Below are 225,893 nucleotides of genomic sequence, written 5' to 3'. Positions count from 1 at the left end.
AGAGAGCTGCTGTTGTCGAGAGATGAGAGGAGAGGAGGTGGGCACCAGATCAAATATGACTCAAAATCAAGGGAAATTATTTCTGATGAACGTAATTACTTCGGCTCCAGCCCTGATCAATATGAGGAGCTAAAATGCTCATAAACTGGCCGAGAATGCGAAGTATGCAGCAGGATTTGTAAAGGGTGTTTGGCTGGGCCCACTCTCACCCGGCTGTCAGGCTGCCCGTGGGGCAAGGTGACCTGCTGCTGGGGGAGCTGGAGAATGGGGACTTGCTAATTGCAAACTGGTGGCCTCAAAATGAGACTCCTCCATGAAGGAACAGGGAGCAGGCTGCCTCACGCAGGTCCTGAGCCTAATGAAAAGCAACCAGGCTGCTTGGCTGGGCTTCTTCTGTGCTCTGACCGCAGAGCAAGAGCCAAGACTGGCCCTTTACAGCCAAGCTGGCTTATGCTGGCCCTGAGGTATGGGGAGGTTTTGATGGGCTGGCTCTGCGGGGGCCCTGCAAGGCTGGAGACCAGCAGGGTCTGACCACAGGGACAGAGCTGGAGGGGATGATGTCCCCAGAGCTTGTGCTGGCTGAGCCTGAGCTGTTGTCAAGCAGGGTGTCAAATCCTTCATGTAGTCCTCAATGAAGACCTTTTGGGGTTGGATTCCCACCTGCTGCAGGGCTTTGGGGTAAGAAGTACAGAAGGGGAGTGTTTGACCAATGGGACTGTCTGCACCTGGCTGGCTGGGGCTGGTGGTGGCAGCCTGGCTTAGCCTGGCTTGGCTAGGCTTGGCTTGGCTTGTCCCAGGAGCTGCTCCCGGCCAGGCTTCCCTCTCTGGTTTGGAGTCAGCCAATGCCCCAGCGGGCACAAGGCAGCTCCTCTCGTGGACCAGACTCCAGGAAGAGAAGTGCAGCCCAGAAGCCCTGGCACTGTGGGTCAGGACAGACGTCTGCTCTCCCTGCTTTGGCTGAGCCCAACCAAGGACAACATCTTACAGGCACTGCCAAGGCAGCAACTTGAAAGGCAGAGAGCATCATGTGCATGGGGCAGCCAGGCTGCTCTTCAGCCTCTGCTAATGGCCCAGGCTGGAGGGGATGTTCTGAGGTGCTTTTGGCTGCAGCGCATCCTGTTCGTGCTGCGTTCCCAACATTATCAACATCTCTTTCTTGGGGCAGGGAGCTCCCCTGGCCACATGGAGAAACCCTGCTCTCCCTGTGCTGTGATTCTGCTGGAAACCGCATCTCGCACAGCGTGGTTGGGGTTAGGAGAGCTGTTTCCCCGGCGGTTGCCTTCACTCTACCCTGCCAGAAGCTGACCGCATTCAAAGCCCAGTTTTCCTTACAGCCCCCGGTCCCGCTGAGCTGTGGTCTGCCGCCTGCGCAGCGAAGGCACTGGGCTGGCCTGCCATCAGAAAACGTGCTCTGGATCGCCCATGTGAGAATTAAACACAAACACTTCGCAAACCGCAGCCCTCGAGTGCGAGGCACCGAGCCGAGAGCTGTCGGAGCAGAGGAAGATCCCCGTTGCTGCGCAGGCAAAGCCAAACCAGGCTGGGATGTGTGAGCAGGGAAGGGACAAGTGCAGGGGCTGTGGCTCCAAGGGACACCAGCCACCCTCTGTGTGCACCCCTGGCTTTGAGATCTCACTTTGCTGCTGCTGCTGCTCACCAGCCCCATGTGTGATCCCCATCACAGAGGTGGTGCTGGGTGTGAGAGGGACCAGTGGCGCAGCCACTGCTGCAGACCAGCTCCTGCCCTGCAGCTTGGCCTGGGGATGCTCTGCTCAGACCAGGGTCTCTGCAAGAGGGCAAAACCATGCCTCCAGCCACTGCTGCTGCAGACTCTCTCCCTTAAACCCAAGCCAGACAGTGCCACTGTGCCTTCCCCTGCATTGTACTCACCCTTACGCCACCTTTGATGGCACCAGAGGTGCTACAACTTGTGGAGAGGCAGCTTGAAGGTTCTGTGGTGACATGCAGCTTCTGCTTGGACCTGGCCACATCCTCCGCAGCCTGGTTGTCCTCCTTGTCCCCACACAGGACCACAGGCACCTGCTTTGAGCTGGCTTTCCTGTCCCAGGACTTTCTCCTCCCTGGGTTGATCTGTGGGGTGAGAGCCCAGCTTCTCTATTCCTGCATCTCAGCCCTGGCCCCTGGAAACATCTGCAAGGAAATAGCTGAAGGTATTGAAAGGGGAGGCAGGAAACGCTCCAAAACCCCATTTTTCCCCCTAAATATGACACTAATGTTGTTTGCAGTGTTAAAAATAGAAATCCAGGGAACCTGCCTTTTTCCTGTTTGCTCTAAGCTCTCACTTTCCTGCCCGTCTCTGTGTTCTGGGAATCTGCGTGAAAATAAACCCAACCAAGAAGATCTCCGCAGTGTGCGAAGCGAAGCCAGATGGGTTTGGCCTCGGCTCCAGCTTCCCCAAGCAGGGCCATGTCCTGCTGTGCAGCACAGGGAGCTCGAGGCTGTGGTCCCGGTGGGACCATGTGCTGACCCCACTCTCGCTGGGTGTCTCTGCGAGCGTGGCTCCCTCCCGCACCCCGTGTCCTGGTGCTGGTCACTCTCCTGGCTTTCCCAAGTGTCCCAGCACAGTGATTCAGCTCCAAACAGCGCTGCTGCTCCTCTTCTGCGGCTGACAGAGCCGTGCTTGCACCCAGGGCTGGATCTGCTACTGCAGGAGCCCTGGGCAGAATCCCCCTGTGCCCACGTCTCCTGCTGGAAATGTTTCTCTAGATGCCCATGGCTGGGGAGGAGCACATCCCTCCATCACACCCTACATGCGCCCATTCCCAGGTTTCCCTCCCAGCCTCTCTGAGTGCAGCGGGAGGGTTTTGCTGCCTGTCTCCCCCCAGCTTGTTAAAGAGCAATGGCCACACTCAGTGCCTGCAGCACTGAATTCAGAGGGTGATGGACTCACTTCGGCAGCACTGAGCCAGGCCAGGACACACAGACCTTGAAGGATCAGGGTGTGGGAGCCAGCTCCCAGCCCTGTATGGGGAAAAGAAGAATGCTGGAGCGCAGCAAACCAGGCAGGGAGACAGTGTCTGAGCAGCAACGTGCCTTTCATTCAGGAGGCAGCGTCGCACGCCGGGTCAGCGCGGCTGCCTGCCCGCTGCAGGTGTTCAGATGAAAAGCAAGGCGCTCATTTCCAGCACAGCAAACCAGGGTGTGCGTGTCTTGGATGGAGGCTGCTGCCTGATTTATTACAGACTCAGCTCTAGGTGCCTCAGGAGAGTAAGCCCTGGCAGGGGATGAGAGGCAGGCGCGTGTACGGATGGATTGCAGCGCACAGAATGCTGCATTGTAGTAAGACTGCCTGGAACGCGCCGACGCCGGGAGCGGGAAGGATGAATGAGTCCTCCTGCCTCGTTTGCATTCCTCTGCCCTCCCGGTTCCAGTGAGCAGCCCTGGGCTCTTAGGCAAACAAACTCCAGCCTCGGGGAGCGTTGCTGGTGCTGGGCTGGCAAAGCACACAGAGTGCATGGCAGTGCAGGGGACTGGCTCCGCTATGCTGCAGGTGCAGCATCCCTCAAAAGCCTGATCTTTGTAAGCAATGGTTTTCTGTAATGGACTTGACTTCAGGTTGTTCTTTCAAAAGCCTTTGTTAGCTGGAGATCTGGGGTTTAGAATGCCTCCAGACTATCATGAGGCACTGTCTGGGGCACTTTTGCAGAGCTGGTTCTCCTGCGTGTCACTGGGAAGTCTGTGCTTGAACCGGGTATGTTGTGACTTTAAACACACTTCCACAAAGAGCTGTCCCAAGTTTCAGTCCCCTCTAGCTGCTTTCCTGGCCCTGGCATAGCCCTGGCCCCTGGCAGCCAGCACACCTCTTCTGCACCTTTGTGCCTGCCTCTTCCCTGCCAGGCATGTCTGGTCCTGGTAGTGACTGGTGTCTGCTGTCAGTGAACGTTCAGGTCTTTCAGCTGTGGTGTGTCAGCACTATCCAAAGGGGTCACTGATTTGCAGAGAGTGACAATGTCCTGGGCTGGTGGATCAGGCCTGCTGCTAACAGGGCCCCCCTGCTGAGGGGGTTTCATCAGGGGCTTGCTGAGTATGCTTCTTGGGGCTCATCTGGGCACCAAACCTGTGATGGGAATGGGATCCTGACCCCCCTCCCCACACACACACCTGGCACTGATCAGCACCTGTCATAGTGTTCTGGGGCTAAACCACGGACAGAGGACAACATACAGCCATGGGCCCTGATTTATAAACGGGAGCTGAACTGCAGGGACTTCCCAGGCTTTTCCCTCTGCCCAGTCCTGCTGCTGACCTGCAATATATCCCATCCATAACTGATATCTTTGGTATGAATGGGGAATGGGGCACAGTCCTGGCATCCTATGAAGATGCTCTGAGGACTGGGAGCAGCTCTGCTTTGGAGACAGGGTGAGAGAGCTGGGCTTGTTCAGCCTGGAGAAGGCTCCTTAAGGGGAGACCTGAGAGCAGCTCCAGTGCCTAAAGGGGCTACAGGAAACCAGGAGAGTGGCTTTGGACAAGGGCCTGTAGGGACAGGGTAAGGGGAATGGCTTTAACCTGCCAGAGGGGAGATTCAGGTTAGATCCAAGGAAGTTCTTTACTGTGAGGGTGCTGAGGCGCTGGCACAGGGTGCCCAGAGAAGCTGTGGCTGCCCCATCCCTGGCAGTGTTCAAGGCCAGGTTGGACACAGGGGCTTGGAGCAGCCTGCTCTAGTGGAAGGGGTCCCTGCCCGTGGCAGGGGGTTGGATCTGAGCTCCCTTCCAACCCAAACCGGTCTGGGATTCTACAGTCGGGGATGACACTGGAGAAGAAAATGCCTCTTTGAAAGGACTTCATCCGTCACCTGTGTACTCGGGTGCTCATCCTCGTTTCCCCAGCCAGGCCTATGGGCGAGCCGCAGGTCCCAGGGGCGGCGGGCAGCGATCTCAGGGGACATCCCGGTGCTGCCCCCCTGAACCGGGACCATCGCTCCGGCGCCGGCTGCGGCCCCGCGGCAGCGCTCGGGCTCTGCCTCCCTCTTGTGGCCGCTCCGCCGGGAGCACCTGGGGCTGCCCGCTCTGCCCCGCACCTCCCTCCCCATCCTGGTCCTGGCATCCCGGCTGAACCCCGGCACCCCGGACCCAGAGCCGCACCCCGGACACGGACCCGCATCCACACGGGATCATCCCAACACTGTCCCTGCGGGTGCTGGAGCTGTGAGCTGTCGGGTGCAGGCAGAGCCTGTGCTTCCTTTTCCTCAGCACCGTTCCTGGTGATTTACCTTATGCTTTTAAGCAAAGCCTTTCTGCTGCCACTGGGGAAAACTTTTCATAGCCAGACTTGCATCACGCCTGGGGAATGACTGGAAACAGAGCCAACTTCAGTAGAGACAGCTGTCTAAAAACTGAAGCTGTTTTCTTCCCAATAATCTGGTTTCAATTTCTCCTGCAGCCCTTGAAGCCAAGAGCTGAACAAAACAAGAGCTCCAGGAAATCCTATAGAATATTAATGGGGCCAAGGCCCTGGATTAGATCAATTAAAGTGCCTTCAGAAATTTCCAGCTCAACACAGTGAGGATCTGTTTCTCTGCAAACATTCTTTGCTCCAGCAGGAGGCTGTGCCCAGTCTGCCCCAGGGCTTGCAGCCACCTTCCACTGGGGCAGCTCCTCTGAATACCCCAGCAGCACCAGCGTCTGACTTTTCCCCTTCTCCATCTGCTTCTCCTCCCCGAGACCCATCTTTCTTTTCCTGTGAGTTGTCCTTTTAATCACACCCGGTGCAGTAGCCCCTAGAGTTGGTCTATCTGCTGGTGGTCTGCAAGCGCAGCTTGAGGAGTGAACATCTCCTGGGACCAGGACCCCACGTGTGAGTGGTGTGACCCTCAGTTTGGGATCGGCCAGACCCTGAGGTGGGTGGTCTGGGTGTCCTGGCATAGCAACCTTGTGCTAGGAGCACGGAGAAGAACAATTTAAGTCACTGATCTGCTCTCCAGATCCTAAATCTGGGCACGAATATTGCTCCTGTATCACTCACAACCATCTACAGGGAAGGATGGAGGGACCAAACCCTGCTGTCTGCGAGGTTTAATGGCTCCAGGGGTCTCACTGTGTCCTGGCTCAGGATGGCAGAGGAGGTAACCCCCAGCTTTGCTTTGCAGGATGTGACACTGCAAGTGTCAGAGCCCTCAGAACTGCAAGCCACAGAGCCTTAATGGCCCTGACCAGCCTCACCTGACCCCACACCCATGGGCTCAGGAGCTCTATTTAAGCCCAGCCCAGGGTCTGAGGCCCTCCTCCAGCACAGGCACAATGGTTGCATGCTATGGGACAGTTGGTTCTGACATCAACCTCCTGACTGCTCTCCTGGCTTGGTGTCAGCCCTGCCCCATCACTATGAGCTTGCCTGGTGCTCCTGGACCTGATCCTACCCCTGATGGGCAGACTGACTGTCTGCCTTGAGCTGGGACCTGCTTCATCACGGTGACACTGCCTCATGATCCATGCTCTTGGTTGGACCTGGATGCCACCTCTGGGTCTGTGCTGCTCCCCTTGCCAGCCCAACACCGGTGTGTGGGCACAGACCTGAATGTCTGGAGTAGAGATGAAGGTGTGGGACAAAGGTGGACTCTAGCTGTGGTCCCCCAGTGTGGTTGAAAAGGCCAGGGGTCCCTTTCAGCTCTGCTGCTGCTGTGCTATAGCTTGAGCAGGATGGCTTGGTCAGAGCCTGCACAAGTGAGGTACCTTGTGTTATATCCCTGATGTGGTGGGGTTTGGGGTGGATGGGATGCCCTCTCGCCAGTGCTGAGGGTGCCCTCAGGCAGCACCTACCCATGTGTGGCCTGTCCCAACAAACCGGGCTCCAGAGGTGTTGCCTGGGTGCTTTGTAGAGTGGTGAGATGTAGGATTTGATTCAGGAGGAGCTGGAAGCTCCCAAATCCTCTTGGACCCTGCCTGCCCTGGGCTGGGGAGATGGGGCTTTTTCTGCTGGGAGAGCATCCTGCTCATGAGCTGAGGCTGTGCTATTAGAAAGAGTCTGAGGGGGGCAATATTATGCTGCTGTTTTCTGCTGCTCAGTCACAACCAAAGTATCTCTGTGAAGGCTGGGTTTGGCAAAAGCATTCTCCCTGCTTTTTGCTTTGCAGAGAAGATGGGGCGCGTGGTGCTGACCTGCAGCATCACAGGAAGGCTGTCCTTGGTTCCTCTCTGTCCTTCAGTGGCCTGGGTGGCAGTGTCTGGCCAAGCACTTGTAATCTCATTACCTGCTTATGCTGGGGGCTGCAGGGCAGCTCAGCCCCCCCTGCCCCTGGTGCAACACGTGCAGCTAAAGCCTGGGTGTGCAGAGTCTCCTCTGGGGCTGGAGCAGCTTGTTCCTGCTGGTCACAGGGGCCAGGCTGTGGTGCAACCGGCTGGTCAGTGATACAACACCCTGACCAGAGCCTTCATCTGGGATCCTGGCTACCCTGCCCCATTGCAGTGACTTTGCAGCTCGTGTTTGGCCACGGACCAGGGTGTGAAACCGGATCTGGCTCCTCCATGACTTGAGTGGCCTGTGAGCATGGAAGTCTGCTCCCAACACCGCCCTGGATAACAGGAGCAAGAGCTGGGGAAGCAGCATGGGTTTGGGGCTGCAGAGCTTTGCATACGTGTAACACTGCACACGCCTTGGCTCCCTGGGTCCTGCCTTGCACAGATAACATCAGAGGTGTTGGCCCATCTCCTGGTTCTCCTTCAGAAAGTGGATTTAAACAGAGGTGTGTGTCAGCCGGCCACAGCTGGGCTTAGGCTTAGCTTGGGAGTGTGTCTGCCCTGCTCCGGTCAGTGACCCTTTGCTGGAGCAGGGCAGCCTGCTCCGTGTGGAATTTCCTTGGGAGAGGTGCTGCAGGAAGGGGTGTGGGGGGAGCTGCTCTGGATGGGACTTGGCTTCCTTCCACTCTTTCCCACCGTGTCCCAGGGTGATGGGCTGTGCTGCAGGCTCCGGCTGCTCTGAGCCAGGAGGGACGATCCAGCTCTGCAGGAGAGGTCAGGTAGGTCTGAATGGGGCATTGGGATCATGTTCCAGCCCCAGCCTGGTCACTGTGCTGCTGCTCCTGTGCAGGTTTGATCTGCAGGTGAGCTGTGCCTTTGAGATGATGCTAAAACCCTGGAGAAGCACATTGTGCCCAGCTGGGCTGAAATGGTGCAGATCTTGGTCTCTGGTGCCGACAAGGAGGGCAAGAAGGGTCTAATCCCCTATGTCCTCACAGGATGGTTTCTCCTCCTGCAAAATGGTGAGGATGGCTCTGTCCTGCCTCTCCCATTGGCTCCTCTGAGCATTCCTCAGAGGTTTTGCTCAGGTGACAGAGCTCCATTGCTGAGTCCCAGCTCTGTTACACCCAGTGCCTTGAATAGGGAATGTTTGCTTAAGGAACAGCATAAAAGGAATGTGTTCCCACCTCCTTATTGCTGGGAATTGGACCAAGTTGCACTGGGGCCTGCCCCAGCATGGTGTGGAGACCCACTTGGAGCTGCTGGAGCGTGCCTGGCTCGCATCCTGCTCCTGTGGTGGGGTTTCCCTCTGAAGTCAGGGCCAGGGCAGGCAGGGAAAGGTGTGTGCTTGGGCTGGGTGCCACTGGGGCGCAGGCACCGGATGATCTCCTCTCCCACATGGTGGGGGTCTCAGCACTGACCCAGGCAGGAGAGGGGTCCTCTCATCATCCCAACCAACTACTGGTTGGAAGGCGGCTCTGTCTTGCAGGTAGTATCAGGTTCGGTAATTCCCTGGCAGCAAAGCCTTCCTTCCGTGACTGAGGCATCGTCACCATTGAGGTGGTGGGTTTCTTCCAGCATGCTTGGCCAGGACAGCCTTGTACCCACCATCCCCTTCATCTGCTGGCCTCCTCAGGATGATCTTAGCTGATAATGATGGGAAGATGTTGCATCCCAGTGAGGTTTATCTTAACTGATGCAGCTGGTTCAGATTGCTCTCGGCTCCTCTTGACAGGGCTGGCACAAGAGGGACGGGGCCACATCTTTCTGCAGAAGTCTTCTCCTTCTCTTTACCCACAGGAGAAATCAAAGGGCAGCCAGAGCCCAAGAGCCCAGGAGAAGATGGGCTGTCCACACCTCACCTCCATGGCATGGCAAGGTGAACCCAGTTTCCAGACCACTGGTCTTTTCCACAGCCCAAAGCACTGACACTATTTTTCTGCCTTTTCTCTACTGTATTACTTTTGAAGCTGTGCTATCGCAAAGTGATGTGGGCTCTGGAGCAGTCCAATTTCCCCATAGCTCAGTTCAAGTGGCCCTTCTGGTCCAGGAGACGTTCAAAATAGGTTGAAATGCATTAGCATGGCTCGGTGTGAATTGGCCTTCCGTGTTCCAGTCTTAATCCAGTTATGGGATCAGCGTGGCAGGCTTCCAGCAGCTCACATGGCTCTGCTGGCAGCTGCATCCCGGGATGTGCCTGTGTCTGTGCTGAGCATGTTGTCATGAGCCAGGTGAGAGTTTTTGTGCTGCTCAGAAATGCCCTGAGATGAGAAATGCAGCCTGTTCACAGGATAGCCTCAGCTGTACCCTATGGTACTCCTTGGAGGGTGCGTTCTACTGTGGAGGTTAATAGGTCTTTATTTCAGGCTGGCTTTGTATTTAGTGGTGTGAGGGTTGTGGTTTCCTTGGGAGCAGTGCCAGGAAGGAGAGTGGCAGCTCTCATGTGTACCCAGGTAGGCACCAGCCCTCTGAGGAGCTGCTTGGTAGCACCCTGGGGTTGATCTAATGCTCTTGATGCTGCAGCTGCATGAACATCCTTGGGAAAAACCCATCTCCTACTCCCTGCTGCTGGAGAGCTGGGGAAAGTCTGCCTGGGACCGTGGTGTGATGCAGGACCTGCTTCTGCTTTTAGAAGCCAATGTTGTTGGATCTGCTTGAGTGCAGAGGGGAAATGAGGTCCCTTTGGGAAGCGGGCTCCTCCACTGAGGTTTTGCCTTTCCCATTGACCACAGGGTGCTGTGATCCCCAGCAGGTCACAGCTGAGTTCCCACCAGTGACTCCAGTGTGGGGCCTGGTGGGGCTCGCCTGGGGCAGAGTTTTTCCCTGTGCTGTGGGGAAGCTGCAGAAGTTAAATGGGAAATGCTGAGATAAGTTAAGGCTTTGTCTCAAAACAAAACCTTTGCAGAAGCAATGGATGTCTGGGCTGAGAGTGTCTGTGCTTGCAAATATGACCAGTATAGCAGCAGGTCATGTCTATACATGACAGCAGCATTTGTAGTATCTTACTGGTAGAGTTAACTGATGTAACCACTTTTTTCTTCCCTTGGCCACTTAGAATGAGCTGCACTGTGACACTCTTTGGTAGCCAGTAAAAAAAACAAAAAAAAAACCCAATCAAAACAGTAAGGTACCATTTAAAAAATAACTAAATATCTAAGCCCAGCATAAACACAGTTCTTTGTTTGGAAAGCTCTTTGCAGGTGTCAGCAACCCTGACACACAGCTGGTATTAACCTGTGGGGCAAGAGAAAGGGGGCAGTTTAAATATAGCCCCTGCGAAATAAGCACTGGGAGAGCTTCCAACGTCAGTTTTACCCCTACACTGCAGCTTTGGCTTTTCCTAAAAATGCAAAGATGAACAAACAGCAGAGACCGGAGCCATGGGCAGGCTGTGCAGGTGAGCAGTTGCTTTCCCCAGGAGTGGCCCCAGCGCAGGCCACTCCAAGCACGAGATGTGTCCCCATCCCTCTTATCCCTGCTGTCCTGTGGTGGCTTCTACATGTGGTAACACAGCCCAGGGTGCCTCTTGCATCCCCCAGCCCTGCGAGTGTGTGCACTGATCCCTCACCCTCATGCCAGCAGATCCAGTGCTCCTGCAGCTGCCCAGATGTGCATCCTCTTGTGTGCAGGGGTCAGGAGAGGCTCCCAGCTCAGGCAGTGATGTGAGCCAAGTGAGCAAAAGCACACTGGGGCCCTTCATGACTTGCATTTTCCTCCTGAGTTGTTTGCTTCTCACTCCTCATAGCAGGGCTCTGGGGAGCATCTGTTGTGCTGAAGAACAGAGGGGTTTGGTCTCTTCTGCACTTCAGAAAGCACCGTTCTTCGAAGCTGAAGCCAACGCAGGGCTGTCTGTCTTAACAAGCGACTCCAAGGTATGACCAAGCTGGAAGGGAAAGCAAATGAGGTCTGAAGTGTAGGGCTGACACAAACATCCAAGCAAGGGTTTGGGTGGAACAGAGATCCCTGTTGTTGCCCCTCTGGCTTCCCAGGTAGGAAGTTGCTATTGACCATTAAATAACAGACTTGTTCTTGAGCCCTCTGGTTGCAGGGACATGTGGTGTTCTCCATAGGAAAGCATTCAGTAAGTGTCAACAGCACAGCAGTTACCACAACTTCCCGGTTAAGCCAGTGGTAAAGATGGATAAGGTGGATCAGGGTCAGGTCAATTAAAATCAGCCCAAGCCCAACCCTTATTTGTAAGGCTCTGCAACACTTGTGTGCAATGACTGCACTATATGGTCCTGGTATTGACACTCCTGGAAAGAGCTGAGTCTGCAGCACACATGTATTTGCTAAGCAGAAAAAAAAACCTATGAAAACCCTTACTGCACCATTCCCAGTCAGTGGGGCCAGTTCAGCTCCATTTGTCTTTCTGACCTTTCTTAACAACCCTTCCCTCAGCAGAAAATTACCCACATGCTTTTTTTTTTACCTTGTAATTTCCTTAAATCTCAAATAAAGGCTTTAAGTGATGACTGTCCTCCCAGTGTGGATGACACATGGAGCAAGGCTGTAACCACAAAAGACTATTAAGAAAGCACCATGTATTCATAGTGGGACCATTTATGGTACAGATGCTTTGAACCACAAGTAAGACCTCAATTATGTGATGCAGTGGAATGTTCTTCAGGCAAAACAGATGTTTTTCAAGTGGCTGCTAAGGAAGCCTGTGGTGTGGAAGTGAAACAGTCCATGGGAGCCACAGCATGCCTTGCCCAGGGACACTTTCACACTCAGTTGGTAGTCTGCACACTCAAGCGTTTTATTTCTGCTCAGACCCTCTGTGTTTTACCTAAATTCAGCACTCTCAAAACTTTGGAAGCCTGGAACAATGTCGCCTCTCTGTGACTATGGAAATCACAAGTATTAATGAAGAAATTACCTGCTGCTTATTCCCGCTGGTTTCCCATATGCCGGGTGTAGTGCTGCTCCATGCCACGAGCTCCAGAAAGCCCGGAGTGGTGCTGGCACCGTGCTTGGCAGTTAAGGGTTACTTTCCCTTGCCAGTCACTATTTTGTAAGGAATAGCTTTGCCAGTTAGCTGTGGCTAATGGGCTTTCATCTCTCCAGTATGGATGCAGTCAGAGCACCTCTGAAGGGTGGTACTTATTAAAAGAGAACATGTTGATGAGCCTTCCTCCCTAGCCAAGCCCTGTGCTTTTCCCACGGGCTTCGCTTGCAGTGCACATACCCAAATGACCTCGGGATTTGAACTGAAAAACTGCAGTTTGCTCAATGCCTGCTTGGCTTTGGGGCAGGAATTCCATCACTGCTCTCATGGCAAAGCTGGGGAGGAGTGACAAAGTGGCATTTCCCTGCAGAGCAATGAGTCTGAAGCTTGTCCTGCCTTCACTGCACCAGGGTGCAGCCCTGCTTTCAGGGTTCATGTCACCTGGCTGGGGTGGCAGTGTGGCTGTGACAGCAGAGGAGTGCCCAGCACTCCGTGTCCCCAAGGGCAGGGCTCCAGCATAGCTAACCCCTGCTGCCAGTTTCCACAGCGTCCCTCTGGTGTAAACACAGCTGGGGAAGGAGAAGAGAAAACCTTATTTTCCAGCCATTTGTGGTAGTGTTCACGCCTACAGCCCTGAGCGCTTTCTGTGCTTACATGCCAGAGCGAGTAATAACAGTGTTTTATGTTGAACAGTGATTTTCACCTCTGATGCTCCCCACAGACCCCGCCTGTTGTCTGAGGGTGGCCTCAATCCGTGCAGGTGAGCTCCAGCCATGCAGAACTAAACTGTGGGTCTTGGCTTTGCTGTGATTTTGGAAGCATCACCTTCCTGCTCAGCGCCTCTGGGCAGCTCAGGTCTCATCTCAGCCAGGGCCGCGCAAGGACCCTGGGAATGCTCCTCACAGCTCACTGGTGAGTGGTTTCTTCAGCTAAATGGTTCTCCAGGACAGGAGTGGCTGGAAGTGCTGCTGTCTTCAGCATCAGGGAAGCCGTGCTCGGTGAGGGGAGCAGGGCTTTCCACCCCACTGTTGATGATGTGGGCTGCCATGTGCATCACCTATGGGAGGAGAAGGCAGGAGATGGAGGAGCATGGTCAGGTCACTAGGAATAAGACATTAAATGCTGTGAGGTTGCAGGAGCTAAAAGCGGGTGTAGCAAAAACCTTATGAGGAGCAGCTGAGGGAACTGGGGTGTTTAGTCTGGAGAAGAGAAGGCTCAGGGGACCTTATTGCTCTTTACAACTGCCTGACCTGAGAATGGAGAGGGGAGGCGCCTGGTCTCTTTCTGCAATTAACAAGTGACACAAGAGGAAATGGCCTCAAGCTGTGCCAGGAGAAGTTTAGACTGTATGTTAGGAGTAATTTCTTCACCAAGAGGAACAGGCTGTCCTGGTCAGTGGTGGAGCCACCATCCCTGGAAGTGTTCACAAACTGTGTAGACGAGGCCCTAATTGACATGGGTTAATGTGGCCTTGGCAGTGGTAATGGTTGGACTTGATGATCTTAAAAGTCTTCCAACCTGTTTGATTCTGATTCTATGGTTCTATTGAACGCAGCAAGTCTGAAAAGCCCTCGGACAAAAGGAGCGAGTCACCGAGCAGCAGCTCTGATCACTCCTAAGCTGAACGATTGAGCGCTCTTTAGGTTAAAACAAATATTGTTGCATCGGCTTGATCCCGCGGCCAGAGCCGCTGGCGGCGCCGGCCCTGCGAGCTGCGCTCCCTTCTCCTCCGGTGCTGCCGTCGGAGCGGCGGCTCCCCCCGGAGGAAACGGGAGCGGGCGGGAAGCGCGCGTTACCGGGGGTGCTGCGCGGGGGCCCGGCAGGGGGCGGGAGAGCGCGGCCGGGGGAGCGGGCGCGGAGCGGGGCGGGGCGGCGGCGGAGAGGAGCGGAGCGGCGGCGGTGGCAGCAGCAGCATGGAGCGGGGTGTGCGCGTCTTCGAGGACCCCAAGGTGAGGTGGCGGCCGGCCGCGAACGGCGGCGTGCGCTGGGGCTGAGGGGCTCTGCACCGGGGCTGAGAAGGGGAGCATGCTTCGGGAGTGAGAACCGGGACGTGCGCTAAGGTTGGGTGCTGTGCCCCGGAGCTGGGAGTCACGACGTACACCGGGACGGGGGCTGTGCACCGGGGGGCATGCATGTACCGGGGCTGAGCACCGAGACACGCTCCGGGGCTGAGCACCGAGATACGCGCCGGGGCTGAGCACCGAGACATGCACCGGGGCTGAGCACTGAGACATGCACCGGGGCTGAGAACCGAGACATGCACCGGGGCTGAGCACCGGGGCTGAGCACCGCGACATGCGCTGGCAATTAGAACCGGGACAAGTACCGGAGTTGAGGTGCTGTGCAGCGGAGCTGGGAGCAGGGACATGCATGTACCGAGGATGAGAACTGGGACAAGCACCGGTACTGGAGTGCTGTGCCCCGGGGTTGGGGGCCGGGTCATGCCCCCGGGCTTTGAACCGGGACGTGCCCCGGGGCCGAGCCGCCGCACGTGCAGCCGGGATAAGAGCCGGGCGGTGCCGTGGCAGCGCGGAGGAGCGGGGCCGTGCCCCGGGAGGCCCTGCCCGAGGAGTCACCCCGCGGTGCCGGCCCGCGGCTCCCCGCAGGAGCTGTCCCCCCAACCAGGGTCCCCCGGCCGGAGATGGGGTGGGCACGGCTGTGGGAGAGGCAAGCCCTGAGCACTGCAACCGTGCTCTGGGTCTGCTAAAACAGCCGTTTTCTCTCTTTATGTTTGGGGTTTGGGTTTGTGGGTTTGATTTGGGGGGTTTGTGGTGGTGGCTGTTTTCTCTTAAAACATTCAGTTCGGTTATTCTTCAGGGCCCCAAGATGTTTATCTTGGTGGCTGCTTGCAGAGGGCGCGCCAGTCACGCTCGTTCCGTGCGCTGTGTAAGTACATCTCGAGTAGGATCGCACAGTAACATGTTCATTAATCAGATTATAAAAGAGTTGAGAGGGAAGAAGATGAAACCGATTTGTTTGGCGGTAACCCTGTGTCTGATGGCAGAGCACTGCCTGTGCTGCCGGACAGCGCAGCTCTGGGTCGTGGCCTGAGTAAGCTGGTGTGTGGAGCAGGTTTGCTCCAGCTCAGACTGCCAGGCAGGCTGGGGATCATAGTGCGCCATGAGGGGCCAGGGCAGAGAAGATTGCCTCCAGAAACCCAAAAGGTTTTAATTTTGTTGCTGTTTGCATCCCCTCTTGCTCCCAAACCATTCATCTCTCAGTTTGAGCTCGCACCCAGAAGGCCCAGCGTAGCTGGAAAAGCTTGTGTGCGTGGGTCTGATTCAAGTTTCATTCCATCACTATGGGAGGTTTCCAGCTCAGGGAAAGTGACCCATGCAATAGGAGGCAAACTTTGATACCAACATCCTGTGCACATTGACATCTACTAATGATTAAACCCTTTCTAAAGCTACTTGGATTTTGGGAGATGATTCATCAGCTCCACTAAGAACAAAAGCTGTTGGTTCGCCCCAGTGATTTTAAACTTTTGGCTGAAAGAAGCAAGTTTTCTTTCACTTGTGCTTCTTCCTACTTTCCCACTATGTGGGAGAGCGGGATGCCAAAGAGAGAGACCTAGGAAAAGCGATGCAGGGTTTGACTGCTAAGATCAGGCTTCTGTTGTCTGGTTGCCGGCAATTGTGAGACTGGTTTTCCTGAGTCAGGCAGTCCCTTTCAGTCCTGTGAACCTGCTAAGTCAGGCTTGGGGGGAAAAAAATGGGTCTGAAGTCAGTAAATGAGCCCTATTCATTCCTCTGGACCCTCTGCCATTGGGAATGCTCAGTTTTGTGTTTTAGAGATGTTTCTGGTAACTGGAGCCGCTTCGAGCCCTGGCTGAATGTGGGGCTGGGGCTGCGTCCGTGTTTTTCGGGAACTCGCTGACTTCCAGTGACTGCAGCTGATGAACAGGGAGCTGCTGGGGCTGCTTTGAGCCCTGCTTACCGTAGGCCATGTGAGAGCAGAAAAGACTGCTGTTCCTTCAGTGCCAGCCATCGTGCTCTTCCCTCTCTGTTCCACAACCAGAGCAGAGTCTGTGTTCTTGCTCACTGCTGACTCCTCTCCCTGCAGCCCAGCTCTGGGGCTTCAGGACTCACGATGCTCTTCTCCTGTGTGCCTTGAGCCGTGCTGGGAGCAGGATGGTACCAGCCCGCACCCTCCCAGCAGCTGGTGTGGCTCTGCCACTGGATGCTTGTTTCTGAAATAAGCATCAGGCTATGTGGGGCAGGGGTTCCCACAAGCCCTCCCGGGGTACCCTGTGTATGTGACAGCGTGCCTGGGCCTGTCCCTATCCAAAGGGAGACAGTTACCTCTGACATGCCCATCATAGCTGGGAATGGGGAGAGATGGCCAAACTGGGTGTAGCTCTCTGTGTCCTGTTAGTGGTTGGGAGAGCACCTGGTGACCGAATGTGGATGGCACCAAAGGTGCCTGCTCTGCTATGCCTGGTGGCGTTTGGGTGGGCAGCCTGCTCTGCTCCCTGCTACCTCCCCTGCTCAAGACAGACCTGTGCCGAGCTGACAGGAACAGGTACTTGCCTTGGGTACAAAATCTAAACAACTTTAAAAGAGTCATAACTAAAGAAAGAGGATTCTTATACCTTACACAGTGGTGTGCATGCTCATCCCTTCAGTAATGTGTGGGTGTGTTCTCAGATAGCCATCCTGGAGCTGCTTGCCAAACGTGATGGCAGCAAGAGGCTGGCTTGGTGCTGCACGAAGTGCAAGGACTCTTTATTGCTCTGAAGTGTTGCCTCGTTCCAGCCACATGCAGGTGTGAGGTGTGCGATGATGGCTTGGGGAGGGACATGGCCCTACCACCTATGGGAGCCACCCCTGCAGGAGGGTGAGGCACAACCACCATCATCTATTAATGGTACCAGGAGCCTCGTATCGAGGTCAATGGAGGTTGAGTAGTTGGTGCCACGAGGGATTGTACTAAAGGTACATGGGAGCATCCTCCTCCCCCTAGGTCACCAAACCCATGTATCATGTGAATGCTTGTCTAGAAAGCACAGATATTTCTTGCAGTGAGGCAGTGTGTCATGTGGGTATCGCATTCTCCCACGTTTCACTTTTAAAGGCTCAAGCCTTAAAGCTTAGGGCAGATTCAGCTCCGAAACGCATCCGTGGATGTCATCAGGTTTAAGGATAATACTGTGGCTTTTCCACTTCACATCACTCTTGATCCGTGCTTGCCTCTTGCTTCTGAATGAGCGTTTGGAGTGAGTTTCTGGTGAGGATAATTGCTCCTAGCAGCATGCTTTCATAAACCCAGATTTGGGGAACACAGTTCATTCTTTTTGCAGTGATTTGCATTCGTCTTACCTCTCGTTGAATTTTGCTCTCTGTTAATGTTTTCCAGCCAGGTGTACCTAACAGTTGACAAATGACAGCTGTAATTACTCTGTTTTTCAGTTATTACAGAGATCAATAGAGTGAACTTTAAATTATCACCTTTTAATGTGCTCATAAATAATCCCGAGCAAAGTCACTGCTAAGGGTTTTAAAATGATGCAACTTTAGCAGCTGCCTGGATTATTTATTAACATCTGCTGGAAACCATCAAAATAAAAGGTGAGGCTGGTGTTAATTTGTCACGGTGTTAGGGCTTTGTTCATTGTGTATAGCTTCTGAAAGACCCTAAAACCACCTAATACAGACGTTCCCTTAGCTTGGATGGTACTTTTTATGCCGCATGGTAGGCAAACTGAGCAGTTACCAGCTCTGCCATGATCCGCTGAGCAAACCGTAGAGTAAGAGAGAAATTCTGATGGGTTGACTGTAGCTGCAAATACTCTGGTTAACTTTTCCCCCTTAATTTCACTATATTGAAAGGAATCAGAGTTGATCTTTGACCGGCATGTTCTCGTTTGCAGTCCCGCATTTTATGCTGGATTTTTTTTTTGCGAGGCTTATGAAGTCTCAAAGAAAACATTTGGATGTTTTCAGAAGACAGAAGTCAACCCAGAGCCCTTCAAACTTCTGCTTTTTTAAATCTGACCTGGGTTGCTGCTATCTGCCCTCGCGGCTCACGTGCTGTGGTTGAGCTAAAACTTCCTTTGCATAAAAATGGAAAGCGCTGGGTTTGCTGTGACGGCCTCGCTGGGGGCTCTCTGTGCTGAGGGCGCACAATTTGTGGCCAGTTACATCTTTTGACCTCATCCCTCAACTCAAGAGTTGTCCTTTCAACAGCTCTTCAGTGAAACTCGGCGATTCTATTGCATTGCAGTGTGGTGATTTGATGGTCGTTGAGCTCACAGTGCTGAGGAGGTGTGGAAGAAGGGCTGAAGGGTATCTGCAGTAAGATGGTCTTGAGGGTCCTCACTGTAGCTGCAGAAAGAGCAGAGCTCCTGCCCTAGGAAAGTGTTGGAGAGCTCTGCTTTCTCATTCCTCATCAGAGCAAACATTACTGCCTGCAGGTTTGCTGTCAGAAATGAAGGCACCACTGGTCCCAGGATGGTTGAAGGCTCCCCTCAGGTGCTGTGGTGCTGTTTGGGTCCTGGGCCAAGTGTTGAGTTCCCATTTAATCTATGTGTGCAGGGGTCTTCTCCCAATAAACCGGAGGGGTTTGGGTGGGAGACCATATACGCATGGACCTCCGTATGTGCCCAAGAGCAGAGCCCTGCAAGAGGCACTGGGCTCCTGCCTTTGCCTCATTTCTGCTTGCTGAGGCATTGTCGCCTGGAGCCGCAGCTCAGAGAAAACTCTTTCATCTTTATCTGGCCACTTCCCTTGGCTCAAAGCAAGGTCATGTCACCCACTTGTAGCTGGAAAAGTCTTGTGCCTTGTTTACCCAAAACAAACACGCAGGAAGAGAGCTGAAATGTAATCTGCAGCAAGCAGCCTCCCACTGACCAAAGCCTGCAGGGTTTGGGAGCGAGGCGCCCGGGGGAGCTGAGCTGCTGCGTTGTGCCTCTGCTGATTGCATCCTTATCTGTGTCCGGCTCTTGGTGGAGACCCTTGTAGGCAAACCTTTACTTCTCTTGAATGTCCTTTGGTAATCTCAATAGCATAAGTTCGTTCTCATCTGCAAACAAGCACTGATCTTGAGGAACCCCACAATTTGTTTGGATTAAGCAGTGTTGCGCAAGAGTTTCTTAGCACTTAGTGTAGGTCTTCAAGACACAAATAAATGCATAGCAGGGGATGAAAAGCTGTTCGTGGTGTTGGAGAGGAATCTTGCTGCTTTACAAGCATCTCGCCAGCAGTAGTGGCGGAAGGAGGTGCAGGGATGAAGGACACTGTTGGATTTGCTTTTGCATTGATGGAAGTGTCACACTGGGGTGTTCTGCAGGAAACACTTGAGAAATGCTTGGAGTGAGATGAGCTCTGTAGGTGTGGGTTGCTTGGTTTTTGTATCCAGCCCAAGCAAGTTTCAAGCCTGTAACTCCATCAGAGGGTCACAAGGGCTGTTGAAAACCTCAAGGAATGGAGCTTGCATGATTTGGAAATAGGAATCAGAGCTCAAGAGTGGAAAACGTGCCAGGCGTCCACATCTGGCGATGCAGATCATGTCCATAGACTGTTGTTTTACCTGCTGCTTCTCAGGACATTTAGTCCTCATAAGCAGGATTGTGTAACTCGAGCTGGGGGGAAAGATCAGGTTTTGCCCTTTAAAAAATCTTCATCCCTGTTGATTCAGATCAAGTCTTAAGGAGAAGTGACAGAGATATATTTTTACAACCTGCCAGCAGTGGTGTCTGTGGCAGTATTCATGACCCCTGAGCCAGCAGGATCAGCAGCTTGAGCTGTCCTGAGCCTGGCACCTGCACTTTGAATCCTGCTGGTGCACATTTCAATGGTAGTTTCATGTCCATCCCATGGAGGTGGCCTGAACCCAAGCCCTGTCCCACCCCAGCAACGGTGACCTGCAGCAGGAGTAGTCAATGCAAACGCTGGCCAAGAGTCAGGAGATGGGTGTTTCCAACTTCACAGCAAGCATCTGGGGCTGCGGGAGGAGGTGGAGATGGAGCAAGCTCATGAGCATCACTGCACACTGCAGAGATGGGCACTGCCAGCCCTGCAGCGGGAGCTGAGCCAGTGGTGTCGAGCTGGTGTCAACTGTTTGTGGATGCTTCAGAGGAGAGCAAAAAGATCTAGAGGCTGACATTATCCATTACCCTGCTTGTAAGGACTGCTTATTTTCCTTCCAGCTCCTCATTTGTTACTGCTTGATACATAACCTGACACTAGAGCGTTTGTGGGTTTAGTTAGTAATCCTGAGTGGTTTAGTTATCTGTGCAAATATCCAGCCCCATTCTGAATCCTCAGCATCCTGCAGCAGACACCTATACAGGAAAATGGGCACAATGTTATAGCTAACAAGAACTTTGTGTATTAAGTTGCTGCTCTGTTCTTTCAAAATAGGTATTTTGTAGGCTATTCCATTGCTTAAACTGAAAACAGGTCTGGAAATATGAAGATTGAGCTGAAGCGTTTTACAGCTAATATTTTCCTTCTCACTTGGACTTCCAAATTACTTTTGTCATGTTCCTCCCAGCTGCCTAATAAGAAAAGCTTGCTTTTGTTTTTTCTGGAGCTCTTCAAAATCCATTGTTTCAGCTATAATGGGGTTTCAGAGTGAAGAGATCTGTTACTGGCTTGTTTTTAGTGAGCCAAAATTGAAGTATTTTGAAACCAACTTCTTAGCTGGATGGGGCAACGCTTGTTCTTTTTACTTTTTGCAGCACCTTGTACCATGGTGACCACGTATGGGATTAGAAACCCTGTAATCTCTGATAATGCCAAGCAATTAACCATGTGTGAGAAGCTGGTTCTTGGAAGTGAAGGCAAAGGTTTTGCATTCTTATTCTGAACAATGAATTGGTGCTCGGGTGTCTGTGAATTCAAGGAGCTGCAAGCTGGAAAGCAAAGGTGTTTGGGTTTGCTTTTTTCTTAAGCCGTGCAACCTAAATAGGGATAGGGCTGGTCCTGAAAATGACTGGAAAAAGAATAAATCTTAAGGATCCATTAAGTGTGTGAGCTGCCGCAGCAATAAGAAGATATTTAGACAATACTTAGCTATTGGAAAATAAACTTTATAATGAATGTATATTTTAAATGGTTCTTTTGCTGCCTTGCCACGGCTTTGTCCCTGTATTGGCTGCATTTATACCCATTTGAGCACCAGCTGCTTATCTCTAAACTTTTGCTGCAGCACTAAGAGTACCTTACCGATTTCTCTTTCTCTTATTGCAGGTAGAGCTTCATGTCCACTTGGATGGAGCCATTAGACCAGAAACAATCCTGCACTTTGGCAGGTGAGTTGTAGGGGGAAGAAAGCTCTGGGAACTGCAGTTCAAAAGTATCATTCCTTCTGCTTGTCCAGTTCTCCAGCAGAAGAGGCAGGCTGGGGAAGCTCTCCCCCTTGTTGTGCAGGAGCAAACCTGGCTGGTGCTGGTCTCACCTTCGCACTTCGGGTCCTCTGGCTGCCTGGTGTGAGAGCTATGACCACATCTCAAAAGGCAGTGCTGTGGCAGAAGTGTGGTGGTCATTGGTCCTGTGAGCCGGGCAAGCTAAGAGGTGCCGCTGTGAGCAAAGTGCAGAAGATGTGTCATAAACTGAGCTGTCAGCCTTTGAAGTGTGCCCAGGAGGCAGCAGTCAGTGTATTCTTATTTCTCCTTTCACATCCCTAACTGCAAAAGCAAGTGTAATGAAAGCGGGCTGGGAGCATCTCCTTGGTGGTGGTGCTGGACCATAGTCTTGCGAGGAGAAACCAGCTTGGGTGTTCCTGCCCTCCCGACTGCTGTGTGCCTTTGAACCCCACACTGTCCGCCTGGTGCCAGCAGCCAAGGAGTTATGCTTGTGTGACCCAGGAAAGCACTTGGCAGTGACTTAAAAGGTTATTTCCTTGACAGAGCCCACGTGCATCTTCTTGCTTCAGCGTAGCTTGTGGGAGAAGCACCAGGGTAATGATTAACTGGTGCGAGGGCCTGGCTTCATGGTTGTAAGCAAAGTAAACATAAGGCTTCTTCCAGCTGTTCAAAAGGCTAAATGGAGACTAACAGATACCCTCAGGTGGAGAAAGTGGCAAGCTTAATGATTTCAGGAGACAGCTCTTGGCCAAAACTCTGGTACTTTGGGGAGGAATCAGTCCTGAGGAGGATAGGAAGTGGTTCTGGCATCCCATGAGCCCAGCAGACTCCAATCCTGGAAGGGAATACTCTTTATAAAGTAGCTCTTTCTGCAGGGAGCTGCCATACATTTTGCAGTGTAGTCAGAGTAGGCAGGTTAGATCAGAGATGTACATCTTGTTGGTTGCAGGAGCTTGGCACAATGAGCTGAGTCAGGGTTCCCCATGTCTCTGGTGGGGTGCAATGGAAAGAGTTGGTGCTGGCTCCCTGGGGCTCTGCTGGGTCCTCTCAGCAAAGGAGAAATGCTGGTGTAGTCCCCAGGCGGGTTGTAGGAGCCCAGGAGGCAGAAGCCATCTGAGGATCCTGTGCTTCTCCCCTGCTTAGGGCAGAAACCTTCATTGCCTGAGTGTGTGCTGAGTCCCCTCTTATTTTTAAACAGCCCTTGGCATCCCCTGGCGCTGCCAGCCCTCGGAGCAAGGCTGTGCTATTCATGGGCTCCAGAGCCAGTGCTCACACAGATCTGAAAGCCGTGGGGCAGTGCAGGACTCTAGGGCACTGCCTCAGTAACCTCATCCTGGGCGCAGGAAGCTGCTTGTGGTCTATTTTTAAAGGTAAAGAGCTGGAAATATATTTGCCAGCTGGTGGCTGACCACGGAGCTGCTGGGATGCACAAGTCCTGAGGGGCAGTGGCTGAACTCAGATGGCTTTAGAAACTTTGGCTCCAATTCTGTTAGGTCTGGGTCAGGCTTTGCATCCCCCCTGCCCAGCCAAGGGGTTTAGAGCTGTGCCAGACCCCTCCTCGCACTGGGTGTCCCCAGGAGAGGTGCTCTCTCTGCAGTGGGACAGTGTGCATGGTGCTGCCCTGGCTGGAGGTAGCTCTGGGCAGGACACTGAGGTTCCAGTGGGCAAGAGCACGTTCCCTTGGGGCAGCTTTGCTGTAGGAAGGCTTCCAGCTACCTGGAAGGTTGGATGGGGCAGCAGCAGTTTCCAAAGCCTGACTCCACTGTCTGTACACTGTGGGTCATCCCAAAGCACTGTCAGTACAGGCTTTGTGGAGGCAATCCTTTGGGGAACACATGGAAGAGGTCAAGGAAATGGCTTTGCTGTAGGAAACTTTCCCTGGGCAGATGGAGGAAGATGTGGGTTGGAGCAGATGTGTTGGTACTGTGGAAACAGCAATATGGGGAGGAAAACTTAGCAGTGATGAACATCCCCTGCTGAGTGCCAGCAGGTTAAACTGTGCAGGTTGCATGTGAAGGCTGAGCATGGGGCTGGTTTCCTTTCTACTCAAGCAGGGAATGAGCCATGTTTACTAAGCCCAGTGCCCTTGGGCTGCTTCCCTGCAAGCTGATCATCGGGATGGTTGCTGCATCAGGACACTAAAGCTGTCAGTGTGTCTTTATTAGCAAAGACACATCAGTTTGCTGTAATTCAGCATGGCAAGAAAGAGGATTAAAAACAAATGTCTAGTTATTACAACCAATTTAGGTTGTTGTGTGCAGGGTAACAGGATGCAGGTGGCAAAGCCTGCCCAGGAAGCGTGAGGCATCCTTGGCTGGCTGCCACCCCACCAGGGACACTTCCACCCAACCAGGACTCCAGGTGCTCCAGGGAAAGATGGCTTCTTCCCTCTTGGAAGTGTTTAGGTGGCTTTACCATCACCATCCTTTTGGTGAGAGCAGTTGTTGGCACTGCCATTTGCTCCTCTGTTGGAGGTAGACCCATCAGAGACGATGCCACCATGATACTGGGATTGGGAACCGGCTCACTTGCATTAAACCCATGCACGATCCTGGGCCTGGGAGCATCTCCATGACTTTTCAAGCCTTTGAGTCTGCATAAGTGGAAATTAACTTTTCTAAAGAATCTTGGTAATTCTGCTGCTGGGACTGGGAGATGCCAAGAAATAAATAATCCAGAGCCCCTTTAGATGAACTTCTCCTTAAGCTTAAAATGTGCTCTGGCTGTGTTCCTGCCAGCTCAGTCTGCGCTTGTAATCCGATTTGTTTGTGCTTTGCCTGTGTTTTGGATTGCCGTCCTCCCCGCTGAGGTTCAGGGCTGTATCTGCAGGGAGATCTTGGAAGGACAGCATGTGCTGTATCTTTTCGGTGAAGAAGTGGAGGTTAAAGCTGCCAGCTCGGGATGCGATTGCTGAATGGAATAGACTGATTGAAAATATGATAGGCTTCCCCATCAGTAACAGGTGGCTTCATTTCCAGGAAAAGAGGGGTTCCTCTCCCTGGCAGCACTGTTGATGACCTCCTGAAGCATGTCAGCTACAAAACACCACTGACGCTTACCCAGTTCCTAGAGAAGTTTAATCACTACATGCCTGCCATTGCGTAAGTACTCTGCTTTTTTGCTTCTTCGCCTTCATCCCATGGCAGGACCCGTTGGCTGACATTGCTCAGCCTTGGAGGTCACCTCCAAGCATCCCCAGTGTGTCCCGAGGGTGGTGACGGGCCCCAGTGATGGGTGCCATTGCTGTCCCTGCAGGGGTGACCGTGAGGCAGTGAGGAGGATCGCCTATGAGCTCGTGGAGACGAAAGCAAAGGAAGGCGTCATCTATGTGGAGGTCCGGTACAGCCCTCACCTCCTGGCCAACTGCAGCGTGGATCCCATCCCCTGGGGCCAGACCGAGTGAGTGATCCCACTAAGCATGGAGAAGGCATGGCCCATGGTGGCCAGCCAGAGTCTGGTGTAACCAAACCTTGTCTCTCCTCCTATGCCGGCATGTTTCCACCTCCCTTTCCCATCGATAGGATTTTTCATCTTGCAGTATCTCTATGTGCTGCCATGATTTAATGTCTCTTGCTTAGTGCACCAAATACTGCAGGTGCAGAGCAGCTGTGCTTAAGCTTCTGGCTGAAGCTGTTCTCTCTATGGGGGAAAGCAGCGCTCAGATATGGATTGCCTGCCTGCAGAATGTGAAATTGAGCTGGTAGAGATGATGGATATATTGGAGGGGGCTGGTGATCTGATCCCTTCTTTGCATGTCATCTTCTCTGTGATATGTGCCTCTGATTAAATTGCTGCTGGGCTTTGTGGCCCTTGCAAATGTTCTGTAATGGGGACTGATACCCTGTGCTTGCCTCTGCCCAGCTGCAGGCCCTTGTGTACCCTAATAGGATGCTTTGGCAGAGTGGGTTCCTCTGTTTGGGCAGGATTGGCATCTGGTTCCCTGAGGCTTTTCTAAATCTTTCTATCATCTTTGCCTGACGTGGTAGATCTGGGCATGGCATGCATGTAAAAGGTGCTGTTCAGCTCTGGGCAGTCTCATTGGGCTCCTCTGGACGCTAAGGTGAGTGGGACCCCAGGCAGGCTGGGTTTTGCATGGGGTGTCCCATAGGGATGCTGGACTGGACCTGTGGCTCCTGCCTGCCTCCCTGGTGTGTATGTGGCCTCACGCTGATGGCTTTTCTTCTCCGCAGGGGAGACCTCACTCCAGATGAAGTTGTTAACCTCGTAAATCAGGGGCTCCAGGATGGAGAAAGGGATTTCCGCATCAAAGCCAGGTCTATTCTATGCTGCATGCGCCATATGCCAAGTAATGTATTGCAGCTCCCCTGCTGCTCTGCTCCCCTTCCCTGATGCGTGGCGGGGGGTGACGTCCCCTGGGTTCAGGTCCCCACAGAAATGCAGGGAAAGCCCCAGTCCTGTGGCCCTGAGTCCAGGGTGGGACCAGACAGTGCTGAGGAGTAGTTTTTGTCTTGGTGGAGGTCCTCTGCTCCCTTCACTATGGGGAATGCTGGATGTGAGAGTGGGGGTCTCTGGGTACAACCAGTATCTGAAAGATGGGCTCTTCTTTCCTCTCCTGGGGAAGGTGTGATTTCTGCCCATGCCTTGCTCCCTGCCCAAAGGCTGCAGCAATCCTTGGGCCAGTTGAAGCCATTGCCACAGTGAGTGGTTGCATCAAGCTCTTACCCAGAGCAAGTGATGTGCTCAATACAAGTCTTTGGTGCCTCATTCAGGATGTGCTGCACAGTGAGAAGCCACCTGTAATTTATGAACTGCTGAGAGAATGGCAGAGATGCCAGCAAGGACTAGCTCATATTAAACTTGTTAATAGAATAATGGCTCTAACCCAGTGAGTTGGAAACTGATGAAAAATGAAGATGAAATTGCACATGTTTTCTTATGTGTTGGTATGATTTTGGGATTATAGGTACACAGCAGGTGCCCATTAATAATTAACACTGCTCTTTATCTGTTTCTTGGCCTTTTTGCAGAGGGTAGATAAGTGCTATATGAGCTGGTAAATGCATGTCCTTTCTCAGAGGTTATCTATCCTGATCAGAGATAGCTCTGAAAGTAGCTGGCCACGTGTTACTCTTTGTCACTGATGCCATAAGGTAAACCTCTGTGAGCGTTAAAAGTCAGTCTTACAGGATGCTGACCAGCTCTTTCCCACCAGGAGTAGTATCCATCCTCTTGTCTGGGGCAGTTGAGGATGCTCTGCATCAGGACAGGGCTGACTCTTACAGGGACTCCAGAGATCCCTCCCAGCCTGAACTCCTCAGTGACACAACACATCCAAAAGGCTGGTTCTTCCTTTGCCCAGCCTGGGGTGGCATGAAAGCTTGGGAGCGAGTTGAAGGATTTCTTCCATGCACCATGTTATAGCACCTGGGCTGTGCAGTTCAGCTTGGGCTTGCAGCAGTCACCACCAGGGTTGGAGGTTGTTTCTATTTTAACTTTTCGCCTGCTCAAAGTGAGCAGCAAACCATTATGAGAACAGTTTTAGAGCTGGGAGCAGTTTTATGTCTAGTAAATGATTTTTATTTCCCTTTCACTGGCAATGGACTGAGTTGGCAGCTTTTATTTGACTGAAGATGACAGAACTTTCTAAGAGTTTTTAGCATTCTTTATGAGCACCAACAAGAAAATAGCTCTCCTACCCTTATAGCTATAGGTCTAAGATCTGTTGAGGAGAATGCTGGAGGTGTGACCCTGACGAATGCTTTCTGCTGAACCCTGGTGCTGTCTCTTCCAGGCTGGTCTCCAGAGGTGGTGGAGCTCTGCAAGAAGTATCAAAACAACTCTGTGGTGGCCATTGACCTGGCTGGAGATGAGTCTCTGAAAGTGGAGGATTCCTCTGAGCATAAGAAGGCTTATGAGGTTTGTTGAATAAGCTGCTGAAAAGAAATTGTATGAAAAACTAGCTATTGAGGGAATGAATGCGTGTGAGGGGGGACACTGCGTTATTGCAACTGCACACAGCTGGGACAGCTTAAAACTTCATTGCAGCTATTGAAAACATTCTATTAAATAGCAGAAGTATTTGTTTGCATTTCCTGAATGATTAATGACAGGCATCATTGCTTAAACGTGGCCTTAGGGCTGGAGATAGGCATGCTGGGGTCTGCTCCTGGGGCCACAGCCAAGGCTGGAAGAGACTGGCCTTTCCAGTCTGGCAGAAATCACCCAAAGCAGAGAAGCTGCGTGTTTGAAGTGCTTTTATCTGGTGATCTCAAATGCAAGTGCTGGAATGGCTTCAGGAGCCTGGTCTGAGACTCTCACTGGACCTCAGTGCTTTGCAGTGGCTGGAAGGGAAAGCTTCCTGCCTTGCTTCTTTTGCCAGTGGGATTTTGGGGTTGTTGGACCCCTGCATCAGTGGAAGAGGAGGTTGTGCACCGTTGCTGCCAAAAAGGCAGTTTGCAAGCAGCACTCAGGTCTGAAATGACACAGGGCTTTCTTGGGGAAGCATAGAGCCAAGGATTCTAGGACCACCATGTACAAGGAAATAGAGATCCTTGGAGAAGAAGCCAACGGAAGCACTGTGTCCTTGGACAAATGGGTTGAAAAAGGGATTAAAGCACTCCAGGGAGGATATGATGGATGGATGTTAGAGCTCTCTCCTAAGTGGAGGAGCTTAGGCTTCGGCAGACAGGAGGGTTAGTGGGAAGGGTACCGAAGCATGTGCTCTTCCTGACCCCTCTGCTTGTATCCTTGGCTCCTATTGGAATAGTTAGGGATCTCCTGGGAGTGCAGGGGTGAGAGTTTCTGGTTTTCCTTCATCTTGTGTAGAAACAAGTGGAAGATCTCTGGGCTGGTGCGAGTCTGTCTCTCTTCTCGGTCTGGTACTTCAGCCAGAGGGACTTCCTCATTTAAAAGTGTCAAAAATTAGCTTTTTGGGGAAAATCAACACTCTCTTAAATGCAGAGAGCACAGAGCGCCTTTCAGGTCATTGTACATGGAGCTCTTCTGTAGATGCCCCAGGCAGAGTCTGGCCTGTCCTTCACTGAACCTAGGTGTCTGCTGCAAGATGGAGCTTGCAGCCTCCCCTCCTGGCTGGGCTGCCTCTATCCCCAGCCCCTTGCAAGAGGGAGGTGCTGGTGTCTGAGCATCCCTTCATCCCTGCCATGGGGGCTTTTCAGTTCTCACACTTGGCTGCAGCCAGCCAGAGAGGTGGAAGTTCCAAAGACAGGAACTGCTGTGAGGTTCATGCAGAAGGGCAAGTGGGTGGAGGAAGGAGAGCTTCGAGCTTGCTGCTGTCTGGAGAGGAGGCAGTGGTGAGCTCATCTGGTAATAAAAGACCCTAAGGGCTCTGGCTGGCCTCCAGGGGAAGGTAACCAGGCTTTCTAAGTTTCACTGTGTGTGGTATTGCTGAGCTCTTCTCTCGCAGCCTGTGCTATAGCAGAGCATGTGCGCTTCTCAGGGCACAGGGCTTGTGATGTGGGGGCTCTTTGCACAGACCCCTATTGCTTGCTATGCCCTGTGAGCAGTGCCAGCCCAGGGGCTTGCTGACCTTGCTGCAGGTGATGGGACAGGAGCGTGTCCTCCTTTGCTTTGCAGGAAGCTGAAAGATGTGGGATTCACCGTACTGTCCACGCTGGGGAGGCCGGCCCACCTGCCATGATCAAAGAGGTACAAGGAGCTGCTGGTATGGGGCAGAGAAGGGCAGAGGTGGGAAATGCCCTGGCATCCGAAGCACTGGGGATAGAGGAGCCCAGCTCCCCTCCATATTCATAGCAGAGCAAACTTCAGGGACAGGCAGAGATCTGGCCCCGACAGCTCGGAGCAGAACCTCCTGATGCTGGCTCAGTGGTACGGGCTGTACCTGTGGTGGGCAGGGATCTCCAGGCAGGGAGGAGCAGAGCTGGTGCTCGGAGGCTGTGCGTGCTTTTCCTGTGCTCCCCAGGCAGTTTATCTCCTGAAGGCTGAGCGCATTGGCCATGGCTACCGTGTCCTGGATGATCCTGAGCTCTACAAGGAGCTCTTGAGAGCAAAGATGCATTTTGAGGTAAGGATGTCTGTTGGGAATGTGGGCTACAGCCAGGGACACGACCTGACACCCGAGTGCTGACCACGTGTATGGTGACATTGCCATTGAATCCAGATGTCCAAAGCTCCTCAGCAAAAATGGTGGGGACGGCTGGCTGGGATCTTTGCACTGGTGCCCCAGCAGCCTGCAGGAGGCACGTAGCAGGGAGAAATGGATCCTGGTCTGGCTGAGGTTATGTTTTGGAGGGTTTGTTCACTAATTTATGTATCTCGAGCCTGCAGGCTCCTCCTCCCACAAATCAGGCTGCTGTTACTGGAGTCTGTCTGGTTGGAGGGTGGAAGTTCCTGGGAGTTACTGTGAATGGACAGATTTCCTTGGCTTTTCTCCAGAATGGGTGTATCCAGCTAATATATGGAATATATCTCTATACTTGTCTGCGGTTTCTTTGTGGTTGGCACACAGCTGATGGCTGACTGGTCATGGGAAATACCCCACCAGCTTCTGTGCTGTCCCACGGGCTGTGGGCTCTTTGCATCCATGTCCTGGGATGTGCACCGGTCCATTGGAGTAGTGCTGAGGGGTAGCTATGAACAAAGCTCTAAACCTGTATCTGGCTTTACCAGCATGCATAGCTATCTGCGTACACAGGTGGGGTTCAGATCTGCGTGGCTGATTCTAGTTTTCATGTTTAACTCCCCCAAACAGGTCTGTCCTTGGTCCAGTTATCTCACTGGTGCATGTCTTCCGGACTTTGGGAAACACCCAGTAGCACAGTAAGACTTCTCAATTATGTGCAATCTTAAATAACCAGGACTGGGGTTGGTTATAGCTGTTTTATTGCTTTACAAAGGTAACACACATCTAACTGCATCCTTTGGCATAGAGGGATCTGGTGCAGTTGGAGGGGATGTGGGGCTCTGTCTTGTCCCTCCTGCCCCTGCTCAGAGCTGTGGGGCACGAGATGCTGCATGCTGGCCACTAGCCCTGGTTGGTGGGTGAGGGCTGAGGTTGCTGAACCTTTAGGTAAGAGATGCCCTGCTCCTTGCTACACCAGAGAAGCAGGTTAGTTCAAGAGGGGTGGTGAGACCAGGCAAGCCCTGTGTTTGTGTCCAGCAGTGCAAGCTACAGGGAGAGCCGTGAGGTCTCTGTTACTGCATTTTACCCTGAGAAATGCATGGGCAGTGCTGTGTCCAGTGTTTTACCCACCGGTTCAACTCATTTTCATTGCAGGTTTAGGAAGGATCGTGCTAATTATTCCATAAACACGGATGACCCCCTCATATTTAACTCCAATATTTACAAGGATTACAGCATAGTGAAGGACTACATGGGCTTCACTGAAGAGGAGTTCAAGAGAGTGGTACGTCAGCCTTGGCTGGATGCTCTGCTGATGTCCCAGTGCAGCCCAGCACCACCCACTGTGTTTCCTTATATGATAAGGGGTTAAGCTTTGGGCTTCATGGGGAACAGGTCACAGTGGAAATTGTCCACTGATGTCCTCACAGCAGGTCTCTTCAGTAAGGAAGGAAGGTGCCTGTTGCTTTTTTTTTCCTCTGGATTTTGAATTGCAGGTAGCTTATTTCAAGGCCTGGCTCTGAAATTAGAGAGATTCAGCAGGTATGGAAGTGTTTGCAGTTTTTGTATGCGTTAACATACAAAACTGAGCTAGAAACACATTCTTGATTACATCCTCGGTTTTCTATTCACCCAAAACAGAAAGACCTGGTTACCAAGTGAACCTTTCCCGGTTTGCATTCAGAGTCGTGCTCAGCACTTCCACCTGCATGACTCCCAAGATACTTTATCAGATTGGGAAGTGCAGGATGCGCTTTACAAGAGAGCATCAGTCCTGCTTTCAGCTCTGGCTGGAGAAACGAGTCCCTTTCTCCTACAGACATCACTCTCTGGGTCTGGAAGGAGGAACCAGGACAGCTCTGGGATGCTGGATCCACAGCTGTTCTGCTGCTGGTGTCTTCCTGCTCTTGCAAAAGCCAGGTTATCCCTGCACAGGTCAGATGAGCAGGTTAAATTGCACAGCCAGGCTGTGTCCCAGGGGCAGCACATCAGCCACCAGCAGAGGCTCTTGTCCAAATGGGAGCTGGGAGTGTAGGAGAAGGTCTAAAGTACATATCCTAAACACTCCCAAGTATTTAAAGGCCTTTGCTTTGCACCTGCCTTGTTCCTCTGGGATTTGCTGCAAGTGATGGGCCAGAGCAGTTGCCTTGTAAAATGAGGCTGTGGAAACGAATCTTGGAGTGGAAACTTTACACTCTCCTTCACCTGTTGGTGCTCAGAGCCAGATGTTGGGGTGTGCACAACCATGTGTTCATATCTGATGTATCTTAACGTCTCCCTTATGTTGCCCCTCTGCCTCCCCAGAACATCAACGCAGCTCAGTCCAGCTTCTTACCTGAGAAGGAGAAGCAGGAGCTGCTCAACAAGCTGTACGAAGCCTATGGGATGGTCCCCAATGCATCGTGACCCATCCCCGCGAGCCAGCATGGAGCGGTGGCCCTTCCTCATGCGTGCTTGACTCTCCTCAGTGCTAGTGGGAGCACCTGGAGAAGGTGCCCAGGGTTGGTCTCTATTCCTGGCAGCCCTGTGTTAACCCCTACAGTGATAACCAGAATGAGATTATCACATACACCTACCTATACCCCCATAAACCCTCTCCCCAGTGGATATCCAGTTTCCTATCTTGCTGGTGGGCAAGCAGACTGAAACTGCCTCCTGGCCTGACACCCTTCCTCATCTGCCAGTGTTTCTCTACTGCAAATGCAAACAGAAGAATGTCCCATGCTTTTTTTTCCTCCTCTCCCTCTGCTCTATCTGTCCTGCCCCACTGACCTGCCTACCCTTGTCTGCAGTGCAGAAATAACCACCTTTAACTGTGCCTGTGACCTAAGTTAAGCTTCACCTTTCCAGGAAAAAGCTGTGTTAGAGCTGACAGGGAGTGTGCAGGCACTTCAGAAACAGAGGTTTTATTCCCATCCGTGTGGGCAGGAGGGTTTGGCCACAGCTATATTTACCCAGGGTTAGTCTTGTACTAACAAGACTGGAACAGGAACAGGCTGGGCGCTGGTGCTGCTGCCCATGCACGGGTCTGAAGGGCATTAAAAAACCCCACAGGGTTTTGGCATCTTTCTTGGTAAAGGACTCGTGTCTCATGCCTTCCGTTGTCACTGCTGTACAAGCACACACCTTGGGCTGTGTGCTCACAGCTGGCCATGACCATGGGCTCACATGCATAGGAAGTTGGAACAGATTTTTAGCATTTTGGGCCAAAATCTGCCTTCTGGGATTTTTCCCAGTTTTGTACTCATCCTGGAGGATTCCTATGAACTGCAGTTTGCTCTTCCTTGATCTTTGTTTAGGACTTGGGAAAGCCATGATTGATTGATTGCTTGATTGCTTGTTTTAACCACTCTGCCCTCTTCCCGACTTGACAATCTTTAGGCACTATTAAAACTGAGTAAGTAAATTAATAAGCTAGGGCCCATTGTTACGTGTTGACTTGGGTCCCACCTGAAACGCTTCTCTCATTCAACCACAACACTGGCTAGAAGTCAGTTCTTCTGTTTGGTGGAGAATTTATACAGAGACGTTCACCAAAATTCCGAAGTTATTTTGGTGCATTACAGTGCTTTTACTTACCATGCAATAGAGCTGTGCACCCAGAGAAGAGACCATCCTTTTCTTACATGAGCGTGTGGTGTGCTTTAGCATCCCAGGTATCTGCCAAGATGCTTACTCCAAAGTTACTGTACCAAAAAGTTGCCTTTGACAAGGGGCCGTGGTCACCATTACCATGGACAGTGTGTGAGACTGGTCCAGTCTCAGCCAGCAGCGACCACGTCCTGGGAGTATTTCCCATCTTTCTGGGCTTCTGTATTTGTCCTCCGAGTAAAATGCTCATCTCTGAAAGTACATGGTGCATATATATACACATATATAGTAGACAGATGGATATGAGAGTGAATTTCTTACTTTTATAAAGCAAATGATAAAGCATCACTTTTAAGGGTATGATTGCAGTAAGAACCAAGCTTTTTAGGTAATTTTTCTCCAAAAATTGTTTCTGAAGATGAGTTGCTTGTGTGGATGCTGGACAGTTGGTTGTTAATCCTGCTTAATAAAATAACAGATTTATATTAAAAGATAAACTCTCTTGCCTTTCTGTTCAAGGGTGGCTGTTAGGAGCTGTGGTCCACAGCATGAGCCAGCTTACCCCTGCTAGAACATGAGAATCAATCGGTAGGTGTGATAGGGCTTTGGCAGCCTGATCCTTGATCTCCTGTTGGCAGGTCAGAGCACTTTGACAGCCAGAGGAAAGGTGTGTCTGCTCCCTCACCATGGATGAGTTGGATTTATGGATGCAGGTTGTTCCAACCTCACGGATCCTTTTTCCTTTTGGTGATCAAAGGGATACGTGTCACTTTGTGGCCCCAGTGCCATCACTGGGTGCTCTCACTTTTTCTGGCATGTATTGAAAGTACTTTACAATCTCTATTCCCTGTCACCCAAGTTTTACAGTGTCAGTTGATGCCAAGAGCCATAAGTGGTGCAGCCTGGGCTGCCTGGCTGTCAGACTGCACTGTCCCACAGGCAGGGGAGTGTGTTTGCTGAAAGACTTTATGATCATTTGGTGCTCAGTAACAGTTCTGGGGGGTCTGGCATGCCCCTGTGTTCAATGAAATGAAAGGCTGGGAGCATCTGTGTGCTCAACAACATTGCAAGTCAGGATGTGGCTGGATTAAGCCAGTGCTCTTGGTCTTGGAGCACAATCAGCTGCGGCGGCAGGGCTGGCTCTTTCACTTGCAAGGGGAACCTGATGCCTCTCACCTGTCCTTTGAGGGTAGCTGGCCAACAGGCTAATCACCTGCCTAATATAATTCTGGGACAGATATTTTCTGACCAGGAGAGCTAAGATTAGCCCACATTTGACTGCTGGAGGTCTTGCCTGGTGCACAGTCCTCCTGCACCGCCTTTTAGCTTTCTGTGTGTGTGTCAGCATGAGCGAGAAATACTGTTCAGTGGCAGTGAGGAGAGCTGGAAATGGGGCTTAAAGACCCGACTGTGTGGTCAGCCAAGCGCAGGAGCTACCTGCTGTTTTGCCTCCGAGTGTGGGGAAATGGGAGCAGGCTCTTGGCCGCCGTCCGGGCACAGAGCTGCAATAGTATCCAGGCAGCTCCGGCAGCTGAGCTGGTTTGCAGCTGCCAAAGCAGCAGCTGCAGCTGCTACCTGGCTGCCAAATCCTTGTTTCCTGTGGGGGCTGGAGCCGTGGACAGCTCTGTGCTGGCCCTGTGGCCATCACTTCCTGGAGGCCCACAGACAAGTCTTCTGTCTGGCAACTGCTTCTCTGCTTATTTATGGCCTTGTTTTCTCTGATAAATCCCAAACTCGTAACATTCAGTTCTGCCCGAGGCTGTCAGGGTGATGCTTGTCCTTGTGTCACCAGTGGAAAGTATTTCTCAGGCCAGCTTTGCTGTGTGCCTGTGTTTGGCCATAGACCCCAGCCGGGCTATAGCTGTATCCCAGCTGGGTGAAACATTGGGTGAAGACACCTCTTCCCTGCAGCACTTCTGCTGGTGTCTGGACCAGTTGGCCAAGTGCTCAGCCAGCCTTTGCTTGGCTATCTGCGGTAGTAATGTGGAGATACCCATGGGAAAGGTGCTGCCTGGCAGCAAAGTTGGGAATGGGGGGGCAGACTTTTAGGATTTTCTGTGCCCAATTGCATCTGCTTCCATCTGGGTGCTGCACACCCATGGGGTTTCGCAGACCCAAAGGGAAGAGGCTTGTAACACAGCTCCGTATCTCCTTACGAGGGGAAGCTGGTGTAACCACCCTGAGCTGCAGCTCTATCAGCTACAAGGCAAAATAAAGGAAGAGGAAACATCCAGGCAGAAAAAAACCCACCTTCAGTACTTGAAGGCTGTGTTATTTATTCCAACGACTTATATAGTTTTATCAAACCATCTTTAACACAAAACATGTCTCCTAAAAGAGAAAATGGTGTGAGATCCTACCAGAGATCATCTCAGCTAACAGTTTGCAAAGTTAAGCCTGAATTTCAACAGTCAAACCAGCAAAATGTTTCTCCCCTCCCCTTAACAATATCTCAAAATGCTAAAACCCAAAGGAAAAGATGCCTGTGGCTGGTGCTGCTGCGTCTGTAGGTGGAGCTCATCCACACAGAGCTGTGCTTTGGTCCTTTCCTGATGCTAAGCGGCAGCAGCACAGGTGAATGGTGCTTGACTTGAAGGCAGAGGGACTGGCCAAGTCCCTTCCCCACTGCCCACCCTGACGAGAGGCCACATGGACAGTCCATTGGCCAGGTCAGGTCTAAGTTACAGATGAGGCTTAGAAAAACCAATAGTCTACATTTCTAATCTACGGAAACAGAATAAATAGTAATCTAAATTTGCAAAGGAGGAAGGTACCTTGGACAGGAAAGTCTGATGTGTTTATTATTACTGAAATCATTTTTTCCCCTAGGGGAAAATTGCAGCTAAGGCATCTTGAGAATGGCTCATAGCACTACAACCACGGCAGTGTTGCTCTAAGTCATTAGGGATAGGAGCAGAAGTCTTTTGGAGGTGCCAGTCCTTGTACAGCATCATGTAGCTCTCTAAACAAAAACAGTTGCAGCAGAGGCATTTGACAACTTGCTGTTCCAGGTCGGCTTTTGCCCGCAGATTCAATAGCAAACACTTGTTTAAGATGGCCCTCCTCCTGCCCATCCCACCCCCTGTACACTGTCATGGGGAAGGGCTGTTTTCTTGCCCCTCTGGTCTTGCTCCTGGGTCGTTCTCAGAAGAAGTGGCATCACTTTGGCTTTCTGCAGAAGGGAGCATTGGGAAGAAAGCACTGTTACACTCTGCTGAGGACACAAGTGATCAGTAATTGCTATAGCTGATCTTATTCTAACTGCCACCTGAAAACCTATCGCTACCCATCTGTGGCCAGATGCTTAGAATATTGATTCTCCCTTCATGTTGTTGGAGTACAAACACTTCTCAACCCATCTGGTGATGCTAGGAGGGAGCTTTGGGGCAGGGATATGTTCTCCTTGTCTAACCTGTAAGGGCAACTTGCAAGTGCTTCAGGAAAGTCTGCCAGACAGCCTGGCAGCTGCCTCAGTTGCTCACTGTTAGAAGAGCTCCAATTTGTGCTTACTGCGGATGGGTGGATGGACAAATGCTAGTATGGGCATGTTGAAAGAGGTACAGTTGGGAAAATGTGTTTTATGGTGGTTTTATAGTTATAGATGTAGGCTGGAGGAGTAAAAGAGCAAGAGCAAATCCTGAGTCTGGTCTTTGCAGTGGTGCTGTACGTTTTGCTGCTCATTAGTGGAATCAGAGTGGCTGGTTTGCTTGTGCTCTGAGCAGAGGACTCATGCTTCTTGTAGTCAGCTGGCTGGCATAGACTGAGCAGGCTGCTACCGCTGCTGTGTTTGGGCTACAGGGGAAGATCTGGAGATGGCTGGTGGTGGTTAAAATTATTTCTCTTGTTATTTAAAATACTGTGGAACTATTTGAAGGCTGACTCAAAACAAACCAAACCCAACCAGCAAAGAGAAAGCAAACCACAACTTGCCCCACACTTGATTTTTATAAAGCCTTTTTATATACCTGTTGTGTAATTTGCCCTGGGAAGGCTCTTGCATCAGTGCCTCTACAAACCAACCCAGCAAAGGACCTTGGCTGGAGTGTGCAGTGCCCATGTGCCAGGAACCCTGGGACCATCCCATTTACTCTAAGAACCCCTCAGCCCAGTGAGTCTCCCAGCAAGCATGAAGGCACTGATGCAGCGAGGAATGGGATGTTCCTCTTGAGCATCTGTTTGGTGCTCTCAGTGACAGCACTGTTCAGCTGCTCTGCCATTTCATGCCTTGCCCTTCCAGCCTGTGTGCTGGGATCTGGACTTACTGGTATCTGCAGCAACTCACCTGCTCCTTCAACGGCGAGGTCACCAAGGTCCTCGGTCAGCTTGCGCACGCTGACGGTGGTTGCATCTTGGTGGATGTCGTGGACAGCGTTCCTCCGACCGGCCCGATCGCAGGAAATGAAGTCAGTGTACATGCTGGACTCTACCTCCATTGCATTGCTGAGGAGAAAACACAGCTGTGAGGTCAAGGATGCTCAGCAAGCCTCAACTCAGGGCTCCCTCCAGGTTAGGTTACTCTGTGGAGTTAAGTTACTGCATGAAAAAATAGTCCCTGTAACTCTGCTCCGGTTCCTCTAACAGCAGCTACCAAAATCTCAGATATCAAACCCATCACGTGGGGCAGTGTGCGGGGTGACCCATGGTGCTGGGTGACACACCGTGTCAGGTGAGGGCAGATAGGCAACAAGGATCTGTCCAAGGTGCCTTTACTGGCCCTTGTTCTACCTTCCCATTGCAAAGCAAGTCAGACAAGGCATTTGCCTCTCCTTTTGAGTTCCTGGCCTTCTTTAAGAGCTGCATGGTCACTGGCTAGCAGCTTTTTCCTACAGCAAAACCATTACAGAAAAAGCCCTCCTTTCTCCTCAAAATGCCACGGGACCTTTGAGCAGAGGCCAGATTTGGCTTACTGCATCGGGGGATGGGGTGAGGATCCAGCCTGAATTTGTAATGGGAAATGGTCAGGGCTCTGATGACTACTCAGTGGAAAGCTTGGAGAGCAGGGGAGTGTTTTCTCAGTAGAGGGCTTTGGATCAGTACTGGCCTCCACTGGTTGTTGGATGTCACTGAGGAAGTGCTGGGCTGTAGTGCTTTCAGATAAGCACTTTAACATGTGAAAATCAGCCCTTCTGTGAGATGTTTGCATCCCTTCCCTCCAACCTTGTGTCTGTGCCAAGCACAGAGCACAAAGAAAGGCTCGGAGCGGCCACTTGTCACACGCGAGCTCTGCTGCGAGCCAGCTCTTAGTTCAGTCCTTGAGTTGTTGGGTTTTCACTTTAGCTGGTGGTTTAACTTGCCAGCACGCAGAGCCCAGGGACCTCAGCAGCTTGGGAATGTGTCGCAGGCTGCCTGGCTCCAGGCACAGAGCTACTGAGCACACACTGCCTCTGCACCGGAGACCTGAGGCTCTTGGTTCCTGCTCCTGTTTACTCAGCTTGTTTTTCTACATGGAAGTAAGAGATTAATCTTAGTCTGTAAAAAATGCCTTTAGCTCTGCTGATGTTGTCAATACTTGAAGGAGGTCCCAGTTAGAAATGCTTGTGTGTAATGAAAAAACCTCAACTTCTTGTCATTGACTTGCTTTTGTGTCTTGGGGTTAATGACCCACTGAGAAACTTGCTCAGCCTCCTGTACAAATCCTGCTTAATACTGATCTTCCTACCAGGGAAATCTGCTGGCAGACCATGAGCCTGGGCAAGAATCCCACTCCTCACTCTATAATCTCCAATGTTGTGGCAGTAGAAAGAAGATGCTGGTGAAGATGCAATAGCCAGGAAAAAAGAGGTTCGATTCCCCCCATTCCTGAGACTGAGCAGGGTGCTGTAACGTCAAACCTGCATAAACCCAGTGTGATATTTCCATAGCCTGAGAAACTCCTCTTTTGGCAGCAGCTCACTGGTGAGACATGGGGCTTGGTCCCCCCAGACCTCGCAGGGGAACTCGCTTCTCCAAATCCAGCAAATCTCCTCCCAGGGCTTGGCGTCCATCTAGCCCCTGTTAAATGGGTAAAAACCGCATCCTTTGCCCCAGGAAGAGATCCCAGCTGTTGTTGTTCCTCATCTTCCCTCCTTCCTTTCCAGATGCGCCCTTCCCAGGATGAGGTGTCTGCTCGGGACGCAGCAGGCTCGCTGATCTCAGTGAGCAAAGCACCTTTTCCATTGTTCCCAGACAAGTCCTCCTTGGGCTCATTGGAGCCCAGACCTTCTGTAGCTGCTAGAGAGGTGTCATATGGACTTGGAAGGCTTCCCTAAGAGCTGTCCACAAAAGCCTGGATCCATCTCCAAATCCGTAAGGTCAATCCAGAGCTGATGTGCTCTGTTCTGAAGGCTGGACCACCTACTTCATAGGATAGACACCACAAACTGGAACACAGGAGCTGACCAGCCCCCGGGATACAGCATTTTCCCACTGTCCCTTAATGCAGCTGCCAACAGCAGATGTGCTCAGCTGCAGGAGCATTGTGCCAAGTGACTAAATGCCCCATCACATGGAAGAAGGGTGGGATCGTGATTAAAAATAGGACCCAAGTGTGCAGAAGCAGGTCCTACTCGGTCAGGTTAGGGTTCCAAACTCGGTGGCCAGGAGATGGCGTGTCTGATTTATTTATTTCCATGGCTGGGAAGGTTCCTGCCTTTGGTTCTCCATGGAAAGAGCTGGAGAGGGGCGGATGTATGAGCAAAGCTCACAAACGTGTGCAGTCCCTTCAGGATTTTCAAGGTGGCAGCTCTCAAAAGCCTTTAAGGCAGATCCCCTTCTGCTGGCAGAGACGCTCCAGCCTCTGTTTCCAGGAAGCTGTTGGGCTGAGGAGGTGATGGGAGCGGAGGCCTCAGTTTTTGATAGAGAAACCTCATTTTGCACAGAGCATTTCCACATTTCCAGGCAAGTGAAGAACAGTTCAGTGGGGTTTTAGTCAGCGGAAACATCTTTTAACATCGGCCAGGGACAAGAAAGGAACCACCTTCCCTCTTTCCCACGTGGACCTGAAAGTGTGTCACCATGGGCCGTCATTTAGCGGTGGCAGGGGGTGCAAAGGGGGGTGCATCACGCAGTGGCTCCCCACCTTTGATTTTCATGCTCCTTAGGGCCAGCAGGAGGGAATGATGCGCCGGCTCTTGCCAGGCATTGTGAGAATAAGCCGGCAAGCACACAAACACATTGCACAAAGGTTTCCAGGGCACTTGAAAGAGATGATTCAACTTGTCCCCAGAGGGTCATTTCCTGCCTCCCTTTCCTCCTTGCTGTTGACGGCATCAGAAACAGTCCCTGTGCCCTTGGTGCGGCATGCCAGCCGGCGGGGACGGGGCAGGGGATGCGTGGCATGGTGACAAAGGCCATTGGCACGGGGCTTGGACCTGCTGCACATTCCTCAGGAAGCTTTTCTGTGCTGCTTGGTTGGAGGCTGTGCCCCCTCCGCCACGGGAGCATGGGGCTGCCTGTCAAGGGCAGCTGGCCACAAGCAAGGAAGCCCCTTACAAGCTGCCACAGCCACCAGACATCCCCAGAGCTGCCTCTGCTCCTGTGCTCCCCCCCAAAAAAAACAACCTGTGCCCCTCTCAGACCCACTGACAAGCCTGCATTTAATTCCCGTTTCCCACCTTGCCTGCTTCTCCACAGCACGCATCCCGGGCACAAGCAAAGTTACTGCAAATAATACAAGAGTGGCCTGGAACAATACAAATGACCTGGAAACACCATGGACAGGTTAAACTCAGCGCAGGGCCGAGCGCCTGCAGAGCAAACACAAGCCCTGTGACCCAAGCCAGCAGCCAGGGGATCGGATGGATGTTACAGTCACACCCAGCCCCAGATTCCAGTTTCAAGGAAACCCTTTGCACCATGCTACATCTGTCCCTTGTCTAGGTTAAACTGTAAGCTTTTTCTGGCTAGGAAGGGCTATTTTTGGACTCTGTATCGATGGTGGCTATCCGCAGGCTGCGCTGAATCCAGCCAGCTCCCCCTCCACCGCCTCCTTTGTTGCTTTCTGCTCTGCCTCTCTTACCTCTTGCTTTCCTCTTTACCTAACTCGCCTTTGCAGTCACTGCAAGGAGTCTCTACGTGAGAGGAAGCTTTGTCCGTCTGCACGTGGCATCTGTCACACGTTTGGGCATAGGGCAGGTTAATCCCCTGCTCAGACATTTGTGGCACAGCAAACTGGGCTGCTGTGAGGAGGGTGCCAAGGTTAAACACAGCAATGGCTCCCGGCTTAACCAAGCCTGAGTCACCTCCCTGCCATCCTTTAGAGGCCTCCCTGCCTCTGGGGGCTGCTGCTCCGCTGGGACACCTGCCCAAGGAGGGGACCTGCCCCTCGGCCCCTGCTGTGACCACAGCAGATCCCGAGGGCACCCTCGTCGCGGGGCAGGAGCCCCACAGACACGTCCTGGGTGCTGCTGCCGGCTGCAGCCCTGCGCCTGCCCGGTGCCAGCGGCCGTTGGGACCAACCGCTGCGGGGTCTGCTGGAGGTCATGGAGTCATAGAATGCCGTAAGTACCGACCCACAGGATCAGCAGGGATGGAGCAGAGCTTTAAGCTCATCCACTCCAACCTCTGCCCCAGCACTGCCAAGGCCACCACTACCCATGGCACTGAGGCCTCGTCTACGCGGCTTTTGAACCCCTCCATGGCCAGTGAGTGCAGCCCTGCCCTGGGCAGCCTGTTCCAATGCCTGAGCACCCTCTGGGGAAGGAACTGTTCCTCAGATCCATCTAAACCTGCCCTGGTGCAGCTTGAGGCCGTTTCCCCTTGTCCCATCCCTTGTTCCTTGGGAGCAGAGCCCAGCCCCTCCTGGCTCCATCCTCCTGTCAGGCACTTGTAGGGAGCAATAAGGTCTCCCCCGAGCCTTCTCTTCTCCAGACTGAACCCCCCAGGTGCCTCAGCCCTTCCCCATCACACTTGTGCTCCAGGCCCTGCACCAGTTCCGCTGCCCTTATCCAGCCCCGCTCCAGCACCTCAATGTCTCTCTTGTAATGAGGGGCCCAGAATGAACACAGGATTCGAGCTGCAGCCCCACCAGTGCCCAGTGCAGGGGAACAATCACTGCCCCAGTCCTGCTGCCACACTGGTGCTGATACAGGCCAGGATGTTGTTGTCCTTCTTGGCCCCTCTCTCCCACCGCCTAGTCAGGGACATGCTTTCCCATTTTCGTGTCACACCACAGGCTCTAACGCTGTTCTTTGCCCCCCCAACTTCTGCAGTCATAAAGACATGAATCCAAGCTAACCCTTGCTGGGTTTCTGGGGTAAAATGTCAAAGTTCTGCCATTGAACAGGGCTCTGACCCCCTCTTTTGCTCATGCATCACATCTCACTTCTCTCCCATTCACTGCCAGCCTGCAGGGACCGATGCATGAAGCCCTACAGTCTGCCTTCAAGCTCTCCGCATTGTGCACTGCCCCTTGCCCTTTCATTCCAGGGTACAGTGACTATTATTAGCCCTCTCCTGCTGGGGCCGGATCCATAACAACAGCAAAACACACTCAGCAGCCCTGCTGGGCTTTTGAAATATTTACAGTGTAAGCTGGTTTACTGCAGAGGGGGGCCTGGTAGAGCACAGAGACGGGAGCACCGGGATTTCTGTGCTCCCTGTGGCTCTGCCGCGAGGTTTCCTGCTGGGAGAGTCACATCCAGTGAGGAGGGGAAAAAAATCCCACAGGGCTGAAGCCAGCACTTGAGGTCAGGGGGGTTTCCACCAACTCTCTGACAACTTCCAGCTGGAATTTCAGCAGATTTTCCACTGGGTCTTGTCTGGGAACATGCACGAGCGGTTGCACATCAAAGGAGGAGGGCTCTGAAATGGTGTTATCAGGGTTACAGCGTATTTTTAGACCTGTGCTCATGCCTTAAAGGCCTCGCTATTGCTCGTGACCCCCATGCACTAGAGCTTAGATCCGCATCAGAAGCTGGAATTGCTCTGTTGGGAGCTCGGTCTGGTAGTGGCTACATGCGCAACAAGTATTGTTAATGTTGGTGACAGGGTCTGCACCAGGCATGGAGCTTCCCTGCTGGGTCTGTGCTCCCCAAAATGTGGTGGGAATGGGTCTTGTTGGCTGGAATTACTGTGCCCCAAACTGCTGAGCCCCAGCTTCCCGGCTGGGTGAGGAAACAGGCAGGACCACGGCAGCAGCCCGATCTCCTACCAGGACATGTGTGTCCATCTCGCATGCTGAGCAACTTCTTTCCAAGTGAGAACAGCATGGAAAAGCCTCACCACACTTCAGTGGTGAAGAGATGTCAAGGCTGAGTAAGGCATGTGGCATTTTTGGAAGGTTTTTGCTGTGGGATTCCTTGTAACAACTCTGCACCCTCTGGCTCTTCTGCTAAATAGTTAATTCAGCCAGTGCAGACATCACAGCATCTCCAGCCACAGCAGTGCTTTGGGAGGTTCAGAGCTTCCAGGGCTCTCTAAGACTTAGTGGAAAATTGTAATTCAGAGGGGGAGAGCAGATACAACAGTGGGACTGAGGCTCTGTATCCGTAAACAGATCCCTGCTTTTACAGTATAAAGATCACTTAATGCCTGTACAACTGGTAGCTAATTGCTTAGCCTCAGGTTCAAGATTAAGCTTAGACTGATCCCTCTACAACGTCACAAACCTTGCATTTAGCTTTACCAAGCACCCCAAACATCCTCCCCTCCCTGCTGGCCTTCAGCACATCCCCAGGGACCCTCACTGCAGTGTTTCTGCTGCCCCACATCCTCCCAGCAGCACCCGGCTGCAGGCTGATGTAAGATGCTCCAGCCGGATTTCAAAATCACAGCTGACCCTTGGCACCGGGGTAGGGCGAGTGCTTGTGTGTGCTGCTGCGGTCCCCAGGGGAGAGGGGAAGGCTTGGGGAGGAATGGGGGAGGTGGAGGGGATTGCTCAGCACCACCAGCATCCTGTTAGCGTCAGGATGTGTAGGAGGGAGCTGTCTGTCCATCCATTCGTCTGTCCACCAGGATGGCAGCCCAGTGCCATGCAGCCATGCCTGCATGCATCCCCATGCCTGGAGCAGGCAGGACCCCTCTTCCAGTCCCCGTGGCGCATAGGTGCTGAGCATCTGCTCCAATAATCCTCTGCCACAGGAGGAATCATGGTTTGCCTTGGCAACCAGGGTGTGATGGAGCTCTCTGCTCCTCCCTCCCCTCAGCACCGAGCCTCAGCTGCAGCTTAAGCCTCTTCTGCAGCTTCTCAGTAAGTTGATTAATGGATATAATTGGTCTCTTCATGCATCTGCAGACAGTTGCCGTGACAGCAGTTGTATTTTTGTTTTGCTCCCAGGTCGAGCTTGTTTTTCACATCCCACAGCTCTGAGGTGCTAATAAATCAGGGCACTCCATTACACCCCCCCTTCCGAAGCACACACATCCCTCCAAGGCATGGGGTGGCACGGTGGGATAAGGCACGCTCAGGACACAGAAAACTGGCACCTTTCTACTCCCTGTTTAGCACGCCCTCAGGCTCGCACTGGCTGGACACGGTGTTCTGCATCCAGCAAAGAGCAGCCAGCCAGACCCCTCGTGGTCACCCAGCATGGCCACAAACACCCGTCACTATGAGCCAGCACCCTCTGGTCCCCTGCAGAGTCCCTTTCAAAGCTGTAAGGAGTATGAGGCTATGAGTCCCTTCTCCATTAGTTTTATTTTCTCCCAACTTATTATTTAACTGCTTTTATTTGTCAGTTTCTTTTTACATGAACAAACCCAACAACTGTGTGGAGGGAGGATCTGCTGATGCCTGAACTTACAAAGCAGACAAACCACAGAGCAGTCACTTTAAACCCTTCAGCTGCAAAAGCCCCACAGCTGCTGTTGCAGGCATGTTCCAGGAAGACTCATGTATTGTCCCTGCTTGTGATCTGCAGACACCTCATCACAGCCAGGCCACGGGATGGATTCCTTTGCAAAGAGGATCCCCTTCACACTTGGGTTCCCTGCCTTCCCCAGAATAATTCAGGAAGAAAAGGCCCTGCTGGATTTCATTTCAAGCCTTGAAACTCCCTGGTGGTCCCATAGCTTTTCTGATCACACCAACACACTGAACATCACCTACTCAAACCCTCCTTTAACTCCTGGCCAGGGATGCTTATCCCTAGCACCTTCCAGGCTTCCCTGGGCAAGAAGAAATCAAGTAATTGCAGAGGAGATGCAGCTGGGGGTATTTTCTAGCAGAGCTGCCCCTGTTAGTATAAAAGGGAGGTGAAATGATAGCAGGTCTTGATGGAGTCACTCTTTCTGGGTAGAGGAAGAACTTTCTACAAGGACAGAGGTAAGAAAGGCTGGGTCTTTATTTTTGTGTCTAGCAGGAAAAAGAGCAGTTTTGTCCAGCTTCTGTTTGTAATTGGAGGTGTGGAGCTCTGCTGCTGTGTGAAAGCAGTGCTCACATAGCTGCGGAGGGAGCTTAGCTTGGAGGAGGTGTTGTGCAGGCTGTAACTATGCAGTTTTGGCTGCTGCTAGTTGAGGAGGCACTGCTCAGCACAGAGTGTGTGAAGCTGAGAGCCACCTGCCTTAGCTCTTCCTCATTCAGGCTTGCACAATCTCATAGGAACTCACATCCAGCATCCAAAGGGTCCCTCTGCCTCTGTGTGATGTAAGGGGCTGAGTGAGAAGGTGTGAGAGCACTGGCAGCTCCCAGCAGTGCCTATAAATAACCAGGGCAACTCTTAAGAGCATCAGTGTGGAATGAGGCTGATTAGCAAAACCAGGCTCAGCTCTGCTCCCTGTAGCTGCCTGCCCTGTTCACACATCCCACTGCACAGAAGAAAGCCACCAGCAGGACTCCCACCCCAGGGGCTGGGAAGGGGGGAATAGGGGTAAACTCTGTCTTTGGGAGCTGTGAGAAGGATTGGATGGGGGAATAGTGCTATTAGTGCTTTATGTATGATAGAAAAGGAAAGTGTAGGAGTTAAAAACAGCTGGCAGTGAGAGGTGGCTGAGCTAAGCCCTTTTGGCTGTTACCTACTGAAATCTGGAGTCTCTTTGGCTGTGCTACCTGGCTGGGAGCCCTACCTGGGCAGAGAAAGCAGTGCTGGCCTGCACACCCCCTTCTCTGAGTATTTCTGTGATGGATGGAGAATTTTTGTACATCTAGTTCAGGTGACAGCAACTTCTGATCCTTTCTGCAGGCAGGGTAAATCTGTCTACAGATGTTACCAGGGATGTGACATTTAGACACGAATTGAAGAGGTGCTCGAGACATGACTGTAAGATTACACTGGGGATGCTCAGTGATCATTGCAAGTTATACTGTCAGAAAAGGGTCCTAAGGAAGTGAACTGCCAACTATTTTATGGTCCACTGAAATGCAGCCTGGGCGTAGAAGAACATGGGCTTTCTAGCATGCATGGGAAAGGTGCTGGATACAAGGGATGAATTGCCCTGAGAGACCTGTAGGAGGAATGTCTACATGCACCAAAGAGTCCTGAGATCCTGTATGGCCACATCTGCAAACAATATGACTGAGGCAGCTCCAAATAAGGGAATGCTTGGTGCAGGAATAAGAGAAAGCAGTGAAACGATCTGAGGGCTGAGGAGATGCTCTCAGTGCAGGGGCCATGGCAGTGAGACAATGGAAAGGACCATGAGCTGGTGGATCTCCCACTTACACAAGCGCCACAGAAGGTCAAGCTCTGGGGGTTCCCTGGATCTGCCTGGGCTGACCCTACATGCACAGGAAAACCTCACTTACATGGTCATTCACAGGAGAAAAAGCCGTTCTCATGTGAAACATGCAGGCAGGATTTGCACACCACATCCCCATCACTGGCAGGGGAGAGGCTCTGCAGCACTGCTTGCACCAGGGACTGCCTGTAGTCAGTGTTGGAACAGGGCTTGGGACAAGTACACTGCTGTAAGTGTGGAATAGACTGCAGGAAAGTCATTATGGCAGAATTGTTATTCCCCCCCCCCCACCTTGTAACAGCTTTCTAGCATCTAGGAATTGAGAGTACAGAAGGAGGTCAAGTGACCCTATGAAACAAGAAGGAAAATGGCCCCGTTCCTGTTTATGTAATATCTCCCTTTGAATATGTTATATCAGTCCATAGTGTGAATTCCTACCTGATTTAGTTGACTTTCCTTCTGGACATGACTTCAAATGAGTTTCATACGCAGGATGCAGCAACTTCTGGAGAAGGAACAGAAAATAAGCATAAGAAAACTATCTGTGCTTTTGTTGGGAAGCATAAAGCTCAGCTGCTTTTCCCACTGCCTGTGACTAGGACAGCAAAAGGGATGTGGGGTTTGACAGAGCTCAGTCTGAGCCTGTCTTGGTGAGCATGGAGACACGGACTGAAGGGCTACGGATGGTGGTGGTTGTATGGCCCCTTCTCAGGAGGGTTTGTGCTATTAAAGATGTGGCCTCTTGTATCTGAAAGCAAGAGAAGTGCAGCCAGGACTGGCTTCAGAGTTCTCCTTGGTTTTGCTTCTGCTTTTGTTGACCTCCTGTAGGTGTGCTGGGGAGAACTGCAGCAACTTGTGTCTCCTGACCTGCACCATGGAGGGACCATAGGGCATATATGAACACATGAATGTTGGTTTGCAGCTCCACTGCCCTTTAAAGAAGTGAAACTTCCAGATCAGGCTCTGAGGCAAAAGGGGAAGTTTGATCTGGTGCTTTTGGTTGCCTTGCTGGGCCCTTGGGTTTCTCTGCTGTTTGTGCACAGCTGTGCCTTCTCCTCTTGTCCCCAAGCCCCACTCAAAGCCATTTCCTCTGTGGCCTTAACATCTGTGGGTGCATTGCAATCTCCTGACCTGCAGAGCCCAGCCAACAAGACACTTGCTTATTTTAGCAGCTGTTTCAGCTTTCAGGCTTTTTGGAACATCATGGACTGTGCTTTTTTCACTTCATCCCAGGGACAAATATTAGCAGAACAGAAAGCAAGAGATAAACCATTTAACCATGTAAGCAGTAGCTCACCCAGCAATTCATGGCTGGTCCATCTGGGTTGAGCGCTGCTCTGACTGGAACTATTCCCCATCATTTTCCGATGCACGACAGATCTACAGCCTTTGTTTTTATGACCCACTTTTTAAACTCCCAAGTTATGGAGCTGACTACTTGCTGGCTCTGGCCCTGCTTCAATGACAGGGCACTTGCTGCTTTCTGTTTGCCCATCTGTTAAATGGAGCTATTAATACTTGCTCCCCTTGCTAGATGCCTCAAATATTTGTAAAGCACTTTCAGAGCTGCAGATGACAGGTTTACAGAAGTGGAAAATACTAATGATCCTGACAGGAGCCAAACAAAGGCACAGGGATTTAACAATACACTTTTGTTAGTGTTTACCCCATTTACGGTGAGGTGCTTACTGGGAAACACTGGACAGGAAAAGAAACAGTATTCTCATAACACTGGGCATATACATCACCCCCTTGGGGCACCCAGCAAGCAAACAAAAGCAGGAAGGAAGAAAGCAAGGCAACTTTGGAAATCCATGAGTCTTTATTTTCCTCCTTTCCCTTCCTTCCTTGCTCTGGCTCCTGTGTTCTGCAGCCCAGTTAAACCTCCAGCGCTTCAGATGTGTTGCAAAATATCTCCAAATACGTGGCCCTCTGCCAAGAGAGGCTTGAGGCAAATTGGAGCAATGATGCTCTAAAGTAGAAGTTATCACTGAGCAGCCCTGTTCCTGATGGGATGTGGGAGGAAACCCCCATTTTCTCTGTCTTTCAAAAGAAGAGCTGATCTTTGGAGACAGAAATTCTTCAGGAGCTGGTTTTGGCTTTCCAGCCCTACAGCCCTGGCTCTGACCAGATGTTTCTTCCACAGCCTTTGCTTGGGGATTTGGAATCTTCAAATCTGAAGCTGTGCCCCTTGCTCTATCCTTAAAAGTTCAACCTCTTCTGGCTTTTGCAGTCCTAGGCAATGGGCAGAGCTCTGAAGGCCCCACTGTGCAAAGGCCAGGCAATATCCCACATAGAATTCAGGGATTTAAGGGTGGTAGATTAACCCATGCTGTGTGACTAAGGATGGGCTAAAGCAACTTAAGGAGATTTTGTGAAGTGTTCTTTATCTAGTCCTGTAATCCATCAAGGTAGCATGGATCACTTTGAGATCCCTGTGGAAATGTTCATGGGATTGCTATGCATCCCTACCCCATGGTATCACAGTTACCTAAAAGGGACAAACACCCAAAGCAAACCCGGTGCCCTCAGCATGGCTTCAAAATTAATTTAGCATGGCTTCAAAATGAATATATGTTCACAAAAAAACCCTCAAGAATACTTCTTGGCAGAATTCAGCATTATTCTACACAACAGCTGCTCTGGTGCTGCTTTTGATCCAGAGGAAATCCTTTCTGTTTTCAAGCAAGGTGATGGCAGAAGGGATAAGGCTGTTCTCATCTCTTGACTCCTGGGTAAACAAGAGGCTGGACCCATCACTGACCAGAACAGGAGCCCTGTTCTCCCACAGCAGACTAAGGCTGCCTCATTTGGTGCCTTGTCCCCAGCATCCTTGGCCTCAGAGGTACAAAAAACCTTATAGTGGAATGTTTTTCATAGGTCACTAGTTACTCTGAACCAGGAGGTTTTACAATCCTTAAAATGCAATAACCTCTTAATCATACCCAGGATTGTTTTGTTACCAAGATAACTACTTGATATCCATCAAACTGCCTTCTGAGCTCTTAGTTTCAGTATCCTGGGGCAAGGAGCACCGCAGATGAATCGCACTTAGAGGAAGCGGTAATTCCAACAAAGTCAATGACGCTCCGGTGGGGATATGTTTGGCTCATTACATCATCCCAAGTATCAACGGAAGTTGCCATTGTGGTGCTCACTGGGGAGTTCTTGAGGCAGCGGCTTGACTGGCAACGTGCCTGCATGAAAGCTGGGGTGGAGATGCTGTGCAGAGAGCACGGGGGCTGTGCTGGGAAGGAAGCATTTGGGACCTCGCCATGTGAACCAGAAAGGGGTGTGTAAAGTAGGTATCACCACAGGCTTGAAGGGAATGAGGGTTCTGACAGGGGAACAGGTGGTTCATAGGCCAACTGCTGGTTTTCCTGATCATGCTATGCGTGCCAGCTCTGTCCTGGTGCGATGTCTTGGCTTCTCCAACTGCTGTTGTGACAAAGTCCATCCAAGAGCTGAAAGCTCCCTTCTCCCTGGCTGGTGCTGGGAAGCTCTGGGAGCAGCTCCCTTTATGGCTTGGGTTTTCCTACTGGTGGGCTAGAGACAACTAGAAGTATGGGGGTTTTCTCCCTTTCATTATCTCTAAAATAGGTACTGAAATGGAAAAGGCGTTTTCTGCATCGGTTCATACATACAGCTCTGGTGATGTTAAGGGAAACCTTGAGAGTGTGGAGAAACAACTGGAAATGGGAGAGACCCAAATGTGGTGGCATAAAACAGCAAACAGAAAGCTCTGTTGAAGCTTCTGCTGCTCCTTTTGGAATTGTAGATTCCTCTCTGATTCTGCCACAGACCTGTATGAGCCCAGGAAAATCATCTGCTCTGTGTGTAGCCCACGTAAAGTAGGAACAATGCTGGTATTTGGTTGCCCAGACAGGCTGGAGGGTTTAATGCACAGCAGTATGCTGCAGGCTCTGAAATGTGGGAGATCAGGACTTGTTGGCACCTTGGAAAATGTTTTCCATAGTTATTTTGAGCGGCAGGGTTGTGTGTGCCTGTGGGTATTCCTCTGAGTGGGCTCAAAAGTAGATTTACTTTGCTTTGAAAAAAAAGAGGATAAAGGTAAAAAGCAAAACTCCACATTGTAGATTGCTCTGTGCCTGTGCGGTGCCTCAGAATCAGCCCTTTGGTACAGAAATGCCAGTGGCTGGAAGATGCATGGCTATGGACACTCTTGGGTTTTCATCTCTTCATGACCAAACTGCCTACACTGGGAGCCTATGCACTATATTTAATGGTCTCCAATTCTCTGAGGAATTGGTCTGCACCCTCTGGAAAGCATCCCTAAAAATGATAGCATGGGGCACTTGTACATCCACGTGGAACAATGTCTGCAGGACTCAACACCCTGTTCTGTCCTTGAGGTATGCTAAGCACTACTGGTGCATCCATGTTTGTGACTGGCAGTTTAACCTCCATCTATGCCATAGATGAATGCAGCCATTGAAGATCTCTCCATGCATCCTTCTTTGGCAAATACTATCCCCCACGAGAGCGGAAACCTGACAGTTTCTCAGTTGGGTGGCTATGCATTGGCACTGTGGCCCTTTCCAGCCAAAAGTCTCCGAAGCCAAGGTCTGCTCCCAAGCCAAGCACATTGGCCTCACTGCCAAAAGGCAGCCCAGGTCTGAGGGTCTCTGCCACCCAGTCAAGCCATCCCTGCTCCACGAGTCTCCTCTCACCCTTGTGCTGCTGCAGCATCCGTGCTGCTGCAGCATCCCTGCTGCATTTGACCCAGTGTGCCCCCCCCGTCTGAGCCACCAGCCCAGCCACCCAGGGCATTGCTTCTGGGTTCACAGCTATACTTGGCTCCTGTTCTACAGAACCATTTACCCCATCCAGGCAAAAGGAAACGTTTCCCAAACACCCCTTTGGGGCCAAGGCATTACATGCATGCGAAAGCTCACCACTACGGCTCGCTACCAGCTGCTTAGGGGAATCTAGCTAAAGGAGAGAAAGGCACCAGCTCCAAGGTGGAAGAATTTGCAAAGCCTCCTGAGAATACCACCACACAGCAGTTCTTTTTTTATCCCAAGTCTTTGCCTTTTAAAACAGTTGCTTGGAAAGCTGGATGCCAGCGAGTCTCCGAGCCTGTTCCTGCTGCCACTCTCACTTGTGCCTGCAGTTCGACGGGGAGCCCTGCAGCTCCCGAAGCCATACGGATGGATTCACACCACTGCCCCATGCCGACAGCATGCTGGGCGCCTGTCCCACAGGCTGGCATCTACTCCCCGGCAAGCACAGAGCCACCCCGGTGCTCTAAGGGATTCCCTCCAGGAGTTGCTCAGAATAAATGGACACAAGTCAGAAATGAGGCCAGAAATCCCCACGGGGGTCACTGATCCACGCGGTCCTTTGTGCTTTCCAACTGCCAAGCCTGCTCTCCCTGCTACCCCTTCGCAGCAAGTCCTGAACTGCACGATTTTCCAAGTGAAACAGCAGCCACCTCCCTGCCATCAGCCTACAAACCGCTTCTCCCAGCCACAGAGGAACCAGGATGCAGCTTAGTTTTTCAGCCCATGGTCTATGGGCAGCAAAAAATCTCGCTGTTCCCAGCCGGCACAGTGAAAGTTAACTAAACAAATTCCCCCATTGTAACGGGGCTCCAGCTCCCACGTTCGGGCGGCAGAGGAGCAGCCCCTTGCTGTGCTGCCAACAGGTCTGCTGGCCACCAACCGCCCCAGCCCATCGCCAGCCCCACGCACCCGCAGCAGCACGCACAGCCCTACTTACAGCCACCCGGCTCCCGCTGCTTCTCGAATCCCAAGTTACGTGGCCCCGCTGCTGAGGAAGAGCCGGAGGCTGGATCTCACCCTCCCAGTGTCCCTGCCCAGCGAGGCGAGCAGCCAAGCTGGCCGGGGGAGTCACAGCCAGTTTCAGACTTGCAGTTTCCTTCTACTGGGAGCTGCTAAATGAAGTTGCACTTCTGGGGCCAAGGGGCGTGTTTTTCACCGCTCCCGAGTCAGTCCCTGCCTGCTGTAATCCAATGCTCGTTCTGATGATGTCAAGCAGCTACCGCTCGGCTCCTACCTTACACCGGCAGGAGGGATCTGTTTCCTCTTCGCAGCTATCTTTGTTTAGCTTCGCCTTGCAACCCCATCTCCTGGCAGCTGCATGTGCCCAAACATCCTTCCTTCGATGCTGGGTGCTGAGGCTTTTGCTGCAGGGTGCTTCCTCCCACCCCGTGCTTCCACAGCCTTCTTTGGTGCATCACTCAGATATGTGTCCCCACTACATCCCACCGTTCACCATTCCCATCAGGGCCTGGCCAAAGGCACCACCATCCCACCCCATGCAGCCCTGGGCTATTTATCAGGTATAGCACTGGAAAGGTGCCTCCCAAGAAAAAAGTAGGTCTGTATCTTTTTAGAGCTCCTTTTTCTCTACACTGACTCCCATGGGGTAAAAGCCAAGCTCATCTTTCCCCGGCTGCCACCCTTATTTGGGGGTGAAATGCTGAGCTGGTGACAGGTCCCAGGAAGGTGTTTAGGGCACTCAGTACTGCATATCAAGCATATGCCTTTGTGTCTGCCCTTCTCACAGCATGGGAGCTCTCGGCGAGCTCAGGGCCAATGCAGAAGAGGAAGTTTTGGCTGTTCTTGGCACCACAGGGGCTCAGGAATGGTGGTGTCAGCCCCCTGTGTAGCATCAGCCTTGGACACCCCAAAAGGTGGTGGTATGCAAAAGAACAAGCTGGTTGCAGTGCCAGGTCTCTGTTGTCCCAACCCAACCCCACCAGTGTGGTGAGAAGGTGTATAAGCATGCAGGGTGTGTGTATACTGCTGCCCGAACACTGTGCTGGAACAGAGCTCGGTAGCGCTGATTGCTTTACTTAAGGGAGTGAAAGACTTGCTCTGTCTCTGCTGTAAGGACACTGGGATCCTCAGCCTTGTATAGAGGGAGAAGTGGCATCATTCAACTGGAGAGCACAAAGAGTGTTTGCCAAGGACCTGTTCCAGTCCCTGCTTCAGATAGATGTGCTTTTATTTTAGGTTGTGTTCAAAGTGAGCAGTGTGAGCCAGGAGGATTTGGCTATCCCAACCCCTGTCTTGCTGAGCACCAGACACACAGAAGTGGCATCTCTGCCATCCTGCAGCTCTCCCATGACAGATGGGCTCCATTCACTGCTGGTGAGGAGCACCAGCCTGTCCTCTGCCCTGGCACTGGATGTGCAGCTGGACCTACTCCATCTCTGGTGGCCTCACTGCCTCCAGCCAGGATCTCTGTGTGCCTGACAGCGTGTTGTTTGCCATGACAGATACCCACACCCCTGCTGTCGCACGCAGGAAGAGATAAAAACACCAACAAAAGCAGCAGGCAGTGCAGGAAATACTCTGATAACAATACCGAGGCATGGAGGAAGGGGAACAGACCTCAGTGGAGCAAAACCTACCTGTGCTCAGTGCATCCCCAAACTGACCTCATGTAGCTCTGCCTCCTGGTTCAGCTCGATTTTTATTTCAAAGCCAACCCTGGGAAGCCAGTTTGATATTCTGAGATGTATCATTTGGCAGAAAGTAATCCTTTCCAGTACTTTTGAGTCACGTTACTACTTACCCGAAAGTAAGTAATAACTTACTTTCATCCTGCCTGTGTTCGTGAGATGCCATGAGGGAGGAGGGCTCTGCCATGCTGTGCCAAGGGACCAGTACAGCTCCAGGAGAGTGCTATGCTGGCTCGGCCACAACTGCAGTTTTCTCTTTACTCCAGCTTGTATTTGAAAGGGATCCAGGCTACAGCTTTACACTAAAGCCACGACTGTGGGGTTTGAAGGCCAAATCTGGTAAGGATGCAAATGGTACACTAGCAGCCCAGTCATTTTCTTGGCAGCGTGTAGCCAGCACCATTCCAAAGCAGGCAATATATAGCAATGGCAACAACAGAGCACTTTGGAAAGCTGGGAGCACAGTATATGTGCTTTTAAAATAAGATGTCTTGTCTTATTCAAACCTCTCAATCCTGTGTGTCTGGTCCTGGGAACAAGCACCCCAAGCATCCATCAAAGTGTCCATCCTCCTCTCATGTCCTTCCAGTGACCTCCTCATCCAGTACCATCCCTTACAAGGAGTGGTTAAATGTTTTACATTGGAACTCTTTTTAAGTAGAAAAATGCAGTTTGAGATTTTCTTCAGAGCTTTTCTTTTTTTCTTCTTTCCCAGGGGAGAAAAAAATAAATCCTAAGATGACAAAAAGCTTGCCTGAAATCTTAACACATTAATATTAAATGAAAGGTGATGTTATTCTCCAGAAATCCATCTGAACTTCTAGCTCATTCTCAGGTTCACTATCTCATATCCTATTGCTTCAAAAGCTACAAGATGTTCACCCAGAGGTGTGGGTTAGAAATCAATGCAGTCCTTATCTTGCTATAGCGAGAAGATGTTACAGCTGCCTGGGATGGCATGCTGCATGTGACAGATAGTGTTACAGCCTTGAGCCATCTGATTCAGCTGAATTCACAATCGGCATTTATTTCACGAACACATTTGTCTTTGGTGAGGATTTTGCTGCCTGTTGCATCCATCTGCATTATACTGGGCTGTCCTATGTGGTCTGGTGGTAACAACATTTGCCACTCTGGACAACAGGAGGTTTGACTGCTCTGTTGGTGGCTGCTGCTGTTGACGAGGCAGTCAGTCTGCAGAGAATTGTGGCTTTTTCTCTTAGCTCTGCATCACAGAGTGGGCTGCAGAGAGCAACACCCAAGGGAAGAGATGGTCCTGCAGCCTGTGCTGCGGGTGCCACTTTTGCTGCTCTGGAGCAGCACAGGGCAAAAGAGCACGGCACAAGGAAGAACAAGAAGCTGTCCCATAGGGTGAGTGTCAGCCTTTAGCTGGAGGAGGGACACAGTCAGAGCAGTCTCACAGGGCAAGTGTCAAAATGAGGTGAGAGCATTCCTGAGGATGCTAACGTAAAGAAACTGACCCCTGAAGCAGTGCTGCAGTGCAACAGAGCCCACCAACACAAAGGATGCTCTTGGGAAGCTCCAAAGCCCAAGGAGACAAGCTGTCACTTCAGAAGGATCTGACCCGCCTCTGACCTGAATGTTGTTGCAGCCTGAGACTCGCTTCCCTTAGAGGCTAGTGCTGCCAGCACGCTGCAATCGCCCGCTGATTTCACATGAAGCCTCCTCACGTAAAAGCAGCTTCCCGCTGCATTTCCCAGGCATTGAGCTCTCCGTGTCATTTGATGTCATCAAGATTGCAAGGAAATGTGGAGTGGCACAAGATACGCATGGAAAAAATGTGACAACCTGATTTTTTTCCAGACTTCCTCCCCCAAAACAAACACTTAAAATAAGCCTTTGATCGAAAACCCTACACAACATATTTCTGTGGTCTGCTGGTCTTCCGAAGGGAAGCGTGGACGTCTTAAGCCATCAAGTACCAGCTTGTACTTGGAGATTTATGAGAAGAAGAGAAATGGGTAAAAGCAGCTTTAGTGACTAGCCACTCTTTGCTGTCAGAGGAAGGACATGGTTTGCTCTTGATTAGTGAGGAGACAGTGGGTGCCAGGGTGTCTGGGTGACTGGGTGACTGCCTTGGTGTTCACACCCATTTTGTTTTTATGGAAGTTGTTCATGCAGAAAGGTTCCTCAACAAGTGAAACACAAACCAAAGCTTGTAATGAGGCTAAACTCATTAGCAAACCCCTCCAGGTCACCTCTCTCAGCGGGCAGGGTCGGAGGGTCCGGCCTGGTAGTGGGGAGCCCATCTCAGCACTGGGACAGGCACTGTGGCTGCTGGCACGGTGCTTGGTGTGGGGCTGACATGCCAGCAGGGCAGAGCACGCTCAGAAACTGTTTACATTGAGCTGGGGCTATTTTTAGCTGCAGTAATCTGTGCAGAGATGATAAAGCTTTTCATTGCAAAGCAACTGGCGGTGCTTGGCTTCTGGGCAATTTCACTCCACGAGCTCATCCCTTCCCACTTTGCAGCCACTGTTTCCCACAGAACTTATCTCCTCTCTCTGCTGAGCCAAACACCTCCAAAAGGTTTTATCCAGCCTGGGCTAGATAGGATGGAGTCTAAGCGCAAACATAGGGTTTTTTTCCTTAAGAAATTCAGTTTGGAAAAGTGAAAATATTTTTAATTGTCTCCAAAGGCCAGTTCAAAGCCTTTGCTGAAGGACCAGCATGGACACACACCCTCTAATCCTTCATTTCTGCAGAAATCCTTCTGTCCAAGGGCTCTTGCAAAACAAGACACTGAACAGTTACCTCTTTGCTGCTGCCACAAATACAAGCAGGTCTCAAACTTGGATCTCATGGCAAGCCAGAGTTGTCTGTCAGTGACAGCTCTGCCTTATGCCGCCTTTTACCCAAAGGGTCCCAAAGCCCGTTACAAACTCCCTTACACACTCTGTACAAGAAGCACTTTACCTGCTGCTGATAGGAGAAAGCGCGGCAGCTGGCTAGCAATACAAAGGCTACAAACCAAGCATAAACCCTGCTGGGTAAGGGATTTGTTTGTCTAAAGGAATCCAGAAGCTTCTTCTCTATAAACCCACAAAGGTCATGCATCCAGCACATGCTTCATCAGAAAGTCATCCCACTGGTAAAAGCTTTCTTGTTTGGGAGGCAGGGTGAATAGCAACATCTCTGTCAGGTCAGGGACATATTCAGGGGGAGAATATGCAAGTATTAAGTAAACAGGTTCATTTCACTTGTGAAGACGGGTCATATACAGAAAGAGCTAAACATGATTGTAGCATGAGAAGGAGCAGCAGGAGCAGTATTACTTAAATTGATCACGACTGACTGCTTGGGTCTTGCTGACAGGGAAGCAGGAGATGATCTGAGGCCCCCTCACTCAAAGACCGCTGCCCTTCATCCCTCTGTTTCTGCTAGAGGGAGTAGCAGGAAGAAAACAAGTATCAGGCTGAGCTGGCAGTTGTGCTTCTCCCTTTTGGGAAGCAAAAGGGTACAATAATAAATGAGAAGCTCTATAATGTGTGCCAGAGCCATGCAGCCAATGGTTATGAGTTTTCCCCAGTGTTTGGCAACCAGACAAGGTTTCCTGATGCAGATGTGCTGAAGCTGTGTAAATATTTTGATCCTGACTTGTGCTCTCAGCTAATTGGCTTTTCATGTGCTTTTATTCCATGTACTCTGAACAGAGTACTCCTGCTTTGGAATGGTGAGGGTTCAAACGCGGGTTATGAGTCCTCTGTTGTGGCTCAAACGACTGCAATCTTCAGGTTGCACCATGTACACTCACTCTCTACCTAAGGTCAGGAAAAAACTCAGCCTGACCTCCTGGCATCATTCCCTGCTTTCCATGCTGGTTCCTTAAGGGGATACATGTAACTAGACACCTTCTCATGAAGCAGCTGGCCACTGTGACAGCCAGGATAAGCTCACCAAGGCTGTTGCTGTGTCCTGTGCCATCCCATTCCCTTAGGCATGAAGCCGGTTATCTATTCTAGCTGTTTCTGAGGCAGCAAAGACTGACTGAGGAGGGGCAGCATCCCTGTGATTTGTCTGAGAGCAGCGGGAGTTCAGCGCTCTCCATGGGAAGAGCTCCATGTTCTGGGCAGGGAACAACATATTCTGGTTTTGCTGACAGTGTGCATGACATTAAAATCAGCATGACCTGGGAGCATTTCACCAAGCACTGCATACAGCCCTCTGCTCCTAGCACCCAGAGCTGGGCTGGGGGCTTTTAGACTGGTGTAAAATGTTTGCTTTTATGCAGGGTTACAGCTTTTTGGTCCCAGAATTTAATGTTTTCACACAGATCTCAGTTGCCACACACTTTTATAGATTAAATAATTTAATTTTAAAGTATCTCTCAAGTAATTCTCTTCAGCATTGTAAAGCTTCAAGTATCTTTATTCACATTATCCATTGCAAGAATAATCTAGCAATGGCTTTTAAATAGACATCTGCCTCCTCAAGTTAGCTGTAGCTGCTGGGACCTGACTACCTGACTGAGGTTCTAAGCAAGGGGATGCATGCAGCACCAAATGGGCACTTGCACTGTAGAACTGCGACCCCAAACAGCCTCAGCTCTCTCCATCACTGTGGCAACCAGCAGATCTCACTGCTGGACAAGAGGTGTGCGCTACCCAGCAGTACTCCCTGCTTTCTGGCAGAAATGGGACTTAAACTAAGCAACCAGGAGGAAAAATCTTCTTTATTGTGACTAAAAGGCTGTTTTAGTTATTATATATCCAAGTATCCAGGCACTGCAGCATATCGTTAATAATGCAATTAAATTTCAGCAGTGGTCAAGGATGAGTTGAACAAGAATTTAGCCAGTTAAGCATCTAGAAGCATTCCTTTGTGCCTCTTCATTGCTATGGGAAGTTCATCCTCATCTCTCCACCAGACACACCACTTCTGTGCTGAAGGCAGAAGGTCACCAGCTTTTCAGTATCCAAACCAATTTGAGGAGTAAGTCTGCTAGGTATTGCATTGTTGGCTAACAAAGAATTGTGTGAAACTGAGAACTAGAATTAATGAAATGACAGACTCCCCTTTTCCCATACGTATTTGCACAAAGCATAAAAAAAGACAACTTGATGAATCTACTGGTTTATTGGATAAATTTAAGTTGCAAAATTAGAGAAACCTCATAGATTTGATATTGAAATGTTGGAGGGAGGAATGTGTGATCTTACCTACAAAGTCATTACTGATATGGAGTAAACCCCTACAGGAGGGGGTTGTTTACCCCAAGAATTAATACAGGGGGCTTTTATGCTATGAATTTCATCCTAATTTGCTGCATGCCGACTTCCTCATGTGAACAGGTTATTTTGGCAAGGCTCACCAGTACTTCAAACTGGGACATCACACAGACCAAACAATTGAGCTGTGCCTGCTGGCTATGGATCCAGCCCAGAGAGAGCCAGGAGCTGACAATGGCACCATCAGTGATGCCATCCAAACAAGCGAAGTTTGGGAAGCTGTTAGAAGTCATCCTTAAACATTCAGCATTTTCAGTTGAGTTCATTTAGTTCCAAGCTGGGTAATTACACCCTCATTATTTTTCCTTTTACAATGAAGACAAGACTGCAAGCCAGGCAGAATAATTCCTCCTGCTACCGTTGCCAAGATATGATAGCACATCTACGCCATAAGGAATGTGTCATGGTATCCACTTTATTAACTGTAAATAATGGCTCTTCAGTTAAGCAACATCTTAACACCAGCTGGTGCCTAACCACATAATGCTAACTAAATTTTAACCCCTACAGACAGAGTCAAGATAACCGGCGTTCAGCATATTCCTCATTGACCAGCATGTGTCAGGTTTTGCACATTATTTTTTTCACTGAAATTAGTATCTGGCTACAATGGGACTTTAATTCTAAAAGCACAGAACCTTATCTAAAAATAAGACATCAAAGTTGCTGTGACAGTAAATAGAGACAGGATTAAGGGAGTGGTGGTATATCAGGTATCAGAGAACAAATTCATCCCATCTGTCATCTTCACTGGCTAGAGGGAAAGCTTGGATTAGATACTTACCTTATAGCCAGCTTCAAGGCAGTGAGATGACACCCATCCAAGTAGGGAAGGAAAAGAGTATAAACCTTGTTTACACTGCTGTATTTCACCAAAGTCTCTGCGTTCTTGCAAGGACTATTTCTCTGCCCAGAAACCACTGCTAGTGAAGTGCAATTTTCTGACGTGCATATGGGTACCAGTGCATGCTCGGCTTTGATGGCTCTTGCATGAAGTTGGTTGAAAACTGTAATGATGTCAAGGCACTGGGTTCTGCAAAGGCCCCTAAAAACACAGCAACAAATACAGTTATACTAATATACTAATTAAAAATTGTTAAGCCATTCTTTAGAGCCTGAAAAAAACCAACCAACCTTCTGCCATTATCTTACAAAGACAGCAAATGCAGCACTGAACTATTACTTTTACTGGGGGAAATCACTCTGCTTCTGCCAGTGAAACATTGTGGAGGTCAACCTTAGCAAGATGCCCTGCTTTGGCTTCCCATGAACATTCAATTTTGTAGTATCATGACACCCTCAGCATACTTTTAAAACCCTGTGTGTGTGAATTCGTAGTACAGGCTCAGTGCTTGAGTGTGTTTGGCAGCAGGAAGCCACTTTATAAAATCTGCTGATAAACCAACACTCAGCTCTCAGTTCTTCCTCTTCCTTCCCTTCCAAAGTTAAGCTTATGACTGTTTCTGTTTCCAATGCACATGGACAGGGTGAATACTGAGCCTTGTCAGCTCCTGCCCTACACTGCCTTGGGCAGTGAGATTTAGACTCTCAAGCAGCAATCCTATTGAACTCAATGATGTGACTACAGATAGTATTGTGTTATTAGACTCCCCCAGGGTACTTTTTTTTCCCCAACTCATCTAAGATGAGAAAAACATTTCTATGAAGAGTGCCATGACTCACTCTCCAACGCAGTGGAGGTTCAGAGCAACCAGAGGAGTTAACAGCACAGCCACCCCCCCAGTAGTAGTTCAGGATTTCTAAATACAGAGTTCCTTTCCAAACTTGATGCCCATTTTGTTATCTTAGAAGTATTTCTGGAACTCTTGGCCAGCTTTAAACAAACAGGGAGAAATATTTGTGATGATAACGTGGTTGAGAGTGTTTGGTTAATGAGTCTTTCGAAGTTGAAGGATTTCATTTTTAGACTTCATTTCTTTAAAGCTTGAGAACAGAAGAAAAAATTGCTCTGGAGCTGTTAAATCATAGAACCATTCCAGCTATTGGCTTTGGAATAACAATCATTCAACTTAGCAAATATCAAACGTGGGAAGATTTATCTGATGCATGTATATGATCATGTGAACTCCTTCCGCAAGAAGAAACAGTCAAACAGTCTGTCTGCTGGAGACACAGGGGAAAAGAACTGTTTTCCCTTCTTTAAAAAATACAACAACATAAGCAACTGTAACATGCTAAATGCTTCCTGGCATGAGTGCAAAAATGCCACATCTAAAATGTCAGCTGGTACGCTGGGAGGATTTACATGACTTAAAAGATTTATGAGTAAAAACAATTTCCCTAGCTTCAGAACTTCCTGGAAAGCAATGGAACCAGTGTGGGGAACAATAGGAAAAGAGGGGAAGAGAAATCTCCAGCTAAAAGAAATGACTATGGAGAGTATGATCCTGGATGGCTCTTTTTAGTATGTGAAAAAATTGGGTCAGGTACTCGTCTGATTTTGAGCTGTGAGGAAAGAGGAACAAATGGAGCCTGCCATGGCTCCGGGATACACTTGGTTTCTCACATTACAAATTGACTCACATAGTCCTGTGGCTCACCTAAAGCCACACACTACTCGAGGCAGGATTAAATCCGGAAATTCCTGACTTTTCCTCCTACTATTGTTTCACTAGAAGCTGTTCTGCTGCAGTGATCGCTGATGCAAGAAGGCTGGCCAGCTGGATTGTAGTGCAGGCTCTCGTGGGAGAGATGGGGTCACAGACACAGGGGAAATAAATCCTGGCTTAATAATTAAAAAATAAATATATCAGACAAGGAAAAAACATTTGACACAATAAACTCAGCAACATCTGTAAGCGTGCTTAGATGACGCCCAAGTAGAAGACTGGCTTGCTTTGTGGCTACCCAATCTTGAAGTGGCTACTTAAAAGCAGGAGGAACCTCAATGCCCTGAACAGCCTGAAGTGCTCTAGCATCAAACCCAGGGCTAGATCAGCATTCCCAGGCAAAGCAGAGGCTGATGCCTGGCTCTGCACTAACTCTCTCCCGCCTACGGGGCTGGATGGGGAAGGTGCCAAGCTCCAGCAACGCCTCTGGCTGCAGGGCTCCTTCTGGGACGATTACTACCAGCTCAGTTGGTGCAGGGCTAAGGCTACTGCAACAGTGCCAGCCCCTCTGGGTCAGATCCTGCCCCGCAAAGGGTTCTGTCTGAGCACCTCATGCTGTTTGCAGGGATACCATGTTCACCTCTCACAAAAGGACACCTTTTACTCCCTCCTCCTTTTTATCAGCCATCTGTTGCTAGTCCCTTTCATGGTTCATTCACAGATGTCACTGCAGATCTTTTGTACAAAATATTCCCTCCAGCATATCTCTGTTTGTGTTTGGTTAGAGGATTTGTTTGGTTGGGGTTTTTATATATATAAGCTTTTATTTAATGTTATTTAAACACTTTTCATTCCAGAGTATTGGATAAAGGTGAACATTCATCTCCACCTCTTTTACCAATAACCCAAACTAACACAGTTGCCAGGCCAGAGCACATGATCTGAAGTGAACTGAAGTCAGCAAAAAAGGTCTGCGGTGTCATTTTAAGGACTTAGAAGAGATTGGACAAAGGTGTCCTATAAAACAAATTTCTGGCCAAACAAAACTGGAAAGACACAAAGATTGCAATTTCTCTGTCATAACAGCAGTGAATCATCCAGTTCCATAGTCACTTGGGGTGAAAAAGAAAACAGTTACTCAATCTCTCAGGGATTTAGACACTGGAGAATATATTATGCAAGTTTTAGCAGCGTTACTAATGGCCTCGAAGCGCACAACTTACTATGACTCTCACTCAGCTCAGCACACTGCAAATAAGATGACTCATGTATCCATGACATGGTAGGAAAATAGTCTAAGAAGTGCAGAGGCAGGTGCTAATGCAGTCACAGAGCACACAGTCAAGGGAAGAGGAGAATTATAAAATCGTGAGCAAAGGACTGCAGAGAAAAGTAGCTTTCATGTTGGAAGACTCGAGAGTGTGGATGAAGTTGGTTTTTCTTGATCTCAGATTGCAGGGGCTGGTGAGTGTAAAGCCAGTGGGAGAAGAGCCACACTGCTGGCAGCAGTCCCGTGCACTTCCCTGGGGAATCGCACCAGGCAGCACATGATAGCCTTTGCATGTTAGTGGTGAGTGAGGCCCTGTATCTACAGTACACAATTAGATTAGACCCCAGCAAAAGTCATCTGGGAGCTCCATAAACTTAACAGTATTTATATTTGGGAGGACTTCCTACCCTGCTGGAACATGCTTTTGTTGAAGCTATTAACACTGACCACTTAAAGACAATTAAACCCACTGGTGGTTTCAGCTGTAGAAGTATTTTGCCCATTATTTGATAACTGCCTCATGGAAGAAGGACTTTGATGGCTAAGCACAGTTTAAAATAGAGATGATAGACTAGAACTCAACCCAAATCCTGAACTATACAGCTGGAGAAGCAGTTGTCCCTAAAGACTTTGTAATTCTTTATGCTTTGGAGATCCAATCGAAGCACAGTTATAAATACTGTTTAAAGCCAAACACTTTTAAGAAGTCAAATAATTAGGAGGATTATATTAGAAAACTGATGCAGATACCTCAAAATGTGGATGTTTATGCAGGCCAGAGCACAGTAAGATGTTTAGACCTGTAGATGGGTCAAGGCACCTCTACTGGAGAAACACAGACTGTGTATGATTTAATTTTTACAGGTGGTTTGACCCAGTCATTCCAATTTGCAGTTCTCTTCACTTGCCTGAAAGATTCTGGGTGGTCAAAGGATTTTTCAATCATAATGTGTGGGATCTGTTATCTAAAAAATACAGCCCATGCAGAGCAGGGACCCTCAAATACTCTGGGGAACATTAGGAAAAGTTCTGCATTTTCATTATTATGAACGGGAGACCCTTGAGATTAACAAGAATAGCACTAACGCACAAGCTTGAGTGACATTTTCATATGAGCTCAGTTGCACAAAGGACTGCAGAGAACGACTTTCAAATGACTGTATCTGACACATTTCCTTTAACTATTAGCGAATTTCAAGGGTTTATTCTAGGCATGTCAAGTAGCATATAGATATGAATGCAATGTAACATATAGACACATACGGGATGCACCATTTCATTCTACTGTCAGAAGTGAGTCACATACCAGAGCAGGGTATTTTTGTACAAACTAGGATAACCTCCTGCCATATCCTGTCTCATTCCCATAGCTGACAGTCACTAGGCTGACTTCATCCTTATCTCCTGTTAAATACGTGTGGTTTGAGGTGATGTTAGGCAGAATCAGAGGGGGGTTAAAATGAGCCCTTGGAAATCTCTTCTTACGTGGACAGTGGAAGGAAAAAGCTTTTTATCTGTACCCTTTGTCTTTCTCTGCATAATCCAGTGGAGGATCCCACAGTACTTAACAAAACTGTCAGTCTCATAAGTTTCCTGTGAAGAAAACAGACTCAGGATTTAGCTGAGTTTCATCACCCTATTAGTAATACACCTATGAAGTTATTTACCCAGGATTACCGGGAAGGGAGCACAGACTTTTGGATCCTGCCTTTATTCTGCACATATTCATGTGAACAAACAGCAGGGATGTGACAAAGCCTTCTTACAGATCCAGCTGATGCAGCCAAAAGAGTAATATAAATATGTTAATAATAAAGGCTCATATATTATCTGAAGGAACAGTTTCAATGATTTATGGTGTGATCTTTTTCCAAAAGAAGTCTGTATGTCCTCATGAATGAGGCTGATTACAAGAGGGATGATAATGTTAACATTATGATCATACATTCTGAATGTTAAAGCTGCTGTGGGTAATAAGTGGCTAGTTTACTGAACACTTTTTGTCATTTCTTGGCAATTTTAGATGGCAGTAAAGGCATTCTGATTACTTGTCATGAGTATTATCTGTCATCCAGATTATTTGTCCCTTTCTGTGATGGAAGCAAGTTTCTTGGAAAGGGACTGTGTGAAGGAAAGAAGGCTCTGACGCAGTGGGAAGTGACATGCAATAGCTGGGGTTGCTAACAGCCGCAATATATCCTGTAACCCAAACCAGCCAGTTCTGACTCTGCCCTGTGATACTTTGCAACTCTAATGCCAATTAAATAGCTCCAGAGTGCTTTTCTAAACTTATGTGTAAGCTTTTGTCACCTTCTCACTGTTGTCATTTCCTCACAGCCCCGTCTCAGCTATTCCATTTGTTCCCAGGCTTTAGCAAGGAGTGCAGTCACTCAGCTGTCTCCCTCCAAACTGCAAGTCGTGCATTATGTCGGTAATCCAAAACCAGAGAGGCCCCCACACTCTGGGCAGCAGGAGAACAATGTCTCATTTCACATGGCTCAATCCTCTACCTCCTCTTCCTTCTTAAAGGAGTACATCTCTGTCTTTTACAGCCGTGCACCTCCAAAATATGCATAGCCTAGTGTGAACTGAGGCAGAAGTGTCTCCTTGAGAAACCCCACCTCTGAAAGGCTCATGAGCCTTCCCACTTCCACCCACAGTCCCGTTACAACACTTTACAGGCTAAAACTCATGGACGACAGTGACACGGCTTAGTGCTCAGCAAAACATCCAGAAAAAAAAAAAGAGGCAGCAACGTGACGTGTCCCTGTCCTGATGGGACAAGGGTGGGAATGAGTTACAGATGACCACAGTCAAACAGACCCTTTGTGATCCATACAGGGCAGCACCAGGGTAGCAGGAGGCCGCCCATCCGCTTCCTCAGGAATCCCAGTGCTTCTGCGGTGACTCAGGTGCAACTCATACAGCTCCAACGCAACCTTGGCACGGACATGACACTTGTCACCAATCCTGGTGACACCTTGTTCCCTCGGGAACACGCGGGGATCAGTTTTACCCATGCAGACAGGGCACAGGGTGCACCAGGGTGCCCTGCAGGCTATAGGCACTCAGGGGCAGGGAGACACAATACATTCAGCCTCATTAGTAGACATTAGGCGGAAGCTCTTCCCTGTGAGGGTGCTGAGGCGCTGGCACAGGGTGCCCAGAGAAGCTGTGGCTGCCCCATCCCTGGCAGTGTTCAAGGCCAGGTTGGACACAGGGGCTTGGAGCAAGCTGCTCCAGTGGAAGGTGTCCCTGCCCGTGGCAGGGCTTGGAGCTGGATGAGCCTTAAGGCCCCAACCCACACCACTCTGTGACTGTGCAATCGCGTGTGCAGCCGGTGACAGCCCCGCGGTGCCCGGTGGCTGCGCTCCGCCATGCGGCCCGCCCTTGGCGCCGCGCTGCTGCCATGGCAACCGCCGCTGGCCGAGGTATCCCCAGCCGCCTCAGGGTATCGAATGGCTGCCGGGCCTGCCGATCAGCCCCAGTCATTGGCTGTCCTGCTGGAGGAACCGCCCACTCGCTGACGCTTTAGACCAATCAGCGTTCCTTCTCCTCCCGAAGGCGGAAGAAGTGTTCGTAAACAACACCCCCCCGTCCCGCGGCCTCCGCCGCCCCTCCTTGGCCTCCCGCTGGAGCTCGGCTCCATCCTGCCTTCTCATTGGCGGGTAGCCCCCCACCTCGAGGGCCGACAGCCAATGAGAAGCGGCGGCTCTTGGATGGTGGCCTCCTGACACCGCGGGGTGAGGCGGAAGCAGGAAGTGGGTGGAGGGGGCTCGGTGTCGGTACCGCCACTGCCACCATGGGTGCCGTGCTCGGGGTGTGCTCGCTGGCCAGCTGGGTGAGTAGGGCAGCGGTGGCTGCCGCATCGCTTCCCCGGCGCATCCCCCGCCTTCCCGGGAGCTGCCCGGAGCCCCCGCGGAGGGGCCGGCTCGAGACCGGGGTCTGTCTACCCGCCCGCGGGCTGTGGGTAGAGGCTCGTCCCGCCGGCGCCGGGGTCCCTGGGAGCGGAGCGGCGGAGGCTCTGTTTGTCCCGCTCCTGCCCTAGGGGCGCGGGGCCCGCTTGACCGGGAGGCGGGCGGCCGGGGCTTGCCCTTGCGAGGCCGTGTGGGTGCCGCGGGACGGTGCCGCCCCTTGCAGCCAGGCGGCGGGTGGGGAACCGAGCGCGGGTGATCAGTTCATGGGTGTTCTCAGGCCGAACGTCAGTCAGAAACGTGGATTAAACGGTTTATGTGCGCAGGGAGTGGTGTTTCTACGTGGAGTTGGGGTGTTTTCCTGCCTCCGTGCCGTGGAACGGCCCGTGCGGGGGGAGCGCCCTCACTGTGCCTGTCTGTGCCCTGCAGATTCCCTGCCTGTGCAGTGGTGCCTCGTGTTTGCTGTGCAGATGTTGTCCCAACAGCAAGAATTCAACAGTGACGCGGCTTATCTATGCCTTTCTCTTGCTCCTGAGCACTACTCTTGCCTGCATTATGCTGGCACCAGGGATGGAAGAGCAGCTGAAAAAGGTATGGAGGGGAAAACACCCAAATGTGCCTTATCTCTTGAGATAAGAGACTATGTGTACTGAATGGCTTCTGCCTGAAATAGTAAATTTGGTGAATGTACATTTTTAAGCACATGTCTGGTCTCTGAAATATGACCAGACTTGGAGATTGACAGTTATTTATCAGGGGCCTGGTGCTTTGGTTTCTTAATATTCCTGGATGCTTTTAGTGGTGATATGGGGAAAGAAACACGATAACAGGGTCTGTGCAGGCCAGTTGAGCACAAGGTCTCTTGTTATCAAGTCTCCCAGAAGACAGCTGACTGAAAGACTTAGCTCTTAGAGTGCTTAAAGGATGTAATTGCAAATGCAGATATAAATTCACAACTGAATGTGTCTTTGCTCAGATACCTGGATTTTGTGATGAGGGACTTCACACGCACATACCGCACCTGGATGGCTTTGTCAGCTGTGATGTGTTTGTTGGCTACAGAGCTGTCTATCGAATCAGCTTTGCCATGGCAGTGTTCTTCTTTCTCCTCTCTCTGCTCATGATAGAAGTGAAAACAAGTAATGATCCAAGAGCCTCGATACACAATGGGTATGTGTGTGAGCTTGGTCTGGCTTGTTTCTTCTCTCAAGTTTCGTTGCTGAACACAGAGTCAAATGTTTATGTATACATTGACAGCCTTGTTTCTTTTGAGCTGAATAGAGAGTAACACTCTAGTCTCCTAAAAAGCTTCCTATTTATATAACATATTCAATGTACTGATAATCCTCTAAGGTTGGATCACCAAAAGCGAGATGCTCTGGGCACTCCTCTGTATTTACACAGAGATGTTGGATTTCAGCTAGTTTCTGTTGCCATCTTTGTGCTGAATCTAGTGCTCATTGGGTCAGTGCAACTCAGCAGGCTACCAGAAACTGGATTCTGATTGGATGGCCCTTCTTTCTCCTCACGATCTTCTCTCTTAGATCTCCCTTTTCCCTTCTCCAAGCAGAACAGCGCAGAGTGAGCCTTCCTGCTTGTGAGGGTGAGCTGGTAACTCGGTGTTTGCTGGGGCAGGGGAACCTTGCTGGGGCAGGGGAACCTCTTTCAGCAAAGCTTTCCAGCCAGTCATTTCCCAGCCTGTCCTCTTGCACGGGGCTTTCCCGTGCAGGTGTTTGTATTTAGGTGTTTGTCTCTGTATTTGCCTGTGCTGAACTCTGGGGTGTCTGTCAGTCTGTGTCTCCAATGTATTGACAGTTGCTTCACCCTCTCCCCGAATGGTGAACAACTTTATCTGTAATCCCACTGAACACAACTTTTTTTCTCTACATTTCTGTTAGACGCCCACCTATGTACAGCAAGCTGCTTGCAGATCATGCAAAATGCTACTATTGTATGCAGAGCAAGACCAGTATTTTCAGTTTGTATCTTCTTTTAAAGGTTCTGGTTCTTCAAAATAGCTGCCATTGTGGCTATCATGGTTGGAGCATTTTACATTCCTGAAGGGCCATTCACAAGAGGTACAGTTAATACATCTTCACAGAATTCTGTTTAATAAACTCAAACTGTTTCACCGACTTACAACTTATAGTTGCAATAATTAAAGTTACCTTGGAGAAGACACATTGTGCCCTACTTCTTGGTTCATCCAGTATTATGGTGACCAACTGAAGTTATGGCAATAAGGAATCTGTTTTCAAGTGCATAGGTGTTGGGTATTGACAGTTTAATCCATGACACAATCACTACTGGGCTGAGCCTTCTGGTCTTAGTTAGATTAAAGGCAGCTCAGAACACTGAGCAGTACTAAATACTTCCCTAGAGTCTTTGAAATATCTGTGCAAGAAACTTTTACTGTCTGGCTACATCACAGAAACCTGAAGGGGGTTGTTGACCCACAAAGAAATGCAGCATGATGGCACTATATACACAAAGATGTCTTGTGTAGGTCTTGTGTTCATTCTGAAAACATGTTGGGCTAAACATCCCCATGCTCAGCCTGACAAGCACAGGCTGCATTCTTGAATAGCTGGGACTCCTTATGTGCTGCGGCAGGATGGAGGCCAGAGTGATTAACAGCATCTGCATTTCTAAACATAGTTTCAGATTTTTTCTGTATTTGTCTGCAATATAATTAGCTTTTTAAATTTTATTAGATTTTTTAATTGGGGTAGCATGCAGGTGATGAAAGCTAACCCTGTTTTTCATGTTCCCTTTACTAGCTTGGTTTGTTATTGGTATCTGTGGAGCTGCTGCCTTCATTCTTATCCAGTTGGTGCTTCTCGTGGACTTTGCTCACTCCTGGAATGAGAGCTGGGTTGCAAGAATGGATGAGGGAAATCCTAAATGTTGGTATGCAGGTAGGACTCTTAACCTGTAAAAGACTTGTTTCTGCTGGCTACTATTCTGCAGAGTATCGCTTACTAGTTTGCAGACATACCTAGCATTACACTTTGCAGTCTTCTTGAATCACTCTTCTAAACATTTGGAATGAATAGCTGCAGCACTGCCTTTTTCTCATTAAATAAGATGCAAAATGTTTTAGGCTTGTGATTAGCAGATCCAACAGTCAAACAACACTTGCCTAGTTTGCAATGTGAGTGCAGAGCTGGTAGCCTGGATCTCTTCAACTCTAATTTTGCTTTGCAACCTCCCCTCCTGAGGTCCTCAGGAGCCCAGTTATATCCATGACTGGCTGCAGTACAAGACAGAGCGTGCCTCAGTGCACACTCCCAAGCTGACTGCTAAATGACAAAGTACTGATTGTTGTTACTCTTTGCTCATAGCGACAGTATTTTGTAGCTTCTTGTAAAGAAATAGCAGAATGGAAATGAAAATGGGTAACCTCTAGCATAAAGCAGGGAATTCAGGGCTTCTAAATAGACTGTGAGAAGCATGTAAAAAGCACTCTCATTTGACACCATGGCTTGACATCAGTTAAACCAATTAAACTGCCACTGAAAGGCAGGTCTTATTCTCCTGGTGGCAGTGTTGGCTTTCCTCTGAGCTGCACTGCTTCGTGAGCCAACACAGAAATCTAGCAGTACCCAACAAAAATGCATTCTGCTAGTATAGTTTTTTTGAACCAGACTTCCACATGAGGAGTAGGGACTGTCTCATTACAGTGGCAGCTGGTCATTAAATCACCTTAGATGTACTGTTAAATTATGTGGGTATTGTAACAGTTGTGTTTTTTTTCCCCTTCCAGCTCTGCTGTCCTGTACAAGCTTGTTCTACGCCTTGTCTCTGGTTTTTATTGTTCTCTTCTATATTTTCTACACAAAGCCAGATGGCTGCACTGAGAACAAGTTCTTCATAAGCATTAATATGATCCTGTGCATAGCTGTCTCCATTGTTTCTGTCCTTCCAAAAGTACAGGTATTATTTTTCTCAGCTACTTTCTTCTGACATAGAAGGCAGGGAAGCAAGAAGGATGTAATACCAATTCAGTCAGATTTAAGAACTTCAAAATTTGGTTATCATCATAGCTGTGGTAGCTAGGAACATTTGGGGAAAAAAAATGCAGCTCCAAGACCAAGGCATTATGAAGTGATGTGTTTCCTGAAGATAGGCTGTTTGGGCTAACATTGTTTTGAGCTTCGTTTCCATGTGGGGGACTGCTAGCGTGGTTTTAGTGGTGAAGGTTCTGGCAGAACAGAGAAACCTGTTAGGGAAAAGCAAAACAAATTGGGAATTTATTGGCTTAATATTGTGGCTTTGAAATTATGGGTAGGTGTGATTAATGAGAGGAAGTTTGCATGATACTTGATTCTGAACTGGCAGTGCTTAAACAAAACACGTGCGAGATTCCTATCTACAAAACTATGGGGCAAGTTGGGATTAAGTCAGTGAGAAACCATAACTGAGGCTTGGCCACAGAACTGGGGTTGGTTTGCTATTCCTTCCATGGTTGGGTTGCTCACTGCATAAATTGTATTACTTGTAAGGTGTTGTTTTTTTTTCCCCCAATCTTTTGAACATGAAACAAAGCCCAGTGCATATCTAAAAAATAAAGGTTCTCATGCTAGTAACTGTTGGCAGTAGGGTAAAACTGTTCAACTATAGGTAAAACTTGCCCTTTTGACCTTGGCTTGCTATTTTGTCTTTGAACAGGAACATCAGCCTCACTCTGGCCTCCTCCAGTCCTCTGTTATCACGCTCTACACCATGTATCTCACTTGGTCAGCCATGTCCAATGAGCCTGGTAAGCAACGGACTGAGCTGAATAACATGCTTTAGTGTGAAAGCAGAAGCTGTTGAAGTGGCTCATAGTTAGTTCAGATCACTGTGTGGGGATTGCTGATCTGTCTGGATAACATCTAGTGAGGAAGTAAAGCATCAGATTGCTTCTTTCCAGAACTAAACTGGGGCATGTGATGGTAACAAAACCAGTGTCGGGGAATTCTCATTTTATTTATTACACCCTTGCCTAGCTCACAGGAAGGAAAAATATTCCATGCCATTGCTGCCTCTGCGGAATTAAAAGAGATCAGCAGCTAAAGCGAATGACAAAATGCAGGCTTACCTGTCATCTTTTCTCAGCTAAATGCTGGCAGAGCTCATCTCTCTCTAATCTGCCTTGAAAACCTTTTCAGAACGAAGCTGTAACCCAAGTTTGCTGAACATCATTACCCAGATAGCTACACCCACCATTGGTCCAGCAAATACCACTGTTGTACCTGCTACTCCAGCTCCGCCCAAGTCCCTACAGTGGTGGGATGCCCAGAGCATTGTTGGATTGATTATCTTTGTCCTTTGCCTCTTATATTCCAGGTGGGTTCTGCACTGCTATCAAATGATAAGCCATTGGGATTTGTCTGACTTTTTCAGTTTGAATCAGGGTCTAGTGAAAAATGTACCTGTGTTTATTCATATCCAGCTGCTGTCTCAGGCCTGAGCCCAAATACGGCTGCTAAAGCTGTGTTCTGTTCTGTGGATGTGCTACAAGACCTGGACTAGGAACACTGTTTAATTAGGTTAACAAAAGCTTGGATGAAAACAGGTCTCTTTGAGGAGCTTCCTGTGTTTGCAGATGGATTTAAAAAACGTTAAGTTGCTTGTCCCAGACACTCACTGTGATCTGCTGCTTGTTTTATTAGCAAACATGCCAACTGGAAAAGGAATTTTTAACCATGTCTGCCTTTGGGTACATTGCAGCATTCGTACCTCCAGTAACAGCCAGGTGAACAAGCTGACGCTGTCTGGGAGTGACAGTGCCATTCTGGAGGAGACTGTGGGAACAGGCAGCGGGGCTGCAGAGGAAGGAGAAGTGCGCCGTGTCATGGATAATGAGAAGGATGGTGTTCAGTACAGCTACAGCTTCTTCCACCTGATGCTGTTTCTTGCCTCTCTTTACATTATGATGACACTCACCAACTGGTACAGGTAAGAGCAAGACAGAAAGCAATGGGCTGAATGTACCAGGCACTGTTTCTAGTTGAATAGGAGACTCCCACCAAGCAGGTTAAAGTGCTGTCTGCATCGGACTTGTGTCTTCTCAATTGTTTTGTTGCTGATTTAAGATATAAAAAGGCAAAATCAGCAGCTGTGGACCTAGTGGACTGCTTCACAGCTGCAAGGGCAGAAAGTGTGGTTACTGTCCTTCAGATAGGCAAGCAGCAGAAAAGAGACTTGTGACATTGGTTTAAAGTGGCCTTCCAGGAAGCTTATCAGTGTAATGTTACTGGCTCATCACTCTGGGAAAGATGTGCAGGGACAGCCATACGTGCTACTTAGAGATATGGTTTCCTACATTTGTTTGGAGCACTTGGACATACCCAACTGCACCAACATCCAATTTTAAGCTGCTGCTGCAGCTTCAAACTACTTTCCCCAGGACTGTCTTATTACTCAAATTAACAAATGCACTTGCAACCACCAGGAGTCTGTTGCATAGCTCTCCCATATTTCGTAGAATCACAGACTGGTTTGGGTTGGAAGGGACATTAAAGCTCACTCAGTTCTACCTCCCAGCTACCCCCAGGGGACACCTTCCACTAGCCCAGGTTGTTCCAAGCCTTGCCCAGTGTGGCCTTGAATACTGCCAGGGATTGGGCAGCCACAGCTTCTCTGGGCAACCCGTGCCAGTATCAATTTCTTTTAAGAGTAGCACATCAATATACACAAGCAGGTTAATTTTGAAAACTGGGTACCAAGAACAACAGGCCTAGGAAGGAAGAAACAAATTGCTGGTTTAGTTGTCTCACCACTCTCCCACAAAGGTTCTTGCATTGGAGTGTCTTGACTGACTGTCCTAACTTCAGATTCTTATGAGAGGTAGTAAGGAATAATGGCAGGTGCCTTCTCTATCTATTAATTGACTTTACTTTTTAGCCCCGATGCAGATTTTAAAACAATGACAAGTAAGTGGCCAGCCGTGTGGATGAAGATAACCTCCAGCTGGGTTTGTCTCCTCCTCTATCTCTGGACTCTAGTGGCTCCTCTTGTCCTCACTAATAGGGACTTCAGTTAAATGGTTGAAGCTTATTAAAGTGGGGATTTTTACGCTGAAGGCCAAAATGTTCATGTACTGCTTTAGTTATATGGTCTACGTTACTGTTGCTTATGTTGGTATTAATATGCAGGTGGATAGAAAGTTATATATTGCCTAATGCTTGATGCAGGATCAAAATTAGTATCAGTTATCTATTTTAACCTTCAGTCATGGTTATCTTATTACAGCTTTTTTAAAATTCACTATAGCTCTCCTGTCAAAGCACAAAAAGTATCTGTTCTGTCCAATAGCCACAACCTTTCTATTGAAGTAACATTTAGGTAAAATACAAAGTAATATATTTTAAAGAACAATTATACTCAGCATAATGCACTAATACACCAGCGCTTCAGTTCCTGGAAGTGTAAGCTATGCTGCTTGATTTCTACATTCCACTGTAAAAGTTGACTGAAATTATACTTGCCTTCCTGTGTTGTGGCAAAAACAACCCCTTATTCCTCACCAAAAGAACAGAACTTTGAGGTTGAAAAAATGTTAACTCTAATTTCTTTTAAGACCAAACTTGCCTTTTGTAAGAGGCAACTTCTATGGTAAGTTCTTTTTCAGTATCTTTGCCAAATATTGAGTGGTAAGTGTATGACTAGTATAAACAACTTTGATTATGGTGGAAAAATAGAGCTTCAAATTGATTTTATTTGTCTAATATGCTTATAAAAATAATGTATGTGAAATGATTATTACGGGCACTACAGCATTTGCACTGTAAACTTCTTTGAATAAAGTGGACTAACTACTGATACTGTCCCAGCTCTCTTGAGCAGCATTACGAAGCAGCAGTTATCGCCAATGCAAAATACTATATACAGTGATTAAAATGCTAATAGCTGCTGCAGTAGCCACTTCAATGTGACTGGATGTTTTCACCATGCAGCAAATAGTAAGTCATAATTTATTTCTTTTGAAACAAATAGTATCTTCCATGTGATTCTCAATGTCAAATCCTGTCACTTAGACTTTGCTCAGGTATAGTTTACAAGTTAAATTTAGTTCTGCAGTAGAAAGGAACACCTTTCTGTATAAAACCATAGCAATTACAGTTGATTGCAACTGTGTGTTTAGTGTGGAACCAAGTATTTGTTGCTATTGGCTTCTATGATAAAATACCCCAACATGACACAAGACAAACACATTTAAAATATCAAATTAGCAGCTGTTAACAATGTGTTTAATCACCCAGTCATGCATCAGAAAAGTACATGGGTTTGACCACTCCATTTTATAAAATGCAATATAAAAATAAATTTTGTCAAAATAAGATGTACACTTAAACCACCCAACACCTCTAGGCCTACATACAACAGAAGGCAAAAGTATTACTTTGAATAACACTATGATTAACTCATGCCAAAATGAGATTTAACAAAAACAATACTTCACCAAGTTCCTGCACCTCAGGGTTTGTAACACCCATTTGCAAGAGTATAAATTCAAGTACTTTTATGTACAGAATGCAGCTACCTTTTGTCCTACTCAATGCCAAAAGCCATGGCTGCCCAGTGCAGTTCAAGTATCTTACCTTATGTGTTGGATTTGGCAGGCATGGCTTATGGACTGCGCAAGGCATATAACCTCTGGGAACAAAGTTAGTTCAAGTGGGAAAAAGAACAGATCTGGTTTAGTGCTGTAAACAAAAAGAAACCAAAGCCCCCCAGCCTGTAAGCTTCTCCTATCTATTCTCTTAAATTGTTTATTTTCCAAATGCTGATATGAGACATTTTGGGAACAAACTGATTTCTTTGCTAGTAAGTGCTCAAGCTCAAAGAACATTCTCAGCTCAGTAGTCAGGCACATGTAAGACAGAGCTGTGCTTTCTGCAAGACAAGCCAAGCACTGGTTAGGAACCTAAAAATGGGTTAGTGATAGAGCTCAATGAGACTGCAACTCAGCGTCTGAGTTTTAAAGCCAAGAAAGAGCAAATTAGAAGTAACAGTTAGATGCTTGATAAAGATAAGCCTGGCCTAGTTTAAGCATCCTGACATCAGCAGTTCAGCAGACGGCTTTAACAAAAGTTCTGGAGGCACAAGACCAGCTATTTTCAGCATTGATAATGTAGCCTTATCTATTATGTTTAAATAATATGCTGTATTATTAGTTTCTCTGTGAGCAGAGGAGAAAAGGGAAGGGAGAGATGGATCTAATTTGCCTACTATTTAAGGCATGCAAGAGAATATAAAAGCCTGAAAAAGGGTGTAGAAGTTCCTTAGCGTTCTGCTGACCACAGCTAGGTTGTTTTCTTTTTGAAGGACATTAAATTGAAATTTGAATATTCAGCCTCCCTCTCTGGTAGTTCTATGAGGGGATCAGAGTAGCTGTTCCTGTAGGTTAGCTATTAGTCAAAATGCCACCACTTCAAACCCTGCAGCACAATTAAGGAAAGTGTATCAAATACCAGTCAAGCCTTCACCTCTAGGGAAAATGGTTCTTCCTATTTTTGTTCTTAATTGTACATAGTGGCTGGAATTAAGAGGCACTAAACACCACTCTCTCTATGTTCTGGCAGTTAAACAGTGTGGGCAGTCACTTGCCTGTCTTAAGTCCTGGTGCTATGTGCTACTGTCTTGCTAGGGTGGCACAAAGAACTGAATTAATCTCTGCAAAACATGCAGCGTGTTCTGGTCAGAGACGAGATGAGGAAATGGCTAGCAGTACTCTGACCTTACTTTAAATGGTGATGTTGGGTTTTGTTTGGTTTTCCCCATACTAAAGGTAATAGTTGTCAAAAGAGGAGTAGAATTGGCTTATAAAGTTAGCAAAAATCAGATGCTTTTCACCTCTTCCCACTTCTAACCTGAAACAGTTCAAGTGACGAGTTCCCTGATCCCACAAATTCTGACCGCCACACAGGAAAAAAAGCTTCATGGTCTACCCCTTTTCAAAACCCAATCTCCTTTTACAATGCTTGGATGAAAAGTATGGCATTTGCTTGTCCCTAGTTCCAGAATCGGGTCTGCTGCCAGATCAGGAAGTCATTACAGTGATAGAGGAGTCTCTTTTTGGCAGTGCAATTGTGCTGCAGGGAGACTGAGAGGAAGACAGACATTCAAAACAGAGATTGGCACTTTGAAAAATGAATGTCTGAAATTCTTAAGATGCTTTAGTTTTCTGTTTACAGAAACAACTGGTACCTGTAATGACACTTGGCACTAAATAAGGATTTCAGCCAGAGAAAGTGCTCTCGAAGTCAGTCTCCAATTAGAAGGGATGTTCTTTTTTCGCCAGATATTGAACTACTTTACTTTGACGTAACAAGCTGTGCTTTCCGGGCCCTAGTGAGGTTTTCCACCCACACTATTACAGTGCAGAAAAACATGTGCAAAGAGTGTGCTAAGAGTTAAGTTCTAATTCAAGACCATTAAACAGACTGAACTTGAGGAGTGGGAACAGCTTATTTAGACATAGGTATCTTACCCTGATTTGAGAGCGGAGTCTTAGTTCTGTCTCTAGACAAAGACCTAGAGGCGCAGGCATACAAGCTACAGGTACATACTGTAGAGATGACTGAAGTTTAACTTCATACAGGAATGGGACAACCAAAGACAAAAGAGATCAACAAAGTTGTAACAGTCCACAGAAGAGCCGACAAGCACAGTGAACAAAATGCTACAGTACCAGGAAATTTAAGAATGTGCTTTCAAACAGCCTGTCTGCATTTGGTTTTGCAGACTTAAATCCTGCCCAAGGTAACAAGCTAAAGAAGCACCTTGCTGTCATACATAAAGTACTGCCTTCTATACATCATATGCCAACTGCTACAAAGCATCCTTAAAATTCCATGTACGAGTTACTTACCCAACTCATCACAACCAGCTGAAGAAAAGAACAACTGACAATGTGGGAAGGTGGGTGACATAGCTGTTTCTTATCTGGTACTGAACCTCATTATTTGAAGCTGTTACCTAATCAAAAGCCATAGTACTTGATCTGAAAAGCTTCCCGTTTTCTGAAAATGAAGACTGCTTCTGTTTATAACAGGCTTTGGTATAGATGTTGTACTATTTGATCCTCCAGGTATAGTTTTTCCTACTGTGAGGGAGTTTCAGAGATGATCTCCAGGCTGATATTCCTGGGTAGGAAAGTTTTGCTCTGTATTAATTTAAGATAAATATCCATTGAGATATTTCAGAAATACCAGCTCACAGTCTGAACCAAGTGATAAAGGACAGGTCAAATTAGACTTTTATGGTTTTAAGCAATCTTCACTGACAGAACTACATTTTGCAGGGTTCAAAAGCAGTTTTTTTGTCTTGGATTACTGGTGTTTGCAAAAGGGGAAGGGAAGAGATGGTCACAGCTAGTAAATCATTGCCACTTTTCACCTGCGTGGGGAGGGGACAAGAAGCTGTCAAGCTTATCATCCTGTAATATTAGGGTTTTTTCTATCAATAGAAAGAATAGGCCAGTTTGCATCATTCACATGGAGGTTGATGAGCCTTAATATTCTATGGAACTGGTGCTCTTTGCCTTTGTCTTCCCTGAACTTTGCCCTGCCCCCACTGTGCACTCTTCAGCTTCCTTTGGTTCTACAGTGTAAAGTGCCTTTGTGATCTGTCACTAAACTGCAGGTTTAGGGGTAAGGCAGAGTTCACAGCATCACCTATCAGAACAGATCTTAACTGTGCTGGAAACCTTCCCTTACTGGTTTTTTAGTAACAGTAATAGAGCTGAGGCTTCATGCCTCGCAGAGAATCATCACATTGCTTTTCATCAGCATCCCCACTCCCTAGCATGTCATGGGGAGAGCTGTCACACGGGAGAACCAGCTCTGAGAAATCGTGCTGAAAGTCCTCTTCAGAGGCCAGCAGCAGCTCATTCCATGCAGAGGTGTCCAGCTTCCCTGAAGTACCACCATACTCTTCAGGAAGGATCACTGGTGGAATATTTTGATGAAGGGAATTCAGATCACAGCCATGAAGAAAAAACTGAAGAAAGCAGAAGATAACTGTAATAGTGCGTATGAAACTTTTTCCAGCAAATTACTGAAACAGACAACTAACAAGCTTATTTTGAGTTAAAAAAGCAAGTTTTAGAAGTGATGTCCTTATAAGCAAGTGGCAGCACACAACAGTGGACAGGTGCAGTTAGACATAATAGTATTGAAATCTGAGTCTAGTGCAGCTTAAATCCCCCCAGGAGAGACTTAACAATTGCCAGTCTGTGCCAGGGTTCCAAATTCAGCTTGTCACTAGCTTTCTTCCTGGGATTAGAAATACTTATGCTTGTGGGGAAAAAGCATCATCCTACATCCAGTCCAGTCGAGAGACTATTCTTGCCATGCAGGATGCTTCCATAAGGAAGAAGAGCAAGGCAGGGGCAGCACAGCTTTTCTGTGGCACCGCCTCATAAACGAAGAGTTATTGCCAAAATAATCCAACCCTAGGGGTGAAATTAATGTCTTGGATACATACCATGTGTATTAAAGCTCCATATTAATACTATGCCAACATTAAATTCGTCAAAGCTCCTCTCTTGTGAAGAATTTTCCCAACAGGCATATTTTAGGAATTAAAGCAGAAAAGACCAGTTACATCAAGTAAGTAGCACCAACATGTTTCTAGCCATGAAGTTTTTCAATATGTTTTACTGCACTGGACAAGCAAGGAACTTTCAAACATAATGTTAAAATGACAAAGATCCTTACCCGGTTTGCTAGCTTTTCCTTCAGAAAAGGCTTGATGATTGCAAAAATGCCTTTGAATATGCGAGGTTCATTTATTATGTTAACAGCTTTTATTCGAATGGGGAATCCATCCTGAAGGGTAAAGAATAATGTTATAATGCAGTATATAAGACATTTGCCATATTCCTGTTTTTAAAACCTCCTGAGACTGACTGCCAGCACAACCCACTGGCTCCCAAACTTTCAGAGGTACCACCATAAACCAATATAGCAACAGAAATGTACCTTGTAATAGAGAATAGTTTTAGGATGCGATCTGAGAGCATAAAGTCAAGAGACAAGAAAACCTTGCATTGAGAAATGTATTGCTGTCAGTAAATCCTGATTTCTGATGTTGTTTTTCATCTCCCCTGGCAAAGACACTTAGGTGATCACTGCATTCCCAACCCTGATAAGGGGATGCAGTTAGGAAGTGATGGCCCTGGCTTCCGAGGAGTGTGCCTACACTCACACCCAGAGCAGGCTGATTCAGTGTGTCCAGCTACAAGATTTAGTACCCAAGGTACTCTAAAATGTTTTTCTACATAAGGAAAAAATCTGGTACCACTACTTTTCTGCCATTCCAACTGTTCTGTCATGCTAACTGCAAAGACAAACAGGCTCTGCTGCCAACAGAACACAGTGTCTCTTCCACAAGACAGTTTAAAACAAGTTAGTTTTAGTTACAGAATTTCTGCTGGACAAATACAATTGCAGAAACATTTTTCTGAGGCAAAAACTCAAGATCAGCAATTAAGTTCTCGCGCCACAGTGAAGTTTCTCTCCCTTGTAACCAGCTCTGCATATACAAAGCAAGCAGTCAGTGTTTGGAGTGAAAAGCAGGCAACGCACTGCAGGAGAGTTTTTCTCCTTATGAAAGTCAGTAAATTAGCTAATCTTCACAAGATATGCAGCTCAGCAAGGTTGATGCAACATGCTTATATACCACCTATACCTTTATGTCCTTCACCACGTTCAGCTTTTGTTTAGAGAACAGCTTCCACTTACAACAGCAGGACACCCATTACTTCATTTGTACAAATTAAATACAGGCTCAGACAGTTAAATGACACATTAGGATCATAATTTAAAGGAGTTCTTATATAGGCATTCATAAACTCACTAGTTTCGTCTCCATAACCTTCCCTGATTCCCCTTACCCTTCCTTATCCCCCTCAGATAGAGCAAAGATTGTAACCATCTCAGGCCAGAATCAAAGTAATGAGGGAATTAACCCATTCAAGAGAAGTTTTCCTCATCTCACTCCTCCAGGTAGTATGGCAGAACATCAAGTAAAATCATCAGAGCTCCTTGCCACTTTGGCCAGGTTACTCCTCACTCCTTTCACCTTCCTACTTTGTACAACTCCACTTGTGTGACACCCATTCTCCAACTTGTTCTCATCATTTTCCTTCCCAACATCTATTTGAGACCTTTTATTCCTATCTCTTTCTCTGACCCTTAGGCTGAAAAAGCCTCTCTTCCTTCAGGAAGTAGATGGAAATCTACCTCAAATCATACCCACTCAAAAGTCCTCTCTGCCAGAATCTTTGCAGCCGTTCTTGAACTTGCACTTGCCCAGTGGTCAGCTCCATCTCGCTGACAGGAGCTATTTAAATAACAAGCCATTCCTTGGCATTTAAGCAAAGCAGTGTCTTCTCTCTAGCTGTAAGTGCTCTCCCTTTTCCTTACCACAACCTAGCAGAACTGCTTTTTCCTGTTCCAATTCAAAGTTTATGTTTCTAATGCATATTTAGTTTTAGGGATGTAGAAGTCAAAAAAGGGCAAGTGAGGTAAGTTGGCAAGGGTATTAGAAACTGATTGGGCAGAGACATGTTTTAACTCTGCTAGTAAAAGCCAAGCTCCTTAAGTTGCTGGTGACAGTCAAGAACTCTAGACACAGAAGCAGTCATTTACAATGCACAACCTCATTTTCCCACCAGTTCAGGTCTTACCTGAAGAATTCCAATCACCTTTTTGGCTACAAAAGGACCAAAATGAGACGCCTTAGATAAGCTGACTCCTTTGTAGTCTGCCAGGATTACAATTCCATTCACCTGGGTCTCTTCGGACTGAATGAGTTTTTCTAATGTTAAGTATATGGCACGAATGTTCTCAGTAATCGGGTAATTACTGGGTGTCCATCTGTCTGAGGTTACAAGACATGGATGGTAAGTTGGAGAGTAAATATAAGCTAACAATACACATTCCAAAACCTGATTTTCCATTTTCCTGGACTCTTAAATATTTAACCATTAACAGGCACAGTCTTAGTTCAGAGCAGCCCTTCTTAACCAAGAGATAAATGGCAACTCATGTTTACTTCAGGGAGCGAAGGCAACGGTTTTAAGAACCCCATTGTCCACCTAGCACAGCTTATTAGAAGCAGTTTCAGCTCAGAAAGCAAGCAGGTTAATGGAAAAAGAGGAGAACGGATGAAGACAAATTTACAGCAAGCCTGGCAGGAGCCAGAGTACATGGAAAACTGATTGTTTACACAGGAGTCAAAGCCACAGACTCCTCTCTCCACTTACTGTCACACGAATTACAAGGTTCTAGTAGCAGGCCAGCAGTTTCAGTTTGAGTTGCTACATTAATGTCTCTTTAATTGCTTAATATTTCATCAACCCACCTCCCTGCATTTTCATTTTGACACAACTGCAGTTACTGCTGACACAGGAAAAGGAACCAGTGTAACAGTGGCTAATGACAAACGTGTCCCTTCACAAGTTAGCTTTTCAGATTTCAGAGAACCACTGTACTCTGTCTAAATAACCACTATTCACAGCAGAGCAGGGAACGCATTTTTGGGCCAGACACACCTTGAAGATGGAGAACAAAGACATTCATGCATTTCGGTACCTGGGCGGATGCAGACGATGTGCCGTCCCTCAGGGTCCAGCCGAGGCAGCACAGTGACAAAGCCTGACTCGAGGACAGGCTTTATTGCAGATGGCTTCAAGTTATTGAAGACCTCAGGCCAGCTCCTCCTGCAGGTGTGGTAGTTCACCAGAAGCTGAAGAGCTCGATCGTAATCGAACTTCCTGGCTCTGAGGAACCTTAGCAAAAAAGCATCGTCCAGGCAGGTCCCCAGGGAGGGATAGTCTTTGCACACCATATCTCGGAGCGCCTGCACATCACGGAGCCTCCATTCAGGTTTCTCCTGGAGCTCTTCCCGGGCTTTGGTAATGAGATCAGGAGACAACGTGCAAACATACTTTGGCCGATCTGGCACGAACTCGCTGTCTGATGGAGACCCCGCTGATGGACTCGTCCTGGTGCAGTCGCTGTCTCCTGACATAATGTAGCAGGAATCTGTCAAGAACCAAGCGCTACAAATGACAAACAATCCCACGGACTAAGGAGCTTATTTATTATTTACATATTTATTATATCCTGTATCCCTCCCTCTCCTGGCTGAAGAGAAGGCCCTTCCAAGAACCGGTACTACAGCCAGAAGCACAGTTTAGACATTTAAATCCTCTTCCTAGGATTAGAAAGCACAGGTTTCTCTAATGTCTTTATCCTGAATAGCGAGTAGAGAACTACTTCAGATGAAACCTAAGCAAATAAATGAAAATTAAAATACAGCATTTAATTTGCCTTAACATTTATTTCCTGTGTGCAATTGGAAACTAAAGCATCCCGGATAGGCAGGATTCTCACAGCTGGTCGAACGACAGCCTCTTGTGAGAAGCCCTCACAGCTGACCCCAGCCAGCCAGGAGATTTCATTAACTCCTCTGCGAATAAGTGCACTGATCACCACGTTCTGCCCCTGTGAACGCTTGAGCCATTCACGAGGAGCAGAATTTGGGACCTCACAGACTGGATGCGCAGGTACGAAAATGACAAGACTCTTACCCCAGCACCGCGTGGGCATTAAGGCAGACTCAACCTAGTTATCGTTTGCTGCCGGTATTTCTGAGCTGGGACGCGAATGCCCAAATCCAGCAGCAAATGGAAAGAGATGAATGAACACTTACAGAACGTCAGGACTGGCACAATTCCTAGGGCTCCTTTCCAACCGCGCTGATTCCGTGCCCCAAGCCCCCGGCCCCTGACAGCCGCAGCGGAGCCCCACGCTCGGAGGCCCCCGCAGCCGCTCCGCTCCCTCCACCCGCGGACCTCCCGGCCCCGGCCCCGCCGTACCGGAGCGCTCCCGCGCAGCCGCGCCGTGCCCCGGCAGCGGCGCCCCGGATCTACAGCGGCCGCAGGGAAGTGACGCAAGGCTGCGTACGGCGGGGGCGGTGCTGGGCCCTGCCGCCGTGTGAGCGGTGGTGGCCGCGGCTGCCGGCGCCGTGAGGCTTGGGGCCGAAGGTGCAGGGGCTCCCCCGCCTCCGGTGTATGCGCGGTGCAGCGGGGGGAGCGCCGGGGCCGCTCCGTGTGGGGTGCGTGTGTGTCTGTGTCACCTCACTGCTTGTATAGCGCCCTTCGTTAAAGCAGCCGTGAGCCGCCGGGCACCGCTGTGTCCTTATGGGTGTGAGAGCTCTGTCTGTACGAACCCCCCTTGGGGTTGATGTTTGGGAGCGGCAGCGCTCGCGTGGTGACCGGGCACGTCCGCAGGGTCTGCCCCTGCCAGAGCGGGGCCTCCCGACAGAGAGCAAGTCGGGCAGGAACGCGCGGCGTGGGTGAAGAACAGGGAAGCTGCGGCTGCCCCATCCCTGGCAGTGCTCGAGGCCAGGTTGGACGCGGCTTGGAGCAAGCTGCTCTAGTGGCAGGTGTCCCTGGCCGTGGTGTATGGGGTTTAAGACCCGTTCCAAACCATTCTGCGGCGCTGTGACTCCTCCCTTGTCCGTGGCCAAGCCGGTATCTGAGACAGCAGCGAGCTCCGGGGCTGTGAGCAGAGAAGGGCAGCCTGGATGGGACCACAGCACCGTCTGCGGGCCCTGGAGCATCTCCCCGGCGAGCCGAGAGGCAGAGCAGTTGTGGCATTAGCTGGGCAGAGCTAGGGGAGCCTCAGAGCAGGGTCCAGGCAAGTGCAGCTGATGGGAGCAGGGCCCAAGAGATGTGCTGGTGTAGCCTGAATTCCAATGGCATCAGAGGGACTAAATGGTGTTGAAGGGAGGATTTCTGTGGTTTGGGTGGGGGGGTTTGGGACTGTTGTTTGGTTTGGTGTTTGAGAGGCCAGAAAGCCGTATCCTGCAGGAGTTCACAGGGTGATGCCTGACCTGTCTGCATGGAATTTATAATAACATTTAAAAAAGATTTTTATTGCCACGCTTGCTGCATTAAAAAAGGTTCAACAGAGCTACGGAGAGGGGGGAACGACACACGTTTAACCCCACTGATTTAGATTTTGATTGCAAAATGGGCTCGGCATCCTGCTGGGGACGGTGCCTAGCGAGCTCAGTGGGCTCTGCTGTTTTCTCTTGGCTGTAATCCTTTTCAGCCAGGAGAGGGAGCCAAAGACAGTTGGACAAAGAGCGGGATTCCCGGGAGCTGGCAGAGGAAACAAGGCCCTTCTGCAGCGGCTGAGGTTCTGCTTTATTTTTGTTCCAAGGTTTCATCCTTCTAAAGTGGAAAATATTTCAGGGGCACCATGGAAACAAACTGAGTGTGCCAAAGGTGTTTACCAGCAGGGAGGCCTCTCAGACAAGGGGAGTACATTGATTCATCCCCATGCTGATGTTCCAGTCTAACCCTGTTTTGGGCGCAGCCAGTTCAGAGCTGGGTGCAGCCTGGCCAGCTGGTGCCATAGGTTGGGACCAGTTTGGAGCTGTGTGAATTAGACCTGTTTGTGATGTTGCTCCGTGCCCTTCCCAGTAGATGGTGGAATAAACAATGTTGGAAGAGACCTTAGAAGGACAAGAGACCTTACATTGCTCCTGTTTCCATTTACACAGCTTCTGGGCATAGACACTTGTGGCACAAGCATGGGAAAAGCAGGCAGGTGGGACCCAGAGTCCCAGGGTAGAGGTAAGAGCCTGAAACTGGCAGCTGCAGGCACAGTTTGGAGAGAGTGAGAAGGTGTGTGTGAGGAGATGGGTCTGTGGCCACTGAAGGGATGAAGGAGGTTTCTGGGTGCACCTGAACCAGTTAATTGCTGAAATTAGCATTGAGGCAGAGCTGATCTGAGAAAAGGCTTCAAAACACCCAACAGCTGGGAAATACTGGAGCTGCAAACAGGAATTTGTGCTACAGGCTGCAAAATCAGGTTGGAATTTGCACCCCTCAGACAAGGGAGGAAAATTGAGCAGGGAGGTGGCAGTTCCAGACCTGACCGGTTAATAGCTGCTGCAGCAGGGTGTTAGAAGTAAGCAGGGATGTTTGAAAGGAGTGACGTGTGAAGGAAGCTCTGCTTTGGGGAACAGGAGATGCAGAAAACAAGCAAGAACCAGTTGCAATCATATTGAGAGATATGAAAAAGGATATTAAAGTAAGAGCAAGAGCCTTAGGCAGGTAGGAGAGAATAAGGAAGGAAAGTAGCAGTGAGAATTCTGCATAGTGAAGAGGGGCTGGGGGTGAAACATGATTTGAGGATGGGTTCCCAAATGAAGTAACTACCTTACCTCAGTTTTCCTTATGTATGGAATATTGAACTCAAGGAGAGTGATGGGTGGTGGATGGTGATGGTGAGGGGCTCAGTTCAGGTTGTAGGGGGAATTGTAAAGTATTGGCACAGGAACAGTAGCAAGAGGTTTTATAATTTACTCTACCTGGTGCTGGGATCCTGTGTCTAGGAACCAGTAAAGGCAGAACCAGTCTATAAGGAAGTAAAAGCTAAACTGAAAACAAACATCACATCCAGGCACTGACAGTCCTCCACTAGCTGGAGAGTTGTGTCCTTACCCATGGCTGCAGGAGGGAGGATGACGCACTGCAGCACATGCATGGAACCCTCCCCAGCCAAGAGGAGGTGAGCCAATTCGTCAGCTCCAAATCTACAGTATTTGCAGGAGCCTCTGTCAGGAGCTGTGCTGCCTGACCTTGGGAGCCACACCTGGAGCCCCATGCGGAATCCAGCCCTTCTCGTGTCTCCTATCACATGTGGTTCATACCTTTCTCAGCTCTGCTCCTGGGTGCTCCCGCGCCCTGCCGTTGCGTTATAAATGAGTGGCTGTTGGTGTTGGTTGATATTTAATGAAGTCTATGTAATACCCTGCACTCATTTACTTATCCGAACAGTTTTAATACCCAGCCTGGGAAAGTTATCTTGGCTTGTTTAAGCTTTTCCACCATTAGCAATAAACATTTTACAGTCTTGGCAAGCTGAGGCTGAAAAGAGAGCATGACTTCAAACAGCATTGCTCACAGAGAAGGCTTTAAACTGATATTAAATCACTAAACTGTGCAAACATAACAGTCCTGTAATAAAGATAATCTATGTGGAGGGGGGCTCTGGTCCTTTGAGTGCAGGTGGAACCTCTGCGCTTCACAAATTACACAACCCTTTTGGGCAGCTCAGCATCAGAGCAGAGAGTCCCACGGTGCTCTCCAGGAAATCATCCTCAGTTGAGGTTGCAAGCACAGGAGAGGGCAGGAAAAGGTTTCATTGTGTTTTGTGGTGCCCTGGTGCACTGGAAGGAAAGCAGCTCTGTGTTTGGATGGCTTCCTGGCAGGATTAGCCCTGCCAGGGTGCTGTGAAGGTGCTGCTCAGGGACTTGAGGTACTTGTGATAGCTGCAGTGATGCTGAGTGTGTTAGAGCAGTAAAAGCACTGGGGTTTGTTCCTGCAGGAACCTGCTTGGTAAATGGTGTAGGATGCTTTCCAGGGGAAGAATGAGGGAAGCGCTTCTGCTCCCTGGGTTGGACTGAGTGCTTTTGCTCTTGGGGCTTTCAACCTGGTGTCTATCACAAGCCCTTCTATCAGTGGGAAGGAGTGAAGCAGGGTTGTGTGTTGGAGTAACCCCTAAGCAATATCTCAGGACTTACACAGCCTTGGGGTGAAGGAATGCAGCTGCGAAGAGAGGAGCTACATGCAGAAAATAGTAGGATTTCAGTGGAAATACAAGAGCCTGCAATGCTGGATCTGAGTCCTCTGCTGCCTCCATGGACGTGCAGCACAGCAGGTCTCTGGTGTGCTCTCCCAGGTGAGAAGATGCCACACTTTAATCCCACACTTAAAGGTAATTTTAAGAGAGGACTAAAAACCACCCAGAGTGAGGATCCAAATGGCTGTCCCTCATCTGTGTTCAGAAGTGCTGTAGTCCAGAGACAGGGATTCTGGGTCTGACACTGAGGTTTCTCTTTGCTTATTCTGCCTCAGGCGCTTCCCATTTTAGCTGGTGCATGAGCTGGGGACCTCCATTTCTGTTTAGGTGGACCTGTAAGGCTTTGTATCCTCTGCAGATCAGCTCTAAGTGGATTCTAGGGTATGTGTGAACCAGTGTGCTCCATGTCAGTGGTTCATGGTAATACTGACCCATCAGCAGGATTAATTACTGGGTGGTTTTAAGGCACAGTGAGCTTTTGGGGAGTTCTGAAGAGGAACAGAGAAGTGTATTGTTGAGTTACTTTATTGTAATGATTTTCCCGGTCAGTGAGGGGGAACACATCGTGTTCCATCCGGTGCTAATGCCTGGCTTGGCAGCTGCAGTGAGGAATTCCTGTCTTACTCACAGTGCTTTCTGCTGCGGGTGTCTATCCAGGCAGCTCTTGCACTGTTCATCATACCCATAACAGTTTCTGGGAGGAGGTGGGGAATGGTAACAACTTCCCAGACCCAGAGTTGCCTGGTGTGGGGTCCCCCAGGCTCAGAAGGGCTCTTCTGAGATAGGGGAGTCACAAGGGAGTGCAGGTCCCAGCCAGGCAGAGCTGCCAGGCAGGAGGGACTGAAATGGAGCACAGCCCCCAGAGCCCAGTGGTCCAGGGCTTGAATGGGGAGCGCTCTGTTGACCCCAGCAGTGTTTTTTGTCTTACACAGGCCACTAAACTGAAGGACGTGACTGCAGTCTTGTTTGTGCCAAGCTCTCCTGCTCACCCCACACCTAACAAAGCTGACACTATATTGCCAGTTTTATTGGCCTGGCTGGCAATTTTTCTGGTGCTAGGGTGTGTTTATGATTATCAGGGTCACACCTCGATTAGGAATGGGGAGAGGGATTTTAAACATACCCACACCTTACCCTTCCTCCTCCAGGCTCTCTGAATGGAAGGGGGTTGTGCAGCGTGCGTGGCCTGAACTCCCCAATTGGTTGGTGATATTTGCACTCAGCCTTGAGGGAACTGGCCAGCCTGGCACACAGAATTGCCTGGCTCAGCAGTGCCACGTTGCTGAGCCATGCCTGCTGCCTCTTGTTGTTCATGACTATCTGTGCCTCTGTGTGCACTTGCAAGTTTAATAGCAGCAATAGTTGCCTTTGTCAGAGATGATATGCAGGCCATAAAATTCATTCTCTATTCTTTATTTTTCTCTCCCACTGAGATATGGAGACTGCGGAAAAGACTCCAAAGCCCTGTGGCTGCTTCAGATGAAGGTTATATAAAGGATATGGAAAGAATGTATTTCGTAGTGGCCAGAGGACCTAAAAAATACCACTTTCACAGATCTTTGCTTGGACATCATAAAAAGATTTCGCAGCTGGAGATGCTGCTCTCCAGGATATCATCCTTAGTCTAGGTTACAGGCACAGAAGAGGACAAGAAAAAGCTCCTGTGTCCAAAACCAACATAAGGAAGTTGTGTCTTAAAGGCTGTCCTTACAGCAGCCATATCCTCTGACATGGGACATTGCGTCTGGGCTCCAGGAAGCCCAGTAGAATAAAAGACAGCCCACAGGTGGCAAGACCAGTGTCTTAGGGTGATTCCTGGATGGAGTGACACAAGAGGTGAGGGTTGGGATCGAGGATGCCACCTAAGGATAAGGATGTCTCTGGGACAGTTTGTGGGTTTTATTCCAAGTGAGCTGAATCCAGCAATAAGAAATCTTCTGTAGGGACTGCACTGATTTAAGATTAACCAGCTAAAGGGCAGCCTTGATAGAGCAGTTCCTGGGAAGGAATCCAGGAGAATTTATTGTTTCAAAGGTTTGATATTACATATGTGGAGTTTTTAGGCCGTATACCCAGGTAAAACCAATCATGGGTAACAGGGTTCTGGTGGCAGGCAGAGGAGCCCTGGGTTTTATCCCACGTTAAGGAGAAGGAACTAACTCCTTTTCCTTCTCTTGACTGGACTAACCACTCAGTAGCTGTGTGTGCTGAGATAACGCATGTCCTGCGACTGCCTTTGCTGACCTTGTACAGGCATTTAGTGATGGTTTTGGGGCTCTCATCATCTAAGTGTCAGTGTATTCACTTTGTCATCTTATTATGCCCTTATGTTCAGTGTGCCTTTGGCTGTACCTGCTGCCAGCAGCAGGATGGCTGTGTTTGAACCAAAGCAGAATCATCACCCAAAATGCTCAGAAATTACCTTTGAAATGGAAGAGGGACTTCAACATGTTAATAACATATCCTGGCTTCCTTTGCTTGGCTTTCGTAGTGTGGTTACTTCAAGTCTTTAAGCTCCCTGGAAGCATGAAATCAAATATTTATTCTTCATGTTTGTTTTCCTTTTAATGAAAATCGGGATTGCCATTCAGTCTCATGATGCCAGCACATGTGGCTTCAGGACAGACACCAGCTAACTTTAGCCCTGCCAGGAAATAGTGACAGCTGATGACAGCATCCAACACTTGTTGGGGCTTTTTCCCCAATACCCATATGCTTTGTGCTCAGACCAAGAGGGAGGTGAGCCCCTTGGTTTCAAATAAATCCTCCCAGAAGAAAGAAATCCATCTGTCTGGGGAAAGTTAGAAAATATTTTTGCATTTATTTCTTCTCCGTTTTTTTATGCATACAAACTCTAGTGAAGAAATAGTCCTCTGTTTCCATTGGAAGGCAGTAACCAGCAAAAATTAATGTACAGTATTGAGGAATGCTTGGTGCAAGCAGACCAAAAAGGATTCCCCACAGAGTATGTCTACGTACAGGAAAACAGGGTTGCTGCAGTTGGAAAAGACAGCCTGGTTATTATCGGGGGGGGGGGTGGGGGGTGGTGGTGGTGTGTTTGCATTTAATCTCCCAATTATAAATAATCAATGTGATTTACAGAATAATTTACAGAAAATGATTGGATTCATCATTGCAATAAATTACTCGGTCTGATGCCACCACTGAGAGACAGTACAATACTTGTGACCCCGTCAGCGCAGGCAGAGGTGTTTCATTTTTGCATTGGAAATCAAGGGGCAGATGTGCAGCTCCCCTGGCCGGGCTGGCTCAGATTCCTCCCTGCCAGGGACCTCTCCACAGCCATGGTTCCCCCAGCTCCAACTTCCCCAAGGCCAGCACCACACACACATAGTCCATGGCTGGTGAGAGCTGCTATTGCCTTGTGCTGCCAGAAGTGACTCAGGGCTGAAGCCCTGCAGGGCTCTGTGAGCTCCAGCTTGCTGGCAGCCAGGGAGGCAAGTGCTGGGCATGGGAGGGCTCCTTCCCTGCATCCAGCTGTAAACCAGAGATCAGATCTGTGGGGTTTAGGCACAGGCAGGCACAGAGAAGTAGGGACTGTGGCAGGTGGGTGCAGAGCCAAGGCTGGGGCAGACCCAAGGGGCTTGGAGGACACAGGGTATTTCCTTGTCCTGTGTCATTCTCTGCAGGACTTGAAGCATTGTGGTTTTGAGATTGCTGCCCTCAAACCCTCTAAGGTCTGAAGGAGCCATAATGAGTTCTTATCATGTTATAAAGAACTATAAATCTGTTATCAGCCACTTGCTCTAAGCTGAAGGAGTGGCACTGGATTGGAAAAAATAGATTATATGGCATATAGTAGCATTAAAGCTGGGTCTGAATTGAGATCCTAGTCACGATGCTCCCAGCACTTGGGCAGCCCAAGATGTTGGTCCAGCTTGTGTGGCTCAGGCTCTTCTCACCCTCACAGGCATCTCCCCTTTGTACATCCTTCCTCCTGCTTCCTTCCAAGTAAGCATCCAGTGGTTTTGTGACTGCTGAAAAGCAGTAGTGGGGCCAGTGATATTTTGGGCACTGCTGCCCACTGCCAGCCTGTACGGGGGTGACCCCATCCCATTAGCTGAAATCTCCTGAACCCCTTGATCCCCCAGCTTCCCAGTTCAGGTAGCGAGGAGGCGGTAAGTAGGGTAGGGGTAGGGGAAGGGTTTGGCAGTGGTTGCCTCTCTGAGCCTTGTGGCTGGGGGGTGATCATGGCACGGAAATAACAAAACACTGCAAAAGACAGAAGGATCCAAAGAGTGGAAAATCCTCATAGGCCAGACTTTGCCCCAGTATCAGCTGGAAAGATGTGTTAGACCTGGCTGGTTTGGGGGGATTAGTGCATTGTAGGGTGGCACTGCAAAGACCTGGGACTAGCCAAGGCTGAGGAGCGGTTCTGGCAGTGCTGCCTGGGCAAAACCCATGTGGTTCACTTGATGCAATGCTCCTGGGGGAGCTGCCATCTCCATCAAGTTTGGCTGGGCTGGGGGCTGTCTGGGGAGCTGGCATGGCTGTGGGAGTGAAGCCCTCCATTCACACAGCACAGAGAATTGCTTGTTTGCTGGGTCTGATGTGTGCTGAACCAATGCTGAGAGGTGGCAATGGGGGAGCAGCCCCCAGTCACTGCAACCTCCCCACAGAGGGAGGCAGAAATCTGGCCCTTCTCACAAGGACTGAGGGTTTCAATAAGGCTTCAGCCTTAGTTCTGGGGCTCAGGGCTGCCCATGGCACGTGCTGTCTGTAGCTGCAGGAAGACAGCTTTTGGTGGTGGTGGACCAGTCCAAGAAGCAAGTCCGCGTGTTTGCGCCCAGGGAACTCTGGATGGGTTCTCTTTTCACAGTGACAGAGGCAGTTTGGGCTTTTATCCCACACGGTCTTCTGAATGAGGCCAGCTGGTGTGCAGGTTGCTAGATGACCTCCTGTTTCGTGATGGCAGGTTGTGGGATGGAGGTGGGCTGTTTGGCCACGGTTGCAATGGCTCCAGGCAGCAGCTTGTATTGCTCTGGCCCTGAGCCTGCAGGTGGGGATGGCTGTGGAGTTTCTGGAGTAGCTACAGAGAGAGAAACAGAATTAGAAGGTGGCCTCATGGATCTGACAGCACTGGGATCTGTCCTTAGTCATGTGGGGTTCAGGTGTAAGCAAGGCAGACGCTCTGTACTGAAGCCATAGCTCCTAATGGCTCGTGCGTTTGCTGCGAGGCTGCCAGATGCACAGGCACTGTTAGATTCTCTTGAAGAGCCACAATAACGAACTTTGAATGAGTCAAGTTGCTGGCATTTTGACCTGTGCTGGCCATTTTTTTGCTCAGCCGAGGCCATCTCAGCCCAAATTCCCATATGGTGCCCTGTGTGGTGGCCTGCATTTTTTGCAGAGGGCAAAGCAAGGTCTGTCTGCACCATTGAAGGGAAGGGGAGCCTTTCCACTGATTTCAGTAGGCACTGGATCTGGATGGGATCATTCATCCCTTAAGGGCTATGTAAAAGTTACAGTCTGCCAGGGAGCATCTTGTTGAATCAGTCTAGACTGATCTAATCTAACCTAACCCACCTCTCTGTTTGTCTTTCCCTCCTTTCTGCATAGGAATTTCTCACACACTTATTATCAGAGGGTCTGTCCTGCATGGAAATCTCCTTATGAGGTAGAAACTACTTTCAAGGCACACTTGAAAGCTCTGTTTCTCCCGGGAGCTCTCCATCTCTCAAGTGATACTCACACATCTGCCCGTTGTGCATCTGAGGAGGCATTGTGTTGGCCACAATGACGTTTGTTCCCAGGTTCTCCTGGATCAGATGAGGGTGCAGGGGGTGGTGAGCATGCGGCGTTTCACTTGATGAGCCTAAAAGACATCAGTTGCCACAATAGCAGAAGGAGACAATTCAGTTGGGCAGACCCACTGCACCAAAACATCCAAGGCTTTGTGCATGATCAGCTTGTGCACGCCTGATTGGAGCACACCCTTTCCATTTTGCTCCATGGATGAGGAAACTATCTCACCAACCCCTGCCTGCTGCCTGCATTTCCTTATAGAGGATTATATTCCTCTCCTCCTGAGTCACACCTCCATGTAAAGAACAGCACAGTGGCAACTCTTCATTTTGTTTTGTCCCACTGGATGCCTCCCACTAGAAAATCTGGGACATTCTTTCAACCTGAGCTTTGAGACCTTTGTGTTTTGATGACTCCTTTCTGACGCAGAGGAGGATTACTGAAATGGCTGGAGGGAATCTGGGGGTTGCACAGCAAAGCTCGTCTACATGCAGAGGGCTGGGGATGCCTCTCTAAATGCATACAGAGCTACTGCATCTCTTTAGGTGAGCAGAAGTGGAGGACTCTCCACTTGCTAGGAGGAGATGATTTTGTGTGAGTCAAGGGCTGACCTGCACACAGGCTGTCTCTACCTTTTTCATGTAGGAAACAATAGCTTTAGAGGTTCTCAAGGGGATGATGGTCAGGGAACGCTGAGAGGACCCTCAAGTACTCACCTCCCAGCAGCATCTCTTGCAGCAGGTTGTCAATCTTAGCCATGCCAAAGAGCTTGACGAACTGGATCTGCTCTATCATCTGCCAGGTGATGCTCTGCAGCACTGGCAGCAGCAGCAGCAGCTCCCCGAAGCGGCCCCGTGAGTCATACTGCCGGTCATTGATGTAGTCCTCCAGGCTGACCTGTACCTGATACCTCATCCGCTTGATCTTGGAGGGGTCGCTCAGTCCTTTGGCATCTGAAACAACCCATAGAACCAATTGTGCAGGCTGCTTTCCTAGGAGCTGCCCTTCAGTAACCACATGAAATCTGGGTGCAGGCTGAAGTGAGCTGTCTCTGATTCGGTTATCATCTTTAAGGGATGTTTTTTCCCTTCTTAGGATGACTTCTCCCCTTCCTCTAAGAGCAGTTTGGCCCAGAGAGGAGATCAGGCAGCATTTTGAGAATTCAGGTCTGGTATTAGTTGGCATAACCCAAACTAGTCCCCTCTGATGGTAACTCTCGCCAAGCTGGAGCATACCTGGGTCGAAGAAGATGATGGCTTTCAAGCAGGCATATTCATTGTTGTCTATCTGCAGCTCCTGGAAGGGGAGGACCAGCTCGTCCAGGATGCGGATGGCCACACGGTTCACCTCCACCAGCTCAGGGCAGTTCCGGGGGATGATGTGGTCATTCCCTTTAGACAAGCAGCACAGAGACCATCACGTTGTCATTGCCCAAGACTTGTCAGGGGTAGCAAAGGAGTTCAGAACCCAGGCAACCAATGCAGAGATAATTTTGTGGGTGGAGGACTTAAGAAATTCCTCCCTCTGCCCCTTTCCTGGCTCAGCCCACCAGCAATGCTGATCTGTGTTGCCAGAGCAGCCTCTCCTTACAGAGGAGTCACTCAAGCAAGCAGAAGCTGACCAGGGAGCAAGAGCCTTTTTCTCAGTCACACCATAGCCTGCTTCCACAGACCCTGTGGTTTCAGTGTGAATGTTCATAGCTCCTCAGCTTTGCCACATGTCATGGCCTTGATGTGAACATCAGCTGCACCCAAAGGTTGTGTTAGGCTCACTAAAATACAGAGGAGCTCAAGCCATCATCACCCTGCAAAAAGGATGTCCACAAACACTTAAACCACCCTCTCCTTCACCCGGCAGGGAAGCTTCACAGAAGCAGATGGGCTGGGTGCAGAAAGGTGCTCTTTACCTAGCAGCAAGACATCCTTGAACATCATGGACCTCTTGGCAGCTCCCAGTAGCAGATGTTCGCCTGCATGCGCTCGCAGCAGCGCTACCTGCAAGGGCAGGGAAAAGTTATTTGGGTGATGCAGAGACAGACACAAGGCTGTGATTCTGTGTAAGCAAGCCCAGCATTCCTGCACCGGACTCAAGGATGGGGAGTGAGAGCACCCGTCTAGTCACAGTCAGAGAAAGGGATCAAACAATGGTTTACTCCTGTGCATAAACATCTCTAAATCCATCAGGACCAGTGGCACCTGAAACATCCTGTATTCATGGCACGTGTCATGAGCAAGACCATGCTAGACTGTCCCAGGACCTCACACCAGCAAGTGGGACATGTTCACAGTGGGCTGACTGCAGACAAAGCAACTCCTACCGAATACAGAACCAGGGACCATGCTCCAGCCTGGGAAGTGGGGAGAAGTACACTGCACTGCTGTGGACAGTTGCTGTCCCTCTGGAACATGCCCACTTCCCACTGAAGTCATTCCTATGGGGACTCGCATCCGCCCGGCTGGTGGGGTCACCCTCTGGCCATTCATTCCCACCACAGCAATGGACATTTGGGCCAGGGAAGCCAAAGGGATGTTTTTCTGTCCTGATGTTAATGATTGAAGTGTTTCATTTTACACCCTCGAGCAGCTCCTGAGAATGTTCTAACTCTTTTGCCCTCCTTCAGTTAAAAATTCCAGGGCTTTGGGCAGAAACAGAAGTTAACGATTGGACAGCCTGACACGGAGGCTTCTTAATGTCCAGCCAGGAGCCTCTGCTGGAGAAAACAATCGTTAAACATTAATGGAGAGGCTCTGAGAAGTGTGTCTTGATGGGAATGGTGCTCTTCTCCAGTGTGCTATCCCTCAGCATCTGACAAAGCCAAGAGAAGTCTTACCCTACCAGAAATGCCAGGAGAAGTGTCAGCCGTGGAAGAGAGCTCTGGTTTGAAAAGATGCTCATGGCTGAGAGAGGGATATTTATTTCTTGCAGAGGGTGAAAAAAGTTATGCAAAATAGAGTGGAGGTCCTTGCAAAAAGACTACGCACACATGATAGTGGGGAACCTTTATCTATACACCAACATCTAACCTCTCTCTATCGCTATCCAAACATGGGTGGATATGTTAGCCAAGTTCCTTGTCATTACCAGAGCTGCACAAAACTGAGCTTTCCTATCTAATGCAACTTGGAGAAGGATGCAAAAACTTCAAATCCCAAGGGAGAGCAAAGCCTTCCTGTAGAAATTACCTGCCTAGTACAAAGGCAAGAAAGCTCATTTTGGAGCCATCATTTTTGTTTCCATAAAACTTGCTTGCTTGAGCAGGCTTAAATTCAATTATTTCAACAAGGCAAAGCCATCTCATTTGCTATTTATGCTTGCAGTGATCAACCTGAAATATGTCACTCTATTGTGAACTAGGATAAATATAAGAGTTGTAACACAACAAAGTAGAATTTTAACTTCAAAATGAGTAAGCTTTGCCCACCATATCCAGTACTTTGAGATTTTGGTGCAGAGGAAGAATAAGGGGTTGGGTATGACTTTTCCTATAAAAATGTTGGCTGTGATGATTCATTCTCAGGCAACATTTTAGTGGCAATGTAAGAGCATTTCCTAACATTAAATGTTCCCACTGGACATATCTGGACTGGCTCCTATGTCCCTTGGACAGCTGCTTGCACTCAGTTTCATTCATTCCTGTTCCCTGTCAGTCTGTCCTTCCTCCTGCACTGCTCTGATAATCTGCTGCCTCTGTCCTCAGGTTGTCATTCAGAAGCACATTAATGCATCACAGTCTTTCCTCTCAAGCCCTCTGGGACAGATTGGGAACTGCTCATGATGAGAGGTGGCTGGTCCTAACAGGCCTATTTCAGATGAGCCAAACCCATGGAGCATGCTGAGAGCAGCCCCTCTGCTGCGGGAAAGCAAGGTCCAGACAATGTCATCTTTAGGTTTGTTTTCTTCTTTGAGAAATTTTGCAGCCCCATAATGGTAAAATGAGTTCACATGGAAATTGCTGTAGTTTGTGGTGTTATTAACCAGGTTTACTGCCTCTGTTCCAAATGGCACAAGGATGCAATGGGTTGTGCAGAGCTGCCCTGAGCCTCCGCTGGGCTGCGGCCTGTGTGCGGGGTACATGTCATTTGCTACTGGAGTCCATTTTGCTTTTCATACTTTTTGAGCTGTATTTGACTTAGAAGTTTAACAGATTTCTTACCTTTTTAAACAATTTAGCACTTGCACACAATAGAACAGAGGGAGACATGCTCCTGCGTTGCTAGTGCTGAATTCCCTAGGGCTCTGTGCCGCTGTTACTGAAGAGCTCAGATTTAGGATTTAAGGGATTTTGATCAGCTCTCACTTTCTGGATATGTTTTTTCTTTGTGGTATAAAAATTACCTCTAGGTCTATAGGGCTGGAGACTGATCCCAGCTGAAAAGAGCACATTTGGTCTTGTGACTGCACTGGGCAGATTAGGAATACTTTTGTACCTGTGCTGGCCACTGCCAGAAGTGTTATACCCTGCCACCAGTGCTATCTCTGTGTTAAATGCAAATATATTCCTGGTTTTTAACCCTGCCTTGGGAGCAAACTTATGTTTACTTTCTATAATTCCACACCAGGAGGATGGATACAAACATGTGGCCAGGCTAGAAGCACAAAGACAGGCAGGTTTGTGTTTAAGAACACAATAGGCTAGGGATTTGTCCTACCAAGTCTGATTACCCTTAGCATTTGTATAGCACTTCAGGTATTCAGAGTGCTGCACAAACTATAAATAATAAATAGCTGACCAAAAGACCCCTGCAAAATATGCATCTGATTATGTACCTAATTTGAGCTCAGTGTTATCATGACTGTGCTCATCGACTGATTAGCTGCACAGGCAAATGGCTTGTGCTGGCATTGTATGGATGCCATTCCCAATCAGCTGCAACAGTCAGGATAACAGAGTGTCAATGCACCTTTCCTTTGAAGGTCTCAGCTGCCTGGCTCTGCTTCAGCTCCCTGCTGCCTTCACCAGGGCAGAGCGAGGTGGAGTGGATGGAGGGACTTGCCTGGTCATCCAAGGGCAGCTCACAGAAGGCAGGGATGTACTTGGCCCATTCCACCAGCACCAGCAGCTGCTGCTTCATGGACTCACACACATCGGAGATGTTGGCAATCTTCTTCCCTCGGATGTCTCCATTGAGCACAGGAACCGGGGATGATATCTGGAAGGAGAGAAGCAATTCTTTATCTTTCAGTACCACAGAGGAAACATAGGCAGGAAAATCCCCAGCCTGTGGGTTGTGCTGATGCAGACTCCAGCATCAATAATTACTTCCTCCATTGCACACCCAGCCTCTACAATACATTTAAACTCATTTAAATTGAGATCTGTGAACAGGGAATGCTTCGTAGCTGAGGCTGTGGATCATCTTGGTAAGCTGTCGTACCTTGAACAGACTGGAAAGCACAAAAGAAATGTTTCTAAAGTGAAGATCTTCCTTCCACTGAACAACTGCTCAGCCAAGACCCAGGAGAGAGCAAAAGGACTTATGTAGCAGTCAGCCTCACCAGTAGCCAGGACACATCCACTCAGTGCTGCTACACAAGCTGCTTGTCCCACTAAAGGGCAGAGAACTGCTCCCTGTTTCACTCTGCTCCACAACTAGTGCTTGTCCAGACCTGCTGTGTCTGCTTTTGACAGGGCACCTGCAGGCTTTACTTCTCAGCTTTTAGGCCCTTTTGGCAAAACTGCTGATGTACAAACATGCCCCAAAAGAACTTTTTGCATGGCAAATTGTTTGTGATCGCAGAGGCAAATGGGCCCATTTCATTTACAAAGGACAAGCCTCACAGCTCTGCAAGCGCTGTCACACAGAGCCTGAAAGAACATCTCCCCCAAACCAGGCACCCAACCTCCTCCCTGGTTCTCATGCATAGCTGCTTACCCAGCTCATCTGAAAATTTGCCCTTAGTCACTACTTTATCCTCATGCTCCTGTAAGCGATTAACTCAAGCCCATCGCTGCCCTCCGCCTGCCCTCTGTGCTCTTGTACAACATCAGCTCTTCCTGTCCTGTTCCTGCCAGCGTTTTCAGCTTGGACCTTGCCAAGGAAATAGGATTCTAATGCCACCTGCACTATTTTTCCCCCAGGCTGCATTACCTGGAAGCTTTCCAGCTCTCGAGCTGTTATTGAATAAATACGATTGTAAAAATCTCACCATGTATTACCCTAATCGGAGAGCCCGGAAGGCTTAGCAAATAAAGAGAGACCTCTGAGTGAGTGACCCAAGATCTTGGAGAAAGCAGCTCCTCAGCAGTATCTTGTTCTAATTAGGTAGGCACATAAAAGTTACCAATTAGCACGCTGGAGCCTGCCCTGTTTAATGAGTCTCTCCTTGCTCTGTGGGAGAGCAGGAGCTCCCCTGGATTTGTCGATGGTTGTAGTTTTTATCAGCAGACCCTGCTCCACGCTTACATATGATGATAGAGGACTCATTGTCCCAGAAATACCCTTCTCTTGCAGATCTGGTGACTTGAGATCCCCTTATCTCACACCTTTGGCAGCAGCACTGATATTAACTTTATAGGGTATATAAATACATTAGGGCCTGCATAGGACAAGGTGAGACACAGGATGAGATTGGATATGCTTCTTGCGTACAGGATTGGCCCTTGTCTCTTCTGGCATATCCCCTCCTTGGAGAAGTGGACCTTGCAGCCTAAGAGCAGCTCATCCTGCCCTGAAGCATCTCCCAGGGCAGCCTTCAGGGTAAGATGACCCTTGAAGCAAGAAGGAACATGGACTGCCAACTCAAACGCCTCTTCATGTTCCCTGGCACAAGGAGTGCTGCTCTCCCCACCTCCCATGAAGAGTGGCAGCTCTTGCCTCCAGCCCCATCCTCATCACTTGTTCTTGCAGGCAAACCCTCCCTGCAGCCTGTGCCCTCCCATCCTGTCCTGTGTCCTCCCAGAGAGTGCTGATCTCATGTTTGCAGTATCTAGATTCCTAAATCAGAATCATCTTCTCAGGTGAATGCTCTAGGAAATCAGTCTTGGCAGTATCCTGGTGGAGATGGGGACTTAAAAGCAAACACTGGAAAGAATATCTGCATAAAACAAACATGAAACTGATTTCCTCATGAAACTGCAGGAAGCCACAATCTGAAGTTCATAGCAGCCGATGGGAAGGGAGATTGTTCATGTGAGGCCAGCCCCTCAGCTGGCTTAGGTGGCTGCAGCTCCTTGCATTTCAATGGTTCTACTCTATTTTCTTCCAGCAGGCTCTCCAGCCTTCATGTGTCACAACCAAGCAGAACAGATGACTGTGTATTACTACAGCTGAGATCTGGACCAAGGAGCATTAGAGGGATGGTTTCAGGTAACAAACGTCTTTGAAAAGCCAATGTTGAGTTGGCAGATAAGTTACTTTTAGAAAAGGGGTGGTAATTTGATGACTCAGCTATTAAATACTCAACTGGCTTTACTAGCCAGATAGTGCCTGATGCTTTTGTATTTGCCAGAGAAGAAAGAGAGGTACCTGTTGTGCCAGGACTTCTGCCTGCAGTAAGACATTGATGGAGGGCAAGCTGCTGTCTTCATAACTTGATCTGCGGGTGCTGATTCGGTCCCGTTCATTTTGTACAGCTGCAAGAGAGTTATTTTGGCTGAGCTGCAGCTCCTCCATGGCAATGAACATCAGAAAGTAGCATAGACTTTTGGCATTCCCTTTCTTTAGAAGCCGTTTCCCAGCTTCCCTACATGGCAGGGCAGCTTTGTGGTGGGATGCCTGTGAGAACTGTGTACATCTGGTGGATCTGTTTTCAGATTGGCTTTATTAGGCTTTCCTGTGATGGGATTATTACAGAACCCAAACACCTGCTTCAGAGCTTGTAGACTTCAGTGGGAAAGTTTCCTTTCAAAGGATCTGGTTCTGAGTTTTTTGATTTCAATATAAGGGGTCTGAAACAGTGGCCACGCTCACACATGGCCCAAAGCTTATGTGAGAAATGGAAGAATCTGCATGGCTTCCTTGTCTGTCCACATGACTTCTGTGTGCTCCGTTTGGGAAGCCCTTGCACCAGGTAGGTGCAGTTGGAAATCTTCCATCTAAGCTACAATAAGGAAGGAGATGCAGAACAGCTTCTATTTATCTATCCAGAGCAACTGAGCTCTCCCATACCTTATTGTAAAGAGAGTCCCAGGACAGGTTTGACCCCGATGTGCCTCCCTGCATGGTCTTGAGTCTATAGACAGCAGCAGCCAGAGCAAAAGCAGCAGTGCTGGGGGGAGAATTTGCCATCCGTGGGCTGGATGTAACTCCCATGGCCATGCCAGTCAAAGCCATCTGCTCAAATAAGGTATTGATCGATGGCAGGGGAAACAGAACAGTCCCTACCTTAGGCTGGTGGCTCTCTGGATTGATACGTTCTCAATGTATAAATCCACCTGATAAAAAGCAATAATGAGGCTGGGCCAGAAGCAAAGCCCTGCAGTCAGCGGCTGTAAATAGGAGCTCTCAAGGTTATGCTGCTTGTTATCAGTAGCAGGACCCCGAGTTCAGTCACGCCATGATGTTTTCCAAATGTTTGCTCAGTATTAGCTGGTCATGCACCTAATGTAACTTCTATTGAATATTAACAGACAGCAGCAAAGCTCCGGGCATGGGATGAGTGGGCGCTGCAGGGAGAGGAGGATTCCTATGTTCTGCAGTAAAAGCCAAGCCAAGTTCCTTGCAGTTCCTCATCCCCTTTAACATGGAATAAATGTTCCTGCTCAGAGGGGTTCCCCCAGGCTGGTAATCCTGAGGAAGCCACCCAGGTACCACTGGTACTTTTCTGTTTTCTTCAAGGACCCCGTTTCTCCTCAGGATGGGGGGGGTGTGTGTGAACTGGGGGGGGGAGCACAGGGTTTAATTTCTCTACATGGAACATCAGGGCCAAATGCCTCCTGGTTGTCCCTTTGCAGCCATCAGTGGCGTGAGTTCTGTGCCATGCCAAGCCGCTCCCCTGGGCTGCTCCTGACACCTTTTCCCTCTACCAAAGAGTCACCAGTGCGACCATCAGCAGCTCCACTGCACATACCCCTGAGAACCAAGCAGGGCTAAGAAGAGGGTGAGTCCTGTCCCATTGCGTCTGAGTCATGGGGACCTAGAAGGGTGCGGAGACAGAGGGGCAGGGAAGGTGGTGGGGTGGCCCTGGGCCATGCAGGGGCGTGGGTATCTTTACTCGTTTCATGTGGAGTCAAATAGCCAAAATGTTCCACCTTGCTCTGGGGCTTTTCTGCTGTGGTGAGTGTATCACACAGAGCTAAGCTCTCTGCAGAGGGTCAGCAAGAACTTATACGTGTATTAGGAAAAAAAGGTGCAAAATGACAGCTGGACCTTTGCTGGAGTCACCTGTCCAGCCTTGGGTTTCATGGTGACAACAGCACTTAGAGCAGTTTTCCCAATGTTCAAATTTCCAGGCCTTCTTGGAAGTTTCTGCTTCTCAGGGATGTTGAGAAGCATTCCTAAACCGCTTGGATGCCCCAGTTATGTGGGAGCACAAGTGATTTGTGTGTCAGTGTGAGGGAGAATGGGCTGAAGAGGCCCACTGTGATTTGTGTGTACAAGCATGGGTAGTTCTGAGACTCAGGCAGGGTCCTGTAGCACTGCCATGGGCTTGTCTTTGATGGCATTTGAGGGGTGCCCTCAGAAGTGTCCTGACACTGAATGCGGGAGCACACAGGGCCCCCATGCCTTGCCCTCAACTGTTGGCACAGTGACTGCCTGCAAGGGCTTTGCATGGGTGGGAGCGGGCAGGTTGGGTACATGCAGGGCTCATCACTGGAGGCCAAAACTCTTCCTATACCCCCCTACAATGGGGTCTGGATGTGTGCACAGGAGAGCACTGTGGAGGGAAGACAGGGCTAGGACGGGGCAAGCATGAGCATGGCAGGGACTGGCCTTGGGCTGCGAGGACCTCCTCGAACACAGGCAGACAGTTTGACTGCTGCTGGGGGAAGCACAGGGAAGCGGTGCCATCACCCACCTTCCTTCTTCATTCCTGCTCGGAAGCACTTCTTTAGCCTGCAGTATCGGCACTGGTTCCTTTTGTCTTTGTCTACCACACACTGCCTGTTAAACCTGGAAGAAAGAGAAGTGTGAGGAGCAGCAAGACTGAGCCTGAAGGCTCGAAGACAGAGAGCAGGTTCCCAGACGCTCACCCTGAGAAAGGAGCCCTGGTCTGTGCCATTTCCATGCCTTAGCCTGGGGTTTCTTCTTTGCACTGAACATCTCAGCCCTCTGCTCTACCTCTGGATGTTCAATAAGGATGGATTAGAGCTGACAGCCGCATGCCGGAGCTCAGGCTGCCGGCCACTAGGCACAGGATGCTCGAGATGCATTAACAAGCCCCAGTGAAATTAAAAGTGTGAGCCAGGAGAGTCAGAGCCAACTTGGTAGCCTCTGTTGTAAGTTAGATCCCAGTTAGAAGGGAGGAAGAATGTATTTATGTGAATTAAAAAAGGGTCGAAGGTTGTTCTTGAGTCAGTAAGGTTAAGAAGTTAGTTTAAGTCCCTGCATCTCTCCAGGGCTATGTGCAGGCATGTTGGTTCTGACCTCTGAACAGCATCACTGGTGTGCAAACAGCTCTGCAGCCACCTGCACTTCAGAGAGCACTTGGGAAGCACCCAGCTGCTTCCCTCCACACTCGTATCACCAAATCCGTTGCACACGGTGAGGCAAACACTGGTCTCTGATGTGTGTGGCTCCTGCATGCAGCACAGGCCTGGTGGCCATTTGAAGCATGAATTTCACTTGCAACTTTGCTCTAATTTACTGGGGCTTGATCAAGCTTGCAAAGTAAAGGCAAAGGTGTACAGAGCTGGGAAAGGGCTCCCAGCCATGCTGAGCTCTGTAGCTTCCGAAAAGGCTTGTTGCTACCATGCTTTTTAAAGGCCTAAGGTTTGCCCAAATGATGCCTGAAAGCATCTTTCTAAGCATTTCTGTAGCACTTATAGAAAAGCCCTTGTCTTCAAAGAACTGGACACTTTGGCTTTTCCAATGGAGCTGTGGGGAAGGTGCTCCCTGGGCAGCAGCTTGAATAAACCTGGGATGCAAGTGCTTCACATGGACTCATAAACCTGGGGCTTCTTTCTGTCGCTCAGATTTGAGTCACATTGCTCTTCATGTTCTCCAAGTGGCTGTCAGGCCACCAGGAGTAACTCACTCAAAAAGCCGAGTGATTTAGGCACTCTGAGCTAAGGATTCTGTGGTTTCCTCCGTGATTCTTTATGTGTGGGTTGCTCAGAGCAGGGAGCAGGCAGGTCACAGTTGCTGATGGAACAGGAGAGGAATGGGCTACCACCAATAACACAGGTGCAGTGCATGAGTTGCAGGAACAGCATGTGTGCCTCATCCGATACATGCACACTACACTGCCCAGCTTGTTGCCCCCTTGCAGCATCACCTTGCTTGCTGGGCCCCATCCACAGTTGGCCACATCCATTTGCAAGAGCACATGTTTGGCCCCTAAAGACTGGGGCAGGGCCTCCCAGGGTCTCTCCCAGTGTCACTGGAGGCCAATCCCACAGTGAGAGCAGTCTCTGACCCTTCCCAGCTGGGGATTGAGGTCAGGGAAGGTAGTGGAGGATACAGAGAGGATGAAGGATGCTGCTGCGCTTTGAGGGCTTTATCATTCATCTCCTAGGGACTGTTTTATCTCAGCCACATTATTCTGTCCCCTCTGTCCTTACCTGCAGGAATACATGTGGTTCTTCCGGACACTCCTCCTGAAGAAGCCCTTGCAGCCATCGCAGCTGGAAGCCCCATAATGCTTCCCCGTGGCGCGGTCCCCACAGATGGCACACAGTGCGCTCACCCCAATGCTGTTGGAAGTGTTGAGGTTGGCTGCTTCTGATGGAGACGTGTCTGCTTGGGGAAGGACACAGGAAGATGAAGACGGTGAGAGAGACAGACAATGTTTCCTAACTCAGTTTCCAGTGAGAGGATTGATTTTTGGAAGAATCAGGTTAACTGCAGCCAGAGAAAGCCAGGTCAGAGAGATGGGTACGAACTGGTGGGATGCTCTGAGTGTGTTAAGTCATTGCATTTTGACTGTACCAAAGCTCCCCATGTGCCAGGGTGAGAAAGCTCTTCCCAAAGGCCTGACTCCAGCAACACCTTCAGATAAAGCAGAAACCCAGTTGCAGGAGTCACAGAGCAGAGCCAAAATTCCTTTGGGATTTGCAAGCACTTTGACCTGCAGTAGCATGGCCAGAGAAGAAGCTGGTGCAGAGTTAAAGCTGAGGTATTACAGCTCAGGGTGAGCAGCTGAATTATTAGAGAGGTGTTTATGTTACAGCACTGAAAGAGCCCAAGATAGCCCTGAGCAAACACTATTAGAGAAATAAGGTGGTCAGCCCCCTTTCCTGAGATCCTCTGTGCCAGATATGGAGCACCAGCCTGCACTGAGGTTCTTCAGGAGAACAAGACTTTAAGTACATATAAACTCAAGTGGCTTCAACTAGAAAACTCAGGCAGCAAACACTACCTGTGCAAGGAAGGACTGATTTAAGCTAGATGAGGAAGAAAGGGTGATGCTATAGCATGGAGGAGGCTGTATGTTGGTCATATTTCAGAATCTGATAGCACCACAGCTGAGATTGAGGTGTCACACAGTCCTTACAGTCAGGCACTTGCAGGGCTGTTTTGAGAGGATGGGGAATTGCAAGGCCTATGCTAAAACCCCTCCAGCAAGCCAAACAAACCACAAGGACAAAAGGATCAGCCCTTAATTTGGTTGATCTAATTGTCCTATCCTACGTACATTTTCCTGTATCAGCACAGGCACGTTCCCCTGCCTCAGTGGAAACCCTGGTTGCAAATGATAACCAGGATCTACAAAGCCACAGGAACCTGCTGGGATTTGAATACTTGAGTCTACAGGTGTCTGGGTTTGGCAGGGATGCAGCTATCACCCTGGGAGGGCCACAGCTGCTCCCAGTCAGCGCCCAGCAGAAAGGGAACTGGATGCTATAAAAAGGCTGGTCCCAGTAGGGCTCCTTTCAGTAGCTGGAGCATGGTGCTGCTGAGGTAGTGTTGCTTGGGGCAGGGCTCCAGTTCTAGCTCTTACTTTGCAGAGAAAGGGGTGTTAACAGCAGCCACTGCACAGCCTGTTCATGCTGTCCCTCAACAGCAGTGAGCTAGCATTGGGGATCTCAAGCCAACCCTTTCATTTCCCTGACACCTTTCTTTCTAATTCCTCATGTCCCTCCTAGATTTCTTTCTAAGTCAGTTTGCTGCCTCTCTCTATTCCTGCCTGGCACACAGCTGCATTTCTGTGGCAGCAGCTGTCCTTGCAAAGCTCTGTTCTCCACTCCAAAGCCCATTCTGGCTGTCTCTTGTCCCTTTGAGAGCTTGCCTCCAAAACCATCCTTCCTTCCAGTGCATCCTGAGGGCTGGGCTGTGTGAAGGTCATTGCAGACAGATTAGATTCTGGTTAGATTTCCAATTTCAGCTGAACATAGGACTTAATGCAAGAAAGGAAGAGTTGATTTACCTATAACACATATTACTTGTGTGTCTGTGAGAGCCCAGATAAATCCCTTTCTAGCAGTGTATCATGCTGTAATCAGGTGAACATAGAACAGGAAAAACTGGCACCGTTATCAAAGAAATTACAACATCTTCCTCTAATTGCCAACCAACAATAAAATTATTGCCTAATGGATAATTTTCTAATTAAGGTTATTTCATGGTGCCAGAAAGCATTGTGGCTGCTGCCGTGAAGTGGGTTTATGATTTGTAGTTAAGGTAAAAGGAGGAATGAAAAAATCTGACTTTAATTTCAGACCTCACAACTGAGAGCTGTGTTAGGATGGGAGTTCCTCGAGAGGTCCCCAAGCCTGTCTGACCATGGGATGCATTTGGTCTGTGGCAAACTTGCTCAGTGCTGAGCAGCCACCTCTGGGCCGGAGCTGATCTCTCCTGCAGTCCTTGGCCAGGCTGGGAGGCAGAGGTTGTGCGGGCAGTTGTTGGAGTGCCAAAGCAGCTCTGGAGGTGAGACCTGCCCCTGGTGTGGAGCTGGGCATAGGAGAAGGAGAGGCGTTGGCACTGCCTGACCCAGCTGACTCATCCACCCCAGGGTGTGTTTTGCATCTCACTTGATCTTGTCATATAAGATTATCATGTCCCTCTGCCCTGTTGAGGCCAAGTCACAAGCCCCCATGCAGGAGCTCCTGAGGGGCACAGAGATGGAGCAAGACCTGGGCTTGTCCCAGATGGACATTGGCAGATCCAAAGGGGGCTGCTCTAAGCCCTGAGACCCATGGGTGGGTAGCACCAGCCCCTGGGAGCAGAGAAGGGGCTGAGACCCTTGGGTGCTGGGGGGTTATTGAACAGCATAGCCACTTTGGCATCATGGTGTCATGTCTGTGATGGGGCAGAGCCATAACACAGGGATGACCTGTACAGGCTGTGAGAGAAGAGCCTGTGCTTCTGGGACAGGGGTGCCCAGCAGTCTCAGTGACACAGCAGGCAGGGGGAAAGGGCTCAGGGGAGTCATTTTCTCTGATGTGCTTTGTTTAGTCATTAACCTCATGTTTAGAGAGACTTTAGGGGGGACTTGGTGAGGAATCTCCTGTTATCTCTGAGCATTTAATCATCAGGACTCCTTGGTCCCAAACGGGTGGGCCAGTGTTGCGAATCCCGGATTAAGTGTGATCCTGCCCTCCTGAAGGGATGGAAATGCTCCTCCATCCCTACCAGGTCCCCCTCTTCCCTAGGGGCTGAGCCTCCTGACCGTGCAGCACTGAATGAAAGGGCCGTGGCCTCAGGGCAGTACCTGACTCACTTTCTGTAGCGATTTCCACCCTTGCCGGATGCTAAGTGGCTTTCTGCTCTTGGAAAGCCCATCTCCAGTTGCCGAAGGGCTGGGTCTGGCCCTGCTCTGGAGCCCCAGGCTGCATAGTCTGCCTGATGAACAACCAGCAGCATTCACTCAGTCTTTCGGCCAGTCTCTTCTCTTGGTTGTAGTCTGGGGGAGGCGAGACCTCCCCTGTGCTCAACCCCAGCCCTTGTGCTGAATGTCTGGTGGGAAACTCTCGTTTTACCCGGCTCCTGGTGTGTGCCCGGGCTGCAGGGCACCATCCTGTTCCTGTTCCACCACCTCTGTTTTTCCCCAGGGAAGCAGAACCCCCCCCATGATCTGCTGGGAGCCACTGGCTGACGTCCCTGCCGTGCCCTAGCCCTCCCCAGGACCATTTCAGCAGCCACCCCAAGGAATTCTCCCCCTGCATCCCCCGGCGCATCCCACCACAGTGGAGGGGAGAAGACGAAGGGGACTTACCATTGCCCATAGCCAGCACCTGCATGTTCTCAAACTCCAGGGTGGTATACGCCGGGTCTAGTGCCGCGCTATAATCTGCCATCTCCATGTCTATTAGGGCTTTGGAAAGGCGCATTATCATCAGCAAACACCGGCCAGATTGTACCGATTCCCTTGTCCGAGGCTATTGGCCCTTCTGCCTCCCTCTGCCTTCGCTGCGTCCCTATCTGTTGTCTTTTATTTCAGGTATTTCTCTGAAAGGATTTGCTCAGCCTCAAGGCCTATACTCCCCAGAGGGGTGGAGGCAGGAGGCAGGGGGTTAATCTTTAATCATCTCACTCACTGAATGCTGCTAAGCTGCTTTTTTTTTTTGGTGGAGCAGCAGTGGTTCTTGTTGACTGTTTGTTATTGCATCTCAAGGCACTCCGCCGATCCTGGCTCCCATGTGCAGGCAGGACATGGGAGCAGGCTCTGCCGGTGAGGGAGCACCTTCCCAGGCTACTGACCTTGATGCTGAGCTGCTGGTGTTGGTCTTAACAGTACTTGTGGTAGAAAACTTGGAAAACCCCCTGACAGGAGAACAAGGGTACTCTTCACTTCTGTCATTGCCTTCCCCTCTCCACTGCTGGCTGTCTTCACCCCTGTTTTTCCCTTCTCTTGTTCCCAACATCCTTCCCACCCCTTCTCCTTTCCTCTCCCTCCCAGTCAGAGAAGGTCAGTGCCTGCCTGGCAATTTACACGTTGCTATGCAAAGTAATGACATATGACTCCTTTTACTTCCCTATAAACAGGGTTTTATAGGAGCTGGATGTCCTAAAACCAGATCCTACTCTGCAACCGTGCCCAAACAGCAAGCGGGGCTGGGGGGCAGCATGGACACTCTGGGCATCCCTGGGGCTGCTCCTGTCCCACTGCCAGAGCCACCCTGTGCCACAAACCCCCCAGCCTCGGGCTTCATGAGGTGTTTTACACTCTGCAGTGGGATTTTTCCTTCTGGGGGTGCAGTTGTCACCAGCACCATTGGTGGTTCTGCTGCTTCACCCAGACCCTGCTCGGTCTGAGCAGGGGGCCAGAGCAAGCAGCAGAGCTGCCTGTGCTCTCCTTGTTTATCTGGATGCTCTCCTTCCCCCGTCCCTTCACTTTAGACAGGACTGAGATATTTCAGTGTAATAACAAGATCAGTGACTGGGAATGTAATCAATGGCTGGATGGCATTGGCTGCAAGGCCCTGGAGAACCAGCAATTAATGGTTTGGTATCAGCTTGTTCTACGTTGAAAACATCCCTGTGATTTCGCAACCAGGTGACTGAGTCCATAGGCTGCTGATTTGGGCTTCCAACTGGCTCATGTTTGTGTTTCCCAGCACCCCAATGCAGCCATAGCCCCGTTGGCACCCAGAACTGTGCTGTGTCATGTTGTGGCATCGCTGCCACAACGTGACACCAAGGTCTATTGCTCCACAACAGGAAGTGTCTTTGCGCAGTGATGCTAGTGAGGATTTGCTGTTCACATTTTAGGAGCACAAGACACTATTCAAGCAGCCCTTGCCCTCTGAAACTATGACCTATATAGCACCTCCAAACAGCATTTCTGCCCTAAAACTGCAGGTGTGAAGCTGAGCACAGGGCTTTCTCCCAAGGAACTGTGATAAATGATCTTTTGCTGCAGGGGGACTGTCATAAATGATCTTTACTGCAGGAAAAGCAGTCATCCGGTCTGTGCTCCCGATGCTCTGGGTACTCACGTGCCGCTGGCTCTTCCCTTTGGTAGGAGCAGTCCTGAGCCAAAAATTGTTTTTACAATGAGCACACTGGGATGGGGATACTAAGGTAGAACATAGCCCCTCCATGACCTCATCCCAGAGACCTCCATCCCCATCCCGGCCGGGCCATGATGATCCCTTTGATTAGATAAATGCTACAGACACTACCTCAAATATGTGCAGGATTTGCCACAGCGTCTAGTAAAATATCGTAAAAGCATGGCCCGTTCTGCTCTGCTCAGCAAAACAAACCTGGTTTTTGAATAGCCTGCTGAGCCAGGAAGGCTGCAAAGGCCGTTTGCTCCCGGGGCAGGAAGGATTAAAAGGGCCAGGAATAGAAACTGGTGAGGCAGCGTGTGCAGGAGAGCGGCAGATAAGGAGTGGGGAAGTTTGGAGAGCATTAGGTGGCTCACGAGGCTGGGACTGTCAATGGGACGTGGCGCTTCCCAACCGGGGTTGTGTTGACTGTCGTTTTCTCACCACCAGTGTCCTCCATCGGTCGCCAGTGCCCCCTCCCAAACCCCTTGTCTCGGACCTGCCAAGGACACCGTGTGGTTCCTTTGCCCTGGAGATGGGCTCATGATGGAAACACGTTGGCTGCTCCCTGAGCATGGTCGCCCTGGCAGTGTTCTGCCTGGGGAGTCCTTGTCTCCCCCTGATGTCCCTGCATGGTGGGGCTTGGGACAGCTTGCCAGTGTAGTCATGGCTTGCACTAGCCAACAGGATGCTGCTGCCCTGCAGCTGCTTTAGATGGAGTTGTTCAAGTCAGTGGCTGTTTGTGGGGTGGATTCAAACACTTCTGTCCTATGGGAGGTGTTTTGTCATTTTTATTCCAGAGAGAGACACCTCATAGCTGGCAAACCCCCACTGGTAGGCAAAGGCTGTTCCCAGACTAAGTGCTCGGGGGAAATTCAGCCTTCAGGTCCCCTCCTCTCTCCTCCTGTTCCCATTTTCTGAACCCTCCACCTGCTATTTCCTAGCCAGGAGATCACTGCAAAGGAGACCGTGACAGCTCTGGGGGATGTTCTGTGTCAGTGATTATTTAATTTTTGTCTTTTGAGCAGTAAATCCTTTCCCACAGTTGCACATCATGACTCTAATTCTGCCTTATCTGTATATCCCTGGCTGGCAAATTCGTCCAAAGCAAAAGGGGATTCCCTGAAAATAAAATCTATGCTGCTCAGTAAATGAGGGTCAGGAATAGAGTATATAATAGAGCATTTATGGTAAGGATGTTATGAGCTACTGTGCTTGCTAGCTCTTCATGTTAAGTGAGTGAGCAAGCTCCTCTCTCAGGGCTCCTTCTGCCCTTCTTGAAAAGGGTGTTGAAAGATTAAAGGATCATTGAGGTTGGAAGGGACCCCAGGGTCTCTACTCCTACCTCCTGCCAGAAGCAGGGCCAAGGATGGAGACCACACAACCTCTCTACGCAACTGATGCTTGACTGTCCTCATGGTGAGTAGGTTTCTCCTTAGACACTGCCTGAACCTCTCTCCCATTGTTATGCCCATTGATCTCCTCTCACCACGCACCCTGTAAGGAGCCTGGCCACATCTCCTCAGTGCCCCTATGTGGGTTATGCATCTTGCAGGTCCTGCTGGCCCATTCCTGCCCTCCAGAATTGACGAGATCCCCCATTCTGGGGTCACCTGCAGCTATCTGAGCATGGATAGTGACCAGGCAGCAGTGAGGAGCCTGGGGCCCTCCTGCCCTTTGCTTTTCTTTCTCACAGCTCTTCACTCTTAAGAAATCCCTGGCAGAGGATCACTCCTTACACGAGTGATGCCACCACTGCCTCTTGTAGCCCTGACTTCGGATTCCTCCCATGTCCCACAGCTCCAAGGCCACTGTGGACTGCAGTGGCTTCTCCTTGGCACGCAAGCAAAGCAGAGATGGGCTTGGATCTGAAAACTCTCCAGAGCAGGAGAGCCCTGAACAAGGTCAAGGCCCATGCTCATCCCACCACCATTTTGCCAAGCGAGCGGTTGGGAAGCACAAAGCCCAGTTACAAGACAAAGGCCAGGAGTCCCAGGGCAGCGTCACCGGCGCAGTCGTCTCCACACATGCAAAGGTCCCTTCTGCCTTTTTTTTTTTTTCCCCTTTGAAATTTCAAATTCCAGTTTGTGGACAAAGTCCTGCCTATCTGAGAATATAGATCTCCGACCACTGACCAAACTCCACTCCAAGCAGTCCCGAGGGCTGCTCTTCCCCTTGCCCGCAGATGCCTCCGCTCAGCCCCTGGATCTGCTGGGATCACTCCTTTTGCACTGGAGCAGAGTGCTCGTACTTGCATAAAGAGGATTCTGTGTGTTTCAGCCTAAACATCAGCAGCTCCCTTTCTCCTCATGGAATGGGAAGGACCATCGGGAATAACCAGGTAGGAACCTTATCACCTGCAATTCATTTGGGCAGCCATTGCAGATAGAAAACGAGAAGGAGAAACAAGAGCTTCCATTGTGCTTATATCAGCAATTTTAGCTCATCATTTAACTTAGGGAAGGGGGGAAAAGGCGGCTTCAAAGGAGATGAAAAATTAGAGGGAACATGAGCTGGTAGAGGCAAAGCCACTCCATATGGTTAACTGATAACTCCAATTTGCCTCTTCCCTCTCATCTCTTTTGCTTCTCCTGATTAAGCTCAACTTACTCTCATGCTAATCATTTCTTGACCTGTTTATTCTACATTAAAAAATTAACAGAGAGCAGTTTACTGCATGACTTGCTCACACAGCATTGCCACAGATTAGCAGGCAGGCTTTAAGCCTCCACGCAGGACTTTTGGGTCTATCAGCCAGTCTACACAGCTCGAGGATGAGCTTTTTTTTCCTGTTTTTAAAGAACAGCTTTTTCTAAAGTCAATGTAAATCCCCCTCCCTTCATGCCTTAAGTATATTTGCTCTGTGGCTATTTCCAAATGGGAAAGATAAAGCCAAGGGCTCATGTTTTGTCAGACTTTTAGTAAACAGGGATATTTAGGCCACACTGTCAAACCCTTCTGACTTCTGCCATGCCATGATTCCGGAGCAAAGTCATCAGTGCATTAAAAGCATCTCCAGGGAATTTGGCAGGGTCTGGGGGGGGTGCAGGTCAGTGCAGCTGAAACAAGCCCCAGTTCAAGCAGAGGGTCTTTGCCTCTGGGCAGCTGTACAATGGACACCCAGCTGGGGTCAGTGCCTGTGTCCATCCCCACAACGTCCCCAGCAGCAGCGAGAAGTCTCCAGTAAAACTGATGATTCAGCAGAAGCTGTTCAGGGTCTGTTTGGTCCTTGCCAGCTTCACAGAACATGTCTCTGCCCCAGCAAAACACCTTGTGGAGGTGAACCGGAGAGGTCCACCACCTGCATCCAGAGACATGGATCAAAAAGATCCAGCCCTGAGAGGCAGGAGGTGACTACAGCCATGTGCCAGACCTGGTGCCTGAGGGAAGACACAGGCATTTCATCTTCCTGTGCAAAACCAGATCACTCTTGGTGATTCATTTTCCCTAGTGCTGTGGTTGGCACAGATGCTGCTTGGAGCTGGGGACAATGTCCAGGACAGACGATGCCTGAGCAGACCTCAGCCATGCTGTCACTGGTGAGCTTGTGACATGCAGTGGTACCCTGAGCTCCCCAGAACCGCTCAGGGTGATGGGGGTAGCTTCCCCTCAACCTCAGGTATTTCTCACCAATGCCACATCTATCAGGAAGTGGCCAAGCCAACCAAAACTGCCCCCAGGACATAAAATCACCATATGGAGAATCAAGGCAGTTTTTGGACATGGGGAAAGAGATACTTCAAAGGAGGTTGCTTGAACTCCTCTCCAAAAGCAACATGCGCATTTTAGCCAAAGCTGGGATGAATGATGGAGCTGGAGGCAGTTACTGGAGCTAAAATAAAAAGCTGGTATGTAAAAGCATTAGGAAAAGAAGTGCGAACATGAGGACAGACAGACCATTTCAGCATATGTTGATAACACTGTGCATTGCTTTCATCCCAGGACCAGAAAGGGGTTTATTATCCTGCCTAACAAAGACTCTGAGCACTTGAGGAAGTCATTACTAATACTGTTGCTTTGCCAGGACAGTAAGTGTGAACTGTTCTCAGACCAAGCGAGGAAGAAGAACTGTTGATTCATCTTGCATTACCCCATAGTCTGTAACTCATTCTGAGCTACAGCTCCAGCTTCTGATCCCGTTTGCCTCACCTAAACCACTAAAGCAAGTGCTGTGCTCCATCTGAACCACAATCCAGCACTTTTCAGCAAAACACCCTCTTGCTCATGTGGGAGGAAACCTGGGAAGGCTCTGACTTTGCCACGTGCTGTTTCAGGTTCACTGCACTGGCAGATGCTCAGCTTGAATCCAGCCATTTAAGCCCAGTTTAAATGGGAGAGCAGAAGCCATGGGGAATCAGCAGCGCTGGAGAGGGTCTGCTGCTAGCAAGAAGCACCTATGGCTTTCCATGCCTCACCAGCTCACATGTTCAGTGTGCCAGGGATCTCAGCAGCCCACATCTGGAATTGTTTAGCAGATTAATATAATGCCTTTGTAACTGAAGTAATCTTATAACTTCCCAGAGAAAAAGAGCCCTACAGAGCACCCAATTTGGCAGTTTGGAGATCCTCTCCCTTCACCCCTGTCATCCCCTTTGCAAGGGATTTAGGTTTCATTGACTTCTACATTCATTATACATACATGAAACAGCCCTGAATCACTCCAGCTGGTGAAGCAATGGGTGGAGAACAGCCAAAATCAACAAAGCAAGTTTTACCTTTCTTTTTTTAAGCTGCTTTTCTCTAGTTTGCAAATGTGGATGCTGCAGCAAGCCAAGATGGGGACTGAGCCCCAGTCACTGCTGGGGCTCTCGGGATCAGCCCTCACTAGTAATGAAGGCAAAGGACTCCAAAGCTGCTGGAGGTGTGGAGGGATTGTTCAGTGGGGCAAGTCTGAGCCTGTATCCCCAAAGGCAGGCAAGTCAAGGGCTCCTCAAAGGCAAAAAGCATCTTCCTGCTGGAAAAGTCAACCTGGGTGGGAAGATGAACTTTGGGGGAGCATCTCAGGAAAGGGGTGGAAGGCAGCATGAGGAAGGTGTAGGGTTGCTGGAGGTGGGAGCACAGGTCAGGTCTGAACTGGGGAAGGTAGCCTGGGCATGGGGGAAAAATAAGAAAGCAAGGAGTGGTAAGTTGAAATTGGAGAGATTCTGGTTTCTGGAGTCAGAAGGGAACAAGTCAGTGCTAAACGCTTTTTCTCCGCAGGAGTGGGCAGAGTGCCTGAATAGGCACTTGTGCCCAGTGTCCTCAGTCACCAGAGCACAGCAAGTGCCAGAGGGGTAAGTGGGAGCAAAGTAGCACCCTGGAGCTTCACGTCCACAGCAGCTTCGCACCCCTGCAGCCTGTGGCCACCACAGCACCTCCCATTCAACAGAGCGTCCTGTCTTACTGCCGCAGAAACACACAGCTGCAAGCAAGGTACGGGAACAGGGGAGCTTTCTACAGGCGAGGTTTGTTGCATGGGGAGGGGATAAGATCACGCATGGGCATGACACTGCAGTGCCAACTGCCTGGCTCCCAGCTACCAAACAACATAGCAAACAGCTATTTAGCCTCTGAGCATTTGACCTATGTCTCCAAGACAGGATAACGCTATTATTTATCCCTTTACTTTCCTGAAAGGCCCAGTGCCATTGGCCTCTTGTATCATAAAGAAATTAAAATATATTATGACCATAAACTACATCATTTGATTAAATGAGCCATTTCTTAATAAACCAATCATGGGACTCGGCAACCATGAACTTTTCTAAATCAATCGCCACTGATAAAGAGCACAGGTATTTGCTGGGAGCAGCTCTCAGCACGTGGCTCCCTGTGGGTTGCTGCTGGGAACTCATCCCACGGGATGGTGATTTGGGATGCAGGCTGCCCCAGGAGGCACAAACCCCATTGTCAGCACAAGCCCTGCTTGGGGGAATTGCTCAAGGAAGAGGAGCCCCAGGATTTTTGCTGTGCCTCAGGGTTGGGCAGGGGCTATTGGGGTGTTTTGTGGATGGGGCTCTAGAAGAGTCCTGGGTTTGGGATGCACCAAACATGTCCAAGTTTGGACATGCTGCTGGGGCTTCTGCTGCCTGCAGCACCCTGAGTCCAGTCAGCTTCCTCGCTGTGGTCCCTGTGGGAGCTGGCTTGCAGGGGACTTGAGCTGGAGTGGGACCCAAAAAAACCCTTTCCTGTAAGAGCTCTGTGCAGCCAGAACTGAAACTCTTTTAGTTGCTTTTACGCTTTGATTATGAGGGCTGGGGAAGCCCCACTGCACACCTCTGGCTAAGGAGCTAAGGCAGTAAAACAGGGCAGGACCAGAAGTTGTGCTGGAGGTTGGCAGGGCGCATCCCTGGGCCTGGGTGATGACGGGCACTGGGAACTGAACTGAGGACAACCGATTCATATCCCAAATGACACAGCCAGGGTGTCTGTGGGACACCAGTCTGTTTCCACCATCTCTTCCCCCAGGAGTCCCAGCACCCACCCCACCATGCTCCCAAGTTGGGGTATCTCTCCAGAGCCCTAGAATCAAGCTTGGGGACAACAACCACCACCACCCAGAAGCCAAAACAGAAACCAGGGACATCGGGGTCCCCTCTGATGGGGACCAGCGATATGTATGTGGGGGATTAGCATATTTTGCTGCTCTGAAACCCCACTGGAGACCCTGGGGGTTGCCAATGCCCTTCATTCACATCGCCTCTGCAGCTACTTCTCTACCTGCTGCGAGTGCCAGCGGGAGCGTAGTGGGTACCTGGTGTTTCCTGGAGCAGGTTGTATGTGCTGCCATTCATCTTCTCTGCGGGCCAAGCTAGGGGAGTCTCGCCCTGGGATGGGGCCGTGCAGCCAGCAAGCCCCCCGTGGGCAGCAGGGCATGAGCCATGCCCAGAGCTGGCTGTGGTGTGGCAGCAGGGACCAGCTAATCCCTTAATGCTGGTCACAATGAGATTTGATGGGGAACAGGAGTTCGTGCCGCAGAGCCGCAGATTTTAAAGGCTTCTGGCTACTACCCGGAGGGGAATTATAAGGTGGCTCTGGGTCTGTGCCCTGCTGCCAGTGCCCACAGGCTGCTTTCTGGGCCACCTTTCTGAGGTGCCCTCACCCTGGCCTCAGGCCTACTGCTGGGTTTGTGCAGGGCAGCTCCAGAGGCTGCTCCAGAAAGCATGCCTGGGTGTGTTTAACAGCAGGAGCGGGTCTGACTCCTGCTCTGGGGAGAGGCTGCCCGCTTTCACTTTAAGATGTTTCTATATAAATACCCAGAGCACCATATCCTTGAGAAATGACCTTTGTCGTCCCTCCCAGACACCACCATAGCACTCAGGGATGGGGATGCGGGGATGAAGCAGGGTGGCAGAGGAAGCTGTGTGCCTGGTGCTCCCTGTCTTTGGGCAGCACTGAGTTTTGTCCCGCAGACATGTTTCTCCTCTGCAGGGAGTGTGTGTGCCAGCACATGGGGCTCTGCTTGGCCCAGAGGAGGAAAATTAGGTGTAGGATTAGTGTGGCACTTCACTGGGTGTTCATAGGCACTGAGCAATACATTGACTGCTGGAAGGGAGAACTGGGCACCTTGGCAATGCAACCCTGTGCCCCAACCATGGCCAGGAGCGAGCATGACCTCCGCACCCAGAAGAACCATCTTGGGGCCAAGCCCATCTGAAACACCCATTTTCCTGCACTTTCCTTCCTCCTTGATGGCTTTCATCCCACGAAGCCTACCCGTTTTCACTGTGCTAAGGAGGAGAGAGCTCGTTCCTGCCATCCAGAGACGCTGGACTGGATCCTGAGCACCATCTCAAAGGTGTAAGTCTAATGGAGCCAAACTATTCCTAAACCATTCCTGTCCCATCTCTGCGGCTCCCACCCAGGGCTGCCTGTAGTGCATTCATATTAATTGGAATGCATGCGGCTGGCAGCTGCCAGAAGACTCCTGATGAGTCAGGGATGGGGAATGATCACAAGTCCGTACATCGGCTCCATGCCCAGGGAAGGGGTGTGCTAATGCCCAGCTTGCCCACATGGAGCCGGGAGCAGCATCAGGGGCAGGGCTGGGGCTGAACTGTACGTAACCCCATGACACCTCTCTTCACCCCTCCGTTTCCACACAGGTTTCAATGCCTGCAGCACAGAAACACACCCAGGTCAACAGAGATTTCTCTCAGACAGTGGCAGTCCCTGAGAACACCCATGGATGAGCTGCAGGCAGCACCTGCCTCTGCTTCCACCAGGGTATCCATGGGGTGGCAAAGCTACCACCTCCATTCCACCACCATTTGGTCCCTGATGGCAGCAGACTCTAGGGAGGGAAGCAGCCAGGCTGTGGATCTGAAGTCTGGCTCTTCGTCCCCTTGTCCCTCCTGTTCCTTATTCCACCCTTCATTTCCCAGTGCTATCTTTACCCTGCCTATGGCTGATTCCCTTGAGCACCCATCAATGCCCTCTCTGCTCCTTCCTGCTGGGGCACCTTGATCTGGCTGAGTCTGCTCGTCACTGGGGCAGGACCTGCTCATGTGCCATGGTGGCTGCAAGCAAGAGGCCACACAGCTTGCTGGATGGGGGCTTGCAGCACAGGCAGGGCTTTTTTCCATGGGGCAGTTGTTATATTATGCCTCCTGCTGAGCCCCACAGTGTTGCCCTATCCATTAACCTGACATCCTGCCCAGCCTCAGAGCCCATGGTCAAATTTCCTCGGGTGACGTTAGCATCAGTGCATCCTCTTCCCAGGCTGAGGAGGTAGTGGGACATACCATGCCATCCTGGTGATGGGGTGGGATGCAGGTCCTGCCCAGCCAGTTGGAAACCGGGGCAGGCTGGCACATTGGGGATGAGCAGCAGCTTCTTATCATGGGGTATCAAGGCTTTGGGGACCACGCAGCAAAATGCTGAGCCTCCCCTTGGAGCAGCGGTGGGGAGAGAAGTGGCTGAATGGGACAGGAGGAGCAGCACTGGGCCATAAATGCAGCATGGTGGCTGTCATTTATGTGTCAGCAAACACCTTGAGTGGGCTTGACTATTGATTCTGACTGTATAAAAGAGTGTTGTGGCACTTGTTCAGGTCTGTGCAGGTTTTACAGCTCTTGTTCGGCGAAGTGCTCATGTATTTGGTTTTGCTCCTTCCTTCAGGCCTATCTGTTGACATTGGCTCTCCTGAGCAGAGCGTTGGGCCACGCCAGGAAGCTGAGTGTACAACTCTCCTTGCGTTTCCCACTTTCCCAGGGGTTATCGCCTATGAAATCTCACACACACCCATGGCCAGAAAAGGTTTCTGATGCAGAGGCAGGTGAAAGGTGCCCACTGGTCCCACGGTGGTGAGTTTGGGTGCCCCATGCTTGGTGGCAGGGGCTGAGCCACCTTCCCTGGCAGAGGGGTTTTGAGTGGATGGGTAAAGCCACAGCAAAGGCAGGCTGCGGTGGGATGAGCACGGTCAGAGGTCTGTAGAGCTGTGATGAAAATCAGGGCATCAAACCAGCTTGGTTGTGCAGGGAAGGAGAATGTGTCAGGGCTCCCATTGCAGAGGAGATGGCCAGTGTGTGGTGACCCACAGCAGGAGGCACACAGTAGCACCCATTTGCCACCTCCAGTCCTCTTCCCAACAGAAGATGCCAGCACTAGCTGAGCCTGCAGGGACATTTGGTGCTGGGGGGCTCAGAGGGCTTGAGCCCATGGTGATGGTTCCCAGGTCCCCCTCCACCCCTCAGCACTGGGGCTCCTGGTGCCATGGGGATGCAGCCAGAGTCCCTCCAGTGGCTGCAGCATTTTGGGATAGAAAGTCCGGTCCTGCCTTGTGGGCACTTCAGCTTTTTGGAGCCAGGATCCAGCTGCTCCTCAGCTATTGGTGTCTTTCCACAGCCACTTGCTCTGTATGGAGCTGCTTCAGTGCATCATCCAGAGCCCACTGTTAGTTTTTGACTGGCACCGTTAGTCTTTCCTGAAGGGGTTTGCTGGATAATTTTGGCTGATGCTCAGGCTGAAGCTTGGATGGGGCTCGTTCCTTCAGCGTAATTGCTTCTGGGACCTGGCTTTGCTCAGAGGCCCCAGTGGGAATGTGGCGCCTCTGCCCAGTGCAGAGCCATCAGCCTTGGGTTCGTGATACAGCCACTACCTTGAAATTTGCCTTTCGTGAAATTCTGCAACATTTGCTCTTTCCACAAACATTTCTGCCAGGAACGTTGTTTGCTCCAATATTTGAGGAAAGCAAACAGAGGGGGAGCCTGAACACAAACAGTCATGGATGTTTTTTCGCACTCTTTGCCCTGCTCTACCCCCAAGCCCACCACAGAGACACTTGTAGGTGACCCCTCTGCTCCAGCTACCCCTTGGCTCTGCCTGTGCCCACTGCTGGCCACGATCCCACTGCAAATACTGCTGTATTTCAAAGAAGATCACCCAGACCTTGCTGCCTGCGGGACCACCATCGCTCACCACCCCTTTGCGCTCGCTTTAGACAAACATCATTTTAATGCCATTCGAGAAATGTCAGCAGAAGACCAACCGAGCCTGTCTGACCCACACACCTACACCAGCCGCTCCTCAAGCCTTCCCAGGCCTCGTGCTGCTCACCTCCCAGAGCTGGAGCTCACCCCAGCCCTCTGTGCTCACTCCCATTGTAAATTACCATCGTGTTTCCAAGTGAAGCCGCAGACCAGGGCGTGCTGCCGCCTGGTAAGTGCTGGGGTGAGACGGCTGCCCCGGTGTGGTGGAAGTTGCAGCCCTGCATACAACCGCAGTCACTGTCTTGACACCGAGCAGCATCCCTGCAGCTCCCAGCGATGCGGAGCATCCCCTGCTCTTCCCCAAGGAGATCCTCTTCCCTAAGCCTCAGGATCAAGCCAAGGCAGCTAAGCAGTGATTGTTCCTTCTGCATCCCATCTGAATACCAGGGCTTATTTCTGGGTGCAGCAAGACCCTGCTCAGCGGTTTCTTGCCCCGGTAAGTGCTGCCCCTGCCAGTGTTATAAACACCACTGACAGCCAGTGGGGATGGTAGGAGTGGGAACAGGGAAGGACCTGTGCGGGTGTCGCAAAACTTACGAGTCCCTGATGGCCTCCGTGCCATGGACACAGAGCACAAGGAGTAAACAGAGGAATTAAATAGCAGCTGACATGAGAAATCAAGAGGGGGAAAGCTCAGTTTGGGTAGTAGCTAGTGTAAAGCTATAATTAGATCAATTTGTCAATGAGAAATAGCTGCTTCATAGTGAAAAGTAAAAATCCTCAGAACTTCTGCCTCCTCTCGCATTCTTCAGCTGAAGCTGTTCCCCACATCTGACCAAACTGCCCAAGCAGCTCCGATGGCTCGCGTTTTTCAGCTGATTTCCAAGGCTGCTTTACTGAGCTGGCCCCGCTGTAACCACCGGCCCCGGGGATCCCTGGCTCTGAGACACTTCCAATATAAAAAGGAGAGGTGCTGCCCATGCTGGGATTGAAGGAAATTGCCAGGATTGTGCCCAAGTCTCATTTGGGGAACTAAGGTGGAGCCGGGGTCTCATCACCAGCTTGCTGCCCCTTACACCTTCTCCATACCCTACCCTCTCACACACTCATTTGCAGCCTCCCCTGGGGATTTAACTTCAGTGCGCCTGGAGGAGCCCTTTCCAGCAGAGCATCCTCCAAATCCTTTACACCAGGCACAGGTCTGATGGGAGAGAAACCAGTGCCTCCAAGGTATGGTTTAGGGACAGTGCTGCAGGCAATCTGGGGCAGGGTTGAAGGAGCTGCAGTGGGTGGATGCCCCACTCTGATCTTATCAATGCCACTGCTGGAAAGAGCAGGCTAGACCCGCTTGCTGTCCTGAGGCCAAGTGCCAGCACCCAGCTTCCCCCTTAATATAACCCTGGCTTCAAATGGGTACTGAAATGCTGAAGCCCCTCATAGATGGGGAGACAGAAAAATCAGAGAGTCCTTCTATCTGTCAAAGGAAACTGAAAATGACCCCTCCAAGGCTGAAGGCTCATCTGGTGGATGTGGTATGCACCATCAGCTGAGCCCAGCAATGCCCTGGGGGTGGCTGGGACTGGCTGCACTGGTGGGACTCAGTGCACCACCACTGCCTGGAACATCCCGTTGTTTTCCAAGAGAATAATCTCCCCAGTGACCCTGGAAAGGGCTTGGCCACCACTTTGCCATCAGCCCCATGGCGCATCCGGCTGCTGTGCCCACCCTGCCACACAGCCCAGCCCCACAGTACCGCTAGGCACTGCCCAGTCCCCAGCCCTTCCTCGCCTCTATTTGGATAACTTTTTCACCCGTTTTATTTATGAGGACTCCCCTCCTTCTGCCAACGCTGAGCTTCCTCCCCCTTTGGTCTGGGAGGCCCTTCTTGCTTTTCTATTATTATTATTTTCCTCTCTTCCCCTGGCAAGGCCCCAGGCTCAGCCTCACGACGGGCTCGCGGGCAGTGGTCCCATGGCTTGCTTTGGCCGTGGGAGCAGATGGTGGGATGTGCAGTGACTCTTCTCCAGCCACCCTGTGGTTCCCAGCCCTGCCTGCGCCTGCCCCGTGGCCCATCACTGACCCTCAGGCTGAAATATTAGGAGAAAATCAGGATTAAACCAAGAAATCAGGACCAACCAGTGGCAACGTGTGCCTGCCTGTGCTTGAGGTCACTGATGTGCCAGGGCGGGCAAGTGGCTGCTCCCACTGGAGCAAGCTACAAGTGGGCAGAATAACTTAATCATAAGTGATTAAAGAGCTTGTTCAGCTCCTTGCATCACGTCTGTCAGACAAAGCCTGTTGCTCACTACAGGAATAAGGTTGGGTTTGCACCCTGGGGCTTAGGGCTGGAGGTGGCACCCACAGGAGGCTGCAGCCTGGAGCAAGAGAAGGCACCACCCAGAACAGGGCCATGGGCAAAGTGCGAGGAGGTTGCCTGGGAGTCCCACAAACCCTCCTGGGACCTGGCTGAGTGTGGGCTGGTGGGGCTGTGTGTGGTCATGACTGAGGTGTGATAAAGGAGAAGGGGAGCAGGACATGAAAAATACAGTGAGGAGAGGCAAGGTACCAGGATGGAGAGACATGGGGTGTGATGGGGAGCCAGGGGAAGTGATGGAGAGCCACAGGGAAGTGGTGGAGAGCCACCAGGAAATGATGGAGAGCCACAAGGAAGTGATGGAGAGCCACAAGGAAGTGATGGAGAGCCACAAGGAAGTGATGGAGATCCATGAGGATGACGGAGAACCCCGCAACTGTGAGACCTTGTTTACTGAGGCCTTCCTCCACATGCTGGCCATGCCCAGGGAACTGGGATTCCCAGATCTCATGGAACCAGCCCCAGCCCCTTGCTGCGCAGGTAAGCTGTTACATGGGCACATTTGAACCCATCTTGAGGGTAGCAGTGGTCTGGTGACAGCCTGGGCAGGGGGACCTCTCCCCTGGCGCCCGTGTTTGTTGGCAGAAGGCATCTAGCACAGCCAACAAGAGCAGTGGCATGGGGCTGTCCCATGTACCTGCTGTGCCGTGCAGGGAGCATGGGCACAGATCTGGTGTGCATCTCCCTGCAGCCAGGCTCCCTGCCTGCTGCTCTGTACCACAGACACTGGGGCTGCTGTTCATCCAGGCGCTACGCTCCCTGCTGGGAACCTGCCCAGCCCCAGCCCTAGGTGAGAGCAGCAGCACTGGCAGGCACCCGCTGTGCCCGCTCGCACAGCCCTGGCATGCCACGGGCACCACAGCCTTTGCACCGGGGCTGGCTGCGTGTCCTAAGGCAGCGTCACCTCCTCTCTAAACCCTTCCTCTTGTGCTGCCAGCCAGCCCTGCAGCAGCCCCTTGCGCCAGCTCTGCTCCCTTCGCACGTGCCTCCTTCTCTGAGCCAAGCACAGCGAAAGAGAGAAAGCACAGAGACAGAGATGTATTTATACAACAGAAAGGTCAATTGGGGACCCTCTTCCTGCCTCCATCTCCAGGTACCTGAGGCGGTGGGGGCCGGGCAGCGCGGTGGGGCCGGGATGTGGGGCTGGGGGCTGCTGCCCGTTCCCAGCCCCGCTTCCCGCGAGTGACGCCGGGGCGGCAGCGCGGGCGATGGGAATGCTGTACTCACCATATGGAGCCTCCATCTTAGCGCTTAGCTGGGTGCTTACATTGACCATGTCTCGCCGGCTACTGCTATGGGGACTTGGGGCGGAAAAACCCGAGGAGGTAGAGGAATAAAAGGAAATCTAAATAGATAAATAGAAATGTCTTTCACTAAGGAGCGAGGTGAAGGCAGGAGGGAGCGCGGAGAGGCAGGGCGAGAAAACCTGCCTCTCCTGTTATCTTACTGATTCGCTTAATCGGGGCTAATGTGGGTGGAGATGTTAAATAGTAACCAAGCTCTTATGGAAACCAATCTGCAAGGTGCCGTTGCTGTAGCTATAGTAACCAAGCTAGAAACTCAAACATGGCTTTTACTGGACTCTTTTGGGGCTCCCATTTTCCCCCGGTGTCAAGGCCAGGGCAGCTGATGGGCTGGGATTCACCCCTGGCTGCAGGGGACAGGGAAGCCAAATCCGATTCCGCAGCATCCCGGGTGCTGCCAGTTTTGTGCCATAGCTCACCCGTGACGGGAAAAGCCTGCCCATGGGCAAGGGGCAAACACTGCAAACACTGGGGAACCAGGGGCTGTGGGATGAGCTGTGGGGCTGGCACGGGCAGAGCAGAGCCTGGACAAAGCACAGGGGACAAAATGCCCCAGTCATGAGCCAGGGCTTGTCCACTCCATGCGGAACTGGAGGGGTCACTTGGGGATGGGGAGCATGGGGATGCTGCAGTGGGATGCAGGGTGGTACCCTGAGAACAGCACCGGGGCACAGGGCAGTCACAGCTCCTTCCCATCTCTCTCTGCTTCCCAAACCGAGGGGACCTGTAGGGTTCCACAGCCACTCATGGACACCTCTGCTCCTTCCAGGACCACAGCACCAAGGAGGAGCCCTGGGGTCTTCACAGTCCGGAATGCTCCTTGTGCCACCGGTGGTTCCATGCTGAGGCAAGCAGGGCCATGTGCAAGAAGTGTTGCTGGAATGATACCAAGCATATGGGGAGTCCCAAAGGAGCGTGCATGGGAGCAGGGCAAGTGAGGAGAGGGCCGCTGGGACACAGTGAGCAGGAATCACACACATCGCAGGAATCACAGCCAAGGCCTGGGAATCTGGGGACCCTTGGGTTTGCTGAGTGATGAGAGGTCCTAGGGAGGGAGAGGATGTGGATAACAGGGTGCTCAGTGATGCTGGGGGTGAGGTAGGGCGGTGGGATGGTGTGGGGATGTGTGCTATGGAGGGGGGACACAGCTGGGGCTCCCCACTTCTCCAGCTTCCTCACCTCAAGGGGAGCATATTGGTACTCACCTACAGCAGCCTCTGCCTTAGCACAGGTGGGGAGCAGTGGCAAAACCCCCAAGCCTGCAGAGCAGGGACCACGCCAGCCAGCCCTGCTCCTTCCACACACCCTCAAACCATCCCTGTCTCAGCAAACAGGGACCTGAACCATTCCTATTTCCCACAAAGTGGAAAGCAGCCAGAAAACACAAATGCTGCTGAAACATATGTATATGCTAATAATTATAAATGGTAAAATATATAGTATTTTATATAATATATAAATATATAATATACAATAATATATAATATGCTAAAAATTATGATCTTATCTTATAAAAGCAGTTTCCTACACTAGGGATGAAGCAGGTTGGACAGCCGGGCTGCTGGTGGGGGGTCAGTGTTATAAATAATTCCGGTTCACCCCATCCCCATTCCCGGAGGCTCCTCGTGGGGCTGCAGCCCTAGAATCAACTGACATGGTTGGATTTGAGTCCGGTGAAGCACATGTTGTTGGAGCAGCCCCCGCCATAGGCTGGGGGGCAGGCTGAGCACGGCTGCCCCACCTTGTACGGCACTTCTCCCTGCCAGTTGCCCCTAAAAAGAGAGGAGAGCATCACCTCTGAGCACCACCGCCAGCACCAGAGCGAGGGTGTTGGGGGGGTTCCCTCCATGCACTCACTTGAAGGCGTAGTTGCAGACGAGGAGGACGGCGTGCCTCAGCGTGCTGCCCCACACGCGTACATTGGTGCACGTGCTGAGGGCACAGCCCAGGCGGCTGGAGGATGCCCACACCATCTGCGCCAGGACAGAGAGCAGGAGCTATCAGCGACCGTCCACCCAGGCATCCAACATCCACCACCCCAGGACCACAGCGCAGGGCTGCGTCGCACCATGGAATTACATCCCGCCTAGCAAATTCCTTGGGTTGGATCCTGTGCCTGTCATAGGCAATGCTTTGTCACCAGTGATCTTTCACTGTCTGTCTTCTGCCTGCAGCCCCTCTGCCCCCTGCTCACTCCAATGAGCAGCAGTCTGGGTCGGTTCTCTGATTTACCCAAATTAGATCCCAAATGTCACCCCGAATCGCAGCCAGCAGCTCATCCTGCACACATGGAGAGCAAACAGTGCCAGAAGCTCCTCCTAAAGCCTCTCCAGGCTGAATTTCTTCCTTAAAAAAGTGTCTTGCCCATTTGCAACCCAGAGTGTCCCTGAGCATCCCCATGGATGAGCTGCACAAGGATGCAGATGCTCAGGTAAGGGTTGGAGCCATGCAGAGGAGGTATTTAGGGACTGGCACTGGGAAGCAGAGGGACGTTTTCCATATTGTGCTGGCCAGGCTGCTGGTGGATGTGCCAGGGGATGAAGGAGCTGCATTCCAGGTTGCTGACACAGCCGGGTGCTGTAAAGCCGCTCCATCACAGACAGGATTCATTCCTGCACCTTTCCAGCAGGCAGAGTGCCTGCTGCCAGCCCTGCTGCCAGGATTCCATCCCAGATCCCAGCTCTGCTCCCTGCACCGAGGCTTTGTGCAACGCTCACCTGAGTGTAGTGGCTGCAGACGGAGCCGCTGCATTTGGAGGGGCAGCGGGGGTTGCACTCGTGGGGGTGCGGGAAGGAGTAGTGCTGCTTCTCCTGGTGCCAGGATTTCACCATGTTGATGATGGAGATGGACCTGCAAAAGATGCTGCGGGTGAGGTGGACCTCCTCCCCCTCAGAGCTCATGGGCAACGGAGAGGAAGGGGAAGGCTCTGCTTTGAGGAATGGGGAGAGAAGAGGGTTTTGGCATTCCTAGTGAGAAGGGGCAACGACACCCTCGTGCCAAGTCCACTTGTGGAACTGGTGGACACGCAACCCTCACTTGAGGCCCCTGAGTGCTCAGCTTCCTGGTGGAGCTCCAGGACCTGCATCCCCCTGGTCCATGTGCCAGGCAGACAGGATTGATGCCATTCTCCCAGCTCAGCACCTCTGTTTTCCTATATTTACCCTTCTGCAAGAGCTGGACCCCCCATCTCCACCACGGGGGCCTTTATGTGCCCCTGGTTGCTTCTCAGTCCTTTGCAACTACAGCTCAGAGCCTCCCTGCTTCTTGACCGAGGGGCGGCTGCTGCTCCTCCTCCTCCAGCATCGCAGGGTGCAGGGGGTTCCCAGGAGCCCGCTCTGCCCGCGGGGCACTCACCTGCCCGACTGGATGAAGAGGTTCTGCCCCACGTATTTCATCAGCTCGGGGGGGCCGTGGTCCCACAGGCAGCGCGCAGCCCATGCATCAGCTGCCCTGGCCAGCCGCTCATCCCAGACCTGGCCAGGAGGAAAGGAAAAGGGCAGGCAGGGATTTTGACTGCCCAGAGGAGGGAAGAGGAGAAACCCACTCTCCTGTGCTCAGGGAGCACCCACCAGTGTCCAAAAGCCACATCAGGCTGGGAAAAGCCCAGGGGCAGCCATCCCACAGCTGGGAAGCTCAGGCATGGGACCAGGGGTCCTAAATCTGCCCCTGGGAGGACGCATCACCCCATTAGGACTCCATCCCTCCTGCACAGAGACTGCATGTGCCTGCCCTGCACCAGGGACATGGAACATCCCCCATGACAGATGACAGCCACAAACCCTGACATCCCCATGTGTGGGTGCCCCATCCTTACCAGGTTGGGCACCCACATCCCAGGTGAGCCCCTTGACCCCACCAAGGACCCAGAGATACTCTACTGGAGCCTGACTCACCATGTACTCCATGTTGGCCGCGGGGGGGGACACCTGCGCCCGCACTTGATTGTGGTAGTCCAAAATCATGCTCATGTCGCGGCGGGAGAGGAACCGCTTCGGATTGCCCCGGGGGACCCCCGCGCCCCACAGCAGCCCCGCGGCTCTGCTCCCGGCAGGGGACAGGGGCTCGGTGTCGTTGAGCAGCAGCCGGGAGCTGGACTCTTGTGGCATCCAGAAGCCCACAGCAGTGAGGAGCAGCGGCAAGGGGAGCACAGTCATGCTAGCCCGGCAGGGAGATGTCTGAGGACCTGGTTTTCTTCTTGTTTCCTTTAAAGAATGAAATCAGTACAAAACCTTCCCCATCTTTTCAGCCATTGCACGAACCTGTCAGGCAGCGGTTAAATAGGATCCTGCTGAGAAACTCGCTGCAGCCTCCTGCCCTGTAACTTCCCACATGTTTGGTGTGTTGAATAAATCCCCAGCACAAACGGAAATCTCATACAGGTAAAGAAATGCACGGCAAAGTTCTTCACCAGTGACAAATTCTGACGATTCCTTCCCTCAGGGGAAGACAAATCAGTGCCAAAAGCAGAATTTTCTGCCTTTCTAAAAGAGTTCTAAATGAAAAGAAATGAATGAATGGAATATTCCCCCGTCTGTCAGCCGGCGTCTGCCTGGCACTTCCCAGCATCCCTGCCAGCCTTCCTCGGAGCAGCGGGGAGGTTGTGCTCCAAACACATACCTTGAGGGCTGAGCAGAGCCCGGCGCCGGCAGCCGGTGGAGTTGTCCTTCGCGACCAACCTGCGGCGGCGGCTGCAGGAGGGGTTTAGCTTAGCCCCGGCGGGCAGCCCGCTGCAGCGCCTGATGCATCCTGACTGCCCCCGGAGAGGGTCATGAAGGAGCCCCGCGCTCGGGCATTTATAGGCTGCCGGGTGCCTCCTCACACGGGCGGGCTGGCAGCAACACAGAGCCCTGCAAGATGCTGGCGGGGGGGGAGCGAGCAAAGCCCAGCCCACCCGTCCATCAGACAGCCAAGGGCGTTTGCTGCCGGATGGGAGTTTAACCTGCTCTGGGACATTCACGGTTCTGTCACCTCCTCACCCCCCCGGCCGGCTGCATCTGGGCGGCAGCTACAGAAAACGGAGGAGGGTTTTTTCCCTGGCGATGCCCAGCCAAAGGTATCGCAGGGATCTGCTGCGCCGCCTCAGGCTTGCGCTGGTGTCCAAGTGTCTGTCCTCAGGGAGGGGAAGTGACTGCACGAGTCTGAAAGCCGCTGACAATCCTGCGGCATCAGGTGTGCTCCCTACAGCATCCCAAGCGGTCACGGTGCCTGGGGCCAGCTGAACTGTTGCAGGTCACAGCAAGGTGAGGCCGGCAGGCTGGAAGGACTGCTTGCAATGCCCCTCACGTCTCTTCCTCCTCCCTCTGCACTTGGTGTGAGCTGCAGCGGGGCTCGCTGCCGTCATCCCCCCCCCCTGCCACGGGGCCACAGATAAGCAAGGTGCGTACTGGGTTCACCAGGGCACAGGTGGGTTTGGAGCCAGGATTTGGAGTTTTGATTGCATGAAGGGGAGCACCAAGGCCAAACTCCCCCTCCTGAGCGGGCAGGAGACACAGAGAAGGAGACATGGAGCTGAAACCAGCACAGGCCCAGGGAAAAGCTGTTCCTCAGAAAGGGACACAGGGACGCTGCCGGGATGGTACAGGGAGGAGAAGGCAGTCCCACAGCAGCAGCTTCTTGCTGTCACTGGTTTGAATGGGACAAGGATCCCAGGCAAACAGCTCCTGCCCCATGCTGGGACTCACAGCAAGTCCAGAGCCTGATCAGCTGCACCCAGCGTCCCAGAGACCCACTGTGCAGCAGGAGCCAACCAGGAGCTAAGAGAGGAGCAGACCCAAGCATGGAGCAGGAATAGTGCCCAGGTGCTGAGCCGATGTGCTGTATTAACACAGCCTCACTCTATTGTGAGCCTCTGCTGAAACAATCCCGTGTGTATTTTTCCTGGCACCTGCTTGCCCATAAAGCAACTCAAGATGCTGCAGCCCCCAGGGAATGGCTGGGGGAATGGCCGAGGGATATTTCCATCCACTCCCCACCCAGCAGGTGGGATGATGTGTGCTCCAGTGAGGAGACAGGGAAACCACTGCTGAGGCATCTCCATTCTCTCTGTGGTGCCTCAGGAGGGGACCCATAGTGCAGAAGGCAGCAGCACCCCGTGAACTGTGGGGCTGAGGATGCTGTTGAGGGCCTGCCGTATCGTGCCACGGATGCTAGTGCTGGTCAAGACAGGGTGTCTGGATGGCTTCCAGAGCCCACCAGCTTCCCAGGCTGCCCACTGTAGTGTTTAATCAGCTCAGCTTCCCCTCCCCAGCATCAGACCACCCTAAACACCAGCCACCCCCCTGCAGGTGCCAGCCAAAGCACCATCCCCGATTTGCCAGTCCTACCAACACCCCTAGTTCATGTTCACATATGCAGAGGTGAGCGCCAGCTCCAGGGCTGGCAGCAGGACAGCCGTTTGTACTGCACCAGGACAGCACATGCCAGGGCTGCCTCCTCCATTCAACCCCAGATATCAAATCTCTCATTAGTAAGGCTGGTAAAGGCTGTTTCGTTCCCAGCGGATTAGAAAGGCAGACGGGGACACATAGCAGCAATCGTAACTGGGCAGACTGGAAACGTGGTTTGGGCAGACTGGGAGAAGCAGCTGCACACAGAGGTGGGGAGGGCACTGGGGCTGTGTTATGGAGAGATTTGGGAGGGTTTGCCAGGGCGGGCACCCAGCACCATGAACTGCACAGCTCTGCATCTGAGATTGGCTTGGAGCGTTTGTTTCCCTGGGCAGAGCAAACCCACTGCAGCTCCCACTGCCACACAGCAGCCGAGCCCCCAGCCCCTGCATGGGGACCAGGCAAGGGTTTTGTCCTGGGGGCAGGCTGAAAGCACCGCTTAATCAGCACTCCGTGGGACAATCTGAATTCCAGGAACTGAAAGGAGCTTGTATCCCTGTCAGGCGTGATATCCTGCAGCCAGACTGGCCCAGCTGCCAAAGCACAGCGAGCCAACAATCTGCACATGCACTCAGCTGGATGCGTAATGATTCTGTAAGCAGCGGCCGGCCAATTCTCACTTTAATGAGCGTCAGGAATAAAAAGAGATAAATCACAGAGCTCACAGTGCTCTCCTGGCAGACACACCCACTGGTGCTTCTAAAACCAACGGACACAGCAGCTTGCTCCAGAATAAGCCAGAACGGGACTTGCAGGATTTCTCTGTCATGTTTGTTTCTTCCGTCTCCTGGCTTCGGGCATCACCCACCAGCCATGGTTCAAGGCTGCACATGGTGACATGAGCAGGGCTTTGACCTTTGCTGTGGTCCCTGAGCATCCCTATGCCTGGAGGTAGTCAATGTGGCTTTCCATAGCAGAATCCTTCTCTGTACTGTGGTAAAATAAAAGAGAAGAAAAGCCCTGTTTGAACAAAACTTTTTCCCAGGTAATGCACAAACTCTGTTGCTCCAGTAAAATATTGCCCTCTTATGAACTGGCAGAAAGGATCATTTCCAGCTTTGCAGAAGCTTTCCCCAAGTCCTTCCCCAAACACCACCAACAGCTCCAGCCGCTCTGCTGCCCACCCTGGCAGGGGGGGAAAGTTGGGCTTTTGACATCCTTCTGCATTTCTAGAGCAGTGTAGAGGTCCAACGCATCCATAACTTGGTTTCTCCTCCCGCTTCCTGGGAGGAGATCTTCCTTCTGACTCAGAGATCAGAAGATTTGATCTCCACATCTTGTGATGCAGGAAAACCCAGCCTGAACTCCTGTACAGTTATCTGTGATCTCCCTGGAGTGAAACACGCCTTTGAGCTGCAACCCAACTGAGATCAGTCTTGAAGACTGGGGACTTCAGAGTCCTCCTCCTCGCTAACTCGGACCAGCTCCCTGTAAATGTTCTGAACCAAGCTGAGCCTTGGAGGAAGAGGTGTGGGAAAGTCAAATCCCATGCTCAAGAGGTAAACCTGCTTTTGTGGCATGAAGTAAAACCTGCTTGTTTTGGGGTATTAACTAAGGTGTCCCTCGAGGCCGATGGGGTCTCTGTGGTCAATAGGTGGGTGTCAGCCCTCACACCTCTCTTCCTGTTGCCCCTGTCACTGTCGGAGCTGTGGTGCCCACCAGCAGTCCTACAAGGCAGCTATGAAGACCACTGGCTCCAGCCAGCACCAAGATATAATTGGAGCCTTTGAAAGGCGAGAAATGTTTTTGCCAGCTCTAGAAATAAATGCCTCTGAAGTTGAGTGCTGCGGACAGGAGCTTCACATGAAGGTTCTTCACTGTAAGTTTAAGGGCTAAGTTTAGAAATCCACTTAACGACTCGAATCCAGAGCACGGTTAATTTGATGTTTGCTAACAGTTCATTTCTCAGCTGTGGGTGTGTGATGGTCTCACTGCACTCTGCTGACGTGAGAGGATCCAACAGGTCAATGGAAAGAAGGGCCCACCTCACTGAGTCAGCTGGAATCGACACAGACCCAAACCTGAGAGCCAAGCATCAGCTGTGACCTCCTTGCCAAATGCACCCAGGGTCAGTGGTGGGAAACCCATAGGTTCCCCACCCCATGGGGCAAAACCAGCCTGCACGAGAGGCATCATCTGAGGCAAGCATCCCACACAGTAAGCACCACCTGCTCAATGATCAGGAAATGCTGAAGCTCTGGCAAAGCGCTGGACCAGCTGCAGGTCAGGGGCTAGTGGATCACAGCCCCGAAGCCCAGACCTGGTGAAGTGAAGTCAGGACACCCTGGCAGCCTTACCATGTAATTTTCTCGCTCGGACGGGTTTGTGCCGCAGGCTGAGTGCAGCCCCTGTGACTTCAGTCCATTCCTTTCCACCAAGACCAAAACTGAGATAGAAACTGAGCACCTGGCCCTGCTTCACAGGGAGGTTTTCATGGCTGCACAGGGAGGTTTTGTTCTTGTTGCTCCTTTTCTCATGTGCCCAGGGCCCCACCGTGGCACCAACAAACATTCTCCAACCATCCCCACGAGTGCGCAGTTCACTGTCTCCAATGGATTTGCTACAGAAAAAATCCTGACCTTTCAGGATTATGCAGATTCCAACCAAACCTTGGAAGGTCCAAACGCATGAGCTGCAGCTTAACTGAACACACCCAAAACAGGATTCTCCCCACTTCCTTGGTGTGGAGACTCGCTTCCCAAGGTCATTTCTCCCTCAGGTGTTGACATTTGAGTCCCTGGAAACCCTGGAACTGGGACACCTCCTCTGAAGATGAGTCTCTGGTCTGAGGGTGCTCTGAGTGCTGGCAGCTCACTGCGCCCGCGCTCCCCAGCATCCACCCTTTCAAGTACAGAGGGAGCTGGATGAGGGATCCTGCAGCTCATTCACATCTGTTTCCATCACTGGGGCTGTGTCCATGCAGCGGCACTGAGGTCTGACAGTGGCTTGTGCTGACACATCCATAGTAGTGTGAGCTTGCCCATGTGCCACTAACGCTGGGGAGAAAACAGCAGCGAGGCTGAGCACACCCATACCTCATGGGGACCTGTGTTTGTGGTGGCCAGTAAGGACCTGATAAGGTTCATGCTGCCTCATCCTCCCCGCTGCTGCTAGTGAGATTTAACTGGCCTGAACAGGCAAGCGCAGTACAATCCAGCCTTCTTCCTGCTGGCAGATGTGGTGGTGCCAGCACCCGCAGAGGCACCTGGCAGGTCAAGGCAGATGCTCAGTGAAGGAAAGGGCAGAGCCCATCTGCCCCATGGCCAGCATCTTGGAGGACAGCAAACACGGAGCTCGCCAGACTGCTGTTGCTTTTGGCACAGCCCTTCCCCTGCTCCGCTTCCCCAGCAGACATTGCGGTTTTACCCCGCTGTCCTGTCTGCTGCCCTTGGGCTGCTTCCAAACTGAGCCTGCCTGGGCAGTCAGGCCCCTGCACCCGGCTTTGCCTGCCTTGAAGAGGGGAGGTGAGAGCCATGCAGAGCACCATGGCCAAGGCACTGGGATGGGAGCACCCCTGGAGCATCTTCCCAGCACACATCCCTCAAGGGCTGCACTGAGTTCCCAGCTGGACCCTGTTACAGCCTCAACACATCTGTTTGTGTTTGTCAACATCCAGCTGTGGGTTCCTGGCTGAGAGAGAAGGAGGGTGGCATTGCCCAAGGGGCCATGTGTGAGCACTGGCGGGTGCTGGGTCAGGTTTGGGCAGGGGGTGAGGAATGGGGCTAGCCCCATCCTTCTGCACCCCCCTCATCTGGTGTCAGCTGTTTCTAGTTTTTCCCTTCCCTTTCTCTTATTTTAGCTGGTATTTTCATTCTGTGCTGATAAGAGAGAGGAAGCCTGGGAGCACTGCTGGGTGGTTTGGTGGCTGGGGTTAGCTGCTGGCTGCCTGCATCTCCCTCTCCATCAGCTGCTGCAGTACAGACTCCACAGACAGAATGGTCCACCAAAGCCCTCTTTCCAAAACCAGCGCCTTAAACCCCTGCAAGTGGGTTGGGGGAATGTCAGAAACTAGAACTTGATAAAATCATGGAAGTGTTCCATGATGGTATGTCTTCCAGCACGGGTGGCTTACAATGCCCACCATTAAACCTGTGGGACCAGGTGGGAGGTGCAATGTGCTCTCAAGCTCTGTGAACAGCTGATGCCCATCTGGGATAACTGAGATGAATGCAGTGCCTATAAAGCTACAGCAGCAGTACTGCAAGCAGGGCTGGTTTTCTCCCCAGACAAGAAAAGGATCTTCCTCTTTGGCTGTTTCAGTGGTGGAAAGGATGAGGCATCTCCATGAGTTCATGGACCATGCAAAGGGGAAAACCTCCAGATCTCCTCACTGCAGTGATTTGTGTCCCAAAGTGGTTCAGTAACTCAACAAGCCTTCCCTCTGTGCCTGCTGAACCCCTCCAGCTGTCTCACACAGATGACTGTTGAGGTGATGGTGAGGGTTGATTGACTCTGACAAATATTTACCTGTTTCTCTGGGTTTACAGAAACCTCACTCCAGCCCTGGCTTTGAAGTGGAGTTCAAAGCCCCAGCAACGCTGATGTCTTGTGGGAAGAGGGCTCTCATTGGCGTGCAGAAACACTGCTCTACAAGGAGAGGAACCACATCCACTGTCCTCCCTGGGGGGCACTGTGCACAACACTGGCATCTTCCATCATTTCATAGGGTCCTGCTTGTCTCTATACACCAAGGTAAGATCCATTTTGCCTGTTTGGAGCCTACATTAAACAAACAGCCAGTAGAAAGGCCTTTCTCCAGCAAAGTGGCAGAACGTGCTTCCCATGTGGTTTCTTTCCTAGCCTCTGAACGGTGCCAACAGGGATGGGGCTGAGTTGCACATCTGTGGTGAGCTCATATTTAAAAAACCTAGCTTGGTCAAACTGTACAGATGAACACTTGTGAAAAGAATCCTATTTCTTCAAGTGAAGTGGCAAATGCTCGGATTTAGTTAAAGCATTAGGATTTGCCTTTCATTTGTAATCAAACTTGAAGCTAGAGGGGGGAACAAAGATGTTTATTCTCAGAACAGCAGGAGCAGAACCTTCACCACCCACCTCCTCCCCAGGCTGTCAGTGATGCCCTCCTGTGCACTGTTAACCACCTTCTGTACAGTCCTTTCACTTGGCAAGGCTCAGACTGGATCGCTCTAGTCTGTAAGATTTTGTGTTCCAGGCAGACTGCACTTCTGGTCTGGTCCATTTCCTGATGGGAAACTGAGCCAGACTACGACGAACCACTAATGGTCCTGACAATAAAATATCATGAGATGCCTTGGAGAAGGTGCAGAAGATCCCTAGCAAAGGCTTCGGGCTTAATCTGCTGTTTGGGAGCATTTAACTCTAAGGACAGTTGTTCTTCTATACCTGGTGGGACCCCACAGGTGCACACAACAAAGCAAGCACTCCCAAACTCCTGGAGAAGCTAAATGGAAGAGGGTTATTCTTTTTTGCTGGCTGGGGAAAAGGGTGATAAACCAGAGCCCAGGCACCAGGACAGCTGTGGGCTTCTCCATGAGGCAAATTCATCTCTTCACTGCCTGAGCCCTGGGGATGGCTGACCTGGGCATTGCTCAGCACGTGTCACACTGACACATCCCCTCACCTCGCTGTCTTCCTGCCCATCTTGGCCTTCAGATGCCACCAGAGGTTGAAGACCACCCCAATGAATTCCACAGCTTGGGGCACCCTTGCTTCTCCTGCTGAAGGCTGAGATGAGGGGCAGCCTGGTGGTGAGAGAGCAGGGCAAGGCGAGCAGGAGGCGTTGAGCTTGATGAGCACAGGAAATGCACAGGTAAAAACCTGAACACAGAGCAAAGCTAATTTAGTATATTAAACATCCCCTTTCACACTGCGACAATCTTGAACGCGCTGGGTGTCCAGCAAACCCTTTGAACATCTGCTGTAATTATTACTTTTTATCTACAGAGCATTTCGGTAGTCATTATAGTCAGGGCACATTCAAATCATGTTTCCAGCCAACACTTGTAAAATTAACCAAGCTGGTAAAGCACAGATTGGATATTATGTATGCATGGCTTTTTAGTTTTACAGTTAATATCTGTAATTATACATTTGACTGAAACATGTTATGTGGCTGGCTCTGCCAGTTACCCGGTCAAGAAACCAGCACTATTAACTGTGGCCCCTGCAGCTAATCAACACAAAGTCACTTCCAAATTTGACACCTGAATATACTTACTGATTCTTTCCTGCAAATACATGAGCTAAAAACGCACCAGTAAAGTCTGAAAAGTTCATATTTCTGAATTTGAGTGAGTAAGCACAGACCATTTCCTTCCCATGTTTGACCACTTCCAATAAACAGTAGTTTCTTCATCTCAGAACATGTAATATTTTGGTACGGTAGCTCAACGGCCACCCAGCAAAGGGTTTCATGGAAATTGTTGTTGTGAGTTCTGCATAAGGTTTAATCTATCATTAATAATCATTACAGAAGGGAATAAAGGGAAACAACAAATAACACTTTCAGCACCTGGCTGACAGGAAGGTGACTCGGACTGCGCAGGAGTTCCTTCCCAGTGACTGTGCTGCTCAGAGAGCGCTGCCTGCTCAGCCTGCAGGGAAAAGCCTACCCGGCAGCTACCTCTGAAAGACAGCGCAGCAAGGATCGAGTGAATTCCAACATGCAGGTGTTGGGGGTGAGGGTTTTCTGTGGCAAACACAGAGTGAATTATACACTGTGCAAAAAGGGGAGTATGTCAGCAAGGACTTGGCACCATAGATGCTCAGGGAAGTTGGGTGATTATAAACATGACTAATTCAGACCATTTTGTGTCCATGTTCATGTGCACTCACATGAATTATACTTTTTTTCCATGAGGAATCTTGTCCCCACTTCACTGGCTGATGGGCTGTTTAATTTGTATTAAAGAATACAAATTAAAGGGAGAGTAACTATTTTGCATCTTTGCCTACTCTGGTTACTTTCAAGCTCTTCAGATCATTATTGCAGCCCACCACAACCTCACAGTTGTCTCTGAAAGAGGTTTAGGAAGGAGTAGAACAGAACCTCTCCCATATCCTGCTCAGGGTATGGGATACAGAGGTTAAGGGACTTGCCAATGGCTGGAGAAGGGGGTTTGTCTGAGCCAAAAATTACACCCAGCTCCTCAAGAGGCCATGCTCATCACGGAACCATCCCCTCCTGTGTATTAAAACCAGCTGTTGGTCTGCTCTGCTGCAATCTGGCTGTGCAGAACAAGGAATGTAAATATTCTGAACCAGTAGGTATTAATTTGCAGCATTAACAAGGTTTCTGCGACTGAAAACTGCATTGGTTTGTTCTTATGTTTCTTATGCTTTGCCCTACATCCCAAAATATTTTACTCTTTGGATACAACCACCAAGTATGCTGAAAATTCCCTGCAGCTCGGATCATACCCTTCCTGTTCATTTGAGGAGAGATGGAGGGGAAATGTGCCACCTGAAGAGGTTTTCATCAAGGGTTCAGTCTTTACAGATTCCCTGGGGTTAATTTCCACACTTTTCCCCCCAAATTCTTGGGGTTTCAGAACTGGGAAGGACCTTTCCCCTTTGTTTGCGCAGCCACACAGGTGGCGAGTTAACATCATCTCCTTTCTGTCTCTCCACTCAGCATCTTGTCTGTAAACAACAGCATCTGTTTGCAGGAGGGAGACTTACCCTTGGTTCTGACAAGACTGGGGCTCGCAGGAAGAGCATCCCTCCCCACCAGAGAGTGACAGCAAAGGTGTAAGCCAGTGTGAGGGAAGGCTGCTGCTCCTCTGCCCCAGGCTGCATTTCAAAGGCATCACTGACAAGGGAACAAAGCACAACATGAGCTGACAGTGAATAGAGAAGGCTGCAGAGCAAAAAGCACTGAGGTTGATGGATGGTGTCTCAACAAAGGGCCAAAGCTATCTTAAACTCCCAGCTTAAGCTCCTATTAGACAAAGAAAATACAGCCCGAATTCTGCTTATGTAGCACCTCTCATGCGAACGTTCCAGGACGTTCCATGATCAAATCCAGACACAATCAGTCATGGAGATGTGAGCAGTGTTCACCAAGGAAAACAGGGAGCAGGGAGGCTCGGCAAGGAGCACCTGGCTTCCAGAGGGAAGGGCTGGGGGCAGTTATGGGAAGCAGGAGGTGGGAATTGCTGTGAGGCGGGAGGACAAGCCAGGAGGAGAGAAGGTCTCCCAAGCCCAAATGAGAGTTTACCTGCGGGGTAACTCAGCCCCTCCAAGTGTGTAGACACAGGCTGGGGGCCCTGCTGATCCCGCTGGGCAGCATGCTTGGATGGGCACCTGCCATCTCTTCCTGATGCTCCCGGAGCACACCTTTCCTGTGGTGTAACTGGCCCCGCAGAACCCACCTTACCAAACATTTTCAGTTCTGAAAGTGGCTCTACAGCTCCTAAGGAATCTGTCCCTGCACGCTTTAGAGGCAAAATGTGATTCCCCAAGGAAAGTGAAACAAACTGTGGGGGTCTTGGACAAAATTAAACCAGAAAGTAAGCAAACAGGATTTTAAGCAAATAGTCTGGAAGATTTCGGCTTGAATCAGGCATTTGATGTATTTGATGTATTTCCTTAACTTCATCAGTGATTTGATGAAGTTAAGGAAAGAGATACAGAGAAAGGGAAGGACAGCCATGTCTGCTATACCTGAGAAAGTAACTCAGTTTAGTATGGTTTATACCTGTTGCAGTTCAACCACGTATCAGTGAGAGCTCTTTGGGAGCTTTCTGCAATCCCCCTAGAACAACCCATATTCCCTCTTTCTGAATATAAGTTTTTCTTCTGTTTTAAAAGACTTAAATTCCTCTCTGATTCTTTACAGAGGAATGGCGACTGGCTCCTCAGAAGGACTATTGGCCTTGGCTGGTGCACATGGCAGCAAATACATGGCCCGACAGTAGAGATTTACTCTGAATCTGCAGGACACCTGGACCCAGCTGCGCTTTGCTCACTGCACTTGCGAAAATCCGTGATTTACAGAGATAATCCTCAGACATTTCAAGCTGGGCTGAAGATAGACACATTCCCAGCCCATGCCATCGATTCCATTCATCTGGAACAGGTGCCAAGAGTATGAAATCCTCCTGCTGCGTGGTAGAAACCACAGCATGCTTCATTAGCAACCAGCCGAGCAGCTCGCCACCTCCAGCTCGCAGGCATTGCAAACAGGCTGAGACCCAAACCTGGGAAGCAAAGGAGGCAAGGTTTCAAAGGCGGAGAGGGATTTAGGCAGACAATGCCGGACTCTGCTTAACCCTCTCCCAGCCCCTCTTATCCTCACTCATTCGAGTGAACGCAGCTGTGTCTTTTCTGATTCAGGGGTACAATGCTGTGGCTGGGAGTGCCAGACACGGCCGTGGCAGTCCTGCTAAAAACAACGCCTAAACAAATTGCCAAGTGCCATTTACCTTGGATAACCTCCTTAGCTGAAACCCTTCGTATCTACTGGGACTGCTTTGATGTGTCCTTCTGCTCTTTCAGCCCAGATGTTGTCATAGATTTGCTGACGATGACTGCAAACCGGCTTTGAAACGCGCTCTGGCAAGAAATACTTTCCCATCCTGTCTCAGATAGGGTCTGCTTTTTTTTGTCCCCTCCCACATTTTTCTTCCCTAGGCCGCTGGGATGAACAAAGGCTCTTTGTTCCTTTAGCCGTTTCCTGCTTGCTGGTGCTTTTTGTCATGTGTCAAAAATGAAGTTGAAATGACAGTGGCAGAAGTTCAATAGATGAAATAGGTCTCAAATACCACGGTGATGGCCAGTGCTTGGACATCACTTCCAGCTATAAACATGGGCAGTGAGAAGGTGTGGGTGCTTTGGCAGCCCCAGAGATGGTTTCTGCCTCTGTCTTAAGCCTACCTAAACATAAAATTCTACTATGTGGAAACTGTCAATTTTCCCCTTGGATATTATGGTAAGACCTTGTCTTTCAGAGGAGGTGACTCCAGGGGTGGTGGATGCCAACTTATGGCACAGGAGAAGACAGCCTCAAGGTGCACCAGGGGAGGTTTAGATCAGAGAGTAGGAAGTATTTATGCACTGAAAAGGTTGTCAAGCATTGGAAACAAGCTGGGGAAGTGGTGGAGTCACCATCCCTGGGGTATTTAAAAGATGTACAGATGTGGCACTGAGGGACATGGTTTAGTGATGGACTTAAAAGATATTAAAGGTCTTTGCAACCTAACCAGTTCTAGCATTCTGCAGTGCAGACACTACAGCCCATGAGCCCCTTGGAGTGTTCTCTTGTGATGCCCTTCTGCAGAAGCATCCTGCCCATCAGGTGATGGATACAAAACACCATCTCAGTTCTCATTTTGATAGGAGACAGTGGGAAATGGGAGCTTAGAATAGACTCCTAGAATAGTTAGGATTGGAAAGGACCTTACCATCCTCCAGTTCCAACCCCCCTGCCATGGGCAGGGAAACCTCCCACTAAACCCTGCCACCCAAGGCTCCGTCCAACCTGGCGTTGAACACCGCCAGGGATGGAGCATTCACAGCATCCTTGGGCAACCCATTCCAGGGCCTCACCACCCTCACAGTAAAGAATTTCCTCCTTATATGCAATCTAAACTTTCCCTGTTTAACTTTGAACCCGTTACCCCTTGTCCTATCACTACAGTCCCTAATGAGGAGTCCCTCCCCAGCAGCCCTAGAGCCCCCCTTCCGATACTGGAAGGCTGCTCTGAGGTCTCCACGCAGCTTCTCTTCGCCAGCCTGAACAGCCCCAGCCTCTGAGCACGTTTTATTCCTGTGACACGGATGTACAGAGGGACCTTCTCCCGCTGTGGGACCCTGGCTCCGGCACAGACCCCGCAGCCCTATGGACCGCGGACCCTCGCGGATCAGCTCCCACCGCAGCGCCCTGCAGGGGGCGCCCTCCCGCCGCAGCCACCTGGCCGGGGCCGCAAGGGGGCGCCCTAGCGGCGAGGCGGCGGGCGGGGCCGGTGCCCGGTGCGCGGCGTGTGACGTCGTACGGCGGCCGGGCGGGCTGCGCGGCGCGGCGCGGCGCGGCGGGGATGGAGCGGCTGGAGCGGTGCGGGCGCTGGCTGCGGGCCGCGCTGGCGGCCGGGCGGGTGCGGCGCAGGCTGCCCTGGCTGCTGCTCGCCATCGTCGTCCTCGGGTCCGCCCTCAAGGACGCCGACCTGGTGCCCGAGACGCCCTTGCAGAACAAGCGCAACCCGCTCAACGTGTGAGGAGAACCGGGACGGGCGGCGGGGAGCGAGCGCGGGCCCCGGGGCGGGAGGACGGGGACAGCGACACCCGCCTGCCCCGGTCGTGGGGGCCGGCGCTGGGGTGGTTCGGTGTGGGCGGTGTGTGCCCGGCGGTGGGGTGGTGTCAGCTGGATTGCCTGGTGCTCACGTCTCCGGTGGGGTGTGGGACTGCGAGAGCCAAGAACAGTGGAGTTTCCCGCTCAGGTTTTGTTGGAAGGGGGGGGAGAGCAATGTTTTCCCTTCTTTAGTTCCCAGGTAATTCCTTAAGTAAGCAGGAAGTTAGCAAGCTGAAGAAAATAAGTCCTTCAGCGTCTTTGGTAACAGCAGAGTTCCTGCCATCCTTTTCTAGCACTTAGTCAACGGTTCAGCTGCTTTAGTCACTCCTAAACTGCCTGTGAACCCTGTGAAGGGAATGAGGAAGGCGCTGAGCCCGGCTGGTGCACGGGTGCTTTGCCTGCTACACAGCGGGCAGCGAAGCTGAAGTTGCCGTTTTCCCCTCTGACCTGGGGGGCTTTGCCCCTTACTGATCCCGATTTTTCACTTGGTGACGTGTGGGAGAGGAGCTGCTCTTAGTGAGATTGAAAGGAAGGGCTGGCAGGAGCACATTGATCTCACAGTAAAAACATGCAGCAGTTCAGCTCTCCTTTTTAAACAGAGGCAGGTTATGTGTACTGACAGTCCCTGGATCCAGCAGCTTTTTCCCCACAAATCCCTGCTGGTTGGCCAGCAGCAGCTATGTCAGCAGCTGCCTTTTGCTTTTAACTATCTCAGTTTTCAGTTTCTATTCCATGGCAGCAGCTGCCGTTGCCACACAGATGCCACTTCTACTGTAAAATGAAGAGCAAAGGAGGCGCTCCTCAAAATCCTGGGGCAGGCCCTGACAGTGTTTGTTAGGGTCTTAATGAAGATACAGAACTCTGGTGCTACTTCTTTCTGTCTTTGATGCTGAAGTGGTGGTTGAAGGATGACTGTGTGTGTCAAGCTACAGCTCAGCTGCAGACAAGAATTCCCCAATCAGCCCAGGATATGGGTAAGGATGGGGCTGCACAGTTCCCCTCTCCCACCAGTTGATAGGAAGCCAGCTGCATTGGAGGGTCTAATAGGAGAAAGATCGTAGACTATGGTCTCCTTAACTCATTAGTAAATTCACATGCACATGCTCCACTTTAAGATTTGACGACTAGTCTCTTGCTAAACAGGATATCAACACATCATCACTTGGTTTTCAAGATTTTATAAGCATTACAGCAAAAATCATCAGGCAGAAAGTGAATTCAGAGATTAAAGGGTTTGTGTATGCTAAAGGAAAGCTCATCAGCTGGAGGGACAGCAGAGGAGCAAACACATTGTGCTGCTTCATTTGCTTTATAAGGTGATGACAGGAAAAGTTTCATGGGCTCATTAGGGAAAAGAATCAGCCCTTCTGCTGTCTTATTCAGTGGTAAGAGGTTGAGGTTGTGAAGGGCTTTAAAAGTAAAGATAATTGAGATGAAGAGAGTCAGAGGAAGGGTTACTGTGTAAGGGTAGCAAGCTAAAAATACGTTCTTCACAGCTGCAGTTTGAGTAGGGCAGAGTTGAGCGGGTTTGTAGGGTAACAGCGATTGCAAAACTGAACTGCAAGTCCAAACAAGGGCTTTAGGTCCAAGGGAACACTGCCTGGGAAATAGTAGAAGTACCTGGTTAAGGAATTACTCATGTGTTGGGCCTGAGAGTGGGGAGAGGGTTAAGATTTTAGCTATACTTTACTTTGATGTGAGTGTACAAGTGTCTAATTTGGACAGTTCTGAGCAGTGACCTTGAAAACCTGCTCCTTCAAGCACCACCCTCAGTTCCTGTGAAGTTTCACACATGCATGTTTCTCTTTTGGCTTTTCTCTGGCAGATACTTTGTGAAGGTGGCTTGGGCATGGACGTTCTGGCTTCTGCTGCCCTTCATCACAGTCACCACCTACCAGTTTGCCAAGAGCAAGCTCCTGTATGGTCGCATGAAGAGCATTTTGACGGTGCTGCGGCGTCTCAGCGCGCTGCTGGTGGGCACTGCTGTCTGGTATGTCTGTACCAGAGTCTTCATGTACATTGAGAATCTCACCGGTGCGTGCTCTACCTCGGGTAAAGTCAGCGAGCCTCGCCGGCTGTTCGACAACAAGCAGGAATGCCACCAGCACAACGGGATCTGGAATGGTTTTGATATCTCAGGACACTGTTTTCTCCTCTCATACTGTGCTCTGATGATCATGGAGGAAGTGGCTGTGCTGGAAGGCTTCTCCATAGACCAGAACTCTAAGCTGCGTGTTGTGATCAACGCCCTGTTTGTTTCCTTGTGTTTTCTCACCATGATCTGGGTGTTCATGTTTCTCTCTACTGCCCTGTATTTCCATGACTTCAGTCAAAAGCTTATCGGTGCACTGATAGGTCTGTCGGCTTGGTACGGGACATACAGATCTTGGTACTTGAAACCCTTTTCTCCTGGACTACCTCTTCCAAATATACCTTTGAGTTCAAAGAAATATGGTTATAGCAGATAAAATAAGTTCTAAAACGTTGGGATTTTGCTTTCAGTACTGGAGTAGTTGAATGTAGGAATGGTTACTGTATTTCCACTGTAAGGAACAAGGTGATGGGTTGGAGGAAACCAGATCTGTGCTAGCTGATGGCTGGCAGGTGATAATGAGCTTCTTCCCTGGGAGAAAAATAACTGGTATTGGAAGAGGTCTGCTCTTTTTTAGGAGTTGCTGACTGGCATTCTCATCAAAGAAATAAGAAGTTGGATCTGTTTCTCTTACACATAAATGGAGTAGCAGATCCAAGGCTGGCAGAGGTCTAAGTGTTGCTAAAATATCAGTACTCGTCAAAGCAGTATATGGCTCCCTTGTGAAACTAGAGCATCTCATGTAATTGTATGTTAAATACACTTTGCCACAAATGCCTCTTAGCTGTCTGCACCTTCTGCAGCAATGCGAATACATCTGAGTTGTAGTGTCTTCAGCAGACTGTGACTTTAAATTCATACCTGCCTTTGAAAAGGAAACTCTCAGAAAACAAGCCTTAACTTTCTCCTTAGGTGTAGTACCTGTAAATAATACTTCATCACTTTATTCATGACACAAAAAAAAACCCCAAACTCCTTCCCACTTTGCTAGAACATCTGATACAAGAATTGGGGTTTTAATGTTTTAATCTTATGAGTTGCACCCTTTGCAACAACGAGTACTTTGTGGTATGTTTCTTCTAGAAGAACAGTGAAATGCTGGTGTTGCAAGTTAGCTTAACCTTCTAAGCTTGGTCTGCTTGGAAATGAATGAAACACATTGTTTATCCTGCGGGCTGCAAACCAGTGTGCTTGAAGCAACATTTATTCTTGCTTATTCACTGTACCAACAAGCTGCTTAATTTGATTGCATATAAAGCTGTGGCCACTTTTGATGTGGCTGGAAACCCACTACTGAATAAAACACTACTATTATATAATGAATAGATAGGAGATGGGATGGGTTTACTCATATCAATCAGACATTTAGCGTAATTTTTATCTTGAAAAGCTTTCTATTGTCTCATGAAGGCTTATTCATGACTGTGTAAAAGTTGTTTTGACAAGCAAGATGGCCTGAAAGGGCTCTGGGCAAGGTAGTGCCTGCTGATCTGAGAGCAGACTTGACCTGTCTGGAGCATTTGACTCCAAGGTGATTATTTTGCTGAATATAGGGTATGATGCACTGTAGTCTAATCTTGGTTATGTTCCGTTTTGCCATCTCAGCAGCTCTCTTCCAGCAAGAGAGCAACAGCGTTTGCAATAAATACAGCAGGGTTAAATCCAGACTTGTGGTCTGCCTCTGAGGAGAGCCAAATTCACCCGAATTGCCACTGAATTCGGTGGCCAGCAGGAGTTATTGTGCATCCTTAGAAGGTACAAATCGCCTCTCAGAAAGAAGCTGTTTCAGGAGGTTATGTATTTTGTGTCAAGCTCTTACTTTTGTTTTTGCATTTAATTGCCTTTTAAGCTGACTCTTTGGAAAATTTGCACTGATTAACTCATATTGGGTTAAATTAAATTTGTTTAAACAATGCAAATTCATTTGCAGATATTCTTTTGATGTAATATAAGCCTGCTCCCAATAGAGTTAATCTAGACCGCGAGCCACTTTCACCATGAAAAAGGATTATATTCCCAGAAGATTTTCTGACTTAAGTTTCTGTTGTAGGTTTTCTTTATGTAATTTTGCTACATAGAGAAGGCCTTGGAAAAGGAAATGCTATTTATTTAAACCAATTGACGTGTTGAAATTATGTTCAGTTTCACAGATGTTTTGTGCAATCGCTAGATGGATACTTCTGTCCACTTCTAACAGTGTCATATAAACTTTTTATTATGGGAATAATGTAGGAGATGGTTATTCTCATTTTTTTTATTTAAATAATGTAATAAAAATCACTGTTTGTGTCTTTGAGAATCTGTTTCTGATGTGTGTAAAAGATACTGCTGCTGCTCCTCACTTCCCTGAATGATCCAGCCTCCCGGTGTTTTTGTGCTTATGGGGATGCTTGATCACACTGACACTGATAATTCTGCAGTATTGCAATGGGTGAATATAACACAGGTTCTCAGAACTACAGGGTAGAAAAACAAAAGCAAGCCCTGCCTGACGCAGCCAAGTGTCCTAATGTGTGCCTGTTGCATCAGGCAGTTCATTTTGTATCCATGGAGAGTTGCTTATTGTAGCAGAGTGAAAGCCTATTCCATTGAAATGTATGGGGAAATTCCCGTGGGCTGTAATACTGGTTATGAGTTTGGAAATCTTGGTGTATGTGGCTTTTTCAGTACCCAGAGACCATGAACCAGCTGTTGGCTCAGAAGGTTCCCTTGCGCTCCAGACCTTCTCTTTGTGCTTTTCAACTGTTTTAGAGTAAGTATCTGCTTCCTTGTACTTCAGCTGGAAACTAATGGTTGCAAATTTTCTGTTCCTGTATTTGCCATCACCTTTTCCTTCCTTCCTTCCCTCTCCCAAATACACTTTTATCATTAAAATAAAAACCAACAGATTTGCAGCCAAAGAGAAGCAGTGCTGGGAGTACCCGGATTTGATGTCCTGTGCCAAAGGCCCAAATCAGCTGTCAGCGGGTATTGTTTGTTTAAAGTTCTTTAAAGAAGTCTAACATTTTAAAGGTAAATTTTCATATTTTGTAGTGAACTCCAAAAGACAGCAACTAATCAAAAAAAACACTTCATTTTTTTTCCTTTTTTTTTTATCTGCTTTTCTGCATTAAAGTATTTCTTTTGTTCCTTCAGAGCTGTTTTTCCGTGTCTGTGGAGTTACCTAGGGGATTTTGTCACAAACATCTTACTAGCATATTACTTGATGTATGATTTCCAGTTTTTCATTGCCTGTATTTGTCTAGCCTATTTTCTGGGCTCGGCCCTTCCCCAGAAGCAGTGTTTGACCTGACTGATGTGGCAGAGGGTGCCTTTTGGGGCCAGCAAGGGAAGAGTCTCAGCTAGAACACAGTGGGAAGATGAACCAGATTAGGATTCATTTCACTCTTCACTTACCTGGTTCTCTTCCAAACGTTTGCATCACTGGAGGCAAGATCAGGCAAACAGGAAAGTTTAGATCTTTCGTAAGAGCCCTCTGAATGGTTCAGACTTTAAACACACTTGAACCTGGGGTTTGATTCTTCCTCAGCGTCTTGGTTGAAAGCAAACTTGTTCCATGAATGCTTCACTGGTGCTAGATGGTATTCTTGGTTTGCCAGTTTATTTGCATGTACTGAAGCTTGGGTTGTGGAGTGGCTGCAAAGGAAAGAATGCCGTTTTCTGTGTTGATGCATGGCAATTCATGTGCGAAACCCGCTAATGCCCTATGGTTAACAGCAAAAACCTGTGGGGGCTGCTGCGGTATATTAAATGTTTTGGAAATTCAGCCTTTAGTTGTGAACATAAGCCTACAGTCCCCTTTTTTTTTGTGAAATATCTCTTTTTTTTCTCACTGTAGCTTAAAGTAGATCCCTGCAGCTTCTCTGCAATCAGCCTTTTCCAGCTCCTTGCCTTTGATCAGCCTCTGTTTATCTCTGTTCACTTAAAAACCTGTTTTCTGGGATTATTTCTTTTCAGAGCTTCATCATGCCTCCTGGAGCACAGGTTAGCAATAAATGCTCTTTACCTCCGCTGGATGTCTTGCTTTATGTGTATGTTTTTTCTTTCCTTCTTGTAAGCATTTTGCCAAAGCTTAAGGTGAAAGTAGTTAATGCTAGCAAAAAAGGCTCTTGTGACTCTGAACTTGTAATTAGCTTGTTCAAAGGAGTTGGGTTTTCACTGTAATGGAGTTTACCTGAAAGAAAGCAGTGCAGTCCCTGCAATTTCAGGCAATTATGTAGTAATGCTTAGTCTGAAAGGTTCATTGTTTTTAAGCTACCCTCTGTCCAGCACAAGACCCAGGCAATGCCATCTGCCTCGAAACAAGCTGAATAACTTCTCTGTAAAGCTTTGGAACTATAATATGGCACAGAATACAAGCAGTAGGTGAAGAGCATTCCCAGCCTTTCAGGAGAGTTGACTATCAAGGGAAAGCAGTACTTGGAAAAATACCCTTTCTCAATTTGCTTTTCCCTACAAGTTATCCAGCAGAAGATGATCTGCAGTTGTCCTTTGTCTCTCCCCACTGGTGTAAGGCTGAAGAAAGGAAAGAGTGGAACAAAAGTGAATCCAAATTATTATCTTTTATCTTGCATCTCTGAAGCTTTTTTCCACATCCAATCTGGGTTCATTTTGCAGTTTTACGTTGTGTGTGTTCCCTCAGTCACAATTTCATGCATTTAATCTATGGGAAGCACGCTTGATGTCAGAGCAATAAATAGGCTCAGTATCCTCTATGTAAATGTCATCTCTCTTCTGAAATCTCTTCCCTGAATCCTGCTCTGCCTCTTTTCTTCCCTATCTCATGGGACTGGGGAGCAGAGCAGTGCCCAGAGCTTGGTTACACGCAGTGTGACTGTATCAGTGACAGGCTTAACATCGTGACTCACCACTGGAGAAAATTCAGCTAAATAGGTTGTGGCTCAAAATAGCTGTGATGGAGAAAGCCATGCAACATGAACTGAAAATAAAGATGATACTAGGCCCAAAAAGCCTGTTAGCCTTATATCCGAATGCATGAATTGTTACCCCCAAATCTGGCAGGCTTGTGCTGACTGGGAATAGCACTCAGGGTCTGCCCGCTGGGTTTTGCTGGTGATGGAAGTGAGCGTGAATTTAATACGTGCTTGGTATAGTGTTGTTCTAGACTACAGCTCTTCCCAAGAGCACTGTGCACTCTTGTTCCAGCTGTGCCATAGCCTGACCTGACTTTGGCTTTTCAAAAGATTGACAGTGATAGAGGTTTGAGGTTTTGAGGAGTATTTTGCTGTTAATCATCATGATTCGATATCAAAAAAATGATGCCATGGTATTTTCCGGTTTAGTTTGATTAGGGAGGATTGGTTGAGTTTTTATGCTTGTGGCCAAGTATCCTCCCTATTGCTGCCCTGTAGTGGTTGGCTCCAAGGGTATGGAACAGAAAGAGGTTGCTTTTGGTAAGCAAAAATGGAAGACTGTTCCAGGAGGCTTGCAGTGGAGTGGCATGACCTTGTGATGTAAATAGCGTGTGCAAAGCCGTGCTTCACTATGCAGAATACTTAGTTCTGTGTCAAGAAGTGCCTGCAGCATTGTAAAACACCCTCAAACCGGGTTACACAATGTTCTGATCGTAAAGTAGCTTTATTTGGATAACTCTTCTGGAGCTAAAAAGGATTTAGGTCGCAGGAGAGATGGGGTGCTGGTAGGAAAGAGCTGAGACAGGAGGCAGTGGAAGTAGGGGGATGGATGGTGTTATTTTTAAAGAAATGCTTGCCAAGCTGTCATTGATCTGTGCTATTAATTAAGAGCTTTTTAATAAGGCTGCATCTCCTTCATTTCTTAGCAGGTCTCTCTCAGAGGGTGGGAATGGGAGGTGCTGTGCTCACTGATGCAGAGCTTCACAGCCGGTGGGCTTCTGACAACAGAAATGTCTCTGTAAATGTCCCCAGCTGTGTGTGGCAGGAGAGCAGAGGAGAGCGGAAAGGGGAGCTCAGGGGAGCCCAGGAGAGAGGAAAGGGTTAGGACAGCAGAGGGGCAAAGGTGAAAAGAGCTGAAAGCAGGTCATTGCGCAGAGGAGAATGACAAGAAGGAAGGAAAATCTCCTGCGAGCTCCTGAGGGGTGGGTGGAGGTTGACACTTCGCTCACTGATGCTCTTCAGCATCAAAATCGCAGGGAAATAGAAACGATGTGCTTTAGCACCAGCAGTTGCATCTGCAGGTAGAGCCTTGGCCTGCAGCACAGGTTACTGCAGTGTGCAGCCTCTGCAGCTGCAGTGATAGACTTCTGTGTTCTGACAGCACAATTCATTTACATTACTTATGGTGTATGTGGTGTCCTGCCTTTCACTGCGAGGCGTTTAAAGCAGACTGTTTTCTCTCTGTTTCATCCTCCAGAGGGAAGCATGTAAAATGGAGAGAGAAAGACAACGACAGTAAATGTGTCATTTGGGCACATTTGGAAATCAGCGCGAGAGGAGAAGATAGGGAATTGGTTTGTCACGACGGTGCTTTATCTGAGAACACAAGTTCCAGTGTGTTCACTACTGCTTAAAACCATAGATAAAGTATTGGAAATGGTTTGGTCTGAAACCTCTGCAGTGTGATCACCGAGGCCACGTTTAGGAAATCCTTCAGGGGGTTGTGTTCTTTATTTATTTTTTAATCCCATATTATCATATTTTACATTATCCCTGCCCATCTCAAAGTACTATTGTCATATTATACCATATTATTTTAATCTCATATATCTCTCAGAAACCTGAGAGATTTGGTTGCTGTCGTTCCCTGCATGGTGGATCCCATCTACATGGGTTTGGCTTTGATCTAAATGCCAGTGAATGCCACCAAACACAATCTGATGCTAAATATTTTCACAAGCCTTAACATTTTCTGCTTGCTGTTCTCACATGGGGAAGTCCTTCTTTTATTTTCACAGCAGAAAGCTTCCCCTTGCTTGAAGGAGCAGCTCTTACACCATTCCTCTTCCTCCTGGCCAGGGTACTGAACTGCAGTGGTGTGGTGAGAATGATTTTTTGTGCATTGGCAGCCCTTGATCTCAACTTCTTTGCAGTCTGTGACAGGCTCTGTGGTGCATTCCCTGTCCTCTGGCAAGCTTAGGCTTGAAATCCTTTATTCTGCGTGGAGAGGTCTTCTCCATCCCTCAACGAGCAAAGGAGAAAGCTGCGGGGCAGCGGTAAGGCTGACATGTACATGTTCAATTTTCATAATTGAGTCTTTTGAGCAAAACCCGTAGGAGGAAAAGGGGTTTGGAAGCTGTAGTTCTACAAATCTGACCATTGGGAGCTTATTAAACACGAGGCTTGGGAGAGAGGAGGGAGCGACTGCTCCTTGTGAGATTGCTCAGTGCCATGTAGCTCCATCTCAGAGGTGCTCGGAAGGGCTTGGACTTGCCAAGTAGCCTCTGATTTATTCCTTCTGATAATTACAAGTTCCACATTTCAGCACAGATACAGATTTTAAGGCCCTGAGGTGCCTAAAAGCACATTTGCCTCTGGAACACAGAGATTTGAGAGCATAAAAATCTGCTTGGGTACATAAGGACATCTAGGGTAAAGCTGAAGAAGGACCCTAACCAGGGTCAGACCAGGTTCCCAGAAGTATTTGGTGCAAGATACAGCATGAGCCATTCCCTCTGTTGTTCAGGGTTGCTACCGGATTGCTCAGCAGTGAATTCTAAGGTATCTCAGAGCTGCTATTTGCTCCAAATACTATCTGTAAGGTGCCTCACCTTCCAGCCTTGCCCCTGGGGTGCTGCTGTTACCCCACACCTTGCTGAGGGTAAAATATCAAGTCCTGGAGTGAGAAAACAGGGTTTTTTTGCCTTCATTTTCAGATCTCTGTGTACAGAAAGCACCTTGGGCAGTGAACATTGGGCCAGTGCCTGGCCCAATGTCCATGTAGTGCAGAGGTCTCCCATTTTAGGCGGAACTAGAGCAGAAAAAGTCTGATTCGGCTTCGATAAGCTAGAGCAAAAGCAACTTTTTATGATGAGAACCTGTAATCACCACAGGGCTGCTTATAGCAACTCACTAATCTGGATTGATCGGCGTGGTCACATTCATCTCCTCTTTGTTTCAGCATGGGCTTGAGCATCAGTCCAGCCTCTGCCTGCCACTGTAATTGTCTTTTATCACTCGCAGATTGCTTTTCCCTGGAGCCAAGTCCTGGTATTTTTTCATTACCACAGTAGGGAAACAAGGCTCAGAGACAGGGAATGGCACTGCCTCCACTGATTTCTGCTGTTGTTTTTCATTTGTTCCAAGCCAAAGGCTTGTTAGTGACTATTCCTAGCTGAGAACCTGCACAAAGCCGATCACGACGGCATCTATGGCTTCCCAGCAATTCAGGAAGCAACACTACTGACAGCTCTCTCGTGTTGGTCTGAACTGATCTGTGCCTTGTTCCAGCTGCTGCTCTGTTTGGCTTCCTTATTGCAGCTGCATTTTAAGTGTGCTCCAAACCAAACTGGCACCTATTTTCTCCAGTGCTTAGAGTTCTGATTTGCTCCATGATTTTGCATTTATTCCTTGGTTTAAAAAAGCAGAGAAGCAAAGTAACCAGCAGCAGTCTTGGTAAGCAGCTTCCTTCTGCCTCATTCTTGGGCTGAAATCCTGGGAATGGAGTGAATATTTGCTCTTGTTCTTTCTGGGTTTCCTGGCCTTGTATCCCCCTTAATATTCCTTTCTACACCAGGCATATGCATTTTATCAGCTTTTGGAAATCATCAGGGAACATGTATATAGGACAAGGGACAGAGGTAAAAGAGTGAAATCCGGTTAAGGGTTTCATGTCGGTGTATCTTTATAATTCCAATTTAATTTATAACTTAGTATTGGCCAGTGGACCAGATGAACTATGGGTCACCATGTGTGTTGTTACACCTCTCAGCTTCAGCAAATAGGATGACCTCAGGAGACCCTCTTCAAGAAGGACCAAAATAACTATTTCTTCCAATGGCACCGATACCACAAAGCAAATCTATAACTGTATTTGGGACAATGGGTGTCTGATATTTCACTCAGCAGCCTCAGCTGCAGGTTCCTGGTCTGTGTGTGCAGGGGATGGATTCGGGTTCTCACGCACCAATTTGAGGTGTAGCTCTAATCACTGCAGGGGTAACATGGATACCACAGCACCTTTGCCGCTCCACAGGCTGTGGCATCCCAGAAGCACGTCAGACCAGCCTACACAGCTGTGACCAGCACAGCATAAACTTGTGCATTCTGCACTGTCTAATCACGATGTGCTCATCCCCTGTAATTCCCGCTCAGTAGTCCCAGTTCTATGGCTGCCAGGTTGTACCAAGAACCAAAGCTCCTGGGAAATCCTGCTGCTTTCAAATACACAAAGATAATTCTCGAGTTGGAGGCAAATGCAATTCATATTACTTCAGCTGCACTTGGCATATGCTTCCCAGCCTAGAGATGAAGCTAGGGATCACTGGAGCACTCAGCAGACCACCCAGAGTTGATCCTAGCGGTCTGAATGCTTACAGGAATGAGTGTCTCAGAAGAGGAATACATACTGTTTCCATGCGAGTTTTATACCAATGCACAAACCACACAAACATCCCTCTGCCCTTGGGCATACTTTAAGATAGGACCAGAAGGATGTTGAACCCATTTAGGAATGTGAAGCCGCTACTCCTCCCATATGGTTTATTGAGGATCTCAAGTTTCAAAGCATGAGTTAGCAGTGAGGCCCTTTATTCTTTCCAGCATGCAAAAGGCACAAGAAAGTCATCGATGTGATTCTGTGCAAAGTGTCCCTAAGAAAACACACAGCGAGGAAAAGACAGGAAAAAGCCCCCGATGGAAGAGAAAGCCAAAGCACCTTCAGGAAAGCGCTGAGGAGTTCTGAAAGTGGTGGTACTTTTTCAGAGTCCAGATAGGCTCAGTCAGTGAAAGATGCTTTGCAAATCCGTGAAGGAAAACTCAAGAGACAGAGCCAGAAGGCTTAAAACAACGATCTCCTTCATGTGCCGAAATTCAGGATGGAGTCAAAATGAGTTATCTCAGGAAAAAAGTGTGGCAGTTAAAGACGGACATTAAATTCCTTAAAAAAAAGTGCACAAACCCCAGGTGTACAAAGTGGGTACATTCTAAGAGCAGCTCAATAAAAAACGTTCCTTTTGATGAGAAGAATCAAGAAAATGGACACTTGAAGAACACAAATCCACCTGGATTGTGACCAGCTACTGCGCCTGCTCCCAGGGGCGCCTCCAAGCACAACGCGACATATAGAGTCCCCTCTACCTGCGTGTGTGAAATGTGGCCAGCGAACAATTTGGCAACACAAACATAGAGGGCCGAGTTTCCAAGTCCCACTGATTAAGTTGGCTGCTGGGGACTTCCCGGGATTCCCGTCTCTCCCATTGGAGCCGGTCGGAGCTGGAAGTGGCGTTGCTTCCCAGTGGACACGGCTGAGCCCGTGAGCCCCTGAGCCTTTGCTGGAGTTGAATACTTAAACCCAAAAAAGGCATTTACAAGTTGACGCATTGTTTTGTTGTTGTTGTTTTCTTATTTCCTTGCAGTATACGTTTCTACTTCTAGACTATGGAATGTTACATTAAACAACATAATTATTCATTACCTTGCTTCATATTTCATTACAGTTACTGAGGCTTCATCATAATTTGACACAGCACAGAGACACCAAACTAAACACCAAGCAGCCAGCACTAGATGTACTTTTTCTTTAAGTACCAATAAGCAAAATATCCCATTCCCCCTAGAGATCCCATCAGGAAAGAAGCTCCGAAGAAGGAGGGAGGTTTCCGTTTGACCAGCCTGAAGGCGTTGGGTACCACTGCAGAGAGGAGCGTGGTGTGTATATCTCCCAAAACTTTCCTGAAGGCGAAGCGTTTCTGTATCCTGTCGAAGAAGGACTGTAGGTTAGGTCTGCTGCCATCCTCCCAGTATTTCTTAGAGAGTCCCAGGAACTTGAGGCGATGCAGGGTGGCTCCTAACAAGACATCGGCCAAAGTAAAGACGCATCCGCAGAGCCAAAGTTCACACTTCTGCCCTGGAGAGAGAAGCAAAGGGTAAGGTAGGTAGGGTAAGATGAAACCCTTGGGTAGGCACCTAAAGGCTTGCTCAGAAGATCCACAAAGGCAGGAGCATTTGCATTAGACCTGATGTGTTTTGTCTGAGCTCTCCAACGTCCCAAGAGACAAGACCTCCACCTATGTGATGTATGATACGTGGGTCCAAAAACTAGGAATATGAACATGATCATTTGTAGCCCATGTGAAGATGCATGGCTCTGCTGCCTCCCTCCCAAGTCAAGAGCAGCAGGAGATGGAAAAGGGCCCTTGGCTCCCCCTTGAAGGAAGATGCGGTGCAGTGCCCCTTTCTGCTGTGTTAGTGCTCAGGAAGAGCAGCAGTGTTTGTCCTTGGCTGCACTGGGAGCTGTTTCAGGAGTGTCATGTTAACTTGCCCTATTTTAGGGATGTGAGAAATCCTTGGGAATTAAAACCACTTGCTGGCCCAGCCTGGCTGCTGTCCTTGTGCACTGTCAGGGAGGTCCTGCCTCCTCTGTCCCCTCTCCCGCTCCAGGACACCAAAACTGACAGCATGTCTGTGCCAGGAGCCAGGTTTTTGGGGAAGGCAGGGCTCAGGGCGAATGCCAGGTGTGAAGAAAGACATCAAAGTGTTGACAGCCCCTGATAACGGGCAATCCTGGAAATAACCTCACCAGAGAGGCCTCCAGAAATAAACCAAGCCGTTGTTAGGCAGGAAGAAGTGGGCTCAAGCCAGGATAGTGTTAAGCACTTCTCTGGTGCCCTTTCAATACCAAGGAGCAGGGCTGGGATGAAGACAAAGGAAGCTGCAGGTAAAGAAGAACAGCAGAAGGGGCACAAAACCTGACCCCATCCAGCCTCAGCCCCTGCCTTTGCACCAGAGGGCTCTCCCACTGTCCTGTGACTGTTCTATCAGGGAAGGAGAGAGGGACTTCTATTGCACCCCTGTGCAAGCACTGGTGCTGCAGGGCTGCCTGCAGGGCCAGGCCAGGGGAATTAACAGTAATTAGCAGCCCTCATTTGTGTCCCTTGGCAGCCTGCCTAATCCTGCTGGAGGCACTGCCCAAGTGCACAGATTGCCTCTGCCTAATTAGTCAATAAATGTTTTCAGTGACTCAGGAATCATAAGGGTGCTGCAGGGACCCTGAGGATGCTTCAGCTCCCAGGTAAGTGTAGCAGGGCTGAGGTGTCTGCCTCCCTCCCAGGCACTGCTGTGGATGTAAAGCACATTGTGAGGATGGTGACTTTGGGAGACAGCTGTGATCTAGTCCTATCCCACCTGACTCTGGGCTTGCAGCCCCTGCTGAGGTCTGGACCTGGCTGTGGGTACCGCAGCCCCTCACACCCCTTCTCAGCACCAAGGTAGGGCAGAAGCATGAGCAAAGGCAATTTATCTCGCTTAGCATCCGCAGCAGCCCCAGCTCAGACCAGCCTGTCTCAGCCCAATGGGGTGCCTGTGGGAGGGGGTCGCCTTGTGCTCCTGCAGCATCTCTCACCCTCCTGCCCTGCCTGCATCGCTGCGCACTGGGTGGGAGGAGAGCTGCTGCACTGCAGCTCCTGGGATGCTGCCAAAGGGCTGGTGCTTGTGCCTGCTGCTGAGATCCTGACCTGGCCACAGCCACAGCCGGGGGGGGAGTCTGAGGGCTCCGAGCAGAGGGCATGCAAAGGACCAAAGGCAGTCTTGTGCCTGGGTGCTGGTGGCAGCATCAGCCATTCCTCTGCTGCAGGCACCCAGGATGTCCTCCAAGGGCACCTCATCAGGCTGAATTCTGCTGAGCTATCTCGGCACTTAGTTAATGAGGGTGTTTGTTAAATGCAATTAGAGCAACACAGGGTGCTGCTGTGACTGCATCAGGGCTCTCAGCAAATCCCCGACCCAGTGCCTCACAAGGTCTGACCTTGGCACTTCTGTGGGCCCTTTGGTATGTTCCCAAGTGTGACGCACGACTCCTACAGCCAGGAGCAGCTCCAGGGGCAGCTCCGGGGCCATTCCCTGATTAACTGCCTCTGGGCTCTGCTCCGGACCTGGCTCCATGGCACTGGCAGAAACCAGCCCTGCTGGGACTGGGGTTTTGAGCCCTGCAAGCAGCAGGGACAGGAGGGTGATGGCATCATCCCGGGGTGACAGCGGGACAAGCAATGCCCAGCTGTGCCCATGCATCCCTGTCTGCCAGGGCAGCTCTCAGCAGGCACCCAGCAGCATGTATTTGATGTCAGGGATGGCTGGTGCTGCTCTCTCCTACCCGCTGGTGTTTGACGCAGGTCCTGTAAGGCTCTTGCCCCTCCAGGCCCCTTCAATTCCTGTCGGGTTTGCCTTCCCACTCTCCACTGGGATGTGCTGCAGGTCCCAGCCCTGTGCTTCCAGCAGCGTGCTCTCCCCAGTGCAATAGGGCCAGCCTGTTCCTCCCCAAAGCAGCCAGAGCATCAGTCACTGGCAGCCCCTTGCTGGGATGGAGGGGCCTGCCACCACCTTGTGATGACTTCAGAGCTCCCACAGAGCAGTGTGAAGACAGGGTCCTGCTGTCCCCTGTGGCAAGGGGTGTGAGGGCTCCCTGAAACCTCCCAGTGGTTTGCTGGAGGGCCCAGCAGAAGTTCCAGTGCCACTGGCGGTTGCCTCATGGAGGGCATTCATCAGTTCCTGGTGTTGCACCTAATCCCTGATAAAACACCCCGCAAATGCACTCCAGCATTTACCTTGATATTCCAGTTTCCTCTTCTCCAGCTCTGCCTCGATCTGGTCCAGCACCATCCCCAGTTCACCAAGGATCTTCTTCAAGTAGTTCACATTGTCATGCTCCAGGATCTTGGCCTGGATGGAGAGCAGGGTTAGGATGGGGGATGGATGGATGGGCATGTGTCCCTGTGAACATGCAGGGACATGAGGCACCAGGTGCCTATGGCAGGTCCCCACCCCACGGCAGAGATGTGCGTGGCTTTGATCCACTTACCATGAGCTTCTTCTGCTTGGAGAGGTAGGGCTCAGAGAGCTGTGGCTCTTCTTCGTGGTCCAGCTTCATCAGCTCTGTGCTGGCATTAGCTAAATGCCCTGGGGAGAGACAGACAGCAGGCATGGGGGCTGTGTTTGGCAGGGGTGGGAAAGACCTTGTGTCTGGTAGCAAAGCACCTCATCCTGCGTGCAAAATAGTGTTGTGGCACCAAGAAAAACGCCCCCAAGAGCTAAAACGGGCCGAATTCATGGCTTGCTGCTGCCATATGGGTGGGTAATTGGGGCACTGCACACCCTCCCATCCGCTCCCAGCAGGACAGTGCTGGCTGTGGGCTATGGCGGAGTCCCCCTCCCTGGCCATGATAAGTCCCAGTTCTGCAGGTTTCAGAGTGCAGGGTCACCACTTCATTTCCTCTGCTGGATCACGTCAGAGCTGTTAGCAGATCTCTGTCTGTATCTCACTGCTTTAAGAGCATCCCTGAGCTCCTCCATAACCTGGTTCTTGCAGCTCCATCCTTTGGGATCCTTTGGGATGTCTGAGCTGGCTGCCCATGTGTAGGTGTGCGTGCAGAGCAGCACGGCATGGAGCTGCATGGAGGGGATGCTCTCTTCCAAACAAAGCTGTCCCACCCCAATCTGGTGTCCAGGAATGCAATGTGGTAGCGTAAAGCTCATTGCAGGAGTGATGCTCACTTTCCTCCCTTGCAGGGTACAGGGAGGATGAAAAGGGCTTTGCGCAAGGGAATTAACGGACAGAAAAGAGCAGAGACAATGGAAGAATAGAATACAAGATGTAGAGTAACACCTTAAGGACAACATAAATTACCCAAAGCTGGGCTAACCTCTTTCCTGCCAGGGACCATCTGTCTCTTCCTCCTTGTTCCCTCCAACAAGGGCTTGGCTCTGCTGATGCTCATGCTTACTAAGGCTCCCAGCCAGTTTCCTGAGGCTGTAACATGCAGGGAAATGTGGATATCACCCTGGTTTCATTCCCCTGGTCCCCTTGAGAGCTTGGCCCACAGGTTTCCTTGGGAACACAGCTACTTAGTTTTGCCTTGTCCACTGCAATGGGGAAGCCAAGCTGTTGCCTGGATGTAGGGAATGTGCTGGAGAGGGAGGGTACCACCAGCACTGTGGCATCCCATGAATCTGCCCACAGCCCCTCCATTGCGGTGACTTGGGAAAAATGCCTCCAGCGGGGAGGTTTGGATGGAGGGATGTTTTAAAGGATTCCAGCAGAGAGCTCTGAGGTGATGTGGTGCAGACGGGGTCTGAAGCCATCACAGCAGCACATTTTGAGGAGGGGATTGTCTCTGCATTCTGTATCTGCCCAAGGTCTAGGGGAGGAGGTCATGCTTGGTGACACGGTGAAAGCTGCCGATGCAGGGTGCCAGAAGAGGCAGGGCAGACCCTGAGGTACCTCAGAAACAGCCTGTCTGTGCATGAGTGCATCCCATCCCAAAGGGACCCAAGCAGCTGAATGAAAGGACTGTCAGGGAGCAGGTGTTTGCTATGGGCAGTGCTTGGAGGAAGAGACGTGGGGCACACTGGTGCCATCCTAACAAGGTCACTTTTCTGATGACAGATTCTCTCCGGGAGCAATCCTTGGCATTGAGTTATATTAAGCATCTTCAATGTTTTATGAGTGCTTGAAGGTCAGGTACACAGTCTTATGCCGATTCATCCACTATCTGCAACTCAATCTGGCTGTACCCTCCCACCTTTGGCATTAGAGCTGTTGGAGGGAGAGGGGATGTGCAGGAGAAGGAACAAATTCATGTGCCCCAGAAAGACCTGGGTGAGAAGTATGCATGGCCTATGGGAGGTCAGACACCCCCAGGGTTAAGAAGCCTCTACAGGGTGTCTGAAGCTCCTCAATTAGCTGTGGTTGGCCATTTCCCAGCTCTCTTCCTGCGTGCATTGGTGGGAAGGAGAGATGAGCATGAGCAGGGTGGCTGGCTGGGCTGAAGGAGCCATCCCACTGGCACCAGCCCTGGGCAGCCCCACTGGAGAGACGACTTACTGCGGATCTCAGTGGTGGCGTACTTTGGGATCATGGAGTCGGTGGTGAGCTCGGGGTGCAGGATGCAGCCGTGTGTGTAGGCATCCATGGGGAGTGAGTCCAGCAGCTCCCGGTACTGCAGCACCCGCGAGTGCAGGAGGCTGCCGGGCTCTGGGATCAGCTGCGTGACATTTTCTGTGGGAGCAAAGGGAAAGCTGTTAGTGGGACCGGGGGGCTCAGACACTCATTAGTGGTTCATTAGCCTGTGCTGGACACCAGGGTGCAATCCTGTGGAGTTACATCCAAGCAGGACAGGCTGCAGTGGTTCATTAACTCAAAACCATGCCAATGTCCTGCCCTCTTCTGGCTGCCCATCCTGGCCAGGAGCACGTCCAGCCCATCTCCAGGGATGGGAAACCTGCAGAACCACAGGGAGGTGCATGCATGTTGTTACCCAGCCCTTGTGTCCTCAGGAGCTCAGTGTAGCAAGCCCTTCATCTCTGCACGCCCTGAACTTGTACATGGTGGTTTCACATCTCTTAGGGAACAAAATCTTCCTGATCTGAAGAAAAGAGCTAAAACATGGGGGGCTGAGTTTGGGATCTCCTGATTTCGTTACACCAGTAGTGATGAGGTTCCTAATTCTCTTGGGCTTCCTTGAAAGTCCCATTCAAAACAGGTAATCAGGGAGTAGATGACCAACAAAGGAGCCCAGGACACCTTCCCTCTGTATTCAGCAGGAGCATCCCTCACCCCAGCCTGCTCTGCTCTTCCTCGCCTTGTTGGGTTTAATTCATTTTCCACGGATGGCAGTTTGCATCGTGACCTTTTTATTACACTTTCAACTCAAAATACATGGAAGATGACACCACAAGGAGTGAAATGTTGCTTGTGTCTCCCCCAAGAATATCAGGTCCTTTTTTTCATGGGCTCATAAATGTTTATGGCGTTTGCAGATAGCAGTTAATAGGGAGTGAGTAAATTTACCACCTGGACTCAGTAAAGCTGTTTGCCCACATGCTGTCCACAGTGCAGGGCTCATTGTGTGCCAGTGTCTTGGACCAAGTTAAGGTGCATCAGCAGAAGGACTTTGGCTGATGTGGCCAACACGGCCCCTTAAATGAAGGGCCTCAAATGACAGTCCTGTTCCCTGCCTGGACTCCAGCTCTCCACGCGGGGATTTTCCATCTGAGAAAAGCAACCAACTGAATGAACTAATAACACCCAACCTGCAGCCTGTGTGCTCCTTCCTCAGGGCTCCCATCCAGTGCCTGAGAGGCTGGAGCCGAGGCTGGAAACCAGCACATTCAGAGTGAGTGACCAGTGCAGCAGCCAGATGGAGCAACCACAATGAAATAGCGGTGTGCTGGCTATGGGCCTGTGTCCTTCAGCATGTCCCAGGGAGGTTCCTCAGTGGATGGTGCTCACCCTGCCTTTGCATGCTGTGGCAGACCTGCACAAATGGGCTGCTGATGCAGATAGTCAGCAAGCAATGGGCTGTGCAAAGGTGGGATGGGGCTTGAGGTGCAGCCCTTGGAGGAGCTCCTGGGTTAGGATCTGAGATGTGCTGCCACCAGCCACCTCATCAGTTGTTTCTTGGCACTGCTGGGCAAAGCCCTAGTGAGAAGCATGCTCAAAGGTGGCTTATTGGCACTACTCACTGCTTTGCTGGAGAAAGAAAAGCATTGCTCATCACACCGCTCTTTACTGATAGCTGAACCTCAGCGTGTGTTACAGCTGGAAAAGACCGTGCTCCCAGCCCAGGGGAAAATATAACTCAGTGAATACACTTCCTTATAAAGGCATTTTCAGGCTCTGCACGTTTCTGCAAGGTGGGTGATTCCTCCTCAGACCAAGACTGCAGCATCCTGATACTGTTTTTGCCAGGCAGCTGCTGGGAGATGGCTCGGAGGAGAGCACACAGCAGGGAGTGTTCCAAGCCCTCTTCCCTGGAGCTTCCCCTCTCTGTTTCTCAGTGAAAAGGTCAGAATTTGCCCCTGGCTGGCAAGTCTCAATGGCAGGAGTGTCCCAGCAACGGCAGCACTCAGTCCCCCTCCTGCTGGGGACAGCCTGTTTTCACATATGCCGGACCACCTGCCCTTCACACAGACCAAGTGAAGCCCATGGATAGATGCTCCACACTGCCCCTTATCCCAGGGGCTGCAGCCAGGCAGGAAAGTGGCTGCCGTTCCCTGGGAGCCATCACCAGCACGGGCTGCTCCCAACCAATCCCATCCCCACCGCCCTGCCAGCAAGTGATGCTCGTGCCTCCATTGAGCATCAACACTGCGACAGGGCCGGGAGAGGACAGCAGCTGAGCTGGCAAAACGCCCTTGCTTCGGGAGCTATTTTGAGATGGTTTTGATGTTTCTGTTGCAAGGGGGATGAATGCTGGGGTGAACGTCGTGACGGCACAGCCCAAGCCCCCCGCTCAGCTCTGTGGCCTCATCAGCCTGACATCCTGCAGGTTTGGGGAAATGAAGGTGAAGTGATGTGAGATGCTGGGGAGAATCAAGCACCTTCAAGCACTGTCTCAGCATCCTCATGTGCCGGATTGAGCCAGCCACTGACTGCAGCCCTGCTCCAGGGGGAATATGAGCTCCACTCTACCAGCTGGCCCTTCCTCTGGGTTTGTGTCACATCATCCTCCCATGGTCCCCAGCACTGCTGACTTTGATTCTAAAGAGGCGGTTTGTCTGAGGTACAGCAGCACTAGGGCTGCCAGGCTCGCTTGCCCCTGGCCGGTGGCACAGGGCTCATCCAGGAAGGAGAGAGGGGCAGCAGCACCTGGGTCAAACCCATCTTCTCTCAGCAGAGCCGTTTATGGTGGGTTTTATACCATTACCTGAGGCCAAAGCACAAAGGTGGCCAAGCCCAGAAGTATTCCTATTCTCTGTGTCCCAGCTGTGTTTCTGGTGAAATGCCACCATGCACCATGAGGACAAGGAGAATTGGTCCAGTTTGGGAATGTGGCCTCCAAAGCAGAAAAAGGGGGGATCCAACTACACTCCCCCTGACCCTTTCAGCCCAGACAAGGGATGTTTGGGGATTTCTGCTGGAAATCCTTCATTTTCATGGGAAAACAGAAGTTTGGGGAAGGATGGTGGCTTCCTGCTCTTCTGGGGTTAAAGGTGAGACTTTAAAGGAAAAAGTGGATGTGTCTGATGAACAGCATCTGGATTAGACACGTTTCCACTAAGATGCAGCCCACCCCTCCTTACCTCCCGTGAAGTTCTTCTCCATGTAGTCAATGATCTGGTTGTAATCGCTGATGATGTTGTCCCTGTGGATGATGACGGGCACCTCCTCCCCTAGGTTGAGCCGCATGAACCAGGGCTCCTTGTGCTCCATCAGGGGCATGCTGACATCCCGCTCCTCGCAGGGCAGCCCCTTCTCTGCAATGACCAACCGCACCTGGGGCAAGAGGCAAGGGAGACAGGGCTCAGCCCCACACGCTGAGCTGATCCCAAGAGAAACCAGCCCCACCGTCACTGCATTGCATCTCCCTGCTCCTCCACTACTGCTTCAGCACAGTGATGTGCCAGGACACAGGCTCTTCCTCCCAGAAACCAAGCAAAATCCAGGGAGTTGAGCAAGGATTTGCATTCCCAGCAAAGAGGGGAGACCCAAACCCATCCTTATTTGTGGGATAATGGACCATCCTCCTTCTGGTCACTGGTGGCTTCTGCGACAGGAGGAAGGGATGGAAAGCCCAAATCTTGGCAGTGGGAGGAAGGAAGTGGCAGGTCCCCAGGTGGGGGGAATCAATGATGTTGATGTGGGTCTCAATATAATCAGCACACACCCAAGAGGGAAGTAGAGGCTGTAGTAATGTTATGCTTTTTACTTTCATCCAGTGAGTTGTACAGCCTGACTGACTGAAGGAGGCCTGGATGCTAACTCAGGTATGTTCTGCTCTTGGGGACAGGCTCTGGCTTTACCAAGCATGTTTTGAGCAGGGAGAAGGATCTGTTTTGTGGAGGGTTTTAAGGAGCCCCTGTGATCTTACACAGCATCTTTCCTCCTCCACACTGCTGCTGGCCTGAGGGCATCATCCATCATCCTTGCACCTCTTGTACTGAACCTGCTGCCTTCCCTTGCTGTGGCCCAATCCAGCCCCAGCCCAGCAAGCAGCTCTGCTGGGGTGGCCTCATCCAGCTCACAGTGGGAAAGCTGAGTCCATCAGTGTGGAGAGGCAGGAGCGGAGCTGGCTGTGGGCCATTGTCCCCATCCCTATCACCTATGTCCAGCCCTCAGGGCTGATCCTGATTTGCTGTGTGCTTGAGATGGTGTTGAATAAGCACTAAGGGATGGCATTTTAGGCTTCTGGGTTATAAAAAACTGTTATGAACTAAGTATGTCAAGCACTCAAAAAAAACCCTGCTTGGGGGATGTGAGACAGCCATGATTTACAGAACCACTGAATGAGGGGAAAAGCGCTTGCTTTCCTCCAACTAGCAGCAGCTAAAAATACAACTTAGCAAATATAAGCATTTCTATGAGTACTTCAGAGCTCCTGGGGAATTAAGTCATGAAGTGTTTACAGGACTGGCAAATGAACCTTTAATTTTCAAGTCAAACAAGTAAAAGCCTGGGTCCCTCAACTGCAACTTGCTCCCAGCCTTTTCACCTCAGCTGATGGATAAACCCCAGCCAGGACCAGCTGGGACTTCCAGCCCCAAGTTCCCTGGGTGTTTCCCTGTTCAGCTATCACGAGCTGAGGCTGAAGGCCTGGCATGAGGCAGTGCTCCTGGCATAACCCTGGTGTCTGTGAGCAAAGGGAGCCCCTGACAGTGCTCCCATGATGAGGGCTCCCAGCCAGGGGTGATGGAACCCTCCTGTACCCCAGCAGCGCTGCCATGGCTGCAATAAGGCATCCTGTGTAAAAAGCCAATGCTGGCCATAAAACTCGATAGATCCCTTTGCAGACAAGGCCAGATCCTGATAGGGAGCTCAGGATCCATCCCACAAACAGCCCAGTGCCCCTGAGGGTGGCTCTGAGCAGCTCATGGGGAAGAGCAGGAAAAGCTTCCCCTGCAGCCTGTCCTGAGCAGAACTCTGGGGTCCTGTGCATCTCCCACCCTGCACTGTTCATCCCAGCAGCTTGTGCTCATCCACCTCCTAGCAAACGCTCTTTCCTTGCAAGTGACCTCAAAAGCAAAGCCTGGAGCGGTGCTGGAGCTGCCGTAGGAGCAGGCGCTGTGGGTCCAGTTGTGCTGAGCCCCATTCCCACAGAAGAGAGGCCGGTTGTAGGAAGCCCCACACAAGAAGTGCTTTATCTGCTGCCTCCCTGCTGCCAACAGCCAAAAGAGCAAGACACAGAATAGCAGCAAGCCCAGTGTGAGGCAGGGAGCTGGGCTGGAGCATCCCTCACTGGTGCGGATCAGAAGCCCATTAGTCACCCAGTGCTGGCAGCCGTGAAGCCGACCATGTGCAGCCACCCTGCTGCATTGGGCGTCCTCCCTGTTCTTTGTGCCTGCAATAGGGGCACCTCTGCCCTGGCCTCCCCACGGGGCTGTGGGGCTTGAGAGGGGCCTTACATCGGGGGATCTTTGTGTTCTCCCACCCCTCCGAATAGCCCATTCCCCATCTAATCTTAATGGCATGGGAACGATGGGGGTTTGGGGCTGGGAAGAGAAGGCAGGGTTTGCTACACAGCTGCTGTGCTGCAAAATGAGCATTTACTATTGACCTAAAATGTGATTCTTCACTGGGGTGCGCCAGGAATTCCCAGGGCATTGCTGCAATGACAGGGGTAAATCACTGCTGCGCGGCAGGACCTGCTCCCTGGAAGGTGCCTGGCTCAGGGGCTGCCTCTCCCAGGGGCAGGAGGTGGGAGCAGGGTGGTCCCAGGCCCGGCTCAGCCTTTGTCTATGTTCCTGGCCACGCCAGAGCGGGGTTGTGAGCGAGCACAAAGCCGAGGCGGCTCCCGGTGCAAGCCCTGATCCCAAATCAAAAGCAGGATTTGGCTGAGCCCCCCCATCCCATCCTTCCCCAGGTAGATGCTGGTAAAGCACAGAACCACGGGTACAAAAGAGCTCTCGGCCACACGCTGCTGCCCAAGCCAGCCTTGGGGATTAGCCCCTTGCTCTCCCTGCTACTGCATCCGTCCTCCTGAGGCAAGGGGATGTCGTGGGGACCGGAGGTGATTCTTCCCCGGGAACCCGGGGCCGAGTGATGGTTATTCTTACCTTTTGCGAGCTGAAGGACTGGGTCCAGTGGTACAAAACCAGCCTGTCCTGGGATTTGAGAGCGGGGTCCGTCGGGTCCTGGTTTTCCTCCCCTTCCGTGGATTTCCCCGCGTCGTTCTCCAGCGCCGAGATGGGCCACCAGCTGCAGTTGGTGGGAGTAACATTATTGGGAGTCGCCATGACAGCCTGCGAGCAGCGGGGAGAGGGACGGGGAGCGAGCGCCGCTAGCCCAGCATCACATGGGCTCCCGCCAGCAGCATCACTCCCGGGGCAGCTCCATCTCCCCGGCTGGGGTGGGCAGCGGTGGCTCGGGGCTCACAGAGGACGATGATGGTGACGGCAGCGGCGCTGTGAGTGAAATCCCAGCCTGTCCCCGCTCCTGGCGGGGCTCCCACGGCAGCGTGCGGGCATCGCTTGGATAGGCGAGTCAGCAGCGGAGGCTCCTGCTGCCTGCCTGCCTGCCTGCGCGGCTATCCGGGGGCAGCTCCAAGCCCTGCAGATCCTTAGGAATATTTTGAAGGAGAGATTAAGGGTTTGTTTGGACTGGTTTAGATATGGCAGACACTGACACCAGGGAATTAGATCTGTGGGAGGCTGTCATTTTGGCTAAAGCAGCCTCTGAACTGCACCAGTAATTCATCATCATCCGAGGGCATGTAGAGACAGGACAAGGGGTATGGGTTTTAAACTGTCAGAGGGGAGATTTAGGTTAGATATTAGGAAACAGTTCTTTACTATGAGGGTGGTACTGGCACAGCCACTGCCCAGAGGAGCTGTGGCTGCCCCATCCCTGGCAGTGTTCAAGGCCAGGTTGAACGGGGCTTGGAGCAACTTGCTCTAGTGGAAGGTGTCCCTGCCCGTGGGAGGGGGCTGGAACTGGATGAGCTTTAAGGTCCCTTCCAACACAAACCATCCTGTAATATGTAACAAATAGGTTCATTGATGGATACTGGTTTTAAAACGTCTAGCCTGCCTTGCAACCTTCATGGAAAGCAGCAGTAATGGCTCTTTAAAGGTATTCAGTGATTTTGGAGAGCACAGATGGGTGTTATGTAGCTTGTACTGGGGTAGAGCCACACAACCCTTGCTGTGTAGTGGAGCCCTGGGGTGCCTGGCCAAGCTGGACAGCCATTCTCCACCAAGGCAGGCATGCCTGGGGGTCATTTCCAGTTACAAATTTTGTCACAATCGCCAACCAGCTGGGTTTACTCAGCACTGGAGCTGCTGGTCTCCAGGCACTATGAGCATCACCCAGAGGTCTGCAGGCAAACCTGTGCAGGCAGCTGGACACAGCAACGTGGATATCTGAGGCTGTGCTTTGGAGCACTTGGCTTTGTCATGCTCCATCACCAGAAATCTGGCAGCCTGGAGTTTCCTACACATGTGCTGGTGGGTAAAACCAGCCCTGTTATAGGGGCAGGTTCTGGAAAGGATAGAGGAGAGGGCTGTGGATATGAACATCATTCCTCCATGTGTTGCTCCAATCTCTATCTGTGCTGGAGCTGATGAGGTCGGAAATGGGAAGGTTTGGGAAAGCTGGTTCAAGTGGAAAAAACTCAGGCACGCTTCATCCAGGAGCATTGGGAGGGATCAGGGCCAAGCTAGTGCCTGGCTGCAAGAACATAGTGAAAGGAGGCATTTTTGGGGGACTGGAAAGTAAAAATAAATCCTTTGGTGTCGTGATGTCCTGCTCCCAAGGGTGTACAGGAGGGTGATGGTGCTATGCCCTAGCCTGCCTCCTAACCTGTAGGCAGCAGCCCCTCAAAGCCACCCTCCTTCCCCATCCGAGAGCATCACAAGTGCTGCTGGAGACCCTGCGCTGGCCATGGGGACACCCATAGGGAAAGGCTCCTGCTTGACCTCTGCTTAGGGGCTGCAAACTCAGAGAAAACTGAGCCTTAAAAAACTGGCCCCATTGTGCAGCACCAACCATCCTGCCCTCTGCTCTGCAGCTTCCCCTCCCACCTGCTTCATGCAGGAGAGCTCTTGCAGCCCAAGAAGCATCTTTCTGGGCTCCTTTTACTGGAACGGGACACCTTTGGCTTTAGAAAAGGAGCAGCTTGACCAAGCAGAAGTGGTTCTCTCCTGCGAATCGCTGTCCAGAAAGCCCCATCTAGTGGCATGTTTTGTGATGAATTGATGCTGTGCTGTTGGGAGTAAAAACGACAAGTCGCTTCATCCCTCTGGGTCCCGCAGGTACATGGTGCCACAGGATGTGCTTATTTTATTTAGCTGGGTTTGGGCTTGTTAACCTGAGCAAGGCTTGAGGGGCAGGATGGGTGCCAGCCCTGTTAGCGGGTGTTCTGACCTTCTGTGACCTTGAGATCCACCCCAGCTCTTGTCCACAGCCTTCCTGCCTGCGGAAGGGGCTGGTGCTGCGCTGCCCCATGGGATGCTGAGGGGTTGGACCCGGTGGCATTGGCAGAGCTCTGGCAGAAGGCGCCATTGGGGCAGGATTGCGGGTGCTGGTGGTGCAGAAATGCACAATCCGGGGTGTCTCATCTTGGAGCTGATGTAAATGTTACAGAGAGGAGAGAGCAGGTGGCTGGAGTCAGTCACGGGGCTTTGCAGGCCCAGAAGCACCTACCCTGGTTTAGGAGAAGGTGGAACTCAGGATGCAGAATCAGCTCCACTGATTTATAATTCGTTTTTTCCTGGTGGCCTGATTGAATGTCTGCCAATGTAAAGCTTGGCTGGGACTCAGTTTGGCTTCTCTGAGGCGAGAAATACACTTCATTGCTCTAGGGTGCGCTTCTGCATCTCACTTTGGTTGAACCAGTCCTGAAACTAGACAAGTAGGCTTGTAAAGAGCTGGGGGAGCCACTGCAAAGGAAAACAAAACAACCTGAATCACCTGAGATAGGAAGCAGAGAGGGAAGTCCTGGGAGTGCAGTAAGCCCAACAGTGCTTTCTCAGAATACTTTAGTATTCTTGTGTGAATTGACTGGGGACATCCTTGAGCATCCGAGCACAGACAACATACCCCAGGCTGGCTGGGGCAGTCCAGCAGCAGGCTAGAGGCAGTAGTGCTGGTGGAGCTGTGCTCAGCACTGCTTGTACCAGACCAGCTCCAAGGCCAAGTGCTGGCACTCATCAATCAAGCTAATTGTGCTGTGCCAGCATTCCCAGAGAAGATGCCATCTGTTTGCTAGTAAGGCTTGAGGTTTCAGGCAGGCAGCAGTCACTGAGTTCTCAGAGGAGTTGAAGGCTTTGAAGGAAACTATATTTGGGCTTGGGCTTTGCTTAGAGCGCATCATTTCACCCCAAAGAGGTGGTTTGAGCAATGTGAACATCAGCAGCAATATTCCAGTATGTTTGCTGCAAACCTGATACTTGCAGTCAAGAACCCCAAGTATCTGCCCTTCCTGTGCTGCAGGCAGCAGCTTGTACACCTGTGCTGCTTATACACTAGCACAAATGGTAATTCAGGCTGCATACAAACCCACTGCATTGTTGTTTCTTTTCCCCCCTTTCCTTCCCCCCTCACTACTAGTTACTACTGTCCTGCACAGGACCATATGGAAATATGCCCTCCCATCCAGCATTCCGGCAACCTGAATTTACTTCTCAGCCCTGAATTTCAAGGAGTATCTATCTTGGACTAGTCTAACCTCCATGGTTTCTCCCAGTTCCCCCACTCTCCCTGGACAACACACGTTGTCCAGCCTTGTGCCTTTCCAGCAGTGTTGATCGCTACTAGTTCTGTGTAACAGCAGCTTGAAGGTTTAGGTGCTTCCAGAGGGCTGGGCGTAATTTGGTAGAGAGAAGCAAGACTGCGTTCCACAGCAGAAATAGCAGCACTGAGGCAATGCTGAGCCATTGCTGGGGAAGAGCCTGGCTGTGCCCCTTGGCAGGGCTCTGGCTGGAGGGGGGAGTGGGGACATCCAGCACTGGGTATCACTACCTGCATTTGTGCATGTTAAAGATCAGCTTCAAAGGCACAGATTCCACATAAGGGCTGGCCGGGGTAATCCTTAGTCTAAAAGGGAGAAAGACTGCATCTAGCAACAATACCTTCAAACAATTTTAAATGGGCACAAAAAACAAGACAGAAACACAAGCAGAAGGGCACTGCTGAAGCAGAAACAGCCTCTGAAAAACGGCAGCGGCAAAGATAACAAGTACTAAATATTTACATTGAGAAGGAAAGTATGTATTATACCAGAATTTCTGTAGGAAGAAAGAAGGGAAAGCAAAGAAAACCAGAACTGTGCTTGTGTGGGTGCGCAGAACAGTGCTGGAAGAGGCAGGTGAAGGAGACAGTGAAATACTCATGCAAGAACATTTAGAAATCAGTTTGAGACTGAGCAAATATTGCAATAACTGCATGACACTTGGGAACAAAGCAACAGCTTTAGGTGTATTCTTATGTTAACTTACTTGGATCTATTTGAGCTTTTAAAATCTGAGCTTCCTGGATTCATAGTGTAAATTGAGGGATGACGGGCAAAATCTACAGACAGCAATTACCAACTAGAATGGCCGAGACTTGCCTAGCACAGGACGTGAGGTCAGCTGTCTACATCTGCTCAAATCTATTTTCGTACAGCTGCTTGTGACTCCTTGGCTTGCTGACTACTGTTTTAAGCATGTAAGTAAAAACTGCAGTATTCAAACACAGTTGTTTATCACGTGTGTACAGCTGGCACCGAAAGTACACTTTAGGGTGGGTTTTTCTTTAAAGAAAAGGTCTTGAGGGGAGATGAGTGTAAGTCAAATTATTCAGTCTTTAATTTGCTGGGGTTTGATAAACGTTTATTAATGCAAGTCTCAGCAACAAAATGTTTTATTTCAGTATTTTCAACCAGAATGTTATAGCTCTACACCACAAAGCCGGTATGATACATGCTTCTTTATTACCTCTCCACACTGCTTTGTGTGGACCAAACATCCTCAGAAGCAACCTCTGTAGATGGTTCCACCATCTCTACTTCTGAGACATGGCCCAAAAAACCTGTTAGCCTGCTTCACTCCCCCCTAAATTATTCCATCTGTAAAGCACAAATAACAAAATATACTCTTGCTTCTAAGAGCTTTGCTTATCTGCAGAAAAATAGAACTGCTTAAGAGAGAGCTAGCTAACTTATGGAGGGGTCCAAGAGCACACTTGTACATTATGGACCTCCCAACACGTCTGGGAGGAATTCACAACAGGATCCAACTAAAAACAAGCCAGGTAGTGTCTGAGGAAAGGAGATTCATCCTATTCAAAATACTGAATGACTGCTCACTCTTCTCCCTAGAGGAGGATGAGGATAGGGCTGTAGCTATGAATCATTACTCTTTAGTACTGGGACACATTAAAATGAACCTTCTAAACACTGCAAAATTTCAGGAAAAAAAAAAGAAGGCCTTCCCCCCCCCCCCCAAATGATAGTGAAAACAGCACTACAGAGCTTGAATATCCACAGCACAAACCCAAAACCAAGGGGAGTCATTAGATCTACAGTGCTTTTGTTAATGTATTCAGACTTTAGTGCATTCTTTTTAGAACTAAGCTCAGAAACTATATTCCATTTTTCATTTTATTAGAAAACTAAACTGTATGAGGCAAAGAAATATCTGATCAAACACACGACAGTGAAAACATGGCACTGACAAGGCATTTAACCCAACCGTTATCACAGACTGACTCAGGATTCTCTATTGCTTTCAGTCAAGTATACATCATTTCTGCCATATGAGACATCTTCTTGGGAATATACAAGTAGTATTCCATGTATCCTGAGAGATCTTCAATAGTCACGTCATCCACAAAGGCTCGAGCTTGCTCAGAACAAGACCTAGGAGAACTTGATGAGGCTGTCCCACAGGGGGACCTATTCTGAAGAGCTTGGGTGTGGACTCCGAGGACTGCCTTCTCGCACTCTGACAGGACACTCCGTAAGCCAGAGAAGGAGTACACTTCCATGGTTCGCCACTGTTGGCACTGACATTTCTTGTCCGTACAAGGGCACTGCCTGCCATTGCTAAGCATGGATAAGGACTGGAAATCTGAGGTCTGGCTAGAATGCAAGCTAGTCTCAAAGGATGAAGAGAGAGTAGGACAATTCTCTCTTGACTTCTCCAAAGGCTCTTCAGCGGTGAAAGCTTCCAAAGGTTCAGTTTTGTCATCACTAGCGTCAAAGTGAGAATCGTGCCCGTCCTTCGTACCGTGTTCTGCTGGGACAAAAACGTCTGAGCTGATGCCACCCTTTGACATATCTGCCTGGGTTTTGTGTTTCAGCTGGTTGTTGGCTTTCATATTGCAATAAGTGAACTTGGGAGGATGTAGGACGGGAGACTTGGAGCGCCTGCGACGTGGGACTCTGGCTGATCCTCTGGAAGGCTTTCTCACACACCTGCAGGGTGATAACAGGTGAGCAAGTTGGTAACTCCAGACTCTACACCATAGCTCAGTAAGCTCTAAACTGTGGCTAAAACTATTTTAGAATATGTTGGGTTCTTTTTTCCTTTTCTTTTCTGCTTAGAAAACTCAGGTGACTGGTCACTCAATCTCTGACAGGAACAGTGGAGAAGGCTGAAGAAATCTGGGCTCCTCCAAAGACACATACAAAGAGCCCTTATTTAAAGGTACTTCCCCCCAAATCTTCTCTGCTAACCAAATGATACTCTTGTCATCCCAACTGAACTGTAGTGCAGAACCTGGATATCTGGTGGAGCTGCTGGCAGAATCCTGAATATCCAGGTACTTCAATACAGAAATAAAATAAACCAAGAAAAAGGCGAGAGCGGGTTGCAAAGGTGTAAGGCTTGAACAAAAGGACTTCTGAGGAAATCAGTGGACAAGAAAGTTTTCAGTACCCTAAGAGGTAATATTGGCTTTAAAGTCTTTGTTGAAAGCATCTTTAAAAACACCATATCAAAACAGATACGGTAACGTTTTGTAATAAGGGAGAGAAGAGATATGTTGAAGCAACTAATTAACAACATGCACTGGGAACAGTATTCGAGTGTTAAATGTCTCAAACCAGAACCACGAGCACGGCACAGTGAATGGTATTTTACCCGTGCCACACTTCCTTTGAGCAGACAGTCTGTTGCTTGGCTCCATCCACAGCTGCTCTTGCTGTTCTCAGCATCGTCCCGTCACCAACAGACAGAGCCGCAATACATCTGAGTAGAAAGGGGAATGCCACTTTATAGTAATGCCTGAACATGATGCTTTGGAGGTCTAAATTCAGCCTATTCGCTTTAGACGCTTCACTAAGAAGTTTGGAGCCTGAGCTTCCCCTATAGTGAGTGGTTAGAAACAGGATATTACAGATTTATCTAACCTAACTCTTACTATACTGACCTCAGTGGTCTAAAGATAGGTGAGATAAAATGACAGCAGGCCAAAACACCCAAAGGCTGATGTCATGCCCTATTTGTACCAAAACGATACATTAAAGGAATGTAAACTCAGGTTCCAAATGTTCTTGTCAGACAATAGTTGTTAGATTCCTACTCATCTAAAATGCAAAGCTGGGAACCCATAGCAGCAGCCTCAGGAGTCGTCAGTGGAGAAATGGATGAGGTACAACAGACAGAACAGATTACCAGTTTATTTCTCATTAAATTTCCCAGATAAACATGCACAGGAGGACCAGACAACATAAATGCCTCAGCATGTGAATCTGCATTATGATGCTGTATGTGTGATTTGGAACATGAGATGGGAAATCATAAGAAATGAGGCTGAAATTCTAGCAGAAGAGCCCAAGTACTCTGCCCAAAGTTGATCTTAAGGGATTAGCCGCAACACTTGAGCTGGTCAAAACACATGCCTGCAAAACAAGATCTTTTTATGCTTAAGAAGATGTCATCAGGAATCAGCCAGAATTCCACACAGTCTGTTACTGGTAGTACATCAAAAGTGGTATGCTTAATAAGTAGTTCCTTGTTAGAGCACAGCTATTTTTTTGCGACATTTAACAGAAGACCTCCTGAAGTAGAAGAAATGAGTAGCAAAGCAAAATGTATTTTAACATGCAGAGGAAGTAATGAGTTTGCAGTATTGATGGCCATGGAGATGAAATCACAAGGCAACATTAATTACTGATACAAAGCTTTCTCTTTGGGAATTCCCAAAAGACTTCTAGTGAACTATCTCAGAAAATGTCAGACTGCATAATCCTATTAACTCCTGCTTTTAAAGAACATTTTTACTCCATACTATCAGTATACCTCGTGTGTCATAGAATAAGTTTTTAATAGAATAAAGTCTGCAGATGTTTCACTCTACAAAATCCCCTGAAATCAGAAACTATCAGTGCTCATATTTAGCCTGATGATTTACAGTGGGACTGAGCTGCCCAGCACACTGTGAAGTGCTGGTGTGTCCTATGGACACTTTCCAAACAGATCTTCACCCACTATAGCAGCTGAAGATACCAGCAGCCAAACAACTTCTATATCACTATGGCTACCACAACAGTTAAGAGTGGGTTTGCTGCTTTGGACAAGTCATTTTATGCAGTCACTGTGTAATTTCAGTTGGCTAACATGCTAAAATTAGCCAGTAATAAAGTACTGCTTTGCCTATTAGTTGCAATGACTGCGTTTCATCAGAAGCGACGCAGTTGTCTCCTCTTGCAGAGTAGGGCACCTTCTGTTAAATATTTGTTTTGAGATGCAAAATAACAGAAGCCAAATACAAAAGACACTGACACGCGACACGGTGCTGTCACTCACCCTGCTGCATCTACTCTCAGCTTTTTGAAAGCCGTTTGCAGACTCTCTTCCTCTTCATCTTTAGCTTCCAAGTCCATGGATGAACGCTCAGCGTGCAGCCAGCCGTGCCATACAGAACACACTGAAACACAGGAACCGGGGATGGATGGCGAGGTCCGGACACACACAGTCTGTACAGCACCGAAGTGACGCGGCTGGAGGCACCCTCCCGACCAGCCCGGTGCGTCCGACCGCGAGCTCCAGCCCCGCGCTCCTCAGAGCCCGGCACGTCCCCGCCACAGCTGCATCGAACAAGGGGCCGGCGCCACACCCGACACAGGCCCACGCTGCCGCCGCACCAGCGCAGGCCCCTGCCTACCGGACGGTCCCGAAGCCCCCGCTGGCCCCGCAGCCTCCCGCGCCCCGCCAAGGCTCCGCCAGCTCCCCAGGGCCCCGCCGCCTCTCACCCCGCCATGCGGCCGCTCTCAGACCGGGGGCACCAGGACCCGGCGGCGCCGCTCACCGCCGCCTCACGCTCGCGGTGGGAGGTGGGGCGGGGAGCACAACAGGAAGTGAGGTCACCGCCCCGCGGATATACGCATGCGCGCTTCCCTCCACCTCCCGCCGCAGTTCGGTTACCTCGGTTCCTTCCGGGGCCGGCGGTGCGCGGCTGGGCCGGGCTCTGGGGCAGACGCGGTGAGTTCGGGCTCCGCGGCGGGGCCTGCAGCGGTCCCTGCGCGCTGCCCCCCCCTCTCCCGCGGACGGGGCCGGTGGGGCTGTTGTGTCCCCGCGGCGGGACCGTGCCCCGCGGGTGTCCGGAGCTGCCGGCGGTGCCCTCGCTGTGGGTGAGGAGGAGAGCTCCGGGGCTTCCCCGGCGGGGTGCGGGGGTTGTGCTGAGTCACCCCCGCCTACGATGGGGCCTCGCTCCGCGCCGAGGCCGCGGTGTCTCTTGGGCTCCGCCTGGGGGTTGCGGGGCAGGAGCTGGGCCGGGGGTCCCCAGGTGCGGGCGGCAGGCACCGGGGTGTGAGAGCCCGTGAGGAGCCCGTGAGGCGTCGGGCGGGAGGGGAGCCGTTGCCGCTCCCTTCCCGTTGCCCGGGTGCTGCTCTGGGGCTGGCGGCCCGGTTCGGGGCTGCCCCGGAGCTGCCGCTCCCTGGCCTTGCCTGCCTTTAACCCAACGGCTGCGCCTGTGCTTTGTAACTTCATGAGTGGTGCTGGGTGTCTTGTAGCGCGCCGGGCTAGTGGTTGTGTATTGTGGGGAAGAGCTGGACATAGGGTGGGAAGGGGAAGATGTGTGTTTTCCTGGGATATGAAGAGCAGACGGCTCGATGTGGTTTTTTGACACAACATTAAACTTTGGTTACTGTGTCAATGATGAAGGGCAGCATAAAATATATAGTCTAAAACTGTAGTATGTTTTGAATAATGTACAGTGGTTTGCAGGTTGGAGAAGGTGATCCTGCCCTTCTGCTCTGCTCTTGTGGGACCTCACTTGGAGCATTGTGTGCAGTTCTGGTGTCCTCAACAGAAAAAGGATATGGAACTGCTGGAACAAGTCCAGAGGAGGGCCACGAGGATGATCGGGGGCTGGAGCACCTCCCGTACGAAGACAGGCTGAGAAAGTTGGGGCTGTTCAGATACTCCAGGCTGAGCAGCCTTCCAGTATCTGAAGGGGGGCTGTAGGGATGCTGGGGAGGGACTGTTCACTAGGGACTGTAGTGATAGGACAAGGGGTAACGGGTTCAAACTGAAACAGGGGAAGTTTAGATTGGATCTAAGGAAGAAGTTCTTTACTGTCAGGGTGGTGAGGCCCTGGAATGGGTTGAGGAAGTTGTGAATGCTCCATCCCTGGTGGTGTTCAAGGCCAGGTTGGGCAGAGCCTTGGTTGGCATGGTTTAGTGGGAGTTGTCCCTGCCCATGGCAGGGGGATTGGAACTAGATGGTCTTAAGGTCCCTTCCAACCCTAACTATTCTATGATGCTATGATTTGAAAGCTTTTTTTTCTCTTGCTGAGGTTATCTAATACAGGGTTTTGGTGTTAAAAAAGCTGTAGGCTGATTTATTTTAAATAATTTTCTTTTGGGGTGAAGGGGGAATCTTATTGAAGTAAGACTTCATGTGTTTCACCCAAGCAGTAGTATCTAATTAAGAGTACATGAAGTAATAACTTGCTCAGATGAGCATCGTGTTGTCAATCTGTGTGTTGGTTTCCTCCTCTCATGTTTGCTTGCTGTCTGACTCACTGGACACCGTGTTCCTTGATGTTGTTATGATACATTAGCCTTCGGCGTGTCTCATAGTAGCTGTCTGCAATATGAGGTGTCCAGATGAAATCACAGCTGGAACAACAGAGGAGAGAGCTGCCACCTCCAGCTGGAATGAGGCTGTGAGGGAGCAGAGATGATCACTCGATAGCTGCATAAGTAACTGAGCTGCAGAGGTTCAAGTTTCTCTCTCTTCACAGACACCTTCTCATGCTACAGAAAAGCTGGTACTTTGTTGCTAAAAGTAGTAGTAATGTAGGCGTTGTTGCTGTATTGGTAAGTAGTGCTAGTGCTCTATGCAAGTATGATGTTACAAGAGCTGTTATAGTTTCCTGGGTTTGGATAGTTACCTTTGTAAAGGGTTCTTAGAGCATCAAGAAGATACAGAATCACAGAAGAGAACCCTGGAGACTCAACCCCCTTGCTCAAGGGGGGCCACCCCAAGCCAGTTGCTCTGGACTGTGTCCAGGTAGCTTTTGTGTATCTCCAAGGAGGGAGACTCTGTAGCCTCCCCAGGCTGCCTGTAACCATGCTCAGTCACCTTCACAGCAAAGTCTTTCCTTATGCTCAGACAGCAGCACCTCCTGCATTCTAGTGTGTGCCCAGGCGCCCTGGTCCTGCTGCTGGGCACCACTGAGAAGAGCTGGGCTCTTGTCCTCTTTGTACCTACTCTTCTGGTATATATATGTTGATGAGATCCCTCCTGAGCCCTTTTTTGGCTTAACAGTCCCATCTCTCTCAGCCTTTCCTCACAGGAGACATGTTCCAATTCCTTCATCACCTTAGTGGCTGTTCACTGGATTCTTTCTGGCATGTCATTGTCTCCTGTAGCAGGGGGCCCAGCGCTGGGTGCAGCACTCCAGCTGAACAGAGGGAAGGATCAGCTCCCTTGACCTCAGGATACCATTAGTCCCTTTGCCACAAAGACACATTGCTGGGTTGTGTACATCCTGATGTGTGCCAGGACCCCAAGGGCCTTTTCTGCAAAGCTGTACTAACACATGGGTTTGTTCCCCTGCAGGAACAGGGCTTTTCACTTCCCCCTCATTGAAGTTCATGAGGTTCCTGTTGGCCCCTTTTTCCAGCCTGTCGTTGTCCCTTAGCCACCCATCCCAGTATGGTGTCATCAGCAAACTTGTTGAAGGAACACTCTGCCACATCATCCACATCTTTAATGAAGATGATGAACAGCACTGGGCCCTGTACCTTGGGTTACCCTGCTAGTTACTGACCTCCAACTAGACTTTGTGTCAGTGATTGCCACGCTTTGGGCCCAGTTGCTGTGCCTCTCTTACAGTCCATGCCACTGACTAATCATCCAGTGATGGTTTATCATCACCTCTTCTGAGAGTCTTGTGGGAGACAATGAAAGCATTACTGAAGTCCAGGTAGAAAACATCCACTGCTCTCCCCTTATCTACCAAACAGATCTCATTGTAGAATGTTGTCAAGTGTGAAAACCTTGCAATTTAATAATAAAGATTGAGGAGATGATCTTGTCACAACCCAGATAGTGTGGCCCTGAGGCTCTTGCAGTAATGGCACTGACCCAAAATGGCCCTGTTTTTCCAGAAGTAGTCAAGTCAAAAGCAGGTTAATTGGCCAGGTAAACTTCAACAGGTAGTGAGCTTGAGTTAGTTTGGAGTAGAACTGAGACTTGCTGTTGTCAGGGAAGCAAACCTTTACCAGGTCTTTTTTCAGCTGAAGCCTGGCTGGTGTAGCATGTGCATGTGATTGCAGAAGTGTAAGGCAATGAGGAGCATCAAATTAGAAAGATTTGAGATTCCTTTATAGCTATGTTAACTGATGGGCAGGGTAGATTAAAAGAAAAATATATCAGCCAGTTTTTATCAGTTACTTTTTTTATTTAAAACAGGCTCACTCGTTGCTGTTTGTGGTCTAATTGGCATTTGTACTTGTTCAAGAGCTGATACCAGAAAATTTTAGTGGCTATTTGCAATCACAGTGCCATGTTCTGATAGGATTGTGTAACTTGCTGGGATCTAGACATAAGATCAAAAGTTTTTGTTTAATTTTTATCTCATTTTAAGGAAAATCTGTTGGTTTGAGATTTTTTTATATGTGTCCCAAAGCTGGAAACAGCAGTTGTAGGAAGCTGACTCTTTCTAACAGCGGTGTTCCTTCTACCTTTCACCTCTTCTGGAATTATTTTGGTAACACTGTAAGATGAATAGAAGAGTCTGGACTGTAACGGATGGGCAAGCCACCATCTTTGTGACACCAGTTTTTACTTTAAATTGCTAATTCACCTATGCACTTGTACAAGAGACTCTTCTCTTTTTGGGTATCATCAGCTTGTTCTGAATCAACTTTCAGAAATGTTCCGCTAGAATGAGCTCAGCCTTATGTGCTCAGCGTGCTATTTTTGAGTTTATTTTCATGTATTATGGTGCTGCTGGGCAACTAATGTTTTTAACAGTGCGTTGGTTCTTATTTTCATGTGTTTTTTTTTTTTAATGCTTGTAGCAGTACATGGTAACTCTGACACCTTCTGGCCATCCCAATAATGAAAACGGAAGCTAAGGATGGAGAAGAGGAAAGCCTGCAGACAGCATTCAAAAAGCTGAGAGTTGACACAGCTGGGTAAGTAACACCACAGGGAGGTACAGAGAGTATTACAAATGGACTCAAAGGGAGCACTTTTGCTGTTAAATGTGAAGAAATGAGGTAATTGCAAAGGTTTAGGCCTTAAAACTTTTATTCTAGTTAAGCTGAAACAAATTCACTAGCTATAGGCTGCCCTTCTCAAGGAACTGTAGTTCCCTGTTAGCTCCCAACAGGCTTGAAACAAACCTTATGATTGTCAGTAACTGACAGCATGCTTGAAATGAATTTTGGCATGAGTCTGGCTGCCAGAGGTTGTGTCTGTAGCACTAGAACTCTTATTACTGAACTTAGCATATTGTAATGGCTCTGAAAGCCTGTCATGAGAATAAACTTCCATCTTTTCCCAGGAGAGGAATGTTCTTTCCATGTCAGAAAAGGAGAGTATAAGTCATTCAGTGCATGATTCCCACACAAACTATTTTCATTGCTGCCACTTACAGATTTCCTATTTATAACAAAACTCACTAAATGGGAAAGAATACTTTTTATGTTGTCACATTTTGTGGGAGATCCAGCATACCCTTCCTGTCCCAGGTAGCAGAACCCAAGCAGCATGTGTCTTCTCTTGACAATAACCATTTTTATCTGAAATTAAAAACCAAAAGGCTGCTATGTAATGTGTTTTCTGCTGACGGATGTGCACCATTACACATTACCTGTACAGTCCTGTGTTTCAGTAAGCTGTTGTCAGTAATACAGTTATGCCAGTAACTGAAAGTGTAGGTGTGGTAGTATGTAAATATTGAGGTAGTATGTAAACATCAAGGTAGTAGCTGGAATTACCATAGAGCTTACACTGTGAGTAGATGGGCTTCTAAAGCTATCTTTCATTTAAATAATTAAACTCACTAGAAATAATAACCACACAAATGCCTCTCATTTCTTCAGTCTCTCTAGTCTTACTCCTCAGGTCAGGCATACTTTGGAGTTTTTACTGTTGACCTTCAGTTTTCTGCTCTGTGTTCACTGTCCTTTAAATGAAAAATAGCTGATGTTTGACTAATAGTTTGGACTCTTAAATATCAGTTATCCCTGTCGTAGATCAGAGAGTAGGGTCTAATTTTCACTTTTCAGGGAATTCACCCTGCTTACAAACTAATTTCATAGAATCATAGAATAGTTAGGGTTGAAAAGGACCTTAGTTCCAGCCCCCCTGCCATGGGGCAGGGACACCTCACACTAAACCATGTCACCCAAGAATTTAATATAGGATATTGAAAATAATTTCCTTGTGAATTCTAGTGCAATATGTAGAGTTGCAACTTGGAAAAAAATAGTCCTTGGGATTATTACAGCTTCTGGAAAATGGGAGTTTGAGATGAATTTATAGCACCAGAAAAATTAGTAAATCTTCTAAGGTCCCTGGCTTGAATAGAAGTTGAAGATCTGACACAAAATCGGTTGCTTAAGTGATTGAAGCATGAAGTTTTAGGCTGTTTTTTTAGACAGAGACTTAAGTGTTCTTCAGTTAAACAAAGTCTTTTTATGTCCAAAGAACATTTATTTTTAGGAAAGAATGGCTTATTTGTCTCTGGAAAAAGAGACGTGTTTCTTCAGTGATGGTGGTTTTCCCCTCCCCTCTCCAGGGAAACTGAAACTGAGCCATTGTGTGTGCTTCGTCATTGACATGTGGAGTTGGGATTTGCAGACTAGTTACTGAATGGCATCATGTTTGGTGAAAGAGTCTGTTATACAAACTTTTGAGATAGGAATGGGTAAACACTTCTCCTGATTTCGGTCATCTTTGTGGGCAGGTCTTTTAAGACCTGTTGTAAATGATTTGGAGCAGTCTTTTCTGGGAAACAAGTTTCATATTTGTTTCACATTCATAGTGCTGACCAGTCTGGGCTGTTAACTTTTCACTGTCTTTCACAGATCTACTGCTTCTCTCTCTGTGGGTGAAGGGACAAGTCCAAGAGCACTAGTTAGAACAGTGGCAGATGAAACCAAACCTAAGAGTGTGTGCACTTCTAAGGAAGCCTGGCATGGGTAAGAGAAGCTTGGGGATATCAGACTACTTCAAATGATACTGCATTGAAAGGGAATTTTAAATAGACAAGGTTTCTCGTAACTACACTCCTAAATAGGGCACTGTTTCTTTATTAAGGGACTATTCAAAATACTCTCCACCACCTTTTTATGTTCATATGTGATGACTATTCTTACTTACAAGTGTGTGAAGTGAAAGGAAATGCCGTTTACCTATAGGTTGCTAAACATTACAGATGTGTCTTAATATAAGTGTGAACTGCTGTTTTTGAATCAATCATGAGTGCATCTCTTTCAGTCATTGTTTGTCATTGCAGAAGCTGTCACTGCTTTTGAAACTAGATTAAAGAATTGGTTTCTGAGGTGTCTACGTGGAACTTCTTGCTCATCTCCTACTGAAACAAAATGACCTTTTGCCCTTGATTCATTAGTTTTGTGCTGTCTTCTCATGCTTTGTCCTTCCCTAATAAGTTATTTTGTCCTGTCTCACATGCTTTACTCATTTTCTAACCTTAAAACCATGCACTTGAGGTTTCATTTCTTAGGTGTTCCTTTTATATTTTATACAGCTGCTTGGCTGGAATAAAGTCAAATTCCAAGATAGCAGAATACCCAAAGCAAATACTCTGAACTTAAAGCTCATGCAACCAATATAAATGCAGTAGAGGTTTTGCCCAGCGTTGCTCATAATCCAGCTTTGAGTCTTTTAGTGAATCTTCAATCTCTTTTGTATCTTTACCTGGCAGGTCTATGAAGAAGCCTTCGAGAGGAGTTGTGAGAACCCAGCGTCACAGGTGTTCCAAGTCTCCAATTCTTCATCCTCCCAAGTTTATCCATTGCAGCACAAAGTCACATTCCACATGCAACCAGCTAGTGCATAAGAGCCAAAATGATGTCCAGGACGACAGCAGTGGCTGTGGGATGCCAGTCCTAAAGGAAGCCTGTCCACATGAACAATGCAATGTTGCTCCTGACGTTGGCCATAAGGGAGCTGATGTTGAGTCTTTGGAAGCTTCTGCTATGCGGTCAGTGTCAAAGAACAGACAGGAGAACTCTCCAGCTTCTCTAGAAACTAAAGCAAGCCTAAAGACTACGGAGCTTTCTGACTTTCAGTCTATGTCCAAGCTGAACACGAATAAGCCATGTGCATGTGCAGATAAAGCCTGTCAGTGTAAACGATGGCAAGATATGGAAGTATACAAATTCTCTGGCTTGCAGAACACCCTCCCTTTGGCACCTGATAGAAGAACAGTTTCTGAGGATCACTCCCAGTCTTTGCTATCAAGAACTCCCTCAAGCTCTCCACGCTCTTGTTCTGAGCAAGCCAGGGCTTTTGTGGATGATGTGACTATTGAAGATCTTTCGGGATACATGGAATATTACTTGTATATCCCAAAGAAAATGTCTCACATGGCAGAAATGATGTACACCTGACAGCAATGAGCACTGTAAGGGTGTGCGGTTTAAATCTGCCCTCAGTCACACTCATGTGAGATGCAACCTACTTTCTGCTCACTGTGCTTGCAATAAAACCACTTCTCTGTATCTTAGCTAATGCTCATTATTTAAACTGGGCAAACAGTTGAGCTTAAGCATTATAATTTAAGCTTGTAATACATAATGAAGTAAGCAGTGAATGTGTTTAGACTGTACCTGTCTATACTTAAGAGACCTAACACTTTTCCTCTGGTTTTGGCTTGTTGGAAGAGAAGAGCCTCTGGGTTACTTGGTGGTGAGAGCTGTTACTGTGAGGGACCTGAATGCAATTGCTGTGACCTCAGGTTGTAACATGCTTGTGGTTTTGGACACTTGTGCCTCTGATTTTGTTTCATGAAGGAAGGTGACAATCCTATCATCTCCTCAGTACTATTACCACTATAGGCAAATTGAAGAGAGACAGTCATCTTCTGGGGTGGTATCATTTCTTATCAGCTGAACAAACGCCCTCAGTCCCTATCTTTGGTAATGTTAATGCAGTCAGATTAGATTAACATAACATTTGCTTGTTAGAATGTCCAAGTTTCTTTGCTCCTCAGGCAATCTAAGCAAGGTTGTTTAAGAGGTTATTCTGATCTCTGCAGTGTTGGTTAGTGGAAAAAGTCAAGCAAATGTAACTTTTTATTCAACTTCCAACAGGCCTCAGATGGGTCTGCAGCAGGAGAAACACCTTAATTCTTCAGGGGGATTGCTGCTTCAGTTAACCAAGGGAAAAATAAGATGATGCACTGTTCAGTGTGGGGTTTATGAAGGTTGAAACAGCATTTGCTGGCTTCAGTGGTCTTAAAATTCATGTGCACCCTGGTGGGTTTGGGTTTGTTCTATAGCTTTGTTCAGTCTGCTCTATAACCTTCAAGTATTAACACCTGTAGACTTGAGTGAGCCGTTGTCAGCTGCACAATGAATCTTGCTTGATAAACAGCAGCTTTGTGTGCATCAGCAGTCTGTCTTTTATGAATACATGTATAGCGAAGGACCATCCCATCAATTACGTGATTTGCTGAGGGAGAGATGAGTTGTGTTAAGTTTGTCTTTACTACTTCAGTACCTGAACCTTTCTGACCTGTAAAGTCTTGGAAAGAAATGGAGACAATCATTTCCCTGTGAGATCTTCTGGTGTTACTCTTGGGGGTTTTTGTTTTCCGTAGCAGTGTCTCAGAACAAGTGACCATGAGAATTTACGGGTTTTGCCAGCTCTCAAGTGTCATCTACACCTTGCAGATTGTACTTGGGTCCCACCTCCCTTCCATTTCCCCCTTCTTAAACAGCTGTATTTCTGCCACCCATGTTCTGAATTCAGGGCATTGGTAATTATGGGCTGCAAAGTGACCATACTTCTTCAATAATAATTCTTTACTGTTTCCAAATGCCTGCAGGCAGCAGCCACAGCACTGCTGTGGGGCCGAGAATTCCTTTCACTATTTCGCCATTGCTTTCGTCAGTCACTGCAGCCTGGTACCTGCAGGATTTAGGGCTGAGACATCAAATGCTCAGTACCATGTTGCAGAAAGGGGATTGAAATCTGGGAGGAGATGTGAAAAAAATGGAGTAGAAAGATGCGAACTGGTGTGGACTTGGGGAGGGAGGACAGGAGTGCTGGGCCACTAGAGGTCTCCCCTGGCTGGGTGCTGTGCCCTGGCTGGGTGCTGCAGCTCCACAGCCTCAGCCTTTGGGAGAGAATATGCGTTTCCCTGCCAAAATGAAGAAATCTGAAGCTCTGGCTGGTGCCTTAAGGCACCCACATAATGTTGGTGCTTTCTGATGTTCGGGTGCGTTAGTGGTCAACAAAGGCTCTTTAAATGCCAACATCTGCATAGGTTACTAACATTTAAAGTAAGTGTACTGCCAGTTCACAACAGTGCTGTGAGATTAGGAAAAGTTGCTAAGTAAATAATTAATGTGGTCCTGAACTTGGCATCCTCTTGAGGCAGTTACAACATCTTTGGTCTGGTAAGTGCTGGAATGCTGTGGAATGAAAGACCACAGATAGCTGCAACTGCTGCCTTAACACTTTCTCTCCTGTTACTACAAGGTGTTTTAGATGGTTTGGTCTAACCAGAAACCATAAACCAAACCCCTCCAGTTTTGCTTCGAGAAAATGTGAATTTTCAGCCCTTAATTGTGCAGCAAGAACCTGCAAAGTGTGGCTGAGGAGTCCAAAAGCTGAGCTCAAAAAAGTCCAACTTCAGCCAGTTTCAAAGTCTGACTTTTTTTAAACCAGAAAGTTTTAAAGGGCTGATTCTGCCAAGCAGCACTTCAGAACAGTGTTGGAGTTCTTCACCATTCCTTCCTGTGGCTGAATAAAAGTGAAGCCTTTTGTAAATAAGCTCCATAGTGGGCAGCTGGTCCTTCTCACCTGTGCCTGCAGGCAATCTGTAGTTTATGTGCTGTATATACATACTTGACTTTTCTTACAGTTATATACTGCATGGGGTTTTTTTCCTATACCTCTTCTTCCTAGAAACACCAATGAGGAGGTTGTGCAAGGTGTTAAACTGTCTTATGGGAGTCTGAAACATCCACCAGCTGTTAAACAGAAGGAGGTTTTGGGTAAGTTTGTTGTTGTTTGGGAGTGAGATGGGAATGACTACTACCAAGCCGCCACCCTAAAGCAGCTCTGGAAATTCCTGGTAATAGGAACAGACGGGGTGAGCAAGGCGCACGCCACAACCCGGTGAGGGCTGTGCTTTTACTCCTTGTTGAAACTGCCCCCTTGAACGCTGCTGCGAGCAAACCCGCCCCAAGGCGCTGCCTCGGCTCTGCGAGAGGGTCCCCTCCTGGGGGTCCGGCGGAGCGGGACGCGGCTCCCTGCCCGCTCCCTGCGCTCTGGTGCGCCCGGGAGGGCGGCGGGAGGGGACGGGACCGACGCGCCCCTTCCCAGGCTCTATTTTAAGCAGATGCTTACTTTCCCAGCCTCTTCTCCGCCTGGATCCCTGCCCGCGGCGGGGGGGACGTGTCCCTGCCCTCCTTCATAAAAGGGCCCTGAGGCGGAGGCCGGGCTCCGGGGGTTATTTTTGGGAGCAGCTCCTGGGATCCGATGGCCTTGTTAGGGCAGCGCTGACCTTTCTCCCGGCGGGGGAGGAGAGCGGAGCGGGGCGGGCGGCTGCGGCCGGGGCGGGGAGCGCGGCCGCCTCGGGACCCCCCCCCCCCCCTCCGCCTCGGACCCCCCGTCCCCATCTCCGGGTTCGGGACCCCCCTTCTCTCCCTCTCTCCCTCCGCCGCCGCGGGGTTCGGCTCAGGGCTCGCCCCGTGCCGCGGCGCCGGGGCAGGTACCGGCGGGATCGGCGGCCCCTCCTGGGGGGGCTCGGCCCCGGCCCGCCCCTCTCCTCTCCCCTCCCTCCAATTTCTCCTTCCTCCCGTTCCCCGGCCCCTCGGTGAGCGGCCGGTGGCGGTGCCCATCCCGACGCCCATCCCGGCTCGGCGGGGATGCCGCAGCCGCCCTTCCTTCCCGGAGCGCTGCCCGGCGGCGCGGCCCCGAGGGCACCATGAGCGGCGGCAGGTTTGATTTCGATGATGGAGGCGCCTATTGCGGGGGCTGGGAAGGGGGCAAAGCCCACGGGCATGGCATCTGCACTGGCCCCAAGGGCCAGGGCGAGTACTCAGGCTCCTGGAACTACGGCTTCGAGGTGGTGGGCATATACACGTGGCCGAGTGGCAACACCTACGAGGGCTACTGGTCCCAAGGCAAGAGGCATGGCCTAGGAATCGAGACCAAAGGACGGTGGGTTTACAGAGGAGAGTGGACCCATGGCTGTAAGGGACGGTATGGCGCGAGGCAGAGCATGAGCAGTGGAGCCAAGTATGAAGGTACCTGGAATAATGGCTTGCAGGATGGCTACGGCACTGAGACATACGCTGATGGAGGTAAGGATGGTTCTGGAGGGGTTGCGAGGATGATGCCTTATACCCAGCCTGCGATGGCAGAGTTCACACTGTCCTTGCTGAAGGGGTGACCTGATCCTATCCCCACTAGTGAGATCCAGGCGGGCACAGTGGTCTGCAACGACCCATTTGAGTGCTTCAGGGCTTGGGGCACAACCACCTTGTAAATGTGTGTGTGCCCCAGTGCTCACGGTCAGGCACAGCTCACACGCAACACAACGAGGGAGCAGCAGGAGCATTGCCCCCACCATCCCTCCCTCGGGAGCTGCTCTCAAGTGTCTGTATCAATCAGTGACACCAGCCAACTCGATTTCTGTAGTCTGTGACTCCCAGTTCCCCAGGGACTGGTTCTTGCAGTTCATCACTGAACTAAACCAGACCCCCCCCGCTGGTGCGTGACCGCTGCGAGCCGTTCGCCTTCTCACTGGGCAGCGAGTTGTGAATGCTTTCACATTGGATATAAGCCACCCACGGCATCATAGCATGCTTTGCCTATGCATTAAATACTGCTTGCATGCCTCTGACGGGCTGCCTGGACACCTGCTTTGCCGAACCGTTTTGGTCGAGTTCATCTGAGCTGTTTAGAATACGTAGTCACACGCCTTTCCCTAAAATAAATCCCTTCAATTACTTGGAAGCTCTCAACTGCTGCTAGTACGCAAAGGCACCGCGTAGTCAGATATTTGTTGTGCTCTGTAAATGCTCAGTCTAATTGTGTTCTCCCATTAGTGGCAATTTGGGGGTTAGAAACATTGCAAGAATCTCTGTGCAAGTGATTCTGAAGCTCTTCAGTCCTGTAATGTTCCAGGCTGCCATATTTAGGATAGCTAAATAGAGAGGGCGATTTCAAAGAAATACTCTTCAAAAAATGGATCAGAATTGCATCTATATTTATTTAGGAGAGGCAGCTGAGTTAGCTTGTAAAGAAAAACAACAGTAATGGTATAAATCTTCAGAATGAAAAGCATCAGATTTATACTCATTAGAAAAATGGACTAATTCAAGACTGGCTGTCAGTTTTATGCTTCTACATAAACATTTCTCAATGAGTTACTTAGGTACATGGCTAACTTAAAGGATGGGAATATAGTCTTGAAGTTGATTCCTTTTCTTAGTGTCCTTGGAGGTTTTAGGTACAGACACGAACCGATGCATCCCTCCAGCTCCTTAAAGTCTCTCCCATCTCTGAACCATGGCACAGTTAAACACTGAGCTGTGCAGGCTGCAGTGAGAGTCAGGCTCACACAGCACTTGTGTGCTGTAGAACCTTCACGTGTTGCCATGAGACATGTAGGTTATGTATAAATTGTGCTCTGGTGAGTTATGAGCAGCGATCAGGTAACTGATCAGTCAGCAACGGCTGCCACTGGGACTCATCCTGGAGGTGTCAAGGTCTCCTATGAATTTGCACGGCTGCTTCCTCACTGCTTCCTAAAATGCTCATTCTTCTAAGGGCACAGGGCTGCTGAAGTTCAGTTGATGTTGTGGGGGAGAATTTTGAGAGGCAAAACTTGATGTAGGAGTTTGAATTGGTTTAGATCCTGGACTGAAAGCAAGGGGCAGAAGAGAGGGAAAGATGAGTCAAGATCTCCTATAGGGATATAGAATATGTCGCTTTTGTCAGCACCGTGCTCCCGGGGTTGTTGTCCTGCATGCAGGAACATGCCATCTGCATGACCCCTGGTGCCACCTGAGGTTGGCAGTTCAGCCCTGGCCAGTGAAGATGTTCCCTGCCAAAGCCCCACTGAGCTGAGCCCCCTGGGGCCCAGCCAGACCTGGCTGTGCTGTGGTGCTCAGCGCCTGCTCCTTGGCTGTGCTGTCACGTCCTGGCTCTTCGTTCAACACGTGAGCTTCTCTGACGCTGTGGGAACGTGCAGAAGCTCCATCCGAAGCCAAGGTGAGGATCATCAGCCAGCCTCACGTGTGTGGGACGGGGATGGAATGATCTTACTGACTCGTAGGACCCACTCCTCTCTTACAAACTCACCTGTGCGCAGAAACCATCTGCACGGTCCAGATGTGGCCAGGCTGCTGATTAGACCTGTTAATATTTGAATTTGGGTTGCCAAGATACACATCTGGAAAGCCTTTGGAAATGTGCTGTCCCTTTGAGTCAGGGATGTGATTCCCAAGCCCCCTGGACACCAGCCACATGAGGAAGAGGGCTCTGGGAACGTGCAGCTCTTGCCAGATCTTTGGAAGCTTTAGGTCATGGTCAGGGTACTTGTGAATTTCAGGGAGATGCAGTTTTAAATGTTCTAATGTTTTAAAATAGCCTTTGAATTAACTTTTTATATATACATACATCTATAAACACCTATAAAAACTTTACACTTCAAAATACACTTCAAATACTCTTCTAGGGTTGTCTGTGATTTGTGTCTTGTGGCTGGCTGAGGTTGGTGGTTGCATAAAGCTCAAATCTGGAGTGAAGCTTTTTGAAATCCTGCTAGGTTTTTGGTGTCTAATAAGAAGCAGGCTCATGGTATGGTTCAGCCCAGGCACTGCAAGGATCATTCACTTTTTCTTTCCACTACCAAATGTCCATTTTTGTGAAAGCTATGGGACACTGATGGCTTAAAGAGCTCATCTTTGGTGATGTTGTTGAGATCAGTTATGGGGTTCAGAGCTCCTGGTGTGGCCGGGCAGAGACAGTAACAGTATGATATACTTCCTTGGGTGTCCAAGCTGGATACACGTGTCTGGTGCTGTCACCAGGAAAGAGCTCAGGGCCAGTTATAGGAGCAGGATGCACCAGTTAAAGTGGACAGTGACTGGGGTTGTGGAAGGCACGCCATGAAGGAACTCCTCACTTTGAGACATAAGATATAGTAAACACCTAGTTATTTGGCTTCCACCTCTAGGTATTGTCTCTGCTGTAAGGAAGGCCTCATGTTTTGGTTACTTCTGTGCTTTTGACAAGTGCTTGATCCAGTCAAGTCTTACTGCAGAAGAAAAACTCACTGCTAATGCAGAATTGTGCTGTGTACCCAGGGTCTGGCCCAAAGCTGGGCTTGGCTGTACAAATAACTATTTATATATATCTATACTGGGGGGGGGGGGGATATCTCACAATCAAGGCAGCTTAAAACAACTTATTTTTGATTCTGCAAATTGGTCTCTAGGGCACTAAGAGAAAACAGTGTCAGTTAACTCTGAGGGGAAACAATTAGACCATTCAGTGATCACGAGACCACAAGAAAGGGGAAAAGAAATGTGCTTTACCAGGAGAAATGAAATGGGGTGACACGGAGCAGCACCAGATCCTTGGGGCAGGGAAAGCACAGTGGGAAGGGACCTGGGTTGTGGCACAAGGAGCAGCATCCATGGGACTGTGGTCGTGGAAGCAGGCATGGGCTCTGGGCAAGCTGTGATAGTGCTGGCTTGTGTCTGCGGCTCCGCAGCAAAGCTCCTGCATGGCTGAATTTAACCCAGGAATTAATGCTGTGAATTTTCTTACCCCTCTCTGTTTTTTTTCCTGCCTTTCTTTTCCAACAGAACCCACCAGGTAGTACTGTTGGCACCAAAAAGCAGCACTGTGTTTTCACTGGCCTATCTCACACATGGTGCTGTGCATTGATTTAATGTCCCTGGCCTTTTACACTGAGTTCTAACACATCTATCGTCACAAGATCTGGGTAACAGCAGAGGATCACAGGGCAGTGATACGATTTGTTTGCATTATTTATCTGGATATTTGTATTATTTACATTCATTACTAATTATACTGCAGCTTTGGGGTAGGCTGGGAAGGGGAGATGTGACACTGCCGACAGCGGGCTCTCACTGCTGGGTTAGGTGTGCACCTGGGGTTGAAGTTTTGCCTTTGATTCAGCCTGGCACTGTCCCATCCTGCTGCCAGGGTGAAGTGGAAGGTGCTACCACCCCATCCATGTGTTTGGAGGTGAGGGCTGCAGGGATACCATACTCATCAATCCCACCATTTAATCCTTCCCAATCCCATGAAGACACCCAGGCAGCTATCCTCATCCCCCCACTTTGGTTGGGGATGGGCAGAGGTGATGAGCTGCATTCCTGGGGGTTGCAGAGGAACCAGTGTGTTTTGTCATTATGACAAGCAAAAATGCAGGCAAAAAAGGATTATTGGGGTTCCATGCCCCAGTAATTGCACCCTGATGGTGCAATCACCATGACAGTGATACCCCATTGTCCTAGTAAATCAGGCAGAGAAGTGGGGCTCAGTCCCATTTCATCCTAATTTTCTTTTCCCACATCCACTGCTTTTGGATTTATTTCAAGGTTTTTTGTTTTTAATTCTTTATTAAGCACAGAACCTCAGAGCATGGCTGCCTGGCTGGCAGCTCTGCGTCCTGCCTGCCCGCTCTTGCCCAGGCTGCTTTGGTATTCAAGGGGTGGTGGTGGCTCAGGACATGCAGCCCCGATCAGCGACTGCCCCATGGTGCAGAGGGGTTCGCACAGCCCCATTCCCTCCTGAATGGGCTGGGCTGGGACGTGCCGGGGAGCCAGGGCTTGGCTCCGCTCGATCCTTTCGTGTCCCGACGCACGGCTGCCGGCGCCTCCAGCCGCTCTCAGCAGCCTCTGGCTCCGCTCCAGGGGTGGTTTATGGCTCTGCCCTGGCAGGAAGCCTCAGCCGGGCACTGAGCGGCAGCATGAAGGGACACGGCAGTGCCTGCTCATCCCTGCGCTGGTCAGTGTGTTGATGCCCCCGTTAAGCCTGGCAGGGTTGGCAGGTTTGGGCACACCAGGCACTGGAGGGATGATGTTTGTGCTGTGGGTACTGAAGTCAGGCAGCCGAGAGCTGAAGAGTTGTGTGAAACCTTGTGCTGAGGGCAGGCACATGTGCCCCTGACAAGTGGCACCTCCATCTCTGCTCCCTGTGGTCCCGCTGTGCTGTGTGGCTTTTCCAGTGCAGGTGATGCCGATGCTGTTCAGGGGCACAAAGGAGACCAGGGACTGCTGGAGGGCAGTGGCTGCTCTGACCTGGCCTCTCTAAACCTGTAAGGCTTTTCCAGAGCTCTTTACCAGGGGGTTATCATGGCAGTGCTATCAGCTGTGTGCAAGGCTGTCCATCCAGGAGGACGTCCCCACTGTCACCCTGATCGTGTGTCAGCCCTGCTCGTGGGCTGGATGGGTGGGATGGAGCACATACTTCACCAGCACTCAGTGGGGAAGGACATGGGGCAGTACCAGGGTCTCCATAACCTCATTTCTTATGAAGGTTTGTCACCATATTATGGAGAAGGCTTTGGGAGCACAGTGAGGAGCATGCCATATACCTGGACATCTCCCACAACGGCCCTTCGCTCCCCCCTCATGCCCAGACCCCGAACCCACGCTGCCCACCTTATTCTTCCCTAACAGAGCTTCAAGCTCTGCCAGGAAGCCAGGCCATGTCCCGTTGCTGTGGCAGATGGCTCCCCACAGCTGCCCGCAGCCTCCAGATGCTCTGCACTACCTGAACCCTTCCTTTTTTTCATCAGGGGACACCAGCTGCTTGCAGGGAGCCCAAGCTCCGTGTGCCGAGGGGCAGGCAGGGGCTGGCAGGGGGCAGCAGCTGTTGCCCGCTCGGGCACTTCTTGTCTTTCCTGGCCCCCAGCACTGTAAGTTAACACCCCACAGGCAGGTCCAGAGAGGATTTCAGCGAAACCTGAAGCTTGGGGGGAGAGATTATGCTGCAGAAGTGGCCTGGGACAGCGTAAAAGATGCACTCCCACCATCGCCAAAGAAGGAGCTGGATTCGCTCCCTGGGGAGCAGGGTCATCCCTGGTCTCAGTAACGGTGCCTAAAGGGGGGAGATGAATGCCTTGAACATAGGTCACCCCTTTCTGTCTCAGCTGGGTCTCCCCAGGACCCCGGGGGTGCTTGCTTGGTGCCTCCTGGTAGGTCACTGCTTAATGAAACCAGGTTTAGGAGAGATGCCTGGGAAAATGCCTTCAGCATGGCTGGCTCTTCACTGGCATGAAGACTAAAGGAGTGGGGTGGGCTTTTCCAGAGGTGTTCGTGCTCCCCCACCACCATCTGCCCTGGGATGGGGGCAGCCGGTGGCCTCTGCCCTGCAGAGTGTTGGTCTGGGGCAGAGTGGCCCATTCCAGGTTCTGTAATGGCAGGAGCAGAGCTGAATGCTGCTTTTGTTTGGGGTTGTTTGCTGGTTTCTGAGGCAACCACATCTAAAGACTGAGGAGAGCTGGGCTGGGGAGATGGCTGATCCCATCCCACAGCTCTCAGCAGGGATGCCCGCAGTGCTGGTATGCGGGCACGGTAGATGCTGTGGGTGAAGGCTGCCCCATTAGCCCCACCAGCCCTACCTGGGAGCTCTTCTTGCAGGAGGCTTTGAGTCTCTTGACCTCCTGGTGAGAAAAATCAGAGCAGTGGTCTCCAGCCCACTCTTACGGACCCTGCAATGTGCAGACCTGGAAGGGGCAGCGTGCTTTCCCCAGTCCTTCAAAGGGTCACTTCCAAGGCCCTGACATCTCTTAACAATGTCCCATACTTGTGGTGCAGCTCTGGCCATGGTGAACACGATCCTCTCTGCGTCCTCCGTCATAGGACAGCATGTGCCCGCTTGAGCTGGGTCTGGAGGAGTGTGGTACTTTGTGGCAGAGCTGCAGGAGCCCCACACAGAACTGCTCCACTCCCTCTCCTCCCTTTTTCACCCATCTCTTGTTTTGTGCAGAGGGGCACCAGCCTTGGTCTTGGGGCCACAGAGAAGCTGTATGTCGGGGCCACAGAGAAGCTGTATGTCAGGGCCAAGCAGATGCAGCTGCAGGTACCAGGGCAGCCTGTGCTATGGCTGGGTGCCCAACTCGGGGGTCTAGAGCAGGTCCTGGCAGCCTGTGAGTGACAAACTGCAGAACGGGCTGACAGGGACTGTCACCAAGCCAAGGAGAGCTGTGCCACCAGAGCTCGTGTGTCTGATGGGGCTGCTGACATCCTCCAATGCCACCCCCATGGGGCTGCCTCCTGCTCCCTGCTCTGGATGCAAATGCAGACCCCATCCATTTAGTGGATTTGGGTTGGCACCAGTGTCCCCTGGTAACCCAGCCCCTTTCCAATGAGCTCTTGTGTCCTCTGCCCTCTGCTCCCTGGGGACTGCTGCTTTTGCATGTGGGTGAGCACCAGTGGAGCTGGAGCTCCTCTCTTCAAGGGAAGGTTGGTACCTCCACCCTAGTGCAACCCACCTTCCTCTGCCTGCTCACCCAGGAGCAAGCTGCCTTTTCATCCCATCCCTCTTCTCTCCCGCAGGCACGTACCAGGGCCAGTTCACCAACGGCATGCGGCACGGCTACGGCGTGCGGCAGAGCGTGCCCTACGGCATGGCCTCGGTGGTGCGCTCCCCACTGCGCACGTCCTTGTCCTCCCTGCGGAGTGAGCACAGCAACGGCACCCTGCCGCAGCAGGACTCGCCCGCCGCCAACGCCGAGAGCCTGCCCCTCTCACCCACCATCACCCGCGGTGGCTTCGCCCTCAGCCTCTACGCAGAGGTGGAGGCTGGCAAGCCCAAGAAGGGGGGGCTCTTCCGCAGGGGCTCCTTGCTGGGGAAGCTGAAGAAGTCCGAGTCCAAGTCATCCCTGGCCAGCCAGAAGAGTCGCGTCAGCTTCCTCAAGAGCGAGAGCGGGATCAGCTCGGCTGCCAGCGATGCCACCTCCACCGTCAGCCTGGGCGAGGGCGCTGAAGGTGAGGAGTACTCCCCCTTCGAGTCCGACATCGATGCCACCACCACGGAGACCTACATGGGTGAGTGGAAGAACGACAAGCGCGCCGGCTTTGGTGTCAGTGAGCGCTCCAGCGGGCTCAAGTACGAGGGTGAGTGGCTGGATAACCTGCGGCACGGCTACGGCTGCACCACGCTGCCCAGCGGCAAGAAGGAGGAGGGCAAATACCGCCACAACGTCCTCGTCAAGGGCATGAAGAAGCGTGTGATACCCCTCAAGAGTGCCAAGATCCGGCAGAAGGTGGACAGGAGCGTGGAGGGGGCTCAGAGGGCTGCGGCCATTGCCCGGCAGAAGTCAGAGATTGCAGCGTCCAGGTGAGTGCTTGGGGCTTCAGCACGCAGGTCCCTGTGGTGATGCTGGCCTCCATCCCACGTGTCTCTGGAGCCGTGCTGTGTGCTTCCTTGGTACATGAGTCAAATGGGCTCTCTGTGATTTCTGTTTAATTCCTTGTGCTGAATGCTGTCAGAGCAGGGCTGAGGGCCCTTATGGCAGTGCAGGGGTATTTGGAACATGTCCTGTGTCCTCTTTCTCATCCCTTCTCCTGTCCCCCCGCATTCCTGGTCCATGGGAGAGCTGCTGGACAGCAGAAACTGGCCCCAGTGCTCAGCACGATGGAGAGCACGAGCTGATGGGATGGGAGCACCTTGGTGCTGTGCCAGGCTGCTGGAGCCACTGGGTCATTGATGGGGCAGGATGAGAAATAGTGGGGTTTGACTGTAGTAAATCCAACAGCTCATGAGCAGCAAGGGAGACGTGTTCCAGTTTGTTAATCAGGTCTGCAGCAGGACATGGTTCAGCCAAGGTGCTGAACCTGGTGTGACTTTATGGGTAGTTTATGGGATGCATTAGGGTTGTTACTTAATTTTAGTGGCTTGATATAATGGACTTTCTGGGATGAGCACTGCTGTGCTGGGGTGCTGCGGACTGGGAGGCAGTGCTTTAGGCAAGGAGGAAGCAGGGAGGGCTCAGCTGGTTATGTCTTCTCATGTTCTCCCAGTTTGTCCGGGCCAGACCTCAGGGCTGGGAAGGGGGCTGTGGATGCGTGCCTTGGACGTGAGCCGCAGGGATGTGTGAGGGAGGAGCGTGCAAGGGCTGCTGCGAGCACGTGGCAGTGTCCTCTTGCACCAGTGTCCCTCGCACTGACAGACGTGTAGGCACTGAGAGGCACCACATTGCCCCTACACTGCCTGGAATGTTGGGACCGGACAGGTAGGTGCCACTCAGAATTAGCTACGTTAGAAACTAGTGGGAAAGAAAAGTGCTAATTGCTCTATCATTCCTCCCGGGATGGAGGAGGGAAAAGATAAGAGCAGCTCCATGCTCTGCCTCAGAAAGGCAGGGAGAATACTCCTCTCCTGCTCTGCATCCATGCCTGTGTCTGAGCTGTGCTGGCAGCATGCTTCTCCTCCCACAGTGTTCCCACCAGTCTTGGAGCCAGCCTGGCAGAGACCAGAGTTGTAAGCAGGATTGGAGCCTTAGTTCCTTTCCTCTTCCTCGGGTAAACATGGCTGTGACAGACCTTGAGGCTTCACCTTGCCTCTCCATCAAAACCTCACCCTGTGCAGGCTTTGCTGGGCAGCGGCAGCAACCCCATGGCTGTCCTGCCTTGCTCCGATCGCTGTTTAATTACCAGTTACTTCATTATCAAGTGAATAACACCAGTGGGTTGGGAGCCTGTTCCCAAACCCCATCCCTCCCCTTCAATAAACTGTGGCTTTACTCTCCCAGCAGCTGTTTCTGCTCCAAGGTTTTGCGGGGACTGTGATTATTTTTTAGCAAAACCCAGCTGCTTCAGTGGCCAGTGGAGAAAAGCAGCAGGATTGCAAGTGCAGCGCTGTGCAGGATAAAAATAACAGCCTGGGGTGACGTGGGGCCCACTGCATCCTCCTGGCAGGGCCACCTCAGCCCAACACCAGCTTTGCTGAGCGCGGGAAAAGCGTGTGGCCGCGGCGCTGGGCGCCTGTAAATAAAGAGGCTGGAGCTGCAAAAGCTGATCCCCGAGAGCTCCAGGTTTACACAAGCCTCTTTTTATTATACACTATTTACACTTCGGATCAAAAGCGGCTCTGCAGTGTTTTCCATCAGGGGCTGGAATGCGCCCGCTGTCCTGGCGGGGGACTGCATCCCTTCCCAGCACGAAGGGGAATAATTTCCTATTAAGGAAACCTTGGAGCTGGAGGAAATAAGACGTTAAAGCCCGTTTCCTCCAGGGAGTCCTCCCCTAGCAGACCCTGTGATAGTGTGGTTGTTGTGGCAGGGAAGAGAGCACTGCTTTCCTCGCAGTGCCATGACCCTGGTCCAGCTCAGCTGCTGCAGGAGCAGAATTCAGGCTCCTCCATCCTGTGAATAACTCACCCTTTCCATCAGCGTTTATTCCTGATGGATGTTGCTCTGTGCAGAGCCACTCTCTCTACCTGCCCCCTTTCAAGACTCATGCTCTCCTTCTTCCCCCTGTCAGCTCAGCTTTGGGGTCAAGAGTAAATAGAGGTAATTTTGCCTCTAGAAGGTCCTTAGGTTAAACCCCAGCTCTGCCACTGACTTCCTCCTTGGCCTTGAGCCTTGCCTCAGTTTTCACACCTAGGGCAGAGAGTAATTGCAGACAGATTGTGAAAATCGATTATTATGGTTTATAGAAGGGCTGTGCTATCCTTAGTATTGCCCAAGCTCTTAACTGTGAGGTGGGGTTTTCTAGATGGAGCATTTACATCTCTCCTCAGATGGTGGTGTGTACCTTACCAAAGGAATGTCTCTGAGAACACAGGAATCCTTTTGGGGGAGAACATGTGACGTATCTTTAGGTAAGATTATTGATAGGAACTAATTGGCAGGACACAGCGGCCAGGCTGTGCAGCCCAACTCCCTCCATGTACCTGTGCTATTGTAGGTGGATGTTTGAGATTCATTTGCTCTTGGCACTCAGGGGAGCCCCTTGCAGAGTTAATGCACTGTAACATCCAGCCTTCCGCTGTCTGGGGGTGAAATGTCAGGAGGAGGCCAGATTTCACTCTTTTGCACCATAAAAGGCTCTTTAGGGATAGAAATCCTAAGGAAAACAAGCCCAAGTGCTGGAAGCTGCCTTGGCTGGTTGCACTGCAGGAATCCCAGGCACATGCCTAAGCTCTGGGGGTGTGCAGGCAGGAGGCTGCCAGCAGCACTGATCATGCCCCTGACCGGGGATGATGGTCATCGTGGTCAGCAAACCTTCCTCATCCTGTGCTCTGCTCCGAGGGTGTCTGAGGCACCAGGCTGCTTGGCAGCTCCTGACCTGCTCTGTTTGGGCTTTCCAGCCAGCACCGTGGCAGTGCCAGCTATTACCCTGCTGCCTGTCTGCCCAGACAGCACTGCCCTGGCCTCCTCTGGTCCCTCCTGAATTCTCCTATTGGCAATCCATCTGCTTTCCCCATTGTGCAAGAGGCTGAGCACAGAGCTGGCTCTTGGGGGAACAGTGACTATTTTTGTTGTTGTTCCTTTTTTCATTATTTTAGTGAAAATCATTGGGCATGGGGTCACCCTGCCCTGAACTGCCCATCCAGGTAAGCCAGGTGCCCCCTCACCCCAGGAGGAGCCCCTTGGTGCTGCTCAGACATTAGGCAGTATCCCTAGGCATGTCTGTTGCCAGTGTTGGGATCAGCTGGTGGGATGCAGCTAATGGAAGTTAAAGTATGATGAATCCTCACCCAGACTGCTGCCACTTGGGAGAAAAGTCATCTTGGAATGCAGCATCTGCAGCCTCCCCCTTTCCCACCCTGTGCCCTGTTTGGGGCATCCTATGGAGTGAGTGGGAAAGGTGGTGAGGTCCTGGGATCATCATCTCCCTGTGCTGAAGTAGGCAAGCTGCCTGGAGGACAGCGAGGAGAGCACAGCCACTGCTGAGCCATGAGCAAGGCACTTAAAAGCCATCCTGAGGTGTGTAAAGGCTGCCCTGGAGTTTTCCGGGCACGTGGGTTGGTGCCAAACAGGGTGCTTTGCACCCAGGGGTGCTGCTTGTGCAGTGTGTGCTTGCCTGTTATATGGAGAGGATGGTCCCACTGGAAGCAGGGAGAAGGAGCATGGAAATGGTCAGTGTTCATCTCTTCAGAACAGATTAAAATGAAAAGCAAGAGAAGGGCAGGACCGGCTGCAGGGGGAATCTGAATCTTTAATTGCTGTATGCTCAGTAGCTGGGCAGCTCATACAGGGGATTTCCTTCTCACTGGTGCTTTTGAGGGACAAAAATTAGTATAAATACTGCAGTGGGATCTGCTGTAGTCTGCCTCTGCACGCAGTTGAGCCTCCCTGTGACTTGGACCAAAATCAATGGAGGGACTTGGCCATGCATCCCGCAAGGCATGGGTCTGGCCATGCTCTGAGGTCATTTGACAGGCATATACCCTGGTAATAATAACCTCAGATATATCCGCCAGATGTCCCAGGATCAATAGGAAAGCAAGACAAGAGAGGCAGTAGTGGCTGCTGTGCTTCACCTGCTTGTCTTCAGATGCTGGCCCTGAAAGCCCGTGTGAAGCTGGGTGTTTTGTACCTGGAGAGTACAACTAAAAGTGAATACATTCTGGATTCAGTTTATATTTTCACGTAGTATCTACAGAGGTCCTGCTATACTGCTGGTTGGATAGATACCGAAGTATTTCTAAACTGCATTCCGAAACGGTCGGCACTGATTGCTGTTTCAGTAGGGTTTTCTCATCGCAGTGCGTCTGGGCTGTGCGAGTGTTGCATGTCAGAAATCACAACAGTGCAGCTTCCCCGGCAGCAACACACCCGCATCAGTCACAGAGTGAGCTGCTGCCTGGTTCTGGAGCCTGAGCTGGTTTTCTGTCCGCACCCACGTCTCTCCCTCCAAATAACAAGAGCGCTCCATGGCTCCCGTATCGCTTTCCAAAGCTCCCCCTGCCCAGCCACATTCCCGGCAGCGCTGCCTCCCTGCGCGCAGCATTCCCAGCCTGCGTGGCCAGGCGGCAGCAAGCATCTCCTCGGGGAGCGGGGTGTGTGCTGCAAATGACGTCCTGAAATCGCTGGAGTCAGCAGAGCCTCCTGACTAAATAAGGGCAGGCAGAGCAGGGCTTTATCAGCGCGGCCCCGGCACGACAGCTGAGCGCCGAGCCCCGTGGCAGCCCACGCCGCTGGATCTCGGCTGTGCCTTCCCCTCATAAGGGGCTTTATTCGGCACGGCTTTGCCCCAGCGAGCTCTTGCCCTTGTCCCCTGTGTTCTCAGGGGTTTACGGTACTGGTGGGGAAGGTGGGCACCCAAAGTGACGTCTTCCTGATGCTTTGGGGTGTGTGTCCTGTGCAGAGCTCAGGTGTCCTGGAGCTGATGGCACAGCTCAGCTGCAGAGTTCAGATGTGGGATTTCAGGTCCCTTCCAATCTCTAGCATATAGTGTGTGTGTGTGATTTCTGGTCTGTCAAATCAGACTCAGGGTTTGCTCTGAAAGAGTTTTAGGATTTGTTTTCTTTAATACCCTTCACTTTCTGCTTTCCTCAGGGTTTTAGCCAGATTCACAGGCACTAAACCCATCAGGACTTCAGTGCCTTCCCAGACCTTTAGGTCTAAGGCTGGATGGCAGGATGCCTCTGGTCACCCCACATGAGCAGGCAGCAGCAGTGGTTCAAGGCAGTTCCTGAAGGTGAGCCTTGAGGCTCCTGCTTGAGATAGCAGCTGATCCTTTGCCGTCCCAGCTTCACCATCTCTTAGCCTCAGGACTGTAGACCCATGTGATGGATGGGCAGTAGCAGGCAGGAGATGGGCAGAGCTCGTCCTGGCTCCATCCAGGTGTATTGGCTGCAATTTACTTTGAGCAGGAGCTGTTAGGGAGAGGTATTTCTGCACCTGTACGATCAAACACTGGAGATGCCACAGCCTGACCTCTCATGGGGCTTACAAGATAGGTGGGAGATGGTGAAGGTGGAACAGGACCACCCCAGCTTTATTAAAATCTCTCCAGATTCCCCAAGCAAGGTGTAGCCATACCTGGAGGTGGTCGAGCGGTAGGAGCCAAGGAGAGGTCCTTGATGGCTGGATATTCTGGCTGCCCCACAGCCACCATAGTGGGACTGAGCATCTCAGTGCTTCCACAGGCAGGGCTTGGAGAGAGCCAGTGCACACATGGACAGGGAGAAATGATGGCAGCCACGAGGCTCCTGCTATAGCTGGGTGCCAGGACACAGCAGTGAGGGGATGCTCCTTGGTCCCACTCTCCCAGCAATGATGACTCTCACAGAGCTTGGTGTGTTTATAAAGAAGATAATCTTGTTTCATTCTCTCTTGGTCAATAGAAATCTGGTTGCTGGCATCTATTTCCATACCAACCAAAGCCCACGGCTGGGACTCTCCCACTTTCTGTGTGGTGCCTGCAGTGCCCACTCTTTTCCATGAAACCAGGTGAATAAAGACCTTTCCCCCTTGAGGCTCCTGAGCAGGCATGACCTCCTGTGTGAGGCTTATCAGCACAAATTGAGGTCTGTGTTCAGGGCAATCATCTGTGGGGATGGCAAGGGGTATCCTGCCTGGCCCATGCCACCGTGGCCAGGACCACTTCAGCTTGGGTTTCCCTCAAAGCTCTTGAATGGACAACATCCCTGGCTGCCTTGTGCCATGACATCGTGTTGTCACCGTGCGTGGTTTGATTAGCAGCCTCCCCGCTCTGGGACTTTGTGTCACTCACGTCTTGGAGATGGGGACACCCAACTCCTGTTCCAGAACTGGGCCTGTTTTTTACAGCCTTGTGACCAGGACTGAGCAGGGCTGGTTTGGGCTTGGTTGGGCTGGGGTTTTGCTGCCCCAGAGCACCCATCTCCAGCTCTGTAAAAGTGCTGCCTGATTCAAACTGCTGCCTGACCCTCCTCCTGTCACAAAAGGTGGTTCAGGCTGTGGGGTTTGGGTGAGCCCTTCTCTGTTCCTGGTCCTGTGTGGCCACGGGGACACCAAGCCCTAGGGTTAGTGTCCAGTGCCAGAATCACACACACACCTGCCCTGGTTGTGAGACCCCCACAATGTGTCCCCCCATGTGTGGGGCTGGAAGGTTTCAGTGCCACTGAATGAGTCCTGGTGTGATGCCTTCACCCCTTTGTTTCAGCCTCATCCCCAACTCAGGCTGGCTGTGGCTCCAGCACTGACACATTTTTAGCCCACCCTGCTCATTATGCTGAGATGAGTTCTGACTCCAGAGGAGGGTGTGCACAGCTTTATCTGTTTTCCACCCCTTAGGAATTTCCGTAGGCACTTCTATGCCCTATTAGGGTAAGAGGGAGCTTTGAGGAGAACACATCAGTTGAGCAGCACTGCTTTCTCCAGGGCTTCCTGGGTCTTTGGGGTTGAAGCAAGAGGGGCTGTGGCTTGCATGGATCCCCTCAAGAGGAGCAGAATTTGGATGGCAGGGCATCAAGTAGAATTAATGGGCTGTTCATTCTGACCGTATGGGAAATCCTTATCTCAACAGCTCACAAACCCAGAAGGGGAAAATTGAAATGTGATTTTAATCTGCAAAAATGACTGTGGAAAATGGTAGCTTCTCGTTCAATTGATCTGCTGCTGCATGCAGCAGAAAGGCTTTGACTCCTATCCAAATGCTTGAAATGAGCAGGCAGGCAGCCGGGCTTGGAAATCATGGGATTCAATCAGGCTTTGTGGAGAGGTTATCATTGCAGTGGAATGTGGAACAGGCTTATCTGGAAACAGAGAATAATATTTAAGTAAAACGTCCAATTTAAATATAAATCCTGAGATACAGAAACCCTCCCTCTTCCTGCAGGAGGTGCAGTCTTTTCAGCTGATCCTGGTGCGGAGCTGCAGCAGTTTGGCTTCCTGAGTCTGAGTTTTTGTGGCTTGAGACACCTGGAAGGCTGGGTGAAAAAGGCTTCTGCCTTGTTTTGATGAGTAATTGGGCTTTGCGGTTCTTTATGGTTTGGATTGGTTAAATCTGAAAGACATTTACGTTAGAAGTCGCTAAAACTGTTAACTGAAAATAATCAACAGTCTTCGAGGCACAACACCCACTTTCTGACCCGTCCTAGTGTGTTGGGTAAACACACTCTGCTTGTGGATGCCATGTGTTTGGCAGGGCCTGGGGCTGGGCAGGAGTTCCTGGGTCACTCTGGGCTCCCTCAAAACAAATGGCTGCTGCAGCTCTGGTGTTTCCTTGGAAGTGGGAATTCATCCCCATGGGCAGGGAGCAGCTCTTGCCCCGCTCAGTGCAGGTACAGTTAGAGAGGCAGGACATGGAGGATGAAAAGCTGGAAGGTCCTGATTGCATATGTGCCGTAAAGACCTCTTGGTGCACTGATCAGTGAGATAACCTGGCTGCTCTGATTTTGAAGAGATAGCTAATTAAATAAGGGGTCCCCAGAGCATTAGCTGAGTCCCTTTGGTAGTGGTGAGGTGGAAGCTGGAATAAATCGGTGGCATTTGTGTGTTATCCTGAGGCTGCGCTGCTTTGGGGGACTCACTCATCCAGGCTTTGCTTGATCGGCACTCAGGGCAGCATAGAGGAGAGTGGACCTGAAAGCTAGGAGGGATTCCATTTGGCAGCTACAAATCCTCCCTTTTTCACCCAGGATATCCCTGTGGATGGCCTCCTGAGCTGCTCCCAGCCTGGCTGTGCTGGCCGCCATGGAGGTGGCCAGCAGTGCTTTGAGCCAGCAGGTTTTGGCTTGCATCGCTCCATTTAGAGCTGGCTCCGGCAGCTGCCGGCTGGCATCCGAGGGCTGCGGGGGAGCGGAGAGCACATCTCCCGTATGTGGGGCTGGGGTGTGTAGGTTGTTGTCTTATTGAAGACAGCTGCAGATCTGTCTGCTTGTAAGATTAATATCACTTTAACTGCTCCAAAGGGAAGTATCCCTGGGTGAAAGATGCAAGTGGCTCGGGGCTATTTAGAGCTGAGGATAACATTTCGGTATTTAAAAAATTCACCAAGTAATCATAAAGGCTAATGCTTGCTGAGCTTGCTAGGTGGCAGAGAGCTCTGCCAGGCCTGTGCTCCTGCAGCACTGCACAGAAGAGGATGCTTTCCTCCTGGCTGAATGGTCTGTTTGCACCCTTTCTGTGGAAGGAAGGAGGAAAGGTCAGATTCACCCAGCTAAGTAGCCTGGACATGACCAGAATGTCACCACTTGTGTCTGAGTGCTGGTACCATGAGTGAAAAGCCTGGAGCATCTCATGAGCTGTCTTCAAGGGAAGGGAGGCTGAAGGGCAAAGCTGCTCTGCAAGGCCAGGATGGCTTTTCTTTTTGGATTTCTTTTACAGTGCTATGGAGGTGTTTCCTTTAGGAGGCAGTTTGTATTGATTTATGCTTAATTCACAATTTAGACCACACCTTGCAGGTGCAGAGTCCATAATATAAAGCAGCAAAGACACGTGTACCTCAGGGATATTGGAGTGTAAACTGAGTGGTACATGCACATGAGAGATGGAGCAAAAAAAGCAGAAGGAGGGTGAAGGGTGCTGCTGGCTCTCAGGGCAGGGTGTCTGTGGGGTGGGACACACAGGTGGGTTTGACTGTGGGCAGGGAAAGTGGCATGAGAGATGGACTGAAAAGGGGTATTCACTCCCACTGGTTGGACATATTTAATGTTCATGGCTCGTTTTCTAGGGGCTTTTGAGTTGTGCTGCTGGGTGCTATAAAATCCATGAGCCTCTGGTGTAGTTTCATCCTGACCTCCTCATCTCCAGACTTTCTCCTCTGCTGGCTTTTGCATGAGCTGCTTTTTGCAGGAACGCGGGGAGCTGGCAGCACAACCAGCAGTAAATAAAGAAAGTGTGGCCCTGATTCAAGCTCTGTCTGAAACGTACCAAATTTATAAGCGTGTAATCAAAAGCCGGCATTTTCTGTTCTTGCCAAAGCTCATTGTTGGCTTTGAGCAGATTTTAACCTCAGAAGAAATTTTCCCTCTTGCACTCTCCATGTCTAAGGTTCAAAGATCACCTCCCTGCCTCCCTCAACCCTCAGCCTTTCTATCTTAACTGCTATGCCCGGCAGACCCTGGGCCACAAGCTGGCAGAGGTTTCATGCCATGGGTTGCAAGTGCTGGGCTCTCCCAGCCTGGCTGGTATTTGTCCTGCATGGCAGCCAGGGCCAAGATTTCCCTGTGTTGAGCTCCCAGGGACTGCCAGCCATGTGGATAACAAATAAATTGAGAGATACTCAAGGCAAGTTCGATGTTATTGTTACGGCTGAGCCCTTTCCTCCAGGCTGGGCTTTGTCACAGTGTTACTAAACCCTCAGCATGGCTTGTTGGAGGGCTGTGAGTAGCAGTGCCTTCCTCTTGTGTCCCAGGGGTGTGTGGCACAACCAGAGAGAAGGTACCTAAAGCACCATGTGGTATCTCCTTAATCCAGATGTTCATCAACTGGATGATGCCGTAAGAAGTAATCTCAGTGATGGAGGGACCCAGCACAGGCATCAGCATTGCTGGCCAGGGGAGAGCAGCACCCTCCTGGGCACCAGCAGGGCCCACCCGTGGTGTGCTGGAGGTGCCAGGTTTGAAACTACAGCCGTATGAACCTTATTTCCCCCAAATCAAACACTTCTGGGTGACTTTGCAAGCAGGGACACAGAAGTTAGGCATGCCCTCCCAAGCAAGAGAGACAGGCAGTGCTGACATGTAGCTCGCATCCCCAGGGCAGTGCGGGATCCCAAAGTCATGCCTCTCAGCTTGCTGTCACACAGAGCTGGGGAGCTGGCTCGTGGCCTCCTTGGCCTCACACCCCTTTGTGCCCAAGTGGGTTTGTTGTAGAGCCCTGCTAGCCTTGGGGCTGTGAGGGCTCATAGTGATGTCTCAGCTCCCCACACCCACAGCATCCTCATGGCAGCCTCTGAAACCCAGGTTGGGTCTTGCTGGCCTCACCACCTCTTCACCTGCAGGAATTGCAGTACTCAAACCCCACACAGCAGCCAGATAGTATCCAGCAGCTTCTCTGGAGGAAAGGCAACCTCCTGTCCAAAAGGGTGCAAAGGCAGAACAATGTAAGTGGGAGCTGCTTTGTAACCTCCAACACCCCCAGTCTGGTCCCTTGCATTGACCCCGGATGCTGGGGGAAAGCTGAACATCTGCATCCATTTGGTAACATATTGTCATGGGTCCAGCTCTGTCCTTACTCATGGAGGGAGCAGATCCCAGATCCTGTCCACTTCCAAACTAGTTTTTTGGGAGCCACCTTTAGGAAAGCATCCACTCTCTTGCCAGGAGCTGCCTGCTGCTTCCCCAGCTGGGGCCGGCCGGCTGATTATGTCTGGCTGGGAAGCGGCCAGGACAGCCTCTGCCTGGATCAGTGAGCAACTGAAAGGGGGGATTTTATCTGTATGATGAATCCCATCCTCCAAGAGCAGCAGGACAAAGCTGGGGTCGGAGCATGTCCTGCTGGAGCGAAGAGCTGGATCCTCACTTTGCAAGCTTCTTCAGGGGGCTGGCGCTGGGCTGACTCTGTGCCCCAGAGTGTGCCCAGCCTGCTCTGATCCCCCAGGCATGGAAAGCATAGAAACGTCCCCTTGGCCCCTGCCAGATTACAGTGGAATTAATCATGCTGATTACATGCTACCAAAAAAGGAGGTGCTTTCTCTTTTCAGAGCTGCCCCAGACATCCTCCTTGTGAATAGCAGCTTCAAATTGCTGTTTTCTGCCTCATCGTGTCTTGTCTCTGGGTTTTTCAGGAGTTGTAATAATTTTGGACAAAAAGACCAGGAAAGACAGCAATCCCAGGCAGCTCAGCCTGCAGAGAAAGTGGGGAGATAATGCGTGAGTGTGGGCAGGGAGGTGAATCATGGCTCCAGCAAAGTGGGATGTCGTCCCAGGGAGAGACAGGCTGAGCCACAGCAGCTCCGCACCCTCTTCTTTATCACAGGGCCCTGAACAGTGTTTTCTGCTCCCTGTCGAGTCACACTGCTGCCTGTATCAGCTGGGATTCATGCCCTACATTTAGTTCTTTCCCTCTAGCTATTCAAAATGGTGGGTGTATGTATGTGTAGATATATATATTCTATCCTATAAGGGCTTCAGAACAGCATTTCTATGGCCACTTCATTGCACCTGCTTTGTATTCAGGCTAAAGCTAGTCTGGTTTGTTTGCTGCATCTCAGTTTAATGGGAAAGAACTAATCCTGATTCCATGACTGACAGTCCAAAATTCCTCTGGAGCATTTTCACTGGAGGGATAAGTGCATCTTTCCTATTTTTTTTTTCCTATATTTCCTAAAACATGACCAAATACCAACCTGAGTTTGTAAGACTCACCAGACACCCTAAAGACCACATTAAAGGTTGTAATTTGTAGTGACTTAGTGTTTGAGGGCTGCTAACTGCTATCTTGCTATGCACACAAGAATATGTAGTTTTGCATGTGCAGCCAGTGTATGCTCCATTGCATGCATCAAGGGAGATGCAAGAAGCCTCAGCAAGCATGATAGCAAGAGCCTGGGGAAAGCAGCTCTCTGTAAGCCCTGGGTGGAACAAAGCAGCTGAGTCTACGGTGCTTCACTCTTCCTTATTTTTAAGGTGCGATTTTGCTGTTTGAAGTCAGCTCCTTCCCAGACCATGAGCAGCTGGGCTGTAAAGCTAGCCCTGCTTTTAGTGCAAAGATCACAGGGCTCCGAGCTCAAGGCATGCAAGGAATATGACAGCCGGCCAGTGAAATAACTCTGATAGCCCTATAGCCCTGTGGAGCAAGAGATGTGCTGGGAAGGAGCGGGGAGGATTCAGGGAGCCAAGCTGAGAGAGAGGCAAAAGCTCTGCCTTTCTTAGGACTTTTGCAAGTAAAGGAGCCCCTTGGGCAATGTGTGCTCTTTGCTGGGGAGATCAGGAGAGGTATTTGGGGTAAAATGTGTCTGATATGCTGGACAATGGCAGAGGTGCAGCAGCTCAGGGCTTGTGCTCCAGAGGTGCCTGTGGTGATGCCTTGGGCACTCGTCTGAGCTCGGTTTTCAGTGCTTCACACTGCAGTGACAAGCCCCTTTTGCGGTGTCTGCTGCCTCACTACAATGCGTGAACATGCTCATGTTTGCCAATATACCTGCACGGCAACCTTCACACCTTAGCTTTAAGCATCTGTGCCTCTCACTTGTTGAAAATCTTGGCTTTTCTCCTTGAGTGTGGGGGTTTTGGATCAACTGAAAAAGCACTGAGTGGGCTGATTTGATTTTGTTGCTAGAGTCTGCTGCTCGTGCTGGGACAATCTTGGCTTGGATGGTGCTCACTGTTGTGCCCTCTTCTCTCCACAGGACAGCTCATGCCAAAGCCAAGGCTGAGGGGTCTGAGCAGGCAGCTCAGGCAGCTAACAACGAATCGGGCATAGCCAGAATGATGGCCAGGGAGCTCTCTCCAGACTTCTACCAGCCAGGTAGGACCAGAGGCATCTTGTAAGAGGGAGTCTGCAGTTTCCCTGGGGAATCTGTTCAACTGCTTCACCCGCTTTATAACTCCACAAGTTTCCCTCCTGCCTATCCTAAATCCTCTTTCACCCAAGTTCAGCCATCTCCCTGCCCTGGATTATTTGCTGTCCTCCTTACACCGCTGTGCTACCTGATGGAATATGTTACCAATTGCTCAGCTTCCCCTCATGTTTCTCCATGCACTGAAGCCCTCCCAGCACCATGGAAGCAGGCAGAGAGCTCGGTACTAGCAGTGTTCCTGCAGATACATCCCTCATGGCTTTTTCTTGGAACAGCTTTGCAGACTGACTCATAAACCCACACCCTGTGGGGCCCCACACCGCACCAGGGTATGATCAAACTTGGCTAATTAGGGGCTGTAATATCCTATAAGGAAGTTGCTAATGCAGACTACTACTTCCCTGAGCCCCTATTTATTTATTAGCATCACTACTGATTATTTGTCTGGGAAAACACTTGGGAGGTTCTTCTATGAGACCAAGCACTGAGGATTAGTAAATAGGAAGTGTAATACTAGAAGCAATATTGTGAATGCTATTACCTTTCCCTGCGCAAAGTTAGCTAGAGAAAGCTTTCCTGTCCAGAGAGGGAAGGCTATAACAGAGCAGAAAACAAGGATCCAAAAGCCTACATTTTTATCATGTCTTTCTTATTACCCACCTTTGTTTCCTGCAACAAATGTCCTGTGGCTGCTGAGGCAGGATCATGAGGGACCATCACAGTGGCAAAACTGGGGGTAGATGCCAAAGGCTGACTCTTGCTCAGCAAAACCTGCACAGTTCCTGTTCTGATTTTGGTGCCTCCAGGTCTCTGGTACTACACACCAGCACAGGGCATGCAACGGGAAAGGAGAATCTCCTTGCTTGGCCAAGGAGAGTCATGCTGAGATTTGACTAAATTCCCTGTATTCCCACCTTGCTCTGACCTACAGAGTGCCCAGCTGGGAAGATGCCATGCTGGAGGGCTGCCCACTGCCCCCCCCCCCCCCCCCAGCAAGGCCCATTGGAACTGGATTTGAGAGGGGAAGCACCACAGTGCTTGGGCATGGGTGTGAGCCAGCATGTGGCACTTCATTTAACAATAGCTAAACGTGGCTTGATCCTGACATAAGCCCCCCAGCTGCCATTCACAGCTCCACATTCACCCTTTGCACACTGGGGTATTTATAGCGCAGAGGCAAAGGAAACTGGAATTCCTAATGGGAGATTTTGACATCTAGCTAGATTATTTTTTCCACCCATGGCAATTGAATGAGACAATTGAAAAGGTCTTTGCAAAATGCCTGAAGCAGCCTGGCCTCTGCCCCTTGGGTGCTGAATCCTCTCACCACTTTAATGTAGGGCTTTTATATAGGGCTTTGCTTAGGTCCTGGCCTCTCTCAATGGCCTTGTTAGCTTCTCATGCATGGTTTTATTCTATGATTCTTTTAAATCCCTAAACTACCTAAGTGTACAACAAGGGGAAATGTCTCTTCTTCACAGCTGCCTTGTCCAGGGACAGGCAAAATTCCACCCTTGGATTTTGCTAGGACTCAGAGCTGCTGGTCACAGAGCCAGGAGAGCCCGGCGGTGCTCGGCAGCTGCATTTCACCCTGTTATCCTGGCAGATAGACCCTGATATGTCTGGCAAGGGCAACCTTTCTCAGCAAGCCTCATATCTCTAATAAGTACTGAGCCCTGGGTTTCATTTAGGATATCAACCCTAATAGCTTAGAGGAGAGGGATACAAGCCAAAGTCCTTGCTTAAATGTCATGCTGAGAGGTGAGGGTGGGGAGGTGACGAGGATCCAAACTACGCAGTGCCCTCCAGGTAGCTGGGGTATTTTGGTGTGAATTATTCAGGAGGAGAAGAGAGCAGCAGGAGGGAGCAAGGAGCCTGGAGCTGCAGGCAGCCTATTTTGAGGAGTCTGAACAACTGCGAAAACGGCTTCCGAATAATCCACTTGCAGCCAGAAATAAATGGCCCTGAATGGGTCGCCTGCTGATTGACAGGAGCGTGCAGGCAGGCGCGAGCAGCTAAAATCAGTGCCCTTTTCTCCCCAGTGCAGAGGCATTGCCTGCATGGGTAGGAAGTAGCAGCATGCAAATCACACCACTGATTTATTAGAGGGAAAGGAGCACCAATCCAAATTTCCCCACCAGGCTTAAATGTGCATCAGGCCTTGGGGTGGAGGATACGGGGGGGGAAACTGCAAGGCAGCTGGGGACAGCGTGACTCCAGGGCCTGTGCTGTTGAGGACCACAGTGCACACCCTGTACATCTGCACTCCTCTGCTGAATCACTTAGATTCAGCAGAATGAGGCCAAAGCCACTTTCAGAAGCAGGTGCTTTGCTTTCAGACGAGTTGAGACCTCCCACTGCCTGTAAGGAGCACGCTCCTCTTGTTCTCACTTGTTATGAGCATCACGGTGATGTCCAGGGACCCCTGTCCCAGGTGGGTAGCAGCATGCAGAGCACCGTGCAGGGTTGCTATTCCAAAAGGTATTCCCAGTTGTTCAGTGGTGGATTTTGCTCAGCCAGCCACCCAGCACGATGGGTATCTTCAGTGTCAGGCTCTGGCTGACCTTCCCAGACTCTATCTGGGCTGCAGTTTGCTTTGCAGACATGGCCTAGGGTTAACAAGAAGATTCAATGATAAGTGAGTGAAGGCAATGTTGCTAAGAGCTGACAAATCATCATGGGAGATGAGGCCAGGACAAGGGCCAAAGCCCTGAGTCACCTTGTGTGATGGTGCTGGGTAAATCTGCTGCTGTTGCAGGGCTCAGTGCAGAGAGGAGGGCTGTGAAACTGGCAGCCCTGCTCCATGCATGAGAAACATGGTTTTCCCATTATAAGGGATGAGAGATATTTGGGGATGCCTACCTTTCCCAAGGAAACTGGGCATCCCCTGTATCACTTGTGAAGTTGTTACCGTGTTAGACACCAAAGAAGCCACACCAGCCATTCAAAAAACAAACCAAAAACTTGGATGGGAGCTGGATCCTCTTTAACCCCAGGATAACCCATCCATGTGGCCACAAGATGGACTGCAGATGATCACTGTTTCTTTAACCTCACCTGGAGCTCCCCGACTGCTCCTTCAGCTCTTTCCAGCTGGACAGCACATGGTGGGGCTCAGAGCTTCCAGCTGCTCCTGGAGGAGACTCTTCCTGGAAGCAGGCTGTGGTTTGGGAGCACCTCATCTTCCAGCCTCTCACAGTCTTCCCCAAACCCATTGGTGGTGGTGGCTTTCTACAGCTACCTGAAAGGACGATGGAGAGAGGAGGGGGCTGGTCTCTTCTCCCCAGTAACAAGATACAGGACAAGAGGAAACAGCCTCAAGCTGTACCAGGGGAGGTTTACATGGAGGGGAGGAACAATTCCTTCCCCAAAGAGTGCTCAGGCATTGGAACAGGCTGCCCAGGGCAGTGCTGGAGTCACTGTCCCTGCAAGTGTTCACGCTCCGTGTAGACGAGGCCTCAGCGCCATGGGTCAGTGGTGGCCTTGGCAGTGCTGGGGATGGTTGGACTGGATGAGCTTAAAGCTCTTTTCCAACCCGGCTGATCCGCTCATTCTCTGATAGCACGGAGCGGAGCATTCTGTGTCCCTGTGCTCCGCGGGCAGCTGCTCACACCTCTCCTCTCTCCGCAGGCCCCGAGTACCAGAAGCGGAAGCTGCTGCAGGAGATCATGGAGAACGCGGAGCACGCCATCAACATGGAGGAGGATGCTCCTCGGCCCGAGGGCGCCCCGCCGCCGCCCACACCCCCCGAGAGCCCCCAGCTCCACGAGCAGGACGAGGCCCGCGGCCGCCCCAGCCCCGCCGCCACCCCTCCGGAGGCCAAGCGGGCCAAGGCGGCTCCGCGCCAGGACGGTGCCCTCCGTCCGGGCAGCTGGGCCGAGCCCGCCGGGCGCTCGGGTGGGGGCAGCCCCGCACCGCCTGATGGCGAGGCCCGGCCGGGGTCCCGCGGCTGGGCGCGCCCGGCCGAGCAGATGGAGATCGAGCCGCTGCAGAGGAAGGCGCGCGAGCCCGACGTGGAGCACTTCCAGGGGTACCACAGCTACGCCGTCCGGACCTCCCCTGCCACGGACTATGAGGAGGAGCCGCTCATCGAGCCCGAGCCGCCCTCCGCGGAGCCCCGGCGGGACGCCCAGCGCCGAGGGAGCACCCCTGTCCCGCCGCAGGAGCGGGAGGAGAAGCCGGCGGCCAAAGCGGAGGAGAAGCCGGCTGCCAAAGCGGAGGTCAAGCCGGAGCCACCGCGGGACAAGGAGCCGAAGCAGCGCCCCAGCCCCGAGCGCAGGGCTGCGGGCCAGGCTGAGCCCACCGCCAACAAGAAGACTGAGGCCAAGGGGCCGCGGCGGATAGAGCCCAAGGCGGGGGCCAAGGCGGTCCCTGGCCCGGTAGCGGCGGTGGCGGCGGCAGCGCAGGAGGTGGAGGAGTGCGAAGAGGTGAGGGGGGACAGCCCGGAGGCTCCCAGTCTTCGCCGGGGGCTGGTGTTTGTTTTATCCCAGGAGGTCTGAAGGATGCAGAGCCCATGGCCCTGGGGCTGCAGTGAGCCCAGAGGCTCGTTTGGGGATCCCAAGGTCTGCTGGAGGGATTTGGTTTCCTCTCTCCTGTTGCCTTCCCAGCCAGCCCTGCTCTGGATGCTGGGGATGGCATTCATAACCCTATTACTTTAACTTCCTCTCTGCACCAGGGCACATGCACTTTAGGCACATCTCTGTCTCAAATTTTGAGGAAAACAGGCATCTTCTCATTAGTTTTTTATGATTTTCTCTTGTTCTTGCCCACCCTTTTACCAGCCAAGGTGGAGCTGGAAATTTGGGGGAAAAACTGTAGGACGAGGAAGAAAAAGCTGAGTGGGTTTTATTTTTTTACCTACTGCTTTTATGTTTTTGCAGTAGGGGCACCTTACAAGTTGAACTGTGACACTGAATCACCAGCTGATTAACACAGAGTCACTGAAATTCAATTTTGCTGTTAGCAAATACAGCTGTAAAACCAGACATTTTACGAGCCTGCTGCCTCTCACCTTGCAGCCTTTTGGATGTGAATGGTTCCGATGGCATTTCAGACAAGCACAGCTTGGAAATATTTTGGTCTGAAATCAGAGCAAATCTCATATGGTTAAATTTGTCTGTCTTAAAAATGGCAACTTTTACAAATGTGGGCATGGAGAAGGGAATTGGGACAAGCTGCTTGATACGGGCATAGCAGTTCATGTGCTTAGTTGTGGTCTCCTTTAGTCTGATTTAGTCTTTCTAGAAGAAAGGGGAGGGGAGGAGGGATAGGAGTTGGTACATATTCAATGAGTTTGAAATTCAGGCTCGTTGTTAACTGCCAAATTTCTGTGCATCAAGAGGGGATGGTTCTCGTATTTTTAAATAACAGAATCAAGCTGCATCTGTCTCCTTGCCTTGAGCTGTGGGGTGTAATACTCTGGTTTGTGTTTTTCCTTCAGGGACCTAACACAATCGTGATCTGCATGGTCATCTTACTCAACATTGGTCTGGCCATCCTGTTTGTGCATTTCTTGACATGAAGTGCCCCTCGGACAAGGTAAGAAGAGCAATAAGCTTTTAATCCTCGATTTATAGACATAACTATGGATGCTATAGGTTGACTAGCTTTACTAACTAATCATTCCTCAGTGGATGTCCTCTTGATGAAAATGCATGGACATTTATTCCATAGATGCAATTACCTTGCATTGAGCATTGAGTTTCTCAGTTACCCTTTGTCTGTTCCAAGAGTGATTTGTAGAGCAATTTCAGTGGATAGTTCTCAAGTCTTTTCATAAAGTGATTTATTTCCTCACAGTTAAAAAATGGAACTGTGTTGATCTGATACCATCCCACAGTTTTTTTGCCTTCCCACGGTATAGTTTTGCATTCCCAGCTGCATGGGTATGGTTCATAGAGTGAAATTTCTATGAATGTTAAATTTAAAACTTGTTTCCTGCAAATATGCTTCAAAAAGCACTTTGAATTTGCTGGTCTGTGGTGGCTGGTGCCAGGTAACTCGTTCATTGCAGTATTTATTGGCAAGAATACAAAGAAAATACAAAACTGTGAAATTTGCAGCTCTAACTGCACCAGTGCTGGTTCTGCAGGTGTTGTTATGTAGTTGTTTTATTAAAGGTAAATATAAGCTGTGAGGATATTGGGCCGCATTCCTGGAGCCTCCTGTGGGCTAGAACTGCTCTGCTGGGCACTGCTTTCTGTTGTGTTATTAGTCCCCACAGAGTCTGCAGAGGTGAAAGCCTTGCAGACAGATGTGATTACATGTCAGTTGCATTGTTTTGCTCCCCCTTGACTCTCCCATTCATCTGTGTCTGGGACAGGCGTTGCTGCTGATGGAGACCATGGACCTTGGCAGGGATTAAATCTCAGCCGCCTGGAAACACCCAAGAGGAGGACTTTGAGATCCCAAGGTTGCGCTGCAAACATCAACCTTAAATGAAAGCGCCTGAAGTTCAGTTCAGTCTCCCTGTTCCCAGGCTGTGGCTGGCCTCTGCAATCTACCAAGGAAAAGCCAGGGTTTCTGCAATTCAGCCTCCTTCTCTTCTTTGTATGAAATAGCAGTTGCCTTAAATTATTCTCACCAAAGTCATCAACTGTCCTGTTGTGCCAGTGATGAGGGATTTATCTGTAGCTGTAGGAGAACAAGTGAGAAGGTCTTATGTGTGCACACTGATGTGTTTTGTAATTCCTTTGGTTGACTCAGTGTCAGTGATTTCCCAAAGACTATCATCCATGGCTTGGAGATGAAGCAATGCAGAGCAACCAAAATGACTCATCGGAGCTGTGCCATGGCTAAGGGTGGATGTCGCCCTCCGTGCTTGGAAGTCATCCAAAGGGACGAACAAAAGTCTTTCCTTTTCCCATTGCCTGGAGTTGTTTTCCATGTATGGAGGACTGAGAGGGGGAGCAAGTTGAAATTGGGCTTGTTAATGTGTAACCAGAGTCCTGCCCATGGACGTGCCCTGGAGGGTGGCTGCGGGATGGGGTGTGAGGGACTGCCTGATCCAAGGCTGTTTGTGCAGGTGGACATTGTGCCGGTGTCAGCACCAGGCACTGTCTGAGTACTCTCCTGCTACCAGCAATACTCTGTACAGAAGTGTCTTGCGGTGGCAGAGTTCCCACTGTAACAGGAAAGGAAATTGGTGTGCTGAATCTGTCCCTTTGCCCCTTCTTACTATGAAAATGGTGTGAGTTACAATGAAAAGGAGGTACTTACTGAAAAATACCTCTGCATACCCGCAGGTTCCTCCCCTGGCTGCGCTGGGCTGCAGGGTGGCTCCTGGGCTCTCTCACTGTGACAGAGTGAACAGACTTCCCAGGCAGAGGATGCAGGGTGGCTGTTGTGGGAGTGGTTAAGCTATTCCTGAAAGACAAAAAGGTGCAGAGACCCGAGCGACTCCAGTGTATTGCGGTTTTAGGCTCACAGCAGCCAGGCTTTCAGCAGTGGGAGAGCACAGTGGGGCAATCCTAGCTGTTGTGTTGTGTGCGAGGCTTAGAGGCCTGGGTGGTTTGCACCGATTCTTCCCAAAGCTGCTACAGAGAGTGACCTTTGGAAGGAGATATTCCCACCGTGACCTGCTCTGATCCTTAGCAGTGCAAACTTAGAAAGTCAGCGCAGCTGATATTACAGTTTAGTGTGAGGCTGAGTGCTTGGACATGTTTCTTCCTTCTTTTAAGAGCATTATGTATTTTCTATCCATTTTTAAGATAATTGGAAATGTTATTTCTAGTTGGTTGTGCACCTCTGTGTATCCTGAAGTCCCACAGCACAGGACTGGGCAGGAAAACCTAAGGGACTGGAAAGAATGGGGAAATGATGGTTAAGGAAAAAAAACAGGTGCCCTCCAAAGGTCAATCTGAAAGGATTTCTGAGAGAGTGGCAGACACGCAGGGTTTTACACTGACTGGAGACACAGGGCAAAACCTGCCTAGTTTATCAACTCTAATTATGGCATAAGAGAATGAGAATAATTGAGTACTTTTATTTGTGAACCAGGTTTATTTTTTAACCTTATTGACCTCAGGAATGTTGTCACAGTAGCAAATATGTGGTGTTAACTGTGGGAGAAGTGAATGTGATCCCTTTCTAAAAGCCATGTGGCTGTACCAGTCCTGAGAAAGCTGTGCAGCATCATCAACACTTCCACAGAGCATAGTTTAGTAACAATTTGCTTTTTTTTTCCCTTTTCTTAACTATAAATGTATTGCAAACCCCAGCCTCTGCTGCCTTTGATGTTTTATCTCCGTTTGCTGGCATTCACTTGCCAGCTCTGCAGTTTCAATATGCCAACTGATTTTATTAGCCACAAAGACAATTTTCATTGGGAGACCTGAGGGGCTTTTATTCATCACTAAGCACAAAACTTGATCTTTTTCAACAGTGCTAAGGTAATTCCCCCTCCTCCCGTCCCATTTTTTTTATGCATGTGATATGCACTCAGTAATGTGCTTTCCTTCTAGTAACCTTCTGAGAAAAGTAGGTAGAGTTGCTTTTATGTGACATATAAATATATCCATATTGTGCTGAGATATGGATATATACACATACATACATATAGCCCCTTAGGGATTTTGTTTTCTTAGATGCAAAATAACAGATTTACCTCAAACTGCATGCTTTCAAAACTGACTAGGATATTGTGGTATACTTTCAGGTCTTACAAAGATGCAGATACATTTCACTCTTCACACAAAAATACCTTCAGCACAGGTTTTGCAAGCTGTTTACTACAATCTGTGTGCTACTGTCCGGAGTTTTCTGTCGGTTGTTCTGCTGGATTATGTGCAATAATAAACAGTTATCTGCTCACTATAGCCATGTGGATGTTTGCAGGGGGGATCTCCAGGTTGACATATACACTCCAGTCTTAAAGGATCGTTCATCAACATGTGGTGTGGGATTTCACAGGTGGCATCTGGATGGTTTTTACCTTTTTCCCAATATCTGTTTCAAAACCTTGATTTTTTTGTTGATGGAGGATACTTTGCAAACAGAATTGTTTTCCCTTACTGCTTTCTAGAAATTTGGTGCCATTCATTCAAGGACGCCTCCTGCTCTCTCAGCAAGCTCTGTGTGCTACCATCATGTTGGCCTCTACCCGAGGTTGCATGGGGCCAGGAGGGAAGGCTGCTTGCTGGCCCGAAGCCTGCCTGGGCAAACAGATGGCCGCTGACAGGTCCCTTTGCTGCCTCCCAACCCCAAGTGTGGACAAGTTTCTTGCAAGCTGTGTGTCACTGCCTGCTCCTTCAGTGCTGGGGTTCTCCTGGGTTTGGTGAGGAGCAATTCTCTCTTTTGCCTATGGCCCGTCTTCTTGCTCAGCCTCTTGGAACAGCCAAAGTGAGAGGAAAGCCAGGCATGAGGGACAGGGAAATGGTAGCCCTGGGAAGAGTGAGTTATGGAGGAGGATGGTAGAGCGGAGCCCAGCGCCAGCCAGGGGCAGCAGGGGCCTGAGGAATCCAGAGTAGCCAAAACCTTCAATCCCATTTCTATTTCTGGAGTGTCTCACATGGACAAAGCCGGGCTGTGCAGAGAGGCTGGTGGGACACAGGCTCAGCCTCCATGGGCAGCACGACCTCTGTGTTCACCCAGCAAAGCTGGGAGTTCATGTGATGGAAGATTTTGTGCTCTGGTAAGGACCTGGGGAGCCGAGTTTAGTGAAATGATGGCCATGCTCTCCTCTTGGCTGGTTTTGCTTCTGGTATGGTAGGAACCAGTAGCATCTCATTCATCCAGTCACTGGGAGGAGGCTGGGGGCGGGGGGGTAACTGGAGCCTTATGCACCTCTTAAATCACAGGCTGATGAATGGAGCAGATCTTTGGCCCTTGTGTGACAGAGGCAGCAGGGAGGGTGGTGGGTCTGCTGCTAAGGCAATGACGTAGTGCTTAAAAAATACTGATAAATGCCCTTTCCCCAGGACAGGGGGAACAGCGCTGAGTCTCTGACTAGGGAGCTGCTGGTCTCAGGGGTAATGTCCCCTACACTGCCCCTGGCCGAGCGTCACCGGGTGCAGGCAGGGAGGTGTCCGACATGTGAGAACCAGGATAAAGGCATTGGCCTGATCCTGTGTCTGAAGGGCAGCAGCCTTAGCTTCTGCAGCCTTAGCAGTGGGAGGGAAGGTGCAATCTGAGCCCTGGTGTCCTTTGAGAATGACCTGCTCAGGAGTCCTAGGGATGGCCACGCTGCCCTCCACCGGCCTTGCGGGACATCGGGGCTCTCCAGAGCATCCCCCTCTCTTGGCCTTCATATTTTGTGTGAGAGGAAGGACCAGAGCTGGGGTGAAGGTGTCCCCAGCAGCGAGCTGGTGCTGGGAAGCGCTGAGGGGTTACTGTGCTCCAGCTGGGAATGGGTCTGGGGCTGCACCACCATATTCACTGCGGGACCTTTCCTGGAGAAAGCCAAAATGACTCCAGAAGCATTAATGTATCCGGGAATAGCCGCTTCTTCCCATGCCTGGCCCCAGCTTAGCCTCCAGCCCCAGCTCCGAAAGCTTTCCCACCCCACCTGGCCAAGTCAAGGGCATGCCATGCTCTGCTCAAGGCTAGCAGCAAGAGTTCCCATGGTGGCCACCCTCTCCTGTTCTCTGCCACCAGAAACACTGGCACTGCATGGGTGGAAATAGTTGCTTTTATTTCCTCTGGGCAGCCACCCACCCCGTGGCTGTGAGGACAGACAAGGATCAGCCAGCAGGGAAATACAGTGGGACCTCGCTAACAACCTCAAAATCACACTAGGCCTTCTCCTTGAGCTGGGAAAGCTTTTAAAGGCTTCCTGGCTTGTGGCTTCAGGCATTCCCTTTTGGAGGGGCAGCATGTGGCTGCCGGTGTGCTCGCAGCATCCCCCGTCTCTATAGAAACAGCACAAGTCACAGGGTGGCTATTAAAAATACCTGAGCCATTATAAAACACAGATTGTCCTTAACACTCTGCCCATCACCCACAGCGCAGGGGATTGGGATTGTAGTCATGTTTCCTCCCTCAGGCAATAGCTGGGAAAGTGCCCCTGCCTTCCCATCGGGGTCTGCATTTAAACCCTGCAGGGCATAAGTGTGAAGGGCTGGTTAAGTGCTAAACTGAGGGCATTTCAGTAAATTAGACTTCGATCCACTGTGCATCGTAGCACACTGCCCGCAATGGATGCTGTGGTTTGGAGAGTGCAGAGGAGCAACCTCTGTGAGCAGGGAGAGCAGGCATGGCCAAGGCCAGCACTGGGGAAACACGGGTTGCAAAATGAACAAGTAACTGCTGCGTGAGTACATGGGTACTGCTGGAGGACTCTGCCCCATGGAGCCTGCTTGAACTAATCAGTTCAAAGAAGCAGCCGGGGGCCAAACCAGACTGAAAAGGGGCTGGATCTAATTCATTCCCTGATGTGTGCTTCACCGTCTCTTGTGGCTCTGAAAAATTTAAGCAGTGGCTCAGCATCCTCTTTAAGTGACCTGAGCGTTACTAATTTAAAGGTGCCACTATTTTAATGTTAGTAATGTGCTCTTTGCAGAATCATGCCACAGAGTGGAAGCCAAGCTCTCATAGCCTGCTCTGGTTGCAGGGGGATGCTGGGTGCTCTCATGGTCTTTTTGTCCCTTTTTGGGGGGAACTGCTGGTGTTTTGTGGGTTACTCCCTAATGTAGCCCTGGGGCAGGCCGGGTCCTGAGTGCTGTATAGGACTGAAGGCGAGAGGCTCTCCCAAAGAACCATCAGCATGGCCATGCTCTCCTCTGGCACAGGCTGGCATGGATGACCAATTTCCCTTCTGAAAGTACCTTTTCCACCACCCACATATAGAGACAATGTAAGGAGATAACTGACTGGGGCTTAAACTGAGGATTTGGGTAAGTTATTTAAACTTCTGTGTTTTGCAGGAGTAAATAACCTTTCTTGGGATCCACCCATGCACCATGTAGAGGTGATAACTGTGTGGCCTCTACCACCAATGCACTGGGACCAGGCAGATTCAGGTAAACATACTGCATGGAGTGTCTCCTAAACTGAAAGTCTCAGCTGAATGCCGTGAGCTTCAGCCAGCCCATGGTTCTTCAGGCCCATAAACCTCACTCAGCCCTTCCCCAGGCTGCTGCCTCTTCCATCTGCCCCTCTGCACTGCTCACAAATCCATCCCCTCTGCTCTGGGCTCCACCACAGTGTCAGGTCCCTCCTTTCCTGCCAGGGGACTTGTTTGCTTGTAATTGAAGAAAGCAGATGGCATTTTACCAGGTTGAAAAGCACTGGAAGGGCAGGGGTTAGAAATAATGAGCTAAAAGGTTAGATCAAATTGAGAGGCAGCGTCAATGTGGAAAATTATTTAGGGGTAGCACATTCTCTATTTGGCGGCATATTTATAAACCTGTAGCCTACGTTCATTCTGTTGAGACTAAATGAATGCTGAGGGTAAAATACAGCTTCAAACTCTATGAGCAGGGTGGAGTGTCACAGGGTACAAAGTAATTCAGGCTGAAGCTTGAAGGGGGTTCTCTGGTTTCTTACAAGGAATAAAGGCTTTTATTGAGACTCTGGGTATCCAGAGGAAGTTAGAGTGTGATGAGTTATTGCTTTTCATTCCTTGCTGCTAGTGATTTATTTCCTGGCAGCACGCAGCTGCCTGTCCTCTCAACCAGCATCTCCTTAGCAAGCTGAGTGCTGACCTTCTGCCTCCACTTCCATCTAAAACTCTCTCAACTCCTCTTCATGTCAGAATACGTGCAGGAGCTGGTGCTCATTTCTCATCTGCAGAGTTTAATGCTCTGGTGCATTTGCTGGAGATCTCGTGGTGCTGAGGGAATTTATCTGCCAATTACTTCTCAAAAGATAACAAAGGGTCATGCAGTATGTGGCACGTAAGGGCAGAAAGGGGAGAACTGGGGTTTAATTGAATACCACCTATGTTGGCCAAAAATTTCAGAACTATCCATTAGCTGTTGGCCTGGGGCTGAAGTTTAATTAAGAGAATAGAGTTTTTAGGGTGTCTCTGTCTGTGGGAAGAAAGCATAAAGGCAAGCAGTGAAGGAAATGTGATGGGAAGGTGGAAAAAGACCCTGCTGGTGAGTCTTCAGGGCTGAGCTGTTACTTGGGTTTGCAGAGATCAAGACCATCTATCAGACTGCATGTCCAATGTCTGAGAAATGCCTTAGGTCAGGATGAAGGTGAGTTTCCAAGCTTGGGCATTAAATCCTCTTCCCACATGGCCTCAGGACAAAGCTGTCTTTCCTGCTGCTCTCTGCACCTGCAGCCATGGGGTGAAGAGCCTGGGGACACAGGACAGCCTGTTCCCAAGGAGATGCTGCCTGTGCTTGAGGGCCTGGGAGACACCATCCTCCATAGCCCCCAGCACCAAGGGCTAAGCTTTGCTGCCATGATCTAGTTACTGTACTAAAGCAAACAGTATGGGGATGCACACAGCCTTGACTTCTCCTCCTCTCCAGCCTCACTAGGCTTGCAGGATGTCACCAAAGTACTGCACTGCTAAGAATGGAGCAGGGAGGGAAAGGGGAGAGGAGAGGATGTGGTGCTGCTCCCTCTATGTCCCTGACTGCCAGAGCTGGCTATGGCATGTGTGCACCCGTAGGTGCCTGTGCACTCAAGGGCTCTCTGCCTCAGGGAGCTGCAAGTCACAGCTGGCTGTGAAGATGGAGAAAATTAATTCCTGTGCAGGCCAGATAGGGTATGGAGTGGTTTAAGGGGATTAAGCTGTTATGTTTTGAGGAGATAACTCTGATGCATTGCAAGAAGGTCTCATTAGCACGGAAAGCCAGTTTAGTTCTGGGCTATAAAATAAGATGTTGTTGTTAGACTCAACCCAGCCCATGTGAGAGCTACCACATCCAAAGGTAAGAGCTGACACATCCAAATCTGGATTTTGACATGTTCAGAGGAACAAGAGCCACCCCAGGACTCACCTTCCTCCTGCTCTGCTTTACCTGTGTGCTACTTCAAGGCACCCTGCTCCTTACTGCACTGGTTTATCTGCAGATGCTTCTGTCAATGGATGTTCTGAGCTGCTAAGGAAAAAATCTCTTGTAAGGGTGGAAAAAACTCTGTACTAGAGAACAGATCGTTACAAGCAAATTGTTTCAATTCCGAGTTTCTTTCACTAAGTGGAATAATTTCCTCACATAGTAGCGAAATCACTTCCATGTTCTTCAACAAACAAATCCCAAATCCCTGTAGAGAACTCCTTTAACAACAATGAAGAGAAGTTTCGTTCCTGAATTCCCAATATACAATACACAAAAGAGCACAAAAATGGTATGAACTGTTACATTTCAAACAGGCACTGTTTCAAATAACTGCAAAACCCAATGCTCTCTTCCCTTATCCTACAGTTACTTTGGGGCAAAGTAGATGATAGTTTAAGAACTCACAATATAACCTCCATGCATGCAAAGCCACCCTACACAAAAATTAAATAGGTCCGGGGCAGTTCCCCACACATCAGTGGGAGGTGAGCTCTTTCTGGCTCACCCAGGGAAGTGATTTCCCATAGATGCAGGGTGGTTATGGAAGAGATTTAACATCAGCTGAAACCAGGACAAGTGAGGCTGAATTGGCAGTTCAAGGAATGTTTTCCAGTCACTTGAGGGTTACTAGTGGCTAACACTTGTTTCATTTGGCAAGCGTTTGGCTTATGTGTAAACTTTTTTGTTTTACTCCAGGTACCAACAGTCTTGAAAACCTGGGGCAAGTGTCATTGAGCTGGTTTCTTGGATGCTGCAGGTTATGAATATCCACTTTGCTCACAAGCTGATAGCAGCAATTAGAATCATGTCTTATAGTCAGTGTGCCATTTATCACAAAGCACTTGAGGGACTTTCAAAAATTATGCTCAGGAAAAAAGAGAATTGCTTCTGCCATTGAAATGCAGCTGTATAGCTAGGATGGAAAGCAATGCTGCTCCACTATCCACAGCTACAACACGCTGGGGCTCACAGAACAATGCCGATGACACCAAGCTGTGTGGTTCGGTTGATACCCTGGAGGGAAGGAATGCCATCCGGAGGGACCTCGACACACTTGTGAGGCGGGCTGATGCCAACCTCATGAAGTTTAACCATGCCAAGTGCAAGGTCCTACACCCAGGTCGGAGCAATCCCAGGCACAGCTACAGCTTGAGCAGAGAAGAGATTGAGAGCAGCCCTGCGCAGAAGGACTTGGGGGTGCTGGTGGATGAGAAAATGAACATGAGCCGGCTTCAGTGTGCGCTTGCAGCCCAGAAAGCAACCGTATCCTGGGCTGCATCAAAAGGAGCGTGACCAGCAGGTCCAGGGAGGTGATCCTGCCCCTCTACTCTGCTCTCGTGAGACCTCACTTGGAGCATTGTGTGCAGTTCTGATGTCCTCAAGAGAAAAAGGACATGGAACTGTTGGAACAAGTCCAGAGGAGGCCACAAGGATGATCAGGGGGCTGGAGCACCTCCCGTATGAAGACAGGCTGAGAAAGTTGGGGCTGTTCAGGCTGGAGGAGAGAAGGCTGCATGCCACCCAAGGCTCCGTCCAACCTGGCCTTGAACACCGCCAGGGATGGAGCATTCACAGCATCCCTGGGCAACCCATTCCAGTGCCTCACCACCCTCACAGTAAAGAATTTCCTCCTTATATCCAATCTAAACTTCCCCTGTTTAAGTTTGAACCCGTTACCCCTTGTCCTAGCACTATAGTCCCTAATGAAGAGTCCCTCTCCAGCAGCCCTAGAGCCCCCCTTCAGATACTGGAAGGCTGCTCTGAGGTCTCCATGCAGCCTTCTCTTCTCCAGGCTGAACAGCCCCAACTTCCTCAGCCTGTCTTCATACGGGAGGTGCTCCAGCCCCCGATCATCCTTGTGGCCTCCTCTGGACTTGTTCCAACACTTCCATGTCCTTTTTATGTTGAGGACACCAGAACTGCACACAATGCTCCAAGTGAGGTCTCACGAGAGCAGAGTAGAGGGGCAGGATCACCTCCCTGGACCTGCTGGTCACGCTCCTTTTGATGCAGCCTACGATACGGTTGCTTTCTGGGCTGCGAGCGCACACTGAAGCCGGCTCATGTTCATTTTCTCATCCACCAACACCCCCAAGTCCTTCTGCGCAGGGCTGCTCTCAATCTCTTCTCTGCTCAAGCTGTAGCTGTGCCTGGGATCGCTCTGACCCAGGTGTAGGACATAAGCAGCATCTCCTGGAGGAATAAGCAGGGTCTCCTCTCTGAACAGACTTGGAGTGTGTTTGCAGAGGTCCCGTTCAAACAGGCAACGTTCCAGCACTGCTTTGCTCTGACAAATGCTGCTCTCCTCAGAGCAGCAGCTGTAGCTCTCCTCAGGAGAGCTCTGCAGTATAGCTCAGCAGAGAGCAGAGCAGAGGGGCCATCCAGAGTAGTGTGCGGCCACCCAGCTAGTTCTTTATGTGCCGAGTGGTCCACCTATCAAATTGATGTCTTGTGGATAGATTTTTAGCAAAGAATGGCCATGTTCCCAAGTCAGCAAGTGCCTGCGTGGAGCTCGGCATGAATCGAGGATGAAGGAGGACGTGGGTAAAGAAGCAAGTGCAGATGGGGACACGCGAGTTCAAGGTGCGGAGCTGTTGCAGAGCCCTCCTGAAGCAGGCAGGCCTGGACACACGCTGCTGGCACCACATCTTGTGCTGCCCTCGCAGCCTTCGCTGTGCGTGGGGCGCAGGTTCTGGCATGGGCTCATCTGGGACGGGCACGGCTGGAGGACGTGGCTGAGCAGGGCTGAATCCCAACCCCATGGACGCATCCCAGCTGCAGCACAGGAGCACTGCTCAGGTCGATCACTGACTGCTTGTGGGACAGGGAAGGAGCACAGGAGACGGTCCTGGCACGTCTGGAGGTGGCCAGCACAGGCTTCACCCATTTTATTGATGATTTAAGCACCAAAGTGTCCCACTGTGTCCCACAGAGTCCTGCTGTGGGGATCTGTTACAGACCTCCTGATCAAGAGGACTCTGTGGATGAAGCACTCTATAGGCAGATAGGAACAACCTCACGCTCACAGGTCCTTGTTCTCATGGGGGACTTCAACCACCCTGATATCTGTTGGAGGGAGGGTACAGCCTGGCACAAGCAATCCCAGAGGTGCCTCGATTGTGTGGAAGACAACTTCCTTCTGCAAGTAATAGAGGAGCCGAGAAGGTGAGGTGCCATACTTGACCTCGTGCTCATCAGGAAATATGATGCTCCAGGGCAGCCTTGGTTGCAGCCATCATGAGATGGTCGAATTCAAGAGCCTCAGGACAGTGCCAAGAGCGCGCAGCAAGCTCACTGCCCTGGGCTTCAAGAGAGCAGACTTTGGCCTCTTCAGGACCCTGCTTCGCAAAGTTCCATGGGATATAGCCCTAGA

General features: G+C 50.3%; 11 protein-coding genes and 3 long non-coding RNA genes across 21 annotated transcripts; 7 read left to right on the top strand and 7 right to left on the bottom strand.

The window, feature by feature from the left end:
* The first annotated feature begins 14,016 nt into the window (after window positions 1–14,016).
* Window positions 14,017–33,604, top strand: ADA (adenosine deaminase). Its single transcript, XM_062642243.1, has 11 exons — window positions 14,017–14,096; window positions 21,342–21,403; window positions 24,436–24,558; window positions 24,713–24,856; window positions 25,648–25,763; window positions 27,210–27,334; window positions 29,012–29,083; window positions 29,358–29,459; window positions 30,147–30,214; window positions 30,672–30,801; window positions 31,821–33,604. Exons 1-11 carry the CDS (start codon window positions 14,061–14,063, stop codon window positions 31,920–31,922), a joined length of 1,080 nt encoding a protein of 359 aa, XP_062498227.1. The 5' UTR covers window positions 14,017–14,060; the 3' UTR covers window positions 31,923–33,604.
* A 1,744-nt stretch (window positions 33,605–35,348) lies between these two features.
* On the bottom strand, window positions 35,349–52,758 carry PKIG (cAMP-dependent protein kinase inhibitor gamma). 3 transcript variants are annotated; one of them, XM_062642246.1, is made up of 4 exons: window positions 52,740–52,758; window positions 47,139–47,205; window positions 37,390–37,547; window positions 35,349–36,279 (listed from the first exon to the last, which is right to left on the bottom strand). In XM_062642246.1, the coding sequence occupies exons 3-4, from the start codon at window positions 37,538–37,540 to the stop codon at window positions 36,200–36,202; spliced, it is 231 nt and encodes a 76-aa protein (XP_062498230.1). In that variant the 5' UTR covers window positions 37,541–37,547; window positions 47,139–47,205; window positions 52,740–52,758; the 3' UTR covers window positions 35,349–36,199. The 3 variants fall into 3 exon arrangements, with proteins under 3 accessions (XP_062498230.1, XP_062498229.1, XP_062498228.1); XM_062642245.1 differs by lacking the exon at window positions 52,740–52,758 and adding an exon at window positions 52,443–52,662; XM_062642244.1 differs by lacking the exons at window positions 47,139–47,205; window positions 52,740–52,758 and adding an exon at window positions 41,104–41,346.
* A 14,165-nt stretch (window positions 52,759–66,923) lies between these two features.
* Window positions 66,924–74,965, top strand: SERINC3 (serine incorporator 3). Its single transcript, XM_062642196.1, has 10 exons — window positions 66,924–67,083; window positions 67,586–67,747; window positions 68,133–68,326; window positions 69,155–69,234; window positions 69,937–70,074; window positions 70,923–71,092; window positions 71,828–71,918; window positions 72,310–72,487; window positions 72,872–73,099; window positions 74,048–74,965. The coding sequence occupies exons 1-10, from the start codon at window positions 67,045–67,047 to the stop codon at window positions 74,184–74,186; spliced, it is 1,419 nt and encodes a 472-aa protein (XP_062498180.1). The 5' UTR covers window positions 66,924–67,044; the 3' UTR covers window positions 74,187–74,965.
* A 392-nt stretch (window positions 74,966–75,357) lies between these two features.
* TTPAL (alpha tocopherol transfer protein like) lies at window positions 75,358–84,104 on the bottom strand. The gene is made up of 5 exons (XM_062642197.1): window positions 84,036–84,104; window positions 82,747–83,199; window positions 81,840–82,033; window positions 79,867–79,977; window positions 75,358–79,147 (listed from the first exon to the last, which is right to left on the bottom strand). Exons 2-5 carry the CDS (start codon window positions 83,183–83,185, stop codon window positions 78,872–78,874), a joined length of 1,020 nt encoding a protein of 339 aa, XP_062498181.1. The 5' UTR covers window positions 83,186–83,199; window positions 84,036–84,104; the 3' UTR covers window positions 75,358–78,871.
* Window positions 84,105–90,873: 6,769 nt separating this feature from the next.
* On the bottom strand, window positions 90,874–124,821 carry HNF4A (hepatocyte nuclear factor 4 alpha). 3 transcript variants are annotated; one of them, XM_062642310.1, is made up of 10 exons: window positions 124,625–124,821; window positions 105,245–105,419; window positions 103,540–103,634; window positions 101,049–101,155; window positions 98,573–98,732; window positions 95,489–95,572; window positions 94,818–94,973; window positions 94,299–94,535; window positions 93,530–93,652; window positions 90,874–92,866 (listed from the first exon to the last, which is right to left on the bottom strand). In XM_062642310.1, the coding sequence occupies exons 1-10, from the start codon at window positions 124,671–124,673 to the stop codon at window positions 92,724–92,726; spliced, it is 1,329 nt and encodes a 442-aa protein (XP_062498294.1). In that variant the 5' UTR covers window positions 124,674–124,821; the 3' UTR covers window positions 90,874–92,723. The 3 variants fall into 3 exon arrangements, with proteins under 3 accessions (XP_062498294.1, XP_062498292.1, XP_062498293.1); XM_062642308.1 differs by lacking the exon at window positions 124,625–124,821 and adding an exon at window positions 108,838–109,101 and having other exon boundaries at window positions 105,245–105,422; XM_062642309.1 differs by lacking the exon at window positions 124,625–124,821 and adding an exon at window positions 108,838–109,101.
* Window positions 112,364–116,345, top strand: LOC134175778 (uncharacterized). Its single transcript, XR_009969139.1, has 2 exons — window positions 112,364–112,955; window positions 114,066–116,345. It is a non-coding gene; the product is annotated as an uncharacterized LOC134175778 (long non-coding RNA).
* LOC134175895 (uncharacterized) lies at window positions 118,314–123,294 on the top strand. Its single transcript, XR_009969173.1, has 2 exons — window positions 118,314–118,393; window positions 119,714–123,294. It is a non-coding gene; the product is annotated as an uncharacterized LOC134175895 (long non-coding RNA).
* Window positions 124,822–126,180: 1,359 nt separating the features above from the next.
* R3HDML (R3H domain containing like) lies at window positions 126,181–128,863 on the bottom strand. Its single transcript, XM_062642145.1, has 5 exons — window positions 128,595–128,863; window positions 128,056–128,174; window positions 127,419–127,551; window positions 126,559–126,674; window positions 126,181–126,473 (listed from the first exon to the last, which is right to left on the bottom strand). Exons 1-5 carry the CDS (start codon window positions 128,853–128,855, stop codon window positions 126,347–126,349), a joined length of 756 nt encoding a protein of 251 aa, XP_062498129.1. The 5' UTR covers window positions 128,856–128,863; the 3' UTR covers window positions 126,181–126,346.
* A 6,438-nt stretch (window positions 128,864–135,301) lies between these two features.
* On the bottom strand, window positions 135,302–136,420 carry LOC134175807 (uncharacterized). Its single transcript, XR_009969148.1, has 3 exons — window positions 136,272–136,420; window positions 135,573–135,795; window positions 135,302–135,417 (listed from the first exon to the last, which is right to left on the bottom strand). It is a non-coding gene; the product is annotated as an uncharacterized LOC134175807 (long non-coding RNA).
* A 5,650-nt stretch (window positions 136,421–142,070) lies between these two features.
* FITM2 (fat storage inducing transmembrane protein 2) lies at window positions 142,071–146,747 on the top strand. Its single transcript, XM_062642039.1, has 2 exons — window positions 142,071–142,278; window positions 144,182–146,747. The coding sequence occupies exons 1-2, from the start codon at window positions 142,106–142,108 to the stop codon at window positions 144,822–144,824; spliced, it is 816 nt and encodes a 271-aa protein (XP_062498023.1). The 5' UTR covers window positions 142,071–142,105; the 3' UTR covers window positions 144,825–146,747.
* Window positions 146,748–154,066: 7,319 nt separating this feature from the next.
* GDAP1L1 (ganglioside induced differentiation associated protein 1 like 1) lies at window positions 154,067–167,208 on the bottom strand. Its single transcript, XM_062642055.1, has 6 exons — window positions 166,588–167,208; window positions 163,618–163,810; window positions 160,418–160,591; window positions 158,396–158,493; window positions 158,142–158,256; window positions 154,067–155,449 (listed from the first exon to the last, which is right to left on the bottom strand). Exons 1-6 carry the CDS (start codon window positions 166,765–166,767, stop codon window positions 155,106–155,108), a joined length of 1,104 nt encoding a protein of 367 aa, XP_062498039.1. The 5' UTR covers window positions 166,768–167,208; the 3' UTR covers window positions 154,067–155,105.
* Window positions 167,209–171,357: 4,149 nt separating this feature from the next.
* On the bottom strand, window positions 171,358–175,789 carry LOC134175903 (oxidative stress-responsive serine-rich protein 1-like). Of its 4 annotated transcripts, none has more exons than XM_062642326.1 (4): window positions 175,710–175,789; window positions 175,264–175,384; window positions 173,596–173,703; window positions 171,358–172,928 (listed from the first exon to the last, which is right to left on the bottom strand). In XM_062642326.1, exons 2-4 carry the CDS (start codon window positions 175,338–175,340, stop codon window positions 172,244–172,246), a joined length of 870 nt encoding a protein of 289 aa, XP_062498310.1. In that variant the 5' UTR covers window positions 175,341–175,384; window positions 175,710–175,789; the 3' UTR covers window positions 171,358–172,243. The 4 variants fall into 4 exon arrangements, with proteins under 4 accessions (XP_062498310.1, XP_062498312.1, XP_062498309.1 ...); XM_062642328.1 differs by having other exon boundaries at window positions 175,766–175,784; XM_062642325.1 differs by having other exon boundaries at window positions 175,622–175,714.
* Window positions 175,460–183,670, top strand: OSER1 (oxidative stress responsive serine rich 1). Its single transcript, XM_062642324.1, has 4 exons — window positions 175,460–175,483; window positions 179,991–180,107; window positions 182,007–182,120; window positions 182,867–183,670. Exons 2-4 carry the CDS (start codon window positions 180,031–180,033, stop codon window positions 183,552–183,554), a joined length of 879 nt encoding a protein of 292 aa, XP_062498308.1. The 5' UTR covers window positions 175,460–175,483; window positions 179,991–180,030; the 3' UTR covers window positions 183,555–183,670.
* Window positions 183,671–186,819: 3,149 nt separating this feature from the next.
* JPH2 (junctophilin 2) lies at window positions 186,820–217,384 on the top strand. Its single transcript, XM_062642320.1, has 6 exons — window positions 186,820–187,481; window positions 194,724–195,507; window positions 208,398–208,516; window positions 212,199–212,995; window positions 214,009–214,106; window positions 214,891–217,384. The coding sequence occupies exons 1-5, from the start codon at window positions 187,103–187,105 to the stop codon at window positions 214,087–214,089; spliced, it is 2,160 nt and encodes a 719-aa protein (XP_062498304.1). The 5' UTR covers window positions 186,820–187,102; the 3' UTR covers window positions 214,090–214,106; window positions 214,891–217,384.
* The last annotated feature ends 8,509 nt before the right edge of the window (window positions 217,385–225,893 follow it).

The sequence above is a fragment of the Pezoporus occidentalis genome, unplaced genomic scaffold (genome assembly GCF_034315485.1).
Source record: "Pezoporus occidentalis ecotype Australia unplaced genomic scaffold, CSIRO_AGI_Poc_V1 ctg70, whole genome shotgun sequence".
NCBI classification, from domain to species: domain Eukaryota; kingdom Metazoa; phylum Chordata; class Aves; order Psittaciformes; family Psittacidae; genus Pezoporus; species Pezoporus occidentalis.
This window is presented reverse-complemented; position numbering and strand designations above follow the sequence as displayed.

Coding starts and splice junctions, on each gene's coding strand:
- ADA (XM_062642243.1), top strand. CDS start 14,061: ATGGAGCGGGGTGTGCGCGTCTTCGAGGACCCCAAG. Junction 14,097..21,341: donor GCGTCTTCGAGGACCCCAAG/GTGAGGTGGCGG, acceptor CTCTTATTGCAG/GTAGAGCTTCATGTCCACTT. Junction 21,404..24,435: donor ACAATCCTGCACTTTGGCAG/GTGAGTTGTAGG, acceptor CTTCATTTCCAG/GAAAAGAGGGGTTCCTCTCC.
- PKIG (XM_062642244.1), bottom strand. CDS start 41,240: ATGTCTGAGCAGGGGATTAACCTGCCCTATGCCCAAACGTGTGACAGA. Junction 37,548..41,103: donor GGTAAAGAGGAAAGCAAGAG/GTAAGAGAGGCA, acceptor TTTTCTCCTCAG/CAATGCAATGGAGGTAGAGT. Junction 36,280..37,389: donor CCTCGCCGTTGAAGGAGCAG/GTGAGTTGCTGC, acceptor TCCCTTCTGCAG/AAAGCCAAAGTGATGCCACT.
- SERINC3 (XM_062642196.1), top strand. CDS start 67,045: ATGGGTGCCGTGCTCGGGGTGTGCTCGCTGGCCAGCTGG. Junction 69,235..69,936: donor TGAAGGGCCATTCACAAGAG/GTACAGTTAATA, acceptor TCCCTTTACTAG/CTTGGTTTGTTATTGGTATC. Junction 70,075..70,922: donor TCCTAAATGTTGGTATGCAG/GTAGGACTCTTA, acceptor TTCCCCTTCCAG/CTCTGCTGTCCTGTACAAGC.
- TTPAL (XM_062642197.1), bottom strand. CDS start 83,185: ATGTCAGGAGACAGCGACTGCACCAGGACGAGTCCATCAGCGGGGTCT. Junction 82,034..82,746: donor CATCGTCTGCATCCGCCCAG/GTACCGAAATGC, acceptor TTGTAACCTCAG/ACAGATGGACACCCAGTAAT. Junction 79,978..81,839: donor AGGTGATTGGAATTCTTCAG/GTAAGACCTGAA, acceptor TTTACCCTTCAG/GATGGATTCCCCATTCGAAT.
- HNF4A (XM_062642308.1), bottom strand. CDS start 108,958: ATGATAATGCGCCTTTCCAAAGCCCTAATAGACATGGAGATGGCAGAT. Junction 105,423..108,837: donor GGTGCTGGCTATGGGCAATG/GTAAGTCCCCTT, acceptor TCCTTCCCCAAG/CAGACACGTCTCCATCAGAA. Junction 101,156..103,539: donor AGCAGGAATGAAGAAGGAAG/GTGGGTGATGGC, acceptor ACTCTCTTGCAG/CTGTACAAAATGAACGGGAC.
- R3HDML (XM_062642145.1), bottom strand. CDS start 128,855: ATGACTGTGCTCCCCTTGCCGCTGCTCCTCACTGCTGTGGGCTTCTGG. Junction 128,175..128,594: donor CGGCCAACATGGAGTACATG/GTGAGTCAGGCT, acceptor CCTCCTGGCCAG/GTCTGGGATGAGCGGCTGGC. Junction 126,675..127,418: donor TCTGCAGCCACTACACTCAG/GTGAGCGTTGCA, acceptor GTCCTGGCGCAG/ATGGTGTGGGCATCCTCCAG.
- FITM2 (XM_062642039.1), top strand. CDS start 142,106: ATGGAGCGGCTGGAGCGGTGCGGGCGCTGGCTGCGGGCCGCGCTGGCG. Junction 142,279..144,181: donor AAGCGCAACCCGCTCAACGT/GTGAGGAGAACC, acceptor TTTCTCTGGCAG/ATACTTTGTGAAGGTGGCTT.
- GDAP1L1 (XM_062642055.1), bottom strand. CDS start 166,767: ATGGCGACTCCCAATAATGTTACTCCCACCAACTGCAGCTGGTGGCCC. Junction 160,592..163,617: donor GGAGAAGAACTTCACGGGAG/GTAAGGAGGGGT, acceptor TTGCTCCCACAG/AAAATGTCACGCAGCTGATC. Junction 158,257..158,395: donor CCAAGCAGAAGAAGCTCATG/GTAAGTGGATCA, acceptor CTCTCCATCCAG/GCCAAGATCCTGGAGCATGA.
- LOC134175903 (XM_062642326.1), bottom strand. CDS start 175,340: ATGGACTTGGAAGCTAAAGATGAAGAGGAAGAGAGTCTGCAAACGGCT. Junction 173,704..175,263: donor CTGAGAGTAGATGCAGCAGG/GTGAGTGACAGC, acceptor CTTTCTACTCAG/ATGTATTGCGGCTCTGTCTG. Junction 172,929..173,595: donor TCAAAGGAAGTGTGGCACGG/GTAAAATACCAT, acceptor ATCACCCTGCAG/GTGTGTGAGAAAGCCTTCCA.
- OSER1 (XM_062642324.1), top strand. CDS start 180,031: ATGAAAACGGAAGCTAAGGATGGAGAAGAGGAAAGCCTGCAGACAGCA. Junction 180,108..182,006: donor CTGAGAGTTGACACAGCTGG/GTAAGTAACACC, acceptor TGTCTTTCACAG/ATCTACTGCTTCTCTCTCTG. Junction 182,121..182,866: donor TCTAAGGAAGCCTGGCATGG/GTAAGAGAAGCT, acceptor TTTACCTGGCAG/GTCTATGAAGAAGCCTTCGA.
- JPH2 (XM_062642320.1), top strand. CDS start 187,103: ATGAGCGGCGGCAGGTTTGATTTCGATGATGGAGGCGCCTATTGCGGG. Junction 195,508..208,397: donor TCAGAGATTGCAGCGTCCAG/GTGAGTGCTTGG, acceptor TTCTCTCCACAG/GACAGCTCATGCCAAAGCCA. Junction 212,996..214,008: donor AGGTGGAGGAGTGCGAAGAG/GTGAGGGGGGAC, acceptor TTTTTCCTTCAG/GGACCTAACACAATCGTGAT.